At 38.7% G+C, this 214,166-nt stretch overlaps 6 protein-coding genes and 1 long non-coding RNA gene across 8 annotated transcripts; 4 read left to right on the plus strand and 3 right to left on the minus strand.

Annotated features, from left to right (window-relative positions):
• The first annotated feature begins 15,035 nt into the window (after positions 1 to 15,035).
• LOC114243468 (Vesicular monoamine transporter) lies at positions 15,036 to 61,215 on the plus strand. The gene is made up of 13 exons (XM_028174974.2): positions 15,036 to 15,154; positions 25,162 to 25,308; positions 42,982 to 43,137; positions 44,884 to 45,016; positions 45,923 to 45,981; positions 47,305 to 47,426; positions 48,524 to 48,668; positions 48,758 to 48,859; positions 49,566 to 49,700; positions 50,041 to 50,132; positions 51,272 to 51,455; positions 51,843 to 51,976; positions 52,802 to 61,215. Exons 2-13 carry the CDS (start codon positions 25,176 to 25,178, stop codon positions 52,859 to 52,861), a joined length of 1,455 nt encoding a protein of 484 aa, XP_028030775.1. The 5' UTR covers positions 15,036 to 15,154; positions 25,162 to 25,175; the 3' UTR covers positions 52,862 to 61,215.
• A 2,264-nt stretch (positions 61,216 to 63,479) lies between these two features.
• Positions 63,480 to 82,485, minus strand: LOC114243481 (synaptic vesicular amine transporter). The gene is made up of 13 exons (XM_089738002.1): positions 82,259 to 82,485; positions 81,730 to 81,853; positions 80,396 to 80,551; positions 78,901 to 79,033; positions 77,649 to 77,707; positions 76,206 to 76,327; positions 70,366 to 70,510; positions 69,361 to 69,462; positions 68,431 to 68,565; positions 67,799 to 67,890; positions 65,370 to 65,553; positions 64,523 to 64,656; positions 63,480 to 63,812 (listed from the first exon to the last, which is right to left on the minus strand). Exons 2-13 carry the CDS (start codon positions 81,839 to 81,841, stop codon positions 63,744 to 63,746), a joined length of 1,443 nt encoding a protein of 480 aa, XP_089594128.1. The 5' UTR covers positions 81,842 to 81,853; positions 82,259 to 82,485; the 3' UTR covers positions 63,480 to 63,743.
• A 4,686-nt stretch (positions 82,486 to 87,171) lies between these two features.
• LOC149500071 (uncharacterized) lies at positions 87,172 to 111,777 on the plus strand. Its single transcript, XM_089737909.1, has 13 exons — positions 87,172 to 87,294; positions 88,398 to 88,554; positions 89,210 to 89,327; positions 89,505 to 89,632; positions 90,184 to 91,866; positions 92,355 to 93,647; positions 100,669 to 100,893; positions 103,717 to 103,859; positions 105,332 to 105,473; positions 106,800 to 106,991; positions 108,043 to 108,245; positions 108,896 to 109,051; positions 110,785 to 111,777. The coding sequence occupies exons 1-13, from the start codon at positions 87,245 to 87,247 to the stop codon at positions 110,828 to 110,830; spliced, it is 4,536 nt and encodes a 1,511-aa protein (XP_089594035.1). The 5' UTR covers positions 87,172 to 87,244; the 3' UTR covers positions 110,831 to 111,777.
• Positions 111,778 to 112,184: 407 nt separating this feature from the next.
• LOC114248457 (uncharacterized) lies at positions 112,185 to 121,752 on the minus strand. The gene is made up of 9 exons (XM_089737895.1): positions 121,450 to 121,752; positions 120,572 to 120,745; positions 119,667 to 119,766; positions 119,042 to 119,164; positions 118,130 to 118,225; positions 117,758 to 117,878; positions 115,929 to 116,975; positions 113,863 to 113,943; positions 112,185 to 112,282 (listed from the first exon to the last, which is right to left on the minus strand). Exons 1-9 carry the CDS (start codon positions 121,590 to 121,592, stop codon positions 112,251 to 112,253), a joined length of 1,917 nt encoding a protein of 638 aa, XP_089594021.1. The 5' UTR covers positions 121,593 to 121,752; the 3' UTR covers positions 112,185 to 112,250.
• On the plus strand, positions 118,221 to 119,032 carry LOC149500072 (uncharacterized). The gene is made up of 2 exons (XR_016325302.1): positions 118,221 to 118,487; positions 118,909 to 119,032. It is a non-coding gene; the product is annotated as an uncharacterized LOC149500072 (long non-coding RNA).
• A 619-nt stretch (positions 121,753 to 122,371) lies between the features above and the next one.
• neur (E3 ubiquitin-protein ligase neur) lies at positions 122,372 to 175,578 on the plus strand. 2 transcript variants are annotated; one of them, XM_028181696.2, is made up of 4 exons: positions 122,372 to 122,780; positions 167,347 to 167,519; positions 168,201 to 169,280; positions 170,654 to 175,578. In XM_028181696.2, the coding sequence occupies exons 1-4, from the start codon at positions 122,753 to 122,755 to the stop codon at positions 171,071 to 171,073; spliced, it is 1,701 nt and encodes a 566-aa protein (XP_028037497.2). In that variant the 5' UTR covers positions 122,372 to 122,752; the 3' UTR covers positions 171,074 to 175,578. The 2 variants fall into 2 exon arrangements, with proteins under 2 accessions (XP_028037497.2, XP_028037496.2); XM_028181695.2 differs by lacking the exon at positions 122,372 to 122,780 and adding an exon at positions 133,823 to 134,877.
• Positions 175,579 to 181,047: 5,469 nt separating this feature from the next.
• LOC114248473 (uncharacterized) lies at positions 181,048 to 207,247 on the minus strand. Its single transcript, XM_089737893.1, has 12 exons — positions 206,978 to 207,247; positions 204,924 to 205,724; positions 203,765 to 203,894; positions 202,200 to 202,267; positions 201,022 to 201,188; positions 193,373 to 193,536; positions 186,516 to 186,772; positions 186,140 to 186,191; positions 185,604 to 185,717; positions 184,915 to 185,107; positions 184,325 to 184,539; positions 181,048 to 183,650 (listed from the first exon to the last, which is right to left on the minus strand). Exons 2-12 carry the CDS (start codon positions 205,711 to 205,713, stop codon positions 183,104 to 183,106), a joined length of 2,697 nt encoding a protein of 898 aa, XP_089594019.1. The 5' UTR covers positions 205,714 to 205,724; positions 206,978 to 207,247; the 3' UTR covers positions 181,048 to 183,103.
• Positions 207,248 to 214,166: the final 6,919 nt, after the last annotated feature.

Here is a 214,166-nt window from a genome sequence, read left to right on the forward strand (position 1 = left end):
TAATCTTGACGAAATCTGTGATTATATAATAGAAGTATACTAGTCTTTGACAAGAGAATCATAATAGTGTATAAACTTATAATTTCAATTAATTATAGTCGAATTTCGACTACTGGGGGACCACTGGTTCAAATAAATAGCCAAAGAAGCCTTTTTGTCAAGATAATATTTTCAAATTTTTAAATTTTATATGCCTCTTTTTTTTATTGCCCTTGTAGGCAGACGAGCGTACGACCCGCCTGATGGTGAGTGGTTACCATGGCGCATGGACTACTTCAATGTCATCTACGACGTAAATGCGCTACTCACCTTGCGATATAAGTTCTAAGGTCTCAAGCATAGTTACAACGGCTGCTCCATCCTTCAAATTATAACTAACTGTATAAAAAAAACTATTTATTTGATAGTGGAATGCTAAAGCTCGCTAATGGAGCATGTACGATTGACTATTGTTTTAGACGTTGCCAAATCGGTATCCATCTCCAAGCCACGAGGTCCTTTCTTCTTTTCTCGTTAAGATACGTAAACCAGCTCTTTTTAATACGCTTTTATTAGCTTCAGACGTATATATGTTTGTAACGGAATCTTTGAACATGATTTTGACCCCCTTCAAAACGTCGGATTAACCCGAAATTTGGTATACTTATTAAGGACCGATCACAATTCAATAATAAATAAAAATATTGAAAAAAAATTTGAAGGAATTGATATTCAACTAAAAATTTTAATTTTAATACAATTTAAAACAAATTAAATTTTAATAAATTTGAATTAAAAATAGTGTAAGAAAAAATGATTTTATTGTAAAATTCTATTTTTTAGTTGGATTTTCTATAAAAGCGTATTTTGTTAGTTTTTTTAAACTATTATTTATTATTTATGAATGAGGGATTGCTGGTAGCCCAGAGGCCTTTCCAGTTTCACCAGGACAGATGGGAGAGCAAGGGCTCAGCCAGAAGGGGTGGGCTTAGTAACAGCTGCCCGAGCGCCTCCGAAGGAGACCTGACAACTCAAGAGCTGCTGCTTCTACCACCGGATCGGAATCGCGACCCGCTGAGAAGATCCGGCGAGAAACTCAGCGGGCTGATGCGTGGGTTAGGTTTTTTATTTATTTTTTATTGCTTAGATTGGTGGACGAGCTCACAGCCCACGTGGTGTTAAATGGTTACTGGAGCCCCTAGACATCTATACCTACCCGTGCGGACTCACAAGAGGTCCTACCACCAGTTATTACGCAAATTATAATTTTGCGGGTTTTGATTTTTATTACACGATGTTATTCCTTCACCGTGGAAGTCAATCGTGAACATTTGTTGAGTACGTATTTCATTAGAAAAATTGGTACCCGCCTGCGGGATTCGAACACCGGTGCATCGCTACATACGAATGCACCGGACGTCTCATCCTTTAGGCCACGTCTACTTGCACTAGCATTGCGCGTCTGGTGTTGAATGTTGAATTTGCGACGGAGCCTGTGGACATCAACGCAAATGCCGTCATTAATTTTGATTCATATTTTCTAAGTCCCCGTTTTATAGTTTAGAACACGTAAAAGCGTTCTCCATCTCCGGTTTCGTATCAGCCTTTAAAGTCTTCAAGAAACAATGGTGTATTTTGTGTGGTACTCACAATGATGACCCGTTGATACTAATCGATTCTCTCACCGTTGCTAGGCGACAGCGGCGTGATTAATCTCCTGCGAAGCTAATAAAGATTTGTCTATACTAATATTATAAAGCGGAAAGATTTGTTTGTTTGTTTGTTTGTATTGAATAGGCTCTGAAACTACTGAACCGGTTTGAAAAATTCTTTCACTGCTTAGAAGCTACAATATTCCCGAGTAACTATTCCCGAGTAACATAGGCTATAATCTTTTTTGAAAAAAATTAGGGATCTTTACTAAAACTTCAATAATGTAACCCAAGGTGAAAAAATTACCTAAAATATTCTTTACATCGCGTGCCCTGCGAAAACTATTGATGATAGAATAAAATAATGTACTACGACTTTGTAGAACACATTATTAATTGCAAAAATGTCACGACAGCATATGTCCTAACTATTATTGTTATGCCGCAATAAGTGTCTGTCAACTGGTGGTAGGACCTCTTGTGAGTCTCAAGTATAGTTACAACGGCTGCCCCTTCAAACTGAAATGCAGTACTGCTTCACGGCAGAAACAGGCAGGGTGGTGGTACCTACCCGCGCGGACTCACAAAGGTCCTACCACCAATAAAGTCGAAAATGGCCTTTAAACCGAATAACCTTACACCCCTCGATGTGTACGCATATCTTGATAATGTCGTAAGCGAGATTCTTGTGTTGTATGCATGATGGTTATCTCTATTGAGATTTTGTTGATAAACAAAAATTCTTTGAACTATACGTTTTATTTTTATTAATTGAATCACACACGTTTATACAAGTTTTATGGGATCGCGGTGCACAATGAAATTAGCGAATTTGTTAAATTTGATTTAATCATCATCATCATCATCATCATCAGCCTTTATCTGCCCACTGCTGGACATAGGCCTTCCCCAATGCCTTCCACATAATGCGGTCCTCCGCCTTCCGCATCCAACGACTTCCCTTTAATCATCAGTTCACAAAAATATACGTCTTTTCTTATTTCGTCTTAATCAATCTGCCACTTATATTTCATGCACCATCTGTCATCTGTCAGGTCGGTGTGGCCAATGGTTACACCTAACTATTTCCACACGGCCACCGCATACAAGATGGCAAGAAGGAAGGATGTACAAAAGTGGCGCCATCTGGTGTTACACTATAAATAAGAGCAGATCATACAGCCTAAAATCAATAAAATTTTATCCAATAATCTCCGCTGCTTCGAAGTGGAAACAGGCAGGCTATAGGTACACATCCGGGCGGTCTCATAGTCTTGTGGGGTATGTGGGAGTTGAACCTCACTAAAAACTCCTGCCGCTCACAACCGGCGCCCTACCTCGGACCGGGCCGGAGCCCAGTCGGGGCTATTGAAACGGCGGGACAGGGTTGACGCAGAGCACATTACATCCATCCCACCGTCCCACGGACGCCGGACCGGTGGCCGCCAGCGACACGACCACCGGTTCCCTCGTTCAGCGGGCCGAGAGCCCGCTTTGATGGCGCCGCGTTACACCTTCCCCCAGAGCGGTCGGGGGAACGCGGTCTACCATCACCCGGCTTCCTATTGCGGGTGAGCGTGCAGAGCACGCCACCCCACGTCTGGGTCCCTCCCCGCACAAAACGGGTGGGACCCCTAGCTCTTAGGGGGCCAGGTCACGGATACGACCCCGGTCCCGACCCCCTGCTCGGCGGCGGCGGGTTTCTGCGTAGTGAGGAGAGCTTTCCCTCACTCGCCCCGCCGCCTCCTTCTGCGAGATGGTGCACTCGCAGAAGTCGAGCATAGCCTTCCATGACTCATCGCTGCCAAGCATCGACGCCACGACGCCAGGCAGCGACAAGTCAGGTCCTATCTTTGCGACCAGGACACGGCGCTGCACCTCCCAAGCGGGGCAGACAGCGAGCGTATGCTCCGCCGTGTCCAGGTCGTGTCCACAATGGTGACACCTCGTAACAAAGGCGTGCTTAACTCATTCATGAGTTTTCTTCCAGCAAACCCTTTTCAGAGAGAAATACGATGTATAAGAGGGGAATAGTGTACAATATAAAAGGTATTAAAGCATGATTGTTAAACAAAGGTTTAAAAAAAAAAACTAATATCTATATAGGTATATTAATACGTGAAGCAAAGACTTTGTATCCCTTTTTACGAAAATTGCGCGGACGGAGGAGTATGAAAATTTCCACACTCATAGAGAATATAGAGAAGAAGTGCACAATGCTAATATTTTGTTTAAATAATGCATAACAGATACATTAAATCAATAAAGAAAACATTACACACACCACAGACCATGTATTTGACGCACACACGCATGCATACTATTTATTGTCAAACTTTTGTTCTTGACGTCTGTTGTCAAATTGAGAATAGATTAAATATTGTTTGTCTTTGTTAACATTTTTTATAGTGTAGTCTTGGCGAAATTTGTGATCATAGAAGTATAAAATACAATCATAATAGTGTACAAACTTTCAATTCCATTTAATTATAGTTGAATTTCGACTACTGCGAGACCTCTAGTAAAATGAAAAATACATGTAAATAAACATACATAAAACAATAACTTAAATACAATTAAAGTGACAGGAAATAGTCCAATTGATTTCCTTAATCTCCTCCCAAGCTGTTTTCATTCTATAAATCGCTTTTCCTTAGAATTCAAAGTGTACATTACTGTCTAACCTCCAACGAAACTAGCGCTGACTTAAGCTTCAATAAATGAATTATAATCTATAGCGTTCTACGTCTCTTTCACGCATTGTAGATGTCCAGTGACATCTCTTTCTAACACTTAAAGTGCTTCGGGGACTGTGAAACGGACAGCGAATGTGTTGGAGATGTTTTTTTTTTTTTTTTTAATAGATAAGTTCTTGTAAGAGTCTAAACCGTTTCGTTACGTGACGCGTTACGGCGCCGGACTGTCTTGCTTCTCTTTCTCTCACGCATACGCCCAGCGGTACTGGGAACTTGTGTAACTCCTAACTATTTATATATCTTTTTTAGTTTATGTTGCAATTTTGCAGACATTAATATATAACCTGAGCTTTTCTCAAGTTAAACGATTTCGATATTAAATAGTTCAACTTAGATTAGTTTAAGTTATCACTTCTGTCGGACATACATATTTTTTTTTATTTTTTATTGCCTTTGTAGGCAGACGGGCATACGGCCCACCTGATGGTGAGTGGTTACTGTCGCCCATGGACTTCAGCAATGTAAAATAGTGTTACGTATACATATACCTATATGTATACGTAACACTATTTTACATATACTATTTTACATATACCTATATGTAAAATAGTTTTACGCGCTGGCGTTATCGTTGTGTTGGCGTTGTGTCATTTATTTATTTATTTGGGAAACCAACAGTACAATATAAACACACACAAAAAAACAAGAGCAACACAATACGCACATATTATTATGTACATCAACTTACAATATAAAACTAAGTAATAAGTACTCATCGAACTAAATCACTTTATAAATATTTTAAAATAGCATTTCTATACGCTACAAGTGACAAGCAAAAGATGTCAGCATTAGAGAATTTAGTACCATACAATCTACAAAATCTACGGACAAAAGAGTTGGAAGCATATTTCGTTCGAACCGTAGACATGTGGAAGGTCTGTTTAGAACGCGCGGAAATACGACTACATTTAAATGAAATTTTGGAGAGAAGATAGCTCGAATCAATCTTATTATTTATTACTAGCTGCATCCGTCCGCTTCGCTGGGCATTTAAAATTAACATTATTATTTCTCACCCCCACAAAGATTCTCATCATTAACGCCCCCGCAACTGGTGTAGGGAGTCCAACGCTCATATAAATATTAGCCTATCCATTAAGTACATGTATTTTCTACATGGATACCAAGTTTCAAGTCAACCGGATGTACGGTTCAGTAGTTATAACGGAACATCCGTAAAACCACTGTAGATTTATACTTAGTCTGGCCATAAATACTGTTACAATAAAAAAAAAAAAAAATTCTATTGCAAATAACATTTATTACTTTTACAGTGTGTTAGTTTAATACACAAATATAAGACAATTTAAAATATTTTGCTTTCGGACAGGATTTCTTCGAATTCTTTCCCTTACTGCTTTGACCACCTTTTTTCGTACGAACACTACAAGTACATGGACGGCCAGATTTTTTTCTGTCACAAACAGAGGAGGTCTCATTGCACCTGTTAATAGCCCGGTACACAAACATTTTACTAATACCAACCATATGGAGAGTTTAAAAAATTGCATTTGGCTCCATACCTTCACAGCGATTCGGTTCTCTTTATCAACCCACTCCATTTTAATATCGCAAAATATTGTACAATGTATTGGCGCCAAAATGAGAAAACTCAATGAGCACTCATATAAAAATGACAGATTCCAAATTCGAATGTAATATTTTGTTTATTTTTAATTGTAACAGTATATATGGCCAGACTAAGTATATTTGTATAAATAGTATAGTATAGACTATTTGCGAGTATATAAAAACAAAACTTTTAGTACGTATGTCGTGTCCACGGATGGCTACATGCCGTTTCGGTGGGAGCTACACAGCTCCGCACTCAGAGCGCCGCGCTAATCACTACCGCAGTCCTCGGTACATTCACCGATACAAGTGATTTAAATATAATTTTTTGTTTAAATGCTCAGACCAATTCCTTGATGATTAATAAAGATAATTCCATGTTCAATCATCAAATTTACACTGAAGTAGCGGCTATACTACCCTTCTAATAAATTGTGGTAGAAATAGGCATTAAATACTAACCCGTGTGGGCTTATACAAGTACTTATTTGTTGGTAGTCTTACAAGCGCGTTCGGATTAGTACGCCTAATATTAAGTGGTAACCGGAGTCCATAGACGTCTACAACGTAAATGCTGCCACCGACCTTGGGACGTGAGTTCTAAGGTCTCACTTTTAACAGTATAACGGCTGCACCCTTCAAATCGAAACGCATTACTGCTTCACGGCAGAAATAGACAGGCACCGTGGAAGTCAATCGCAAATAATTGTCAAGTTCGGTTCCCTCTGTATTTTGTACCGCATGTTCCATGGGGAGTGCTCTGAGGAATTGTTCGAGATGATACCAACGTCTCGTTTTTACCATCGCACCGCCCGCCACCGGAGTAGAGTTCATCCATACTACCTGGAGCCACTGCGGTCATCCACAGTGCGTTTCCAGAGATCTTTTTTGCCACGTACCATCCGGCTATGGAATGAGCTCCCCTCCACGATGTTTCCCGAGCGCTATGACATGGCCTTCTTCAAACGAGGCTTGTAGAGAGTATTAAGCGGTAGGCAGCTTCTTGGCTCTGCCTTTGGCATTGCTGAAGTCCATGGGCGACGGTAACCACTCACCATCAGGTGGGCCGTATGCTCATCTGCCTACAAAGGCAATAAAAAAAGTATTCTGACATCATTCTATTTGTTGCTGTTATTGCTTCTGATAGTGACAGTAAATAAGACTCACTCTTCTTGAATTCCATTTATTGAATGTCAAGTGTACAGCGACAACAACAGAGAGCTCCGCTCCGTTCGACTGCTCGAGCCGGAATATATTGTGCGGTTTGGGTGTGGTTTTTCCCTACCTAAGCTGGTTGGTTGGTTGGTATGTCAGCGTCACCAAGCGAGTAGGTGAGCTCACGGGGCTCAAACCTGACGACGTTGCTAACACAAACCCTGGCAAGAGCCGTGCTTCGCAGAATCTACCACCAGATCGGAAACGCGACCTACTGAGAAGATCCGGCCAGAGCCCTAAAATTGTCATACTTTAAGACAAATATTTTTTTGTAGGGAAACTAGCGACATCTTGTAGCGCATGCCCATGGCTTATATGCTGCTAAAGTTAATGCCTTTAATTATTGTATAACTAAAAAGAAAAAAATAATAATAATAAAGCATACAAGTCTTTATTTGTTGTAGAAAATTTACAAAATCCTTCATTAAAAATAAAATATAGGATAGGTAATATGTTACTGTCATCTATAGGAGCATTGAGAAACTCATCGAAGCGAAGCCATCTATTGGCCGACGCCCCTAAACATTTTTGTTGAGTGCTTGAGTTGCTTAACTAGAACTAATTTATGTGTATTATCTATGGATCCGGCGATAACATCAGTGGTCAATTGTGCCACAATAGTTACTCTTATTTATAGTAGAACAGTGAGGGTAGCTTAGTCATGAATTTTATTGAATACTGTCTTGAAGAATTGCTTACACGCGTTGGACTTATATATTTACCAACAATGTCAACATTAAGGATACAGTTAACTTTAACTGATCTTAGTTAACTAAATAGTTATGTTACGCCGATATACCAACTAAAAGAAAAGCGTGTTAAAATAATTTTATTATCTTTAGCATTTGTGTTCGCGATTGTACTCATTGACAGCCCACGGACCGATGGGCTCAAATGTCAACCTAATGTTTGACTTTCGAATTATTTTGCTCGGCAACTGTACCCAGTAAAAGTAAAGGTTGAAGGTTCAAATGGGCGAGCGTAAGTGATCAATTATGTTATCAAAATGAATGAATAAGAAATACTTTTTTTTCGATAAGTTTTTTTTTTGTTTTTTTTTTCTTCTAACAATGCTGATGTCCATGAGCGACAGTAATCACTTACCATCAGACGGGTAATATGCTGTTCTGCCGACAAAGGCAATAAAACAAATACTAAGTTATACATTCATTAGCTTATTCGTCGATTTTAAAATGGCTCCGTAGACGCACCCGTAGCTTCGTAGACGGTCTACGGCGTAGCTCGTCGTAGACTCATTTCGTTACACCAAAATCATTTACGCCTATTCGCATTAAAAGTGTAAAATTTCCAAAAATATTCGAAATTGAGTTAATACGCGGAATCATTTGGTATCACCAGTATTTTTCTCATAAATACTATCAAAAGAACGTAGTTTAATTTTAGTTTTTTGTTAGTTTACCTATGTTTTGACTACTGTTAACAAAATTAATACATAATTTTATCTTACTTTAAAAGACATATAATGTAATTGGTAAAAAATCACTACATAGTATAAAACAAAGTCGCTTTCTCTGTCCCTATATCTCTATGTATGCTTAAATCTTTAAAACTACGCAACGGATTTAGATGCGGTTTTTTTTAATAGATATAGTGATTGAAGAGGAAGGTTTATATGTATAATAACATCCATTAAATAGTGGAGAAATCAATAATAAATTACAGTTTCCGAAGCGAAGCGAGGGCAGGTCGCTAGTAAAAAATAAATGTTGCAAAGATGATTAATATTAAAAAAATATTACATGTTAAACCTTCAAAACGCTCTCGTGTAAAATTAGTAAGTTTTGAGATAATACCGTTTTAATGCGAGAAGACGTTTTGGCTATATTAGCTTGTTTTCTATGTAAGTAATGTATGTTTTACTGGTGGTAGGACCTCTTGTGAGTCCGCACAGCTAGGTACCACCGCCCTGCCTATCGCAGCCGGGAAGCAGTAATGCGCAGTAATGCGGCTTGAAGGATGGGGTAGCCGTTGTAACTATACTTGAGACCTTAGAACTTATATCTCAAGGTGGGTGGCGCGTTTACGTTGTAGATGTCTATGGGCTCCAGTAACCACTTAACACCAGGTGGGTTGTGAGCTCCTCCACCTATCTAAGCAATAAAAAAAGGGGAGGTTTCCTTCGAAGAATCCTGGGCTTTTTAGGTCACATCGCCTGAGAAGTCGATCATAGCCTTGAGCAGCCGATGGCTACTGGAGAGACCAATGGAAGACGACTAAAATTTCGCCCTATGGTCCGATCAGCTTTGACGCTGACAATTAAGCCACATGACGCTCTCCACGACGCCAAGGACAAATAATAATAATAATAATATTTATTCAAGCCTCTTAAAATACAAACACGTACAAAAATTCTTAACACTAGTATAATAATATACATGCCTTTTTTATGAGGTATACAATAATAATATTGCCTGACTTTTATGCTAGGAAAACCTGTGTTACAAAAGTCAGTGGTTCAGTGCTAGGTCACCAGGTAAAGAAAGTTAACCAGGAAGAACGATCTGTAAGAATATAGTACGTACGTGTGTGTGTGTGTGTGTGTGTGTGTGAGTGTAGGTGTGTTAGTGTGTTTGTGTATGTGTGTCATACAATAAATTATAATTTATAATAAAATAAAATAAAAATGGAAGAGCGTCATCAATAAAGTGATGACCCTCAAAGATGAGGGACACGCCGCCAGGAGTAGGAGCACGCGCGTTCAGCACCTAATGGACTATACAATAAATTTTGATAATTTAGTTTAAAACTTTGACTACGGTACAGAAAAATATCTTTATATTTGTCTTATTATTTAAAATAGTGAAGTAAAATTATTCTTGGTGGTAGGACCTCTTGTGAGTCCGCCCGGGGAGGTACCACCGTTCTGCCTATTGCAGCCGTGAAGCAGTAATGCGTTTCGGCTTGAAGGGTGGTGCAGCCGTTGTAACTATACTTGAGGCCTTAGAACTTATATCTCGAGGTGGGTGGCGTATTTGCGTTGTAGATGTCTATGGGCTCCAGTAACCACTTAACACCAGGTGGGCTGTGAGCTCGTCCACCCATCTGAGCAATAAAAAAAATCGTAATTATTATCATTTTGATGAACACAATAATGATACTTAATGACATGTCTTTCTTAAAACGAGTTTTGCGGAGTACTTAACTGTAGATAGCGGCTTGGCTCTGCCCCTGGCATTGCTGATGTCGATGGGCGACGGTAACCACTCACCATCAGGTGGGCTGTATGCTCGTCTGCTTACAAGGGCAATAAAAAAAATTTAGTTTTTTAAAAGAAAACGTATAAAATTTATAGCTTAGATCGGTGAAAAAACTGGCGGTAAGTGGTTATCCGAGTCCATGGACATCACGACGCGTGCCGTACAGCTAGCTACAGCTCGCTATCTGTGGGTTCAAGTGACCACTTAACATCTCTAGGGCCGTGCGCTCGTCTACCAATCTGATGAAATTAAAACGCTCAAATCGTGAAGTACCAGGAACGCATAAGTAACCAGGCAATTAATTCGAAGGTAGCGTGACGTAATGTGTAGCGAGAAGTCGGTAAAACTCAAACGGAATCGGCGAGGCGGAAAAACGTCTTTTGCGAGAAAACGAGATAAAAGATCTGTATATAAAAAAAAAAGGAGACAAAAGTTTGTGTGTCGAATTCGTCAATGCTATCAAGCACCCACCAAGAGGGATATTCTTTATATAAAACTAGCTGGAAGACAGTTGACATAGCTTGTAATGTACTTACTAGAAGAAATAATTCCTACATTTTTAAATAGAGCGTTTTTTATTATAAATGTACCAAATTCGCGCGTCGCGGGTCGCGTTTCCTATCCGGTGGTAGATTCTGCAACATCGTCAGTCCCGTGAGCTCACCTACTAATTCGGTGAATCTAGAATAACCCTTCGAGGTTACTAGAAGGCCTCAAACGACGGAAATATGAAAATCTCTCTAAATATTTCATTTTTATTCCGTTTGGGGTGGAAACTTTGGGCCCCTGGGGTCCATCTGCTAAAAGCTTTTTTAAGGACCCTAAAAAAAAACTTTTTGAGGCCTCGGGAGACCAGAAGGCCGGTACGTATTTTGCACAAAGAATTAGCATTGCTATCCAGCGTGGAAATGCTGCCAGTCTTCTGGGAACTCTGCCAACCGGCGGTGAGCTAACCCAGATTTTCTATTTATAAGTAGCTTTATTCATTTATTAGGTTGTTTGTATATACATTATTAATAAAAGAAAGGAATAACTTTCTTTACATCTCCCCTTTTAAAGTAGAAAATATTGTACTTATATATTATTATTAAACTAGCTTTCCGTCCGTAGCTTAACACCGCTTAAGCGTGTGTGCTTTATCAATGTTGTTGTGGTACACGTATTGATAAATTTCACTCTTCTGTTCGCTAATCAGTTATTATTTGAAGTCTTGGTTACTAGAATAGATAGGAAACAAAAAAAAACATACAAGAGAACTTTGATTTAAAGATGAAAAATGAAGAAAACCACAATACTACGCAGCGCAAAAGAAGTTTCACTCCCGTCACGTACACCAAATTAGACAAGCACCATTTTTTATTGCTCAGATGTCTAGACGAGCTTATTGCGCACCTGGTGTTAAGTGGTTACCGGAGCCCATAGACATAGAAAACGCAAATACAGCCTCAAATCTTGAGACAAAAGTTCCAGGTCTCAGTTTTTACAGGTACAACGGCTGCCCCACCCTTCAAACTGGAACGCATTAGTGCTTGTTGGCGGAAATAAGCAGGGTTGTGGTACCTACCCGTGCGGACTCACAGGACGCCCAACCATTGCTAACATTTTGATTGTTATTCGTGGTTAATTACGACTATAGATATGTCGATATTTGAATGTTGTATGTTGTGAAAATCGGAGAAAAGGTCAGTACTCAGTACCTCATCAGTACACTGCTGGATATAGACCTCTCGCAATCCACGCCATTGAGACAGATCTTCGGTTCTCCTTATCATCATCGGCTACCTTTCCACCGTGGGTGGAGGATTGGAGGGTCCAATCGCATGAGCGTGGTCTCCACCCAAGAACCCAACTGCTCCAGCGACAATATGTCCAGCGCATTACTTCATACTGATCGCCGAATCTCATAGAATGGAAGCCTTCAGTTCTCTGTAGAATCACCCTCTATTTAGGTCCTAAGAGAAGTTCCAGGCGAAGTTCTTTTCATAGCTTGCTTGAGCGCGCTTGAGAAAAAAAAAATACATGTGTGCAATTCACACGTGGTAGAAGTGAAACCTTCCAAAATTAAAATACAATTATCCTAAACGTCTTAAGTATATGTAAAATTTTGTCATTAGTAAATAATTGTAAGGTAGCGCCCTCTGTGAATTGATATTTTAATTTCACGTATAATCCTAAATTAAAATTCACTACAAGAGCTTTCATACACACGTTAGTATTAAAAAATCTCACAGATGGCGCTGTATTAAATAGTATGTATATTTCTGTCTCATTCTTTGCTGGCTTCATCCTACACATTTTTGTATTTGTGTCTCTTACCTGTCGTTTTTTCCGTTGCATCCGGTTTGAAATCACAACGATTCTAAAGAAGTTTTCACTTCAATAATAGTAGCCATACTTTGAGTATCTATATCTCATAACCAATAAGACGCGCTGGTAGACCCCGGACACTTAAAACTAGATGGGAGAGAGAAAAAGAGGAGAGAGAGAAAGAAAGAGAGAGAGAGAACATACTTTATTGCACACCAAAACACAATTGAGATTAGAAAACAGTCAAACAAGCAGACACTTTGTACATGGGCTGTGAGCTCATCCACTGATAAGCAAAAAAAACTAGTCTAAGCAACATAGCATGTGGAAGTTTTCTTGAAGATATCTTAGGCACAAATGACGTCAGCAGAAGAATAAACATATTCCCAAGTTTCATGACATCTTAAACTTACAGTCAAATAGGATAAAACTAGCCAACTTAATCAATTAAAAATAGAAAAAGTAACAAGTGAAGTCAAAGCAAGTTACTAGGCCATCATAAAAGGGTGGGCGTATATCTACAAGTAGGGAAAGAGACAAACATACACGTTTTAATATTGTTGCGAAAGAGACGACAATGGTTATTAAGGATTGCGCTTCGAAGCTTGAAAGGAAAAGGATGTACGCCAACACTTTATATCTTTATTACATTTTTTTATCTCAATTATTTATTGCATTAGATAAAAATCCTCCAATGGCTTCGTGGTGACGGTCTAAAATTCTAGACTCAAGTTCTATTCTAGATCACGACTTAGTTTTTATTTTATTTTAAGCAATCATTATTATACTTATCATTTATAATTAAAATAAAATTTGAAAAAAATATATTCCTTTTTTTTGTTTTTAGAAGAAAATATTTTATGAAATGTTTACGCCAATATCTTTTCAGATGCTAAAGTTCGCACGGAACTCTATAAGAAACCTGTAGCTTTCAAATACGGTGTATAGAATTTTCTATCTTATGCCACTCGAAAATAAAGCTATATTTTCATGACATATAAAGGTTTAAGGAAAATAGACTTTGTCTTTTGAATTATAGAGTTAATATTGAATTGACTACGATTTTAGATTGGATTTCATAGTCCAATTTATCTAGACACATACAGCCTCTGACAAGACTAGAGAATCGTGCGGATTCTAGTTCACCTCACAATAACCTGACTACTAGAGTTCCTGGACATCAACATTTATTAGGAGCTTAACGAATTTTTTTGTTGGAATAAAAAGTACATATTTACAATAATGTTTTGGCTCGCCCTCTCTTTTCTACAGGTTCAGGTTACCATTTAACATCAGACGGGCTGTGAACTCGTTAACTCACACCAAAAGTCGGTCCATACTTATTATCGTAAGGAGGAGGCTGGTCAAGTCACGAAAATTTCCATGAATAAACTGGTATTAATATAGAGGTCATTTTAAGATGGTATTTATAAGCGCTACACGTATAGAATGAATGTTGGCTTTGTTATCTGTCTCGCTCTGAATTAACTGAAAAATAAAGCGATCGAGCGAGACAGACGAATGGCTTTGAAACCACAGTACAAAAGCAACAGTAGGATTAGTATTCAATCTTGTGAAATGTTGACATTCAAACGCTTTTTAAAGCTTTTTAAAATTCTGTGCAGCCAGCTCCCACTGTGACCACGCGAAGACTCATAAGCCTCAAGGAAGCCGAAGAAAATCCTCAACTAGTGTTTAGGCGGCTAACATAATCATAATACCTTTTTATTATTATTTGGTATTGATAAGATATGTCTCACTGTTCACGTGGTGTTAAGTGATTACCGGAGCCCGTGTACATCAGCAAACGCCCTCACTCAGCTTGAAACACAAGTTCAAGTCTCTGTTTTACTGTCCAACGGCTGTCGCACCTTTCGAGCCGCATTAATGCTTCGCATTACGACAGAACAGGCGGGGCGGTGGTACCTACCCGTGCGGACTCACAAGAGGTCCTACCACCAGTAATTAATTGTTGTTATATCATTACAGACGTTCCGAGAATACTGTGCATTTTGTGTATTAGCGAAAGCGCATTTACATATACCGTAGACATCCGCGAAAACCGAATAAAATACTACAGCTTAATACACAGAGAAATTCAAAAGGAAATTTAAAAAATTTTTCGGCTATATTTGGGCTATAACTCTTGAGTGACGGTGACCACCTACCATCAGGTCAGCCGTACGCACATCTGTCTACTGTTTAAAAAAATACACAAATCAAAGATATTATATATAAATATGATTGTGTCACTGAATACACTTTACTGTGTACACGCATCGGACTATAGATGTCAGATCCTGATTTTTTTAAGAAGCCCCCGTCGAGAGTAAGTCAGTTGCTCGGTGGCTACGGCGGGAGGCGGACGCGTGTCGAACACACGAGAGCGTGAACTAAAAATCCACTGAGAGCAATGAATTATCAAGAACTCGCGTCCAAACACATTTAAAACGTGAGTATGTTTCGATTTATTAACTTTTACTTTTGATAAATAAGGTTTCGATCCGTTATACTAGCGTTATGAGGTCCCTTGAGACATGAGGTCCAAGTTTCGACTGCGTTAACTGGCTTACTAAATGCATTGTGGAATTCCAATGAACAGTTACGAACACCCATCCCCAGACGGGAGAGAGTTTATTCCAAGACAAACGCACATAAGTAATTTGTCATGATAAAAGGTCATCGTTGTCCATAGACATCAGCATTGGATACCGCTGGAAGCTCTCAAACCTCGTTTGAAGTCAAAGGACTTAGGAGACATCGCAGAGTTCATTCCAAAGCAGGACTGTACATTAAGGTCTCTGGAAACGCACTTTTCTTGAACGTGGTTATAGATAGTAGGAATGTAACACGGAACAAAGCTATGTGGGGGACAGGGCGATAGAAAAAACGAAATGACGGGATCATCTCACACAATTCCTCGGAGCACTCCCCATGGAATATACGGTACAAAGCATAGATATAACCGAATTCCCCTCGTAGATCCAAAAGGTTCCAAATCACCCGTGAGATTATCGGCAATCGATACGGCCCTGTGTAGAGTCAAATGGCGGATCTGCACTTCGTATAAAAATACCTTTGCCGAGCCGTGAATAGATCCTTATGAGGGCTATCAGCGTTTTAGGAGTCCACGTAGCTTTATCTTAAAGGGCCCGTATTGAGGCCGCTCCGAGAATCAAATTGTCTTGGAAATTTGAAGGAATATTCCTTGAAATTAGGGAACTACGACACAGGAGCCCTTCGCAATGAACGCCCAACCTATCTTCAAAGGGTTGATTCGAAGCAAATTTAATTCAAATCATTAAGTGATCCGCCTTAGAGAGCCATCCATTCGAGATACGATTCTCGAAATTCTGATGACCCGTATGCTAGCATCTTGGCTGCGGCAAATACAAATCGTAAGCCTTAATTTGTTGCGACGGCTGGTCATAAAGTGCCCTCAACGATATTTCCAGTAGTGTGTGGCGGGTCTTACTCAAAACCCACCAGCTTTAGGGTAGACTAAACCGTTATAACTTTGCGAAAACATACTGTATACAGTATACAGTAGTCGGGGTCGGACTCTTATAAACGCCTTAAATAATCGGCCTGTACATGGGAGAGAGCAGGCCTGTACGGGCCAGTTCCGCAGTGAAGGTGTTAAGCATGCCCCTTGTGATCCTCTTTTTTTTTCTACCTAAGCTGATGGTTTTGAGAGACCATTTTAGCGTAACGTTAACTAGTAGGCGAGCTCACGGGGCTCAAATCTGATGTCGTTGCTAACACTGGCCCTAGCAAGAGCAGTGCTTCGCAGAATCTACCACCTCATCGGAAACGCGACCCACTGAGAAGATCCGGCGAGAAACTCAGTGAGCTGTGTCTATGTGTGTGTTAATTTACTCGTCGAGCCCTTCGTCGCAAGCGACGGGTTCGGTGGAGTGCGGTGGTTCGGACGGTTGGGAAGCCGTTGTAATTATACGGATACCTTAGAACTTACATCTCAAGGTGGGTGGCGCATTTACGTTGTAGATGTCTATGGGCTCCAGGAACCACTTAACACCAGGAGGGCTGTGAGCTCGTCCAACCATTTGAGAAAAAAAAAATCGTCATACTGCCTCACCATTCAAACCATAGGGTTATAGTATATGGATAGTACTTAACGGTAGACAGACAGCGGGCTCTGTCCCTGGCATTGCTGACGTCCATGGGTTACGGTAACCACTCATCATCAGTTGGGCTGTATGCTCTTCTGCCTACCTTCCTCTTTGCGTCGTGTTCCTCAGTGCTGAGGGTCGTGACCTTTATGGAGCACTTTTGTTAGGACTATGTTCCTCCATTCCTTCCTGTCCTCCGCGCAGCGGATAGCGACAGTGATGCTGGAGTCCAATTTTTTTTTTATTGCTTACATGGATGGACGAGCTCACAGGCAATCTGGTGTTAAGTGGTTACTGGAGCCCATAGACATCTACAACGTAAATGCGCCACCCACCTTGAGACATAAGTTCTAAGGTCTCAGTATAGTTACAACGGCTGCCCCGCCCTTCAAACCGAAACGCATTACTGCTTCACGGCAGAAATAGGCAGGGTGGTGGCACCTACCCGCGCGGACTCACAAGAGGTCCTACCACCAATGTCGTCTTAATCTGATATGATATGATGATCTCTATTACACAAATTGAATTTATCTTAAACTAGCGGCCCGCTCCGGCTCCGCTCGAGTCTTTAACAAAAATTTCAACGATATTTGACGGTGTTTTATTTTTTAAAATTAAAGAACACTTATTGCGGCATAACTGTAATAGTTAGAAATATGCTGTCGTGACATAGATTATTATTTACAAAAAGTGAGACTAAAATAATGTACTACGACTTTGTAGTCGTAGTAAATTATTTTATTCTATCATCAATAGTTTTCGCAGGGCACGTGATGTTATGAATATTTTAGGTAATTTTTTTACACCTTCGGTTACATTATTGAATTTTTAGTAAGGATACTTAATGTAAAAAAAAAAAGATTATAGCCTATGTCACATTCGGGAATAGTGTAGCTTCCAAACAGTGAAAGAACTTTTCAAATCGGTTCAGTAGTTTCGGAGCCTATTCAATACAAACAAACAAACAAATCATCCCTCTTAATAATATTAGTATAGATAGTATAGATGATTACGGTTCGAAATAATTATCGATTTGGTTTATTATGAACGTCAAAAGGTCCACAGGGAAATTGGCTAAAGACGCTTATCCTTTATCAATCTTTTCATCTTTTTATACGCTTCGTTTTAAGTCGACGACCAGAGGGAGAACTTTGGCATTGTCATTAACTAGTCTCTTAGCACAGAAAGTTTGGCTTTAAAGCTAAGTACATAAATAATTAACGACATAATTTAGAAATCCCTGTCTTATAGGTACCAGAGATCCATAAACATACTTATCTATAATCTATAAATATATATAAAATTGTCTGTTTGTAATATTGAAATAACCGTTTTTTACTACATGCATATGAATATACCTAGTCAGGTCATAAATTCTGTCACATGTTTAATGTAAAATAATTGAAACAAGTTTATTCATTATGTAACCATTCATATACCAAAATGAACTTAACAAAACATAGATTCGTATGACACTAAAGTTTATTCAAAATTACCTCCGTGATTTTGAATACAGGCCTGCAATCTGCGCGGCCAGTCGTCTATCGCAGCACGAACGAGGTCCATGTCAATATCGGCGGCTGCCTTAATCAAGGATGTCTTGAGTGACTCCAAATTGGGATGAGGCTTTGAGCACGCCTTTTCCTCCAAGTGTTGCTATATCTTGTAATCTAACGGATTCAAATCTGGACTGGAGGAGGGCCAGTCTTCGTGCCGGATGAAGTCGATTTCACGCGCCGCCAGCCAGTCTTGTGTGCTCTTCGCTCTATGAGCTGGCGCCGAATCTTGTTGGAATACCCAGTACCTGTTATTGAACATGGTATGAGAAACAGGTTCCACAAGGTTCTTCAGGACTGTATTTTGATACACAACTGCATTCGTTTTTACACCTTCTTCACAAAAATGTACCTCTGTTAAGCCCCAATAAGAAACTCCCAACCATACCATGAGCGAGGATGGAAAATGACCTCGTTGGACACGCGGAATACGGTTGCTCGCTTCTTCACTACTGTGTGCGTACACCTTATCATTTTGTTTGTTGTAGCTCTCTTCTACGGTAAAAAATTTTTCATCCGAAAAAAGAATTTCCCGATATTTTTTTCCCGCGTACCGCTTCAACAAAGCGCGGCATCTCTTCAGTCTCAGGTCCATTAGACGAGCATTCAAACGATGTCCTGTTTTTCTTCGATATGCCCGAAACCCTAAGTCTTCATTTAACACCCTTTTCACCGTGGTTCTGCTTAACCCCATCTGAAGGGCCAACAGTTTCTGCTTACGTTTGGGATTTCTTTGAATTCGCGCCTTCACAGTTTTTATCACTGCTGGAGTCCTAACAGACCGAGGGCGACCACTTCTTGACCTGTCATCTACACTAGAGTCTTCATTGTATCGTTTGATGGTACGATAAACGAATCTTTTGGTTATATTCAAATTTTTCAGTATGTTATAAATTTGAATTGGCGCGTAACCGCAACGATGCAACGCAATAACTGCAACACGGTCTTCTTTAAGCGTCCACTCCATATTTAAAAATTGAGTAAAATTCTAAAAGTATACATTTTTATTTTTATGAACAATTCGAAATTCGAATTCAATAAACTTTCTTGTGGCCAGCATTCTAAAAGAACAGTTTTTACTGTGTGACAATACTTATGACCTGACTAGTTATATATACGGTACATACACCAAAATAGCATTTTTTACAATTTTTGTCTGTCTGTCTGTCTGTTTGTTCCGGCTAATTTCTGGAACGGCTGGACCGATTTTGACTTTGACGGAACTTTCACTGATAGGTAGCTGATGATATAAGGAGTAACTTAGGCTTTACTTTTTTAGACTAGCTTCGCCCCGCGGCGTCACCCGCGGTACGACGGGACATAACATCGCGGGACTCGGCTATTAATAATAAAATTTAATGTTTCCGAAGCGAAGCGAGTGCGGGTCGCTAGTATATAATACGTTTAAATATACACATATATAGATAATAAACGTCTAGACAAGAGAAAACAAACTTTTTTATCATTAAATTAAGCGCCTAGAAAAGATCAAACAAACTTTTTTATCATACAACGTTTTGGCCGATGCGAGATCGAAACCATTACCCTCCGCGCAAGAGTCAAGGCCGCTAACCACTGCACCACCGGGTCAGTCAGACTAAAGAATGTTACTATGACATACGTATTAAGTCTTTATGTACTACATTTTTTTTTCCTACCTATTCTAGTAACCTTGAGGGGTTATTCTAGATTCATCGAGCTAGTAGGTGAGTTCACGGGGCTCAAACCGGGAGTGTTGCTAATACTGGCCCTAGCAAGAGCACTGCTTCACTGAATCTACCACCGGATCGGAAACGCGACCCACTGAGAAGATCCGACGAGAAACTCAGTGGGCTGTGTCTGTGGGTTAAGGTCTACTAATGGTAGGGCCTCTAGTGAGTACGGCCAAGCAGATATTATTGCATTGTCGTGATGATCACTTCATGATCATTTATTGATGATCACTTTGTTGGTGCAAGTAAATAAATTAATTAATTAAAACCAAGCAGTGGCAACCCTAGTAAAGTTCTCTATTAACACTAATTTCGTCCCCATTAACCGCAATTTCTGGGTAAATAGGGATTACATATATTTTGGCAAACTTTGTAATAACGTACAAAAAATTACATATTTTTTTATCATTCATTGACCACGATCTCGGAGCGCTCGTTTGCGCAATACACTAACTCCTATGCAAACAGCCGTGAATGAAGTGTACCACAATAAGTTCGCACGTTACCGAATTACCCCGGGGGGTTTGCGAAATCTCCAGTTTTATTTTCTTTATACCTCGAATAGAACTTATAAATAATATTTTTATAATAAGGAACTTCGTTCCTATCCGGTGTCCCACGACATCACACTTTTTATTTATTTTGTATTGCTTAGATGGGTGAACGAGCTCACAGCCCACCTGGTGCTAAGTGGTTACTGAAGCCCATAGACATCTACAACATAAATGCGCCACCCACCTTGAGATATAAGTTCTAAGGTCTCAGTATAGTTACAACGGCTGCCGCACCCTTCAAACCGAAACGCATTACTGCTTCACGGCAGAAATAGGCGGAGTGGTGGTACTTACCCGTGCGGACTCACAAGACGTCCTGCCACTAGTAAGTATTCTTCTTTATATTCTAGAATATTCTTTATTTCTTCACCTTCCAATGCGTTGGTTGCCTTTGCAATAAGATGACTTTATTTAATGAAAGATAACCCGAAAAATCAATTAATCGACACAATAACAAAATAAAATTAAACGCCGTAATTATCCGACTTAAAATCCAACAAAAGATGTGATTATGAATCGAGCGACGGAACAAGATGGCCGGCCGTAACGGAAATGAGACGCTAACGACCCGAGCGCGCAATATGGCGCCGGTTCCGGTTGGGCTGGCACCGGTTTTCGTTTACGTATTATTTAAACGATTATAACGATGGACGCTGTCATTATAAATATCGGTTATTAATCAGACTGATATTGCCTTTTAAGTTATTGGTGATTACTACTTTTTTTTTGGCTTACGCGGATTAAGTGGTTGGCGCAGCTCGTGGACATCATTTCTCCGCCTATTTCTGCCGTGAAGGGCGGGGCAGCCGTTGTAACTATACTGAGACCTTAGAACTCATATCTCAAGGTGGGTGGCGGCAGTTACGCTGTAGATGTCTATGGGCTCCAGTAACAACTTAACACCAAGTGGGCTGTGAGCTCGCCCACCCGTCTAAGCAATAAAGAAAAAAAAAGAACACCATTTTACTGACATTATATCTCATCCCATATCATCTCATCTCATTACATTTAATTTCATGCTAATTGATTAATGTTTCAAATTAATCAACTTCATTTCATTTCACTTCATATTACAATTATTCATTATTTTTATTTATAAAATATTAGACTGTATGGTATTGATACCTTTGCCTTTCCAGTAGAAAAAAATAGAGCTATGTACTACTACTACTCATAAGTTTAAATGGGTTAATACCGATATTTGTCAGTATTAGCTAATACGAATATATTCGTTATGTAATATTATAATAGTTTAACAAGTACGTGAATATATCCTGATATCTTAATATACGGGTAAACCAATTAAACATAGTACGGTATTCGTGAAATAAGTTAAGAATCATAGATAATACACATAAATTAGCTATTATTAATATAAATACTATATTGTATCTATACTTTGACTTCATACTAAATATTTTACAAGTAATATTATATCTTCTAATATTAAAAAGAGGAAAGATTTGTTTGTTTGTTTGTATTGAATAGGCTCCGAAACTACTGAACCGATTTGAAAAATTCTTTCACTGTTTGGAAGCTACACTATGCCCGAGTGACATAGGCTATAATATTTTTTGAAAAACAATTAGGGATCCTTAGTAAAAATCCAATAATGTAACCCAAGGTGTAAAAGAATTACCTAAAATATTCTTTACATCGCGTGCACTGCGAAAACTCTTGATGATAGAATAAAGTAATGTACTACGACTTTGTAGAACACATTATTATTTATAAAAAGTGTCGCGACAGCAGATGTCTAACTATGGTAGTTATGCCTGAATAAGTGTTCTATTATTTAAAAATTAAAACAACATCAAATATCGTTGAAATTTTTGTTAAAGACCCGAGCGGAGCCGGAGCGGACCGCTAGTACATTAATATGAATATTATTAATAAATCAGAATTTGGTCAACATAGTACCTACATTAATAATATTAACAACAAATTAGTAATATTATTCATTTCTTATTGGTGCATAAAAACATCAACTTTTTTTACTTTTTCTGTCGAAAGATGGGTACGTCGGTCAGAAATGAGTATCAGTTTTTGAAAAAATCCTCTCACACGATACTGAGGTGGCTAGTAGGTACACAACAGTTATAATATTATAATTCATGAACCGTTTGTTTAGAAAGTCATTTCGATTCAAAAATCAAACTTTTATTTATACTAGAGGTCCCGCAGTAGTTGAAATTCGACTATAATTAATTGGAATTGTAAGTTTGTACACTATTATGATTGTATTTTATACTTCTATAATCACAAATTTCGCCAAGACTACACTATAAAAAATATTAACAAAGACAAACAATATTTAATCTCAATTTGACAACAGACGTCAAGAACAAAAGTTTGACAATAAATAGTATGCATGCGTGTGTGCGTCAAATACATGGTATGTAGTGTGTGTAATGTTTTATTTATTGATTTAATGTATATTTTATGTATTATTTAAAAAAAAATATTAGCATTGTGCACTTCTTCTCTATATTCTCTATAAGTGTGCAAAATTTCATACTCCTCCGTCCGCGCAATTTTCGTAAAAAGGGATTCAATGGTTTTGCTTCACGTATTAATATATAGATTTTGAGAAGTTCTTAGAAGATAAAAAATACTACCGCAAAAATATATTGTCGTCATAATTTATTACGTAAAAACACTTTTTTGAGAAGTTCTTAGAAGATAAAAAATACTACCGCAAAAATATATTGTCGTCATAATTTATTACGTAAAAACACTTAGTTTAGTTCTGGCAGTATTACGTTTTGTGTAAAAATATTTTAATTTATTAAATTGGTAAACAATGTCAACTACCTACTTCCGTTTTTCATATCATCTTTTTAAAACCAACTAATTCGAAGGAAACAGAAAATAAGATTAAAATAATGAAAATAAAGCTCACCGATTTTATTCAAATAAAAGTAAAAATGCACTCTTTTGTCTTGAGTAGAATATTTAGTTGAATCAAGAAATGAAGGTTCAAACATTAAAAAGTAATGCATTTGAAAATTCCCACTAGCATCTTGGACATATAAAAAGTGCAATGCAAAATAGTCCTTAAACCTGTAGTAATATGCACTAATTTACATTGCTCAGTAAATAAACATGTGGGCTGTCTCGCTTACTTTTAGCGCATGCAGTATTGATGAATGACAGATATCCGCGAGACACGTACGACGTATGCCAGTATATTTTTGAGTGATAGATGCAACCCGACCGATTACTATTATTATGAATAAAGTGAATACGGAATATTACCATATCAGAATTCGACGGATTACTGATACACGAATAGAAGCTGTATTACGAATATCTTCGTGAATACTAATATATCGGTATCACCCTTACTCATAAGTTTGACAACAAAAGAGTATGCATGTGTGTGTGTCAAATACATGGTAGTGTGTGTAATGTTTTCTTTATTGATTTAATGTATCTTTTATGCATTATTTTTAAAAAATGCTAGCATTGTGCACTCCTTCTCTATATTTTCTATAAGTGTGGAAAATTTCATACTCCTACGTCCGCGCAATTTTCGTAAAAATGAGTACAAAGTTTTTGCTTCACGTATTAATTTATAGACATCAGGCTGATTGGCCTGTAGTTTTTGATGTCATTTTTGTTTCCTTTCTTGTGTAGTAATATTATTGTCGATGTACTCCACTGATGCGGAATTGCTCGCTCTTTAGAATTTCATTGAATATATATATATTTTTTCATTGCTTAGATGTGTAGACGAGCTCACAGCCCACCTGGTGTTAAGTGGTTACTGGAGCCCATAGACATCTACAACGTAAATGCGCCACCCACCTTGAGATATAAGTTCTAAGGTCTCAGTATAGTTACAACGGCTGCCCCACCCTTCAAACCGAAACGTATTACTGCTTCACCAGTATTCACAAGAGGTCCTACTATCAGTGTGTGTATATGTACTAATGTCGGTGCAATGGTGTCTTTGTTTTCCATAAGGAATTCTTTGATGATGCCATCAGAACCAGAAGCTTTATCTTTCTTTTGTGTTGATATCGCTTTTTGTACCTCTGCCAGCATTATTAGTGGTACTTCTTCCTGTCCAGATAAATCTATTTTTGGTGTAGTGATTTGGCTTGAGTATAAATTTTTAAAGAAGTCGGTTGCTGTTGTAATATCTACAACATCCCTAGAATAGTCGAGAATATTCCACACATCTCTAGTAGTAGTTTCCGCTATCTGACAATAGATGGCGTTGTACTTCTCTTCGATATTCGTTCGACTATTTGGCGATAGACGGCGTTACACTTACTGGCGTAGCAATATCATAGTTCATTGACAGAGCGTTTGAAAGGTCTTACAGCCACATACCATTTGGCTCTGGAATTAGGTCTTCCCCTCCAAGTATCTCCTAAGTCCACAGTAGACAGTGACTAGACCCAGCCCCTGGCACCGCTGACTTCCATTGGTGACGGTAGCCAACCACCTGGTTTGGCAGTAAAAAAATCCAATTAAATCACTTGGTCTGTTATAGATCAATCATTCATCATGGGTGTCGCGTCGGACGGCTTCAGTAGCAGGTGGCGTGCCAAGATAGCAGCGTGCAGGGAGTCCAGAAAGCTGGTGCTGATCATAGTGGCCATAGCTCTTCTCCTGGACAATATGCTGCTGACCACAGTCGGTGAGTTACAAGTTATAGAGGCAATCGACAAATCGCTGCCTCTTAGATGTCGTGACGTGAGGTCGGAATCTTTTCTTTTTTTATTGCTTAGATGGGTGGACGAGCTCACAGCCCACCTGGTGTTAAGTGGTTACTGGAGCCCATAGACATCCACAACGTAATTGCGCCACCCACCTTGAGATACTAGTTCTAAGGTCTCAGTATAGTTACAACGGCTGCCCCGCCCTTCAAGCCGAAACGCATTACTGCTTCACGGCCGAAATAGGCAGGGTGGTGGTACCTACCCGTGCGGTCTCACAAGAGGTCCTCCTACCACCAGTAATTACGCAAATTATAATTTTGCGGGTTTTGATTTTTACTACCCGATGTTATTCCTTCACCGCGGAAGTCAATCGTGAACATTTATTAAGTACGTATTTCATTAGAAAAATTGGTACCCGCCTGCGGGATTCGATCACCGATGCATCGCTACATACGAATCCACCGGACGTCTTATCCTTTAGGCCACGACGGCTACAACTTACCTTACTGAGGACGACGACTTACCTTTATGGAAGTCGTTGTGGCTGTAATGGCAATATAACCTGTGTGCTAGTATCAAGCAACGATTTTAGGTACCACAAGCACCGGTCATCGTTCTCGTCGAACCCGTCGCTTGCGACGAAGGGCTCGACGAGTAAATTAACCCACAGACACAGCCCACTGAGTTTCTCGCCGGATCTTCTCAGTGGGTCGCGTTTCCGATTCGGTGGTAGATTCTGCGAAACACGGCTCTTGCTAGGGTTCGTGTTAGCAACGTCTTCAGGCTTGATCCCCGTGAGCTCACCTACTCGTGCGATGACGCTGATATGTTCTCTCAAAACCATCAGCTTAGGTAGGAAAAAAAAGCACTTATCTAAAATAGAAGCACTTTTATTGAAGGTTCGATAATTATTGGCTTAAGGAAATTGAGTTACGAGCTCAAAGCCCACTTGATGATAAGTGTTTACCGGAGCCCATAGACATCTATAACTTAAATGCCCCACCCATCTTGAGATATAAGTTCTAAGGTCTCAAGTATAGTTACAACGGCTGCCCCACCCTTCAAGCCGAAACACATTACTGCTTCACGTCAGAAATAGGCGGGTTGGTGGTACCTACCCGTGCGGACTCACAAGAGGTCCTTTTTTTTTTTTTTTAACGCTGGAGAATCCATTTACGGATACCCGGTCGAGAGGGGTAATAGACCGGGTTATGTCGGACTCCGGCGCCTTCAGAGAAGAAGAGGGAGAAGAGGAAGACCAAAGTCCTCCTCTTCTTCCAATTCCTACCGGGAGACTACGCCTTGAGAGAGGCGCGCGAGGCGCTGCGCCGCGTCTACCACGCAGGACCCGCCACGCAAAACCGACTACCGACTAAACCCCATCGAGCTCCACCACTCCGACTCCACGAAACCTACGGTACCGCACAATGCGCGCCGCAGGCTCGCCGTCGCCGGTACCCGTCCTGACAATAGGACGGGATCCAATCCCCGGGAAGATCCCGTAGGACGTCGTCTCGGGAGACACCGTGAGTGGCGCATAGGAGCCACCTTGCGCCGCCTCACCACGGAACCGACAGCAGAGCACCGGGCGCCCCCGCACCCAGTATCCAACAGTCCCTACGGGAGATTAACGGGAGCATCGTGCCCGCGTCGCCCACCCCGCCTTCTTCGCTGAGGAGCCGAAGAGGGATTCCACTCCCTTTCGCGCTCCTCAGCCTCGCGGAACGCCATGACCAGGTCGCAAAATCTGGCCATGGCCTCCCACGAACTCTCGTCCTCTAGCATGCGGGCAATGACAGCCCGCAAGGAGAGGTCCCTCCCCAGCACCGCGATGAGATCTCGCCGCGGGTGCTCCCAACGCGGGCACGCTTCGAGTGCGTGCTGAGCGTCATCATCCGGATGGCCGCACTGGTGACAACCCGGATGTGGCTCTCTCCTGCAAACCCTCCACAGGTACCTCCCGAAGCCTCACAAGAGGTCCTACCACCAGTAATTACGCAAATTATAATTTTGCGCGTACATTTATTCTAAAGTTTTCGTTACTTCCCACATTTACGCCGATAATAGTATTTTGTTCTAATTTACTTAGCTTTTAAGTAGTTTCGTTTCTAAATGTCGCGGATACAGCAGGAAACCGTTATAAAAAATAATAATTTATACGTGAATTTATACGTCGGTCGGCCATTTTGTTATGGCCGCTTGCAAGAAACAAGATGGCGCCCGCAATCACTTGGAGTGCTTCATTTACAATTCATTAGACGTCCTTCGATTTTTCCACTTGTAACGACCCGACGGGGTGGGAATAGGAATCGTGAAGTCATCGAATAAAAATATTGTTAAACAGAAAAATCTAAGAAAGATAATAATATCGAGGGGTGAGTCTAAATGTCGTGCGAAAATGTCGCTTAAATCAAATGATTTAAGCGACATTTTTCTTAGCACGCGACATTTATCTTTGTAATTAAAGGTCCGTTTTATTTGATGCTTGCGTCCCGCCCCGGTTTCTCTCGGGTATTTAACAAAAATTTCAAAATAATAAATTCTAATACACACACATTAACCCTTCTAATTGCGACAGGTTACTAAAAAAAAGAAAATTTGAATATTATTATTTTTATTTTAATATATTTATTTTATTATTCATTTTATTTGTTTTATTTTTTATTTTTTGTAATAAGTATTTCATTATTATTATTGAAATTTCGTAAAAAGGTCATACGTACAAAACACAAACCATTGAATTTATTAAGTCAGAGCTTCCATGTTAACGATATTTGGCGTTGTTTTAATTTTTTAAATAAAATAGCACTTGTTCTATTTGCCACATTAGACATGTTTTTAATTTTTTTTATAATTTTTTTATTTCTTAGATAGGTGGACGAACTCACGGCCCACCTGATTTTGCCGCCACCCACCTCGAGACATGAGTTCTAAGCTCTCACGCATAGTTACCACGGCTGATCTGCCCTTCAAATTGAAACGCATTACTGCTTCACTACAGAAATAGGCGGGGTAGTGGTACCTACCCGTGCGGACTCACAAGACGTCCTACCACCAGAAAGATTTTCAAATATCAAAACGGTATTTCGTCTGTAATTTCGTAATCTTTCTTTCTGGTCGTTCCCTCAATGCTGAGGATCGTGACTGTATGTCAATCTTGTCCACTCGGTCCGGTTCTGCGTCATATGTACCGCTCCCTGTATCTGGATATACATAATATATATAATAACACAGCTAATACTTTAGATACAATTTTAAAACGGTTAAAATTATACAATTCTCACTCACTGTACAGCGCTTTAGACGTAATATATATGCGTACTTGGATCGGAGTGCCGGGGCAATTTCCCCCGTCGGCGAGATCAAAGTGAAATTCACTTAGTCGCCTCATCAAAGGCGCCGCCCTGCGTTGCTAGTGTTGGGCGTACGGTGTATCGATATTTTAGCTTTTTATCGAAATAGTATCGCTTCACTGGTGGTGGGAGCATCAACCACTAGATTGCCTATTGTTGCCGTGAAGTTCGCGACAGACTAAAAAGGTAACTCATTAACATAATGTAAATAATTTTAGAACGCGTATTTAGTATAACTAGTGGTCCCGCAGTAGTCGAAATTCGACTATAATTAATGGAAATTATAAGTTTTTACACTATTAAGATTTGATTTTCAAAGACTATTATACTTCTATAATCACAAATTTCGCCAAAACTACACTATAGAAAAATATTAATATAGACAAACAATATTAATCTATTATCGATTTGACCACAGACTTTAAACAATAAGAAAAGTTTGATAATACGTGAACCAAAAACTTTGTACCCCTTTTTACGAAAATTGCGCGGACGGAGGAGTATGAAATTTTCCACACTTAAAGAGAATATAGAGAAGAAGTGCACAATGCTAATATTTTTTTAAAATAATGCTTAAAAGATACATTAAATCAATAAAGAAAACATTACACACACTACATACCATGTATTTGACGCACACACGCATGCATACTATTTATTGTCAAACTTTTGTTCTTGACGTTTGTTGTCAAATTGAGAATAGATTAAATATTGTTTGTCTTTTTTATAGTGTAGCCTTGACGAAATTTGTGAGTATAAAATACAATCATAATGATGTACAAACTAACAATTCCAATTATAGTCGAATTTCGACTACTGCCTGACATCTAGTAAGAAAAGTTTGACAATAAACAAATATGGATGCGTGTGTGTGTGTCAAATACATGGTAGTACGTGTAATGCTTTTTTTATTGATTTAATGTATTTTTATGCATAATTTATGAAGATATTAACATTCTGCACTCCTTCTTTATATTCTCTATAAGTGTGGGAAATTTCATACTCCTCCGTCCGCGCAATTTTTGCAAAAAGGGATACAAAGTTTTTCCTTCACGTATTAATATATAGATATATGTTGGCGCAACGTTACTATTTACTACCTAAGATTAGTTAAAGTTCACTGTTTCTTTAATATTGATCTTGTTGGTTAATTATTACAATTTTAACGCGTGTCAGCAATTGTTTAAGTCGATATTCAAGAGAATTCACGCCTAAGCTACTCCCGCTTTCATACTATAAATATGAGTGACTATTGTCGCACGAAACATTCCGGCTCGAGCAGCCGACCGGAGCGGAGCTCTCTTTCATTATTGTTGTACGCTTGGAATTCAATAAGTAGAATTCATTGGAAAAGCTAGTCTTAATTACTGTCACTATGAAAGTCAATGACAACAATGAATAGTCATCACTTTCAAAACATCATGGAATCAGCTCACTCCGTTATATATGAGCCTGAGATGATATTACTAGCCTTAAATTGCTATACTATTATAGGTTGATGCGAGTATATAGGGCGTCTTACTCATCAGACCACAGACCACAGTCACGTATAAGATACTGCACAATTAACAGTGAACTTTTAATAGTAATCCATATAAATTGCGACACAGTCTCGGAAGGCGATAAAAACAGTTTTATATCGATAGAAATTTATCGACTATTACCCCAACACTGAGCCACTCCGAATCAAAAGCTCTCGTCACAGCGGCTCGCGCGCTTCTAATCGTATTTACCGGAGCTTACGTATATACTGCAGCTTTATTATAACTAAGTTTCGAAGCTACATCGCACAGCTTCAGGCAGCTTTTAGTTCGAAATAAAGTAAAGCTTTGAATTTTAGTAATAAGTTGAAGTTTTTACTGGTGGTAGGACCTCTTGTGAGTCCGCACGGGTAGGTACTACCGCCCTGCCTATTTCTGCCGTGAAGTAGTAATGCGTTTCTGTTTGAAGGGTGGGGCAGCCGTTGTAACTATACTGAGACCTTAGAACTTATATCTCAAGGTGGGTGGCGCATTTACGTTGTATATATCTATGGGCTCCAGTAACCACTTAATACCAGGTGGGCTGTGAGCTCGTCCACCCATATAGCAATAAAAAAATAAAAAGTATGATGATGGCTTATGTTGAGAATTAAAGCGTAACATTAAAATGTCTTACAAAATATACTCAATTTTATGGTGGATAGACAATTAAAAGAAAAAAAAAAATTCACAAAAATTTCAGAAATTTATCTTTTTATTTTTTATTGCTTAGATGGTTGGACGAGCTCACAGCCCACCTATTGTTAAGTGGTTATTCGGGCACATAGACATCTACAACGTAAATGCGCCACCCACTACGAGATATGAGTTCTAAGGTCTTAGTATAGTTACAACGGCTGCCCCACCCTTCAGACCGAAACGCATTACTGCTTCACGGCAGAAATAGGCAGGGCGGTGGTACCTACCCGCGCGGACTCACAAGAGGTCCTAGCACCATTAAAGAATAGTAAACAGTAATTGAGCTTCAATTAAGTTTACGCCACTGAAATAGCACAAGAAGTTTTCTTGTTATGATATTTATTTAATTTTTTAAACTTTAAATGGTTCGCCTGTGAAGTTGCAAAAATGTTGCTCAAACTCAATAACCTTCCATCTCCCAGATATATATATATATATCACTACATAGTATAAAACAAAGTCGCTTTCTCTGTCCCTATATCTGTCCCTATGTATCCTTAAATCCTTAAAACTACGCAACGGATTTTGCTGCGCTTTTTTTTAATAGATAGAGTGATTGAAGAGGAAGTTTTATATGTATAATAACATCCATTAAATAGTGGAGAAATCAAGAATAAATTACAGTTTCCGAAGCGAAGCGAGGGCGGGTCACTAGTGTATGATATTTGTGTTAATTATGTGTTTAGTGATTTTAATGGAGTCCACGAAGGATATATTACCAGAGAACTAGCTTGGAGTTGAAGCTGTATCGGAAACTGAGCGAAATAATAATATGTTCTCAAATAAATGTCTTTAATTACATCATCAAACATATATTTGAAGAATCCCAAGCGCTTGTTGGTTTTAATGAGTAATATTCAGAATCTCCATGTCTCTGTCAGCTACCAATATTTTTTTAAAAGCGTTATGGCTCTCGATAATTGCCCGAGAGTACTTCAATTAAATCGAATGTCGGGCGCAGACCCAATCGATGGTAAGTGGCCGCTATAGCGGAGTTTTTGGCGCTTGTTATTCAGCGAGAATTTTTCTTTCGTGTAATTGATTTTTTTTATTGTTGTACTTTTCAAAATTTGCTAATGGTTGTCGTTGTTGAAGGCGGGGGAATTTTCTGATTGTGGATTCCAGCAATCGCTTAACGCTGGATGAGCCTTGTGTTCAACCGTCTTTTCTATCAGAGGATTCACTGGAGATAGCCTAGCATAGTCTAGCATATAAAAAATACTTTATTACAAAAAATACTGTACGATCCGCATCGATGTTCTGTTTGTCTATGGACACCCTTCACCACTTATCATCGTGTGACCCGTCTGCTTAACAAGGTAAAATCAATTGAAATATGATTATAATTTTAATATAAAAAACTAGAATATATTTTATTAATTAACCCAGAATTTCTAGTAAGTTCTGAAATTATTTAGTTCGACTTGATATGTCTGAAACATTTACTGTTGAAAAAGACGTCTTCCAATCTAAAATTGGAAGAACGACGATCTTAAAATACTGAACGGTATCCACTTACCATCAAAACCGACGGTTAGCTTTCATGTATATACGACATTGACGTACCAGGACGACATAAATTCGAAGAGCTTAGACGATGATAAGTTTTCATCTATCTACGATTTTGAGTACCAGGACGACATAAAATCGCAGAGCTTCGAATGGCTAGTACATCTGGCAGCGTTGTAAAACGCGAATGTGTAGTTTTACGTCGCTAATTCATTGTTCGGGTTTTACGATTCGAATTCCACGACGGCATATCGAACCAACGCATCAATCCCGGAAGAACTATGCGTCTCCACAAGACTCTTCGCCTACGTAGGATTTTCGAGTTTTTCGTTCACTTTGCGAGAAGAAAGGGTGATAATCTCGAAAGACCACTCATCACCGGAAAAGTGGAAGGAAAGATGCCTAGGTAGCGTAGTCCCATGCGCTGATCAGATTACATTAAGATGACTTTGGACTCCAGCATCAATGTCGCTATCCACTGCGCGGAGGACAGGAAGGAATGGAGGAACATAGTCCTAACAAATGTGCTCCGTCAAGGTCACCACCATAAGTAATGAGGAACACAATGCACGGAGGAGGTGCGTCAGCTCAAAAACATTGTGAAGTCGAAGCCTTAATGCTGTTTCTTCATCATGGCAGTATTGAGAGTATTGACGATCCTTCAGACATTTACCGTTGAAAAAGACGTCTTCCAATCTAAATGTGGAAGAACGACGATCTTAAAATGCTGGACGGTATCCACTTACCATCAAAACGATTGTAAGTTTTCATCTATCTACGACATTGAAGTACCAGGACGCCATAAAATCGAAGAGCTTTGAATGGCTAGTACGTCTGGAAGGGTTGTAAAACGCGAATGTATAGTTTTACGTTGCCAATCCATTGTTCGTATTTTACGATTCGAACTTGACCTGCTGCATCAGCTCAATACTTTGTGAGGTCGAAGCTTTAATGCTTTTCCTTCATCATGGCAATATCGTACCCGATCCTGTAGATCGATTGGTAAACAGTCGACGTCACCCAAAGCACGTCATTACGGATCCTCCCGATCCATTAACGGTGCTTTTAGGCATCACAAACACCGGTCACCGTCTTCGTTGGAACCGGCGGTCGTGTCGCTGGCGGCCGCCGGTCCGGCGTCTGGGGGACGGCGGGATGGATGTAATATGCTCTGTGTAAACCCTGTCCCGCCGTCTCAATAGCTCCGACTGGGTTCCCGCCCGGTCCGGGGTAGGGCGCCGGCTGTGAGCGGCAGGAGTTTTTGGTGAGGTTTGACTCCCACATACCCCACCTGCCGTACGGGTGGGAATCCGATGATTTTCTGCTATGGAAAAAAAAAAATAATGAAAAAAATACAAAATGTGTGCAATTCACACGTGGTAGAAGTGAAACCTTCCAAAATTAAAATACAATTATCCTAAACGTTTTAAGTATATGTAAAATTTTGTCATTAGTAAATAATTGTAAGGTAGCGCCCTCTGTGAATTGATATTTTAATTTCACGTATAGTCCTAAATTAAAATTCACTACAAGAGCTTTCATACATACGTTAGTATTAAAAAATCTCACAGATGGCGCTGTATTAAATAGTATGTATATTTCTGTCTCATTCTTTGCTGGCTTCATCCTACACATTTTTGTATTTGTGTCTCTTACCTGTCGTTTTTTCCGTTGCATCCGGTTTGAAATCACAACGACTCTAAAGAAGTTTTCACTTCAAAAAAAAAACCGTCCTCGTCGAACCCGTCGCTTGCGACGAAGGGCTCGACCAGCGAATTAACCCATAGACACAGCCTACTGAGTTTCTCGCCAGATCTTCTTAGTGGGTCGCGTTTCCGATCCCGTGGTAGATTCTGCAAAGCACTGCTCTTGCCAGGGCCAGTATTAGCAACACTCCGGTTTGAGCCCCGTGAGCTCACCTACATGTTAGGGTGAAGCTGAAATAGCCTCTCAAGACTATCAGCATAGGTAGGAAAAAAGAATGGCAGTATTGACGATCCTTCAGACATTTACCATTGAAAAAGACGTCTTCCAATCTAAATTTGGAAAAATAGCAATTTTATTAGATGGTACCCACTTACCATAAAACGATGGTAAGTTTTCATCTATCTAAAATTTTGAGTACCAGGACGCCATAAATTCAAAGAGCTTTGAATGAGTAGTACATCTGGAAGGGTTGTAAAACGCTAATGTGTAGTTTTACCTCCCAATCCATTGTTGAAGTTTTATGATTCGAATTTCATGACCCTGCCGCATCAGCTCAATAATTTGTGAGGTCGAAGTCTTAATGCTTTTCCTTCATCATGGCAGTATTGACGATCCTTCAGATATTTACCGTTAAAAAAGACGTCTTCCAATCTAAATTTGGAAAAACGGCAATTTTATTGGACGTTACCCACTTACCATCAAAACGACGGTTAGTTTTCATGTATATACGACATAGACGTACCAGGACGCCATAAAATCGCAGAGCTTTTAATGGCTAGTACATCTGGAAGCGTTGTAAAACGCGTATGTGTAGTTTTACGTCCAAATCCATTTTTGAAGTTTTATGATTCCAATTCCACAACTCTGCCGCATTAGCTCAATACTTTGTGAGGTCGAAGCCTTAATGCTGCTTCTTCATCATGTCAATATTGACGATTGTGCCGTCTTCGCGGCAAATTTTAAATCTGACATTTTACAACGCCAATCGATCTCCACGTTCGGATCCATCAAATGACAGCGAAGCTACATCGCATGCACACACACATCGATTACGAACGGGAGCCGAGCAACACGCAACCAAATCTAGAATAATTAAACATAACCGAATTCGACGACCGCGGGTGAAGTTAAATTATAATTCACTAGCGACCCGCCCTCGCTTCGCTTCGGAAACATTAAAACACACATGAAACCAAAAAATAAAATAAAATAAAAATTAAAAAAAGTAGCTTATGTTCATCAGGGACAATGTCGGCTTCTAATGGAAAAAGAATTTTTCAAATCGGTCCAGTAGTTTCGGAGCCTATTCGAAACAAACAAACAAACAAATCTTTCCTCTTTATAATATTAGTATAGATTAACAAAAAGGCCTAGTGATTCTAGAACAGTGCACGCGTCCAGGAGCTCCAGTGGCAGTCCCAGGTGCGTATGTGCATTTACACAATTTGTTGAATCCTAGACGTACATCGGGGACCTAGGATACCTTGCTGGACAAGTTCTGTATCCATCCCCGATCAGGGATCGATTGGTTTGTCCAGACCTAGTGTGTGTGTCACGAAGCTAACCGGCTAAAACCAAACTACCGAGCCGGGAATAACGTCTCACATAAAACGATCCTTCAGACATTTACCGTTGGAAAAGACGTCTTCCAATCTAAATTTGGAAAAACGGTAATTTTATTGGACGTTACCCACTTACCATCAAAACGATGGTAAGTTTTCACGTATGATGAGTACCAGGACGCCATAAATTCGAAGAGCTTTGAATGAGTAAGTAGTACATCTGGAAGGGTTGTAAAACGCGTATGTGTAGTTTTACGTCCCAATCCAATGTTGAAGTTTTATGATTTGAATTCCACGACCCTGCTGCATCAGCTCAATACTTTGTGAGGTCGAAGCCTTAATGCTGTTTCTTCATCATGGCAGTTTTGAGAATCCTTCAGACATTTACCGTTGAAAAAGACGTCTTCCAATCTAAGTATGGCAGAACGACGATCTTATATATTGGTACGCACTTACCATCAAAACGACGGTTAGTTTTCATGTATATACGACATTGACGTACCAGGACGACATAAAATCGCAGAGCTTTTAATGGCTGGTACATCTGGAAGCGTTGTAAAACGCGTATATGTAGTTTTATGTCGCCAATCCATTGTTGAAGTTTTATGATTCGAATTCCATGACCCTGCCGCATCAGCTCAATACTTTGTGAGGTCGAGGCCTCAATGCTCTTCCTTCGACTAATTGCGTAATTCATGATACATAATAATATGTACATACTTAAATAATTTTACGATTTAAAAACACGTTTCAGACATTTTATATCCAAAGCTGTAATGCTATTTGATTTAAGCAACATTATTGCAAATTTACAAGAGAGCCATATAATGTTCAGTATTCCTTTAAGTTCCATTAAAAACATGGAACAGTTAATACTAATACCAAATAAAACGGTCTTTTAATTACAAAGATAAATGGCGCGTGCTAAGGGAAATGCTCGCCTTTCATCCCTCGATATTGTTTCTAGAGAGCCTTTGCAATGGTCGACGGTAAAAGTGGCCCTCATTATTTCTGTGTTACGCGAAAACTGAAAAAAATGTCGCGTAGTTCATATTAGAAAATCTACCTCATTTGCGGTCTGATTATTTAGACCAGAGGCTCCTTATTTTTCTCATAGATCGCTTTCAAAGCTCCTACATTTCCATCATATTCCCAAAACTCGACAAAAATATGAGAAGATTAGAATCTAACTGTAAAAATTTGTGTTACGACTGATTTCCAACCACCAATTAATAGTTTTCGTAAATAAAATAAAATAAAAATAAGTTAGAATTGATTGGTTCAATAATTATCCATATATTAATACGTGAAGCAAAAACTTTGTACCCCTTTTTACGAAATTTGCGCGGACGGAGGAGTATGAAATTTCCCACACTTATAGAGAATATAGAGGTGTGCTGAATGTTATTTTTTTTAATTATGCATAAAAAATGCATTAAATCAATAAAAAAAACTTTACACACACATATATACTTGTAAGCTTAAAGGTAGATATTATCTTGTTGAACACCAAGTAAAACGATGTCACTTCTGATTCCTGATTTAATCAACAATATGTTATCTTAACAATTCATTTTAACACTTGTCCAACTTTAACCAGTACGTACAACAATCACAGAATCACACAACGTAACAAGGATATAGTAAGTGCACCAGGCAAGCGCAGTCCAACGAATGTTTTTCGCGAGGCACGCACCGCCTTTTTATACTAGCCGGCGCAGCTGGCTTATGAGTCACTTCTGTTGCACGAGTGGAACGACACGGCCGGCGCACCCGGCTTGTGTGAGTCACGCCTGTTGCACGTGATGTTTATTAGAAATATTGTTAACGCCGTCACGGCCATACTGACATGCGCTCGTCCTCGTGCGCCTTTTTATGGTTGTTCTGTAGACAATAATCGTATTCGTTCATCCTGATATTAACGGATGCAACTTAAAACGTGGTCTATGATATTAACAATCTAATACGGTTCGGTTCGCATAATTCTTCAGAAAATCCTATACTGGCTATAAATACTGACTGCTTACATACCTGGGCCAGTTCATTTAAATCTCTTCAGGTATGTAAGTATGTCCCTTTTAACTTAAATCGGAATTGTTATCCCTTCAGTTTTTCGAACTGGACCGGATAATGCTAGACCGGATCGCAATCCCTGTAGCTAATTGTTGTGGCTAGTCCGGATGAAAATCCCTATAGCCAAGCCATTGGACCGGACAGACCCTTCAATGACTTCACACTTTTTTTTTTCTTTTTTTCTTTTTTTTTTTATTCTTTGCTAGTCCGGATCAACATCCCTTTAGCCAAGTCGTTGGACCGGATACACCCTTCAACGACCTACATTTTTTTTTTCTCTTTTTTTTTTTTTTTGCTAGTCCGGATTAACATCCCTTTAGCCAAGTCATTGGACCGGATACACCCTTCAATGACTTAAATTTTTTTTTTTTTTTTCTCTTTTTTTTTTTTTGCTAGTCCGGATTAACATCTCTCTAGCCACATACAATTCTCTTTGTTTTTTTTTTTTTAATCTGCGTGTACGGTAGCGTTTGTTAAAACATCTCTTAAACCAGAACATTTATACGGAATTTCTTCAGAAATAGTGCGAGCCCGACCATCGTTTTCTACATTTCCAACACCTGCACCTGAGGTGCCTGAGCTTACAGACAATGTATCACTACCCGCAGACTATGTTTGCTGTATCGCTATTTGCGGACAAAAATGTCGCTTCTATTGTCAGTGATAGAGTCGTCATCATTAAGATCAGTTTCATGAACAAGATTACTTAACCCATCTGTGTACGCCGTCACGTCATCGTCACTATAATTTTCAGAAATTTCTAGTAGGCCTGACGGGCCTCGAGGTACTTCGCGTAAGTTTTCATGGGAAACTTTGTACACTAGAACCATTTACATGTCTCAACTTATACCTATCGTTTTCCAAAACTGCAGATGATTGAAAGATTACTGGTGGTCCGGAGGCCTTTCCCGCTTCACCGGGACGGGTGGGCGAGCAAAGGCTCAGCCAAGAGGGGTGGGATTTGCTAACAACTGCCCGAGTGCCTCCAAAGGAGACCTAACAACTCAAGAGCAATTGCTTCGCGAATGAATCTACTACCGGATCGGAATCGTGACCCACTGAGAAGATCCGGCGAGAAACTCAGTGGGCTGATGCATGGGTTAGGTTGCACGTCGACCTCTTTGTAGAGTTCGATGAGTACGGTTACCGGGGTTCCTCAGCCTGCTCCTAGTGTTAGAGCTGAAGGTATCTAATGCAAGAGTTATTGGATCTGGTGGATCCGTAAGGACGTGTCTAGGGCGACGACGGTGACTTGCTCCTGCGTGATCAGGATTCGGGGTGCAGTAATGTTGAAGGGACCTTTATATTTTCGGTCTAATTTACGAAAACAAAACCCCCAGCGGAAAAGAGTTTGACTTTAGCTTTGCCTCGACTAAACCAAGCTTCTGTTTGTGCCCATTTTTGTTTTTTTTTTTTTTTTTGTTTTCGCAGGCCTTCGACCGTGCTAAATCAAGATCTAATCTAGAGGGATTATCACTCTGTTGAAACTTAGATATTTCAAGTGAACTACCCTGAACGGTAAACATCTATTCTATTGGAGTAAACCCTGTTACTCGACAACGTGTACTATTAAGGGCGAGTTGAATATCCCCTAACTGCTCTTGCCATGATTGGTCCGAGTTACTTTCAGATCAAAGAGTGACTTGTTCATGAAACCGCTTACCATTGAATAAATTACTATGTTTTTTTTTTTTGAGACTACATTCTGACCTTGAATGGAACATAAAGGGGAAGCCAAAACCACTTATCTGTAAGACACTGAAGCTCTGGAACACACGTTGACGTCTCTGGTTGGACCTGCCACAGCACAGTCTCCTACGAGGCAGCGCACCCTAGCGCAAGTGCAGCCGGAGCGCGGGGGCTCCAATATCGGCAGTCCGTGCTGGAGGCGTGATCTCGTCGTTTGGCGGACCCGTCGGCCGGCCTCCGTACCGTCGAGGCGATCTGCCCGGTTCTCGCGGACTGGGTGGGCCGCGACCGCGGAAGTCTCACCTCCGGCTACCTGTGCAGACTCACAAGACATTTTACCACCATGCAAACTTCTTACCGCAACAAATCTTACCAGCCACCACGCAAACTACAATTTTACGGGTTCCACCTCTCTTACACGATGTTACTCCCACACTGAGGAAGCCAACCGCGAACACTTGTCAAGCACGCACAAGCACGCACTTCACCGGAAAAACCTGCATCCGCCAGCGGAACCCGAACACCGCCGCATCGCCAGACACGAACGCACCGGACGTCTTATCTTACAGGTCACGACGACTTCAGATGTGTCAATTTTTCTTCCCCACGGAAACTTGCTTGCTTTCTTGTTTGCTTGCTTGCTGGAGCCCGAAGTCATCGAACGTGTAGTGTTATTGGTATTGAATCGAGTAGATTCTAAAATTTCAGCGACAATTCACAGTCTCATGTCCTGGTTTACTGTACTAGTGCCATATAACTCTAGCAGTAGTCATTGGCTTAAAAACGATTCGTGTCGGAACTACCCACTCGTCATGACAGATCCATTATTGCGATCGAAGTTTCACTTGAGATTTGCACTTGCCTTAATTTCTTGCAATAGCTTGTTACGTGTTGTATTTCCGTTAGTAAACGCCATGTGATGACGTCGACAGTCAAACTGGGCAACATGAGCCAGAACGTAAGATGTGACGATTTCTTCGTGGCTCAGATCTTCCATCGAGGTAACAGAGACGTTATTACACGACTTACGTATGCTGCATTCACGTTCTTGTGGCGTACCACTACTAGTATTCTGATCTGCATAATGTTTTTTTTTTTGCTGTACTTCGAACATGTTCAAACACGTCACGCCAGTGAGAGTAGAGTCCTGATCCCACTTCTGATGTAAGCTTAAAGGTAGATATTATCTTGTTGAACACCAAGTAAAACGATGTCACTTCTGATTCCTGATTTAATCAACAATATGTTATCTTAACAATTCATTTTAACACTTGTCCAACTTTAACCAGTACGTACAACAATCACAGAATCACACAACGTAACAAGGATATAGTAAGTGCACCAGGCAAGCGCAGTCCAACGAATGTTTTTCGCGAGGCACGCACCGCCTTTTTATACTAGCCGGCGCAGCTGGCTTATGAGTCACTTCTGTTGCACGAGTGGAACGACACGGCCGGCGCACCCGGCTTGTGTGAGTCACGCCTGTTGCACGTGATGTTTATTAGAAATATTGTTAACGCCGTCATACTCTTTGTTTATTGTCAAACTTTTGTTATTGTTAAAGTCTGTTGTAAAATTGAGAATAGATTATTATTGTTTGTCTTTAACGTAGTCTTAGCGAAATCTGTGATTATAGAAGCTTAATCTGTCTTTGACAATATTACCATAATAATTTTGAAACTTATAATTTCAATTCAATATAGCTGAATATTAACTACTGGAGGACCACTAGTTTTTATATAAATTTACGAATTATTTAAAATTTCGCTACGTAATCATTCGGGAGGCGACTCCCGCCCGCATAAATTCTTTGAACTGGAAAGATAAAGTCAAACTGGAATACCTTTTTACTACGTTTGTCCCTAGCTTAGGAGATAACGCCTTATTTTGTCCGCGGAGTCTATATAAAAGGCGTTTAATGTTAAGAAGAAAAGAATAAATAATAGTTTAAAAAAAACTAAAAAAACGCTTTATATAAAATTCAACTTAAAAGATAGAAAATAAATTTAAATTGAAAATAGTTTAAAAAAATTAATATTATATTTTATTGTAAGAAAAGCGTGGGGTGCATTTTAAGATATTATTGAAATAAAAATTCTTCTATTCTCATATCTGTCAGAAAAATATTTATAACTAATAACACCATGCACCCCACGCTTTTTTTAGTTTTTTTAAACTATTATTTATTTTTCATTTTTTAGCTGAATTTCAATTTTTTCAATATGTTGTTTTAAATTTTTTTTTAAATGTTGAATTTTCATCGGGCCTCCATAAACCTACAAAGTATGGCCGTTTAAAGTGGGTCAAAATCGCGTCTAAAGGAGTCAGTTACAAAGATACAAACATACATACAAGTGAAGCTAATATAAAGCGTGTAAAAAAATGGTGCACCTGGAAAAAGTGAAACTTCTTTTGCGGTGCGTGGTATTGTGATTTTCTTAATTTTTCATCCTTAAATCAAATCTCTCTTGTAATAGGGAATGCTGTGTATAAGAGAAACGACCTAACTCGCTTTATCCTCTCCCTCTCTCCACGGTCGAGTGGTTCGCGAGACGCTCTGTCTATTCTCTCACTCTCGCTCGTCCTAAATTGTATCTTTTCTCTCTAGCCGTAACGAATCTGTTGCGAGTTTAATTTTACTCTCAACGCGCCTAAAGAAATTTCACTTCAAAAATGACAAACTGTAACATAAAAAGTTCAAGTAAGTAATTTTATAAGCGAGATTTGCTAGTTTTAAATATTCCAAATCTTAAAAGAACAAGGGGGTTCTTTAAGCGAAGCAACATCATAGCAATGGTCTATGTTAGACATATTCTGTTAAATATTCTTTTTCATGTAAATTCCTGATACAATCGACCCGATATCGGACTGGTCCTAACTTATAGACGGAACGCAATGACTTTCTCGCCGGCTCCATGAAATTTCACACACACGGGGAATAATATAAACGTTATTTTGTTTTGGTAAGAGACTTGACCCGGGCGACGCCGGGTGTATCTGCTATGCTCAGCGTGTCGCGATTCCTATTCGGTGGTAGATTGAACGAAGCACTGCTGTTGAACAAGGATTTCAACCTTATGCCTTCAGCAATCCTCAAGTCCTTCCATAAATATCAAGTCCTTAAATTCCACCCCTTGAGACTGGGGGTAAACGAAGGGTAGTCATCGAAGAGTCATCCATTTTATTTATTTATTGCTTATTAGGGTGGTCGAGCTCACAGCCCACCTGGTGTTAAGTGGTTACTGGAGCCCATAGACATCTATGACGTAAATGCGCCACCCACCTTGAGATATAAGTTCTAGGGTCTCAAGTATAGTTACAATGGCTGCCTCACCATTCAAACCGAAACGCATTACTGCTTCACGGCAGAAATAAGCAGGGTGGTGGTACCTACCCATGCGGACTCACAAGAGGTCCTACCACCAGTTATCTGCCGATTTCTGCGCCTATAAGAAATAGCTTTAGAAAGAGAAAACCAATTCTAGTTACCAGGAGAGCATAAATCTGAGGAGTTCTAATTTCAAAGTTTCTCGACTCAGTGCCGATCATCCCGGAATTCCTGTACGACATCCGGCACCCGGACGCTCCGCTGTCGCTCTCCCTGGACGAGGTCACGACCACGCCGCCTCCCCCCACCCCCTACTGCCCGTGCCTGGAGAAGAACGAAACCGTCACCGTCGAGAATGTCACACACAGTAAGTCATAGAATCTCTACTTTAAATGTTAATATTGAAACATATACAAGTAAATATGTATGTCAGTCTCTGGTAGCCATAACACAGATAATATAAAGCCGGATTACCATTGGCATTTTAACCCGTAGACATAGCCCACTGAGTTCCTCGCCGGATCTTCTCAGTGGGTCACGTTTCCGATCCGGTGGTAGATTCTGCGAAGCACTGCTCTTGCTAGGGCCAGTGCTAGCATCACTCCGGTTTGAACCCCGTGTGCTCACCTACTAGTTAAGGTTACGCTGAAAGAGCTTCTCAAGGCTATCAGTTTAGGTAGGAACAAAAAAAAATCGGCATTCTGATTGCGAAGGAGGCTCATAGACTATTCTGGTAAAACTTAACCTAGACCTAATCTAAAACTGGTTCGCAACCAAAACAAAATTGAGTAATACCGTCCATACATGTAAAGGAATCTTTTAACGTAATCCTCTCCGAGTTCGAGCTATCCGATTAACTAGAAAATTCGCACACGCGTCCAGGACCAATAAAATTAAATTATAGCCCCCTTTTTATTGCTTTTTATGGCCCGCTTATGGATGCTACGAATACCGTGGACTGCCATGAGAACAAACGAGTCCATTCTAAGGCAGCTAGACATTCGAAAAAGGCTCTCTTCCATCTGTCGGGAGCGTGTTATGAGCTTCTTCGGACATATCATGCGGTCTCCCAGACATGGATTATAGAAGCTCATAATTACGGGTCGCATAGAGGGCAAGCGCACCGTGGGCAGAACACCAGCCAGATGGTCAGATCTAGCAAGAGAAGCACTTGGTGGTAGTCTGTATGATGCAGTCCATGCTGCCCATGATCGAGTACATTGGAAGTACGTCGCATGTGGTCGCGATCCTCAGTAGTGAGAGAACGATATAGAAGAAGATGGCCCGCTTGGGGTTAAGTGGGAGCCGGAGCCTATAGGCATTTATAACATAATATATTCCCAACATCGAACTTCAGAAATGAGTTTTAAGGTCTCAGTTTTAACAGTACAACAGCTGCCCCACCCTTCAAACAGGAAGGCATTACTGCTTCACGGCAGAAATAGGCAGGATGTGGACTCACAAAACGTCCTACCACCGGTACCATCATTCATCATTCTCCCGCCCTTCTCTTAGTCACCTAGGGCCGGTACAACATGTTTTCTCCTTCCATACTCCTCTATCATATACCATTTTGTCGCTCACTCCTTTCGTATAGATATCGTCTTTCACGCAATCCATCCATTTCTTCTTAGGTCTATCTCTTCCTCTAAAGCCGTAGTTAAAACTCTATTAAAATCTGTATAACATATGTCTATATTCGAGTGTTGAAATTCGTTTAAGCCAAGGGTTCTCAAACTTATTTTGTCTAGTGCCCACTTTGAGAATAAATTATTTTTTAGTGCCCCTTTTTTTTCACGTACCTAAAAGCGAGCTATAGCGAGAGCTCAGTCGGTGTCTAAGAGTCCTCCTAGATGAAATTGCAAATTGCCTTCCAAGCCTCTACACAAAGCTCCCATTTTTTTTCTGGATTTCTCACCGCCCCCCTTTAGGTCTGCAGCGCCCATAAGGGGGCGTTATCACCCAGTTTGGGAAAGGCTGGTTTAAGCGATATTTTTGCAACTTTACAGGAGAGCCATTTAAAGCTACTGCCTTCCTAAGTTCGCCCAAGTTAGCTATTAGTTTTAACACTACTTTTGAGGTTTCTTTTTAAAGATTAAATCCTGATTTCCAGTCAACATTACCGCGGAGAAGGAATTCCGTCATCAGGAGCTCATCCACGAGACAGTCGCCGTCGGAGTAATGTTCGCCAGCAAAGCGATGGTGCAACTACTCGCCAATCCATTTGTGGGACCGCTTACTCACAAGTGAGTGGGCTTAGGGGAGAGTGAACAATTTAAAAAAAAATTTGCTTAAATGGGTGGACGATTTCACCTGGTGTTAAATGGTTACTGAAGCCCCATAGACATATACAACGTAAATGCGCCACCCACCTTGAGATATAAGTTCTAAGATCTCAAGTATATTTACAACGGCTGCCCCGCCTGTGAAACCGAAACGCATTACTGTTTCACGGCAGAAATAGGCAGGATGATGGTACCTACTCGCGCGAACTCACAAGACGTCCTACCACCAGTGATTACGCAAATTCTAATTTTGCGGGTTTGATTTTTATTACACGATGTTATTCCTTCACCGTGGAAATTCAATCGTGAACATTTGTTGAGTACGTATTTCATTAGAAAAATTGGTACCCGCCTGCGGGATTCGAACACCGGTTCATCGCTAGATACGAATGCACCGGACGTTTTATCCTTTAGGCCACGGCGACTGTATTAAAATTATTTTGAATTTGAATTTCAGTTTCTTATTATTTTGAAATGTTACTTACTATGTTTTGATAACAATTTCATAATGATTTCTTCCTTAAACCTATCATTTACGTTTCTTAAGTGAAAAAATCATTTTTTTAATGTTAAAAATTATGTAAGGGGTCATAAAAAATTTAGAAATGTTACAGTGGGGCATAGCATAAAAAAGGTTGGAAAACACTGGCTTAGAGGTAAGTAGGCACTTTCATGAACGTCAGAAATGCTAGGATCACAGCCGAATCGCAGAGGCCTCTTCGCAAAGACAGCTTGAAGACGGGCACGTCTTTAGAACAATGTGTCTGTGGTGAGATTCGAACCCCAGCAAAAGCGCGTCGCTAATTACGAATAGACCAGCCGTCTTATCTTCTAGACCATACCGACTTAAGCCTCTTTTTATTTCAGAATCGGCTATAGCGTCCCTATGTTCACGGGCTTCGTACTGATGTTCCTGTCTACACTAAGTATGTATTCTTTTTTATTGCTTAGATGATTGAACGAGCTTACAGCTTAGTGTTAAGTGGTTACTGGAGCACACAGACGTCTACAACGTAAATGAGCCACCCACCTTGAGATATAAGTTCTAAAGTCTCAGTATAGTTACAACGGTTGCCCCACCCTTCAAACCGAAACATATTACTTCTTCACGGCAGAAATAGGCAGAGTGGTGGTACCTACACGTGCGGACTCACAAGACGTCCTACCACCAGTAATTACACAAATTATAATTTTGCGGGTTTGATTTTTATTACCCGATCCCGATCCTTCACCGTGGAAGTCAATCGTGAACATATTCTGATAAGTACGTATTTCATTAGAAAAATTGGTACCTGCCTGCGGGATTCGAACACCGGTGTATCGCTACATACGAATGCACCGGACGTCTTATTCTTTAGGCCACGACGACTTAAATTTGAAGTATTATAATTCGATAAGAATTAAATAAATTTTGATTGAATCAGAAAAATGTATTTTCAGTAATGAGATCGACTTTCTTTTATGTACGTAAAAACGCAATGTGTTTTTATGAAAAATGGAGCGAAATTAAATGGTGTTGATTTATTTAAAATTTTAATGAATTTAATGAGCCTTAAGTGGAGTTTTCCGAGGAGAAGCCACGTCCGGCGACTCTGCGCCATCTCCAAGCAAGCCCTTTTTTTTTATTGCTTAGATGGGTGGACGAGCTCACAGCCCACCTGGTGTTAAGTGGCTACTGGAGCCCATAGACATCTACAATGTAGACGCGCCACCCACCTTGAGATACAAGTTCTAAGGTCTCAGTATAGTTACAACGGCTGCCCCACCCTTCAAACCGAAACGCATTACTGCTTCACGGCAGAAATAGGCAGGATGGTGGTACCTATCCGCGCGGACTCGCAAGTGGTCCTACCACCAGTAAAACAGATACTTAGCGGTCAATAAGCCAACATTAACGTGTGATTCTGAAGAGGCACTAAATTAACAGAAGCAATTCACATAATTTCGGTCCTGGATGATGGATTCTCAGAGATGCCTCAAAGATCGCTGCAAGAAGATGTTGGCTCTGATAGACACAGCCCACAGAGTTCCTCGCTGAATATTCTCAGTGGATTGCGATTCTGAACCGGTAGTAGATTCAACGAAGCACTGCTCTTGCTAGGGCTAGTGTTAGCAATCTCTCTCACCGACCGGGCGTAATTGAAATAGCCCCTTAGGCTACCAGCAAATAGGGAGGGAAAGAGCCGCAGTCCAAAAATGGTTTCGTTGCCAAACTTTACAAAGGACCAATGCTTAACTTCCTCTTCCAGTATTCGCCTTTGGTCGCTCATACGGAGTACTTTTTGTGGCTCGCGCGCTGCAAGGCATAGGATCCTCGTGTTCCTCCGTATCAGGAATGGGTATGCTCGCCGAAAGATATCCTGATGATAAGGTACACATCCATTCGTCTCTTCTTAGAACTTTGAATTTGCCAGATATAAGCAGCTTGGTCGTATCGCCAAGAAAACTGGTGGTATATTGTTTGTACCAAGTGGGCCACAAAGCAGTCATCATTATAGCTTATGGACATTTTTTTTTATTGCTTAGATTGGTGGACGAGCTCACAGCCCACCTGGTGTTAAGTGAAGCCCACAGACATCTACGACGTAAATGCGCCAAGGTCTCAGTATAGTTACAGCGGCTCGAATTAAGAAAATAAGCAACTCTTTTAGGGGGCTGGGTGTACAGCTTTTCAACAAGATCCCACTAAACGTTCAACTACTACCTGTTCATAGATTTAAGAAAACTGTTAAGGAACGTTTGTGCAACAAGGCATATTATAAAGTTAAGGATTATTTACTAGATGGCACTACGTGGGAATGAGGCGCTCGCTCATGGCCTTTTCATTTTTCATTATTATTATTATTTTTTTAAGACTTGTTTTTTCTTTTATTGTGAATATTTCTATTTATTTAAAAAAAAGAAAATATTTGAGAAAAAACAAAAAGAAAAAAAAAAGCCCGCTGAGTTTGTTTCGCCGGTTCTTCTCAGGACTGTGGCTTTTTTTGGAACCGGTGGTAGAGTTAACATTGTTATTTGTATTTTGACATTCAACAAGTGTGTCATACTGACATCTAAGTTGAAATAAATGATTTTGAATTTGAATTTGAATTTGGCTGGCCTACCCTTCAAACCGAAACGCATTACTGCTTCACGGCAAAAATAGGCAGGGTGGTGGTACCTACCGGTGCGGACTCACAAGAGGTCCTACCACCAGTAAAACATCTATGGCCTATCGCTAAATCCGATATCATTCACATTTCTATTTTGTTCAGTTTTTTCTTTAATGCAAGCTGCTATTGCAATATTTATTATGGCTAGATTTTTTTAAATCTAATTAGGTAGAACTACAAGCCATCTGATGTTAAGCTACCCGAGCCCATAGACCACAACAAAGCGTTTAAAAAGTCTCGATTTTTATAGTAACAATTTTCGATTGCAACTCAAAAAGTACCAAGTTCGCATAATGACGAGGAAGTATTCCAATAGGAACGCGGCAACGCTATGGGCATCGCTCTCGGCGGTCTCGCTTTGGGCGTACTCATCGGCCCTCCGTTCGGCGGATTGATGTATGAGTTCGTGGGAAAGACGGCTCCTTTCCTGATGCTCTCCGCCTTGGCTCTCGGCGATGGATGTAAGCTTCACTTGGGATATAATATGCCTTTTGAAGAACCTATATAACTTTTTTTCAACACCTTACGCCCTCGTGGTCTTCGATTCCAGTACTGCAGCTGATGATACTTCAGCCGGGCGTCGTGAGGCAAGAGACAGAGCCTCCTTCTCTGAAGCAACTTGTGACCGATCCATACATATTGATTGCGGCTGGTAAGTCAGTGAAATGCCGACGTAGACTTCAATCCACTGAGTTCCTCGCCGGATATTGTCAGCGGGTCGCGATTCCGATCCGGTGGTAGATTTAGCGAAGCACTGCTCCTGCTAGGGCCAGTGTTAGCAACTCTTCCCAGATTAGAGACCCCGTGACCTCACCTATCCGTGAGTAGTCGGAATAGTCCCTTAAGCTACCAGCGAATAGGTAGCAAAAAAAGGTAGACTTGTGATTTCTCACATGACCAAACCAAAAAAAGATATGCTATTTTCACGAAGATTTATCGAAAAAACAAAATTAAGAAAAGATTAAAATATTTTCGGACAGAACCAGTCAATAATAGTTGATTATTAACTTATACTTTTATTGGGAGAACATTTACGACAATTAATAAATGCTGCACAGTGTTCAAAGATAACTTACTATTTTTTTTATGAATTGGATTTGAAGTTTCTGGCTGATGAACGCCGGTTACACGGTTACACGCACAAAAATGTGTCACGTTCCGCCTGATAGTGCAAGCGAGAGCGCGGAACAAGCGATAGAGAGGCACGATTGACCCAAGCGTTGGCTTGTAACACATTTATCTCTCTTCTCGCGTGATGTTAGCTCAGCAGTTCGAACAGTTCTGCTACTGACGTTATCACGTAAAACTATCGTCCGTAAACAGACTTTAGAGATAACCAATTTTATTTTACCCTACAGGAGCCATTACTTTCGCAAATGTTGGCATAGCCATGCTGGAGCCGAGCCTGCCGATTTGGATGGCCGACACCATGGAAGCTAGGAGGTGGCAGCAGGGAGTCGCTTTCCTTCCCGCCAGCATCTGCTATCTGATAGGTACGTGAACATATTTTACTGGTGGTAGGACCTCTTGTGAGTCCGTGCGGATAGGTAACACCACCCTGCCCATTTCTGCTGTGAAGCAGTAATGAGATTCGGTTTGAAGTGTGAGACAGTCGTTGTAACTATACTGAGACCTTAGAACTTATATCTCAAGGTGGGTGGCGCATTTACGTTGTAGATGTCTATAGGCTCCAGTAACCACTTAACACCAGGTGGGCTGTGAGCTCGTCCACCCATCTAGAAATTTGTTTGTCATTCGTAAGAATTGTACCAGGAGCGCATAAATGCAAAGAGCGTTTCGAAATCAATTTTCGACATAGCTATTCTGTTTCAGGCACCAATCTTTTCGGCCCCCTCGGACACAAAATGGGTCGCTGGCTGGCCGCCTGCTCCGGACTCGTCATCATTGGACTCTGCCTCATTTTTGTGAGCTATTAAAAAAAAAAACATAATTAAATTACGAAATCTTCCTCTAACTCGAAATTTCAAATACCAGTTCAATACAATGACGATAAACTCGTAAAATATATGGGAGCTCATTTGATACCTTCACGAACTTATCAGGTCCTAGTACTTTTTTTTTTAAATATTTAATTTTTTTTTACGTAAAAACAAGCCGACGTCCTATTTGGCGTTATGTTAATGCTGAAGCAAAAGTTACCTGATTAAAGAAATCCATAGACAATGGCGAATGTCCACCTACCTTGAATAATAAAAAAATCAACATTGCATTCTACATCTGTCCCGGCCAATATATGTAAGCCTAAACACATAAATGCTACGTCGTAGAAATAGCTAGGTGCTACCAGTGGAGGTCAAGAGTAAACCATGTTTGAGCACATATTTAGACAAAATGGTAGCTAATAAGAGTAACCTTCCTATACACGGTATTTTTTTGAACGATTCCACTCTAACACGTAAAGAAAAATTCCCCAAAGCTCTCTTATAACACGGTAACTCTACAACACGAAAATGAGATTTTGATGTGAAACATTTATAGCCGCACGTAAAACCGATTTCTGGCGTGGCGACGCATTGACTGTGCGATTCTCTCCCACTCGATCCGGGGTTAAGCCATCTCTTTCGCTACACTGAGCTCGGATACCTATAGTGTATACTCCGTAGTGTATACAGTGTTGTTTTAACTACAGTACACATAACCTGTGTTTTACTTGAAAACAAATTATTTTTTCGTAATATTTTATTTTATCATTATGCCATATTTAGTTCCTATCACAATCTGTTGTTTTCTGTATATTACTTTTACAAAATAATGTCGATGTTTCACTTCTGCCAGGCGTCCCGTGACGGCTCACATTTTTTTTGTAATTAAAATTATTTAGAAAATTACATTATGCACTGCGAACACACAATACATGGAGTGACGGAAAATTTACTGCTTATTTTTTATGATTGATAGTTAGAAAAATAATAGACAAATAATAGTCTCATATAACACGGTTTCACAAAACACGGGACTTTGTAGGACCGTAACTACCGTGTTTTATGTGAGTTACGTGCAATAGAATTTACTTCCACGCTCTCATGTTACCCTGGTACATCAGATCCCGATGGCTCGCAAGCTGGAGCACCTGATCATCCCCAACGCTGGTCTCGGCTTCGCCATCGGCATGGTGGACTCGTCCATGATGCCGGAACTGGGTTTCCTGGTCGACATCCGCCACGCAGCCGTCTATGGATCAGTTTACGCCATCGGAGACACAGCCTTCTGCTTGGGATACGCTGTCGGTAAGCGTATACAAATGAGTATTCAAGAAGAAATTTACTCCTTCTATAATATTTTAAATATTCAGACTATTTGTGTATCCTACTATCTTATCCTACTAATATTATAAACGCAAAAATTTGTAAGAATGTATGTTTGTAATTCTTTCACGCAAAAACTACTCAATGGATTTTGAGGAAACTTTACTATTAAAGCTTACACATCAGAATAGCACATAGGCTATAATTTATAAAGATATAGTGTGAATTACGGTAGGCAGTGGATTGGCTCTGCTCCTAGCATTGCTGACGTCCATGGGCAACAGTAACCACTCACCATCAGATACAGGGGAAATATAAAAGAATAAGTTGAGACATTGCATTTTCTAATCTAACGCCTCTTTAAATTAGGTCCCGCGTTCTCTGGCGCCCTGGTGAACAGCATCGGCTTCGAGTGGATGCTGGTCATCATCGCCATTCTGAACTTCGCCTACGCCCCGTTCCTGCTGTTGTTGCGCTCGCCCCCAGCCCGTGACGAGAAACAGGTGATTAAAATACTATCATCGTCATCATCTCCAGCAGTGATCTCACGTAGATTTTCGCCATACAAACTCCGGTGGACTATAGCTATTTAACACGTTGACTGCGGGACTATGTGAGGGGTTTTTAGCCAGTGCGTATGAGGTCTTTCAGAGACAAGATCGGACTTGTTTACGGTATAAGACCCGATAGGCCTCACAAAAGTCCGTTTTCGAATATACCTTGTTACGCCGGTAAGAGTAACGCCATCTATCGCCGAATAGCGCGGTTTTTATATTACTGTTACGCGCTGGGGTTCGGAATAAACAAAAAATTGTACCGAATTACAAGTTAACACTACATTAAACACTTAGAACACTTAAAACACTCAACAAACACCTTTAAGCTCTCAATTCACATCTTCCGCTTCGCTTCAGGTGATCCGTTCGCTGTTTCGCTTCGAGTAGTTCCGATTACTAACTGACTGCGTGCCATCCCTGCAACGCTTTTATAGCCGATACCATATCCCTAAAATTATCGAGAATATTCCACACATCTCTAGTATTATGTTTCCGCTATCTGACAATAGATGGCGTTGTACTTCTCGAGCGTTCTAGGTGCTACTAGATCCTTCGATATTCGTTCGACTATTCTGCGATAGATGGCGTTACTCTTACCGGCGTAACATTACTCTATACAGCTTGTATAAGCAAATTAGTGGAATGATGAAAGAATATAATATTTGCTGTTTGTTCAGCCCATTAAAAGTACAACAAAAGGATACAACAGCTCGTAATGCCAAAAACAATTGTTATAAGATCATTATTGATTAATAGCATTCGTAATTTCAGAGCCTCATCATGGGTGAGAAATCCTCAGTGCGTTACGTGAACTATCAGAACGAGGAGTAAGGATTCCACTAGCCAAGACCAGATACCTGAAGACCTGGAGTCAATCAGCGGTTAGAGATACTATAACTTGGGAGCGAATCGCCGAGGCGAAATTCATAAATTTTTGAACTCACTGACTTAATGTTAACATTAAATGATCACGCAACGGGGTTTGCTTGTAAACGAATTTTAGACGTCTTAGGAGCGTATACATTGTATTAATAGAATTACAATAATAAATATTTAAACTGTATACATATTGCCCGAATATCATATTAGTGTTTGTCTATATAATATATTATAGACGTGTTACCAACACATTTTTAATCAAAATAATATATTATTGCTATCTATATTTATTAAATGTATACACATATTATACGCATTCTATTTATTGAATGTTATTGTAGTGCTTTCAAAGATATATATTTACCTAAAACTTCTTCCAAACGAAATGACAAAAAGATTTTTTAAACTAATTACAAAGCTTTAGCTATTTACTTTAACATAACCAAGATCGAATCCGATATATTTTAATCAAAAAATCAAGTTATGAATTTAGTATTTAAAATTTAATCACACGTATTTAGTTTTATTTATCTTTTAATCATATATTTCGGATACAATTTTAATATCTTTATCACTGACAACCTGTGTTTAGTTAGATTAAAATGTGTTTTTGTCATTTTTATTCAGTTGTCCTATCGACCAATTTACAAACAATTAGAAATTTAAAAAAAAACATTAGGAAATGTATTTTAATAGAAACTGTATTTAGCTTGTATCAAATCATCTTCTTATAACAATAACTGACGTGGCTTCGAAAGCAATTGTGTGATGTGATTTTGGATACGTTTAAAAAAGTCAAGTATTGCCCAAATTGCTGGTGATTCTGTCGTGTGAATGACATTTATTTATTTATTTTCTTTATTGCTTAGATGAGTGGACGAGCTAATAATTCCGATATGCCTTTGCGCTTTGAATGTCGCTTAACTATCGACTCTGAATCCAGCTCCACCTCTGAGAGGAATCGCCCGGAGACACTCTTAACACTTACTACAAATATTACAATCCAATAATATACTATAACTAGGCATACTCTCCCGCTTCGCTGGGCATTTAAAATTAACATTACTATTTATTGTCATTATTGTTAGGGAGTCCAACACTCATATAAATATTAGCCTATCCATTAAGTACATGTAATTTCTACATGGATACCAAGTTTCAAGTCAATCGGATGCACGGTTCAGTAGTTATAACGGAACATCCGTAAAAACCACTGTAAATGGTCATGCGAAAATAATTCTCGTATGTCATATATATGGACTGGTGGCGGGGCTTGAGGATGAGTTATGTCTAGCAGTGGATGTGTATGGGCTGAAAGACAGGTAGATAGAAGACATATAAATATATGGATGTTTTGTTGTTACATCACTGTTCCTGTTGTCCCATGCGCTGGTCCGGTCAAATTAAGACGACCTTGGAATCCAGCATCAACGTCACTATCCTCTGCGCAGGGGACTGGAAGGAATGGTCCTCCATTCCTACATAGTCCTAACAAAAGTGCCCCGTAAAGTTTACGACCCTCAGTACTGAGAAACACGACGCACGGAGAAGGAGGTTTCTTCCCAAATAATGCGTGATTAAAAATATACAACATGATTAACTTCAGTATCCGATGAAAAGTTATTGGATATTTTATTTTTATTTTAGCACGACAGAAAGCTGATAGCGTTTTTTAAACTTATCCAAAATTTATTCTAAGCATCTGCTTAGCTATAGTAAAGACACAATGTGTAAATTTTTGGATGCTACGTCACAGATTTTTGTGAATAAACAATAAATACCCGTTATATTCAGGGTGAATTCGTGTAAATAAAATGTATACATATTTACAATGTCATATGTAGACACAATGTTTCTCGTATTCTTAAACGTCGTGTACGTACGTACATTTGTAGATATATGTGTTTTTGTTAAATTAATATCCATATAATATTGTTAAAGCAAAATCAGTACATACCTTATAGTTCTTCATTCATATTTACCAAATTTCAATGGTGAATTGAACAGGCAATTCATTATTTTATAGACAAAATAAAATGCCGAAAATTCTAGATGTACCCAGATGCTTATAAATCAAAATTGTATACGCTATATTTTGCGAATGTGACTTTGACAATATATTTTAAAAAATATGTATACAATATTGTAGACAATAATTTTGTGTAACGTATACAACTTATTTATATTGTATATAGTGCATGCATTACGTTTTCCAAATAATATGTGCATTAAGAGATTTAGTAAAGATTAATTTTTATCACGTTTTCTCGTTGACTTATAGGAATATAATAAGTTTAAGTTATAAGTACACGTTTTTAATTTGATAATTAAATAGTTTTTGCCTACTAAAGAAACGAATACAAACTATAGTTGTTAATAAGAATTATAATAAACATTATTATTGTTAAATGCCAGAATTATTACGGAACAATAACAGTTTTAATTGTCTTCATCGACTTTTATCACAATTATGTTGAATCTTATTCAGAAAGCATATATCTCTTGGTGCATACGAGAACCGTTGGTCTCTGGTAGATTCGTAATGATTTTAAAAACTTAATTAACGTTGTTCCTTAATTAACGAAATATCATCACAATTACTTTAATTTTGTAATTACTTAAGGCGGTTGCACACGATAATCTTTTGGAGACGAATATCGCAAGATTATCTTATTTATTAATTGGACATCGGTAAGGACAGAGGCAGAGCTAAGCCAGTGCCTACCGTTAACCAAATAAGGTTCAAGTTTAGACTCTGATTTTTTTTTTATTGATGCACAATACAAATCGCAATCATTACAGTACATTACATCTATACATTTATTAATAAAATTGGAATGTCTGTTTGTAATATTGAAATAACCGCTTTTTACTACGTGTAGTACGTACAGTATATACGCTACATACACCAAAATAACATTTTTTACAATTTTTGTCTGTCTGTCTGTCTGTTTGTTCCGGCTAATCTCTGGAACGGCTACACCGATTTTGACGAGACTTTCACTGATAGGTAGCTAATTATATAGACTATTTTCACCCCGCGGCGTCACTCGTGGTACGACATAACTGCGGGTAACATCGTGCGACTCAGCTACTATTAACTAAATCATAAACTTATTACCATAGTACTTATATCTTATCTGAATTGCAATCAAAATTATATATGCACTCAACGAACCTGTATTAATATACGTAGCAAGCGAGCTTATAAATTGGCTATTGAAAACAAAATTACATATTACAAATGAAAATAAAAAAAATAGAAAGAAAAATAAAAATAAGAGTTCCGAGAAAAAAAAGCATACAAAAATAACGAAGTATCTACATAATAATATATGATTGTGTTTTTCACTGTCTTTATTAGTGTGCATTCAATAGACGTTCTCGGCTTAGGCATAAGACGCCTGTATCCGTGTTAATTGAATGCAAATATGGCATTCCAAGTTTCAACCATCCGACTTTGGAATAAGCTCCCCTCCACGGTGTTTCTCGAGTGCCATGACATGTCCTTCTTCAAACGAGGCTTGTGGAGAGTACTCAACGGTAGGCAGAAGGCTTCCAACATCTCTTTGAATTCATAATGTCCTAGTACTTTATCTAGACCAGTAGACAGCTTGGCTCTGCCCCTGGCATTGCTGAAGTCCATGGGCGACGGTAACCACTCACCATCAGGTGGGCCGTATGCTCGTCTGCCTACAAGGGCAATAAAAAAAACACCCTGTTTTCTCGAAAATATTAAAAGCAGTCGTTTTTTTATGAATTGTTAGCTACCTATATCTGCCATGAAACAGGCATGGCTTTTGTTGTTAGGTAGTCATTTAAGTCTATTTGCGCGGTTAATTGAGGATTGATGAGTTTCCGAGACCAACAGTTCAATAGCTTTCTCTTAAACAAATATTTCGTATCATTCATCATCGCTGACGGTATTGGACCAATAAAGTAGTAAATATTGTTTTGGAACAAACAAAATAATCCCGAGCTTATAGGAGACATTGTAAATAAAATGCTATGTCGCTATGTTTTTATTCTGTATATATATCTATATAACACGTGTAGTATTTAAAAATGTATAATTACTGTAATAATTGTAATTCTTGAGCCTCTACGACGTTTGCAAGTGTTAAAAATTTCTGTTTTAGACTAACGCGTCTTAAAAACTGATTTATCCGATTTTTTTTAGTTCTACAAAGTCTAAAGACAATGAAATCTTAATCTTGAAAAGTGCCAAAAATGATTAGTCAGCGTATTTAGGATTTTACAATTTACGACAGTAAAATGAAAATAATATTTAACAGAAATTCAATAGTCCAGGTTTTGGGGTTCCTACTTATGTTTCCCGGGAAACGATTTTCCTATCACCGAGAACTTTCTTCTTCATTATCCTAAATAAAAAATAAATTAAATAGAATATTAATTTGTCAGTCTAAACTTTGTTTATCTTTTCACTTAGGTAATATTAATATTGAAATTGGTGTTTAAATCATTCCCGGGAAAATACACAGCCAGTGTTTATCGTTGTTAATAATAAATACGTTAAAACAAGAATTAAATTAAAATATCCTAACTACAGCGGTTTATAAATTAGCAGGTTAATTAAAATCTTGGTTTACTTATCTTCTCTGTAGTATATGCGTTGTGATACATATAACTGATAATATAACTAACTGAAGTCGGAGCTTAATACACGAACATACAAGATCACGATTTTCACAAAACAGTATGTACTAATTGTGATATAATTAATATAATAAAAATATATGAGTATTTTTCAGCAATAATAATGTAGACAAAATATTTACTCATAATTATTGTAGACCATTTAAATAATCAATGTAGACATATTATTAATTATTACCTTTACCAATAAATAATCGTTAAATATGTATCTACTCTATAGACGCATTAAATATCTTCTATATAGTGTATTTACAGGACAACTGTTACTCTTCTATCTTATTACGGCTTGCTTGATGGCAAGTTGCCGTCACTCTTTGACATTAGCAATGCCAGAGACACACCGATCAGTATACCATTTTCTTCATAATACTTCGGTTCGAAGCTTCTCTAAAAGCCAAAGTGCTGTTTCATAAGGAAATTGATTTAAAACTAAACCTTATCAAACTTGAATCTCTATATACTACGCAAATAAAATTGCTTTGGTTTATAACCAAATTTAAACAAACTTATACCGTATTTTTAAATGTAATCAATGTGGACAGTATATTTAAAACGTATACGTATTTTTAAACATGTTTCTTGTGTTGTGCGGATATGTGATGTTGTTTTTTTTTATTATTATATAGCACATACGTAATTTCCGTAATTACTGGTGTTAGAACGTCTCGTGAGTTCGCACAGGTAGGTACCACCGCCCTGCCTATTTCTGTCGTGAAGCAGTAATGCGTTTTGGCTTGAAGGGTTGAGCAGCCGTTGTAACTATACTGAGACCTTAAAACTTATATCTCAAGGCGAATGACGGCATTTACGTTGTAGGTATGGGCTCTGGTCGCCACTTAACACCAGATTGGCTATGAGCTCGTCCACCCATATATGCAATAAAAATAATAATAATAATCTCAAACCAACTGCCTATACAATTACAAGTACCGATATTATACAATAGTGAAACAAGCCATTTTACATTACAACGGCTGCCCCACCATTTAAACCGAAACTCTTAATATCTCACTTGAAATCTAAATATCCTACTAATTATTGGCAAAACAAGTCGTTTACACGTCCCATTGTCGTCACATAATTTCGGGAGTATTTTTGAAGTGAAAATTTCTTTATTTGAACACTTTTTGGTAAGGGAAAATCTTACGGGTTCGCGTTGCCGACATGCTAATGTTACGTATACACGTGTAAGACATCGCATACACCTGACCGTGTGCTGTGCGCGTTACGCTTTTTCGATGCGTGAAATCTTGTGAGTTCGCGTCACCGACATTAGTGTTATATCTGTAGCTATACAAGTGACGCATGTTAAACATTAATGCCGTGTATATCTTTGCGAGTAAAATTGAATGGATACAGTAAAAAGTATCACATCGTTCAAATAGTGTTTGATTGTTTGATCATTATCCTAATTGTTTAATTGTAGAATCACTTTACACTACTTAATACATATACTAATATTTTTAAGTATGGATAATAGAAAAGTTTATTAGTTTTCACTTCTATCGGTGATCCCTATGGCTGCCAATTTTTTTATTTTATTATTATTAACATAATTATTTATTATTATTTCGCATCGCATATCGGTACTAGATAGGCTTTTCGTGTATGGCTGCACATAAAGTCGCATTGAAACTCACCTTAAACATGTTTAGAAGTATAATTATGCACGTATCTTCATCAAAAACAGGATATAAAATCAAATTAATTAAAGCATAATAGACGGGAAACTGTCAGCTATATACTTTATCTAGATAGAGAATTGTCAAGAAACGCTGATATTCCCAATTTTGAAGTTTAAAAGTAAAAGTATCCATGTATCTTCATCAAAAACAGAATTTAAAATCAAATTAATTACAGCCTAATATATGGGAAACTGTCAGCTAGATACTTTATCTAGATAGAGAATTGTCATGAAGCGCTGATAATTCCACTGCACCAGAACCCTCCTCAAACAAAATTACATTTCTTTATAATCAAATTTAATAAACTTATAACGTAGATTTTAATGTAATCAATTTAGACGTTAGTTTTAAATCGTGGCGTATTGTAAAAACTGTGGCATATTGTTTTTATTTAAGTTTGAGAGATTACTAGTGGCTCGGAGGCCTTTCCAGTTTTACCAGGACAGGTGGGCGAGTAAAGGCTCAGCCAGGAGGGGTGGGATTTGCTAACAGCTGCCCCAGCGCCTTCGAAGGAGACCTAACAGCTCAAGAGCAGCTGCTTCGCGAATGAATCCACCACCGGATCGCAATCGCGACCCGCTGAGAAGATCCGCCGAGAAACTCAGCGGGCTAATGCATGGGTTAGGTTGCATGACGAACTCTTTGCCGAGTTCGACGAGTACGGTTACTGTGTGAATAACTGTGAACATTAGAGACACTAATATATCGGGTGATTAATTTTGCCAAATGGGTTCCGCGATTTGGGAATATAATTGTGTAATAAACACGCTAATTTGATTTAAAAAAGGGGTTTACCGTTGTTTCGGCTGTGAACTTGCACGGGCAGATGTCTTCCCGCATACTACCTTCAGGTTTTAAGAGCAGTACAAGAGTTTACTACCGTGTACTGCTTGCGTATATACAAGTTCCGAACAACATTAGAACGTCTAACGAGCAATTATTTCCACAACTGCATAGTATGTTTGGAGTAAACAAATATGTATCCTGGTATTTCGTTTTTATAAACACCGCGGAACCCGATGACTAGCCGGACTATAATTAAAAACTTAATCAAAATAGTTATGACATTATAAATCGTAGAAAAAAACATAAAAATCTATATATCATAAAAACACTTTGTCCCTGAGACACTCTAATTATCAATACATACTATAAAATTTAATTTAAATGTAAGTGTCTCCTGTGTTATGCTAGAATCACGAATGAAACCAAGTTAATACCGTTCAGAATCCCGGTCAGGGATTAAGGACTCCTATTCCATTTCCACTATCCGAATTTTATTTTTAAACCCACCAGACATATTATTTATGCGAACCTCACTTAAATATATGAAAATAAACTTGTATTATAATTTATTATTTAAGCTGTATACAATTATTTTTTCTGTATACATATTTATATTTAATAGACAAATTATTAACAGTTATAATATTTTAATTGTTATCCAAGAATGCATTGTTTGTTAATGTGTATTTATTCTAGTTTATTTAAAGAATTTAAATGTTAGTGGTTTGTATAAAAAATGTTTATTGTTATATTATTATAATTGTAAATTTGTTTTTATTTTTATTGTTTTTATATATTGTTAATCTATTGCATAATGTCATATATCACATCTTTTATTGTTACACAAAATTTTCGACTTTAAGAGTTAAATTCGAAAGATTAGAATCATTTACAGCCAGTAATGGCTTAGCAATTGTAAGCCCTTATTTCAGTTGTCATCTCAGTTCAATCTTGTATCAATCCTACCGCGTATCGTTATCGATAAATATCAAAATTATTAAGTCACTTTTAAGGATGTCCAGTGTTATTAAAATCATTTAACCGTAATTTAAAATAAAAATGTATATCATCAAAGTTTTAATGGCCGCTTTGAAATTAACAAAGTTGAATTGGAGACGTATGTTTCAAATCGATTAAACTATGGGTATATGAACTGAATTGTCGCGTTTTATTTGGCTTGTGGCGGATTACCTTCAGTGAACTGCTCAACATCAGGTGGATCATGTCAGTGGTACTCAACCTTTTTTCGACTACGACCCTTACAATAGAGAAAAATTTGGCGCCCCCCTAGATAAGGTAGATTACGAGCTGCTAAATCAGCTGCTTCTCTCATCTAGCTCCTGTCAGTTAGAGAATCGGGCTCAGTGGCGAGCAATTAGAGTGGCCTATGTCTATAGACACTATAGGCAGATGTTGTGTAAAAAAATTGACGAACCCCAAAAACCTACTGGCCGTCCCCACGGGGGTCACTAGTTTGGGCACCACTGGCCTATATGCTAAATTTAAAACAAAATAAGCTTCTACAGAGCCCGTCGATAAATATTCCTTTTAAAAAACAATCAGCTAATTTGGGTTTTGTATAGAATTTGTTAACCTCCGCTTTCTTTCCCGAGCGCTATGACATGTCCTTCTTCAAACGAGGCTTGAGGAGAGTAGTCAATGGTAGGCAGCGACTTGCCTCTGCCCCTAGTATTGCTGATGTGATGTACCACTCGTCATTACGCGGGCCGTATGCCCTTCTGCTTAGAAAAACAATTTAAAAAAATCCAAAGTCGTCGCGGCTCGCGTTATAAGATGCCCAGTGCATTCGTATCGAGCGACCCGTCGCATGCAACGAAGGGCTCGGCGAGTAAATTAACCCATAGACACAGCCCACAGAGTTTCTCGCCGGATCTTCTCAGCGGGTAACGTTTCCGATCCGGTCGTAGATTCTGCGAGGCACTGCTCTTGCTAGGATTTATATTCGCAACATTTATTGAGCCCCGTGAGCTCACCTACTAGCCCGGTGACGCTGATATGGTCCCCGAGACCATCAGAATCCTGGAATCGAATCCCGCTGACAGATACCGATTTATCTAATGAAATACACACTAAGCAAATGCTCATAATTTACTTGCACGGTGTGGGAGTAAAACATAAAAAAATGTTTATAGGTGCAATTTTTGTTTTTTATAAATCGTTGATCTGTTGCATAATGTTATATAATGGAGACAGGTGAACCTGTTCACGGTCTATACCAGGGGTGGGCAAATATTTTGATAGTCGGGCCATTGCAGATGAAAATTTGACCTCGGGCCAAACAGTTTTTTTCTAATTTTAAGTAAGTATAGTTTTTGCTAAGGATGTCAATTAATGAATTTTAAAACCAACATTTTTAAATCAAAATAATCAAATTTATCAAGTCATTCTAATTTTTTCATGTCAATCGTCTTCAACATCATCTGTGGTGATTTTTTTTTATTGTTTAGATGGGTAGACGAACCTGGTGCTAAGTGGTTACTGGAGCCCAAAGACATCTAGAACGTAAATGTGCCACTCACCTTGAGATATAAGTTCTAAGGTCTCAGTATAGTTACAACGGCTGTCCCATCCTTTAAACCGAAACGCATCACGGCAGAAATAGCGGGGATATAAAAATATAGAAATTCTTAAACATAACTCAAATTCGTTATTAAGTGCAGCTTTCGAAGATAATTCGTCGTTATCTATCCTTTGTGTTTCAAGGAGAGAGATCTGCCAATAGCCGCGAGGGGCTATAGCTTCACTGGGGGGACGAGCTAGCGGGTGGGCTCAGCTCGAGAGTTTGAATAACACTGACCCTAGCTAGTGCTTCGGAGTGCAATAGAAATGAAACTCTTTATTTTGGATATATGATTTATTTTTGTAATTCATGTTCTTAATTTCTTTTTATTTTTTATTAGGCACACAATACACGTTACAAGCTAAAAAGATAGACACATTATGTATAATAACAAGTTAAAAAAATTGGCTTGCAACATAAGCCATCTACGCACGACCTAACAAGATAACTAATTTGCTGAGTTTGTATACAAAGTTCCTTATAATTACGATGAGAACTAATCTAATTTATAACAACTAGAGGTCCCGCAGTGGTCGAAGTTCGACTATAATTAATTGGAATTGTAAGTTTGTACACTATTAAGATTGTATTTTATACTTTTATAATCACAAATTTCGCCAAGACTACACTATAAAAATATTAATAAAGACAAACAATATTTAATCTATTCTCAATATGACCACAGACGTCAAGAACAAAAGTTTGACAATAAATAAATAGCATGCATGCGTGTGTGCGTCAAATACATGGTATGTAGTATGTGTAATGTTTTCTTTATTGATCTAATGTATCTTTCATGCATTATTTTAAAAAAATATTAGCATTGTGCACTTCTCTATATTCTCTTTAAGTGTGGAAAATTTCATATTCCTCCGTAAGCGCAATTTTCGTAAAAAGGGATACAAAGTTTTTGCTTCACGTATTAATATATAGATAAGGAAATAATGTCGTCCACAATATACATTAAGCAATTAGCCTAATTAATCTACAATTCACATTAATATGGAGGATGTCTTTGAACATTTTTATATAAATAAATCTTTAACAAATTTTGATTAATCTATTCCAATTTGTTTCGGACCGTATTAGAGTATTGGTAATTAATCTATTCATTGTCATGGCTTTTGTAGGTCAGGTAGCGAATGTGTGTGTCCCGGGAATCGGTCAGTAGACTCTGAAACATGTATACCATTGTTAATCCATGTTCTGAAGGCTACAGTCGACATCGCCCTATACACGTCATTACGGATCCTCCCGATCCATTAACGGTGCTTTTAGGTATCTCACGCACCGGTCACCGTCCTCATCGAACCCGTCGCTTGCGACGAAGGGCTCGACGAGTAAATTAGCCCACAGAAACAGCCCACTGAGTTTCTCGCCGAATCTTCTCAGTGGGTCGCGTTTCCGATCTGCGAAGCACTGTTCTTGCTAGGGTCAGTGTTAGCAACACTCCGGTTTGAGCCCCGTGAGCTCACCTATACGTTAGGGTGAAGCTGAAATAGCCTCTCAAGGCTATCAGCATATGTAGGAAAAAAAAATTGCAACGACTATACGTGTTCATTTCTCGAAATTTGTTACTAATATTATTATGTTGTAAGAAATACACGAAATAAGACACTTTAAATTTCACAGAGATTTTTTGTTTCTATACTCGAGCGAAGTTGAGCGCCAAGGCTAGTTTAAAAAACTAAAAATAACTAGGAAATAGAGTTTTATAATATCCGATAATTATATTTGTTTTAAGTTTTGAACATCATGTGATTTCTGTAATCCCGCACAGATAGGCACCACATTCTCACCTATTTCGTCCGCGAAGCAGTCAGGCGTTAAGATTGTACCAAACTAAATTAAGGAAGGGTATTTGAAAAACTGGTGAATCATTACCGTATTGTCTTCATTCCTCGGAGGAGACCTTAGCATCATCAAGAGAGGAGCATAAGCAAAGGTCGTCAGTGCAATGATGACCAGCATCCATTCTAAGCCGATCGCGTTTACCAAGAGCCCAGAGAACGCAGGACCTGTTCGTTCCACGAATCAAATTTGTATTTAATTTTAGAACATCGTCCCTCAAATAAGTGTAATTCGAATTTTTGCCGAAATATTAGTCCTTCTAGCGTTATTGTACCCTGGTACAGTTATCGTTTCTTATTAGCCATTTTTTTAACGATGTGTAAATAAATTAATTTGTTTTTAATATTGAAAGGTTTTTTTAATTTAGTTTTTTAGATTTTTAATTTAATCTAATGCTAAAACGCTATAATGAAATAAAATGTCTATGAATGTGCATGCGTATACTCTAAAATGGTGTTTGCACTGGTGGTAGGACCTCTTGTGAGTCCGCGCGGATAGGTACCACCACCCTGCCTAGTTCTGCCGTGAAGCAGTAATGCGTTTCGGTTTGAAGGGTAGGGCAGCCTTTGAAACTATACTTGAGACCTTAGAACTTATGTCTCAAGATGGGTGACGCATTTACGTTGTATGGGCTACAGTAACCACTAAACACCAGGTGGGCTGTGAGCTCGTTCACCCATTTAAGCAGTAAAAAAAAGAACTTCTTTTCCTAGGAGAATTTTTTTTTTACAGATTTTTTTTAAATACCGAAGTTTAATCTTTAAACCAAATATTAATTTTAAAATAAACTTTAAAAGTTCATCTCGATTTATTATATCGTTGGTTCATTATTATTATTATTATTTATTTATTTGTTTAGAGAACAGATTAGATTTTTTACCGACAGCGTATCCCAAGCAGAAGGCTGTGTCTCCGATGGCGTAAACCGATCCATAGACGGCAGCGTGGCGGATGTCCACCAGGAAACCCAGCTCCGGCATCATGGACGAGTCCACCATGCCGATGGCGAAGCCGAGACCAGCGTTGGGGATGATCAGGTGCTCCAGCTTGCGAGCCATCGGGATCTGATGTACCAGGGAAACATGAGCGCGTGGAAGTAAATTCTATTGCACGTAACTCTCACATTAAACACGGTAGTTACGGTCCTACAAAGTCCGTGTTTTGCGAAACCGTGTTATATGAGACTAGAAGCCATTTATTACAAAAAGGAAAGGTTTTTTTTCCTGAATGAAACACCTCAACTATGTTTGTATGTATTTTGTTTACCTAGTATACATGATGTCATTTTCTAAATAATTTTAAACAAATATGTATCTCGTAGGAGAAGACCGTGATATTTACTTATAAGGGTTCTGGGGATTTTCTCTCTGTTTTTTAAGGTATTGCATGGCGTTTATCGCGGGCTTTGAGCGCGGGGATGGAATCAAGAAATTCCGTAACGAAAATAAAACCTAACACCCCACACCGCAAACCACGTTTCAACACATTCACACGTTGCGCTTGTGTAGTGTGTGTGAATAAGCGCGCGGCGTGACGTCGCACTGCATGTGCATCATGAAAAGTCTGCCCATCTCTCTCTCGCGCGGTCTAGCTTATGAGTGTGAAGGGGACAGTTAATATTTTGCTTTTATCATTGTCTTAATAGGTATTAAATTATTATTGTCTAATTATAATTGCATAATAAGTTGATAAAAAATGGCATACAATATGTAGCATTACCGTGGCAGTCCTCGAGTGCCACACGTGTTTTCTTTTTAATATGGAAAAACAACAAAAACAATCCTTAAAACTTACAGCATGTACTAGGATCGCATCATTTCTAAGAGATTCATCGTTGTAAGGATGTAAAATTTAGAATTAGAGATCACACGTACCAAGGTTTCATGTTTGGAAAGAGTTTTTTCGTGTCTTTAGAGTCTGAGAAGGCATGTACTAGGCTCTCATAAACGGTCAAAGCTCTGACGTCATTACGAAACTATTTAGTAGTCAATCCGATAAATGCGTTCAGAAAAATGCTTATGTGTAAACGCTGTAAGTATTATTTGGGAAAAATAATAATTATAGTTTAAAAAAACTAAAAAACACGCTTTATATAAAATTCAACTAAAAAATAGAAAATATAACTAATAACACCATTATTTTTTTTTTTTTCGGGTAGAGGGCCGAACCTCCTACGAGGTCCCCGCGCAAATGGGGCACGCGGGGTATGTGAGACTCAACGATCTGCATGGTGTTGTGAGCAGACCGCGGGCCCAAGGATTTCAGGACCCACCCACTAAACGACTCCCCTGCACTCTTACACCCGACGTCCGATCCCCTCCGAGGTCAGAACCCGGATGAGGTAGGGGGGCTACCGCGATCAACACTACAACCAGACGGCGCGGCTCACCCCAAGGACGCCCAGCCGACGGAGCCTTCGAGGCGAATCGAAGGCTCTGAAACGTCGGCCGTCTCGGTACGGCAGCCCGTCGGGCCGCCCAGACGGTGCCGCTGGTGTCCCGGAATACCCCGCTGGACCAGAACCAGCCTGCCGGGTCGGGACGCGATACACCGTCAACCGGTCGCTCTATTCACTCCACGGCGCTCCTCCAGCGCGCTAGAGTGCTGGTAGCGCGCCGCGCGGCCTCACCTCCTCAGGTCGCCCATTGACCTTCACCGGGGGGAGGCCGCTACCTACAGGGGCCGGGACGTACGGGCGTATTCCCGCCTCCGGCCCCAACTAATAACACCATGCACCCCACGCTTTTTTTTAAATAAAATATATATTTTTTTACACTATTGTTAATTTAAATTTATTAAAATTTATTTTCTTTTTTAGTTGAATTTTATATAAAGCGTGTTTTTTAGTTTTTTTAACTATTATTTATTTTTCATTTTTTAGTTACATTTTCAATAAAAGCGTATTTTTAAAACTATTAAGTATTTTAACATCAATTCCTGTCTTATCGACTATAGATAAAAATTATATAAATTGGCAAAGATCTTATTTTGCAAATTGAATAATGGAATTATCTTATCAAATTAGTGTATTGTCATCGGTCCTCGATAAATCTACAAAGTTAGAATGAAATCAGGCCTTTTAAAGTGGGTCAAAATCGCGTCTAAAGGGGTCAGTTACAAACACACATACAAGTGAAGCTAATTTTAATATAAAGCGTCTAAAAAGACCCAGCCGCCATTAAATTGCGCGACAGAGATAGCGCGATGTTAACTGCGCTTGCACTATTCACACATTCGAGCTTCATTCGACAGTAAGCTTCGTATAGAACATAATAATATTATTATGGTTTAAATCAAAATGGCGCTCACCAACATTAAACAAACTCCGATTCCAATCAAACCGGTGCAAGCCGCTTTCCAACGACCCATAGCGTGCCCGAGGGGTCCGAATATATTGGTACCTAGTAATAAAACGAATAGAGACAATTAAAAGTTGACACTGCTCCTATTACAGAAATAAACGAAACTTTTTTCTTTCTTCTGTCTTCCATCTCTCTCTTTTTCTCTTTGTAATAACAAAGATATTTTGGAAAGAAATTTCTTAAGGGTACCTGTGAGGTGAAATTTTTATTCAAATAAATCCCAAACGTAATATTAAAAAATGTAATTACTAGTTTTTTAAATAATGTGCGTATCGGGAGGCCCGACATATTATGTGATAACTTAAACTAATCTAAGTTGAACTATTTAATTTTAATATTAATATTGTTTAATTTGAGAAAAGCTTAGGTTATTACTTAAATTTTATGTATATTAATATGTAAATTTAAGGAAAATTGTAACTTAATTGCAAAAGATATATAAATAGTTAGGAGCTACATACGTTCTCGGTACCGCTGCCGCATGCGTGAGAGAAAGAGAAGCAAGACAGTCCGGCGCCGTAACGCGTCACGTAACAAAGCGGTTTACCCTCCCATAAGAAGCTATCACTTCAAAAGCACCTATTAAATAGCTGATGCTGGCGGGCAGGAAGGCCACGCCCTGCTCCCACCGCTGGGCTTGCATTGTGTCCGCCATCCAGATCGGTAGACTTGACTCTAGCATCGCTATACCGAGGTTTGCAAAGGTGATGGCTCCTAGAAGAATTAACAAGGTTCATATGAAAAATTTTTTTGTGGTTTTCTTAATTTTTCACCCTTAAATCAAATTTCTCTTTTAATATGGAATGCTGTGTATAAGAGCAATGACCTAGCTCGCTTTGTCATCTCCCTCTCTCCACAGTCGAGTGGTTTACGAGACGCTCTATCTATTCTCTCACTCTCGCTCGTCCTAAATTGTATCTTTTCTCTGTAGTCGTAACCAATCTGTCGCGAGTTAAATTTTACTTAAAAAAAAACCCGAATCTATTGTCTCCATGAGTAATTGGTTTTACAACCTTCTCTACTGAAGGCGTTGTTCACAGAAAACTAAATTATTTTTGCCGCCATTTTTATTTCTGTCAACTTACGTGCAATAGAGATTATATAATCTGAACGAATTGTCAATTTTCTTTAAAAACCTGGCCATAAATTGAGATGCCATCTTCTTTTTTTTTGTTAATAAATTTTACTGGCTTGGAAGATGCATTTTTTTTAAGAAATTTTATGACCTGGTAACTAAGACCTCTAGGTCATATCTTATTTTAATTTATATTCTTATTTTTATCAAAATGATAGGTATATGGAGTGAAATGAAATTAAATTAAATTAAATGAAAATGATTAATTTGAGACATTAATGAACCGGGATGATATTAAATGAAATGAAATAAGATAATATGATTAAACGCGCGTTCATAAGGCAACAGGCTGGTTCCCCCTAACCCTGCACCACCCAAAGCCACCTTTGGAACTAGGAACGCCCAGGGCTATTTAGTCTACCGAAGAGATATACCAGCTGCAATCAGAATGTATTTATCAGTTAGAAGCTGCTTCAGAGACGGTGCTGCATTCTCTGTCCTCGTGAATCCTGGTTGAAGAACCATCAATTGAAGACCTGGAATAAGAACGAAAGCTTGAGCTAAGCGCTGGTCTCAAATACCTTGGACTTGCCTTCAAAGAAGACTTGTATATGGCCTAGCTGATGGTTAGTGGTCAACAACGCTTGCAGGCACCAGCTGAACCTCAGCTGCTTAATGATTACAGCTTTTAATGGTGATAGGGCGTCTTATGGATCCGCACGGGTAGGTACCACCGCCTATTTCTGAAGTGAAGCAGTAATGAGATTCGATTTGAAGAGTGGGGCAGCCGTTATACTATAAAACTGAGACCCTAGAAATCATGTCTCGAGGTTAGTGGTGGCATTTACTTTGTAGATGTCTATGGGCTCTAGTAACTACTTAACACCAGGTGGGCTGTGAGCTCGTCCACCCATCTAACCAAAAAAAACTACTAAAGACAATCGTGCATATCTATGCGTTCCGGCTTATATAAATTATACTATACAATTGAGATTTAGACCTCATGTCTCAAAACGGGAAACGGCATTCAGTTGGTGATGTCCATGGTCTCCGATGACCACTTAACACTAGACGGGCTCTTAAAAAACAAGAAAAAAAAGAAGAAAACCCTTTGAAGACTTTCTTTTAAGTACCAGGAGCACATAAATACGCGAGAGGTTGTTCGCAGATATTTTAACAAGTCTATACGATTTGTTCATACATCATCTGCTAATTTTTATATTTCTAAGCTGTTCGTAAAGTTTAGTTCGAAAGCTTTGTATATTTTTGTGGTCAGTGTGCTCAATGCGAGTTTTTTAACGTTCTCGATAGCGTAAAAGTTAACCCAATTTTGTATGCAGTCGGAACAGCGCCCCTAGCGGCAAACGTACGCAAACGATCATGAGCTAACTTTTACGCTATCGAGAACGTTAAATAACTCGCACTAAGCACACAAGTACCTCCATCTAATAAAGCGAGTAGTGCGAGTAACAGAAATGGCGCCGTCTTCCCGAAGAACTGATACATGAATCCGCCGAAGGGTGGGCCGATTAGCACGCCGAACGCCAACCCGCCGAGGGCGAAAGCCATCGCGTTCCCGCGCTCCTGCAAGAGAAGATCTCATAATCTAGGTGTTAGGGATGTCCGAAATGCAATAAAGTATCGATATATATCGTATCGATATTTTTTGAAAATATCAATATTGATATTGATATTCTTATTAAAAAATATCGATATATTGATATATCGGTATGATTTGACAGAGAATATTCGTGCTAATCAATAGACATCATTTTTAATGACATTTTTGAAACTTTATGAAATTTTATAAAATTTCAATAGTTATAATTTCATAAAATTTTGTGAAATTTCGTAAAATTTCAGGAAGTTTCATGAAATTTCATGAATTTCCATCAAATATCATGAAATTTCATTAAAAAAAAACCCGGGAACATATAAACGTTTGTTGGTCTGAAAAAAATATCGATTTTCATACCTTTTCGATACTTGGAATTTTATATCGATACATCGATGTATCGAAGTATAAAATATCGCTCAAAAATATCGATACATTTAAAAAATAATATCGATATTTCGATGTATCGATACTATTTCAACAAGCCTACTAGGTGTGGCGTCAAAAACGCTTCAACTTAGGCGCAGGCGGTGGAGATTTTAATAAGAAAACAGAGCCTCAATCGAAGAATACAATACTCCTGTCTCACCTCGATGCATTCCTCAATGTTTTTTGGGGCGGGAGACGAGCACTTAACAACATTAAAGACATTTCTGGTATTACGAAAGTGAAAAAACAAGATTAATTTAGGTATTAATATTTTGCGAGTCGAGCGTAGAAAAGCGGGAACGCGAATGGGGCGCGTGTAGGTTTCAAATTCAAAATTATGTTCTTTGTTGATTCTTTTTTTAAATTCCAACGCATTCAAGGTTTCATTGGATCATAAAGGGGCGGAGTCACAGGCGTGCAAATTCTAAAATCAAAACTGTGTTAAAAACAAGAAGGCGCTCATCTAATTCTTGTCAACTCATAAAGTCCTGGTAATTCATCAAGTATCTACTGTTTTGGGAGCGAAATTTTAAAACTTTAGATTTTATTAATTAGGTTTGTTTTCTTAATAATCTAATTATTAATTATATGTCGATGTGTATTTATTTATAATTTAACTGACACAGTCATTAGCGATGGAGTGGTGCTATTCTAGACCACAAATACTATTTCCATGGGTTTTCGACAGTCGTGAATATAATAAAAAAAAACAGTTTAATCTTGCGTGTTTAATAATGTCATTAACATCTCCGACATTTCAGATTTTGTGGTAGAGTCTGAGTGAATTCACCGACACTACACATTCCCACATCACCGCGAGTATATTTTGTATTTATTGCTCATGATATTCGGGGAATTCTAAAATTTCTGACAAAAATTCCTCCTATTACTATAATTTGTTTGTGATAATAAAATAATCTATAGCGACGTGTCAGCGGTATGTATCGTATGATATAAAAGTATTTGTTTCAGCGTTACTAGGTAACTAGCATTGTTATCGCATACAAAACAGCTTCTTTGCAATCATGTTGTCCTAGTACAAGGGGTAACACTTTCTTTCAAATTTCTAGATTTTATGCGCATAGAAAACTTCAGAAGACGAACAACAAATCTGAGGTCTACAGAAGTGGGTATCAGAAATTTGTCGGAACGGACGGACAAACATTTTTGCTTCATACCATCGGACTCTAGACCGAACTCCCTCTTCCTACGAAGGCAAAAATAATATTTCCATTTCAATAATGAGCTGTATGTACATAATATAATTTACATAGGTACAAATATTTTTTAATCTGCAGATAAAATTTTATTGATAGTCGAAGGTGAGTCACGGAATTTATCGATAACACGCGACGATTCTCGCTACGTCACAAATCCTTATCGAACAGCCAGTGAAAGCTCTTACAGTCTTATGCGATCCTGGTACATTCGCTCGAGCTACTTGGTAATTAGATAACTAAAATTCCATTGATAGATAATAAATAATTATTTAATAATCCAGAGCCATTTTAGATATTAGATAAAAGAACGAATACGTATTATTATGTAATCTAAACATTTAAACAATATAATATTTTGTCCTGATCAAGGATACTCGCATAAACCGCAATCTGATAAGAATATGTTAAAGATTTCTTCGCTACCTCATAGAACTGCCCTTTATGACAAGAGTTTTTTTAGTATGTCAACAAGAATATTTAATAAAGTATCTATAAAAATTTTGAAGACAGTAGTAGATTTACAAGATTTTAAACAAAAATTGCAAGTATTTTTATTAGATAAAGCTTACTATATATACCTAGTCAGGTCATAAATTCTGTCACATGTTTAATGTAAAATAATTGAAACAAGTTTATTCATTATGTAACCATTCATATACCAAAATGAACTTAACAAAACATGACACTAAAGTTTATTCAAAATGACCTCCGTGATTTTGAATACAGGCCTTCAATCTGCGCGGCCAGTCGTCTATCGCAGCACGAAGGAGGTCCATGTCAATATCGGCGGCTGCCTTAATCAAGGATGTCTTGAGTGACTCCAAATTGGGATGAGGCTTTGAGCACGCCTTTTCCTCCAAGTGTTGCCATATCTTGTAATCTAACGGATTCAAATCTGGACTGGATGAGGGCCAGTTTTCGTGCCGGATGAAGTCGATTTCACGCGCCGCCAGCCAGTCTTGTGTGCTCTTCGCTCTATGAGCTGGCGCCGAATCTTGTTGGAATACCCAGTGCCTGTTATTGAACATGGTATGAGAAACAGGTTCCACAAGGTTCGTCAGGACTGTATTTTGATACACAACTGCATTCGTTTTTACACCTTTCTCACAAAAATGTACCTCTGTTAAGCCCCAATAAGAAACTCCCAACCATACCATGAGCGAGGATGGAAAATGACCTCGTTGGACACGCGGAATACGGTTGCTCGCTTCTTCACTACTGTGTGCGTACACCTTATCATTTTGTTTGTTGTAGCTCTCTTCTACGGTAAAAATTTTTTCATACGAAAAAAGAATTTCCCGATATTTTTTTCCCGCGTACCGCTTCAACAAAGCGCGGCATCTCTTCAGTCTCAGGTCCATTAGACGAGCATTCAAACGATGTCCTGTTTTTCTTCGATATGCCCGAAGCCCTAAGTCTTCATTTAACACCCTTTTCACCGTGGTTCTGTTTAACCCCATCTGAAGGGCCAACAGTTTCTGCTTACGTTTGAGATTTCTTTGAATTCGCGCCTTCACAGCTTTTATCACTGCTGGAGTCCTAACAGACCGAGGGCGACCACTTCTTGACCTGTCATCTACACTAGAGTCTTCATTGTATCGTTTGATGGTACGATAAACGAATCTTTTGGTTATATTCAACATTTTCAGTAAGTTAAAAATTTGAATTGGCGCGTAACCGCAACGATGCAACGCAATAACTGCAACACGGTCTTCTTTAAGCGTCCACTCCATATTTAAAAATGAGTAAAATTCTAAAAGTATACATTTTTATTTTCATGAACAATTCGAAATTCGAATTCAATAAACTTTTTTGTGGCCAGCATTCTAAAAGAAAAGTTTTTACTGTGTGACAATACTTATGACCTGACTAGTTAGTATGTCAGAATATTTAGACGATAACTTTAGATTATTTAGATAATAAAGTAGAATAGAGTTCAATAATTATAATTTAAGTTTTTTTTTATTTTTATGTAGATTATACTTACACCTAATATTTGTACGCTTTACTAGCAGGACATGTGATACATTTATTAATATTAACTTATTCATCTTTGTTAACCTATGACCACAAATAATAATAAAATAAATAAATAAAACAAAGTTAAAAATTATATCGTTAACGGTCCTCGACGCGCGTGTGAATTGTTTAGATGATGGCACGGTGCGAAGTCAATTATAATTATTTTGATATATTCCTATGTCATCAAGCTAATAAAGGCGAGTTAAAAATTTAAAATTATTATTATGTATTTTAATATGTACCTATATTTTAGTTTAGTTGGTGTCTTGGGGGCCCGCACGTGCCACCATCTTATCTATTTTTACCGCGAAGCATTACCGTTCGAAGGATGGGTCAGCCGTTGTATGGTTTAACCCCAGACACTGCCGTGAAGCAGTAATGCGTTTCGGTTTGAAGGGTGGGGCAGCTAACTATTCTTGAGACCTTGGAGCTTATAGCTCAAGGTGGGTGGCGCATTTACGTTGTAGATGTCTATGGGCTCCAGTAACCACTTAACACCAGGTGGGCTGTGAGCTCGTCCACCCATCTATGCAATAAAAAAGAAAAAAACACAGCCCACTGAGTTTCTCGCCGGATCTTCTCAGTGGGTCGCGGCTCCGATCCGGTGGTAGATTCTGCGAACACGGCTCTTGCTAGGGTTCGTGTTAGCATCGTCGTCAGGTTTGAGCCCCGTGAGCTCACCTACTAGTTAAGGTTACGCTGAAATTGCCTCTCAAGGCTCTAAGCTTAGGTAAGAAAAAAAAACCGTTGTATGCTGAGATTTAGACTTCCTGTCTGAAGGTAGATGTCGGCCTTCGCGTATTGATATCCGCTTAGATAGGGGAAAAAAATCAAATCTATCTGACAACAGTTTAACCGAATTGGCTCTTTTGTTATAATAATATCACGTTCATTAATTCCAATAAGTTTTTTTTTTTTTAGTATGGCAATTTTGTTCTTGCGACGCCATTGTTGCCTGTGTCGAATTCATAAAGATCTTTAAACTATATTAAATGAAAAATCATAATTATGGAACGAAATGAAACTGAGTTAATGAATTTGATCTTTAATCAATTGGGATGAAATTAAATAAACCTAGATGGGATGAGATGAAATATTATAGTCTCAGTAAAAAGATGGTTATTTCCTACTGAGACTGTAGTGGAGTTTTCGGAGGAACCTGACAAGCCAGTTCGACGACTTTGTCCCATCTCAACACACTTGAGCGCTTTAACGCTATTACTAAACAGTCAATAAGCCAACATTAACATGTGACTCTGAAGAGACGATAAATCAACAATAAAAAACAAATGACACAGCTCCAGGCGTCGTGCTCAGGCCAAAATCTCCAAGAGAGTTTTTTTTAAAGGATTTTATGACCTGGTAACTAAGACCTTTAGGTCAAGTTTTATTTTAATTCTTAATCTTATTTTTAAGGAAAATGATGATATTAAATGAAATGAAGATGATTAATTTGAGACATTAGTCAACTAAGGTGAAATTAAATGAAATGAGATGAGATTATATGGGATGAAATATAATCTCAGTAAAATGGTGTTCATTTACTGGGATTATTTCAATGGACTTGTTGGTTTGTTTCATTTTCCCACATATGTGAACTTTGACAGAGATTATACAGATAATAAACCACCATTATTACACATTTAAACTTGAACAAACACTAAATAGATAAAATAAAACAAACCACACAACTTTACTCCATGCGTTCCCGCCAAAAAGTCTTTATAAGGAAGCGACGGCAGTAAATGTTGCCAGAGAAGAATTAATGTATTTTCTTTTTATGCTTAATTAAATGAATAATTAACATTCAGCACTCCCTCTCTATATTCTCTATAAGTGTGGGAAATTTCATACTCCTCCGTCCGCGCAATTTTCGTAATAAGGGGTGTGTACCAAGTTTTTGCTTCACGTATCAATAAATATATAGATCAGACAGGCATCATTTTGAAGGATTAGTGGAAACAAGTGATTGCAGTGGCGGGTATAACGTTACCTTGTCGTCTGGATATCGTTCGGCGAGCATTCCCATCCCGGATACAGAGGAACAGGACGAACCCACACCTTGGAGCGCACGAGCCATGAATAGCACTCCGTATGAATGACCGAAGGCGAATACTGAAAAACAAACAAAATTTTAAAGTAAAACTTCTTTACGTTTTTTTTTTATTGCCCTTGTAGGCAGACGAGCATACGGGCCACCTGATGGCAAGTGGTTACCATCGCCCATGGACTCCAGCAATGCCAGGGGCAGAACCAAGCCGCTGCCTACCGCTTAATACTCTCCACAAGCCTCTTTTAAGGAAGGACATGTTATAGCGCTCGGGAAACACCATGGAAGGAGCTCATTCCAAAGCCGGATGGTACGTGGCAAGAAAGATCTCTGGAAACGCACTGTGGATGAACGCAGCGGTTCCAGATGATCTGGATGAACTCAGCTCCGATGGCGGGAGGTGTGATGATAAAAAGGAGATGAGGGGATCATCTCAAACAATTCCTAAATGCACTCCTCATGGAACATACGGTACAAAATACAGAGGGAACCGAATTGCTTCCGCAGACCCAGAAATTCCAAACGATCCGTGAGAATGGGATTATCGATGTACGTTTGACTTGGATAGTAAGCTGGCAAGAGCGTTACGAAAGGTGTGATCAGGCGAGGCGAATGGAAATTGAGAGGGAGATATAAGTTAGTGAAAATAGAAAGAGAAAGAGTTATTTTTCGTGTAGGGGAGAGAGAGAGATAGGAGCATACATTTTCTTGCTCTTTTAATACACGCTTTTATTAGCTTCAGACGTATGTATGTTAGTATGTAACGGAATCTTTGAACATGATATTGACCCCCTTCAAAACGTCGGATTAACTCGAAATTTGATATACTTATTAAGGGCCGATGACAATTCAATATTAAAAAAAATATTGAAAATATTGAAATTCAACTAAAAAATGAAAAATAAATAATAGTTTAAAAAAACTAAAAAAATACGCTTTTATAGAAAATCCAACTAAAAAATAGAAAATAAATTTTAATAAATTAGAATTAAAAATAGTGTAAGAAAAAATGATTTTATTGTAATAAAAAAAGCGTGGCGTGTATGGTATCAGTAGTTACAAATATTTTATGAACAGATATTGAGTAGAAGGGTTATTTTGATAATATCCTGAAAAGCACCCCACGCAAATGCAGCTTAAAAACTTTTAGCATGTTTTTGTTCAATCTGAAGTTGTGGAATTATTGGGTCGTCATTGGTCCTTGAGGCTTGCACGAATTGTCTAGTTGATAGGACGTCTTAAGGTTGACGAGAATTACGTTCAAAGATGCCCTCACATACAAACATACTAAGCTCATAAAATTGTGTTAAAAAAATGTAAAAAGCAAAGTATATAAGAATTAAATATTAGATTTTAGGTAATGCTTAGACAAACTCAAGTACTTACTTATAGTTGATATGAATAGAATCACGAATCCAATGAACATTGGCACTCCGTAACCGATTCTAGACAAACAAACATTATGTTATACATATATATTATATTTGTATGTAAATAGGTCGGGAAAAAATTTTCTTGGCATTTTTTAAGAAAATTCACAACATTTTTACTTTTTTTGTAGTAAAATGTATCGAATTTCTTCATTAGATTCACTCATCTTGACAGTACGAAAAATAAATAAATAAAAATCCACATATTTTCCTAATTTAAATTCGGAATTATCTTATTTAAACTTTTAATGATACCAAAACCAGCCAGATACAAATAGTATAGCCAAAAAGATTTTATTACAAGTTCATACCTACTATAATGCGAAATTTTGGGTGGCGCATTTACGTTGTGGATGTCTATGGGCTGCAGTAACCACTTAACACCAGGTGGGCTGTAAGCTCGTCCACTCATCTAAGCAAAAAAAAAAAGGCTTTCCCTCAACCTATTATAATTTTACTAGAAGATATTATTTTTCTTAATTAATACTAATATAGTTTTCTCTTTTGTTTGAGTGAACGAATCAAAGACATTTCGCTGTTTAGTGTTCAAGGGAGTCCATGGACTACACCAAGTGAAATCTGTCGAAATTTCATTTTTTCACGATTGTTATATATCTATCTAAATGGAAGTTGTTCGCAAACAAGTGTAGGTAATGATTTAAAAAAAAATCTATTTAACCGCTCGTTATGGAACTCGATGCCTTATCTATTGGACCAAGTATAAAATGCATTATTCAGGTTATTTTAATATGCTTTTTATAGGCTGAAGTTGTCGTGGCCTAAAAGATAAGACGTCCGGTTCATTCGTATGTAGCGATGCACCGGCGTTCGAATCCCGCAGGCGGGTACCAATTTTACTGATGAAATACGTACTTAACAAATGTTCACTACTGAGTTCCACGGTGAAGGAATAGCATCTTTAATAAAAATCAAACCCGCAAAATTATAATTTTCGTAATTACTGGTGGTAGGTCCTCTTGTGAGTCCGCATTGGTAGGTACCACCACCCCGCTTATTTCTCCCGTGAAGCAGTAATGCGTTTCGATTTGAAGGATGGGGCAGCCGTTGTAACTATACTGAAGCCTTAGAACTGATATCTCAAGGTGGGTGGCGCATTTACGTTGTAGTTGTCTATGGCTCGATTAACCACTTAACACCAGTGGGCTGTGAGCTCGTCCACCCATCTAAGCAATAAAAAAAATGCATACCTGTGAGTCAACGGGCCAATAAATATGTTTGTCAATAGTTGGACCACTGCTTTACTGGCGAACATGACCCCAACGGGGAAGGACTCTCGGACCAGATCGTTGTGACGCAGTTCCCGTGCCATTGTGAGGTTAACTGAACAAAGAAAAGGCTCTTAATTACTTATGCTATCCTGGTAGTTTCACGAAAAATGTGGGTACTAATTTAACTTTTTTTATCGCTTTTACGGATAAGCTCGCGCCGCAACTTGAGGGTAAGTGTCTCCCAGGGCCCATAGACATCATGAGGTCACCTTTGAGACACGAAATTCTCAAATGCTTGTACATGGGATAATGAAACAGTTGCGTCTCATATGTTAAATCTAACAGTTTGTATGAGTAAATTAAATTTAAATCAAATAAAAAGATTATGTAATGAAAACTACATTTTCACAATTTATTTATTATTTTTAATTATAAAAAATATATACATAATTAAAATGTTTCTAGGCTATAATATCATTTTTAAAACGTACTTATAAATTTGGTGCTCTAAATGTGTTTAAACTAAATATCTTATAAATAATAATCATCGAAATCGGTTGGCGTGATATTGAGTTATTGAGTTATCTATCATCTATTTGTCGCGCACGTACTTAATGCAAATTTAAACCTTATATGATTTTTTCACGGATATCATTATCAGAACTGCACTAAATTGAAAAAGCACCACACGGGAAGTGCGAGCTTTCTAATAAAAAAAGAATCATCAAAATTAATTTACCCAGTCAAAGGTTATGACGTATCAAACATAAAAAAGATACAGTCGAATTGAGAACCTCCTCCTTTTTTTAAGTCAGTTAAAAAATAATTAATCGCGTTAATAACTAATTGACGCGCAATTTCCCTTAAAAAAATATTTCAATCAGTAACATCATGAAATGTTTTAAAAATGCTACGTCAGAAATTTTAAAAACATTGTTAGCAACGCGGTTATTTCGTAGGTTATTTAAGTTGGCTATTCCAGCTACGCTCACGGGCTCAACCTGAGGGAGTGTTGCTAACACCTGGACCTAGCAAGAGCAGTGCTTCGCTGAATCTATCGCCGGATCGGAAACGCGACCCACTCAGAAGATCAGGCGAGAAATTCAATGGGCTGTGTCTGTGGGTTAATTCACTCGCCGAGTCCTTCGTCGTAATCGACGAGTTTGATGAGGACGGTAACAGTTAACTATTCTGTCTTCCTGACGGCAACGCGTGTCTGCTTCGTGGCCCAGATGTGCAGGATACTGGTATCTACCCGTGCAGACCCACAATACGGCCTGATACTAATGCAGAACAAGAATTGGAAAAAGTAAAATTTGTATATTTTAAACTGTGTAAATAAATAGCTGTTGACCTCAAAAAACCTCAAAAACCTCAAACAAAAAATGAACAAACAAAAAATAGGTCTACTTAGATAGCTTTTAAAATTTCATGTACCAGGCCGTCATGATTCATAAGCAATAACAAAACTCACTGTTCGTGTTGTTCTCGGTGACTTTAAATTCGTTCTTTTCCAGACAGGGGCAGTGGGGGGTGGGGCTCGGCGTTGCAGTCGTGACGTCATCCAGCGAAACCGACAACGGAGATCCGGGATGTTCGATGTCGTACAAGAACTCCGGAATGATAGGCACTGTATCATTAATAAAAATCAAATCTTTAGTTTCATGTATTCCTGGTAATTTGTTTGTGAGATTTGCTTTTTGTTTCTCAACAAATCTACTTTGTGTCCGTCTTTATATATATATAATTTAATTAGTTTGGAATGTGAAGTTCCAAACTAATTAAATTATATAAATACCATTTTATAGTATTATTAAATTAAACTATATTAATTAAATTATGTATCACTTCTGTCGGGCGTCCCGAGAAGCAATAGTTTTTTTTATTTTATTACGAAGGTGTAAAATACCTATTTTATAATAATAATTTTATTTTAATAATAGCAACACTGAATCTAATTTTTATGTAATGTTCTTAATTATAATATATTATAATAAGCTTGTGGTACGAAAATGCGTTGTTGGCGACAACAAATTTAATAATCGCCGTCTCCTTCTAAGCTATGTGGTCCTGGTACTTTTGCGAGAAAATTATGAATAACCTTACAAAGTAGTAGTTACAATTATTAGCTTACAAAGAAAATTAGTTGTAGATAGATTATATAGATATTTTACATAGAAATAGATATTTTACATTTTACACCTTAACAATAAAAAAGAACCAGTACGTCTCGGGACTCCCGACAGAAGTGACAACATATACTTTGGTAGGCAGCGGCTTGGCTCTGCCCCTAGCATTGCTGAAGTCCATGGGCGACGGTAACCACTCACCATCAGGTGGGCCGTATGCTCGTCTGCCTACAAGGGCAATAAAATAAAAAAAAATACTAATTCAAGTCGAAATATTTAATATTGAAATTGTTTTAATTAAGAAAACCTTAGTTTATTACTTAAATTTTATGTATTTATAACATGTACAAGTATTTATAATGCAAGGAAAATTAAAGATATATAAATAGTTAGGAGTTACATACGCTCTCAGTACCGCTGCCGCATGCGTGAGAGAAAGAGAAGCAAGACAGTCCGGCGCCGTAACGCGTCACGTAACAAACGGCTTACCTTCCCATATTATGAAGTTATCCATTCGAAAACTCAAAGACAATCCAAATAATACAATATCTATTTACGTGTATATGATTTTCCAACACATATAATATGCCCCTTTACCCACCCACATTATAGAATCAATAAATGATATAAATTACAAATCAAGTACTAGGACCGCATAAGTACAACAGAGCTCACTTACCAACCGTCGTCAAGAGCATGTTGTCCAGCAGTAACGCGATGGCCACGATCAGAGCCACCAGTTTCCTCGACTTCCGGCATGACGTCACAAAGTCCTTCCAACCACTAATCATGATATTGAGGAGCTACAAATAAATGTATTTGAACAAGAAAACAGGACAGGATTTGGCGATATTTGGTGACCTATAGATTCAAATGTTATTTATCTTAAGTCGGTCAGTATAGGATACAGCCTCCACTCACTTTTGACCAGTTTTATCCTTTGGAGCTCACGAAAATCTTAACTAAAGTTCGAAAGCAGCCTTCGGAGAAAACGCTACTGGTGGTAGGTCCTCTTGTGAGTCTGCACGGGTAGGTGCCAACACCCTGCCTGTTTCTGCCGTGAAGCAGTAATGCGTTTCAGTTTGAAGGGCGGGGCAGCCGTTTTAACTATACTGAGACCTTAGAACTTATATCTCAAGGTGGGTGGCGGCATTTTAAGCAATAAAAAAACCAATACCACTTAACCACAATTTAGAACACAAACTTACAAAAAAACTGTTTTAAGCGATAAAAAGATAACTCCACGTATCTTTTAGTAAATTTTCGCGACGTGTGAACTTCAAGAATTCTACATTATCCCGGCGAGATATCATTCAGGATTTCTCCTCGTGAACGTCGGAAAACGACTGAATTACAAACAAAACTTAATTTCCACATTGTCTCGCCAATGACAACTTAAATATAAGGCTGTAAGCACAATGGTTCGCCGAACAATAATGAACATTTTAATACGCCTTTATTAGCTTCAGACGTATGTATGTTAGTATGTAACGGAAACTTTGAACATGATTTTGACCCCCTTCAAAACGTCGGATTAACTCGAAATTTGGTGTACTTATTAAGAACCGATGAGAAATCAATATTAAAAAAATATACTGAAAAAAAAAATTCAAATTCAACCAAAAATGAAATATAAGTAATAGTTTAAAAAATAAATAAAAAATACGCTTTTAAAGAAAATCCAACTAAAAATAGAAAATAAATTTTAATTAAAAATAGTGTAAGAAAAAATGATTTTATTGTAAAAAAAAGCGTGGGGTGCACGGTATCAGTAGTTATAAATATTTTATGAACAGATATTGAGTAGAAGGGTTATTTTAATAATATCCTGAAAAGCACCCCACGCTTTTTTCCAATAACATCATTTTTCTTACACTATTTTTAATTGAAATTCATTAAAATTTATTTTCTATTTTCTAGTTGGATTTTCTATAAAAGCGTATTTTGTTAGTTTTTTTAAACTATTTGTTTTTTTTCATTAGACCAAATGAAATTGTGTATTAAATTATGATTTTTACGCATGAAAACATTAATAACGAAAATAAATAAGGGATTACAGGTTGAAAAATTGGGCATTAAATTAAATACAAGTGAATGGCGGTATTCACGCTGTCGATGTCCATGGACTCAGATAGCCATTTAATGCTAGATGAAACATGATATAGTTCACTAGTGCTCACTAATACTAGACTCGTAAAGATCTGACTATCCGCAAAACATAATTTATACTTTTTAAATCAAAATCAATCACTGCCTTATGTCATCCGTATCTGGTTACAAAGTCCTTAACAGCTTAAAGCTTTCGTAAGGAACACGAGAAAGTTTTATTTACTAAAGGCTTAAGTTCGACTCCAGTTTTCATAGGATAAGAGATATTTTGAATTGCGCCAACGATGGTTTTAATATTGTATTGTATTCCCCTACTTATGCGCTGGTAGTCTAAGAGGCTATATTTTAGCTACGCCCGAATGGGTTGGTGAGCTCACGGACTCAACCTAAGAGAATTGCTAACACTGGCCCTAGCAAGAGCAGTGCTTCGCTCAACTTACAAGGTGTCCTGGTCGTCTTGACACCTCCTAGCGACTCATCATACCCTGGTACTTTTTTATTTACTTATTTATTTTTTATATTATTATTATATATTGCTTAGATGGATAACAAGCTCACGGCCCTCCTGGTGTTAAGTGGTTACTGAAGCCCATAGACATCTACAACGTAAATGCACCACCGACCTTGAGATATAAATTCTAAGGTCTCAGTATAGTTACAGCGGCTGCCCCGTCCTTCACACCGAAAGGCATTACTGCTTCACGGCAGAAATAGGCGGGTTGGTGGTACCTACCTGTGCGGACTAACAAGAATTTTTATTTTATTTTAGTGCTTAGATGGATGGACTAGCTCACGGGCCTCCTGATTTTAAGTGGTTACTGAAGCTCATAGACATCTATAACGTAAATGCGCCACCGACCTTGAGATATAAGTTCTAAGGTCTCAGTATAGTTACAACGGCTGCCCCACCCTTCAAACCGAAACACATTACTGCTTCGCGGCAGAAATAGGCGGATTGTTGGTAACTAACTGTGCGGAATCACAAGAAATCCTACCACCAGTAAAAGGTAAGTAAAAGCACCAGTAGGATTATTCCAGCTAGTGGTAGGTGAGCTCACGGGCTCAACCTGAGAGAGTTTGCTGGCACTAATTTTGGCAAGAGCAGTGCTTCGCTAAATCTACAAGGCGTCTTGTTCGTCTTGACACCTCCTAGCAGCTCATCATATCCTGGTACTTTTTTATGGTACTAACAGTTTTTATTGCGTGGATAGGTCGTCCAGTCATAAGCCTGATGACCTTCTTGATCTCCTGAACCCCCACCTCCCTGACCCACATGAGGTCATGAGGTCCATCCGTGACACTCAACCCACAAATCTGATTGTAATGGCCAACCAAATCAATCAAGTTGCAGAATTAAACAACAAAGACGATTGCCTAGTCACCTACTGTTATTGTTCATATTCTAGAACAATTTTCAAGGGTAATTAAGTCGGAGAGCCAACCCTAATTTTAATTGACTTCAAAAAAGGAGGACGTTCTGAATTCGACTGTGTTTTTATTCATGTGTTTTATGATATTTTATTTATTTAATAGCTGAAGTATCTCATGTTTCATTTAGTAGTCTTTGTGTTATCCATAATAAAGCGTTATATACTGCTGATAGGACGTCTCATGAGTCCGCGCGGGTAGGTACCGCCACCATGAGTGGTGACACGTAGGTCGTTAATGTCTATGGTCTCCGGTGACCGCTTAGCACTAGGTGGACCGTGAAATCGTCCACCCATTTTAGCAATAAAAAAATTTATTAACTTCGACTAACTTGATGATATCTCAGGCTGTCTTTTTTTTTCTACCTAAGCTGATGGTCTAGAGAAACCATGTCTGCTTCGCCGGGCTAGTAGGTAAGCTCACGAGGCTCAAACCTGATGACGTTGCTAACATGAACCCTAGCAAGAGCCGTGCTTCGCAGAATCTACCACAAGATCGGAAACGCGACCCACTGAGAAGATCCGGCGAGAAACTCAGTGGGCTGTGTCTGTGGGTTAATTTACTCGCCGAGCCCTTCGTCGCAAGCGACGGGTTCGACGAGAACGCTGACCGGTGCTTGAGGTACCTAAAAGCACCGTTAATGGATGGGAGGATCCGAGATGACGTGTTTTGGGCGACGTCGACTGTTTAAAATTTGGTCCGCAGGATCGGGAATGTAATTACCGGCGGCCACGATGAGAAGGTTCTCGGGTCGTGCCGCTTTATCGAAATGGAGTCTTCTTTAGGTCAGTTTTCATTATAAACATGACAGTTTATATACACTAATTTATATTGTTGTACTAGCTGACCCGGCAGACTTCGTAGTGCCTCAATTGATAAATAAAAGACCTAAACTTTTGTATAAAATAAACTTAAAACAAACAAAAGGAATCCGTCCGACGGTGGACACACGAAAGGAAAAACAAATTTGTTATACATTTTAAATCTTCCCTGGACTTCCACAAATAATTTAAGACCAAAATTAGCCAAATCGGTCCAGCCGTTCTCGAGTTTTAGCGAGACTAACGAACAGCAATTCATTTATATATATATAGAAGAAGAAGATTAATAATTTGAGAATGGATTTTGATGACAGAGTGAGCAAACGCCCCGCCATCTTCGGATAGTTTAGCTAATTTCCCAATTCAGACTATAATCTCGAACCAAGGCAAGCAAAGACGTTCTCGTTATGATGTTTTCGGTCACCACTTAAAACCAAATGAGCCGTGAACTGAGCTGATTTACTTAATTTAAAAAAAAATGTAAGCCAAAAACATCGTCATGAAACATGTCACTGCATTTTTGAACGAAATATCTTATCGACGATAATCGAATGGGTTTATGTAAGATAGAGCAAATTCGAAGTATAAAGGAAATTCCTGACACAGTGGCACTAAAAATTTTACGGTTTCATCATTATCATTGTCATGATATTGTAACAGATATTGTTACAGATACTTTAACTGGTGGTAGGACCTCTTGTGAGTCCGCGCGGGTACGTACCACCACCCTGCCTATTTCTGCCGTGAAGCAGTAATACCTTTCGGTTCAAGCCTTAAAAGGAACGCCTCAGAGCGAGGTAACACCGCGTGAGTCATGTTTTTTCGTGCGTGCAGCCGGCTCCATCGAATTATAAGACGTTGTCACGTCAAAAAAAAACAATAAAACCCAAAAGACAAATTTGTCCGATATCTTTTTTTATTTTTTATTGCTTTTGTAGGCAGACGAGCATACGGCCCACCTGATGGTAAGTGGTCACCGTCGCTCATGGACGTCAGCAATGCCAGGGGCAGAGCCAAGCCGCTGCCTTGATCCTCTCAAATGACCAACTAATGGATAAGAATCATCTGATTTACTGATCGCAAAAAAAGTAATTATAATTTATAATCATTGCTACATTCCGGATTAACCCGTCCCGTTATTTATCAGGGAAAATCAATAATTATTATGTATTATCTGAAAGATAAATCCAATGAGTCAAGTTTGACGTGTGTTCAGTTTCGCTGTTACTTAATTAAGAGTGAAAATAATATATATTTAGTGATTGATATATTCAAATTCTTCATTAAATATTCGACGACATTTGTAAGTATGTAAAGATTTTTGTGGTGATTTTGTGTGAAAGATTAAATCAAAACAAGACTGTAAAATTTTGTCCGTTTAAATTCTGTGTGCGATATCACTTATACCAAATATTTTTTCACTTCTCGATATATTTTTTTTCATTGCTTAGAAGGGCGGACGAACACTCAGCCAACCTGATGTTAAGTGGTTACTGGAGCCCATACACATCTACAACGTAAATGCGCCACCCACGTTGAGATATAAGTTCTGAGGTCTCAGTATAGTTACAACGGCCGCCCCGCCCTTCAAACCGAAACGCTATACTGCTTCACGGCAGAAATAGGCGGGGCGGTGGTACCTACCCGCGCGGACTCACAAGAGGTCCTACCACCAGTAATTAGTAATAGGTATTTTCTCAGCTAAGGAATGTTGTTTCAGAAAAAAAAAAATGAACGAAAGGAAATCCATCGCAATTCACACATGTTATTAATTCTTTTATCTCGAATGTTATCAATATAATAAAATATATAATGATAAAATAAATTATTTATCACATGGAACACAGTCGCCTGTTGAAGTTTCTTGTACCAGGAGACGATAACAAGTAGGTTGTCTTTATAAAGTTATATTTATTTCTTCCTTTATTTATTCCATTTTTGAATTAATATTTCGATAGCCGCCATAATTTGTTTAGCGCTGGGTTTTTTTTTTGGCAACGGGGTACAGGACGGACTAGCTTTGCGTTTTTTTTTTTAAATTAACTCAATTCAAAAAGGATAGTGCTAATTACTGTTTTTTTTTTAATAAGTCGCTACGTTGAGCCGTTTTAATGATATTAAAGTTGTAGTCATTTAATAACCTATATTAGGTTGAATTTATTACAACACTTTTATTAGCTTGTGTTTGTTAATTAATTCTCACTAACTTTGAGACAATTCAGCTAGACGACACAATAACTTTGTAACTTCGCTCTAATATCCGGACCAGTATTGACAGGATTAAACAAAAACATGATATTAATAGTTTCTAAACTACATAACTATGTACGTAATAGATTATTTTGTTTTTTAATTTATTGAACGTCTTGTTCATCGTAACAATCGTGTGATATAATACGCCATTAATGTTCGATATTTTCGTTATCAGATTAGAGTAGTAGATAAGTTCTGAAAATCGGAACAAATCCTCGATGCCAGTTCCAACAAAAAATTATGTCGAAACTTATTTCATTGTAATGGATATACCTAATTTAAAAAAAAAAAGTGTGGCACTCGGGAACTGCCGCGGTAAAGCTATTGCATAGCATTTTTTATCAACTTATGCAATTATAATTAGACAATGATAATTTAATATTAAAACAATAATAGCTATATTAAACATTAATAAAAGCAAAACATTAACTGTCCCCTTCACACTCGTAAGCTAGACCGCGCGAGAGAGAGATGGGCAGACTTTTCATGATGCGCATGCAGTGTGACCTCACGCCATGCGCTTATTTACAAACACTACACAAGCGCAACGTGTGAATGTGTTGAACGCGAGCTACATGGTAGGCGTAGTGGGGGTGTCAGGTTATTTTCGTTACGAAATTTCTTGATTCAGTCGCCGCGCTCAAAGCCCGCGATAAAATCTATGCAATAGCTTAAAAACTTCATTAGTAAATAATGTGTTTTAATTATTGATTTTTAATTATTTTTTATTGAATAGGCACGACATGGATGATGATAAGCTATCCTCGCCGACATTAAAAGTACAACATGACTATCATGATCCCGATAACGTACATGCGATAGTACCAGGGACGCAGGAACTTAGAGAGGTAGATGGCGCCGCGACCAGTTCGACAAGCACGCAACTAGAGGCCGTAAGTAATGAGACCGCGTCGAAAGACCGCTTCACTCTGTCCCCGGTCATTACGGTCACTAAGAAGGAGGCAATGTTCTCGAAAGGCGATCTGAAGTTGCAAAAGGTTACTGTAACAGAAGACATTTCAGTTAAATACCAGCATTTGTTCAAGAAGGACACGGCGCCCGGCAAAACTGTGATCACGAGTGTACAGAAATTTGAATATAAATATTAAATTATAACAAAAGTTGTATGGTGTTATTTTATTCCCGTGCCGCGAATCACGCGCCTCCTTGCAATTATGTAGTCCTAGTACATTGAACGAATAATTGAACTTTTGGATTTTGTCAATTTCAAATAACAGAAGATCTTTTTTTATTGCAATTAATTTATAAATAAAAAAACACTAATTACCGAAATTGCAATTAATTTATTTATGAGAATTTAATTGTTAATAAAATTATTGTTTTGGTTTTTCTTTTCACATTAGTCAAAATGAAATGTTTATTCAAAAAACGAATACTAAATAAATACATAGTACATATTATATGTACCTTACGGCACTAAAATAACTGTATGCATTGACAAAGTTATTGTGACAGACAGTTTTTGAAGTTAACTTGACACCTTACATTAACATACGCCGAAGGCACTAAATCGAAATATTGTTTTAGGAAATTCAAAATGGCGGCTACACAGTTACGAGGACGTCTTACCAGGAGATCAGTGAAACGGTCGAAGGAATTAAGACCACAAAAACGACAGTCACGTTATCCGCCGAAACGAATCAAGGTAATCTCTTACGGTTTCGGTGCTCCTAGTATTTTTAAGTCATAACTAGTCTTTGACTGACGCTAATCGGCCTGCAGAGTCACCTAAATACTACCGAATCCCTAATAGAACGTGGATGCCACCTTCAGGTCGGAGAATGGCGGTCCTTCCACAGCTCACAAGAAAATTTGATTCCAGGAAAAGAGACCACGGAAGATACGCGTCCAAAAACCAGAATACCTAAATTAAAATTCAGACAAGCAGCAGAGAGACTCGCTGCTGAAAGGAGAAGGAATAGGCAACAGCAGGAGAAGCCGAAATTGGAGGTGGGTAACATCAATATGAACTTTGTCATCGCTATACCTCCCCCAAGTATTGCGGCCGCAATGCAATCACGCGTTCCATCGACCTCATGCCTCAATGCTGATCTAAAGCTCACAAGACAAGTCTTTGGGGCGCAATATTTTATTGTCAAGCAAAAGGACTCACTCTAATCAACCAAAATGGATTATAAACAAATCCTTTCCACAGTCAACTAAGAATTTATCTTGTGGGTGCGTGGCAGAATCAAGAACACATTTATGGGGCTTTCTGACTCCAAATCAGAAGACTACGTGTTCAGTCACGTCACCATTTTGAGGAGACTACCACAAAGAGAAGACCTTCCATTTAGCCAGTGAAATTGCTCAGTAGACCGACGTTCCAAATCGTTCGAAACTTGTATTTAAGCAAACTTATCTTGAAAATATCCTTAGCGAGATTGAATCATCACTCAAATGTCTTATGTTCTCTCATGGCTACCGTCACATTACTCCAGCAACAGTCCCGAAGAACAATTAGCGCACGCAGCGAATGTACCGTTGCTATATTTTTTCAGAGTCTCATACCAGTAGCGAAATCCTCGACCGTGAAGCGAAGCCGATTCGGCGGAACACCGGCATTGACTGCGAAGCCGGTTGTTGTGAAACGCGAAACGAGGAAGCTGACAGACTCAGAGCCGGACGATGAATTCGAAAAGATATACGAAGAGATAGCGAATAGTGCAAGCGAAATTGACACTAACATACTAGACGTTAGAATCGAAGATCCCGAGAATCTAGAAAGCAAATTTGAGGAGATCGTTCATGATTACGACGAAAACAGAATCCAACCAATCAGGATCCCAAAGTTTTCGAGACGCCTCACGCATCGTACAAGCGAAAATCTACCTAAAATCAACAATGAAAAGATTAAAATACGCAATCCTAAATTGAAAGAATTAGCAACGCGTGTCCAGGACGACAATGAAAATCTCGGGAACACTAAATATGTAAGGACCCTTAGTGTTGATGCAATACGTGATCTAAAGCAAACCACATACTCAATAGAACTTGGCTCTGATAGTAAACGAAGTATATCGATTAGTGAAGCTATCGAAAAAACTCCTAATAACGAAAACTCTATTAAATACACTAAAACAACAACTAATTTAAAAATAGAAGACCTTAAAATGAGACAATCAGACGAATTTACCTCTGCCACTGCTGATACAGCAAATATTAACAATAACGTAACAGCCGAAGACGATAGAATGTTACAGGCTAATGCTGTCATAGAAGCCAAAATTCCTCAAGATATTTCCCAAGCATCAAAGTACATTGAAGATGCAGTTGTGAAACAAAACAGTCATGAACACAGTGCAGATAAAATACCGAATTTCAACGAGACTGACACTAATCAAGATGTACCAGACGCACCAAGCCACATGATTATCAGTAATGACAGAAAATCTGAAGACGCTATCCAAAATTCCAATGGAACTAAACCTGCACATCTACACGAGACTGGATTACGAAAAGATACAAAAACTTTAGAAGCAACCACACGTAAATTTAATATAAACACAGAAAATCATTTTACCGAACTAAACAACAATGGAAGAAGTGTAGAAGATTTGAATCACTACAATCGAATTGACGATGATAATAAACATCTTAATCAAAAACCAATGAACATTGAAGACAATAACAACACACACGAACAAACAGACGTAGAAAGTCTAGCTATAATGACAAAACAAATTTCAGGAAACGCTAAAGATGACACAATAAATCCAGCCGCTAAATACAAAATAGACAAAAAAGATACAAAAGATAAATCTGAAATCTCTAACAGAGAACTAGACGGAAAAGGTGAATTCGAAGTGGTAAAAGGAAATGCTAAAGATGACACAATAAATCCAGCCGCTAAATACGAAATAGACAAAAAAGATACAAAAGATAAATCCGACATCTCTAACAGAGAATTAGACGTAAAAGGTGAATTCGAAGTGGTTAAAGGAAATGCTAAAGATGACACAATAAATCCAGCTAAATACCAAATAGACAAAAAAGATATAAAAGATAAATCCGACATCTCTAACAGAGAATTAGACGTAAAAGGTGAATTAGAAGTGATAAAAGGAAAAGTGGGTAGGTTGGCCAAGCTTGACTCTGAGGGTGGCACCGAAAGAAAGATTTTAGAACAAAACTGCGAAGTCCCTAAGAAGAAAAGTATATTATCCAAGATAGCTTTATTTGAGGTAAACAAATTAATTTTAATACCGAATCAACCCTATTTAGAAGCTACGAAAACCCATAGACTGGAAAGCGTGATTGCTGGCTTTGAGACTTGAGGTCTATGAGGTCGAAATAACAATAAAGTTAGGTTATATATTAATTGCCTTGTTGGATGCACTCATGGGTCTTGTTTTAATATTCCACCACAATGTATATCCACTATCAAAGTCTTTAGTGCATGAAAGACAGAATAAGTGATATACAAAATTATATCTCTTGTTTCTTTCTAAAATTAAATATCAATGTTAGATTTTTATTTTTGCTAATTTTATTACTATTGTTAATTTTCTATGCGAAGCGAACAACGCTGGTCTGATTATATTAGTACAAACATTAATTGAAACTGCAGAAAATAATTGTAATTAAAACCTAAACAAATGTAAACAAATCGCTATTATTTCATTACAAGAAATAAATAAATAACCTTAATAATTCCGATATTTTTCAACAGCGTCAAGATGTCAATGACCTGAGTCCAAAGAGAAAAAATCGTCCACCTAAAATTGAAATTTACAATAAGAATTCAGTAGAAAAAGTGCACGTACACACTCCGAAAATAGTGGACGAAGTCCTGAAACCAGTGCAAGAAAAAATAAACGTTAACGTCTCAGAAATAAAGGGCAATGTTGTGTCCACAAATAAAACGTTATATCATGCTTCCCTTGAAACTATAGAGAAAATTGAAACAAAACGCGCTGACGTTGACTATATAAAAGTAACGGAGACAAAAGTCGAAAGAGCCACTAGTCCTATTTGGAAAATGGACTTTAATACCATATTGAATAACAGCGATACTCCCATGTTAGTTGATGCGCCGGTAATTTTACCGTCACCAAACGTAATTGGAAAATCATTCGACGGCGTCAATAGAGATGAAATTTCAAAAACCACTGTGACCGAACAGAATAACATTTCGAAAGAAATATTAACACCTGTTCACAGGAATTTCGACCAAAACTCAACTGCAGAGGTTCGATATTCAAATGAAACTATTGATTGGAGAACAAAAAGTATGAGTAAATTTTCTAGGAACACTTCACACGAAAATAGTCTTAATTCACCGAAACTTAACACCGATACTCCCGTACCCAATGATATTGCAATAAGATTCACTGGAAGCAAGTTTGAATTCTCAACGAATCGAATAAGTGAATCGTTCGATAATAGACTTAGAATCCAACAATATAATGTTGAAAATAGAATAATTAAGGAACCCAAATCGCCTAGAATCTTCGACAGACCGAGCACAGAAGAAATGATAAACAGATTCGACGTTAAAAAGACTACAAATGAAAACAAGCCTTATGTCTCAAACAATAAGGACATTAAAATTAGAACAGATATTCGAACGCCAATTTTTGAAAAAGAATTATGGACGAACAAATCATTTGAATATAAACCCAGTCACGTTAGAAATAAAGACGAAAATTACATCAAATTCGAAAATGACGCCGAAAGGAATTACCACAATTTGAATAATAATTTGAACATCACTAAAAACAACGATGAAAGCGTTTTTAGTTCAGACAAAAATGAGCCTAATCTTTGTAGCGTAAGGCATAGAATCGTCGACGTGGAGAAACGCTCGAAGTCGCTCGCCGATTCTCAAACTGTCGGTAAAGCGAATAATAGTTTTTTAAGCCGAATGAAATCAGTTGATAGATTTGAAAACGTCAAACGGGATGGCGGCGTCAAAGATTTGGCGGGAAAACTTTCAGTGTCGGAGAGGATCGCCTTGTTCGAAGTGAGTTCTAGCGCACTCGACCGCGGTCCATCTGATCGTAAGCGGTGCAACGTCTAAAAATGCGACACGAATTTCGAGATGAGATTTTTGTATGTGTCCCTGTGTGGCTGTCTCTGACCACTTAAAATCAGATGGGCCGCGAGCTCGTTCGTTCATAACGGGAAAAACCATAATTGTACCTCCAAGCATTGATTCTGTTTTGATTTATGAGTGAATCGGTGGTGGCTAATGGTGAAAAAGGTGACATTATAATAATATTAGTTGTGATAAAAAAAATGCATAGATGGATGGACGAGCTCACAGCCCACCGGGCGTTAAGTGGTTTCCGGAGCCAATAGACATCTACAACGTAAATGCCGCCACCCACCTTGAGATATGAGTTCTAAGGTATCAGTATAGTTACAACGGCTGCCCCACCCTTCAAACCGAAACACATTACTGTTCTACGACAGAAATAGGCGAGATGGTGGTATCTACCCGTGGGGACTCACAAGAGAACTCACAATAGTTTAAAAAACTAACAAAATAAAATCATTTTTTCTTACACTATTTTTATTTCAAATTTATTAAAATTTATTTTCCATTTTTAGTTGGATTTTCTAAAAAGCGCATTTTGTTAGTTTTTTTTAAACATTTTTTATTTTATTTTATTGAATTTCAATTTTTTCATTTCTTTTTTTTCAATTCCTTTTTTTAATATTCAATTGTCATCGGTCCTTAATAAGCATACCAAATTTCGAGTTAATCTGACGTTTTGAAGGGGGTCAAAATCATGTTCAAAGATTCCGTTCCATACTAAAATACATACGTCTGAAGCTAATAATAATAAAAGCGTATTAAAAAACACTCATTTCAAAACGCTAGAATATAATATCCTTAAATTTCCTGATCGAAACAAGTAAATGATTTCTTTATTCAATAGAAATAACGTCGCATTTCATATTGCAACAAACAAAAAAACCTTTCAATCGCTATTTCAACTGATCGACACATTATTACAATGGCGGTAGGAATAAAAAATTTTTTTTTAGATAAAGTTCGGTTTACATGTCGCAGATTTATTTATGTACACAAAAAGGTTTAAATGTTGTGTTTATCGATGGTAGAAAGCGCAAGTGTCGTAACTTCCATTGTGGGCTAAATAATTTTTCATTATATTGTATTTTAAAAAAAAATCGCTTCGTATGGGTCTAGTTTTCCTACGATTAAATTTCTCATCTTTTTTGAAGTGATAGCTTCTTAAGGATAGGTAAGCCGATTCGTTACGTGACGCGTTACGGCGCCGGTCTGTCTTGCTTCTCTTTCTCTCACGCATGCGGCAGCGGTACCGAGAACGTATGTAACTCCTAACTATTTATATATATTTTTGAATTATATTACAATTTTCCTTACATTGTCATATTATTAGACATAAAATTTCAGTTTTCTTCAAAATCTTTTCAAGTTAAACAATTTTAATACTAAATAGTTAACTTAGATCAGTCTATGCTATCACTTCTGACATCTACAACATAAATGCGCCACCTACCTTGACACATAAGTTCTAAGGTCTCAGGTATCACTAAATGCGTGTTTGGTTGTAGACAGAGATAGTGCGCTACGAAACCTAAATTAGCCGAGTATCTCTTTCTAAAATTCGATGTGCAGTATCGTAGATCATATTCGAGTCTTATTTTATGATTGAAGGCTTACTGGTGGCCCGGAGGCCTTTCCAGTTTCAGCAACATAGGTGGGCGAGCAAAGGCTCAGCCAGGAGGGGTGGGATTTGCTAACAACTGCCCGAGCGCCTCCGAAGGAGACCTAACAACTCAAGAGCAGCTGCTTCGCGAATGCATCTACTACCGGAATAGCGACCCACTGATAAGATCCGGCGAGAAACTCAGCGAGGGTTGCAGGGTTGCAGAGTACAGTTACCGGGGTCCCTAAGCCTGCTCCTAGTGTTAGATTTGAAGGTGTCTAATGCAAAGGTTATTGGATCTGATGGATCCTTAAGGACGTGTATGGTCGAGTCCCATACTTATTGAACGCTTTACAAGAGCTCTGGGATTTTTGGTCTAATTTTTCCAGTTCGATGTTCTATAGTGTGATTTTTCGCAAAATAGGGCGAAGTCGGTTTGTAGAACATTCTGAAGAGAATTATGAGGTTGAACTATAGAGACCATATCAGCGTAACCTTATCTAGTAGGTGAGCTCACGGGGCTCAAACCTGACGACGTTGCTAACACGAACCTTAGCAAGAGCCGTGCTTCGCGGAATCTACCACCGGATCGGAAACGCGACCCACTGAGAAGATCCGGCGAGAAACTCAGTGGGCTGTGTGTGAGGGTTCATTTACTCGCCGATCTCTTCATCGCAAACGACGGGTTCAACGAGAGCGATGACCGGTTGAGTTTATTAGCTGTGTTACGCACTGGAGTTCGGGATAAATAAAATTTCACCAAAGTACAGCTTAAAACTGTATTCAACACTTAGAACACTTAAACACTGAACTAACACTTTAAAGTTCTTAATTCGCTTGTTCCGCTTCGCTTCTGGTGATCCATTCGCTGTTTCGCTTCAGGTAGTTCCGATTACTGACTAACTGCGAGCCATCACTACAACGCTTTTATAGCCGATACCTCATCCCTAGAAATATCCAGAATAATCCACACATCTCTAGTAGTAGTTCTCGCTATCTGACAGTAGATGGCGTTGTACTTCTCGATCGTTCTAGGTCCTTCGATATTCGTTCGACTATTCGGCGATAGATGGCGTTACTCTTACCGGCGTAACAATAGCTTCTCATCCTTTTTTTTTGCTTAGATGGGTGGACGAGCTCACAGCCCACCTGGTGTTATGTGGTTACTGGAGCCCATAGACATCCACAACGTAAATGTGCCACCCACCTTGAGATACAAGTTCTAAGATCTCAAGTATAGTTACAACGGCTGCCTCACCCTTCACACCGAAACGCATTACTGCTTCACGGCAAAAATAGGCAGACACATAAGCTTCCTCCAAGGTTAGCCATAATGCCTGGTCCGGCGCTGCTAGCATTCACCTGATTCCCGCAACTGTCAACCAGTAGTGACAACCTTGTAAGATACTTGTCTGTTGTATCGTACTAAACCAAAAGCACTTGTGTAAGCCTAGCTTCATTAACATTTTTTTTTTAAATGAAGTTTCTCGAATGAAAACTGCCGAAGTAGTTCGTTCCTTTACTCGCCGAGCCGTCGTCGAGAGAAGACGCCTAGTTTTAGAAAATCGAAGATTTTGGATATTTTTCTAATTTTTGTTTTGGAAATCTTTAGTAAGAACAAACAAAATGAAGATAATCTGGTTCATATTGTGCTTCTTTGTGTTCGTAAGTAGAATTATCATTTAATTTCTATGTAGGTATGTACTTAAATTAATTATAATAATATCTACCCGCCAATTTTTTTCTAATTCGAGCTTTTAGAAACATTTTAATTCGATACGAATCTTTCAATCTGTTTTTTTTTACTCCTTATATGGTTGGACGAGCTCACAGCCCACCTGATGTTAAGTGGTTACTGGAGCTCATAGACATCTACAACGTAAATGCCGCCACCCACCTTGAGATATGACTTCTAAGGTCTCAGTATATTTACAACGGCTGCCCCACGGTTTGAAGGGGGTGGATCGCCTCGCCTTCTTGAGCCTCTTGTTAAGTGGCTAAAGAAGACCATGGACATCAGCAACGTTAATGCCCTCCTCGAGACGAGTTCTGAATCTCAATTCTTAGTACGACGGTTGCCGCGTTCTCTTAACTCTAAACAATATTATAGCTTCGTAGCAAAAACACGCAGACCGGTGGTGCCTACCCGAGCAAGCTCAAAAGATACCCTACCACCAATTTAATTCGTTCTAAGAAATTCGAAATTCGAGAAATTTTCTCTGATTTCAATTTTTTTTTACGTGTACCCTCATTTAACCAAAATGGTGGTAAAGTGAAAAGCAATTCGCGAATGTCGCTCGCGATACCGTGTCAACGATAAAGCAATTGTTGAGCAAAATTAAAATTATAGTCGTCTGGGCCTAAAGGATAAGGCGTCCGGTGCATTCGTATGTAGCGATGCACCGGTGTTCGAATCCCGCAGGCGGGTACCAATTTTTCCCACGAAATACGTACTTCACAAATGTTCACGATTGACTTTCGCGGTGAAGGAATAAATAACATCACGTCAAAAAAATCAATCTCGCAAAATTATAATTTGCGTAATTACTGGTGGTAGGACGTCTTGTGAGTCCGCACGGGTAGGTACCACCACCCTGCCTATTTCTGCCGTGAAGCAGTAATGCGTTTCGGTTTGAAGGACGGGGCAGCCGTTGTAACCATACTGTATATCTCAAGGTGGGTGGCGCATTTACGTTGTAGATGTCTATGGGTCCCAGTAACCACTTAACACCAGGTGGGCTGTGAGCTCGTCCATCCATCTAAGCAATAAATATTTTTATACAAATTTGAGTTAACTCTTACGCGATCGAGAACATTAACAAAACTCTGACTTAAGCACTCGGATTCGTCGATCAATCCAGTAATTTTATACTATAACTAGCGACTCGCCCTCGCTTCACTTCGGAAACATTAAATTTTATTATTGATTGATAGGCTAGTCCCGCCATGTTGCGCGCGGTACGACAATAACTGCGGGTGACGCCGCGGGGCGAAGCTAGTCTAAAAAAAGTAACCTTAGTTACTCATTATATTTATCATCAGCTACCTATCAGTGAAAGTCTCGTCAAAATCGGTCCAGCCGTTCCAGAGATAAGCCGGAACAAACAGACAGACAGACAAAAATTGTAAAAAATGTTATTTTGGTGTGTGTACCGTATTCATATGCATGTAGTAAAAAGAGGCTATTTGAATATTACAAACAGACACTCCAATTTTATTTATATGTATAGATTTACTATAAATCGAGAAATCTGAAGGTCTGACTTTGCGAGAGAATCAGTGGTACTTCACATAAAACCCCACCACGTTAAAAAAAGTTGCTTAACCAAATCTATAATCTTCTATTAGATAATTTCGAAATCTCTTTATATGCAATCTGCTCTGGTCGATCGATAATAATCTTATCAATTTAAAAAAAAAAAACAATATCATTGCCCTAGAAATGTGAATATTTCAAAACATCCAGATAAAATAGATATTATTATGGCGTTATTTTTTTCGTGTTCATCATTTAGTATCCAGTATTCCGCGGACTCAGGTAGGATATCGGTAAGTATTTTTTATTTATAACTTAGATGGGTGGACGAGCTCACGACCCACTTGGTGTTAAGTGGTTACCGGAGCCCATAGACATATACAACGTAACTGCCGCTACCTACATTGAGATATGAGTTCTTAGGTCTGTTTTTACAATGACTGTCCCGCCCTTCAAACCGAAACGCATTACTGCTTCACGACAGAAATAGGCAGGGTGGTGATACCTACCCGCGCGGACTCACAAGAGATCCTACCACCAGTAAAAAAGTTGTATATTTAGCTAATTTCCAGTCATCAACAATATTTCTTTCTAATTTTAAACTTCGGCTCTCCTGTAAGCACTTTTGTTTATTACTTGTAGAGGTGGATGTACATTATGTGCGTATTTGTGGCTTTTTTCTTCTTCTGTAAACTTTTATAGATTTCTTTTTTTCTCTGTATATTTACTACTTATATGCGATTTTGACGGTGGAAACTTATTTGGTTTTCTGTTTTAGCTATTTTTTATACGATATATGTTTATTTTGTTAGTTTCCCAAATAAAGAAATAAAGTTACAAAAATGTCGCTGCAATGTTAGCTTTTCATCCCTGGATTTAATTTAAATGACAATAAAACGATGTACTTAATATATTAATCTATACTAGGTAATATATAAATCTACAGTGGTTGTTACGGATGTTCCGTTATAACTACTGAACCGTGAATCCGATTGACTTGAAACTTGGTATCCATGTAGAAAATACATGTACTTAATGGATAGGCTAATATTTATATGAGCGTTGGACTCCCTACACCAGTTGCGGGGGCGTTAATGATGAGAATCTTGGTGGGGGTGAGAAATAATAATGTTAATTTTAAATGCCCCCAGCGAAGCGGACGGGTACAGCCAGTTGTTTATATTTTAATATGTTTTTATTAACTTCAAACGTGTGTTAGTATTTAACGGAATCTTTGAACATGATATTGACCCCCTTCGAAACGTCGGATTAACTCGAAATTTGGTATACTTATTAAGGACCGATGACAATATTTTAAGCAGTTTGATCCGTTATACTTACTAGGATAATCAGGATTAGCGATTTTTTGTTTTCCTGAGACCCGGAGTGTCTGTCTGCGTCAAGACCTTGAAGGGAAACTACCGGGCGCGCCGATCACCTATTTCTGGGATAAGTTACCGACTGATTTAGATGAAACTTTTGAAAAATTGAATGAAAAAGAATTGAACAAATTGAAACTCAACAAAAAATGAAAATTAAATGATAACTAGTTTAAAAAAACTAAAAAAATACGCAGTAAAAAAAGCGTGGGGAGCTTTTCAGGATATTATCAAAATAACCCTTCTACTCTATCTATTCATAAAATATAACTACTGATACCATGTACCCCACGATTTTTTTACAATAAAATAATTTTTTCTTACACTATTTTTTATTCAAATTTATTAAAATTTATTTTCTATTTTTTAGTTGGGTTTTCTATAAAAGCGTATTTTTTAGTTTTTTAAACTGTTATTTATTTTTTGTTTTGCCGTTTTTTGTTAGGTATTAGGTATTTCTTTAAAAAACTCATAAACCATCATAGGTTTTTATAGAAAATCATATATTTTCGGTCATATATTCATGGATGGAGTGTGTGAAATGACGATATGAGAGAGAGAGAAGAGTGAGCGTTGAGATAACGGCTGATAGAAAAGAATGGAATAGAAGAAATCGCTGTCCCGACCCCACCTAGTGGGATAAGGTGGAGACAAAGAAGATAATATATTTTCGTGGGAGAAATAACTTACTTGTTCACTCGCATCCAGAGGAAGATAACTTCGGTCAAGATGGAGGAGTCTCCCGGAAGCGGGCGTCGGCGTTTGGACAACGGCAAACAAAAACGAGACACGGGAGACCTCACAGACGAACAATATAAGACCAGGGTCGCAGAACTGAACGAAGCTAAGCTGAAAGGGAGCGTGAAGGAAGTGGCTACTTTGAAACTACGCGACGGGACATTCATGCCGGTCATAGCCTTGGGCACGGCTTTGGTAAGTCCTCTTGTTTTTTATGCATTCCTGGTACAATTGAACAATAAAGAAACAATAAAAAACGGAATAAAATAAACAGATACATAATAGATAGATTAATGAGCTCTAGAAGTGGTTACCGGGGCCCATGGACATCAGCAACGTGAGACTCGTCTCGAGATTTAAGTGCAAGTCTGAATTGTATAGTAAAACGTCAGTCGATTTGGAAAACCGAAACGCCTTGTATTGCTTCATGGCAGATATGGGCGGGGTATTTCTCTAGAGTGATCTTACCACCAGTAAATTCATCGATCATCGCTCTTGTCGAACCCGTCGCATGCGACGAAGGGCTCTGCGAGTAAATTAACCCACAGATACAGCCCACTGAGTTTCTCGCCGGATCTTCTCAGTGGGTCGCGTTTCCGATCCGGTGGTAGATTCTGCGAAGCACTGCTCTTGCTAGGGCCGGTGTTAGTAACACTCTCTCAGGTTGAGCTCACCTACACGTCAAGAAGCTGAAATAGCCTTTCAAGGCTACCACCATAAGTAAGAGAGAAAAAAATGAGGTGGTTAATCTTGTGTGTAGGTGCGTTAGTGTGTATCGTCAGGAGAAAGAGGTTCAATATCACTAGCCTAAGTCACTCACCAGAGAATAGGCAGCAGGGTTCTCGGATAAACCATACTGGTGGTAGGAATTCAATGATTGAAGGTGGGAAATTCAGCATAATATGTCGGACCCCATAACTCGAGACGGTTGTTAGCTACGCTGACCTTCACACCGGATAGACCGTCAGATATTGCACCCATCAAGACAATCTTTAAAGGACAAACCCGAAATCCATACAAACTTGGGCCTGGCGTTACAGTGCTAGAATTTGGGCATAAGTTACAATACCTAAGAAGGTTTCATGAGCCCAATTTTCAGGTCTCCCAGCAATGGCCAAATTGGTAAAATCAGACAATGTTTACATTTTAGGTTATGTTTATTGTTCGAGATATTTTAATAAAAACGATATTTTTGAGGCTATTTCCTACTAAAGATAAGTAATTTTTTACGAAACCTGTTGCAGCAACAGGGTGCTTTAAAATAAAAATGGAACCTGTTACGAGAAATCGCGTGTTAGGTTGTTTACGAAAACGAACGAAAGCCAAAAATTAAAGACAACGTAATGCGAAACGCGCTGCGCACGAAATGATTTTTTTAAGGAATTTTATGACCTGGTAACTAAGACCTTTAGGTCAGTCTTATTTTAATTTTAATGAAAACTTTTTTATATGAAAAACTATATTTATATGATAACTTTTTTATATAAAATATAAATCAGTACGTGCTCCCATATTATCTCATCACATTTCATTTCATTTTATTTCATGCCTTTTTAATTTTAATTTTTTATTGCTTAGATACCCTTCGACGAGCTCACAGCCCACCTGATGTTAAGTGGTTACTGGAGCTCATAGACATCTACGACGTAAATGCGCCACCCACCTTGAGATATAAGTTCTAAGGTCTCAGTATAGTTACAACGGCTGCCCCGCCCTTCAAACTGAAACGCATTACTGCTTTACGGCAAAAATAGGCGGGTGGGAGGCGCGGACTCACAAGAGATCCTACCACCAGTAAAATTATTAATATAACTACACCATAGAAAAACTCAAAGTACCAAATCGACCTTTTCATGTTATATTTAAGATTGCCAGTTGAAAATATTTTGAATTGCCGCAGTTGCCGACATGATTTCGTGTCATAACTAAATGGCACAGATATTTATTTCTTTTAATGATTTTTGTTAGTAGATTTTGGTGCTTTACGTTACGTTATTCAATGAGATTAAGTTTATAGTCTGGCCAGCGAATCATGGCACAACTAAATAGCGGCAATCCAAAATAACTTCAGTTGGCAACATTAAAGATAACATAACACGATTTGATACATTTGTGTTTTTCTATGGCATAGTCACATTAATATAAAAATGCAAAACTACCCTTTCATGCTATATTTGATGTTGTCAGTTGTAGATATTTTCAATTGCCGCCATTGTAAGTAGTTGTGTCACGATTCGATGGCCATACTCTATTTACATTGATTAAAATACCTATAAAAACAGTCATTTATCCTAAAGCAAAAGAGTATTAATTATTTTTTACACTCGATTTCCACTAAATCGATCCTATTTTATGGATGCTCTAATTCTAATCCGCGCGTTTGTGGAGCTAGTTACGTATATTGAAATAAGTATTGTAGATGTTTACAAAGATTGTTTAAAATAAAAAATTGAATTCAACTTATTTTCTACACTTGGCCATTGTCAATGAAGCTAAGATTTCAATAGGTTAATCAAGCAAAATAGACGAATTTTTTGGTACATATCCCATTCGTGTAACGCTTAGGCCCAAAATGGGGTTTCTCCTTTATACGTGAAGCAAAAACTTTGTACCCCTTTTTACGAAAATTGCACGGACGGAGGAGTATGAAATTTCTCACACTTATAGAGAACATAGAGAAGGAGTGCAATATGCTAATAGTTTTTTTTTAAATTATACATAAATAAATGCATTAAATCAATAAATAAAAAACATTACACACACGCATATTTAATCTTTTATTTATTGTTAAAAACGGTGGTCTAATTGAGAATAGATTAATACTGTTTGTCTTTATTATTATAATATTTATCTGTAAAACCTTTGTCTTCGACAATAGAACCTTATAATGTTCAAAGTATGTAATGTAATAACTTCAATTAATTATATTCGAATTTCGATCACCTAGACCTAGATCACCTAGACACGGTCGCCTAGACCACTAAATAAATAAGTGCATTTTGATTTGCAAAATTTTAGCTTCCCCCACGGTTAACAACGGAAATAGTCGAGACAGCTATTGATATGGGCTACAGAGCTATAGATGCCGCATATATTTACGGCAACGAAAAGCTCATAGGAAAAGCGATCAAGAACAAGATTGACGACGGCACCGTGCGGCGGTAAGTCATCTATGAAGTATCTTTGAAGTCGTCGTGGCCTAAAGGATAAGACGTCCGGTGCTTTCGTATGTAGCGATGCACCGGTGTTCGAATCCCGCAGGCGGGTACCAATTGTTCCAATTAAATACGTACTCAACAAATGTTCACGATTGATTTGCACGGTGAAAGAATAACATTGTGTAATAAAAATCAAACCCTCATAATTATAATTTGCATAATTAGTTTTAGTAGGGCCTCTTGTGAGTTCGCGCGGGTAGATACCACCACTCTGCCTATTTCTGCCGTGAAGCAGTAATGCGTTTCGGTTTGAAGGGCGGAGCAGCCGTTGTAACTATACTGAGACCTAAGAACACATATCTCAAGGTGGGTGGCGGCATTTGCGTTGTAGATGTCTATGGGATTCGGTATCCACTTAACATCAGTGTGCGATGATGATGCGAACGAAGCGATATCTCGTAGTTTTCTAATTAGTTCTCGTGATTCAAGTCTTCTAGATCATTCTTAATAATAGACGCGTAGAGAGACTGACTCGGTGATGTAGTGGCTAACGGCTCTGACTGTTCCGCCAAATTTTCTCAAATTGTCTCAAATTTGACCTCATTGTCTCATAGCACTCAGGACTCTCATAGTGACATTCAAAATAAACGCAACAAATTGTCAATTTAATTGATCCATAAATCAAACCTCTTCGCATATATGTGCGCCTGGTACTTCACTCATAACAAATACTGGTTTAAATCTCATCGGATGATTAGTGTAGCCTAGTTTCATTAGTGCTTTCGAAGCCAGACCACGTTACGGTCCACCTGATCGTAAGTGATCACTTTAACTCGTATGTAGCCACATTACCAGGGATGCAGCCAAGATATATCTAGTAGAGTTGTTAGGATTCTCTGTAATGATCTTGAGTAGAAAAACGCTTTGGAAACTCCAAGACCGGGTGACAAGTGGAACAAAATCTCCAATTGTGTTTTTATCAAATCAAGACCTTGAGTCGTGGGTTCGATTCCCACAAAATTTGTTTACTCTTCGTCTGTGTCTTCAAGGTCTACATACATATATACATATTTAAACGTATACAAGTATATTTCATGGTACAGCGGATCCTAGTTTGGAACCATTCGAGAAAAAAAAACAGAAGCTTAGTCTAAGTCATTGATGTCCACGGACAACTGAGGATTCACCACCTCGGAGTAGGTACCCATTGTAATGTATTTTGGCGGATTTGTTCAAACAAAATTGTTCTAAATTATACTTACCATACCTCTACGTATCTCATGTTATCCTGGTACTTTTACTCTAATTAATTCTTTTTTATTGCCCTTGTAGGCAGACTAGCGTACGGCCCACCTGATGGTGAGTGGTTACCGTCGCCCATGGACTTCAGCAATGCCAGGGGCAGAGCCAAGCCGCTGCCTATCAGATGAACATATTAGTATCATACTATAATAAGGTAAAAATATCTTGACCAGAGACGAGCTCTTCATTATGGGTAAATTGTGGAGTACATTCCATCGCACCGATCTGGTGGAGACTGCCTGCAGGATTTCACTGGCAGACCTGGGCTTGGAGTTTTTCGACCTCTTCCTCATCCACAATCCGATGTCATTGAAGGTAAATATGGTGGCAGACTTTTTGGCGTAAACGGAGTCGCGTGAATGTTTCTTGTTAAGTCTCTTCAGGGTCATACGTTAATGCTGGCTTATTGACAGTTTTGTATCTGAATGAGCACCAGTGGGGGAGATGGACCAGACCTGGCTTCTCCTCAGAAAACTCCACTAAATAACCACCATTTTACTGAGACTTCATTTCATCTCAATTAATTACCTGTGAGTCCGCGTGGGTAGGTACCACCACCCCGCCTATTTCTGCCGTGAAGCAGTAATGCGTTTCGGTTTGATGGGTGAGCCGCCGTTGTACTGTTAAAAAAGTGAGACTTTAGCACTCGTGTCTCAAGGTAAGTGGCGGCATTTACGTTTTTGATGTCTATGGGCTCCGGTAACCACTTAATACTAGGTGGTCCATGAGTTCGTCCATCTATCTGAGCAACGTGCTCGCTGGCTCTAGTTGTTTTGTTATAGCTGAAACAGTCGGCTTAACCCATAGACACAGCCCACTGAGTTTCTCGCCGGATCTTCTCAGTGGGTCGCGTTTCCGATCCGGTGGTAGATTCTGCGAAGCACTGCTCTTGCTAGGGCCAGTATTAGCAATACTCCGGTTTGAGCCCCGTGAGCTCACCTACATGTTAGGGCGAAGCTGAAATAGCCTCTCAAGGCTATCAGCATAGGTAGGATTATTTAATGACAGATGGCGTTATTCACACCGACATAACTATATTTACGCATCTTAAGTTTGTACAAAATACTTTACAGTTGCCGTGGTTAAATTCTATAAACAATATACCTAATGAAAATTAATAACAGCGAGATTAAAAATAAATTCGTAAACTGTTTTTTAATTAAATCATTACCTTAATTGAAGTCGTCGTGGCCTAAAAAGATAAGACGTCCGGTGCATTCGTATGTAGCGATGCACCGGTTTTCGAATCCCGCAGGCGGGTACCAGTTTTTCTAATGAAATACATACTTAACAAATGTTCACAATTGACTTCCACGGTGAAGGAATAACATCGTGTAATAAAAATCAAACCCGAAAAATTATAATTTGCATAATTACTTTTGCTAGGACGTCTTGAGTCCGCACGGGTAGGTACCACCACCCTGTCTATTTCTGCCGTGAAGTAGTAATGCGGTTCGGTTTGAACGGTGGGGCAACCGTTGTAACTATACTGAGGCCTTAGAACTTATATCTCAAGGTGGGTGGCGCATTTACGTCGTAGATGGCTATGGGCTCCAGTAACCACTTAACACCAGGTGGGCTGTGAGCTCGTCCACCCATCTAAGCAATAAAAGAAACCTACAAATTCATGTCCGTGCACAGGAAGGCAACAGTTCTATACCGAAGATATCATCAGTGATCCAATACTCGGAGTTCGACTACATGGATGCCTGGTTCGGCATGGAAGACCTCGTAGCGAAAGGCTTGGCCAAGAGCATCGGGGTCAGCAACTTCAATTCGACCCAGATCCAGAAGATTTTGGACAAAGGCAAAGTCAAGCCTGCCGTCAATCAGGTACGTGGCTGGGATGGAGGCTACTCCATCTGGGACTAACTAAGCCTCTAATTCTCTGATTAATTAATTGCCCAAAGAAATAATTGTTTTTCCGCTCCGGATGGAAAGTGGCAACTTTCGTCACGCTACGCTAAACAAAGTTGCCGCTTTCCGCCTTTGTCGGGCAAAAAAATAGGATACAGCCCTTGGAAAGTAAAAAAGTAAACCTCAGATCACATGTAATTGTTGGCCAACAATTACATGTGATCAGAGGCTTTCCTTATCTTCCTTCCCAAGGGGTGTAATCAGGGACGTCTTAAACTAGGATGGGGCCCTTGGGCACACAAGAATTTGAGGCCCTTTTGGAAAGTAAAAAAAGCGAATTATAATAACATTTTTTTACTGAGTATGACCATTTATTATAGGTAATCAAATACAGTATGATATAATATGTCATTAATGATATTAGAATGCTGCTGGTTTTTTGGTTACGATTTCGATAACGGTTTCTTTCCGGATTTCTGTTGAGAAAAATCTTCTATTATAGGCATAGTATATGCCTTGTAAATACCTTCTGATTACTGATTTGTGATTAAAGCGTAATGTGCCCGACAACAATGTTTTGAGCATAAACGTGTGAGATAAATTGTCGGTCTTTCGGGGCCCCCTGAGAATAGGGGCCCTGAGCACGGGCCCCGTGTACCCTTATGGTAAATACGGTGTAAATTGGGTGTAATATACTATTAAATTGTTGCATAGTACCTAGATACCTTGAAAATAATCATAACTGTCAGATTAAACTATTGGTTTATAAAAATGAATTTGTAATTAAAAAACTGTTATTTTTTATTATTAATTTTTTTGTAGGATATAAATAAATAAATAAAACTAACCTTTGAATAGAAATTGAATTAGTTGTTTACAAAATCGAATTTGATATTTACAAATTTGAATTTGATGCTTACAAAATTGCATTTAATTTTACGAAATTGAATTTGATTATTAAAATATTAAAAGTGATAACTGAATTTGAAATTACAAACTTACTATATTATAAATATACTGAACTTAGGTCGAGTGTCACCCGTACCTGACTCAGCAGCGCCTCCACAAGTTCTGCGAGGAAAAGGAGATTATTCTGAGCTGCTTCAGCGTACTAGGGTCGAAGGGGACTCCGACAGAATACAAGAGCAACACCTTCTCCGTCATCGATGATCCCCTGGTACAAGTGATGGCTTCCGGCCTCGGGATCACGCCCGCCCAGCTGCTCATCAAGTTAGTTTCGATAGAACTCCTTACTGCTCATGCGCTCCTGGTAGACGAAACACAGATTACCAATGTTTGTCCATAGTTTGGCAGGGGCCATGGGCTCCAATTATTGCTGGCTAGCGAACTAGTGAGTTGAGGTCGATGTCTCAAAGGTGTTGAAACAAACTGCCAGACCTCAAAATATTAATATTAATAGTTTTAAAGGGTAGGGCAGCCGTTACCTTAGAACTTATAATAGCTCAAGGTGAGTGGCGCATTTACGCTGTAGATATCTATGGGCTCCAGTAACCATTTAACACCAGGTGGGCTGTGAGCTCGTCCACCCATCTAAGCAATAAAAAAACATAAAATATAAAAATAACAATGACGTGTATGTATTGTTTTGCGACTTTGTCTGTTTATTTTTTTTAAATGTTATTTCACCTACTCTTGTGCGAACTAACCCATAGACACAGCCCACAGTTTCTCGCCGGATCTTCTCAGTGGGTCGCGTTTCCGATCCGGTGGTAAATTCTGCGAAGCACTGCTCTTATTAAGGCCAGGGTTAGCAACTCCTCCCAGGTTGAGCCAGTGAGCACCTACTAATTTTAGCGCGGTTTGAATAAGCTCCTTAGACTAACAATAACTAACAACTATAATAAAATTTACCATTATAGATACCAGATCCAATGCGGTCATAACGCCATTGTGAAAGCCTCCACCGGAGCCCACCTGTGGGACAACCTTCAGGCGCTAAATGTAGACTTAACCACGGAACATATAAACGCATTGAACGCCCTAAACAAAAATAAGCGAACCTTCACATTCGTTGGGTGAGTTAAATATGACTGTACTATACAAACTGTGCTGATTCAAATGATTTGAAAATTGAATGAAACGACGCTCGAAATTGGATCTTAGAAAGAGACAAACGATACGTATGCGACGCGAGTGAACGAGACAGAATATTTGACAGTTTCGCTTCTAAATCTATTATTATACTATTATTTTTCATAATTATTTGTCATAGATACAGCCTATCGTTTATGCGTTCCTGGTACTTAAGTAAATTTGTAGGAGTCCATAGGAAGCTTGAGACATATCAAAGTGTCTCAAGTAGATCGGCATCTACGGCTGTCTGTGAATGCATCAATGTATCGCCTATTTCTAACCCTGATCGAAGGAGTTGGAAATAGGCAAAAAGTTAAATAGACAAATAGGCAAAGGTGTCTTATTTTGTTACCCAGCTGCTCGACATAAAATAATGAACAGCTTGCAGCGATTCTTGGCTAATGCTAAAAGCTACTGGAGCTACCGTTAATTCCTTAGATTGGGTTTGACTGCTTACTGACTACACAGATATAGAAAAGGTTAGGTTCAAGGACATGTCTATTTTCCCGTTTTTATATATAAAATCTGGAGGCTGTAAAAATATTCAGTAATATCTTTGGCCCTTTCGCTAGGCGGGAAGGACGAATGCAAAGGTTCATCCCGAAAAATCAAAGATACGCCAAATGCCACAATAGCTGAATATTTTTCTTACTAAGCTTCCAACCACCCCCGTAGACCCAATCCATTCTGAGTTTCTCGCCGGATCTTCTCAGCGAGTCGCGATTTCGATTCCGTGGTAGATTTTTTTTTATTTTTTTTATTGCTTAGATGGGTGGACGAGCTCACAGCCCACCTGGTGTTAAGTGGTTACTGGAGCCCATAGACATCTACAATGTAAATGCGCCACCCACCTTGAGATATAAGTTCTAAAGTCTCAGTATAGTTACAGCGGCTACCCCACCCTTCAAACCGAAACGCATTACTGCTTCACGGCAGAAATAGGCGGGGTGGTGGTACCTACCCGTGCGGACTCACAAGAGGTCCTACCACCAGTGAAAAAAGCGAAGCACTGCTCTTGCTGAGAAAGTTGTTAGCAAACTCTCTCAGGCTGAACCTCATGAGCTCTTCCACCGGTCACAGTGTGAAGCCAGGGTAGCCCCTCGAGGCTACTCAAACGGTAGAATTAAAGAGTACCATCCTGTTTATGAGACAAATTGGAAAGTGTCCGCCTGTGTCAAGGATCACCGAAATAGCAGTAATGTAAGAAGTGGAAACTATATGAATATTGCAGTTTTAAACAGAGCTAAGTGTGCAGGGTTGAAGTGAAGTCTAGTATTTTATGGCGCTGTGTTTAAAATCTCTCCTCTTGCTAATATGGCCACCTTGATAAGCTCCATTTCGACGGACACTTAAATATACCTTAACTAGCGACCCGCCCTCACTTCGCTTCGGAAACTGTAATTTATTATTGATTTCTCCACTATTTAATGGATGTTATTATACATACAAACCTTCCTCTTCAATCACTCTATCTATTAAAAAAACCGCAACAAAATGCGTTGCATAGTTTTAAAGATTTAGGTATACATAGGGACAGATAGATATAGGGACAGAGAAAGCGACTTTGTTTTATACTATGTAGTGATAATATACCTTATCTCTACCCTCCATAGATAGAATGAAACATAACACGCAATCTCTACTACTATAACTAACTTTAACTTTATTGTTACAGAATGGGCGAAACTCACAAAAACTACCCGTTTTTAGCGCCATTTTAAATTTACAAAACATTCATGTTTCTTTCATTTTTTTCATTTTTATTTTGACATAATTTTATAGTTTTAAGTATTATTTTGACATTATAATATTATTATTTTTTGCGTTTCAACGAACGATGTCGTTGTAATATTACTTGTAAGTCTTCAAATTAGTTCAAACGTCCAGACCCATTTTTCAAAATGGCGTATTTTGACTTTTTATTAACACTTGTAAATACGCACTGGTATTATTTTATTAATATATTATTACATTTTTTTTACTGAATGCCTCGCAAAATATGGCTGGACGGATTAAAAATTAAGTAACTCTAGAATAAGTGAGTAGGGAAAACGTCACAAGTATAGTTTTAAACGAACCATAAGTTTCATTATATCTGTTTTGTATACATGATATTCAAAATTTCCTAATTATTAAATATCATCAAGACTTGGAGCGTATCGGTCTTCGTTGTCACAATAATTATAATTGACGGGACATTAATAACAACGTTACCGTACAGAGCATTATCAGAGTATATTTTTTATTTTACGATATTTTTAAGACAGCGTCATCTCCTATTAACAAACATAACTAATTGAACATATGGTCGTGTAAAGAATATTTTGAAACATTAAAAAAAACTTTGGAGCGTATCGGTCTTCGTCGTCACTGACATCAAATAATAATAGTCGGGATAATAATAACATTGGTTTCTAACGTAATTCTCACTCAATACAGAGCATTGTCAAACAATATTTTAGTATTAAAATAATTTTAATACAGCGCCATCTCTTGTTAACGGACGTAATTAATGGCACATGTGACGCGGTAGAATATTTTGAAAGTTTTTTTTTTGTATTCATTCCATTAAGTGATTATTATAGCTGGCGGCCTAATATTGACATGGTAATAAAATAATTAATGATGTAATAATGTCAATTTATGAATACAATTTTTTTTAAAATTATAATGACTTTTATTGAACTTCCATTGCTTTTTTTTTTTATTGTTCACAGAACACACATTTTCTAAATGTGGTTAAAATCATTATGGCATATGTTCTGGTGGTAGGGGGCTTAGTGAGCCCACAAGAGTCTCAAACACCATTTTTTTATTGCATTTTCATATTTATCTACCTTTTAAACCTTCTCTGGACTTCCACAAATAATTCAAGACCAAAATTAATTAAATCGGTCCAGCCGTTCTCCAGCAATTCTTTTTATATATATAGATATGTATTTCATACAGTTGATGTTTGCATTTAAAAGGCTTTGAGTATGATGTGGGAATAGCGGTGCCAATAAGTCTTATACACACATACAATTATTACGAAAGTACGAGATTCCGTTGGTAAAGTAATTAAAAAATAATGAATAATCAAAAAAAACTTTATTTAAAAAAAAAATACAATTTCATCAAACTTTTTTTTTTCATTTCCTTCTATTTAATCTTTGACGTTGGCTTCAATAATCCTGTGGAAAAAATGAATTTAAATATATAAAGCTTTTTTTTCTTAAAAAATATTAACATTATTTTCTTGTTCGTTGAGATCGGTGATTCCCAGCTTGTGTCCAAACTTTTAATTTTTTTCACGACTAATGTTTAAATTTAGATACTTAAATACTATATATACTATATATTAAAAGAGAATTTAAAAGAAATTATTGCATGAGTAAAATGGCTGAGTAAGGTGAGTAATGAATTTTTAAATTTTACTTATTCTTTTTATTGCTGTGACATTCTTAAATAACAAAAAATGAAATGCGACACGAAAAAGGTTGAGAGCCACTGACATATACAAATCATAATTATAAAATCATTGACACTTGTGTCCTTCCTAACAATCTTCTTGTGTAAGTGAAAGGGGATTTTTAGATCATAACCACTAAGATTAAAATAAATTTCCTAATATTTTTAAAACTGCACAATGTGAGAAACAATTTGTACCTTGTAATTTGTTTTTGGTACTAACTACTACATTGCTTACAAAAATTTTTTTTTTAACGCAGACTACTTGATCTTGAGTTACGATCGCCCATGGACATTGGCAATACCATGGAGAGCCGCCGATACGAGGACATGTCGCGTCGGACACACAGGATGTGAGTGAAGAGGGAAGTTCTATGTCGTTCGTCTCCTGCCTGCTAGATGGCGTTACTGTGCTACTTGACACAAGATGGCGCTTACTGCAGACTTTTTTTTATTGGCACATTTTTTTTTATTCCTTAGATGAATGAACGAGCTCACAGCCCACCTGGTGTTAAGTGGTTACTGGAGCCCATAGACATCTACAACGTAAATACCGCCACACACCTTGAGACATAAGTTCAAAGGTCTCAGTTTTTACAGTATAAGGGCTGCCTCACCCTTTAAACCGAAACACATTACTGCTTCGCTTCAGATAGGCGGGGTGGTGGTACCTTCCCGTGCGCACTCACAAGAGGTCCTACCACCAGTAATTACGCAAATTATAATTTTGCGGGTTTGATTTTTGAAGTGAAAACTTCTTTAGAATCGTTGTGAGTTCAAACCGGATGCAACGGAAAAAACGACAGGTAAGAGACACAAATACAAAAATGTGTAGGATGAAGCCAGCAAAGAATGAGACAGAAATATACATACTATTTAATACAGCGCCATCTGTGTGATTTTTTAATACTAACGTGTGTATGAAAGCTCTTGTAGTGAATTTTAATTTAGGATTATACGTGAAATTAAAATATCAATTCACAGAGGGCGCTACCTTACAATTATTTACTAATGACAAAATTTTACATATACTTAAGACGTTTAGGATAATTGTATTTTAATTTTGGAAGGTTTCACTTCTACCACGTGTGAATTGCACACATGTAATTTTTTATTACACGATGTTATTCCTTCACCGTGGAAATCAATCGTGAACATTTGTCAAGTACATATTTCATTAAAAAAATTGGTACCCACCTGCGGGATTCGAACACCGGTGCATCGCTCGACACGAATGCACCGGATGTCTTATCCTTTAGGCCACGACTTAAATTCAATATCCACAAATACAAACTCCACTCACGCGGTATACTCGTTGAGGTCTTTACCAGTGTCTGTTTATTACTTGTTTCCGAAGGGCTCTTGATGTTGGCTGGCAGACGTCCTGAAAATGGCGACAACAATAAAAGGCTTGTTACGTAAGGCTAGTAGATAGATGCCGCTTATACTTATACTTTATTATATACTTCAGTATTCTGATGTTTGAACGAGCTCACAGCCCACCTGGTGTTAAGAGGTTACTGGAGCCCATAGACATCTATATCGTAAACGCGCCACCCACCTTCAGATATAAGTTCCAAGGTCTCAGTATAGTTACAACGGCTGCCCCGCTCTTCAAACCGAAACGCATAACTGCTTCACGGCAGAAATAGGCAGGGTGGTGGTACCTACCCGCGCGGACTCATAAGAGGTCCTACCACCAGTAATAACCTGTCAGAACCACACGAGTGGTCTACATGATTAGCAGCCAGGACTTCGCTTTGTATATAAGACAGGACTATGGGGCAAAATATAACTGACCAAGAAACTTCATCTCAGATTAATGTACAGCTTTTGAAAATTGCAATTTTCAAGTGAAACTTCTTTAGGCGCGTTGAGAGTAAAATTTAACTCGCGACAGATTCGTTACGGCTAGAGAGAAAAGATACAATTTAGGACGAGCGAGAGTGAGAGAATAGACAGAGCGTCTCGCGAACCACTCGACCGTGGAGAGAGGGAGAGAGCGAGCTAGGTCGTTTCTTTCATGCACATTCTGTTTATGGGCGTTGGCCACTAGAGGGCTCGTTATTAGTTCCTCATTGCTCCTGTAGATGGCAGTAACATATTAACTTATATTTTATTTTTATTGAAGAATTTCAAAAAAGAGGTATGTTTTTTATATATAATTTAAAATAAATGATGAAGATGCCGTTTCTCTTATACACAGCATTCCCTGTTACAAGAGAAATTTGATTTAACGATGAAAAATGAAAAAAAACCACAATACTGCACGCACCGTAAAAGAAGTTTCACTTCTATCACATGTATCAAGATGCATGCGCACCATTTTTTTTACTTTTAAATAAACATGATTTTTTTGCATCCTCCAGCTATAGCTAATGTAGTAATTGACTGATATTTCCGAGTTTTACAGAAACAATTTAGGTTAATATTTTGTTTTATATTCTACGACTAATTTTTATTGGTCTACTGAAGCGATATGACATTGGTGAATTTCACTATCTACATTTAGACATGACGTTTGCAATGTGTGACCACTTATCGTCTATTAGACCACGAATTCATTCGATATTGTAATTATTAAAAATAAATAATCAAATTCATTTTTTCTTACACTATTTTTAATTCAAATTTATTAAAATTTATTTTCTATCATTTAGTTCGATTTTCTATAAAAGCGTATTTTGTTAGTTTTTTTTAAACTATTATTTATTTTCAATTTTTTAGTTGAATTTAAATTTTTTCTATTTTTTTTAAATATTGAATTGTGTGTGTGTGAAGGACCGACCTTAATAAGTACATCAAATTTCGAGTTAATCCGACGTTTTGAAGGGGGTCAAACTCATGTTCAAATAAAGTCTAAAGCTAATAAAAGCGTATTATTATTTTTTTATTTTTTTTTTATTGCTTAGATAGGTGGACGAGCTCACAGCCCACCTGATGTTAAGTGGTTACTGGAGCCCATAGACATCCACAACGTAAATGCGCCACCCACCTTGAGATACAAGTTCTAAGGTCTCAAGTATAGTAACGACGGCTGCCCCACCCTTCAAACCGAAACGCATTACTGCTTCACGGCAGAAATAGGCAGGGTGGTGGTACCTACCCGCGCGGACTCACAAGAGGTCCTACCACCAGTAATTACGCAAATTATAATTTTGCGGGTTTCATTTTTATTACACGATGTTATTCCTTCACCGTGGAAGTCAATCGTGAACATTTGTCGAGTACGTATTTCATTTGAAAAATTGGTACCCGCCTGCGGGATTCGAACACCGGTGCATCGCTACATACGAATGCAGCGGACGTCTTATCCGTTAGGCCACGACGACTACAAACTACTTAAAAATGAAGGTACTTGAAACTTACTCGGACTTATTCTTAGCATGTTCTTCTTGATAATACTATCCACGACCGGGGAAGAAACCTTCTGGGGTATCTTTGATTTCTTAGCCGCGTCTGTGTTGCCAGCACTTAGAACATTATTATTGCCAGCCTTGATTCTACTGCTTGGATTCTTATGAGACTTTATCGGTATCTTTTTCTGCATCTTTTTAATTTGTAAATCGTTTTTCTGTTTATCTCTTGAGTTATCTACGTTGATGTTGGCTACGTTTTCCCTTTTATTGGGTGTGATAATTTTATTTCTCTCTGTTACTTTATCGATTAATTCATTACCATTATTATTATTATTAGTATTCATAACATTCTTATCGTTTTCATTCAAGTTTAATTTCTCGGTTCTACTTTTAATTGCGGCAACATTTTTTGAGGTAGATTTAATTTCAGCACTGGCAGCACTAGACTTTTCCGCTACCCGAGACTTGTGTGTGGGGATTTTTTTAGATGCTGCGCTGCTCTTTACGCTCTTCAGGTTAACCTCTGAGTTTGATCTCTGCTTATTTCCACCACCTCTATTTTCAGTAATAGGCTTCTTTACCATTTGAGCTTTTTCAAGTTCAACATTACCGGAATCTTTATCTTTATTAGTAACTTGACTGGTAACTATATTTTTTGTGGTCGCTTCAAAATTCTTTTTCTTACTATCTATATTATCAACCAAATTGTGAATATTTATGTTGTCTGATTGATTTTCCGTGTTATCTTCAGGGGCGCTTTTACCTTTTTTAGCACTGACATTGGCGGTGTCAGGCTGAGACCTTTTAAGGGTTTTTGAGGGTTTTTTTGCCAGTTTCCTCGGTATCTCCTTGGGTGGGGCCATGATGTGTGACGCTGGGTCTCCGTCGAGGGCGTCCTGTCTGGTGTCCAGGCGACTTGGTTCCACTGTCTCCTGTCCATTCACCTCGAGGCATACGGTTATGATTTTTGACAGTAAGAGGGTGCGTTCGTCGGTGGACAGCGCCGGGTCGGACAACTGCTTGTGGGCTTCCGATATTTTAGCAACGTAGGACTCGTCTGTGTGAAAGAATTACGAATAATTAAAGTAAACACGACCTTAAGTCATTTAGTGCCAAGCTTCATTATCATTCTCCTGCCCTTCTCGCAGTCATTTGCGGTAGGCAGCGGCTTGGCTCTGCCCCTGGTATTGCTGAAGTCCATGGGCGACGGTAACCACTCACCATCAGGTGGGCCGTATCATCGTCTGCCTACAAGGGCATTAAAAAAAAAGTGCGTGCGTATAAAGTACACATGTCAGAAGTGAAACTTTTTTGGCGAACTAATTTATAAGTCTTGCTTATATATTATATACAAATCTAAAACTTTAGATTTCCGAGACTTAGAGGAAGGGAAAAAGGAAGATATGTTCCCGCCAAAAGTCTGTCAAATGTCAATCTCAAACCTCAGTGTTGACAGTCACATTATGTTTAGATTTCTAAATTGAAAATGACTAATATTTTGCCAATTGAATTGACTAATTTAATTTCATGCTATTTGATTAATGTTCCAAATTCTTTTCATTTCATTTCAATTCCTATTAACATTTTTCACAAAAAAATTATAAAATATTAGGCTGTATGGTATGATACATTTGCCCTTCCAGTTGGAAAAATACAACAACTACTACTACTGACATTTGACAAGTACTTAATTTCAATAGTAGCTTGATGTCACTTCCGTTGCATACCTGCGTGACGTTCTGTAAAAATTTTACCCTCATGCGCCTAAAGAAGTTTCACTTCAAAAAGAAATAGTAGATATTATGAATGTTAGAAATGTGTTGTTTTGTTCATACATACTCATATATTCTAGATCGAATTTCATTCTGTGGTAGAACGGAGCCACCGCCGAGACCTTGTTCTCCAGGCGCCAGTAGACTTCCAGGAGGTTCGCGCATCTCAACAGATAACCACCTTCGGCCTGAAACACGATTTAAATTATTATCATTAATTAACTGCCATGAGAACTAACAAATCAATTCTAATGGAGCTAAACACTATTATAAGGCTCTCGGCCATATTATTCCAGGAATGAGTTTTTTTTTATTGCTTAGATGGGCGGACGAGCTCACAGCCCACCTGGTGTTAAGTGGTTACTGGAGCCCATGGGCATCTACAACGTAAATGCGCCACCCACCTTGAGATATAAGTGCGTGGGTGTGGTCCACTCACCGCAGGCTCCATGTACAGAGAGGACTCGTACTTCTCAGCGAGTCTGGCCAGGGACGTCCGACGCGATCTATACGCCACCGAATAACTCTTCAACACCTGGAATAGTCATTTGAGATTATTGAAAGAAAGAAATCATTTCTTCGCTAAGCATATAGGAGAACATTAGTCAGTCGATGGTTGAATGCAAATATTTAATTAATTATTTTCTATTTACTACGTTATTCTGTTTTTTTTTTCTCAAATTGCTTTATTTTTGTTTTTGTTTTACGTTTTACTTTAATTATTTAATTCTAGGCGATGCGACGCCCCAATCGTTTGTAGTTATTTAAGTGCGGAGACATTTAAATGGTGTTTAGTTGTAAGGTTAGAGTTTATTTAGTTTAAGTTCACTGTTTGTCTTCCGAATAAAATAAAATAAAATAAATAAATAGGGTAAATGAGTTATCACAGAAGTTAAAAGCAGCGTGTATGCTTTGTCATTATTTGACATGCGAATTTTAGTGCAGTGCAGTATTATGATAATACATAATTTACCATTCATTCATACATAATTGAACAAATAATTTAAAAAACCATTTATTTTGAATTGTCGTCCCAAAGAAAATCACTTGTGTGATAATAATTTTCACTTTTTTTTTTATTGCCTATGTAGGCAGACGAGCGTACGGCCCACCTGATGGTGAGTGGTTACCGTCGCCCATGGACTTCAGCAAGCCAAGGGCAGAGCCAAGCCACTGTCTACAAACTAACAAGATTATCTTTTAGTTTTTATGTTTTAGTTAACTATGAATGTGAGAGAAGCAATGGGAGAAGAAGAAGAAGATTACTTCGGTGTGCCGCATAGGTCACCGGTGACCTACATGAATAAGAAAACCCAAGTTTACCTTGAGAACAAAGATAAAATACTCATACCTCAACAACATCGCTGGGTCTGGTCAGATGCGGTAGCACAGATTTGGCTAGCTCCGTTTCATGAGCCGCCTTCACTAGTATCACACAGAGCCTTCGGTACGACGGTGCAGAGAACTTACGATCCTGAAAATTTAATAATTCAAATGTCTGTTACCAATAAACTGTTGTATGAGAGATTTATACATTATAATTTATTATACATTTCAAACATCTAATCGTTTTTTTTCTTCTACCTATGCTATTAGTATTGATGGAATACACTAGCCTCATCGTGCGTACACTGGATCGGAATCACAACCCCCTGAGGAGGGCCGGCAAAAAAATCAGGGTGTTTTATCTGTAGGTTAAGTTTTTACTGGTGGCAGGACCTCTTCTGAGTCCGCGCGGGTAGGTACCACCACCCTGCCTAGTTCTGCCGTGAAGCAGTAATGCGTTTCGATGTGAAGGGCGGGGCAGCCGTTGTAACAATACTTGAGAGTTTAGAACTTATATCTCAAGGTGGGTGACGGCATTTACGTTGTAGATGTCTATGGGCTCCAGTTACCACTTAACACCACCCATCTAAGCAATAAAAAAAACAAAAAAAATCCAAAAATTAGAGACTAAATTTAAAATATTTACTTACTGGTTGATGCATATAGAACTGAACTGAGAACGGAACAAGATCGATTCTACAGTCGGCTGTCACTTCACGCCATGTACCAGATTCAGTAACCGGTGGCTCTCTGTTATATTACAAAAAAAAAACGGTTTTAATAAGTATTGAGACATAGCAGACTCAATATCTGAGTTTGTCAGCAACACAATGATAGCATTTGGTAATAACAATATAGAAGCCACACTGGTGGTGGGGCATTGGTGCCACCGTCACAAGTCTGCTGTAAAGCAACAATCTTAACATATGTAAATTACGTGTCAGATTGTTTGTCCGCGATAGTCACCTAAACTACTGAACCGATTTCAATTTTTTTTTCTTTTCAAATATGTATTTTGTTCCAACTTAGGCCATAGGATGGTTTTTATTTCGATTAATGGTCGCAATATTTATTAATTAACAATAAAATTATTTCTTATGTTGATTATTGTTATTAATTGTAAGTTTCATAAGTCTAAAACAGATGGCGCCTTAAATCAGTTTTCACAGACAATTGTAATACTGTCTGACATTAATATCTCATAGATGGCGCTGTGTTAAAAATACCAACGTTTCACGTAAGCTACAATTTAATGCATAAACACCACGTGTTGCTGAGACTAAAGTATAAATTAAATTTATTTCATAGTAAGCACAATACAGTGAAATCCAATTGTTCTTACTTTGTTAATTTTTGGTATTAGCATAGCCGGCCACGTGTTGTATAGAAACAAAAATCTTAGACAAAGCAACGTGTGGCCGGATCTGCTAGTACACTATGATTTCAAAGATGTGACAGACATTATGGCCGGCTGATACAGACTTAGTATCACTGCAATATCATACACCCAACTAGAAACAAAAGTCTCATAGACACATGTATTCGCCAAACTCACCCTTCCAATTCTGGCTCAGTTACCATCACATTAACTTCCGATTGCAGAACTTGAAGATTAGTTAGTTCTTGTGTAGCCTGCAGACAGGTCTGTAGTGATGACTGAAGAAGTTTCAATTGGCTTACAGTTGGACCTGGATCGATTGACAATGTGAAACCATCTTCAGAGCCTGAACTGTAAATCCACATAATTTTGTATTAAATCGGTGTGTAGACTAAAATAATTTATTATTATTGCCCCTGTATGCAGACGGTCTATATGATGGTGATTAGTTACCGTTGCTCATGGATGTCAAACGTCAGCATTATCAGGGGCAAAGCCAAGCCCATTGGCTTACTGTTAAATCTATTGTATAATAGCAAATAGAAGTATCAAAAAATGCGTTAAACAAAAATACAACTGATGGCTTGGTAGTGAAGTACTAAGTTCCCATTGTAACGCTGAGGATCATGGGTTCAATTACTATTTGCTGTGAAAATTTGTGTATGAATGAATCTGTTTGCTCTATGTCTGGGTGTTTAATATATACATATTTATATATTTAAGCGTATTTATGAATGTATACAGTATCTGATCCCTATAGTGACTCCTGTTTTGGCGCCAGATGGTTCTGTCAGATTTGTGTCCAATTTTTATTTAAATCATATATGTTATATTTATTTACTAGAGATAGAGCGTCTCGTGTGCCCTCGGAGTTGAGTACCACCGTCTTGTCTATTCCGCCCGGTCCGCGCAGCGAGCCGTTGATGAAACAGATTGACTTCTGGAATCTCTTAACCTTAGACAGTACTCGAAATACCCCGTAGCAGTATACTCATATTTCCATTACTTTACTCCACTAAGTTGATATTATGTAGTTTAAACCACTAAAGCCTTACCTATCGCTATCTTCTATGTAATTTGTGCACTTTTTCGTTAGTAACTCAGCAATTCTCGTTTCACAATACACGATATTATCAAGTAAACTCTGTTTCTCTAGTAGTAATGTCTTTTTATCATAATGTATTTTGTTTATGGGCATTTTATTTGTTGTTTTTTAAACAATTCCTTTCAATTAATGTATACACTTTTTGAGATGCCTATTTTCAAAATAACGCCATTTTTCATGACGTTGGGCGTTACTGCTGCCAGTGATTTAAGTGTATAATCTATGGCCAGTGATTAAATAAAAAAGTATCTTCCTCTTTTTCACTATGGCAATGGGTTTCATGTGATGCATTGCAGCTCTTTATGAAATTGCTTTTAACAATGCTGATCATTTCACACGTAATTTGTAAAAGGCAATAAATTGTAAATTCAAATGGGTTTTATTTTAAAAATATAAAGTTATACATATTTTCAAATTCAGTCATTTATTTATTGACTAGTGTTTTGTTCTCACTAGATTTGTATCTTTTTCATCAATATGAACACGATAAAAATACGTAATCATGGAATACGAGTTCTGTCGTGGTAACAATGGCGCATAAATGAACACGAGTGAACACTCCAAATGAAGGAACTACTCGTTATTGAACGCTTCCGACGCGGAAATTTTGATTTTATAAATGAACTCTGTAGTCGCTCGGCAACGAAAGTCAAGCACAACGAATTAAAACGAATTAAAGGGGATGGTAGAACCTATCGATACTTAATCTACATCTGAGTTAGCAGCAGCTTGCAACATTATCATCAGTAAAACAATATTGGTCCATTTACGTCCTCCGAGGTTTTTTTTCTCATGAAATATTGTGTGGTTCTGTTGTATCCGAGCATATTAAGTTACTGTAGCCAAATCCAATTGGAACGGAACTAACCTGTCAAAAATGTCAAAGTCAAATTCGTGACACGATAGTAAATAAAATAAAAAAATGAAAAATCATTTATAAACAAAAAACCTTTCATCTTTAGTATGTAACGTAATCAAAAAATAAAAAAATGAATTTTAAATTAAAATACAGGAACCATCCAAACACGTTTCATGAATAATATAGGTTATGGAAGATTTATTACGACCGTGTGCCTTCTTACACACAACCAACAATTTTTAATTGAATTTAATAAAGTAAACAAAAACTAAAAGAGGTCATAGTTCAAATCAATTAGTGCGTTGCATTGTTAACATGTCCGTACCGAGTTATGCAAGTGATATACACAGAAATTCTACTGTTTGAGTGATTGATAAAAGTGCTAAATAGTGATATGGGGCAATCCGGCAGCGCTATACCTGGTGAGTTTGTAATTACGTTCTAATTCATCCACTAATTAATGCTAGTCACGTTTTTACTGTACCGGAAGTTGTTCGTTCCGGAAGTTTTACTTGAAAATGTAAACATAAGTTTATATAAAGGTATATATATTGTATTGCTAAAGTATTTCAGGTTACAGTTTGTGCTGTTGTCTGCGTCTTTAGCTAAATATAAAAATGGCCTAGCCTGAGCACATTGAGTATTTTCTTTTTTATCGCTGCCTTAAAACAGACAGATTCGTTCTAATGTGTATTTGTTTCTGAAACAAATTTTTTTCCTACCTGTCCTGGTTGTCTTGAGAGGCTATGTCAGCGTAACCGAGCGAGTAGGTGAGTTCACGGGGCTCAAACTTGACGACGTTGCTAACACTGGCCCTAGCAAGAGCAGTGCTTTGCAGAATCTACCACCGGATCGGAAACGCTACCCACCGAGAAGATCCGTTGAGAAACTCAGTAGGCTGTGTCTGTGGGTTAAGCTATAATCATATTGAACTAGAGAACAGTTGAAATTTGTGTAGTGCTATTTTGTTATTGCTTTTGAATAAACTTATGGTACACCCAGTGCTGATGTCACTCGAGTCTATAGACATCAGAATTGCTGCAGCGGTCTGAGTCTGAAATATTGAAAAGGTACTGATGAAATACATAATAAGAATAGATAAGTAATTCAGATAAAACATTACTTCTTCAGGTAATGTATTAATAAACAAAAATGTATAAATAATAATTATTTATTTATTTATAACTTCATATACTAGAAAGTATAAAGGCGGACTTAATGCCATAGGCATTCTCTAACAGTCTACCTTCGGGGAGTGCAGAGATGAAGCTTGGTAGGTGTAGTGTGATAGTGATATTACTTAAACATATGTGTATATGTAACATACATAATATTTATAGATACAAATACTCGTACTTAAATAAATACGTATACATAAATATACACATATAAAACATATATAAACAAATATTATCAATTAGATATATACAAAATTATAAATACATACAAAAATTATGTGTAATATCCTATTTTAAAATGCTATTATTTATTGTCAGAACCAAACAGTGTACAATATGTTTGGAAAATAAAAACTAAAGAATTAACCATCTATTACTAACTCAAAGATTTTGATTGAGCTGATAATATCTCAAATCCTGACGCCCTGACGTCCAAGAGCGACAGTAACCACTCAGGTGGGCTGTATGCTTGTCTGCCTAAAAGGACAGTAAAAAAAACACGTCATAGTTCAATTCTGTTTGTTTAGTGCCCATATTGTCCATTGGTGAGAACCTCTTTAAGAAATAGACAACGTAACTCAAGTAGATGAATAGCATTAGGACAATGAGGTAAAAAAAAAATATTGGTGCTATATAACCATACAGCCAATGTTTGGGTGAATTTTATTGAAGTGCTTTTTAAAATGCTTAATGTTATATTAATCAAATTTATTATTATTTTTAATTATTGCTTTGGTTTGCCAAATGATTGCAATTCAACCACAATCACAGATATTTCATGATTTATATTCAATCTATGTATTGTATCTTCTATTTTAATTTTTAAAAACAAATTTTTCGACAATCAAATGAGACAAAAGTTATATACTGTCTTTTGTATTGTGTATATTGATTCGGATCATACATGTTACATTTTGTTATGCTGATAAAAAACAGAGCAGGGTCTTTGGCAATATTGGGTGTTTCTAACTTAAAAGAAATTAGTCAAATTGATGTGTGACCAAAGAGTTTTTATTATCAAACAGGTTATCGATTGTTGGACGGGAAACCCGCCGGACTGACCTGATAAAGGGAGTAACTGAGTCCACCACAGTCCAGTGGGCTTGAAACGCTTCAAGTAATCCTCAAAAACATTGGGGTCCTAATGAATATCCTGTATGTACATCAACAACCCTACTGTAACCATTCTGACAAGATTGTCCCACTAATAAAAATAAATGAGTTTTTATAATTTAATTATGGTAAAAACGTATTAATAAAACTCATTTTAAAAACCTTTTTTCCTTAATTTCTCGCGTTTATACATTCAAATTTATTTTAGAATATAAATCTTAAGTAATAAACGTAGGCAGTACATTCTTAGTTCTATTGTCGGCAATGAATGAGTAAAATAAAAACGATCATAAAGTTTGAAAAGGTTCGTTTTTCGAACAGCTGACTTGATCAGCTGGTTTGCATGCCTTTTTCGTGGACCCCGCACGTGCATCTTAGAATTTAAACGGTTTGTAATTTTGAACCTTAACACCGAGGCGCGAGGTCGATTTTCAAATAAATAACTTTGAAAATGTGAATTATTTGTTAAAGAAAATTGAATTCAATGTGTTCAACAGTTAAGATTATTTTCGTCAAACAAAGGGTCTTGATATTGCAGAAATTGCACAAAAGAATTCCTTTGAAAAATCGGGCAAAAATTTTTTTTTTTCTTTCTTACTTTCGATCAGCTGGTTTCTCGTGTGCCTTTTTATTCAAATCAGTTGATCTATGAAAAATGTCATCGAACGATATTTTGAATTCTGCGGCTACGTAAGAAACATTTACCTCCTTAGATTTATGTTAGCCTGGTACCTGCGGGTATTGTGTGAACGAAATTAATGGTTTCTTCGGGTTGTCTGTCCGCTCGGGATACTTGATGTTAAGCCAGAATCACGTTACGAACGAACATTAAATTAAATAACCATTTACCGTTTCTCGATCCACCTGCTCGATCACATTCAGAGACAAAGTGAGATGAGTGCGCGCGCACCTGTTTCTTGAATTCTTAAGTTGATAATTAAATACTCTAATATTAATGTTGTGAGTTTTAACAAAATCGATTTCAGTGTTCGAGTTTATTAAAATCGATTATAAATGGTGATTAGTGGTGGTAGCACGTCTTGTGAATCCGCACGGGTAGGTACCACCACCCTGCCTATTGCTGCCGCGAAGCAGTAATGCGTTTCGGTTTGAAGGGCGGGGCAGCCGTTGTACTGTAAAAACACTGAGATCTAAGAACGCATATCTCAAGATAGGTGGCGGCGTTTACGTTGTAGATGTCTATAGGCTTCGGTAACCACTTACCGCCAGGACGGCCGTGAGTTCATTCACACACGTAAGCAATAAAAAAAAAGATCAAATAAATAAAATAAAAACCTTTGTGAATTAAATGTCATCTATGTATTTATCTCACACTATTATGGTATCAGAGCATGCTCAAAGATTTCATACGGAAGGTCTTCTCTTCCCATTGGAATTGAAAGGATTCCTGGAGATTCTCTGCAGCAGCCTCCCAGCGTCAAAACTCCACTTATATGGAATTATCTGAATAAAAGTATTTTTCTGTGTACACATACCTTTAAATTCATATCTGAATTTTTCTTTAATAATATTATAAATGTGAAAGTGTGTTTGTTTGTATCTTACCTGTAATCGCAAAATAACATGACATTCCCGCAACACATTCACAACACAATGACATGTCGACTACAGGCGAAACCGCGTGTAACAGCCAGTATTAGTAATAAGTCCAGCTTGGAGCGGAAACAATGTGTGTTATCTATAAGCACCCCCTTTGAGGTCAATCTGCCAAAGTCCACCGGGTAGATTTGACTAATAAGCACGCAATAAATAAACTTAAAAATAAATTACACTTAAAAATAATATTCGTCAATTTTCTCGACTCCACCTTCGACAAAGCGGCACGACACGAGAACCCTCTCATCGTGGCCGCCGGTAACTACATTCCCGATCCTGCGGACAGCAGTCGACGTCGCCCCAAATACGTCATTACGGAACCTCCCGATCCACTAACGGTGCTTTTTAGGTACCTCAAGCACCGGTCATCGTTCTCGTCGAACCCGTCGCTTGCGACGAAGGGCTCGACGAGTAAATTAACCCGCAGCCCACTGAGTTTCTCGCCGGATCTTCTCAGTGGGTCGCGTTTCCGATCCACTGGTAGATTCTTGCTAGGGTTAGTGTTAGCAACGTTACGCTGAAATAGCCCTCAAGGCTATCAGCTTAGGTAGGAAAAAAAATCGACTCCTTTCTATATTTGTCCTTCTCCCACATCCAGTGTGTCCGGCGCGGCATGTCCTCGTGTCGTGATGCCGAGGGACCACACGCCGACGTCACCCCCTCCCAGGCCATACCTCCATAGGGCAGTTCGTTGCGACGTGCCATACATAGGGAATTTTCTGTTTCTTTAACTTAATGACCACATTTAACAATGGCTAGTTATCAATACATATTTGTAATTTCAATTGTGTTTTCAATAGCCAAAGCTATGTACATTAATATGGACAAGAGCTTGACAATAAATAGTATGCATGCGTGTGTGCGTCAAATCCATGATGTAGTGTGTGTAATGTTTTCTTTATTGATATAATGTATCTTTTATGCATTATTTAAAAAAATAATATTAGCATTGTGCACTTCTTCTCTATACTCTCTATAAGCGTGGAAAATTTCATACACCTCTGTCCGCGCAATTTTCGTAAAAAGGGCAAAGTTTTTGCTTCACGTATTAATATATAGATTTGCTGAGTGCACAAATACTATTTAGATTGCAATCCAGATTAGATCTAGGTACTACTTGTACGATTTAGCATGTTCTGTAATGATTGTAATTTGTTTTGTGCATCAATAAAATAAAATAAAAACAATTTGCCTTTGCATTATACAATCATAAAAGCAATAAAATTTTGATTTTTCACCTCTCTCAGTAACTAATTAAAGTTCATTGTCGCCAAACAAAGCTCCGTCTCCGCTCAGGATTGGAAAAGAATCCATATTATAATACATAATACTTAACGCATTCACTGACAGATATGTGAGAACGATTTTATGTTGTGAAAACGCATTGAATTATCGCAGTGAGCTTAACTAAGTTAATTCGCTTAAAAAAAAAACATTTCCTAAGTAATTTAAAAAAAAGTCAAAAATAATTTTAACGTTTTTTTTTATTCAAGAAATCCGCCATATTGTAAATGCCTCGAGAGGCAGCGGGAAGGATGACCTTTTCGCAAATGCTATTAAAAAAAAAAAAAAAAAAAAAAACTTCGCAATATGGCGTGTGTGGGTAACAGCTACCAGTGCGCTCGAATTTCAAAATTAAAGCCTTAAATGCACTCAAAGTTAAATAGTGCTGGAGTAAGAGTCGATAATGTTATTAACACTAATATTCACGGTACGAATAAGCGCGACTCGTGATTCCCAAAAGACAATAAGAAATCGCCCACAGTGTAGATTAGGAGCAAAGTAGAAACTAGCGATTTTTTAAGTCGTACAATCGACCGTGTCACTCTTAAACTCTATTAGCTATTGTAATTCTAATGACTAGAGGTACTGTATCGGATTCCTGGTGGGAAAGCCTGGGCTGGTCCTCGACGCGACTGCACTCGCGAGTAAATCTAAGCCGTTCTTTTATTACTTATATGGGTGAACGAGCTCACGACCCACTTGATGTTAAGTAGTTACGAGAGCGTAAAGACGTCACTATGTGAATGCTCCCATCCACCCTAAGAAATGAAGTTTGAGTCTCATTTGTACAAAATGCAACGCATTATAGATTCGTGGTAGAAATAGGAAGATGGGTGGGAACTCCCAGTACAGGCTCAGTCAGTATTAATCGTGGAGCGTTAAAAAAAAAAACATTAATATTATCGACACATTCCCACATCCCTATATCAGCTGTGCGTCTAGCTTCGTGATTGGTCGAGGGACACGCGACGGCGCGTGCCTACACGACAGATGCGAAATTCAAAATTGGAAGCTTATATTCTCTTTTTTTTTTTCGTTCCGTTCAACCCGCGACCTTCCCCGTGCAGCCTCTCTTTATTATATGAGAACAGCTGGTGGTCCGATATGTTGGTATGTTATTTTTACGATTATTATGTTAATTAATGATATATTTTTTTAATATTCGGTAATGGTAATACGATTTGGCGTATCACGTAGAGTTAAGTTTTCAGAGGGTCAATGGGCGGTAGTAGCCGGTAATGTCCGCCCTTGAGAGTTACAACACGTTCTTCTTTGAATGGTTTTCGGTTTTTTTTTCTTCCTAGCTGTTAGTCTGTAGAGGCTATGCTAGCGTAACTGAGTGAGGTTTCGTAAAGAGTACTCGACGGTTGGCATTGGCTGTTTGTAAGTCTTAGTGGCCGTAATCGAGCGACCCGTTGCCTAAAAGGCCTATAAAAAAAAAGCCATCGAACATAACACTAATAGAGCAGCCGTGATCATGACTTCCGGTCGTATGCGCGCGTGCATCTGTCACAAGATGGAAGCATTATTTGAATTAAAACGCCATGACACCTTTCTAGCGTCGTTGTTTGAATAACAAAGCGGATAATTTTGACTTTTTCTGTTTTATCGTGAACTAGCTCACGGCTCGTCGGGCGTTATATAGTTATAAGAGCCAATGGACATCAACGAAGTTAATGCAGTAAAACGGCTGTCTCCTACGTACGTGTACCTACCCGCGCGGACTCACAAGACGTCCCACCACCAGTAATTACGCAATTTATAATTTTGCGGGTTCGATTTTTATTACACGACTACCTGACCCGGCACACTTTGTAGTGCCTCAATCGATAAATAAAAGACCTAAACTTTTGTATAAAATAAACTTAAAACTAACAAAAGGTATCCGTCCGACGGGGGACACATCAAAGGAAAAACAACAATTTTTTTTTATTTAATTCCGAGAATTTTCATATTTATTTACCTTTTAAGCCTTCTCTGGACTTCCACAAATAATTCAAGACCAAAATTAGCCAAATCGGTCCAGCCGTTCTCGAGTTTTAGCGAGACTAACGAAAAGCAATTAATTTTTATATATATAGATAATATAAATGTATAGATAGATGTCAGGAGATTAAAAAAGGTTTTGGGTTTTTAAGCAACTTTTTTGCAACTACACAGGAGAGAGCCATTGAAAGGTATAAAATGTGTAAAAAAATATTCACCTATTCGAATGGAGTAAACTTAATTGAAGTTCAATTAAAAACATCGAACTGTTGATGCTGATCTATACTTCTTACTAACATTATAAAGAGGAATGATTTGTTTGTGTGTTTGTATTGAATAGGCTTCGAAACTACTGAACCGATTTGAAAAATTCTTTCACTGTTTGGAAGCTACACTATTCCCGAGTGACATAGGCTATAATCTTTTTTGAAAAAAATTAGGGATCCTTACTAAAACTCCAATAATGTAAGCCAAGGTGTAAAAAAATTACCTAAAATATTCTTTACATCGCGTGCCCTGCGAAAACTATTGATGATAGAATAAAATAATGTACTGCGACTTTGTAGAACACATTATTATTTACAAAAAGTGTTGCGACAGCATATGTCTAACTATTATAGTTGTGCCGCAATAAGTGTTCTTTTATTTTTAAAAATAAAACAACGTCAAATATCGTTGAAATTTTTGTTAAACCTAATACCAAATAAAACGGACCTTTAATTACAAAGATAAATGTCGCTTGTAAAGCGAAATGTCGCTTGTTCCGAACAGCCTTTCGCCCCCTCGATACAGTAATGCAACGCCTTAAATATCTCGAGTTCATTGTCGGTCGGATGTAATTGACCTTTACTGGGTCGCAAGTTAAGTAATTAGTCATTAAATACATTAATTGTTCTAAATTAGCTAAGTTCGAACGTATCTGTGTTATGTAACGTTGAATGCATACGGTGAACGTACTTACGGCCCTATGTGGTGGTAAGCAACCAGAGCCCATGGACAGCAGGAACGTAAATGCCGGCGTCCAATTCGGGATATGTAAGTCTTAATTTTAGTAGTAAAATCGCTCCCCTACATTCCAACCTAAAATGCATTACTGCTTCTCGGCATATATAGTTCGTATATCTAGGATCTCAAAAGACGACATTGAGATTTGCAAAAAAAAAAAGTTGTTCATGTCCTATTAACCTCTGTTCGGTTTCAATTCGATTTGGAATATTAGTATTCGAAAATTTAAAATCCGAATGGATTCACCAAAATGAAGAAGTAAATATTTAAACAAGAGTTAAAAACTTTTTAAATTACGTGAAATTGTTGTCAAACGATTTTTTATTGTATTTTATAAAGACATGCAAAAAAAATACTAACTAATATTTAATATGTAACGATAATATAATAATTAGTGTAGGAATATGAACACGACTTTAAATTAACTCAGATGTTCTTACAGTATACCAACACAAAAAAGAAAATAAAAAAAATAACCTCTAATAGAAGTGTAATTTTTAAACAGGTCATTGAATATTTTCTGTTACAGTGTACCAACATTAGAAAATGGTATATTTATTTGAAAAATATGCTTCAATAGAATTAATGTAGGTATTCTATGTAAATGGATTGAATTATTATTCGATACAGTGTACCAACATTTTAACGTTAATATTAAATTTCAAAAACATTCCCAATGGTAGTCTAGGTTTTCTTATATTATGTTTTTTCATTAATATTTTTTATAGTGTACCAACATTAGAAAAGAAAATGCGAATTTCAAAAATACCCCACATTAATAAATGAGTTGATAATTTTGGACGCGGCATTTTTTTTTTTTTTTGCTTTACATTGTTTTATGCCGACATTAGAAAGTATTAATTTGTAAAATATCTCCAATAGAACTGGTAGGTACGTACGTATTGCCAACGTAACAGATGTGTGAGCGCACCTTGCGCTAAAGAAATGCGCCTGTGTTCTTTTTTTTCTTAATTTTCGCCATCTGCCGTCTATCCGAAATCGATAGACCCCCGTTAGGTAGGCAAAATTAAAGGGAGTGCGGATCCGCTGAAATTGGTCGTGTTTTTGAGTTCAAAGACCCTAAATACGAATATTGTGGCCCCTTGACGTATCATACGATAGCATTGTCGCGGTAGTGCATAGTCTGTTGTTAGCAGGCTACTACTTAGTAATTTACTGGTGGTAAGGCTCAGGAATCGCTTGGGTAGTAAATGCGTTCCCGTTCCAAGGGTGGGGCAGCCGTTGTATTGCAGAACTGGTATACTGATGTTAGGACGTCTTGTGAGTCCGCGCGGGTGGGTACCACCACCCCGCCTATTTCAGCCGTGAAGCAGTAATGCGTTTCGGTTCGAATGGGCAGCCATTGTAAATATAATAAGACCTTAGAACTCATATCTTAAGGTGGGTGGCGGCATTTCCGTTGTAGATGTCTATGGGCTGCAGTAACTTAACACCAGGTAGGTCTGTGAACTCGTCCAACCATGAAAGCAATAAAAAAAATAAAAATAAAAAGAACTGAGACCTAGAATTCATGTCTTAAGCGTTCCCATTTTATAAATTAAAATAAATAAGGGTGATTTGTGCTTTCATCCAAACATGTCCTTCGGGCAGACAAAGAGTGTCCCAATCACAAAGCCCCCCTTAAACAAACTAAAATTAGCTCCAGACGAAACGCGACATCCCTTTGTCTCGCGGATGAAAAAAAAACAAGTTGACATATTATTATCTCCTTGCACTATTTTAAGTAGCAAATTTTTTTTTTTTTTTATTGCTTAGATGGGTGGACGAGCTCACAGCCCACCTGATGTTAAGTAGTTACTGGAGAGCCCATAGACATCCACAACGTAAATGCGCCACCCACCTTGAGATACAAGTTCTAAGGTCTCAAGTATAGTAACGACGGCTGCCCCACCCTTCAAACCGAAACGCATTATTGCTTCACGGCAGAAATAGGCAGGGTGGTGGTACCCACCCGCGCGGACTCACAAGAGGTCCTACCACCAGTAATTACGCAAATTATAATTTTGCGGGTTTCATTTTTATTACACGATGTTATTCCTTCACCGTGGAAGTCAATCGTGAACATTTGTTGAGTACGTATTTCATTTGAAAAATTGGTACCCGCCTGCGGGATTCGAACACCGGTGCATCGCTCAACACGAATGCACCGGACGTCTTATCCGTTAGGCCACGACGACTACTAGTAGCAAATCTTGTTTAAATGATAGTTTAAAGATATAGAGATGTTATATTTTACCTCTATGAATAATTTCGCACAAGAAAATCATTTTTTTTTATTATTACTTAAGTTCTTGAATGTTTCTTAAAAAAAATTCATTCGTTCGATTAATATGGTTTTAAAAAAAAATTAAACAAAATCTATTTTTACAAGTTGGCTCCTCATTTTTTTCTTTTCTTTGTTATTCGATAGGTTAAATATTTTTTTACTATTTGTTTGATCAATTAAATTTTATTATTCGATTGTCTTTATATATTTTTATTTGTTTTTTTCCGGAATTAATTTATAGTTTTTTTATTATTATTATTATTACTATTATTACACAATACATTGAGTCACGTGTTAAATTGTTTAACTCATTAAATTAAAGATGATATTCTATGTTTTTAAAAAACAGATTACTTAAGGTCTAGACATTTTTTGAACTGGACTTAAACTACATAGAGTACGTTTGGGGCGGAACAGTGTTACTTTTTATTTATTTATTATTTTTCTAATTTTGTACGGTACAACTGATGAAGCGGCTTATGAATAAAATAGAATGACACTCATTGTTTTTTTACCTATAAAGCTATTATCAGCTTAACCTTACAGGACAATTAATGTATACAAAATTCGACATTCTCTTTGGGTTTTTTTTAATGAGCGTAAATTAACATGATTTTTTTTATTGACCTTGTAGAGTAGCCTTTGCAGACGAGCAAACGGCCCACCTGATGGTGGGTGGTTACCGTCGCTCACGGACATCAGCTTTTTTTTTTCCTACCTAAGCTGATAGCCTTGGAGGCTGCTTCAGCGGAACCTTAACTAGTAGGTGAGCTCACGGGGCTCAAACCTGCGGCGTTGCTAAAACGAACCCTAGTAAGAGTCGCGCTTCGCAGAATCTACCACCGGATCGGAAACGCGACCCACTGAGAAGATCCGGCGAGAAACTCAGTGGGCTGTGTCTGTGGGTTAATTTACTCGTCGAGCCACGGGTTCGACGAGAACGGTGACCGCCGTTTGAGGTACCTAAAAGCACCGTTAGTGGATCGGGAGGATTCGAGATGACGTGTTTGGGGCGACGTCGACTGCTTTCCATTCTTTCCGCAGGATCGGGAATGGGACATCAGCAATAGCACGAGCAAAGCCAAGCCGCTGTCTACCAAAATATAATTCTTATAGTATATTATTATGTAACGGCAGGGCGTTATTTTTCGTTCGTATTTCGAAAACGCGAAGCGTCTAGTGGATTCGTTTGCTTCAAATTCTGCGAATAAAAAATTTAACTAGTGCTGTTTTGAGGTTTTTTTTTATTGTTTAGATGGGTGGACGAGCTCACAGCCTAACTGGTGTTAAGTGGTTACTGGACATAGACATCTACGACATAAATGCGCCACCCACCTTGAGATATAAGTTCTAAGGTCTCAATAGTTAATAGTGTCTTTAGTCTTGAATTTAAAAAAAAGCATCTCCTAATAATCTCCGGGCCGTCATTGTTGTTGAATGAAATAGAATTAATTCAATACATGAAGACACTGTCCACAAGTAATAGTAGTATTATATTTAAAAAATAAATAAAAAAAAAATACAGTAGAGTTCACGGCTCACCTGAAGCGTGAAGTGTGGAGCGACTGTAATAACGCAACTGCTCTCTTGCGTCTCGCTTTAATATAGTGCGTGCGAAAGAGACAAACGCTAAGGGCACGTTTTGTATGCGCGCGCAGCTTTCCCGACGTCCCCGCGGCGTCAGTCGAGCGTTACGCTTCGTAGTAGTCAGTTGGTTGTCGTGTCGCGTCGTGAGCGATCGCAGCCGCCGCGTAAATAAATAATAATAATAAAATAATCAAAAGTTAAAAAGTGATGAATTAAACTGTCCCGCATAAAAAATATCAAGTTAAATCGTTTAAATGATGGGCGTTGGTGGTTGTGTTAGCGTTCGGCAGGCCAGAGGTGTGTGCCACTGCCCGGCCTGCCCCAGGTCTTCAGGACAGATGCCCCCTCAGACCTTGGTCCTACCTCCGATGGCCATGACCGAGCCGGAGACTACCCCGGTGAAAGACAAAAAAGGATCGAAAATGAAAGTTTTGAAGAAAATCAAAAAGAAAATAGGCTTAGGTGAGCGATTGTAATATAACTACCCTTTTTTTCCTACTTATTCCAGTAACTTCGAGGGGTCATGCTAGAGTGGGTGAGCTCACGGGACTCTAACTTGACGACGTTGCTAACACTAGCCCTAGCAAGAGCAGTCGCTAAATCTACTACCGGATCGGAAACGCGACCCACTGAGAAAATCCGACGAGAAACTCAGTGGGCTGTGTCTGTGGGTTAACTAATTACCCTCTCTTTAATAGAAATATAAAGTGTGATGAAACTACCGATTGATTAGTGGCCGAAATGCGTGGGATGTCTGTCCCGTGCCGGTGAAGTTATTGTGATCCCGTGAACTTGGATCATGTCGGGTTCAGAAGCTAATAATCTCTGCTTTGTTCATACAACAAAAGATCACCTTTAAAGATTTATAATGAAAATTTAACGGCCATTAAAATATCAATGCATTAATTTAATTTTAATTACCCACATTAGGGAAATCATTTTATGCAATTATAATTCTTTATGGAGGTATTTTGACGATATGGTCAGCTTACTAATTGTTTTAACATTTAATAATTGTTCGATTTGGAAGGGGTAGGAAGGAAATAGCTTTTTTTCCGACCTATTTCCTGATAGTCTAAGAAGCTATTCCAGCTACGCCTTGACGGGTAGGTGAGCTCAATCAAATCAAATCAAAAAAAAATTATTCAACATACATACTTGATAAACGTCAAAAAGAACTACCGCAAATTCACAAAAACTAGCCTCCGTCCTGAGAAGAACTGGCAAGAAACTCAGCGGGCATATTATTGTCTTTTTTCTTTTTTTTAAATATGTATTAGATTTTTTTTTTAATATTATTTTTTACAATGAGTATTATAACGTAACAATTATTGCAATATTGAAATGCCCGGAGCGAATAACTCATTCCCACTTTGTGCAATCTTCTAGATAATCATTGACTTTATAGTAAGCTTTATTGCACAGACGTTCTTTAATAGTTTTCTTAAACCTATGTATACCTATGTAGGTTCTTCACGGGCCCAATCTAAGTGGATTTGCTAACACTGGCCCTAGCGAGGGCAGAACTTCTCTTAATCTACCACCAGATCGGAATCGCGACCCACGGAGAAGATTTGGCGGGTAAATATTCTAATAGAAGCCAGGGGTGGTATCCTTTAATACCACCTCGTCTCTCTCCCGGGACGTGGTAAAAGACTGTAGGATTTTTTGTCTATTTATTCGTTAGTAGTCTAAGGGGCTATTTCAGCTACGCCCGGTCGGGCTCAACCTGAGAGAAATTAAAGGATTCACCAGAGAATGGACAACAGCAATCTCTTAGTATTGTAACGTAAAACGAACCAAATTTACTGGTGGTAATTGCATTCTCCCACAATAGCGGTAGCTAGCTACCACCTTTCAAAGTAAGACATTTTATAGCGTAGCGCACATCTTGAGATGGGAGTCTGACATTCGTGATGATGTCTGTCAGATTTTTAACATCGCTGAAGTCCATGGGCGACGGTGACCACTCACCATCAGGTGGGCCGTATGCTCGTCTGACTGCAAGGGCAATAAAGAAAACGGTCCGGCAACCACTTAACATCAATCGGGCCGCCGGCTAAAATAGTAATATAGTCACAAGTTACCAGGCAACCATGATCTGCGAGGAGATATTAAACAAGATAGTTTCATCTGTCAGTTTAATAATTTTTTCTGCTACGCACCATCCGACTTTGGAATGAGCTCCCCTCCACGGTGTTTCCCGAGCGCCATGATATGTCCTTCTTCAAACGAGGTTTGCAGAGAGTACTTAATGGTAGGCAGCAGTTTAGCTCTGCCCCTGACATTGCTGTAGTCCATGGGCCACGGTAACCACTCACCATCAGGTGGGCCGTAAGATCGTCTGCCTACGAGGACAATAAAAAAAAATTAGAAGTAAAAGTACCAGGATAACATGAGATACGTGGAGGTATGTTAAGTATAATTTAGAACAATTTTGTTTGGACAAATTACCGCCAAAATACATTACAATAGGTAACTACTCTGAGGTAGTGAATTCTCAGCTGTCCGTGGACATCACTGACTTAGACTAAGCTTTTTTTTTTCTCCAACTTTTAAACTTTAAATTGTTCTTCTGTAAAGTTACAAAAATGTCGCTTAATACACAAATGGCCTTTCTTTCACCCCTCGATATAATATGTGTTTAAGATATTATAGGGGATACGTTCCGTATGTACGTGACAAAATAAAATCATACTTTAGGCGTAGTTGTAGTAAGGTCAATTTTCTTTAACAATAGTAGAAGTTGGACCATTTTTTTTATATTATTAGAAGTTGGAATTCTACCGTGAAGCAGTAATGCGTTTCGGTTTGAAGGGTGGGGCAGCCGTTGTAACTATACTGAGACCTTAGAACTAATTTATCAAGGTGGGTGGCCCGTTTACGTCGTAGATGTCTATGGGCTCCAGTAACCACTTAACACCAGGTGGGCTGTAAGATCGTCCACCCATCTAAGCAATTTAAAAAAAACACCTCTTTATATATACCAGTGTGCTTAGTGCGAGTTTTTTAACGTTCTCGATAACGTAAAAGTTAACTCATAATTGTATGCAGTTGAAACAGCGTCCCTAGCGGCTAACGTAGGCGAACGTTCCGACTCCATACAAAATTGAGTTAACTTTTACGCTATCGAGAACGTTAAAAAACTCGCATGCACGCTAAATGAGCTAATTAAGCGCTCCGTTATGAAAGGTGGGGGATTCGGACTCACAGTTGCCTAGAAGAGGATTATGAACCTCATACAAATATATCGGCTATTTCTTTAATTACGCTTGCTATGAGAATCGAGGAAGATATCAAAGACATCTGCCATTGATAAATGCGACATCTAAAATGTTATATTGAACAGCTGTTTTGGAAGCCATTTTGGATTCTTTTATTTGTATTACTTCATGATAATTAATGTATCTATAGAAGTCTACCAATAAAGCCGGTTGCACTAGGTGAATATGTTTGGATGTTTCTTTTTTTACATAAATGCGCGCAGGGAAATGTTTACGTTCAATCTGATAAGGATTGGATATGTGTCTGTGGACATCACCACACTCATTCGCTTTAAGAGGTGAACTCGTAAGTACCCAAGTAATTAGTTTAAAAGTTGTGCAATCTATACAATAATTGTGTGCGAGATAACTTTATTTAATTCATATCTGCGATCTCAGGGAGGGTAGGTACAGTTACTGCTTTTTTTCCTACCTATTCTGATAGCCTTGAGAGGCCATTTCAGTTTCTCCTTGACGTGTAGGTGAGCTCACGGGGCTCAAACCGGAGGTATTAGAACTTAGAACTTATATCTCAAGGTGGATGGCGCATTTACGTCGTAGATGTCTATGGGCTCCAGTAACCACTTAACACCAGGTGGGCTGTGAGCTCGTCCACCCATCTAAGCAATAAATTGCTAACACTGGCCCTAGCAAGAGCAGTGCATCGCAGAATCTACCAGCGGATCGGAAACGCGACCCACTGAGAAGATCCTGCGAGAAACTCAGTGGGCTGTGTCTGTGGGTTAATTTACTCGGAGAACAGTGACCGGGAGGTCTTCATTTTTTAACCCAAAAATTACGTGCAGGGAAATGTTTAAGTTTGTTTGATATAGATTCGATATGTGTCCACGGACATCACCATACTCATTCGCTTGAAGAGGTGAACTCGTAAACACAAGTAATTAGTTAACAATAATTGTGTGCGATTTAATTCATATCTTTGATCTCGGGGTACAATTACTGTTGTTTGGGATTACCTCCAATATGTCCGTTTTCGGGACCATTATTACCAAGGTCTTTCGAGACCCACGCCACATGTCTGGACCGACTCTGGCTCTGTCAATAACAATGACGACTGCACCGACCCGTTTCTATTGTACCAGGAGCTCAGAATGTGCTAGGAGCATAATACTTACAACCCGCTGTGACGTCACGCAAATTCGAAAACGTTCTTTGTTTTCAAAAATATTAGGAAAAACATTCGAAATTCAAAGACAATGATGTTCCACATCTGTTATGAATGAGTAAATGGCCGAGAACTTGTACCGACTCGCCCTCATTGTATCGACTTCCGGTCGGTTTCCGCACATCCGGTAGATTAGTTTGAGAACAATAATTACTTTTTTTACACGTCATTTAATTTTGGTAATGAAAAAGAAAATTTTTGTCTGCGACCTAAAGTAAACAAAAAAATATATGTGAGTTTACTTAATTTAAAGTAGATTTCATTTAAAAAAATTGGCTTTGTGGCGCAGAATATTGACTTTGGGGGTTAAATGTTAATCAGAAGATCTTCCATGAGGTGTCAAAGTTGCTTGGTTGACCGACGCTCTCAATGTTATTGTATAAACTTTCATAAAAATTCGTAAATTATCTTGAAAATGTCGTCATCGAGATTCAGTTTGCTCGATGCGAGTTTTTTTTAACGTTCTCGATCGCGTAAAAGTTAACTCAGATTTGTATGCAGTTGGAACAGCGCCCCTAGCGGCAAACGAGAGAAACTATTCGAGTATAAAAATCGCATTATGCACACAAGTATACATTTAGGTAATATCTTGTGTTCTTTGAAAGCCCTAGAGGTCATTATCGGGTTGCCAGACGTCCCGTATTTTAGGCTCAGTTTAAAATGTCCCGGTGGGACTGACTCTGTCCCATATTCGAACCGTACGATTACGAGTATAATAATTGTATTGATTTTTATAAATATGTTAAAATCGATAAAAATATGTTAAAACTGAGTTGCTCCTGGGAGAAATATCAAACAATATAAAAAATGTCACTATGTAATTTTGTTTTCTCATTTGTCCCGGCTAAAAAACTAAATTCTCATATTTTTATGCCTACTTAAGCATTTGCCCCTTATAGGATGAAAAAAAATCTGGCAACCCTGGAGGTCAATAAAAAAAAAACGTGACGAAAAATCGTTTTAAGCGTTCCGCCATTATACATAATTAATTATTGGTTTACTATTATTAGTGTTTTACGAACGGTCGTGAGTCGTGTCGAAGGAGTCTGTCGTGAGTATTGCTTAGATGGGTGGACGAGCTCACAGCCCACCTGGTGTTAAGTGGTTACTGGAGCCCATAGACATCTACAACGTAAATGCGCCACCCACCTTGAGATATAAGCTCTAAGGTCTCAGTATAGTTACAACGGCTGCCCCGCCCTTCAAACTGAAACGCACAGCTGCTTCACGGCAGAAATAAGCAGGGCGGTGGTACCTACCCGTGCGGACTCACAAGAAGTCCTACCACCAGTAAAAATGTTCGGATTAGTCGAACTTATAAGTGAAATTTTAAGTTTAAAATATTTTACGTAAGGCGTACGTGCGAAAAGCCTGGCAGTAACGCAATGGGGAAACAAATGTTCAAGAAGGCTTTAAAGAAAAAGGGAACAATAGGAACAGCTGGTCGTAGCTCGACATTCGGGACGAAAGAAAAAAAAACAGTATAATGTCGAACGCAACAGCTGATTGTGACGAACGCTTAGGGATGGTACTGCGAAGTTTTTAATGTAAAATTTAAATGCATATTACGTTTGGGTAGGGTAAGCGTATGACACAAACCAGTTTTAGAGCTTATTAGACTTAAGCGGGCGACTGTCGTCTACGGTACGACCCAGTAACTGGGATACTATTAAAACAAATATTTTTTTCTGTATGGAAACTAGCGACATCTTGTAGAGGATGCCTCTAAACTTATACGTTGTTAATTATTGTATAACTAAACACGGAAAATAATAAAATAATCAATCATACAAGTCTTTGTGTTATAGGCAAATAGATTAAATTTTATCAATTTGTGGTTTCTGAAAATTTACAAAATCCGTCATCTATATATATAAACATGAATTGCTGTTCGCTAGTCTCGCTACAAGTCGAGAACGGCTAGACCGAGTTGGCTAATTTTGGTCCTGAATTATTTGTGGAAGTCCAGAGAAGGTATAAAATGTAGATAAATATGAAAATGCTCGGAATTAAATAAAAATAACAATTTTGTTTTTCTTTGATGTGTCCCCCGTCTCGGACGGATTCCTTTTGTTTATTTTAAGTTTATTTTATATGTCGGGGGAGATACAGATGGAACGTTTTTAAAAAGTGTGACGTCAGCATTGCTGACGTCACGGTTATTGCTTGGTTGACGATAACTCATGTTTGGGTTTCCGAAACAAAACTTCACGAGAACTTCACAAGAACTTCGTATATTGCACGAGAAGCATAACAACGTTACAGAGATATCCGTACAGTACAACGGCTCGGACACGAATCAATCAGTGCTAGACAGCACGGCCGTATTTATGGGGCTTCGTACCCGTGAGCGTGTTGACACGTTTTAAACACGTGAGCGTGTTTACACGTTTTTCAAACACGTGAGCGGGTTTACACGGTTTTCAAACACGTTTTAAAGTATTGAAATTACAATAAAAGGAACTGTTTAACATTAATTTCTTATCACAGAGTAATTAGTTGATGATCAGTAGGTAAATAGTCATATTTGCGCCGACACGGCCATACTGACAGGCGGTGCGCGCTCTGCACCAGCCGCCCATGTATGGTGTATCACCAGAGAGTTCTTGGAGTCCATCTGAAACAATGGAATGTCTGTTTCTGAGATTGGTATCTGTGTACCTTTTTATGTTACTTTGAAAGTAACTTATTTTGTGTAGTTTTATATTGTGACGTACACTATGGTACTATGTAGTGGACGTACACTGTGGTACTATGTAGTGGACGTACACTGTGGTACTATGTAGTGGACGTACACTGTGGTACTATGTAGTGGACGTACACTGTGGTACTTATGTAGTGGACGTACACTGTGGTACTTATGTAGTGGACGTACACTGTGGTACTTATGTAGTGGACGTACACTGTGGTACTTATGTAGTGGACGTACACTGTGGTACTTATGTAGTGGACGTACACTGTGGTACTTATGCAGTGGGCGTACACTGTGGTACTTATGCAGTGGGCGTACACTGTGGCACTTATGTAGTGGGCGTACACTGTGGTACTTATGTAGTACAGAATAAAGATTGAGAAGCTTTATACAAAATTGTTATAAGTATAGGAATGCTGTACATGGGAGGTGAGCGATGATATTGAAGTGCTTGTAATGCTCCACGCTTACTCGCACGATTTATGTACTCGTAGATATATCGATACAAATGCTCCACGCATAATTGCACGATTTGATTTCTCGTAGATAGGATTGATGCTGTGGCGCTGAGCGGTCTCGAACGCCGTGGTCCACAGGGGCTCTAATGGAAGTGGGAACTAGGACGATGCTGGGGCCTAGGCCTAAGTCGGTCAAAGTTAGTCAGTCATAGTCAATCATTTTGACCGTGGTCCCCAGAGGCTCTGAAAAGTAATGTTTTTTTTTTTTTTTTTTTTTCTTTTTCTTTCTTGCCTTTTGTTTAGGCTTATGAGGGTTTGATGCTGTGGTGCTGAGCGGTCTCGTACGCCGTGGTCCACAGGGGCTCTAAAGGATTGTGAAGGTCGATGCTGTGGCCTGGGCCTTATATTTATGACCGTGGTCCACAGAGGCTCTGAAAATAAATAGCGTAATGAAGAGCTCACATGGGAATGATGCTGTGGTGCTGAGCGGTCTCGTACGCCGTGGTCCACAGGGGCTCTAAAGGATGTAGGTAGGACGATGCTGTGGCCTAGGCCTTATGTATTATGACCGTGGTCCACAGGGGCTCTGAAATTGGTTCAAGGAAGGAAAATAGGATAGGGGTAATGTACAGGCTTACTTTTAATGATGGTCGACCCGTCAACAAAGACAAAGGCCAACGGCTGGATCTTACTGCTGATGTTGATACTGACTTTCTCATAAATTGGTAAACATTTTAAGTAACTATCAGGATAGCAGTAAGAAATATAAATCGGCGCGCGGCGGGGATGGTTAAGCGGTAGTTTCCGTTATCACTCGTGTTCGATTGAACTCAGTTTAGTCAATAAAACTTTTTGAATAATAATTATTGAAACCCAACACACACAACTTTCACAATGACAGGGTAAACCGACAGTTTCGTGCCACATACCAACAGACTGACTGACTGCCAGAGACTCATTGACTCTGACGGACGGACCGTCTGATACGGACTGGATGACTGTCTGACACGGAACGCCACGACTCTGTCCACGTACCGCCATTTTATACTGTGGCGTTACGGAGTCTACCCTACATTTTGTGATATTTATCAAAACAGCATTTCATCATTTAAAATAATAGTCAAAATAACGCCTTAATATTACTAAAAGTCTTTAATCACGACACGGCCATTCTGACATGTCACACGTCCCTGTGTGACGCTCCTGCTAGAAAAATAACCTTCTGTAATATCAAACAGGTTTCGTCTCGGCCAATCCTGATTCATTCAAGATTGAGGATTGGGATTCTTTCATTACAAAACATAACGTTAGCTTTCAACAAGATCTTTAACCTGTGTAAGTAGATAATTTAATTACCCAATTATTAGCGACACACTATACAACTAAAAAATTTCATTAACGCTCAATAAGCATTAGAAACCAGAGTCATTACAAAACTAAGTAATGTGAGTAGTATTTCATCAGTATTCAGTATCAATCACAAACTGTCGTTACAATCACCTCCATCTAGTGAGAGTAACTCATGCCACCTATATCGAGTGACGATAACCTTGATACCTCCATCGAGCGACGCAAATAAGTGGGACCTCCATCCGGCACCCAACTTCAACATAAAACACACGCTCGATTTAGGTGATGTGTTCAATTACCAGTTTTATAAATGACACCGAATACTTATCTTTACTAATCACACAAAATAGGACAACAAAAATCCTTACTTTAATCAGTTAGTTGTATCGTGGTCTTTTGACTCTACATCTTCTAAATCACTAGTTTCAACAAAATCGTATTTAGGGATTGCACTACATTTTGATGAATTAAGCACACACACATAGTAAAAGCTTAGAAAATTCTCAAGTATACGGAAATAATTGATCACAATAAACTTCTAGAGCAAATTAAAGAGCGGAGGATGATCAGAGCCTTGTACCACCGTCGTTTATTCATTCAACCATTTAATTAAGCATAATTAAATTATCGAAACTTCACATAAGCCTCTCTATCGCCACGGCTCTCCCGCCGACCAGCAATCGCAATTGCCCTCATGATGCGCATCCACAGCGTGAATCGCCCGTGTGCATCACCCCCTGACTACACACGATGGTATTTACAGACCCCGACCTCCGTCAGAGCCAAACGCGCACCGCGCACCCACGGACTACTTGAGTTGCCTCAAGAGACATCGATTTCTACCGGGCTACGACTACGTAATAGCTACTAGTACGGTCGAACACAATACGGCCGATAGAGTCTTACTATAGTTTCCAGCACAACTTAGGCTCACTCATCTTCAATAGGATCATTGTCAACATCAACTTCGACTGGTACATGACCTACTGATATCCTCCTCAACCTATCGTGTGCATATTTGTACGTACGCTTACCGGAAAATTTTAAATTTTCGCCTTTGTTTGATTAAATCGCGCCTTATCATAATCTTTTGTTCTCATACGCTATCTCGCGAATTTCGTCAATATCAATTTCAGTCTACATCGCTACACATCAACGACGGTCTTGCAACCTTGCCGATTAAAAGCTCGAGTGGCGATGCTTTCGTTACACGACTCATCGTGCAATTAATAGCTAGCTGAACCTCACCTACAACATCTTGCCACGATCTGGTATCGCTAGTCTACCGCTGTTAACATTGCTTTTAGGACACTCATAACGCGCTCTACCTGTCCATTAGTACGAGGGGAACCGGTTGCTCTCTGGTCTCGTCAAGGTTAATCTCTTGTTTTCAGTATCATTTAAAGTAAAAAGCTTTTCGGGGTATGGCACGCGAATTATTAAAAGCTCAAGAGGGCTCACCCTTTTTATACGTTGGATAGAACAATTTAAAAAATATGTGCTTCTAGCACTTCTTGTCAAGAACATGTCAAGAACAATTCCATGAGCTAATTGCGAGCTTGGTCAGCAATAACGCAAGTGTGGGCTTCGAATAAGGACACACTAGATTTAAGTGCTTATTTCGCTGAATGCTCAATCTCACTGAACCGATTAAAACAACTATCGGGTAGTACATGACATTAAAATGGTTAAGCAATAAATCATCGCAAAGGATTTGTTCCGTACAGTTTTGGTCAAAACAACAGACCCTTTATGAGAACCATCGCATAAAATTCCTGAATTATGAAGCTACTACTAATAGATTTCTCGACAAGAGAACATTCGGCATCAGATTCCAAATAAAAGTAAAACGACTCACCAGATTTTTCTCATTAACCAAAACACCCGATGTTACGCAGCTACCGGCACGTCGCTCTGCTGCTGCGTTGCTCGCGGCCGTCGATGACATCGCGCCATCAATTTGCCTCGGCGGCAACTCGTGGCAATGTTTTTGCTTAGATGGGTGGACTATGAACGAGCTCATAGCCCACCTGGTGCTATGTAGTTATTGGACCCACATATATCCACAACGCAAACGCGTCATCCACCCCGAGATACAAGTTTCAAGGTCTCAGCATAGCTACAACCGCTGCCCCACGATTCAAACCGAAATACACCACTGCTTCACGGCAGAAATAGGCAGGGTGACGGTACCCGTGCGGTCGATGGCACTATACGGATCACCCGTCTGGTGCCACGTCCTTACCCACTAGAACGTCGCTGCGCTGCGACGGCGGCAGCGCGCGATCGCGGTCAGAGTCATTCAAGGATACCTCACAGTCTCCTACGAGGCGGCGCGCCCTAGCGCAAGTGCAGCCGGAGCGCGAGGGCTCCAAACTCGGCAGTCCGTGCTGGAGGCGTAGTCTCGTCATTTGGCGGACCCGTCGGCCGGCCTCCGTACCGTCGAGGCGATCTGCCCGGTTCTCGCAGACTGGGTGGGCTGCGACCGCAGAAGTCTCACCTCTGGCTACCTGTGCAGACTCACAAGACATCTTACCACCAGCCACCACGCAAATTACAATTTTGCGGGTTCCACCTCTACTACACGATGTTACTCCCACACTGCGGAAGCCAACCGCGAACACTTGTCAAGCACGCACAAGCACACACTTCACCCGAAAAACTGGCATCCGCCTGCGGGACCCGAACACCGCCGCATCGTCAGACACGAACGCACCGGACGGTGTATCTTACAGGTCACGACGACTTCAAATGTGTCAATTTTCTTCCCCACGAAAAATTGCTTGCTTTCTTGTTTGCTTGCTTGTCGTCATGACAGATCCATTATTGTGATCGAACTTCCACTTGAGACTTGCACTTGCCTTAATTTCTTGCAACAGCTTGTTTCGTGTCCTATTTCCGCTAGTAAATGCCATGTGATAAAGTTTCTTCGTGGCTCAGATCTTCCATCGAGGTAGCAGACGCTATTACACGACTTGCGTATGCTGCATTCACGCTTTTGTGGCTTACCATTGCTTAAATTGATAAGCGTCGCAGCAAGAATTTTGCATAACGAGCGAGAAATAAGTCGCAAATGCCTCCATGTGACACTTACGTATGAAATCCGCGACAATCATGATAATGCACCGCCTTTCAGGGCCCCACTGAAGACTACAATGAGCCGTGCACCATCCAGTAGACGTTCATCGAGGTACATATCAATCGTAGCGCACCAAGCACATGGATCGGAATCTGTCTGTTCCCGAAGAATTTCTGACCCGTGATCTCAGATACCGTTACTGGTATTCTCATCTGCATCATGTTTTTCCGCTGTACTTCGAACATGTTCAAACACGTCACGCCAGTGAGAGTAGAGTCCTGATCCTTCACTTCTGATGTCGGGGGAGATACAGATGGAACGTTTTTAAAAAGTGTGACGTCAGCATTGCTGACGTCACGGTTATTGCTTGGTTGACGATAACTCATGTTTGGGTTTCCGAAACAAAACTTCACGAGAACTTCACAAGAACTTCGTATATTGCACGAGAAGCATAACAACGTTACAGAGATATCCGTACAGTACAACGGCTCGGACACGAATCAATCAGTGCTAGACAGCACGGCCGTATTTATGGGGCTTCGTACCCGTGAGCGTGTTGACACGTTTTAAACACGTGAGCGTGTTTACACGTTTTTCAAACACGTGAGCGGGTTTACACGGTTTTCAAACACGTTTTAAAGTATTGAAATTACAATAAAAGGAACTGTTTAACATTAATTTCTTATCACAGAGTAATTAGTTGATGATCAGTAGGTAAATAGTCATATTTGCGCCGACATATACAAAAGTTTAGGTCTTTTATTTATCGATTGAGGCACTACGAAGTCTGCCGGGTCATCTAGTACTATTATAAAAAACATAGAACTATGTTTTTCGTTCAGTAAATGTTTTATCATAGCTTATTATACTCTTGTTTATAATTGCGGAAATGTTTTTTATCGATTACTTAGATTACAACGCGAGGTCTCTCTGTTAACGATTCGTATCAGTTAAGATAGATTTTGTGATCCAATTTGTGTTTTTAAAATTAAGTGACTTTCCTGGTCTACGTTCTTGCACACATTGAATCTGATGGATTTGTACTCCTCTTTTCTACCTATGCTGGTTACCTAGGGGCTTATAGCAGCTTAAAAGAGTGAGTAGGTGAGCTCACGGGGCTCTAACCTGACGACGTTGCTAACACTGGCCCTAGCAAGAGCCGTGCTTTGCAGAATCTACCACCGGATCGGAAACGCGACCCACTGAGAAGATTCCGCGAGAAACTCAGTAGGCTGTGTCTAGGGGTTAATTCGCTCGTCGAGCCCATACATAACATACCTAAAAGCACCGTTGGTGGATCCTATTTAACGTGTGAGATACACGTGTTTCTATATTAATGGAGTATTTTTGCACGTCAGTCCCTCTGTTCTCTTCAACGACCAAACTGCAAACCTGAAAAATAAACTGTATATAAATAATTTCGAAACATTAAATTAAATTTCTTCGACAACCCTAACATTTCAAAGAGCAAGCTCACATGAGATCCCGTTTTCAAACAGCTGTTCTTTGCAAACGCACACGAAAGAGACAGCAATAGCTCGGCTAGCTTGTTAGAGCAAGACGCGTATAGGACATGTGTATCCAAGATAAAGTAAAGTACTTTTTTGATTATGTATTTTTGTGTTAAATTTTTTTTTTTAACGCAATTTCAAGTTCAACGTACTCTATATTCTACCGTAGATTCAATTTTGTTGAAGTTTCGACATTATATTGCACATTATATTGCCTATTTCTGCCGTGAAGCAGTAATGCGTTTCGGTTTGAAGGGTGGGGCAGCCGCTGTAACTATACTGAGACCTTAGAACTTATATCTCAAGGTGGGTGGCGCATTTACGTTGTAGATGTCCATGGGCCCCAGGTAACCACTAACATCAGGTGGGCTGTAAGCTCGTCCACCCATCAAAGAAAAAAAAAAACATTAGAATTAAAATGGCGTTATCCAAAATTCTCGTTTTTTTGTAAACTCCAAAAATGTAGGTAATTGAAAATTTTTTAATTTTAATCATTTAAGCCTTAAAGCGCGCATCTTAAGGCTTAAAATACGCGATTGATTTAAAAAGAGACGGAAAATGTACTTTGTAGTTTTCTAGGCTAACATTTAAATTTAATTTTATAAACTGATAGAAACCACTTTTAAATGTCGTTCGAAGTATTAAAACACATTTTCTTAAAATTTTTAGTTAGCCACTTCAATTCTATAAGTGTGATATCCGTTTATTTTTTTATTGCTTAGATTGGTGGATGAGCTCACAGCCCACCTAGTGTTAAGTGGTTACTGGTTACATTACATACTCGTCCTGTCTCTTTCTTTCGTTAAGCAGTCAACACTCCGATCTCACGTCTCAATGGGAACATTTACGTTTTGATGACGTCTACAAGAAACAAAATGCGCGGTAAAAAATACATTAAATCTCTGTAAAGTCGGTTTACGGACGATAGTTTTACGTGATAACGTCAGTAGGAGAATATTCGAACTGCTAGCTCTGACGTCACGTGAGAAGAGAGCGAAATGTGTCACAAGCCAACGCCTGGGCCGATCGTGTCTCTCTATCGCTTGTTCCGACCTCTCGCTTGCACGCTCAGGCGGAACGTGACACTTTTTCGTGCGTGCAGTCGGTATTCATTGGATTTATAAAACGTTATCACTTCAAACATAGCAACTATTTACAAAAAAAAAAAAATTGCTACAGTTTTATTTCAGCACACACGCCAAATTGCGAATTTGCATAATATTTGGTGTTACCTAACTTTAATCTACAGCGGTCCGTTCGCGTACCATTTTCGAAATTTCGTAATTCGAACACAACATGAACGAACGTCAGTGTTGGTTCCGAGGTTAACCGAAATTAGCCGAAGTTAGCCGAAGAGGTATAATAATGTGGCAGGGCTGTGTCGTGCTCTCACAAAGTACATTATAATTATTATATAATATTCACATACCAAATGTTTATTGCTTACACGAAGCTTATGTTCAGATACGCAGTCACACAGTCATACAATCTGAGCAAACTTCACGCATTGCACATTTAAAACTAATAATTAAACAAATAAATAATGGTAGGTATGTATTCATTTAAGAATGCGTATTTACAACGTACTTACTGGCTCTCTGTTGTTTGGTAAATAAAAAAAAGGACACGTACTGCTTTTTAACCGACTTCAAAAAAGGAGGAGGTTCTCAATTCGACTGTATGTTTTTTTTTTATGTTTGTTATCTAATAACTTTTGACTGGGTGAATCGATTTTGATGGTTCTCTTTTTTTATTAGATAGCTGACGCTTCCCGTATGGTCCCATTACAATTAGTCCAGTTCTGATAATTGTATCCAGAAGAAAACCATATAAGTCTTCAATTTGCATTAAGTATGCGCGACAAACAGATGAATAACTCAATATCGCGCCAACCGATTTCAATGATTATTGTTTTTAGTGTATATTAATTTGTTTTGGAATATCTTTATTTTATTTGAAGTCAGTTTTTGTTGAAGCATGTCTATTTACAATTGAGTCGTCTATTATCAAAGGTGGCAATCTGTGCATTTGGATAAAAAAATGTTATTGATATGTCAATACAGATTGATTTGAATATAATCGTCTCCTTCAAAGAATACGGTTCAAAACCTGCATTAAATAAAGGTTAATACTTAACCTGTTATTTATCTAAGATATCGTTCAGAAGAGTTTTGTGACTGCCAATGGAATACAAAGTCAATAATTCGTTTTTCTGATTTACCAATAATTGTCCAAAAGTCACATTGCCGGCTTTGATAATAGTCGACTCAATTATAAATTCACCAATTCCAAAACTTCCTAATTATGTATTTATTATGTATTATTTATTATTATATCGATATATCGAGGAGTGAAAGGCTGTCTGTCTGGTTTAAGCGACATTTCGCTTAACACGTGACGTTAATCTTTGTAATTAAAGTTGCTTCTTATTTGGTATTAGCATCGACAGTTAGATGTTTTTTAATTGAATTTTAATTATGTTGTTAAGTCAATCAATTCGAATAGTTGAAGAAGTTTTTTTTTTGTTATGATATTTCTTAAACTGTAAATGGCTCTCCTGTAAAGTTGCGAAAATCACCTGTCGATATAATTGTAGGTCTAACAGCTAACTTCAATGCAATCTGAGTTATGTTGTGTGTGTTTGTTTCAATGAATGAGTATTTCGTATACTACTAATCTATTTCTAGTTGTACCCTGTACATTTGTAAGGAATGTTTCCATCTATACTATATATAATAATAATAATATTATAAAGAGGAAAGATTTGTTTGTTTGTTTGTTTCGAATAGGCTCCGAAACTACTGGACCGATTTGAAAAATTCTTTTTCCATTAGAAGCCGACATTGTCCCTGATGAACATAGGCTACTTTTTTTTATTTTTTTTTTATTTTATTTTTTTTGTTTCATGTGTGTTTTAATGTTTCCGAAGCGAAGCGAGGGCGGGTCGCTAGTAATATATATTATTATAATAAACGAATTGTTATATCAAACATGATGCATTTGTTTTCCGTGTCGGAATATCTCATATTTTTTTCGGTTTAAACGACAGGAAAACACAATCGAAACGTGGATCTCATGTCTTAAAACCAACGATGTTCCTGTGATAACTTATCACCAGTCGAGCTGTGATCTCAGCAGTTCATCGAGAAAAATAATTAAAATAAATCAAATGTTGGACATAGTAGGCAGCCCTATAAAAATTCAACACTAATGATCGTGAGAAAACGGAGCGAGCGTTATAGAGAGATACGTTTGTATGAATGCGTTCGAAATTCCAAATTCGAAAAATTTTGAATTTAGTACTACTAATGTCTGTCGCTAATCGTCGCGTCGCGTTGGCTTGACTCGATTTTTTGAATGGTTTATTTTTATTATGTTGGTACTAACATTGCGTTCGATTGTTTTGAATGCTAACCTTTTGGCGGGAATTTATTCTTAACGATAGGCTATTTGCGAGATTTTTGATATTTTATAGGGGAGAAATTTAAAGGTTAAAGTTTTGAAAAGAATATAATAACAAAAAAAAAGTTCTTTAGCTATTTGAACGCAGTAAACTTAATTGAAGTTCAATTAGAAACATCGAACTGTTGATGCTGATGCCAAATAAAACGGACCTTTAATTACAAAGATAAATGTCGCGTGCTAAGTGAAATGTCGCTTAAACCAAATAGCCTTTCACCCGTCGAATTATGGTTGTGTCAGATTATGATTATACTTAAGTATTACATTATATTCAAAAGATGCAATATTGGTTCAGATTTTGTAGAACATCGCACGCACCGACAAAAAAGACCAAACGTTGTACTAAAATAAAATAAAAAATAATAAAATTTAATGTAACTTTCCAAAGTGTTTTTAGATGGTAAAAATTACATTTAGTTTTTTTTTTTTTTAATACTTATATTTTTAAATTCAATTCAAATTTCGGAACCGGAACGAATTCGAACAGAGCAATTCGAATTTCGAAGTCAATAACACTGGAATTAGGTACACCAAAAAAAAATATTACCGGCCCATGGGAACTAGCTGCCTGTCTAACACAATATTCCGCAAATCTTCCGTCCCTCTCTAACACTAAGGATCGGAGTCGTCCGGTCTCTTTCCGACGGGCGTGCTTAGAATACTAACATTGTCTCGTTTTTTTTTATTATGTTAGATTACGTGAAAAGATTGAGGGAGATTTGCTTTTTAAAGTTTGCTCTTTTTTCTCAGATGACGTATTGACCGGACTCGAAGTTGAGTGATTCACAGAGTCACCTGAGTAAATTATATTAATGCACACGCGAAAGGTATCTCATATATTAATACGTGAAGCTTGCTGGTGGTAGGACGTCTTGTGAGTCCGCACGGGTAGGTACCACCGCCCCGCCTATTTCTGCCGTGAAGCAGTAATGCGTTTCGGTTTGAAGGGTGGGGCAGCCGCTGTAACTATACTGAGACCTTAGAACTATCTCAAGGTGGGTGGCGCATTTACGTAGTAGATGTCTATTGGCTCCAGTAACCACATAACACCAGGGGGGCCGTGAGCTTGAGATAGTGAGTGATCATGTGTTTAAAAAGTAAAAAAAATCGAAAAAAAATTATAATCATTTTTTTTATACTTAGACACTTCACTTTTATTGTCATTAAGTTTGAGAATCATTAAATTTATTAACCCTATTTAGAGTAAAGGGAGTGTTTTTACTACCAGTCTTATTTCCCGGTTATTTCTGAACGCTTATACCGTTATAGGTCATGATTTTTTAGCCTGGCAACATTCGTGAATGATATGAAATAAATAGTAACAATAGACAAAAAAAAGTTTCCTTAAATTATATATCTTAATCGTAGTTTGTATAAATATATTTTTAAGAAGGTCAAAGAAAATCTTTATTTACTTATGTAGGTTTTAATTCAATTTTGTCAAAAATCAGTATTTTGAATTGTTCCGCGGAAAATGAAAAAAAAAAAATTGTATCACTAGCGGACGCCATCGTGAGAACGAATTCTAAATTCAAAATACAACAGAGAACGTCATTTCGTTTTACAAACACGAAACTCATTATTCAAACTCGACGGTACCTTATAATGCAACCGAGAAATTACTGTCGTAGTCTTATCGCCGTTGCACAGAGTGCATTTTCCTTTAGAGCGATACCAAAATTAAAATTGTTTTTTGAAAGTCAACCAAATTACATTTACGAGAATATAGATTTAATGAAATCAAGAATAGAGTACATATTCTAATGGTTTAATTTTCATACTTTGCATAGCAAAGGTACGCTGCTTGCTGTGTGAATGTATTGTGGTTCATTTGCAAGATGTTTCGCTTCCGGGATATTGGTTCTATTGAATTTATTATATGTAATTTCACCTGTTTTTGGCACATTACGAGAACGCTTCCGCCAATAACAATGTATTTTGAACGGGCGTTCGAAATATGATTGAAAGTTCCTTGCCTTTATGAGCGCCTGGTACTTGTTACTGTTTTCTTTAGAGTGTTGTGCTCCTGGTCTTGCAGATGTCCATGAGCGACGATGACGACTTACCATCAGAAGGGCCGCGTGCTCGTCTGCTTACAAAACATTTCTTTAACTAGTCCCTTGTAAGTAGTGGAAATGCGACTATAATTAATTGAAATTATAAGTTTGAATATTATTATGGTTCTATTGTCAAAGACTACTTCTATTATCACAGATTTCGCCAAAACTACACTTTAGGCAAATATTAATAAAGACAAACAATAATAATCTATTGTCAATTTGACCACAGACCTTAAATAATAAACAAAAGAGTATTTATTAAAAAAATATTTACATTATGCACGCCTTCTCTATATTCTATAGAAGTGTGGGAAATTTCATACTCCTCCGTCGGCGCAATTTTCGTAAAAAACGGTACAAAGTTATTGCTTGACGTATTAATATGAAGATTAAAATTAACTTTAATAACTAATGAAAATAATAATCGATTTTCACAAAATCGATACGTATCACCGGCTGACATAATCGTTACTCTCCTAGTATCGAGATGCGAATGTAATCGATACATCGGAAAGGTGAAGTTCCCACGGACCGTGAGACTCGGCCGTTGCCACATAGAAAGGGTAACGTAACGACGAAAGTCGATTATGATCATTAAAAGCATCAGACATAAGAGCTACTTTCCGAAATTGAACTCGATGATTAACCGTCATGATGTTACGTTTAGTACTAAATTTTTAAGGCAATTATGTACTTTTGAATGATAAATAGTTTAGCATCTCATAATTATTATGTACATTTTTATTCCATAGATTTTGTAAGGAGGTTCTAAGTTTTGTATAACAATTCCTTCGACATAATAAAATTAAATATACCTACTTAGAACATAATATTTAAAAAAAGAAAACGCCTTCAAAACGTATCACTTAAAAGACCGGATCGAAACTGATTACGATCAACAATTACCAACATTAAAAGATAGACAATTAAAGTAAAACAAAAACATCGCCAACATTACAATAATGAAAAATAACAACATCCTGTCACACGGTACTCGTAATATCAGGCGAGAGCAGTGTTCCATTTTTAAAAACACGACTAGGCAGTTAGTTCTATTCGTGTGTTTGTTATTAAATCCGATGAGTGAGCGAGAAGTGTATATGTGTGAAAAGGACGTCCGATTTCAAGAGTAGTTTCTAATTATGCAGGTCATAGATTAATAGACCTATGCGCGTTTTTTTTTTCTATTATGGCAAAGGGTTTAGTTATGCAAGTTTTTTTTTTTTTTTTATGGGCATGATGCCAAAGATTACACTGTCGTTCAGACAAGCTTAGACTTATAAGGCCTGCTCTCTTTGATCATTCCCGAGCCCTAAAATGAGATCTTCATATAGACGTGATTCGAAAATGATCCTAGAAAAGGAAGATGTTCTCCTTTAAAAAAAAAAACTGACATGTTCCAAAAACACGATTACACTTTCCAAAGTAATACATTGCGTGCTCTATTAGCTTTAAAAAAGCGTCCGAACTAAAGAAGCATTGACACACAGACATATAAATCGAGGCGTTAAAGCTTTTATGAACAACTCTTTACAGCTTTACGTATCTTAAGAGTAGTATTCCGTTTTCCCACGGTCTTCGAGCAGCGCGGACTTGATAACGATATCTGATCAGCGATAACCTAATCTTACGACGTATCTAGTATTATCGCCTAGTATTTTGACACAATTTCACTGTTAACCATAAATACGGCTTACTTGAGAGCTTAGAACTTATATCTCAAGGTGGGTGGCGCATTTACATTGTAGATGTCTATGGGCTCCAGTAACCACTTAACACCAGGTGGGGGGATGTGATCTCGTCCATCCATCTAAGCAACAAAAAAAAATCCAGTTTGTTTTTTCATACCTATTCTAGAGACCTCGAGGGGTCATACTTGATTCACTGGGCGAATAGGCGAGCTCATGGGCTCAACTTGAGAGAGTTTGCTAACACGAACCCTAGCAAGAGCCGTTGTTCGCTGAATCTACCACCGGAACTGAGAAGATCCAGCGAAAAACTCAATGGGCTGTGTTTATGGGTTATATTAGCAAAAGAAAGTCTTTAAAAAGACATTAATATTACGCAACCCGTCCGCTTCGCTGGGCATTTAAAATTAACATTATTATTTCTCACCCCCACAAAGATCATTAACGCCCCCGCAACTGGTGTAAGGAGTCCAAGACTCATATAAATATTAGCCTATCAATGAAGTACATGTATTTTCTACATGGATACCAAGTTTCAAGTCAATCGGATGCACGGTTCAGTAGTTACTAGATGATGATGACCGAGCTTTGCTCGGTTTTTGTTTTGATAAAGCCATCTTGTTGTGTCTTTAAGGCGGTTAGTTGCCCTCAATTAAGAAAAATAGTATTCTTATTCACCAATAGATATCGGGAAGAGTTGATTATTGAAAACACGAATAAAACAACGTTTTCTAAAAATAAATCGTAGCTAGATAGATTTATCACCCCCGAAATCCCCTGTATACTAAATTTTATGAAAATCTGAATCTCGGAAACGGCAACGGAACATCCGTAAAAACCACTGTAGATTTATATAATAGTATAGATATCGCCCCACGCAGTTCCGTTATAGAAGAACGCATTTGTCTCCGAGGAGGGTACGCGAGAGTTAATTCCGTCGGTGTTAAACTGGGGGCAGATGGCGACACCCAGGGGGATCCCTTGTCTACGGGGGGACGCGGTCTATTTTTGTTTTCATTATCCAATACCCCTCCCGCGACGCTATGACAACGTCTTCGGGTTGATTTAAACAATGCGCCTTTTTTCACCTTAGGTGAGCTCACGGGGCTCAAACCGGAGTGTTGCTAACAGTGGCCCTAGTAAGATCAGTGCTTCGCAGAATCTACCACCGGATCGGAAACGCGACCCGCTGAGAAGATCCGGCGAGAAACTCAGTGGACTGTGTCTATGGGTTAATTCGCTCGTCGGGCCCTTCGTCGTTAGCGACGGGTTCGACGAGAACGATGACCGGTGCTTGTGGTACCTAAAAGCACCGTTAGTGGATCGGGAGGATCCTGACTGACGTGCTTAGGGCGAGATATAAGTCCCTTCACCTTGAGATATAATTTCTAAGGTCTCAATTTTTTTTCAAAAATTCCTTAGATAAATATGTGAAAATAAGCTGAGCGCTTAGATTAAAATGGTTAATATAATTCTAACTTCGTGTATTTTTTTTTATATCCAAAAACATTGTTCTCATTAAAAACATTTAATTATTTTAAGGTAATATCGCCCTTAAAACTGAGTGTAGTAAATACGAAAATTCCATAACAGTCTCACGTCACGCTCGAACGAAAAAAAGAAAAACCTCTTTAAACTAGTTTTAAAAAGCGAAGCGGTGAAGAATTACGTGAATGGAAGACATTTCATAGAATCGTCTAGAATTAAAGAGTGAACGATGTAGGCTTTATGTCTTTGCCGATAAGGTCGTAATTATAAGAGTGTCGTGTGAAATAATTACTGGTACTAGAGGTCCCGCAGTAGTCGAAATTCGACTATAATTAATTGGAATTGTAAGTTTGTACACATATTATAATCACAAATTTCGCCAAGGCTACACTATAAAAAATATTAATAAAGACAAACAATATTTAATCTATTCTCAATTTGACAACAGACGTCAAGAACAAAAGTTTGACAATAAATAGTATGCATGCGCGTGTGCGTCAAATACATGATATGTAGTGTGTGTAATGTTTTCTTTATTGATTTAATGTATCTTTTATGCATTATTTAAAAAAAATATTAGCATTGTGAACTTCTCTATATTCTCTATAAGTGTGGAAAATTTCATACTCCTCCGTTCGCGCAATTTTCGTAAAAAGGGATACAAAGTTTTTGCTTCACGTATTAATATATAGAAGATTGTTAGGATTCAGAGAATCCGCATAATGTCAACGCGCGCGAATTATTGAAATGGAATGATTAGTATGAAGTGTTCACCGGCGTCCATGACGCAATTTCGCGGCAGAATTTGACTACCGTTTTCCAAGGCGTTGAATGAAGGCTTTTAATGTCCACGGAGGATAATGCTTTTTTTTATTGCTTAAATGGGTGGAGGACGAGTTCACAACCCACCTGGTGTTAAGTGGTTACTGGAGCCCATAGACATGTACAACGTAAATGCGCCACCCACCTTGGGATATTAGTTCTAAGGTCTCAGTATAGTTACAACGGCTGCCCAACCCTTCAAACCGAAACGCATTACTGCTTCACGACAGAAATAGGCAGGGCGGTGGTGGTACCCACCCGCGCGGACTCTTAAGAGGTCCCCCCACCAGTAAAAAAGGTTAGCATGAGGTGTACCGTGAGTACGTTTTTTTTTGATTTCATTAGAATAAAAAATGTTACATTTCCAATAATGTTTCTTAGAAGGTCGGTCAACAGCCTCCAGATCTCTCGGTCTCCGTGACCGAATCAAGAATGAAGCGAAAAATCGAATTACGCGCTCCGGATAGATAGAGTTATATACATTTTTTTTTCTTTCAAATATAATTGAATTAAAATTACGAATTGGACACGTTTCGATTTAACGGATTAAGTTTCGGTTGCGTTGCCGGCGCGGCGTGTCGGACAGTCGTGATCATCCGTGAGCGCCCGTGAGCTTCCGTGATCACTGGTGAGCACAGCTCGTTAAAGTTAGAATCCTGAGCGTAGTGAGGGACTCGACAGCACGAGATGCAAAAAACTTTGCTCTCGTGTAGCACACATAGCTTTTCACCTCAGCAGTGAGAACACATATCACTTAGGAGAACATAGAAATGAACAAGAATAGATTGATATAACTATTTAAAAAAAACGTATTTTTTTTATTACAAATATCTTTAAGGGCATTAGGCGTTTCCGAACGTGTTTTTTTTTTATTGCTTAGATGGGTGGACGAGGTCACAGCCCACCTGGTGTTAAGTGGTTACTGGAGCCCATAGACATTTACGACATAAATGCGCCACCCACCTTGAGGTATAAGTTCTAAGGTCTCAAGTATAGTTAAAACGGCTGTCCCACCCTTCAAACCGAAACGCATTACTGCTTCACGGCAGAAATAGGCAGGGCGGTGGTACCTACCCGCGCGGACTCACAAGAGTTCCTACCTCCAGTTTTCTTTGAGGTCGAATTCCTAAATCGAATTTCGAAGGGGTTTGTTTTTTTCACTCGCTTTTTTTATATGCTCGCGAAAGAGACAGAGCACAGTAAAATTTCAATGTTTCAAATTTGTGGCCGATCAATGTCAATTCGTGGCGCTGTGAAGATTGAAAAATTAAAAAGCCACTTTGACCCACGCTCGAATCAAAATCGCGTTTTGTTCACTGTTGTCTCGCGGCAAAAGCGGCATGTTTGAGCTGCCGAGGTGAAAAATATGTTAGAATGCTAATTTATAAGCTTATTTCTGTAAACGATTGAGCTATAACTGAGTTTTACAAATCACTGTAACGTTATACCTAAACTTTGACGTTCTTAGGCTCTAAAGAATAGCATCTTAAGCTCTTTGGAATTGCTTCTTAAGGTCTTAGGAATAGCATCATAAGCTATTTGGAATTGCTTCTTAAGGTCTTAGGAATAGCATCTTAAGCTCTTAGGAATAGCTTCTTAAGTAAGTTCTTAGGAATAGCATCTTAAGCTCTTAGGAATAGCCTCTTAGGCTCTTAGGAATAGCCTCTTAGGCTCTTAGGAATAGCGTCATAAGCTCTTAGGAAAACCCTCTTAAGTAAGCTCTTAGGAATAGCATCTTAAGCTCTCTTAGACTCTTAAGCTCTTCGGAATAACCTCTTAAGCTAATCCAGCTACTAGGTAGGAAAATAACGAAAAAAAAATTGGTCTCTTACGAAAAACGACCAAACCCGGACGCCATCTGCGCTGCTTATTACGAGTAAATTGAACGGCCGTCTCAAGGGGCATGTTTGGGGTTCAGAACGCCACCCTCAAGCCACCCTTACAGCTCTCAATATAAGTGGATGTTCTGGTAAAAGTATGTTTTTTTTACCAGATAGCTCGCTGACTGCGTAACGTGAACACAAATACCTGAATGTGCGAAGTTTTTGTCTTGACTGGACGAGGCTAATCATTGGATCGTAATGTCTTAATAGTAGCGGTTATAAGGTCCTATCTATTGCCGGAGCAGACTGGTTTCTTGAGTGGTAAAGGCAAACGTGGTATGGGAAATGCCATAGACCATTTGATGCCTTGAAAAAGGCAAGAAACTGGTTTACTGGTGGTAGGACCTCGTGAGAGTCCGCGCGGGTAGGTACCACCACCCCGCCTATTTCTGCCGTGAAGCAGTAATGCGTTTCGGTTTGAAGGATGGGGCAGCCGTTGTAACTATACCTGAGACCTTAGAACTTATGTCTCAAGGTGGGTGGCCCATTTACGTTGTAGATTTCTATGGGTTCCAGTAACCACTTAACATCAGGTGGGCTGTGAGCTCGTCCACCCAACTAAGCAATAAAAAAAAAGGTCTTTCACCTGATCATTCCAGCGCATGGGGCTTTGTCTTCAGCATATTTTACCATTGACCATTACCCTGAACGACAAGTTTCTAGATAGACTCAGCTGGCCGTCGTATTAATGCGTTATTTGTATTGATGCCTTTTTAATACGCTTTTATTAGCTTCAGACGTATGTATGTTAGTTAGTATGTAACGGAATCTTTGAACATGATTTTGACCCCCTTCAAAACGTCGGATTAACTCAAAATTTGGTATACTTATTAAGGACCGATGACAATTCAATATTTAAAAAAAATTAGAAAAAAATCAAATTCAATTAAAAAATGAAAAATAACTAATATTTTTAAAAAAAACTAACAAAATACGCTTTTATAGAAAAAGCGTGGGGTGCATGGTATCATTAGTTATAAATATTTTATGAACAGATATGAGTAAAAGGGTTATTTTGTTAGTATCCTGAAAAGCACTCCACGCTTTTTTTACAATAAAATCATTTTTTCTTACACCATTTTTAATTTAAATGTATTAAAATTTATTTTCTATTTGTTAGTTGGATTTTCTATAAAAGCGTATTTTGTTAGTTTTTTTTTTTAATTTCATCGCAGTAGTTGGGTAGGCGAACTATCTCACGATAAATCTGGTGCTTTGTGATTAATAGAGTCCTTGGACATCACATGTTTCGGTCCAAATGTCGAACCTGTAGCAGTGATTGGCGACGCCGTTCTAAGATACATATCTAATGTGTATTTCGATGTAAAAAATCACCCCTTTGCTTAGAACGCTAACCGCAAATGGTGGTTTTTCTCTCCTTATCGATCCTAATTGTTATTGTATAGCGTGCGAGCAGGACGCGAGCAGTACGTGTACTTACTGTTTCTAGGCAGCGATGTGGAACTCCTCGTCACGGCTATGACCTGTTCCAGGCTAGTAAATAGTTTTTTTAGGGGACGATATACGCGTTTGGTATGAGAGTAACTCTTACTAGTTTCGGATAGTCATAGCTTCGACCTCAAGCCTCGTATCGCTTGGGTCACCCGAAACCCAAACGCATTCCAACGTGAAGTAAACAAAGCCTGGAGCGCATGTTAACGTCTCAACATATGCTCCTATGAAAACAAATGCAACAGCTAAAAATAAAGTTTGTTTGATGATGTGTTGTTAATATTAAGCATTAATAAAGCACCCACAGACACAGCCCACTGAGTTTCTCGCCGGATCTTCTCAGTGGGTCGCGTTTCCGATCCGGTGGTAGATTCTGCGAAGCGCTGTTCTTGCTAGGGCCAGTGTTAGCAACGCACCCGGTTTGAGCCCCGTGAGCTCACGTACAAAGGAGAAGCTGATATAGCCTCTCAAGGCTATCAGCATAGGTAGGAGAAAAAAAAATGCAATGAAAACTTCTTTAGCATCGTTGTGATTTTGATGAAACAAAAAAGCGACAGTAAAAAGAGACAGAAACATAGATTCACAAGATTTAGCGTGGAACAAAATGAGATAGGAAACATTATACAGTGTTTCTTATATTCGTGGTTCTCTTTGCACTCTGCTTCATCTATACTTCTATACTTATAATATTATAAAGAGGAAAGATTTGTTTGTTTGTTTGTATTGAATAGGCTCCGAAACTACTGAACCGATTTGAAAAATTCTTTCACTGTTTGGAAGCTACGCTATTACCGAGTGACATAGGCTATGATCTTTTTTGAAAATAATTAGGGATCCTTACTAAAACTCCAATAATGTAACTCGAGGTGTAAAAAAATGACCTAAAATATTCTTTACATCGCGTGCCCTGCAAAAACTATTGACGATAGAATAAAATAATATAGGTACTACGACTTTGTTGAACACATTATCAGTTACAAAAAGAGTCGCGACAGCATATGTCTAACTATTATAGTTATGCTGCAATAAGTGTTCTTTTATTTAAAAAAATAAAACAACGTCAAATATCGTTGAAATTTTTGTTAAAGACCCGAGCGGAGCCGGAGCGGGCCGCTAGCTAGTACTTAATATTCGTACTTAATACATTCTGAAATAATTATCAAACTTTGTATCCCTATGATAATTACTAAAACCTACCATTGAAGACATGAGTGGATGAGTAGGTAAGTACCATTTTTAAGGTTTTTGAAAGTTTTTACATTGAATGAAGGTGTTATGTGCCTATAAACCATATTAGACCTAAAAGCTCTGGATTTAAGGGCCATTTCTAGAAATTGCATGTGATGAAGGAGCTTATGTACGAAGAAAAAGTACAAGTAACAAAAGTTTCTCGTTTGCCGATTTTCTCAAAATTAATAATTTGTATCATATCCCCTTGATCCACTCGTGTCTTCAATTGTCTCAATCAATATCTTGAAGCTAAAATTTTTGAAAGTTTCACTTCTACCACGTGTGAATTGCACATGTTTTTTTTTGTTTGAGATTACCTTTTGAAGCTTTGAGCTTTCGGTCGTGTCAGTGTCGTTGTTGATGTCCATGAACAACAAACAACATTCGGTTATTAAAGTAAGTGTGATATGAAAAGAAAATTTCGTTCGAAATACTAGGGCGACATAATATCAAAGAACTTAATCCTGGCATTCGAACAATGGGTCCTTTATTAGAGAAATCCCCTTGAGATATTCAACGCATTATCACAGATGTATAAGGGGCGGATTGTAAATAAATAGTATATTAAAAGCGGGGGTGGTTTTATAGGTATTTGGGGCGTTCGTCTCGCTTCAGTTACCAGGGTCGCATAAACTCTAGGGGATTCGAGACGCGACGAAACGTTTTGAAGGCCGTCAGGAATTTGAATTTTATTTTCGGATTCTAGAATAATCGATTATAACAGCGAATCGAATGACGATTTGTTTGATGTTTCGCTTACCGCGTGTCGTTACGTAACTCTAAATCTAGACTAGATCAACATTGACGTCACGGGCACTAAACTTAGCTTAGGGTCAGCACCAGGAAGAGAGTCTGACGTAAAACATGACATTTCACATTCGTCCATTGCATGTACTCGTCGCCGCTGATGACGCGTTGTTCTTTTATTTGGGCGGGTTATTTTCTTTGTGGACTTGGACAACTCCTTCGATGTATGACCGCCTGGTACTTCTGTGTTGACGTTCTTCATCGGCTTATCAACAACGGTGCAATTTACCAGTGCCAATATCACTTTTGTGTAGTTTATCATCGGATGTGATTAGTCCTGAAATCTGGCAGGCTTGCAACCCATCTGTTATTAAGCGGGGCTTATCTATAATGCTACTAAGAATACTGCCGCGATGTTTTTTTTTTTTTAAATCTAGATTGACAGGTGATAATATAATATGTTTCGTCTAGTACTGAGGGTCTAATAGAAGCCCATGGACATCAGAACTGAAATCATAAAATTCATCTTGAGATATGAGATATTTTTAAAGCAAAATGTACTGGTGGTAGGACCTCTTGCCTATTTCTGCCGTGAAGCAGTAATTTGTTTCGGTTTGAAGGAAGGGGCAGCCGTTGTAAAACCATACTTGAGACCTTAGAACTTATATCTCAAGGTGGATGGCGCATTTACGTTGTAGATGTCTATGGGCTCCAGTAACCACTCAACACCAGGTGGGCTGTGAGCTCGTACCCCCATCTAAGCAATAAATAAATAAAATGCTACGGTTTATCAACTTTCTAAATATAACTTACCTATTTTAAGATAAGTTTAATTAAGAAAAGAAAAACAACTCAATATGTTCTACTTATTTCGGTAAATTCAGGGGTCGTCGGAGCCAGGTGTCCCCTTAAGTCGAGGGTGGCCCCCGTTTCTGTAACGAGAGGGCGCGTCACTTCCGGCGGAAGTGCAGATCGGATTTTACGATTGTTCTCGTTTCTAAATCGGAAGGAAATTGACAAAAAAAGAAAAGAAAACCGATTTATTTATCTATATTTCAATCGGTAATCGGATACCAATAATGACAGTTCAAAAATTAGTTAATATGTAGCTAGCTATCTTATTCTATATAATACATAATACCTGAAGCAAAAACTTTGTATCTCTTTTTAACAAAATTTTTGGTAACAATTCTTCCACACTTAAAGAGAAGGAGTGCAGATGCCAATATTTAAAAAAAAATGCATTACAAATTTTGCAATTTTACTGGTGGTAGGACCTCTTGTGAGTCCGCGCGGGTAGGTACCACCGCCCTGCCTATTTCTGCCGTGAAGCAGTAATGCTTTTCGGTATGAAGGGTGGAGCAGCCGTTGTAACTATACTGAGATCTTAGAACTTATATCTAAAGATAGGTGGCGCATTTACGTTGTAGATGTCTATGGACTCCAGTAACCACTTAACACCACGTGGGCTGTGAGCTCGTCCACCCAACTAAGCCATAAAAAAAAAACGTTTGACACACACACACACACACATAACTATATTCTTTTGTTTATTGCTAAAGTAGTGGTCAAATCGAGAATAGATTAATATTATTTGTCTATAGTGTAGTCTTGGAGAAATCTGTGATTATAGAACCATAATAATGTTCAAACTTATAATTTCAATTAAATATAGTCGAATTTAGATCACCGAGCGACTACTAGTCATTGTAAATGTCGTAACCGGGTTTTTCCGCTATGATAAAAACACCAGTATCTTCTCTGGTTCGTGACGTACGGACATACAGGTATATTACATATTAGAGAAGGCTAGGACCTACAACATATCCGAGGGAAACGCAACGCGTGTTTCTAAAGTACATTTTTATCTCAGACACAGCCCATTGAGTTTCTCGCCGGATCTTCTCAGTGGGTCGCGTTTCCGATCCGGTGGTAGATTCTGCGCCGCGCTGCTCTTGCTAGGGTTCGTGTTAGCAACGTCGTCAGGTTTGAGCCCCGTGAGCTCACCTACTAGTTAAGGTTCCGCTGAAATAGCCTCTCAAGGCTATCAGCTTAGGTAGGAAAAAAAAATATCATTAGTATCGAAGCGAATCAAACCGCGCGGCACGTTTAGTTGTTCTAATGTTTTGTTATTGCGTGATTAAGTACAGAAACGTGTCGTTCAAATAGGGGAGTTCAAATGAGCGCACGTGCTCACGCTTCCGCCCGTGACGGAAGACGGGAAGTCGTTCAACATCCCTAGTAATTCCGTTCAAGCGCCATTCGTAAAAGGCACCGTGATGACTTCCTTAACGTTCTGTCGCCCTGGTACTTTGAACGGGAATTTAGAAAATAATTATAATTTTTTTTTATTGCTTACATGGGTAGAGGAGCTCATAGCCCATTTGGTGTTAAGTGGTTACTGGAGCCCGTAGACATGTACAACGTAAATGCGCCACCCACCGTGAGATATAAGTTCTAAAGTCTCAGTATAGTTACAACGGCTGCCCCGCCCTTCAAACCGAAACGCATTACTGCTTCACGGCAGAAATACGCAGGGTGGTGGTACCTACCCGTGTGGACTCACAAGAGGTCCTACCACCAGTTAACCGTGTTGCCTTCCTTAACGTTCTGTCGCCCTGGTACTTTGAAGTGGAATTCCGAATATAAATAATTATCATCGAAATTAAAAAAAATTTTGATTAATTATTAGTTTGGTGGTGGTGGTAGGATTGTGAATCAGCACCACCAGCATCATCTGGTAATCACCAGCAGTAGCTACCATCACCCTGACTGTTTCCGCCGCGAAGTAGTAATCCATTTCGGTTGGAAGGCCGGGGCAGCCGTTGTACTGTAGAAACTGAGACCATAGAATTCGTGTCTGAGTCTGGCGGTTCGTTGTTGATGTCCATGGGCCCCGGAAACCACTTAATACAAAGTGGGTTAAGTATAAAGTTAAGGGTAAAGTAGTGATGCAGGTAGTAAATACGATATTTATTTAGTTGCAACAAAGTGATTGTTAATACAAAACATCGACTTTATACTGTCTATACATATTAATAAAATTGGAGTGTCTGTTTGTAATATTGAAATAACCGCTTTTTACTACATGCATATGAATATATACACGGTACATACACCAAAAAAACATTTTTTACAATTTTAGTTGAATTCCAATTTTTTTTTTTTTTTTTTAAATATTACATTGTATCATCGATCCTTAACAAGTATACCGAATTTCGAGTTAATCCGACGTTTTGTAGGAGGTCAAAATCATGTTCAAAGATTCCGTTACATACTAACATACATACGTCTGAAGCTAATAATAAAAGCGTATCAAAAGAGAATATATAACACCAAACTCGATCACATTTATTTGATTATGTACAAACGAAGATTTATATTTCTAAGCGGCTAGTTCTGATAAGCGTTCTCGAACGCAAGCTGCCGTCAATGCATCTGCTCGCCAGGTGTTATCTTGTGTACGAGGGGAGCTATTGTGTGCTCACGTATATACATACATACATACATAGCTGATAGCCTTGAGAGGCTATATTAGCGTTACCCTAGCGTGTAGATGAGCTCACGGAACTCAAACCGGAGTGTTGCTAACACTGGTACTACTAGCAAGTGCAGTGCTTCGCAGAATCTACCACCGGATCGGAAACGCGACCCACTGAGAAGATCTGGCGAGAAATTCAGTGGGCTGTGTCTGAGGGTTAATTCACTCGTCGAGCCCTTCGTCGCAAGCGACGGGTTCGACGAGAACGGTCAATGACATATCCTCAATAATGTCTCTAATTACTATTTGAGGAGTCGCGAAATACGAACAAGGATTTTATGTCTTTGAGGTCTAGATGAGACGTCATCGCAGAAGCCAGCCGACTTCCTACCGGAGTTGTAGTTTCCCCGTGAAAACGAGTGTTATTTTTCCCGGGAATATTCTAGCTGATTACAGAAAACCAATTGTTCTCATGAAAAATAATAATCATTGAATTATGTACCGATGTTTTTAATCAGATATCTTTGACGTTTGGTTGTCCTTAAATTATTGTCATCATTGGTTTCAATAAAACGGATAAATTTGTTTAAATTTTTTTTAAATATAGTCTGTGTTCTTACACAAAAAACCGTTTTAATTTTTATTGATAATCTCAAAACACTTCTAATTGTAAATCAAAGCATGAAGGTAGTTATGATTTGATCGTGCATTGTTTTACATTGTTTTCCGAAAGTGTTTATTTACTAAATACACTAATTAATTACAATACAATACAATAAATTATTTAGTTTATTAAATAAACGGGTGACATTGACAGAAGAGTGACAGGAGTATAATGTCACAGTTTTTTTTTTTAAGCAAACGTCTCCTTTCAATGCCAGTAACGATTATTTACACCATACATATAAAAAAAAAAAAATTTATTGCCCTTGTAGGCAGACGAGCATACGGCCCACCTGATGGTGATTGGTTACCGTCGCCCATGGACTTCAGCAATGCCAGGAGCAGACAGAGACAAGCCGCTGCCTACCGCATATATTTAAATTAGAAAGTTTATTTTTTTTGTCTTTCGTCACCAGCGCCCAGGACCTCGTGTACGGGCGGCGCGCCCAACAACCTCCCGCCGCTGAACTTCCACAGCGTCCACGGAGAGAACATCAGGGTGTCGAGAGACGGGCTCACCGCGAGACGGGTGGAGTCCTTCTGCAAGGGAGTCGCCTTCTCCGCGAGGCCTGTTAGAGTTAATGAGAAGGTAAGGGATTGGCTTCGCTCTGCCAATAATCAGTATCAGAGACGTTAGCAATGTGAGGACCTTCGCAGACCTTGACCCGAGTACGGAACCTCAATCTAATGAGAACGCGGTACTGGTGGTAGGACCACTTGTGAGTCCGCGCGGGTAGGTACCACCACCCCGCCTATTTCTGCCGTGAAGCAGTAATGCGTTTCGGTTTGAAGGGTGGAGCAGCCGTTGTAACAATACTTGAGACCTTAGAACTTATATCTCCAGGTGGGTGGCGCATTTACGTTGTAGATGTCTATGGGCTCCAGTAACCACTTAACACCAGGTGGGCCGTGAGCTCGTCCACCCAACTTCTTATTGCTTAAATGGGTGGACGAGCTCACGACCCATCTGGTGGTAAGTGGTTACCGGAGTCCATAGATATCAACAACGTTAACGCTGCCGTACGAAGCGACTTGACCACGCGTTTGGTATCGCCGATGTCCGTGAGCAATTGTTCAGCTAATAAAAGTTAGTACAGTCCCCTGCGTTAAATGCTGCACATCGACTTCTTTGTATAGAGACAATCGGCTAATTTCAACTTCGCATACACTTCGACAACGACTGAGCAACTTGGCATCGGGGTTTGCGACCAAATGCTCATTGACCATTGATAACCATTTCTTGACAGGATTTCGTTTGTTTTGTTTCCAGGTGTGCATTCGCTTCGTAGAGATATCGAACAGCTGGAGCGGGGTGATCCGATTCGGCTTCACCTCGCACGATCCCGCGACCCTGGCCCACGCTCTGCCCAAATACGCGTGTCCCGACCTCACAAACAAACCGGGCAACTGGGCGAAAGCTTTAGGCGAAAGGTTCTGCGAAACGGACAACGTGCTGCACTATTACGTGAACTCAACTGGCGATGTGCACTTTGGGGTTAACGGCGAAGACCGGGGGCTGTTCTTTTCCGGGGTGGACACGAGGAGTCCCCTGTGGGCGCTGGTGGACGTTTACGGAAACTGCACGGCCGTCCAGTTCGCCGATCCCAGAGTGCCGAGCCAGAGGCGGTCGAACCACAGCCCCGCAGACGAAGACAGACTGGTGTCCGGCGTCAGAGCGATGACCGTAGAGGACCTGCCTCCGCCCAGATACCAGAATCCACTGGCGCCGCTAAGCTTGCACAGAACGAAGGGCCGGAACGTTCAGGTGGTCAATGATAGGGGAATCGCCGCGAGAACCGAAGCCGAATTCTGTCAGGGATACGTGTTCACGGCGCGACCTATGCGTCCGGGGCAGACCATAGTCGTTCAGATCCTGGCCACGGAGACAGCGTACGCCGGCAGCCTGGCTATAGGACTCACGTCCTGCGATCCAGGGACTCTGAGACCCTGCGATCTACCCGACGATGCGGAGTTATTGTTAGATCGACCGGAATACTGGGTCGTGAGGAGAGACGCAGCGAACGGCCTCAGGAGAGGAGACGAGCTGGCCGTCACGCTGACCCTGGACGGAGAGGTGAGGGTCAGCAGGAACGGCTCGAATCCGGTGACGGTGATGCACGTGGACCACACTCTGAGGCTGTGGGCTTTCGTGGATGTATACGGCGCGACGCAAAAAGTCAGGATGCTGAGTACGCAGACGGTGGCGCAGACCCCTCCCCCGCAGCTGAGGGTGGTGGCGGGAGCGGGTAGCGCGGGGGGCGCGGTGCTTGTCGTCAGCCTGCCGCCCCAGGCCGGGGGACACCAGGTCAACCAACAGGGACTCACTCTGGCCAGCGCACATTATATCGAGGTAAGCAAATGTCATTTTTATTTACTTAGGGACTTATTGGTAATCACATGTAACTTGATATTAAAGTTCCAATGAAAATTAGGTATTAAAGTCATCATCATCATTATCCTGCCCTTCTCCCAGTCACCTGGGGTCGGCGCAACATGTTTTCTCCTTCCATACTCTTTTATCATATACCATTTCTTCGCTCACTCCCCTCCTATCCATATCGTCTTTCACACAATCCATCCATTTCTTCTTAGGTCTACCTCTTCCTCTAAATCCTTCCACATTCATAGTTAACACTCTCTTAACCTCATTTTCATTCCGTCTCATCCCATACCATCTCAAACGCGCACTCCTCAGCTTCTCTGTCACAGGTGCCACTTTCAGACTTCCTCTAACATATTCATTCCGTATTCTATCTATTCTCGTTACTCCACACATCCATCGCAACATTCGCATCTCTGCTGCGTGCAATCGCCTTTATAAGGTATTAAAGTATCGCCATCTTAAGGTATTTAAGGATATACATATATATATGTGCAATTCACACGTGGTAGAAGAGAAACCTTCAATAGAAAATCCAACTAATAAATTCGAATTAAAAATAGTGTAAGAAAAAATGATTTTATTGTAAAAAAAAAAGCGTGGGATGCTTTTCAGGATATTATCAAAATAGCCCTTCTACTCATATCTGTTCATAAAATATTTATAACTACTGATATTTACCATGCAACCCCATGCTTTTTTACAATAAAATATTTTTTTCTTACACTATTTTTAATTCAAATATATTAAAATTTAATGTCTATTTTTTAGTTGGATTTTCTATAAAAGCGTATTTTGTTAGTTTTTTTTAAACTATTATTTATTTTTCATTTTTTAGTTGAATTTCAATTTTTTCAATTTAATTTTTTTTAAATATTGAATTGTCATCGGTCCTTAATGCCAAAACCTATGCCAAATTTCGAGTTAATCTGACATTTTGAAGGGGGTCAAAATCATGTTCAAAGATTCCGTTACATACTAACATACATACGTCTGAAGCTAATAAAAAAGCGTATTAAAAAGTTGGCTTAAGACAATGAGACGAATGTAAAATTTCGGGCAGATGATAATTTTTGGTTTTAGTAATGATCTCATAGTGATACAAAGTTTGATAATTATGCATTTTACATGTTATTCATATATATTACTTAGGATTTATTCAGAATGTATTAAGTACGAATATTAGGTACGAAGCAGAGCCGAAACAGAACCACGAATAATAAGAAACACTATATAAATAATGCTTCCTATCTCATTTCCTCCCACGTTAAATCTTATAAATCTATGTATCTCTCTCTTTCTACTGTCGGGCCTGCTGAAATTTTGGGTTCTCTCGTTTCCAGCCGATCCAGGCGACGTCTCAGATCTGTCTGACCGGCCTCCAGCCCCTCGCTCAGCCGTCCACCTGCGCCCAGCAGTTCCAGTCCCGTCCCCGGAACGAGGTTCAGTGCTCCTCCACCCAGAACAGCACCAACGAACAGGTCCAGATGCCGAACGGCCACCCGGAGCCTCTGAGGCTGGTGGAACGGCTGCCCTCGACCAGCCGCCAGCACCAGCCCGTGTACTCCGTCATCGGCGAGGGTCCGACGGGCGCCGAATGCTCTATATGCTACGAGAACCCAATAGATAGCGTGCTGTACATGTGCGGGCACATGTGTATGTGTTATCGGTGCGCGGTGCAGCAGTGGAGGGGGAAGGGCGGGGGTCAATGCCCCCTGTGCCGGGCGCAGATCAAAGACGTCATCCGCACGTACAAGTCGTGATCGCGCGTCCGTCGCCCCCGTTCGATAGATGGCGGTGTTGTCGAAACCCCCGGTGCGGTTGTCGCGGCGTTTGGGAATGTCGGTCCGTGGACAGCTCGAGACCACGCCAGAGCCGCCGAAGCCGCGAACCTTCACGAATGCTCATACCAAATAGCGTTACGGTAATATTTCTGTTAAGTCCCAAATAACGAAAATTAAAAAAATAGCAAAAACAAAATCAACAAAAAAAAAACCCAGATCTGTAAATATTAATTACTTTTAATAAGCTTCATTAATATATATTTATTATGTAAGTGTTATTTAAGATGATGATTGAGCGATGTGATATGATGATGTTGTCGGGTTAGTTTGATTTAATGTTTTAGTGTAACGGGAGACAGGTGGCGGCGATGCGTTCGATTCGAACACTAAATTTGACAGCTGTCAAATTGATACCCGTCAGTTTGACAGCTGTCACTCGACGGTGACTAGCCAGTTTCGAAAAGGTTTTCGTACTTCTACTATCCTACGACGGACAACAACTAATAATTTTAGGGCGAAACGTAATCATTCATTATGAATTATCGATTTAAGGACTAATTTTTGCAATCAGACAATTATGTTATATGACATTAGGAGGGATGTGAACAGAGAGTTGCTCGTTGATATCGTCTCTAGTCTCTTCGTATGTGTTGAGACGCTCGCAACGAGACCGAGGCCTTATCAACGGTACAGTACTTGCCGATAAATGCCGCACTTCGACTTTTCGTAATCGGCTAATGTTCTTTGCTTCGTAGAGCTCTGTCTCTGTCGCGCAAAACACTAGCAGTCCAATCGTCACGTGAGCAGTGTGCGACAGAGATAACGCTTTACGAAACCGACCCTCTCTTACTAAAGACCGAAGTGCGGTATTTATCGCCGGGTACTGTACACGAGAAACGAAGATACGCGCTGAGAACTAACCGGGAAATCTTTGTAACCGGCCGCACAATATTAACGTATGATAGATATTCGTTTCACTATCGCGATTATGAATAAAACATTCCCTAAGTTGACTTTATCGATTTGAAGTTGGACTGAAACGTTTTTGACAACGCGTGACAGCTGTCAGATTGACAAGCAGCTGTCAGATTGACTTGAGAGTGAGTTGATTCAGAGAGTCAGATTGAGTTGCAAATTCCAGTTAGAACCTAGTACGAAATTAGGGAGCGTAATATATAAATATGTTTAACGTTTATTAGAAATCGATTGACATTGCCAATAACAATAATAATAATAGCGCGGCCCTGAATTAAATTAATATCTTCTAAATTGACATGTGTATAAATAAAAATTATTAAGTAATATATTAATATGCGTAATTTAATTTGAATTTTTTAAAAATGTTTGACGCAAGATGGCGGATTTTGGTCTTGTCGGCGGGAAAGTTTGACGGATAATGTGTGACCATGTTCAAAGAAAATAAAAATTTAAAACTGACTTATAAAGACTATTTAAAATAAATGCACGAATACTTTTATTATTATTTTTTAATAATTTAATCGAAAGAGTAACTAATAATAATAAAATTAATACGTACTTACTAAAACGCGAGGCTGTCTGTATATGACTTAGGTGTTGCTAGACGATTAATTAGGTGTTGCTAGACTGTAACAAGGTGCCGCGGTTTCGAGGAGATTCTAATAAAAACGAACCGAATTTTTCCGAGCGATTTGATTTTTTTGTGTAACGTAGGGTCAGTCAGTGACATCACGATCTAAACTCACCCCCCTCTTTTTTTATTTACGAATTAACTTTTATTATATTACTGCTTCTTCATCGTTCTCTCACTACTGAGGATCGCGACCACATGTGACTTTCCTCCACGGTGTTCGATCATGGGTGGCATGGACCGTATAGTATCGACTACCACCAACCGCGTCCTCAACCAGATCTGACCTCTGGCTGGTGTTCCAGCCACGGCGCCTGACCTTTGACGTCCATTAGTGAGTGGCGGCTGGGGCATGTTGACGCCCCCTGCCCCCCAACGCCCCTCTCCCCGCTACGCCACTATCGCCCCTTTACCGATTAAGCATAATAACCAGTTCCTATTAATGTCTCGTGTCGATTTTCACGGTCGATCTCCGGCTTAGCGTTAACACTGCGGTAGACCGCGAGCTACCGGCTCTGTGTTGCCGCTGCTAAATCGGTGAGATATCGATTTTGTTTTGAAAACGTACGTAAAATCGATACGACACATTCTCTCCAATTGACACAACACTAGTTACGTTAGTTGATTCTCATTGATCCGATATAATATTAAAAAGTAGCGGATGTCAGATTTTTTAACTAATTTTCTTTCTGTCTTTTGTTTTTTTCTTGTAATTTTCCACATGTATTATCTCTAGACTTTCTTTAATTAAAAAAAAAATGTACTATATTATTTACTTCACTATTATTATCCTTTTCATCTTTCACGAGCCCTGTGTTACTCAAGTTGACATTTTCAAGGAGAATCATTTCATATGGGGGAAAAGTTGAAAAAGTTTCCAGTCAGTGTATGCTATAAATAACAGTTCAAAAGGACTTTTTGGCGAGAACGCGAGGAGTGAAGTTGTGTGATTTGTTTTATTTTGTCTATTTAGTGTTTCTTCAGGTTTAAATGTGTAATAACGGCGGTTTATTAACTGTTTAGTATAACTGTGAAAGTGCACAAATGTGGGAAAATGAAACAAAGCCGCTGGGCGTAACTTCTCGGGATCTTCCAAAAAGTCCACTGAAAAAGTCTCAGTAAATGACCACCAGTTTACTGATATTATATTTCATCCCATATCATTTCATCTTATTTCATTTAAATTTCCCCCTTATTATCATTTTTCATAAAAATATAAGAATATAAATTAAAAAAAATAAGACGATCTAAAGGTCTTAGTTACTAGGTCATAAAATCCCTTAAAAATGATGCGTGGACCTGGAACTAGGGGGGGGTGAGGGAAAGATGGGGGAGCCTTGAGGGGGGTCGTCGGATTAGTGAGATCCTACCATCATAATACCATTGAATTATATTCTAAATTTTATAGGTACATATCAATTTTTAATATAGATTAAAATAGATGTCACTACTAATTGAGTTGATTCATTTTGAACTTATTTCTTCATCGCTTCGATTTGACACGTATTTCAAAGTTAATCGTTTGAATTTAAAAAAAAAATTATTTGTTATAACAATAATTGTATATAGACATGCTTTAACAAAAACCGACTTCAAATAGAAAAAAAAATATTCCAAAATAAATGAATATGACTAAAAACAATAATCATCGGAATCGGTTGGCGTGATATTGAGTTATTCATCTATTTGTCGCGCACGTACCTAATGCAAATTTAAGACATAATATATGGTTTTCTCATGGATACCATTATCAGAACTGGACTAAATTGTAATGGGACCACGCGGGAAGCGTCAGCTTTCTAATAAAAAAAAAGAATCATCAAAATCGATTCACCCAGTCAAAAGTTATGAGGTAACAAACATAAAAAAAAAACATACAGTCGAATTGAGAACCTCCTCCTTTTTTGAAGTCGGTTAAAAAACAATACGTGTCCTTTTTTTATTTACCAAACAACAGAGAGCCAGTAAGTACGTTGTAAATACGCATTCTTAAATGAATACATACCTACCATTATTTATTTGTTTAATTATTAGTTTTAAATGTGCAATGCGTGAAGTTTGCTCAGATTGTATGACTGTGTGACTGCGTATCTGAACATAAGCTTCGTGTAAGCAATAAACATTTGGTATGTGAATATATAATATAATAATTATTATAATGTAATTTGTAGTTGTATTTTTTTTATTTAACTCAATTTAATTACCAAAACAGTATGACCAGTATGAAATGTCAGAATTATCGACTAAATAATGTTTTTAACTAACTCCATTTCTAATGTTTTAAATAAAATTTTATGAATGTTTTGAATTAACACGAAGTTTGGGCGCGAAATTATGTTTTATTTCGAAAATTATCATCAACAATCAAATTCTTCGCGAATCGTATTTCTCTATGTACGTGCAGAAGTAAAAACGAATTAAAAACAAATTTATTACATATTGATTTAGTTTCTTGTTCAAATGTAAATCTATAAAATCAAAATGTTACTAATTTATTTTTTCACAAGATGGCGTCGTTTCAAAATATGTCAAACGTCCCGTGTCATTGAACTGAGCGAAACGATTCGATTAATACACATCTCTAAAGTAACGGTCAACTAAAATACTATATTAAGTTAAAGGTTTTAAGGTTGATTGTTGATTGAAATGAAACGTAACATACGACCTTTCGGTTCGGGTTTCGTGTTGATTGTACATTTTTTTTTAATAAAGAACGTCATTATCTAGTCTTTAGTAATTTATTTAAATTAATCTTTTTTTTTGTTTGTTTTCTAATTATCACGAGAGTCGAGACGGTATTTTGTAAGCGATGTCGGAGAAATAGGTTAAGTGTAAAAATAAACAAAAATAAAAATGGTTATGAAAAATGTATAAATTTATTTTATTTTGCTAACCTATTCATAATTTTTTTTTTGATTGCTTAGCTAAGTGGACGAGCTCACGGCTCACCTGGTGTTGAGTGGTTACTGGAGCCCATAGCCATCTACAACGTAAATGCGCCACCCACCTTGAGATATGAGTTCTAAGGTCTCAGTATAGTTACAACGACTGCCCCGCCCTTCAAACCGAAAGCTCATTACTGCTTCACGGCAGAAATAGGGTGGTGGTGGTGACTTCCAAGAGGTCCTACCACCAGTAAAAGTTAAATGTCTGTGAATGGTTGTCTCTTCAGGGTCATACGTTTATGTTGGCTTATTGACAGTTTTGTATCTGTGAACTTGCACCAGTGGGGGGAAATGGAATAGAGTTACCGGACGTAACGTTTTTCGTTTTTACCATCACACCGCTCGCTACCGGAGTAGAGTTCATCCATACTACCTGGAGCCATTGCGTTCATCCACAGTGCGCTTCCAGAGATTTTTTCTGCCATGTACCATCCGGCTTTGGAATGAGCTCCCTCCACGGTGTTTCCCGAGCGCTATGACATGTCTTTCAAACCAGGCTTGTGGAGAGTACTTAACGGTAGGCAGAAGGCTTTCAAGATATCTTTGAATTCATAATGCCCTAGTACTTTATCTAGACTAGTACACAGCTTGGCTCTGCCCCTGGCATTGTTGTAGTCCATGGGCGACGGTAATCACTCACCATCAGGTGGGCCGTATGCATGTCTGCCTAGACGAGCAATAAAAAAAAATAAAAAAAAACGTTGCTTCTCGGGTGCTTCCGAAAGCTCCACTGAAGTCCCACTAAATAACCACCATTTTACTGAAACGTTGTTTCATCTCAATTTATTACAGTCTCCAAGTAAATCAACTTCGTCTCATTCCGTTGCATATCGTCGTCGTGGCCTAAAGGATAAGACGTCCGCTGCATTCGTATGTAGCGATGCACCGGTGTTCGAATCCCGCAGGCGGGTACCAACTTTTCTAATGAAATAAGTACTCAGCAAATTTTCACGATTGACTTCCACGGTGAAGGAATAACATCGTGCAATAAAAATCAAACCCGCAAAATTATAATTTGCGTACTTACTGGTGGTAGGACCTATTGTGAGTCCGCACGGGTAGGTACTATCGCCCTGCCTATTTCTGCCCTGAAGCAGTAATACGTTTCGGTTTGAAGGGTGGGGCAGCCGTTGTAACTATACTTGAGACCTTAGAACCTATATCTCAAGGCCGGTGGCGCATTTGCGTCGTAAATGTCTATGGGCTCCGGTAACCAGGTGGGGCTGTGAGCTCGTCCACCCATCTAAGCATTAAAAAAAAGTCATTTTTCATAAAACAGAATATGAGATAATCATCAGAAATATCAGAATAATTAAAGATTGCTATAAACTGGACTCTGGTAACAATGGCGTACCAAGAAGCAATTGCTATACTCAAAAATAGAATAAGAAGAAATCAAAGAAAACAACAACAATGACAGCTGTCAGAACTGACGTGCGTCAACGATGTTATAAATTTGTAGTGTTTTAGACGAGAAAAACGTTCTTCATGAGTGTTTTGATAGAAAAATCAAGTGAGATGTGTGGCGGTTTAGCGGCGGAGCGCATGAAGGTGTGTACTCTTGGCTCGGGTTTGTGTCGAGACCGCCAAAGTCCATTCAAAATGTTTTTGGGTCTTATCGAATCTGTATCACCACACCGGAAACCCCATTCCACGGGGCTCTTCACGCGGCCAATGATCAGAAACGCTGGAAAGACAAATAATAATCCTTTCAGGAATAAAATCCTGCTTAAGCATGATTGTCACGACCCTCAGCCGTGAAGAAGCAACGCGATGAGGACAGGGTCTTATATATCTTTCTTTATATGTAAGATAAGGCTGAATGGCTTATTCGACCGTGACGGAGCAATGCAACGCCGCAACGAAACGTCTTGTCGGATCCCCCGGATTCACTATCGGTGCTTTTAGGTCCCTCAAGCACCGATTACCGTCCTCGTCGAATTATTCGCCATAATCCTCAAGTGCGAACTAGCCCATAGACACAGCCTACTGAGTTTCTCGCCGGATCTTCTCAGTAGGTCGCGTTTCCGATCCGGTGGTAGATTCTGCGAAGCACTGCTCTTGCTAGGCCTAGTGTTAAACTCTCTCAGGTTGAGCCCGTGAGCTCACCTGACCCGTCCGGGTTTTTATTTTGTTGTTGCTTAGATGGGTTGACGAGCTCACAGCCCACCTGGTATTAAGTGTTTACTGGAGCCCATAGACATCTACAACGTAAATGCGCCATCCACCTTGAGATATGAGTTCTAAGGTCTCAGTATAGTTACAACGGCTGCCCCGTCCTTCAAACCGAAACGCATTACTGCTTCACAGCAGAAATAGGCAGGGTGGTGGCACCCACCCGCGCGGACTCACAAGAGGTCCTACCACCAGTAATTACGCAAATTATAATTTTGCGGGCGTGGCCGGAATAGCCTCTTAGACTATCAGCGTATAGGGGAAAAAAACAGAGTGCCTAAAGCATTCAATACCAGTCGACCAAGGGTGGTGTAGAGAGAGCTGTGGTAGGCGCATTTGTTGAGACAAATACGTCATGCACATAATTAATATATGAATCACACTTCTTTCTTCTTCTCGCTTCGGTTTCCTCAATAATGAGGGTCGTGACCGCCTCCTCGCAACAAGAGCTTATTCCGGATCATTCCACGCCATTTGCCTCTATCTGCCGCCGAGTGTGGAGCATCGTGAACTGTGGTGTCGAGGGTAGTGCGGATCTGGTCATACACACATACATATTATGATATCGTAAAATAATATTATATATTATTACGATTAGATTTAAATACTTTAAAAATGAAAATGGTGGAAACAAAAACGGATGGAGTTAAAGAATCAGCAGGTGCCTCTGTATGGCACGTCGCCATGGACGTAGTACTGAAGAAGTTTACGGTATTCAGTGGATTGGCTCCACCCCTGGCATTGCTGAAGTCCATGGGCGACGGTAACCACTCACCATCAGGTGGGCCGTATGCTAAATGTCGCCTAAACCAAACAGTTTTTCACCTCTCGATATAATGAATATTATAGGCCATTTTACTGGTGGTTGGACCTCTTGTGAGTCCACACGGGTAGGTACCACCGCCCTGCCTATTTCTGCCGTGAAGCAGTAATACGTTTCGGTTTGAAGGGTGGGGCAGCCGTTGTAACTATACTTGAGACCTTAGAACCTATATCTCAAGGTGGTTTGCGCATTTACGTCGTAGATGTCTATGGGTTTCAATAACCACATAACACCAGGTGGGCTGTGAGCTCGTCCACCCATCTAAGCAATAAAAAATTTAGAATATATCAATCTGATTCAGTGAAATGTTTTAGTTATCCACAACGCGAACAGCGGCGGGGTGCTTCGAGAATTGTCCAATGAGAATGTCAAAGTTTGACAGGAGTCGTGTCAGCGGGATTGGAACGTGCGCCATGACTAAACGCAAAAGAAAACATCGCAACGTTTCTCTGTTGTCGCTCTCCGAGAATACCGCTAAAGACTGCTGCCGCTGTTGTGAAATATTAGTACATTATCTACGGGAGGTTTACAAATTCATTGTCTGCTGCGAAACTAATACGAGAATCGTGGAATTGTTTTATAAGCTCTGCGATATATCCGTATGCGTTTGTAAGGATTGCTATGAAATTTTTAAGGTTATTTGTCGGGTTCTGTTCGTTTATAAGAAATGAATGAATTGCGGTACATAATTAGAGCGTTTACTTTGTTATATTAACACTAAACATACCATAACGGATCAAATGACCCATTTTGAACCATTGCATTGAAAATGCACGTATGAGGCCTATAAAATCAAAGGCAGCTAAACGCCTTAATGTCGTAAAATGGATTAACAATGGCGTTATCTTGTTTAGTTAGTTGGACACGCTTTGGTGTTTTCATGTTATAACAAATGCACCTAAATCTCTAACAAATTCAGTTCAAACATTTTATTTTTACTCTGTACTAAGGTACTAATAAACGAAGTTTTATCATTTAAAATTCAGATTATTAGTAATATTCTCATTCTTTATAAATCTGCTTTAAAATAAAGAATATCGTAGCTATCCGAACAAAGTTATTTCAGCTTCGCAAACCGGGAGTGTTTCTAAAAGAGCAGTACTTCGATGGATCGGGAGGATCCGTAATGACGTGTTTAGGGCCGATTTTTGTAGTTTACCTGAATATTTGACAGACTCGGATTTAGCTGCCTTTGATTTTATAGGCCTCGTATCATCTTGTTGCTTTTGCGCATTTGACTTAATGACTTTTTCTTACCAATTAATCTACTGGTATTACATTATTTCTTTTTGTTTTGTTTTGAGTATCACTTGTCATATACCGTTAACTACCCGCTATGGTAGAAAAAGGGAACCAGTGTTGGTATGATTAGTGTTAATCGAACTGATCATGAAATGAAGGTTAGTTGTCGCGTTATAAACAATATTGTTTTTTTTTCCTACCTATGCTGATAGCCTTGAGAGGCTATTTCAGCTTCTCCTTGACGTGTAGGTGAGCTCACGGGGCTCAAACCGGGAGTGAGAGCAGTGCTTCGCAGTATCTACCATTAAGTCAGAATCACGACCCACTGAGAAGATCCGGCGAGAAACTCAGTGGGCTGTGTCTATGGGTTAATTTACTCGTTGAGCCCTTCGTCGCAAGCGACGGGTGCGACGAGAACGGTGACCGGTGCTTGTGTTAGCCAGCGACCCATTTTGTGTCCGAGGAGCCCGAAAAGATTGGTGCCTGAAACAGAATAGCTATGTCGAAAATTGATTTCGAAACGCTCTTTGCATTTATGCGCTCCTGGTACAATTCTTACGAGTGACAAACAAATTTCTAGATGGGTGAACGAGCTCACAGCCCACCTGGTGTTAAGTGGTTACTGGAGCCATAGACATCTACAACGTAAATGGGCCACCCACCTTGAGATATAAGTTCTAAGGTCTCAGTATAGTTACAACGGCTGCCTCACCCTTCAAAACATAAAGGCATTACTGCTTCACGGCAGAAATAGGCAGGGCGGTGGTACCTACCCGCGCGGGCTCACAAGAGGTCCTACCACCAGTAATTACGAAAATTATAATTTTGCGGGTTTGATTTTTATCACACGATTGTTATTACTTCACCGTGGAAGTCAATCGTGAGCATTTGTTAAGTGCGTATTTCATTAGAAAATTTGGTACCCGCCTGCGGGATTCGAACACCGTTGCATCGCTACATACGAACGCACCGGACGTCTTATCCTTTAGGCCACGACGACCTTCAAAAACTTAGCTGCTTAGCTGAATTTACCAGCGGATCAGAATCGTGATTCACTGAGAAGATCTGGCGAAAAACTCAATGGGCAATTTGGTCTATTTTAATTGATAAAATTGCCAATCTGTTATAGATAAGGGTCATTGAAGAAAAGAGACTCCGATTTCAAGATCACGTTTTTATTTCAACTTTAGGTTTTGTTTTTAATACAAAATTAACAACAACCTTATTTTACAAATTGTAACTTAGAAATAGAAAAGGTTGTGAGAATCCTTCGACAACTGCGGTCAGTGGACAGCATTTGAAAAGGGCGTTTTATATCGAGGGTTCAAACGCTGTTTTGTTTAAGCGACATTTATCTTTGTAATTAAAGGTCCGGTTTATTTGGTATCAACATAAAACAGTTAGATGTTTTTAATTGAACTCCAATTATGTTTACTCCATTCAAATACAAAGCTGAAGAAGTTTTTTTGGTTTTAAAGAACTTTTCCAAATTTTAAAACTTTAAATGGCTCTCCAGTAAAGTTGTAAAAATGTCGCTCAAACCAAATACCTTATCGCCCCTCGATATAAGATTTTTAATGGCGAATTTAAAGCCAAAGCACCAGAAACTATTTTAAAAACACTCATGTATTTATTTAGAAGATGTCTTTTCTTTAGATGTTTTTAGTCTTTTTACCGACATAACTCCTGCGAGCTATGCGTCCCTGGTACTCTTAAAAAACCAATACTCTATTGTGAGCATCGATGAACCTCTTTACGTGTCTATGAGTTTTTGTGTCTTCGTATCAGAATGAGACGAGCTCATCACCCATCTGGTATTAAGTGGTCATCGGCCTCAAGCCTTATACAGAGCTTGTGAAGAGCGTTAAACAAACACCTCTTGCGACTCATACTGCCCTGGTACTTTTGTTTTTATTCTCGTACACGAATTAGCAGCTTTGAGACATGAGGTTCTGGTCTCGATGGCATAGTGGCTGCCCCACCATTCGGAGTGGAACGCGAGACTGCTTCACGGCAGAAATAGGCATGATGGAGGATACCAATAATACCACTATGCTTCATGGAAGCATTATATTTGTCATATCAACACTATGAAACTGGTGGTGGGACATTTTAAATCCGCACGGGTAGGTACTACCGCCCTGCCTATTTCTTCCGTGAAGCAGTAATACGTTTGAAGGGTGGGGCAGCCGTTGTAACTATACTGAGACCTTAGAACTCATACCCCAAGCTGGGTGGCGGCATTTACGTTGTAGATGTCTATGGGCTCCGATAACCACTTAACACCAGGTGGGCCGTGAGCTCGTTCACCCACATAAGCAAAAAAAAAACTTCGCTCCTCCAAAAAAAAGCTTCAGGTAAGTACATAATTTGACAAAAGAGAAAACGAAAATATATGTAGGTAGTTATTGAAACTGTTTAATTTTTCATTCTTTCACATAACACGCAACGTATTGCAATTTAAAATCAGCTGAGGAGGTGGGGTCAACGTTCTTGTGTGACCCTTCGAACCGTACAAACATTTAAAGTTATTAAAGGCATTTATTACCTTCACAAGTCAGGCGATTTGGACACATTAAAAACTTATCAATGTATTTTCACAATAACAGACTACCCGCAAAAATACCGTAAACAAAAAACAATAAGGAAATACGTACAAAAAACCACCCGCTACCAGAGCTCTTACCCGTTTTAGAACATTTAATATAAACAAATACGAATGTATTAAAAGAATGGTGCACGTGATAGAAGTGAAACTTCTTCTGCGGTAATGTAATTTTCTTCATTTTTATCATCCTTAAATCAAATTTCTCTTGTAATAGCGAAGGCTGTGTATAAGAGAAACGACCTCTTCACCATTTATTTTAAATTATTTATAGAAAAATAAACTATGTTTTTTTTTTAAATTCTTCATTAAAAATAAAATATAAGATAGTTAATGCCATTTACAGGAGTAATGAGGAACTAATAAAGGGCTATCTAGTGGCGGACGCCGGTAAACAGAATGTGTATGAGAGAGACAACCTAGCTCGCTCTCTCTCTCACCACGGTCGAGCGTTTCGTGAGACGCTACATCTGTTCTCTCATTCTCGCTCGTCCTAAATTGTATCTTCTCTCTCTAGCCGTAACGAAGTCGCGAGTTAAATTTTACTAAACGCGCCCCTAAAGAAGTTTCACTTCGATAATCGAAAATCAACAACCACGTTACGCCGCCTCTAATTGGCGAGGGGCAGACCGCCCGGGCGACTCCAAGAGTTGATTTTGTCGATCTTGAAATTATAGTCTTGTGTGCCGTGAATGGTCCTCACGTGTATCCTCAGGTAGCTGGGCCTCGTGAAGAACTTGTAGCAGATGTGGCACTGGTACTTCTTTAGGCCGCTGTGGGTCTCCAAGTGACGCTTCAGCTTGCCCTTCGTAATGAAGCCCTTGCCGCACTGCTGGCAGATGTACGGCTTCTCCTTCGAGTGGGTGTACCCGTGCAGCTTTAGGTAATAGTGCAGCTTAAAGCTCTTCTGGCACACGGTGCACGTGTAACGCTTCTCCTCGGGCCGGTCCAGGTCCTCGATGGCGATCCTCGAGCCGTGGCTCTTGAGGTGCTCCTCCAAGTAGTAGAAATGCTGGAACACCTCACCGCATATGTTGCACACGCGGCTTCGCTCGTCGTCCGCGGCGGCGCTGGGGACGGCGCCGGGGTCCTGCGGGAGGCGCCGCGCGTTCTGCAGAAGCATCGCCACGATCTCTGGCCGGTTCTCCTCTTGGATCCTGGAGGGGAGCGAGGAATGGGGGGGAGTCGTTTTTAAATCTTATATATCTTTAAACGAGCAATTCTTGTTTTTTTTTTTATTGCCTCTGTAGGCAGACGAGCATACGGCCCACCTGATGGTGAGTGGCTACCGTCGCCCATGGACTTCAGCAATGCCAGGGGCAAGCCAAGCCGCTGCCTAAATATATAAATATATTATTATTATATATATAATCTAAATGTCGGAAACGACTCCAAAGATTTTTATAAAATTTAGTGTACAGGGGATTTCGGGGGCGATAAATCGATCTAGCTATGATTTATTTTCAGAAAAGATTGTTTTATTCGTGTTTTCAATAATCAACTTTATCGATAATCAACTTAAACATAAACTTTTTTTTTTATTGAAATAAAATAACAAATAATATAATATAATATCAATATGTAATTAATTTAAATATAATTTCTAAAAAACACAATTTATCAACAAACAAAAAAATTCTAGTTCATCCTTTAGTTATATCATTATGTCAAGAGTTGTGTGAATTATTTTATTTTATTAAGTTTAATGAAACACTAAATAAAAAAATAAAACAAATCACACAACTTCACTCCTCGCTTTCCCGCCAAAAGGTACACACAGATAAACACATAGAATAGGGTTGCCAATAACAAAAAAAAAAATTTTACTCACAATCCTTCCTTGAGGTGGCTTTTGAGGTGCATGAGGGCGTGGTACCGCGTGTGGAACATGTGCGCGCACACCGGGCACTCGTAGCGTAGGGAGGAGCGGGCGGCGCCGTGCCTCGCTGCGTGCCGCTGTAACTTGCGCTCCGAGTGGAACCGCTTAGGGCACGCAGGGCAGCTCAACGCTGGCTGGTCAGCGCGGTGGTGCTGCCGATGGTGGACCTGTGCCCATCGAGCCGCCTCAACAAGCGTCCCCCTCGAGAGGACCGCTCAGACATCGACAATGGCTTCGTTAATGTACCACCGCTCTGACTATTTCTGCCGTGAAGCAGTAATGCGTTTCGGTTTGAAGGGCGGACAGCCGTTGTAACTTGAGACCTTAGAACATATATCTCAAGGTGGATGGCGCATTTACGTTGTAGATGTCTATGGGCTCCAGTAACCACTTAACACCAGGTGGGCTGTGAGCTCGTCCACTAAGCAATAAATAAATAAAACTAATAATAATACATTAGTAGCATTTTTATTATTGGTCACACTATTAATCGCTGCTTGAGTTCTTGCACGTGTCCGATTTGAGTGGTTCAAAAAATTTACCATTGTCGTTTTTCTCTTGTAGTTTTTCCCGCACAGGGTGCACGTGTAGGGCTTCGCCCCGCCGTGCGTGGCCTCGTGCAGCCGGAGCGCCTCCTCGTCGGGCTGGTCTTCGAGGCAGTACTCGCATTTGTACGTTAAAGTCTCTCCCTCGTGGCATTTCTTGTGAACTTGCAGTGTTGCCAGATGCAAAAACCTTGGAGAGTTCATGGTAGATTATAATCGAGCATGGTAGAATATTAATTAAAGCCCCTATGTATGTACTTAATTAAAGGAACAGAGAGAAAAGGAATAAGTGCGATTTTATTTTTCAATTCCTCAAGTCATAGTGTCCTGGTACTTTGATTTCCACTCTTTTGTGTTAAAAGCAAATTAGCTTACAACTCGTCTAGCATTAAGTGGGCAACGAAGCTCTAATCTATCTTACCTACCTGTATATGTGCTGGTGGTAATATTTCCACCTATTATTGTCTCAAAGTGGGTGTCTTTGAACCACTTAATATGAATGATTTAAATTGCATACACCTCCTAACATATCATAGTAGCCTGGTACTTTTGTTTATATTATTTTCCGAAAATTAACGATGACACGTCCCATTTGATGTTAAGCGGGCAAAGGAGTTGAAGGACACGAGTCCAATCGAGTGGACCTTTAGTTTGAGGCATGAGGTCGGAACCTCAAAGCCACTCACCTTTTATTGCAGAACTCACACGAGTGCGGCCTCTTCTTGTGTTTCTCTTTGATCTTCGGTAGGTCTGCCTTCTCTTTCTTTTTGATTCTGCCCCTCTTTTTCTTTGGCTTCTCTCTGTTTGAAAGAAAATATAATTCAAGGTATGGAAATTTGCTTTATTATTTAGCGACGCTTCAAATTATAAATTTAAACATTATGCTGTTTACCGTCAAATTTTCAATAAATCACATTTAGACTTTAAAGTCTCAATTCGCACGGAACTAACCAACAGCGTATTGAGGTCTTGAGGTTTTGAGACCGAAGAGAAATATTCTATAAGCACCAATTTATTTTACATACCAGATCCAATAATAGCCTAAATTTGAAAATGAACATAACATATTTACAAAAAAAATAAGCGAATTTCTGACGTCACTAAAAAATAAGTTAATATCAAACTTCGATAGCATCGGATCCGGTGAGCACTTAACAGCGGATGGGCCGTCGGCTCGTCCGCTCATCTAATTCGATAAATAAACAAACAAACGTATACTCACTCTTTAAGTCCGGTCGCGTCTGCGCCGTCTCCCAAACTATGTATTTCATTTTCTACAATAACAAAAAAAACATATTGTTCAATTAATTTTCTTAATCACCAGACAGACGAGCCCGCCTGATGTTAAGTGGACCCCAGACCTTATACAGATCCACTCATCTCAATTAGAACGATATAAGTTCGACAGTTCCTATTGATACTGAATCGCTTCGTCTTAATACCTCTTCACACTTCATAGTGCCCTGGTACTTTGGGTCATATGACAACGAAACGACGACTTCCCTTGAGACATGAGGTCGACGACTCAAACGTACCGCTGATCCCCGACCTCTAAGGACGCATCGGTGCTCACGACGACTCAAATAATGAGCACTCACCTTCGTTATGGGTGAGGACATGTCTGTGCATTTTGCTTGAGGTTATAAAACCCCGGTCGCAGATGTAGCACTTGAAGGGCCTCTCCCCGGAGTGGGTCCTCAGGTGGACCTTCATGTACGTCACGGAGCTGATGGTCTTGTTGCAGATCTGACAGGTCAGCTTGCCACTCGCGCGCCGGTTCGAGGCCGGCTGAGGACTTTGGGCCGGAGACACGGTCGCCCAAGTGTTCGAAGGGAAATAGTCCTCGTCGGAGTTGCTGAAAAGAAACGGCGCCAGCTTTGAGGCTTGAGACATCGAGTCTTAAATTTACTATCCTATCAAAAACGCCTCACTCCCAAACTTCATTACAATTTTTTATTATTATTAGATGAGTGTGATACCAAAGGGTGGTCACGACCCTCAGCAATGAGGAATACGATGCAAGGAGGGATTAGATGAGTGGACGAACTCACAGCCCACATGGTGTTAAGTGGTTACTGAAGCCCGTAGACATCCACAACGTAAATGCGCCACCCACCTTGAGTCGTATAAGTTCTAAGGTCTCAAGTATAGTTACATCCTAAAACTGCCCTAAAATTTGAGCTTCAATAGCGAAAATTACAATTTATTGCCGTTCTCCGTAAACGGCCCGCCCGATGGTAAGCGATCATAGTTATTCAAGAACGTCGGCAATGCCAGTGCCTAAGCCAAGCCGCAGCATTGTGGCATTTCAAGAAACTATATTTATCATCTATATATAAATATGACTGTTTGTGTATCTAGACATTTTATAGTCCTGATTGAGGCAGAAAATACTCAGGGTAAACGTCTGGTACTCAACTCTCATACAATAAATACGACTTCACGTTTTCTAGTTCGTGACGTACAAACGCACCTACAAATCGACCGGCAGTATATGATCCAGTATGCTTAGTGCGAGTTTCTTAACGTTCTCGATAGCGTAAAAGTTAACTCAAATTTGTATGAAGTTGGAACAGCGCCCCTAGCGGCAAACGTACGCAAACGTTTCAACTCCATACAAATTTGAGTAAATTTTTACGCTATCCAGAACGTTAAAAACTCGCACTAAGTACACAGGAAGTAGGACGACCTGGTCAAAACAGCTGGTAAGGATTGGATGCGATAGCCAAGAGGCCGAAGAGAATGGAGTGCATTTGAAGACACACCTGCACTCAACATTGAACGCAGGCTGAAGGAGAAAAAGAGAACTCGCTGGAAGTTTCATAGTAGACCTGCAACCTATCTTAAACAGAAATCTGGGGGTCAATGAACGCGGTCACATAAAAGCGTAATGTATATCGAACGAGGGGACTAATCAAATCTTTTTTTTTTTTATTCGACATAAACAAAAATAGACACTTGTTGCACGTCAAAAGAACTACCGCTAATTCACAAAAACTAGCCTTCGTCCTGAAACGAACAGGCAAGAAACTCAGCGGGCACGTCTTTTTTTTATTACGCTTTTATTAGCTTCAGACGTATATATATGTTTATTAGTATGTAACGGAATCTTTGAACATGATTTTGACCCCCTTCAAAACCACGGATTAACTCGAAATTCGATATACTTATTAAGGACGACACGACACAATGGCAATTCAATATTTAAAAAAATTTTGAAAAAATTGAAATTCAACTATCGCTTTTTTTACCATAAAATCATTTTTTCTTAAACTATTTTTAATTCAAATTTATTAAAATTTATTTTCTATTTTTTAGTTGGATTTTCTATAAAAGCGTATTTTGTTAGTTTTTTAAAAACTATTATTTATTTTAAATATTAGATTTTTTTTTAATATTATTTTTTACAATGAATATTATAACGTAACAATTATTGCAATATTGAAATGCCCGGAGCGAATAACTCATTCCCACTTTGTGCAATCTTCTAGATAATCATTAACTTTATAGTAAGCTTTATTGCACAGACGTTCTTTAATAGTTTTCTTAAACCTATGTATATGACGGCGTTAACGATATTTATGTTATATAGCACGTGCAATAGGAGTGACTCACACAAGCCAGGTGCGCCGGCCGTGTCGTTCCACTCGTAAACAACAGCTGCAACAGAAGTGACTCATAAGCCAGCTGCGCCGGCTAGTATAAAAAGGCGGAACGTGCCTTGAAATGAACATTCGTTCGACTGCGTTTGCCCGGTGCACTTACTATATCGTTGTTACGTTGTGTGATTCAGTGACTGTTGTACGTACTGGTTAAAGTTGGACAAGTGTTAAAGTGAATTGTCAAGTTAACATATTGTTGATTAAATCAGAAACCAAAGGTGACATCGTTTTACTTGGTGTTCAACAAGATAATATCTACCCTCAAGCTTACATCAGAAGTGAGATCAGGACTCTACTCTCACTGGCGTGACGTGTTTGAACATGTTCGAAGTACAGCAAAAAAAAACATGATGCAGATCAGAATACTAGTAGTGGTACGCCACAAGAGCGTGAATGCAGCATACGTAAGTCGTGTAATAACGTCTCTGTTACCTCGATGGAAGATCTGAGCCACGAAGAAATCGTCACATCTTACATTCTGGCTCATGTTGCCCAGTTTGACTGTCGACTTCATCACATGGCATTTACTAACGGAAATACAACACGTAAGAAGCTATTGCAAGAAATTAAGGCAAGTGCAAATCTCAAGTGAAACTTCGATCGCAATAATGGATCTGTCATGACGAGTGGGTAGTTCCGACACGAATCGTTTTTAAGCCAATGACTACTGCTAGAGTTACATGGCACTAGTACAGTAAACCAGGACATGAGACTGTGAATTGTCGCTGAAATTTTAGAATCTACCCGATTCAATACCAATAACACTACACGTTCGATGACTTCGGGCTCCAGCAAGCAAGCAAACAAGAAAGCAAGCAAGTTTCCGTGGGGAAGAAAAATTGACACATCTGAAGTCGTCGTGACCTGTAAGATAAGACTTCCGGTGCGTTCGTGTCTGGCGATGCGGCGGTGTTCGGGTTCCGCTGGCGGATGCAGGTTTTTCCGGTGAAGTGCGTGCTTGTGCGTGCTTGACAAGTGTTCGCGGTTGGCTTCCTCAGTGTGGGAGTAACATCGTGTAGCCGGAGGTGAGACTTCCGCGGTCGCGGCCCACCCAGTCCGCGAGAACCGGGCAGATCGCCTCGACGGTACGGAGGCCGGCCGACGGGTCCGCCAAACGACAAGACCACGCCTCCAGCACGGACTGCCGATATTGGAGCCCCCGCGCTCCGGCTGCACTTGCGCTAGGGCGCGCCGCCTCGTAGGAGACTGTGAGGTATCATTGAATAACTCTGACTGCGATCGCGCGCTGCCGGCGTCGCAGCGCGGCGACGTTCTCGTGGGTAAGGACGTGGCACCAGACGGGTGCTCCGTTAGTGCCATCGACCGCACGGGTACCATCACCCTGCCTATTTCTGCCGTGAAGCAGTGGTGTATTTCGGTTTGAAGGGTGGGGCAGCGGTTGTAACTATACTGAGACCTTAGAACTTCTATCTCAAGGTGTGTGGTGCGTTTACGCTGTGGATGTCTATGGGTTCCAGTAACCACTTAACACAAGGTGGGCTGTGAGCTCGTCTACACATTAATACGAAGAGCATAATCAAACGAAATTAGATACGAAGTTTAAAGGGCCGTTTAAAGTAGTTGAAGTATTGGATGGTGTCGATTTAATTTTGACTCTCACACATTCGCTTAAGGCTCGAGCTGCTACTTGCCTCACAAAAATACAGCCTGGTAAGATGTCCTGGCCTACTATTAAAGAGATGCTGACAAAATTATCTAATGATGCAAGACCACTTCGACCTGATTATTAAATTTGAAATGGAAAGCAAAAAGGGACCAGCTGAAGCCGGTATCCGGCTATGGCAACTTATAAAGAAGATTCCCGACGCTAATGTGCCAGAACAAATAGCCACCGGATTTGTTATATCAATACTGTCGCAGTGTGATGAAAGAATCCGTCGGGAATTGAACTCTGTCGTTATTACCACAAAAAATCGTCTATTTCACACATTACGTGGCTTTACCCTCAAAAGAAAAAACGAAGATCCTGATAAAGAACCAAAACGCTCTCGAAGTTTTTTTCCGTGGAAGCTGCCATTTCTGCGGAAAACCTGGGCATCGTGCCGAAGGGTGTTGCGACAGATACTGCTCTCAAACTTTTTTCGATATTCCAGCAAAACCTGAACAACCTCCTCATCCGTGGGCGCCCGGCTCTCGCCTGCAAGTCAGCTGTTACGTGTGCGGTGATGCGAGTCATGTAGCTTCTGGGTGTTCCATGCGCTACAAGAAGAAAAACGACACTGCTCCAGGTGCTGTGGCAGGTGCAACCAGAGACGTCAACGTGTGTTCCAGAGCTTCAGTGTGTTACAGATAAGTGGTTTTGGCTTCCCCTTTATGTTCCATTCAGGGTTAGAATGTAGTCTTATAAAACAAAGTCATAGTAATTTATTCAATGGTAAGCGGTTTCATGAACAAGTCACTCTTTGATCTGAAAGTAACTTAGACCAATCATTATGGCAAGAGCACTTAGGGGATATTCAACTCGCCCTTAATAGTGCACGTTGTCGAGTAACAGGGTTTACTCCAATAGAATAGACGTTTGCCGTTCAGGGTAGTTCACTTGAAATATCTTAAAGTTTCAACAGAGTGATAATCCCTCTAGATTAGATCTTGATTTAGCACGGTCGAAGACCGGCGAAAACATAAAAAAAAGGGCACAAACAGAAGCTTGGTTTAGTCGAGGCAAAGCTAAAGTCAAACTCTTTTCCGCTGGGGATTTTGTTTTCGTAAGTTGACCAAAAATGTAAAGGTCCCTTCAACATTACTGCAGTTTTGGAAAACGATGTGTACAAATTTCCCCATGAAAACTTACGTGAAATACCTCGAGGCCCGTCAGGCCTACTAGAAATTTCTGAAAATTATAGTGACGATGACGTGACGGCGTACACAGATGGGTTAATTAATCTTGTTCATGAAACTGATCTTAATGATGACGACTCTATCACTGACAATAGAAGCGACATTTTTATCCGCAAATAGCGATACTATATCTGTGGGTGGTGATACAATGTCTGTTAGGTCAGGCACCTCGGGTGCAGGTGTTGGAAATGTAGAAAACGATGGTCGGTCTCGCACTATTTCTGAAGAAAGTCCGTATAAATGTTCTAGTCTAAGAAATGTTTCAACAAATGCTACCGTACACGCAGAGTGAAAAAAAAAAGAGAGAAAAAATGAAAAAAAAAAAAAAATTCAAAAAAAGAAAAAAAAGAATTGTAAGTCATTGAAGGGTGTATCCGGTCCAATGACTTGGCTAAAGGGATGTTAATCCGGACTAGCAAAAAAAAAAAAAAGAGAAAAAAAATGTAGGTCGTTGAAGGGTGTATCCGGTCCAACGACTTGGCTAAAGGGATGTTGATCCGGACTAGCAAAGAAAAAAAAAAAAAAAAATAAAAAAAAAAAAAGAAAAAAAAAAGTGTGAAGTCATTGAAGGGTCTGTCCGGTCCAATGGCTTGGCTATAGGGATTTTCATCCGGACTAGCCACAACAATTAGCTACAGGGATTGCGATCCGGTCTAGCATTATTCGGTCCAATTCGAAAAACTGAAGAGATAAAGTTAAAAGGGACATACTTACATACCTGAAGAGTTTTAAATGAACTGACCCAGGTATATAAGCAGTCAGTATTTATAGCCAGTATAGGATTTTCTGAAGAATTATGCGAACCGAACCGTACTAGATTGTTAATATCATAGACCACGTTTTAAGTTGCATCCGTTAATGTCAGGATGAACGAACACGTTTGTTGTTCACAGACATACCATAAGAATGCGCGCACGAGGACGAGCGCACGTCAGTATGGCCGTGACGGCGTTAACGATATTTATGTTATATAGCACGTGCAATAGGAGTGACTCACACAAGCCAGGTGCGCCGGCCGTGTCGTTCCACTCGTAAACAACAGCTGCAACAGAAGTGACTCATAAGCCAGCTGCGCCGGCTAGTATAAAAAGGCGGAACGTGCCTTGAAATGAACATTCGTTCGACTGCGTTTGCCCGGTGCACTTACTATATCGTTGTTACGTTGTGTGATTCAGTGACTGTTGTACGTACTGGTTAAAGTTGGACAAGTGTTAAAGTGAATTGTCAAGTTAACATATTGTTGATTAAATCAGAAACCAAAGGTGACATCGTTTTACTTGGTGTTCAACAAGATAATATCTACCCTCAAGCTTACATATATGTAGGTTCTGAACATCCTGTGGGATTTTGTTGTACAGGCGCACAGACAAACACCCGAATGAATTTCGTATCTTATGTAACTTACTCATCGGCACAACAAGCTTGTGTTTCTTCCTAGTATTTCTTTTTTTTTTATTGCTTAGATGGGTGGACGAGCTCACAGCCCACCTGGTGTTAAGTGGTTACTGGAGCCCATAGACATCCACAACGTAAATGCGCCACCCACCTTGAGATATAAGTTCTAAGGTCTCAAGTATAATTACAACGGCTGCCCCGCCCTTCAAGCCGAAACGATTACTGCTTCAATGCGAAACGCATTACTTGTGAGCACAAGAGGTCCTACCACCTATCATGTATGTCAGACTTTTTTAGGGAAAACTCCTCAATATGTTTATGAACATACATCAAAATTTTCAAAAATGAACTGGGATGGCATAGTGAGAGTTTTAATTTCTTTAAATTGTTTCCTAAGCGATTCCCTTGAGTGCATTTTATAAATAGCATGTCATTGACTCCGAAATTCGGTTTGACATACATTGCGGGTCTACAAACATTTCTAAAATCATACTAAGAATTCCTTGGCTTAGTTTACTACGACTCTCCTCGGAACTCACCTATCATCTTTCAAGTCATCGGCGGTGACGTCATCGGCCGTGACGTCATCGTTGTTGTCATCTTCATTCTCCAGCTTCACCGCGCCGTACAGCACGTCAGCGACCACCGTCCGTGGTGGTGAGACCACACCATCCACGGGTGTCTTGAGGTCGACGGGCTGCACCTGCCGGGAAACTATCTTAGTGCTAGTTCGCTCGGAAGGAGAACGCAACGTGTGACGTCATTTGAGGCTAAGACGCGCAAGTTACGATTAGGACGATTAGATTATTTTTGCGCAAAAAATTCTTACTGGTAGTAAGGCGTAGTGGTCTAAAGGATAAGTGTTCGAATCCCGCAGGCGGGTACCAATTTTTCCAATGAAATAGGGATTTAAACCGGTTTGAAGAAAACCGGAGAAAAACCGGTTTTTATAGATATCGATAAACACTCGTTTTTATTTAAGAATATCGGTTTTTAATTACGCGTTACATTCACAGTTCACACCAGTGCGAGATAAAAAATACCGTGTTTCAAACTCAAATTACAGTGCATTACATTTAAAAACTACAGTTTAATTACCATGTAAAATATAAGAAAAAACTACTTTACAACAATAATAGTATTAAATAAAAAAACAAAAAGAGTTTTTATTATTGGATGGTATGAAGAAAACTCTTTTTTTGCAAGTAAATTTGTTTAATTTAATTATTATTTAGCCTTTATGGATAAAACCTAAAGATACCTTAATAAACCGGTTTTTTGAGAAACAAATCGGTAATAAACCGGAGCCAGAAATTGTAATCGGTTCACATAGCTACGATGAAATACGTACATAACCAAACATGACAAAATAAATGTTCACGATTGACTTCCCACCTATAACAGACCCACCGGTGGGTCGCACAACTCGCAAACCTTTTTTTTTCATCTTACCTATGCTGATAGCCTTGAGAGGCTAATTTCAGCTTCACCCTAAAATTTGTAGGTAGGTGAGCTCACGGGGCTCAAACCGGCGTGATACTAACACTAGCCCTAGCAAGGACAGTGCTTCGCAGAATCTACCACCGGATCGGAAACGCGACCCACTGAGAGGATCCGGCGAGAAACTCAGTGGGCTAACTCGCAAAGCAAAGCATTCAACGCGTTAAAGGCTTCGTCAAACAGAACGCGTAATTAGCGCGCGTCAGAGCGCTAAACTAACGCCGCGCTATGACGCCGCGATGTGTTGTACTGCTATGGTAACATACTTATAGCGCTGGCGCTCTGTTTGACGGTATGATACCGTAGTAGTACATCACATCTCGGAGTCATAGCGTAGCGCTCTGACGCGCGCTAATTACGCGTTCTGTATGACGAAGCCTTTAATATTATTTATCATACGGAACTATAACGGCGGATAAGTCAATCACACGAATCACAATTTTAACCTCTATACCTTCGATCAATAATCCTACTAGATTCGCGATTAGCGCTTCAAAAACGGCCCGAAAAATAAGACCACAAATAAATTTGTGGTCTTATTTCAAATTAGTATGGTCCAATCATAGCCAACACTAAGACGTCAAAACGCTGCAATGCGCGTTCAAAAACTGAGTAAAAAACCACCGTAACACCAAGGTTTTGGAAGGAATATATTTTTTTGGTAAATTTATATTATTAAGTGTTTTTCATAAAATAATAAACACAATTATATTGTAAATAAAACACAATTTACGAATATTGTAATTGTTTGGCCAATGTTTGCAACAAGGCACCAACTATTGTAACAAACATCACCAATTCTTGAACAGGGAATGCATAGAGTAGTTTTGTTATTTTATAATGTTATTTTTGTTTGTAGATTTCCTAGTAGCCCCTTGTCGCTGTGCACAATGGATATATATTGTCGCGAAAGAAAGAGGAGAAGAAATATAGAACCCTTATAAAAATTCTAGAATTGTTCAATGGTGGTGGCAAATCAATGCAAAAAAGTATTAAAAAAACTTTATATGTATGTGTAAATATTTTAAGCGTATATGCTGAAAAGGATTTGTTTTCTGGGGGAAACGAACACAGCCATAAAATAAGCCTAAATTAAACTGATTATAGAAAAATTCATTGATATAAGATTACATTATATTTGTAAAAAAGAAACCGCTCATATAAAAAAGACAGCTTTATACCAAACTGAATCTGTTTAAAGGTAATTAAACCTACATTATTGTTTTAATTACTTCTGTATAAAGAATACGTGGAAAACATGTTTCGTGTTTCCTTTCATATTTTTTTTACTTTATTCAATTTTATTTTTTATCACCTATTTGTTGTAATAGCGGCAATGTAAAATATTATCTACTACTTTTTTGAATCGGTCAAAAATAGTTGCGACCATACAAAACAAACCTAAATACAATTATGTATATTCTGCAACTCTAACACCCGTATCTTTAGTCGTTCACACGAGCGTAACTCGACTCGACTCAACCTCCAACGCGCGTTTTGGTATGATTAGTCGTAAAAATAAACTCCACTCAAACGTCCTTGGAAAAATTTCCTAACCGGAGTGAAGTGACCGAACTGTCAAGTTAAGGTACGTCGCGACGTACCTTGAACGTTCCTCAAGGCTGGTTTTCTATCGATGTCCAAATAGTATGTGGACCGCAAATGGAAATATATGATATTGTTGTGCAATGGCCTGGATCTGTGCATGATTCGCGCATATTTTGATAATTTAAGTTTGATAATATTTATTAATAAAGTAAATAGTTCGAGGTTAGACATTTGAAACTCTTTATTTTATTTACCTACATAAGTCATATTTTGCTTACTACCTGATAAATAAAGTCAATGCGATTATAAGTTTTATTTATATAATAATAAACTGGTGGTTGTGGAAAAGCACTTCAACAACAGGATGCAACCAAAATCACATAAAAGCGGCAAATAAAAATACAAAGCCGGATCCGAAATCTAAAATAATGATAGGTTAGAAAATAAATAATACACTTTCAGATTTACCGCACGCACACATATTTACGAATAACTCAGCAACCAAAACATCAAACAAGTTCATCTAGTGTCAAACAGACAGCGGCAGCTTGACTTTGACATTAAACAATGACCATAGACTACAGAACTCTATGGGTTTGATGCTAGCTTGATCAAATTTTCATCATTATTACCTCACTCGAGGACAGTTGAGGAATATTGTAATGGTCGACTAAAAATACCAAACTCGAGTAAGTTTCGAGGGAATGCTCGAGCATCATCGGATGAGTTAAGAGTGGACGACTATTTTACGAAACGTCTAAAGATACGGGCATATGTCTTTCAATACTTACTGTGTTCTGAGCATTGAAATGTAATAATACCAAGAACTACATCTAGTTCCACAATACAATAAGCACGAAATTTTAAACAAATATTTTTAACCTTATAAATTAGGATTTAAGTATCATTTTAGAATAAATATTTTTGTACTGATGACTTTTTATCTTCAAGTGACATTTTAAATTTATTCCATAATATTCTTTTTCTGACGAAAGGACCTAAATACATATATTTTGCAATGGTAATTAAACTTTATGTTGAAGTATTAAGGTTTATAATAAACTGAAGTCGTTAACATTATTAAACTTTTTTCTAAGAAATGAAGATGTTTTCGTGTCTGCAAACGTGGCCACTCGAGCGTCTTATTTTTGTTCCTGATCCTTAATCTAGTACTATTATTGATCGAAGCTCTATACTAGACATGTGTAAGTAATGCGAGTGATATTACTCCGGTAATATTACTCTACGATGTAATGCAACATCACACATTACGCGAAGGAAACAAATATCACACTATCACCCACAGAACACTATTACTTCTAGCGAAGCTATCACCCAACATGTTTCTTTCTTTGTCGTGTAATGTTGCTTGATATACGAACGGAACCGAGCGAGCGAGACAGACCGATCTACGCAAAATAAATGAGCAAGCGACACGGAATTATTCCTAGTGATTTTGAACCGTATGCCCTGGCCGCTAGGTACATTTTTATACCTATGGTACGTCTGAATTTTAATATAGGTATTTGTGTTTATATTTTTCATGGGCCAGCCGGTAGCTCCCCGCAAGTAGTTACTTAATTTTTTATTCGCAACTTTTGTAAAATCGCTAGTCGCTCGTAATTGTTTAGTAATATTTCATATTAATTTTTGTGTTTGAATTACTTAAGCACTTGTTTGAAGATAGTTTTATTATTTGTTTTAATGCGTGTTTAATAAGTGAAAGAAAGAATGGCGTCTAAATGAAAGTACAGTCCTCTTTGGATGCATTTTGAGGAGACCGCGCCGAAACAATGCGTCTACTGCTCTCGTATATTAACATTATCGTCGAGCTCAATTTGCAGTCTAAGCGCCATATGAAATCCGTTCATCCCACAATAAAAAATAAAATTATTATATTATTAAATAAGTCAATCTCTGTCAAGTAATATAACAGTGTATTACAATACAAAGTATGAACACATCACTTAAGTAATGATTCGGGTGTATAGATACAATGTATTCGTCACAGTATCTATTGAACGCACCGAGTAATGTTAAGAGTGATGTGTAATGTTTTCGAGTAATATCACCTGTCTGCAAAAGTGATGTCATATCACATTACATTGAGAAGTGATGTTTTGCGCAAGTCTACTCTATACACAGCTTAGCAAAGTTCACGCGATGCCGAACAAGCAAGCAGTCCAAAAAAGGGTCATAAGCTCGTCTAGCCTACGTTCGTAAACTAGTAATTGTATGTTTACAATCTATACATTATATAGATTTATTTGTGCATAGTCGTTGGCGCGATTCACGAGTACAACTAATGCCATCTGTTGACGACGAACGAAATTATATAAATATCGACGCTTGAAAGGCAAACGTGACTAATGCGTGAACTTTTTTTTTTTTAACAATCACGCCACGTTATCTGGTCCCGTGGTAAGTTCATAAAGAACTTGTGTTACAGGTACCAGATAACGGAAATAAATGTAAGATTTTTTTATTATACACATACACATATTTAATATACATAGAAAATACATTTATATTTATCATACAAATATCTTCCCTTGGCGGGATTCGAACCCGCGACCCCCGTATGTAGTGACCGTGTCACTTACCACTACACCAGACGGCCGTTTTTTACAGTAGACTAATTCACGACATGAGAACCCTCTTGTCGTGGCCGCTGGAAACTACATACCCGATCCTGTAGACCGAATGGTAAACCGTCGACGTCGCCCAAAGCGCGTCATTACGGATCCTCCCGGTCCATTAACGGTGCTTTTAGGTACCACAAGCACCGGTCACCGTCCTCGTCGAACCCGTCGCTTGCAACGAATTAACCCATAGACACAGCCCACTGAGTTTCTCGCCTGATCTTCTCAGTGGGTCGCGTTTCCGATCCGGTGGTAGATTCTGCGAAGCACTGCTCTTGCTAGGGTCAGTGTTAGCAACTCTCCGGTTAGAGCCCCGTGAGCTCACCTACACACGCTAGGGTAAGCTGACATAGTCTCTCAAGGCTATCAGCATAGGGCGGAAAAAAAAAAACTAATTTAAAGTTGAAATCAGGTATTTAGTTGAAATTCTATTTTAACGAATCTAGCTGTAGGATTGAAATGATTTTAATAGACCTAGAATAAATATATTTTTTGCGCATCGAATATGGTTATTGCCTATCATTTATGTACAAAGCCGTAATTGTCGCTTAGTCACGTTTGCCTTTCAAGCGTCGATATGGTATTTTCGATCTTTTGGCGTTTTCGGCTTCGGAAAGTTGCCGAATTCGAGAACTGGACACGACTTTACAAGCCCACACCGGTCTGTTACGGTTTTTCCGCCTGTTCTTACCGCGAAGCAGTGTTTTTTTTTTTTATTGCCATTGTAGGCAGACGAGCATACGGCCCACCTGATGGTAAGTGGTCACCGTCGCTCATGGACGTCAGCAATATATATATTTATACATATACAACAGGTTCTGTATGTATGTATCTATATATTAATACGTGAAGCAAAAACTTTGTATCCCTTTTTACGAAAATTGCGCAGACGAAGGAGTATGAAATTTTCCACACTTATAGAGGATATAGAGAAGTGCACAATGCTAATGTTTTTTTTAAATAATGCATAAAATATACAATAAATCAATAAAGAAAACATTACACACACTACATACCATGTATTTGACGCACACACGCATGCATACTATTTATTGTCAAACTTTTGTTCTTGACGTCTGTTGTCAAATTGAGAATAGATTAAATATTGTTTGTCTTTATTAATATTTTTTATAGTGTTGTCTTGGCGAAATTTGTGATTATAGAAGTATAAAATACAATCATAATAGTGTACAGACTTACAATTCCAATTAATTATAGTCGAATTTCGACCACTGCGGGACCTCTAGTGTATGTAAAAAGCTGACAATACCACATAACATTATTTTAACACGTTTTTTTTTCTTTTGTCAATTTTCAAAGCTTCCAAAAGTTCGCGTGTCAACGAAGAGGAGAGCTTACAAAAACATCGTTAAATCAACTTTCTAAGTAATGGACACGACAAATATTTTAACTTATTTAACGTTTTTATACGCTGGAACTCTATAGCGCGTTTTAGGAGTACAATTAACGCCATCTATTGACACGGGGCTCAACCTGAGTTTTTTTTTTAATTGCCTTTGTAGGCAGACGAGCGTACGGCCCACCTGATGGTGAGTGGTTACCGTCGCCCATGGACTACAGCAATGCCAGGGGCAGAGCCAAGCCGCTGCCTACATGAGAGACAGTTTGCTAACACTGGCCCTAGCAGAAGCACTGCTTCGTTGAGTCTACCATCAGATCAGAATCGCGACCCACTGAGAAGATCCGCTGAGAAACTCACTGTGTCTAACGGGTTAGTTAAGACCGGAGCTTGGAATGCATCAAAGGGTTGATAGTGGATCTGGAGGATCTGAATTCACACTAAGAGTAATACAGAATTGTTTTTTTTGCACTAAAAAATGATACAAGAAACATATTTAAATAATAATAATAATAACTTGTGGTCCTCCGGTACATAGACGAAATTCGACTATAATTAATTTAAATTATAAGTTTGAACATTATTATGGTTCTATTGTCAAAGACTATTGTACTTCTATAATCACAGATTTCGCCAAGACTACAATTATAAATATTAATCTATTCTCAATATGACCTCAGAAATCCAACAATAAACAAAAGAGTATAATATATAGTAGTGTGTGTAATGTTTTATTTATTGATTTAATGTATTATTTATGCATAATTTTTAAAAAATATTAACACTCTGCACTCCTCGATATTCTCTATAAGTGTGGGAAAAATCATACTCCTCCGTCTGCGCAATTTTCGTAAAATGGTGCACAAAGTTTTTGCTTCACGTATTAATATATTACAAGGTAGTGTGTGTAATGTTTTTCTTTTTTAATTGATTTAATACGTTTTTTTATGCATATATAAAAAAAAATTCACATTCTGCACTCCTTCTCTATATTCTCTATAAGTGTGAGAAATTTCATACTCCTTCGTCGGTGCAATTTTCGTAATAAGGGGTACAAAGTTTTTGCTTCACGTATTAATATATAGATAGATTAAAAAAGAACCGTATAAGAACACCTTCAACAAACCAAATAACTTACATTCACATTCAGCATATCAGTTTCAACGGTGTCAGTGTCAGGTTTCTTGTCACCTGCCTGCCACTGATCGGGCCAAGTCTCCTCGGTCTTGAGCTGCTTCTCTTTCTCTGACTTCTCCTTCAACTCTTCCTCTAACTCTTTCAAATACGGCAAGATGGCGTTGTAATCTGTGAGAAAGAGAGACGTGCATGAGAACATTCTTGAAAACTAATTTAAAATTATGAGATCTCTTTTGGGATCTTCAGTTGCAAAACTTTCCATCTTCAAAATGACCTCATGTCTCAAGCAAGGCATCCAGATTGTTATATACGTAGGAGTCCGTGGGCTCCGGTGACCATTTAACATCAAGAAAGCCATGATCTTGAGTCGATTTACGTAGATAAATAAGAAGAAAAGTACTAGGATACTATGAAATACGATGAGGTGGATTTATAACGGAGGGTAACTGCTGTCAACCAGTTCAGCGTACCAATTTTAAGAGGGGGGCGGCATAGTTTTACAATCTCATGTGTCCACACTAGGTGACAACGGCATGTTATTGTTTATAGATTCTGGAGATCAAAATCAGTGATCACTTAAGATCAAATGGGCCAAGATCTTGTCAATAAACGTAAAGTAATCGATAGAAAAGTACTAGGATACTATGATAAGCAAAGAAGTGAAGATAGCTTCATTAGTCAAAGTACTTCAAGTATCGCGACTAAAGTACCAGGGCGCTATAACATATGAAGAGGTCTTTTAGTAACTAGAATAACTCTATTACAACCACATTTCGTATATGTGCTGTGAAGCAGTCCAGGGTTCCGACTTGAAGAGGGGGAGGATAGTTACATAATTCTAGGCTTTGAACTCATGTCTCCATGGTAGATGGCGACGGCATGCTATTGTTTAGGAGCTCTGGAGATCACTTAAGATCAAACGGGCCAAGATCTTGTCAAGAAACCTAAAATAATCGGTAGAAAACTACTAGGATACTATGATGTGCAAAGTAGAAGTGGAGCTAACTTCATTAGTCAGAGTACTTCAAGTATCGCAACTAAAGTACCAGGGTACTATGACATATGAAGAAGTGTGTGTTTGTAACTAAGGTTGACTTCGACCTCAAGTCTTAAGGTTGATCGACTGGATTCTATGCTGTCTATGGACCTCATGTTATCAATAAGCCATCATCTTCTCACCATAGGGTTCTCCTTCGAGTTTGTCGTCGGCGTGTTTCTTATCGAAATGCCTTTTTAAGAGGTCAAATCTGAAAATATATTAATCTTATTTTAAATAGTAAAAACTCATTTTAAAAAATAATAGTCTAAAAAAACTAACAAAATACGCTTTCACAGAAAATCCAACTAAAAAATAGAAAATAAATATTAATAAATTTGAATTAAAAATAGTATAAGAAAAAATGATTATAGTGTAAAAAAGGTGGTGCTTTTCAGGATATTATTAAAATAACCCTTCTACTCATATCTGTTCATAAAATATTTATAGCTACTGATACCATGCACCCCACGATATTTTTAGGTGGATTTTCTATAAAAGCGTATTTTGTTAGTTTTTTTAAACTATTATTTATTTTTCATTCTTTAGTTGAATTTCAATTTTTTCAGATATTGTATTGTCATCGGTCCTTAATAAGTATACCAAATTTCGGTTTAATCTGACGTTTTGAAGGGGGTCAAAATCATGTTCAAAGACTCCGTTACATACTAACATACATAAGTCTGAAGCTAATAAAAGCGTATTAAAAAAAACTTCAAATTGTTAGAATATTAGAAAAGTGATATTTTTATACTTTGCTCTTTGAAAATCTAAAATTTGGATGGAAAGACCTTAGACTTAAAGAAAAGAAAAAAAAATTTGGATTTTTCACACCAATTTTCTGTAATCTTTCATTTATCTAGTAATTTTAATTCTCTTTTCATCTCCTTAGGTTTCTTCAGTGTGATGTTTACATTACGAATTCAATTTCCGTATTGATTTTCCAGTGTAATTTTTGCTTGCAATGTCGTGGTGCATACAATTTTATAAATAAAACAATTTCATTAAATAGCAGCCACTAACTAAGCAAAACAAATAACTTCTATCTTGTATAACTAAGTACTCTTTAAGTGTAGCAGTAATCAAGTTTCCCCGATCAATCATTTTAAGTTATTATCAATTTAAATTAGAAAAAAAAAATCTCTAGTAACCTGAAACGCTAGCTTCTAGTAATTTATTTATTTATTTATTTATTTAAGGATTACCGACAGGGTTTACAGTAAGACATAAAATAACATTGACATGTTTAGAGCAATTGATAACTGCAACTCTAATTATAGGCAATCACAGCATGCATTACATTAACATATTAATAGAGATTTTACAATACTATAAATAATAATAAAAAATTAAATACAGAAAGACAACAAGGACAGTAATACCCGAGTACGACAATAATACACACAGAGAGAGAGAGAGGGAGAGCACACTTTATTGCACACCAAAACACAATTAACATCAGAAAACATAATTGAGACTATAATTGAGACCTTAGAACTTATATCTCAAGATGGGTGGCGCATTTACGTTGTAGATGTCTATGGGCTCTAGTAACCACTTAACACCAGGTGGGCTGTGAGCTCGTCCACTCATCTAAGCAATAAAAAAAAAAGTAAGGATAAAGCATAAACAAGCAAACAACACTAAGCAAATAGGTAATGTTTCATCACCATTCTTTTTTAAAGCAGTTTGAAGTTAAAACACTTACTGTGAAAAGAACTTGTAACATATCCTGCACTGGTATCTGATGGCTAAGTGTATCCGTTTATTGTGTCTGCCGAGTTTGCTGGCCGTTATAAACGATTGCCCACACTCGGCACACGTGTAGGGTTTTTCATCTGAAATTTTATAAATTTAAAGGTAGCTTGACATTTTAATGGCATCGGTCCAGAGCCCGTGGACATCACGGGGTGAATGCCGCCCACCGACCTTGAAACATGATGGAATAATATTAATCGATTTGAACCAGAATACAAGATTGGTTCGTAGCAGTAACTACACAGGATGGTGGTACCAAATGTGGTTTCTATCACACAATGTTATTCTGCCATGGTAGAGGTCTTTCATGATTACAAGTTAAGTACAAATCTTCTTACAACAATCTATACCTGCTGAGTAGATTCGCACACCGACATACTGGGCCATAACTTGATAAGCTTACATTAGCCAACTTATTCTTAAGTTTTTTTTATTGCTTAGATGAATGGACGAGCTCACAGCCCACCCGGTGTTAAGTGGTTACTGGAGCCCATGGACCACTACAACGTAAATGCTCTACCCACCTTGAGACATGAGTTCTAAGGTCTCAGTATAGTTACAACGGCTGCGCCGCCCTTCAAACCGAAACGCGATACTGCTTCGCGGCGGAAATAGGCAGGGTGGTGTTACCTACTCGTGCGGATTCACAAGAGGTCCTACCACCAGCAATTACGCAAATTATAATTTTGCAGGTTTGATTTACACGATGTTATTCCTTCACTGTGGAAGTCAATCGTGAACATTTGTTAAGTACGTATTACATTAGATAAAATTGGTACCCGCCTGCGGGATTCGAACACCGGTGCATCGCTACATACGAATGCACAGGACGTCTTATCCTTTACGCCACGACGACTTAACGTCACGACTTCTAAGTTGTCTGCTTTTTAAAATTTCTTCATGAGATTTGAAACTATTTTATTCAGTTTAATATACCTCTTTACGTATTATAGTATCCTGGTAGTTTTTGTTAACTGATGACCAAACACCCCTACTCGAGTTCAGTGGTTACCAGAATGAATACATTGCCATGTCTCAACATGAGATTAAAACCTCATAAATTTTGTATAGACAAAAAAAAGTAAAAATTAATTAAAATAAACATTAACCTGTATGCGAACGCACATGTAGCCTCAAATAGTAACTCAAAGTGAATTGTTTTCCACAAGCGAAGCATTTATATATTTTCTGTAAATCATCTGTACATTGCTTCTTCAATAACTCAACTTTCTTGCCTACTCTCTTCTTTGTTGTGTTAGCATTGTTATCTTTACGCTCATCATTATCTTGTTTATCATTATCCGATATAACCTTGTCGTTGTTATAATTTGAAGCCTTCTCCTCACCAATAAAACCCTCTTCTGGCTTAATCTCTATCCCGTCTTCCGTTTTCTCAATTTTGATTCTCTTCTTAATCTTCTTTTCTTTTTTAATTTTCTTCCGTTTAATTTGATTTTTCACTCTCAAATCGTAGCTGGTCAGCCTGTCCTTGTGCGTCGTCATATGCTGATCGAGCATTTGGAGTTCGCAGTAACTAATGTTGCACAGGGCGCATCCGTAGAAAGAAAAATTCTTCTCCTTGATTTTAATCGACCAGTAATTGCTTTTCTTGGCTTTAGGCTTCTGCTCGTCTTCTAAGACTGGTTTTAAATCTTGTTTGACATCTGATTTCGCTGTATCATCAGCATTATTTTCAACGGCAATCTTCTCTGCAGGAACTTCGGGTGGTTTGTCTTCAACGACATTACTTTGCTGAGTGTGTTGATAATTTTGCCCGTACTGGTAGTGGCATTCGTTTTTAACATCCTGCACGTATGGATAGGGCTCCGGTAAGTTTTCATAATCATAAGGGTACTCGTAGCTGCTCAGTGGGTCTATGTCTAATGTTACAACATTCATTTCTGTTTATTCTGCAAAACACATTTGAAAAATCAACGATACCTTCCTGCAAGGTTTTGCGAGTGGAAAAGTAACTTTAACCTCGGAATGATGTTTTTGAACTACAATAACAACTTAACACCAGAAGGACTATACACATGACTACCCATGCAGTCTATAAATATATAAATAACGCATAACAGAAAACTTATTTTTTAATATTTTGTTTGGTGGCTGCAAGTTGTAGATAATTAAAATTGATTTTAGACTTTCTTGTAAAGTTATTAAAGTAAAAAAGCAAATGTACAACAGTGAAGGACTCAAAATTAATATAAAGACAATAAAATATGTATATTTAAAGTGTGAATTTTTATTGCTTAGATGGGTGTACGAGCTCATAGCCCACCTGGTGAGAAGTGGTTACTGGAGCCCATAGACATATACAACATAAATGCGCCACCCACCTTGAGATATAAGTTCTAAGGTCTCAGTTTGGTCACAACTGCTGCCCCACCCTTCAAACCGAAACGCATTACTGTTTCTCGACAGAAATAGGCAGGGAGGTGGTACCTCCCCATGCGGACTTACAAGAGGTCCTACCACCAGTCATTGCACAAATTAAATTTTTGGGGGTTTGATTTTTATTACACGATTTTATTCCTTCACCGTGGAAGTCAATCGTGAACATTTGTTAAGTACGTATTTCATTAGAAAAATTTTAAGCACAAGCATTTCAAGTAAGAGTTTCAAGCACACAAGCTTTGTTGATTGTTTGTTTTCATTATTATTTCATTAATATAAACAAAGTGTAATCTCCGACTGGACATAGACCTCTGACCCGTCCTTTTTAAAAACATTGTTTTTTTTTATTTGTTTTTACTATAATAAGTCTTTGAGCTAAATTATACAAGCCATGTTTTTTGGGTGAGAAAAAAAAACTATCAGCCTGCATTCTGGCAATACTTATGAAGCACAACTACCAAGTCGTCATTCATGATATCAACAAAGATACTACAAACACATTAATAATTTTTTTTACTCGCAATTTAACGGCAACTTATCATAAATTTAAGTAAACACATTAAAATCAGTAACGACCTTGAATTTTCTGGATAATTAACAAATGGCATAATATAATTTGACTGTCGAAACTATACGAATTCTGAATGTAAACAAAATGTTTTAATCGCGTTTTTTAGGTGTTTTACGACGATCGACGAACGTATTGTAGCGTCAAAGCCAGCGCAGACGAATAATCGATACCAAACGTTACAAAAAAACCCACCTGAGACGAGCGCTTGTCACGAAAAACTGCCTTTTTTTCTCTATTAAAAATTCAAGTGATTCTTTTAACATGTAATTTTATGTTTTTTTTCCATCGAACACAATTTTAACACGCATAACAACTTTATAGTCTCGTTGACTGTTCGTAAAACGGATTTAACTCATTTTTAAGCTCATTTTTCTTACTTTTTAAACGATTTAATTAAAATACATGTTCACATTTTTTTACACTCTATGATGAATGAGCTGTCATGGCCGTCAGATTGGCAATGTTGCGAGCTTTAATCTACAGTTTCCAATAAGAAAATGATTTTTTTTGTATTTATTCAGACTTGGTTTGAGAATAATTTCGGTACAGAAAGACTGTATCTTTATTATATTTCGTTATAGCAGTATATGACCACCTCCTCCTCCTCCTCGCTTCGGTTTCCGTAATACTGAAGGTCGTGACCACCTCCTCGCATTTTAGTCTAAGAAAAAATTGTTTTAATTGAGTCGTCTATTATCAAAGGTGGCAATCTGTGCATTTGGACAAAAAAATGTTATTGCTATGTCAATACAGATTGATTTGAATATAATCGTCTCCTTCAAAGAATACGGTTCAAAACCTGCATTAAATAAAATATTAAATTAACTTGTTATTTAACTAAGATGTCGTTCAGAAGAGTTTTGTGACTGCCAATGGAATACAAAGTCAATAATTCGTTTTTCTGATTTACCAATAATTGTACAAAAGTCACATTGCCGGCTTTGATAATAGTCGACTCAATTAGTAATTTAAGACGGCCCTGAAAAAAAATTTATGATCACGCCTCACAACATGAAGTACATCCCTACTTAGAACTAGTCTGTTCATAGTGCGATTTTAAGTATCACTTACAATATGTATCATCAACTGATAGAACTCCACAAAGATTTCTGATCAATTACATGTTAAAGACTCCTTAATGGTATGCAGGGGCTTAGCAATGCCCTTTCAATTTCTTAAGCACTTGGGTGACGGTATTCACATAGCATTGGGTAGTCCATAAACTCAACTCCTTACCTGCGACTAAAAAAGAAAAAAAGAACTTGTTCTCTGCTACTCTTTTCCACATTCACAAACAAATAATAGATATAGATATGTATGTCAGAAGATCTCTAGTGGTCATCGCTGATTAATCATTGCTGTGGCAATGCTAATCAAAGTTGTTATCAAATTTGGCTTTAATAATTGTTTTCATACAATCGCTAATAACAATGTAAATTTGCAATTTAACAATAATAATATGAAAATTTTAAATTTAGTAATATAATGATCATCCAATTTTGAATTTTTATTGCACTCGTCAGAATTTAGCTTAAAATGTGAAACGAACGCTTTGCTTGCAACATTACTCAATAAATGTCAGAATTAATGTCAAACTTTGTTGCGTTTTATTTGTTCCTTTACTAAATAGAACGAGCCATAAAAACAATTGATTAAAATATTTCAACGAATTATTACCTATCAATTTTACGTTTTTTATGAAAGTATTTTAATAAAGTGAAGATATTTGAATATTGCAGCGTTAATAAACTCGCCTAACACTCTTTCATGAAATAAATTTAATAGCACAAATTTTAGTACACAGGCAACGTCACTTTACAAAATCAAGTATTTACATATTTTATGTATACACTGCTTAATGTAAGTACCTCGTTAATATACACGGTACGTCCTATAGTTGACGATGACTCTGTAATAAAACTAACAATTTGTTGCGTAAATAAAAATGTCATCTTGCAATTTCGTTAAATGTAACTGGAGATTTCTGGGATTTGCCCTGTCAATGGCAATGAATAGTGATTTTTCGTTCTGAAGGGATTCTTTTTGAAGGACTAAGCCAGAGCAGCGTTCGCGATGAAAATATCTTTGGAAACTATCAACTGTGTGTGCTACCTTTGCTTAGGTTTGCCGCTAGGGGCGCTGCTCCAACTCCATACAAAATTGAGTTAACTTTCACGCGATCGAAAACGTTAAAAACTGGCACTAAGCACATTGAAGTTTGTAGCGGACGATGCAATGTCATGAGCGAGATAATTTCGAAAACAAAATCTGATTGAACACTGTTAGACATTTTAATTTATTCGTCATAATAAACTACATAATAAGATAATTTATGGAGCAATTATTTAATAACATTGACTATTGCACGTGGTTCAGATTTCTGAGTTTCAAACTTAGGCCCGATACAAACGTAACATGTCTATAATGACACCTATGTATCAATTTTGTTTGTTCCACTACCTATTTTCTTGTAGCCTAAGGGGCTATTTCAGCTACGCCCAGACGGGTAGTTGAGCTCACGGGCTCAACCTGAGAGAAATTTGCTAACACTGGTCCTAGCAAGAGCAGTGCTGCGTCGAGTCTATCACCACATCGGAATCACGACCAACTGAGAAGATCCGGCGAGAAACTCAGTGGGCTGTGTTTGTGGGTTAAGTTAGGTTAGGATTGGAGAAGGGGGTTGAGGCTGCGCCGCACGCTACCGTCACTCTAGCGCGCTGGCACCAGGAGGACGGGACGGCGCGTCGGCGGCTGCGGACTACGATGCGGTCCGCATTTTCGTCGTCGCTGTCGTCGCCGAACATACTGTTGAAGAGCAACCCGGTCGGCGGTGTATCGCGTTCCGACCCGGCAGGCTGGTTCTGGCCCAGCGGGGTATCCCGGAACACCAGCGGCACCGCCCGGGCGGCCTGGTAGGGCCGCCGTACCGCGGAGACTGACGTCGTTGGTCGTCGACTATCGCCTCGACGACCCGTCAGTCGGGCGTCCTCGGGGTGGCGCCGCGTGTCTGGTTGTAGTGTTGACCGCGGGAACCCCCCTACTCTGAACGGGTTCTGACCCCGGACGGAGATCGGACGTCGGGTGTAAGAGTCCAGGGGAGTCGTTTAGTGGGTGGGCCCTAAAATCCTTGGGCCCGCGATCTGCTCTCAACACCTGCAGATCGTTGAGTCTCACATACCCCGCGCGCCCCCTAGGCGCGGGGATCTCGTAGGAGGTTCGGCCCCGGCCCGAGAAAAAAAAAAAAAAAGGTTAGGATAATGGAGGCCAGCGGGGTATCTCAGAACAACAGCGGTTTGCATTCCCACCCACAAAGAGATTTCCCTGTTGATTTCCACTGCAAACGAATAACGACAGAGATGAATCAGCTGAGCGAATTGAACGGACTATGAGAAACTGGAAATTAATAGTCAATTTCCACAGAGAGCGAGTTTAGTTGGAGTTTTGAACAGGTTACCTACGTGCGGTAGTGTTATGTTGTGTGAACACGGATTCAAGTGAGGACAGTTATTATGTATACCGAAAGAAAAGTATATATTATTATATCTTAAGCACAGAAGAAAAACGTGCAAAACAGGCGAGTCCGCCAAGTTAATGTCGCAGAAAGACCCAGCTCTTGGGCACGACGCGGAATGGACTGTCTGGGTTTTATCGCAGACTGTACCTAACGGCAACAATATTCTCTGACGGTCTTGCGTTTCTTTGACGTACTGCTTCATCGCCCAAAACGCGTCATTTCAGAACCTCCCGATCCACTAAGGGTGCTTCTAAGTACCTCAAGCACTGGCTATCGTTCTTGCCAAACCCGTCGCTTGCGACGAAGGGCTCGACGAGTATATTAACCCACAGACACAGCCCACTGATTCTGATTTCTCGCCAGATCTTCTCAGAGGGTCGCATTTCCGATCCGGTGGTAGAATCTGCGAAGCGCAGCTCTTGCTAGGGTTCGTGCTAACAATGTCGTCAGGTTTGAGCCCCGTGTGCTCACCTACTAGCTCAGCGACTCTAGACTAACCCCTCGAGGTTACTAGAATAGGTGATATGGTAATATTACTGGTAGTTGGACCTCTTGTGAGTCCGTGCGGGTAGGTACGTAAATGCGCCACCCACCTTGAGATATAAGTTCTAAGGTCTCAAGTATAGTTATAACGGCTGCCCTACCCTTCAAACCGAAACGCGTTACTGCTTCACGGCAGAAATAGGCAGGGTGGTGGTACCTACCCGCGCGGACTCACAAGAGGTCCTACCACCAGTAAGTGTTAAGCGAAATGTCGCATAAACCAATCAACCTTTCACCCTTCAATATGTACTAAACTTATTTAAAACTCACATATTAGTCCGTAAGTGCCTGATGTATTTAGAATCCAATTTAAATGTTTTAACGGAGTCATTAACACACTCCAATAACACACAAATCCTGTTCGGATAAACTTTAGTTGGAGAATACACATAAAACTAACTAGTCAGGTCATAAGTATTGTCACACAGTAAAAACTTTTCTTTTAGAATGCTGGCCACAAAAAAGTTTATTGAATTCGAATTTCGAATTGTTCATGAAAATAAAAAAGGTATACTTTTAGAATTTTACTCATTTTTAAATATGGAGTGGACGCTTAAAGAAGACCGTGTTGCAGTTATTGCGTTGCATCGTTGCGGTTACGCGCCAATTCAAAATTTTAACATACTGAAAAAATTGCATATAACCAAAAGATTCGTCTATCGTACCATCAAGCGATACAATGAAGACTCTAGTGTAGATGACAGGTCAAGAAGTGGTCGCCCTCGGTCTGTTAGGACTCCAGCAGTGATAAAAGCTGTGAAGGCGCGAATTCAAAGAAATCCCAAACGTAAGCAGAAACTGTTGGCCCTTCAGATGGGGTTAAGCAGAACCACGGTGAAAAGGGTGTTAAATGAAGACTTAGGGCTTCGGGCATATCGAAGAAAAACAGGACATCGTTTGAATGCTCGTCTAATGGACCTGAAACTGAAGAGATGCTGCGCTTTGTTGAAGCGGTACGCGGGAAAAAAATATCGGGAAATTCTTTTTTCGGATGAAAAAAATTTTACCGTAGAAGAGAGCTACAACAACAAAAATGATAAGGTGTACGCACACAGTAGTGAAGAAGCGAGCAACCGTATTCCGCGTGTCCAACGAGGTCATTTTCCATCCTCGCTCATGGTATGGTTGGGAGTTTCTTATTGGGGCTTAACAGAGGTACATTTTTGTGAGAAAGGTGTAAAAACGAATGCAGTTGTGTATCAAAATACAGTCTTGACGAACCTTGGAAAACCTGTTTCTCATACCATGTTCAATAACAGGCACTGGGTATTCCAACAAGATTCGGCGCCAGCTCATAGCGCGAAGAGCACACAAGACTGGCTGGCGGCGCGTGAAATCAACTTCATCCGGCACGAAGACTGGCCCTCCTCCAGTCCAGATTTGAATCCGTTAGATTACAAGATATGGCAACACTTGGAGGAAAAAGCGTGCTCAAAGCCTCATCCCAATTTGGAGTCACTCAAGACATCCTTGATTAAGGCAGCCGCCGATATTGACATGGACCTCGTTCGTGCTGCGATAGACGACTGGCCACGCAGATTGAAGGCCTGTATTCAAAATCACGGAGGTCATTTTGAATAAACTTTAGTGTCATAAGAATCTATGTTTTGTTAAGTTTATTTTGGTATATGAATGGTTACATAATGAATAAATTTGTTTCAATTATTTTACATTAAACATGTGACAGAATTTATGACCTGACTAGGTATATACGAATACAGAAAAAAAAGGGTGCGTGTACTCATGTACGCGCTTAAGAAGTTATACTTTATTTTTATTAAATTGATTTCTTTTTTTAATTTAAATTTTAATCAATTTGAAAAAAAATCGATTAAACAACATCCTCAAACACGCATATTGGACATCCCTTTTCTTGACATCGTATAAATTCGGTAATTCTCGGTATGGTTCGGAAAGTTCACCTGCGGCTATATTCAGACTCGCCAAGTTACGTCGGTTGTATTGTAATAAGCGTTTTAGTGGGAAACTTCATTCTATTAATTTTGTGTCACGGTGCGCGCGCATCGTCAAATTTCACTCTCATCAATTTTTCATAACGCGCCTAAAGAAGTATAACTTCAAAAATATTGGTTGTCTGTAAAGTTGGTTTACGGACGATAGATTTACGTGATAACGTCAATAGCAGAACTATTCGAACTGCTAGCTCTGATGTCACGCGAGAAGAGAGATAAATGTGTCACAAGCCAACGTTTGGGACGATCGTGCCTCTCTATCGCTTGGTCCGCGCTCTCGCTCGCACGCTCAGGCGAAACGTGACACTTTTTCGTGCGTGCAGTCGGTGATCATCGATTTACAAAATGTTATCGCCTTAATAAAAACGATAATTTCATTTATCTATTCGTGCATAATACACATCCGAGAGTTTTATGCCTAAGCCATTATCTACCAGTCAAAGAAGTGAAGGAAACAAAAAAGTGTAATAAACGCTAGGTTAATGGAATGAATACAATAAAATAACAATAAAGTAGGCATGTTTATTAAATCGGCGTCAACGTTTTCCTAAGTTTGCCGCTAGGGGCGCTGTTCCAACTCCATACAAATCTGAGTTAACTTTTACGCTATCGAGAACGTTAAAAAACTCGTTTATTATATTTTATTAAATTAATTAACATATAACTGATATTTAATATTAGTACCTACTCCTTGCGTTGCCCTGCCTGTTCTATGTATTTATATTTTTTACCTTGCCATCTCTGGACCTCGTCTGGCTACTCCTGGCCCATAGCGCCTCAGCGGTTCGCGATCCCGATTGAGTAGACAATTATTTGTTATTATTTGTTTGTCAGGCAATTATTTGTCCTGGGTTTAGGCTTCATATTCATCAAACATTTTTTATTCAACATAAATGAAAGTACATACTTGTTGAACGTCAAAAAGAACTACCGCCAATTCACAAGATCTAGCCTCCGTCCTGAGAAGAATTGGCAAGAAACTCAGCGGGCATGTCCTTTTTTTTTTAATATTAAATTATAATTATTTTTTTTCATTTTTTTTTTTTAATATGAGTTTTTTACAATGAGTATTATAACGTAACAATTACTGCAATATTGAAATGCCCGGAGCGAGCAACTCATTCCCACTTTGTGCAATCGTCTAGATAATCATTGACTTTATAGTAAGCTTTATTGCACAGATGTTCTATAATAATCAATCAATCATCATCAAATTAAAAGACGTTGTCACGTCAATAATACGGTTATTAGCGTACAAATTCTTTAATCACTTACCGAATTCGACGCGCTTCGGTCACAGACAGTATACAGAGAGCCTAATATAATAATATCGTGAGTGACAACAATGATT

This window comes from Bombyx mandarina, chromosome 24 (assembly GCF_030267445.1).
Source record: "Bombyx mandarina strain Sakado chromosome 24, ASM3026744v2".
In the NCBI taxonomy this organism is placed as follows: domain Eukaryota; kingdom Metazoa; phylum Arthropoda; class Insecta; order Lepidoptera; family Bombycidae; genus Bombyx; species Bombyx mandarina.

What these genes read in the sequence shown, in the direction of transcription:
- neur (XM_028181695.2), top strand. Translation starts at nt 134,670, where the DNA reads ATGATGGGCGTTGGTGGTTGTGTTAGCGTTCGGCAGGCCAGAGGTGTG. An exon ending in CAAAAAGAAAATAGGCTTAG is followed by an intron (nt 134,878 to 167,346) that starts GTGAGCGATTGT and finishes TTTCGTCACCAG; the next exon opens with CGCCCAGGACCTCGTGTACG. An exon ending in CCAGCGCACATTATATCGAG is followed by an intron (nt 169,281 to 170,653) that starts GTAAGCAAATGT and finishes TCTCGTTTCCAG; the next exon opens with CCGATCCAGGCGACGTCTCA.
- LOC149500071 (XM_089737909.1), top strand. Translation starts at nt 87,245, where the DNA reads ATGGAACACAGTCGCCTGTTGAAGTTTCTTGTACCAGGAGACGATAAC. An exon ending in CCCGCCCAGCTGCTCATCAA is followed by an intron (nt 108,246 to 108,895) that starts GTTAGTTTCGAT and finishes TTACCATTATAG; the next exon opens with ATACCAGATCCAATGCGGTC. An exon ending in CGAACCTTCACATTCGTTGG is followed by an intron (nt 109,052 to 110,784) that starts GTGAGTTAAATA and finishes TTATTGTTACAG; the next exon opens with AATGGGCGAAACTCACAAAA.
- LOC114243468 (XM_028174974.2), top strand. Translation starts at nt 25,176, where the DNA reads ATGGGTGTCGCGTCGGACGGCTTCAGTAGCAGGTGGCGTGCCAAGATA. An exon ending in TATGCTGCTGACCACAGTCG is followed by an intron (nt 25,309 to 42,981) that starts GTGAGTTACAAG and finishes TTCTCGACTCAG; the next exon opens with TGCCGATCATCCCGGAATTC. An exon ending in TTGGACTCTGCCTCATTTTT is followed by an intron (nt 50,133 to 51,271) that starts GTGAGCTATTAA and finishes CTGGTACATCAG; the next exon opens with ATCCCGATGGCTCGCAAGCT.
- LOC114243481 (XM_089738002.1), bottom strand. Translation starts at nt 81,841, where the DNA reads ATGATTAGTGGTTGGAAGGACTTTGTGACGTCATGCCGGAAGTCGAGG. An exon ending in CACCGAGAACAACACGAACA is followed by an intron (nt 79,034 to 80,395) that starts GTGAGTTTTGTT and finishes TTCTTTGTTCAG; the next exon opens with TTAACCTCACAATGGCACGG. An exon ending in CTGCTTGGGATACGCTGTCG is followed by an intron (nt 64,657 to 65,369) that starts GTAAAAAATCTA and finishes TGGAACGAACAG; the next exon opens with GTCCTGCGTTCTCTGGGCTC.
- LOC114248457 (XM_089737895.1), bottom strand. Translation starts at nt 121,592, where the DNA reads ATGCCCATAAACAAAATACATTATGATAAAAAGACATTACTACTAGAG. An exon ending in ACTGAGCCAGAATTGGAAGG is followed by an intron (nt 119,767 to 120,571) that starts GTGAGTTTGGCG and finishes GTAATATAACAG; the next exon opens with AGAGCCACCGGTTACTGAAT. An exon ending in AGTTCTATATGCATCAACCA is followed by an intron (nt 119,165 to 119,666) that starts GTAAGTAAATAT and finishes TTAAATTTTCAG; the next exon opens with GATCGTAAGTTCTCTGCACC.
- LOC114248473 (XM_089737893.1), bottom strand. Translation starts at nt 205,713, where the DNA reads ATGAATGTTGTAACATTAGACATAGACCCACTGAGCAGCTACGAGTAC. An exon ending in GACGCGACCGGACTTAAAGA is followed by an intron (nt 185,718 to 186,139) that starts GTGAGTATACGT and finishes TCTTTCAAACAG; the next exon opens with AGAGAAGCCAAAGAAAAAGA. An exon ending in TGTGAGTTCTGCAATAAAAG is followed by an intron (nt 185,108 to 185,603) that starts GTGAGTGGCTTT and finishes GAACTCTCCAAG; the next exon opens with GTTTTTGCATCTGGCAACAC.